The sequence below is a fragment of the Schistocerca serialis genome, chromosome 10, assembly GCF_023864345.2.
Source record: "Schistocerca serialis cubense isolate TAMUIC-IGC-003099 chromosome 10, iqSchSeri2.2, whole genome shotgun sequence".
NCBI lineage: Eukaryota > Metazoa > Arthropoda > Insecta > Orthoptera > Acrididae > Schistocerca > Schistocerca serialis.
The window spans coordinates 210089037-210377394 of NC_064647.1; the positions used below are offsets into that span (position 1 = coordinate 210089037).

The 288358-nt window shown below is 44.2% G+C and overlaps 1 protein-coding gene and 1 non-coding gene across 2 annotated transcripts; one reads left to right on the forward strand and one right to left on the reverse strand.

Annotated features, from left to right (window-relative positions):
• Window positions 1-4203: 4203 nt before the first annotated feature.
• Window positions 4204-202048, reverse strand: LOC126424701 (protein qua-1). The gene is made up of 8 exons (XM_050087426.1): window positions 202037-202048; window positions 199032-199122; window positions 197197-197328; window positions 146658-146830; window positions 144104-144284; window positions 17495-17975; window positions 11980-12196; window positions 4204-4716 (listed from the first exon to the last, which is right to left on the reverse strand). Exons 1-8 carry the CDS (start codon window positions 202046-202048, stop codon window positions 4204-4206), a joined length of 1800 nt encoding a protein of 599 aa, XP_049943383.1.
• Trnap-ugg (transfer RNA proline (anticodon UGG)) lies at window positions 85278-85361 on the forward strand. The gene has a single exon. It is a non-coding gene; the product is annotated as a tRNA-Pro (tRNA).
• Window positions 202049-288358: the final 86310 nt, after the last annotated feature.

Sequence of the window (288358 nt, forward strand, 5' to 3'; positions counted from 1 at the left end):
GGGAGCATTGTCCATGCAAGAAAATTATGTGCCTCTCCATGTACTATCATTTGCCGAGAGTCCAGTTTCAATAGATTGAACAAAAGGTGTGAGACATCTTGTGTGTATATATTGAGAACAACAGTGGCCCTACCTTTCATGCAACATAATGTGGCCCTGTGCAGAAACGCATCCTCGCCTTGAATGCTGGGTGAGTGGATTTCTTAGTTCTGAAGTGGTGGCCATCTCAGTCAGTTGCATGCCAACCTGCGTACTTTGAATGTTGTTAACTTCTCTTTTCTGTCTCTGTTGTACACAGCATAGCATTGCAGTCTTTGTGCACCATAGATGGAGGAAAAGTGTTCCATAGTCAGACACGAGAGATTATCTCAAACGCCAAATATTTATGTCGAAAGATGTAAATGAGGTAGCTAAAATCCCATTAAATAGTGTGTTAGGGAAAGTGGCAGCAGGCACTGTCACTTCCTGTCACACAAGACTGAGATTGAAGCATGGAGAGGGGGGAGGGAGGAATGTAGTTATACATATGAAGATGGTATCTGTTCTCTCGGACACGTGTCCGTGCAGCTCTCTAGAATGAAATGATAATTAAATCAAGACCCTAAGCTGCCGACAGGCGTTGATATACATCAACGGGGACAGCTGAAAATGTGTGCTCCGAATGGGACTCGAACCGCATGATTCATAAGGCTTCTCTATTCTAAAAAATGTGCAGAAGGAGAGGATGAAAATTTAACATTTACATAATTTTGATGAACAGGTTGTCAGAATACTAATACATAACTTCTGCATGAAATGTAAACAGCACCAACATTTAAGTTCCTGGTTCCATTACTTAGAGGAAATACCTCATTTTAAGGAGGCTTTTCGTCATGATTTTCGCCACAAATGTTATGCTTGACGTACCCCAGTTTTTACTTTTGTTCCTATCATACCTACATATTTAAATACTCATGTCGCCACAAATGTTGTGCTTGAGGTACTCCAGTTTTTACTTATGTTCCTATCATACCTACATATTTAAATACTCATGAAATTCATATTGTATAGCATTTGTCAGATGGAGAGGGTCATAAGATAAAAGTTACATGCCAGCCGAATGTTTGGATATAGAAAGCAAAGATTTTGAATAATGTAGGGAATTACTGTACAAAATCGTTTGTGTCACTGAAATATACATTCATAATTATGTCTAGACTGAACAACTGTTTGGATGGATCAGTGGAAGCAATAAAAGCGCCTCTTTCAAAAGGACAATGTCTCACTGTAGTACAAGCAGACAAAAAACCACGTGTGCATGTATGGTTATGAAGCAAAAAAGATATTTTTGTGCCTTGAAGTTAAGTAAATGGTTCCCCTACTGGAGAAAAATCCGACTTTGCTCTTAACGTACACTTAATCTTCGTATCAGAAAGTAAAATGGAAGATTACCTTGAAAAATGTACTGTATTTTTCAAGGTAATTATGTGACCCTTACAATTCACTTCCAATGTCTGCAGTATTGAAGTTCAACTGAATTATTGTCTTTCTTGTATCAAGGTCTGGAGCAGAAATGAATATTCAACTTGCAGAATAACTCCATTGTTACACTTGACAATCCTACTTTCAACTTTTGTTTTTGCTGAATTATTGTTCATTCTGACAAAACCCACCAGGGGTAGCCGAGCGATCTGAGGCGCATTGTCACGTTTTCGCGCGGCTCCCCCCCCCCCCCTCCCCCCCCCCCCCCCCCGCCCCATCCGTCGGAGGTTAGAGTCCTCCCTTGGGCATGGGAGTGTGTGTTGACCTTAGCGTAAGTAGTTAGATTAAGTAGTGTGTAAGTTTATGAACCGATGTTTTCAGCGGTTTGGTCCCATAAGACCTTACCACAAATTTCCAAAATAGTGACAAAAAACGATCACTATAGTGATATACTACAACCCCCTACTTAGCGCTCATACAGGGATCATGAGGATAAGGTTAGAATAATTACTGCATGCACAGAGGGATTCGAACAATCATTCTTCCCATGCCCCACGCATGAATGGAACAGGAAGAAACTCTAATAACTGGTAAAATGGGACGTACCCTACACTCCGCGATGCACCTCACAGTGTTCTTCAGAGTACAGATGGAGATAAACTGTTAATACAATCGTTGGCAGGCACACTAATTGTTTCTTAGAGGTTCTGTGAGATGTGTGATTGTGTGAAACCTTCAGCTAGTAAACTGCACATCCCCCACCACACAGTGGCTGTCCACAACGAAGCTCCCCCCCCTCTCCCTTCCTTTGTCCCCTCCCCCACAGCACAGTCTGCATGGACCCAGCTGTTTTGGGCGCACACTACCTGCTGGTATGCCAGGCATTACCTATGCTTCTGATGATGCCTTCATATGTAGATGTTTACAGGGAGATGACACTGTTAGAAACTTGTTACGAAATGAAAACAGGCATGCATATGGTCCATGCTTGATACAAAAATTGCAGCACACTGCAAATATTTTTAAAAAAATGTAATGTCGTATGTAACTAAATGACAAGAATTGACAAAATGAGCTATCTAGTCACAAGATCCACATTGTACTTTTCATCTACAAGTTCGGAAGCAGGTGCTGGTAGGTGGTTATTGTAGAGCTAGTCGTGTGTACTACCTGGAGAGCTCAGCTGATAAAAGCGTGTCTACAGGAGGCAATAGACTTGCCTCAGAATGCTGGCTTAATACGTTCGAAAGTTTCATAACAGCCCTCTGGTGCAGAATGAACTATATAGATGATGGACCAACCATCAGTCACATTCCTAGTGGGTTGTCGTCGAGCCCAGTCCCACTGCTAAAGCCTCTGTTGGTGAACTGATAGTAGCTGTGAGCCTGAAAGCACTTCAGTAGACCTCATGGTACCAAAGCAGTTGTGTAGTGTGTGTCCTTCACCAGCGCTCTTCTAGTGCAGTCCTCATTTGTGAAGGACTCACTCAAGAGGACAGTGAAACAGATCGCAATGTGGAAGGAATGCCATTGGTTATGCTTGATGGAATGATAATAAGGCATGGTAATAACAGAGTATAGGAAGGGATAGGGTGTGATAAGAAGATAGAATAACAAAGCATGATAATGGCATGTTGATAGATGGCTCTGTCAGTTAGGTAAAGGGTTCAGTGGTGTCGTCCAGTTGCTATAATGGCCATTTGAGCATTTCTCCTGATACATTTCGGTGAGAGGCAGATGTGTGCTAATAGATGGATAGACTCCATTGTTTGGGACAGCCTGCTTGATGTGACAGGTAGAGACAGTGATGAAACTTCCTGGCAGATTAAATCTGTGTGCCGGACTGAGACTCGAACTCGGGACATTTGTCTTTCGCGGGCAAGTGCTCTGCCAACTGAGCTACCCAAGCACGACTCACGCCCCGTCCTCACAGCTCTAATTGCACCAGTACCTCGTCTCCTACCTTCCAAAGGTAGAAGCTCTCCTGCGAAACCTTGCAGAACTAGCACTCCTGGAAGAAAGGATGTTGCGGGGACATGGCTTAGCCACAGCCTAGGGTAGGAAGGTAGGAGACGAGGTACTGGCGGAATTAGAGCTGTGACGACGGGGAGTGAGTCGTGCTTGGGTAGCTCAGTTGGTAGAGCACTTGCCCGCGAAAGGCAAAGGTCCTGAGTTCGAGTCTCGGTTCGGCACACAATTTTAGTCTGCCAGGAAGTTTCATATTAGCGCACACTCCGCTGCAGAGTGAAAATTTCATTCGAGACCTTGTGATCTTGTCCTAGTTGATGTAGTTGGCCACTGAGAAACCGTACTGGTACATTGAAGAGAGAAGATGATTCCAGCACATTTCAGTAGGCTTGAATTTATGATGATACATTGAGGTAAGCCTCAAATTCTCAGACTAGCCTCTCTGAAATGACAAGCAGAGAAAGACCCTTGTTACATGATACCAATTGGCGAAGTCAGGGTTGGAGGGTCCCTACTGATACATTGACACATGATGGTAGGCTGCGGCTAATATCCAGTACTTGAGGTAAACTTGCTGATGTGATAGGTACATAAAGGCCTCTGTGATATGGCCAGTTGATTAAGTACTTGTTGGTGTGTTCCTGCTTACACACCAGGATGCAGTAGCACTTGTAAATGAAGGGCAGACTCCAATATTTGAGGCATGTTCCAAGATGAAATAGAGAAAGGGTCATGAGGTGTGGTCCCAGTTGGTGTAGTGACCGTTGAATGGTCCCTACTGGTATACTGAAGCGAGAAGCGGTTTCCGACGCATCTCAATGGGCTTGAAGGCATGCTGATAGACGGAGGCCAGCCTCCAGTGTTCGGGATAGCCTCCTTGCTGACCAGGCCACAGTGAGAAGGGTGGGGTCAGCGTGTCAATGCTGTAGCAGCGCTTGGCAAAGGGTGCACGCGGCCGAGGTACTTTGTATACAGACATCTTCTTGTCTCCACCGCTCCCGGCGCTGCTGCCGCCACCACCAGAGGAGGACTCCGGCGACCCCGCCTTGAAGGCCATCTTGTACGGCTCTGGGGGTGGCAGTGCTCCTCCACCCCCGGCGCCTCCACTGCCGCTGCTGCAGGCCGTACAGCCGACTCGCAGGTTGGGCGAACTTCTGTGCCGAGTGGGCTTCTTACCGGTGGGGTTGTTCCTGCTGTGATTGTTGACATTATTGTTGCGGTCTGGAGGAGATGCGCGGTCCTTGGGACTGCTGGATACCCCACGTCGTGTGACCATCCTGATGGAGCTCTGCGCAAACCAGAAAAGCAATGCAGACGCTAGAAGTTGTCGCAACAAAGAAAATAAGCACCATTAAAACAGAACATACATTATAGAGATTTTCACTCTGCAGCGGAGTGTGCGCTGATATGAGAGCTCCTGCAAAGTTTGGAAAGTAGGAGACGAGGTAGTGGCAGAAGTGAAGCTGTGAGGACGGGGCGTGAGTCGTGCTTGGGTAGCTCAGTTGGTAGAGCAGTTGCCCGCGAAAGGCAAAGGTCCCGAGTTCGAGTGTCGGTCCGGCACACAGTTTTAATCTGCCAGGAAGTTTCAGATCAGCGCACACTCCGCTGCAAAGTGAAAATCTCATTCTGGAAATATCCCCCAGGCTATGGCTAAGCAATGTCTCCGCAATATCCTTTCTTTCAGGAGTGCTAGTTCTGCAAGGTTCGCAGGAGAGCTTCTGCAAAGTTTGGAAGGTAGGAGAAGAGGTACTGGCAGAAGTGACGCTGTAAGGACGGGGCGTGAGTCGTGCTTGGGTAGCTCAGCTGGTAGAGCACTTGCCCGTGAAAGGCAAAGGTCCCGAGTTCGAGTCTTGGTCCGGCACACATTTTTAATCTGCCAGGAAATTTCAGAATACACATTGTTGACTGAAAAACACTACTGAAATCCTGCAGGTAGCACAGGTAAAATACAGGGATCAAAAGGTTGATCTCAACAATTATAAGAGTGGAAGGGCGTGAAAGCGGAGCAGTAGCAGTGATCGGAATGAGACAGGTGTGGATACTACATCATGTAATTCAGTCTAAACATTAAACTAACGGGAAAGGGCACCGTGGAGACAATAGGAAAGGGAATTAAAGTTCAAGGAGTAAAAAGGAAAACTTTGACGTATGACAGTGACATTGTAATTCTGTTAGAGACGGCAAAGTTCAGGGTGAGTTGAAACAAATTGATAGTGTCTTGACCTGAAATTATAAGATCAAAATCAACTAACATAAAACAAGGGTAACGAAATGCAGCCGAATTACATTATGCAGTGCCGAGGGAGTTGAATTAGTATATGTTTACGTGATACAGTAATCTCTAGAATTATGTACAAGCCCTAATGACGTAGTGTTACCACATACGCAGAGCCTGTTATGACGCGAACTGTGACGTTCATTGGCGCCTCTTCTGCTAGCGCCATCTCGCGACGCGACCTGTAGTGTAAGAACAGAGCCGGACTTGTGATAGTACTTAGAGTGCGCTTGTATGTGATGGAGACACATTTATGTCATCTCTCTTGGACGCCTATGTGCTGCTAACGACAATTTTGTAAGGCCTGCGTGTTATAGGTAACTATTAATATCATCATTGTTTGCTTTGATGTTGTAACCTGTATGTGTACTAAGGTATGTAACTAAATTTATATGTATACATGTTATATAAGTGGAATCCAAGCCCACTTTTATAGTGTTTTCTGTCATCCCTAGAACCGATGATGGCTGCTTTAGTTTCGTCGAAACCGGTAATCATGGAATAAAAAGAATTCCTGCGATCTTGGCTACGAGTTTATTGTGTTACAAGCATCTAGATCGCTCCCACATGAGCACAATGTGCTCCCTACAAGATAAATCCATTGTTTGAGCAACCACTGATACAATGTGACCCTTGGAGCAAAGTCAGTCACAAGCACTGCATGGACCCGTTGTGGGTGGTATGGGTGAAGTTGTTGTTCGTGGAGTACTCACCACACATGTGCAGCGCCCATTTCACGTGCAATACAGAGAGTACTTGTAGTGGAGTCCTCTGGAACACGTTCCAGCACCTCATCAAAATCGGGTGCGCGAGTGGTATTCATGTTGCCAGGCCCCTCGTCTCTTCTTTCATATGAACCAGGTTGAGAGAAATAAATACTCGTCGTGACGGATGCGCCTGTTAGGAAATCGTTCCCTGTACAGTCTTTGAGCAGTGACAGCACTGCAACGTACTTCCCCATACACAAGGAGCTCATCAGTGAGTTCAGCGAAACTGTATCGGCACTGATCCACGGTATTGTGCTGTATGTCTCTGAACAGCACTGAGTAATGAATGTTGTGTCGCTGATTCATAGCACGTTTGAGAGGTGGCATGAGCCCCCTCTCATATTTCTATCTTACTCTGAGTGATTCGATTTTCCTCTCTAATTGCATGCGGTGAAAAGTTGCTATTCCTTCACACGCGGACTTCCCACACAGCGTGTCTCATCACCTGGGTGGTCCTGTGACAGGCGGGTACTGCTGATCTTGAAAGGGTTAAGCCGACGGGTGTGAGGGAGTCGAGTGGATGCTTTCCAGACGCCGACATTGTCATAAGAGCGGGGGCGGCACGCCCACAGGGGCCTGACGGAGCGGCTGGGCTAGAGATTCCGTTACTTCGCAGAAACTTAGTGAAAACACTTTCTGGCGGGGTAACAGCGAGGCTTGGGAATGACTTGTGTTCCCAGGCAGTCTTGGTGGGCAAATTCTCGCGTTTTCTGCAAAATCATATCTGTGACTGGCTTGCTCAGGGGATAGCTCCATGACGTAGCAAAATTGGCGCATAAATTGGCGCCAAGTATCTCCATTGGTAGAATAGTAGTGCGTCGGCAATAGAGTGGAATTTTCCGCCGGTTTTCGAGTTGCTGATTGGCGGGTTTAACCACGGCCACTGTCGTGGTGGCGGGAATGTTTCTGTGTTCGGCTTGTACAGGTGCTCTTGTATGAGTCAGCTCTCGCCTTTTGGTCAGAGTAGGTTACAAGACTGAGCTCTCGCTGCTCTGGACAGCCTGCCTTCCGTTGGCTGTCTGATATACTTTCATTTGATTGTAACTGTTTGACGAAGTTGCTGAAGTTTCGACTTCAACGTAACTTTCCGAGTACAGTTTGCAATTGAGCATTCTGCGTACAAGCGGCCTATGTTGTCCGTCTTGAGCAGTTTTGGCTAAAGCTGACTGTATCGGAGTTACTGTGTGACTTAGCTTGTTAAAATCAATCACTGTACCGTCAATGATTGTTGGGCGAGCCTTCTTCGTCTCCCTCAGAGGCGCAATTGTATTGATAGGAAGTCTTTAGTCTGGAACAACCAGACCAGGATAATTTGTTTTGGGCTACACTTGCGACATTATCATCACCACGATGGGATGTCGAAGCAACCAGCCATCGCCTCCGGTACGCCAGATCGTGTCCTTGCAGTTAAGAAGACAGCTTGGTAATGTATGTCCGCAGCACCGGCAGATTGGGGAATTTTTCTCTGTGATAATCAGAGCTCAGCAGAGCGCGCCTGTTCCCGTCTTTTCTTACGTGGTTCTGTCTTGGATGTTCATTGTCTGAATTCTCACTGCTGTAGCAGCAATTAATGTCGGGTGGGCTGGGTATTTCTCTTAAGATTTGAGTTGCAAGGAATTGGCTCCACACACCACTTGGTCATAAACGTCACAAGCTAGTTTATGGACAACTTCACCTCCGCAGCATTTATTTGAGTATCGAATTTGACGTATTGTAAGTGTTTCATGTGTTTTGTTAATTATTTCGAATTTAGACGTAATAAATCAAATTGTTATTTTGGATAGAACTTTCTTTCTGTGGATCGGTAAAGCAACCCTTTCATTTCTCACTAAGTTAATGAAAAATTCCTTTATCATATAAATTTATATCAAATTAAATTATTGCAGGTGCCAAACTCTTTTCTACTCCACTTGCAGGGTCGATTACAAGCAGTTCGCGTTTCTTCTTAATCCATGTGCAACAGCAAGAGTCGGAGTTAAAAATGGGAGGGGGGGGGGGCTTAGAGCATGATTTCCATATGAAGATTCTAGAAGAATTTAGTGTTAAATACACTGCTAGCCCTGGCATCTCGCACGTTCTGTCATGGAAAATGTAAATATGATACAACAGAGCCACCTTATGGACAAGTAAAGTAAACATAATCCGAATCATGACTTCCTAGTATTCAGGCTCGTCGTCCTTGTTTTCTTGCAGGAAATAAAAAATATACACGTAAATAAACAGCACAGTACGGGTAAACTTGTATGCATGTTGTATGAAATCAGAGTCTCGCGGCGATAACATTGAATAAAATGTTCTCGGCTGGCGAAGTACTTGGCCAAGCTCCTCACTCCACATGTGGGAACTACGAACATCATATAAAAAACTCAGCAGAATTTATCAGCAGAATCTACCGTCTACGCCTTAGTGAGGATGATATTATGGTCAGTTTTGATGTTGTGGCGCTGTTTATGGAAGTGCCTATCAAAGACGCTTTGGACCTAATTTACCAGTACATAGTAAGTAACGTGGTCGACCTATTTAGGCACACTCTTACGTCCTCCTTTTTCGTGTACATCGGCCAGTATTACGATCAGACAGATGGCGTAGCAATGGGTAGCCAGTTGGCTCCAGCTGTTTGCAAACCTCTTCATGGAGAATTTTGAGGATATTGCCGTAGATACTGCACCATTGAAGCCGAAGTGTTTCTTTCGATGCGTTGACGACACGTTCGTCATTTGGCCACACGGACGCGAGAAACTAGACGAGTTTTTGGAACACCTCAATGGCATCAACAGTAATATCAGTTCACCATGGAGGTGGAAAAAGATAATGCATTGCACTTCCTCGACGTCCTTGTCCACCGTAAACGAAATGGGTGCCTTGGCCACAGCGTCTACAGGAAACCCACCCACACAGACCTGTACCTGCACGCCACCAGCTATCATCATCCAACACAGAAGCGCACAGTATTACAAACACTGGTGCATCATCCAAGAGTAATATCAGACGACGATAACCTGCCCCACGAACCGAGCCACCTACGCAAGGTTTTCAGGAATAAAGGCTACAGCGCCCATCAAGTGAAAGAAGTGATCTCTGGGAAATATCAGAATAAGACCACCGACGAAGAGCAGGGAAAGAATCTTGCTTTGCTGCCATTCTGTGGCTCTGTGTCGGGCAAGATAAACCGCTGTTGAAAAGACACAAGATCAAATCAATCTTCAGGCCTCCAACGAAAATCCGTCAATTACTGAGACCAGCTAAAGACGCAGTAGGTCTCGGAACACCTGCAGTCTACGTAATACCTTGTGAGTGTGGCCGGAAGTACATCGGACAAACAGTTCGCACTGTGTAGCAACGAAGGTAAGAACATGAGAGGTATTATCGCCTACGCTATCCAGAGAAATCTGCGTTAGCTGAGCGTGCGTTAGAAAACGGTCGCCACATAAAATTTGACGATACCTCTGTCGTGACTCGTACTAACGGTTTCTGGGACAGTTTAATAAAGGAAGCTGTTGAAATAAAAATTACCGCAAACACCCTGAATAGAGAAGGTGGGTTGCAGCTCAGCGCTGCATGGGATCCAGCGATCGCGCCGTTGAAGAGGGCACATCGAACGCCGACTCAAAACATGCCCATATTTGGCAATGTCACGGGCACCAGTGACGTCACAGCCGGCAGCTAGCGTATATAAGGACGCACCAACAGCCCACTGGCAGTCATACCACGTGACAGTGGCCAAGGAGTGCTTGGCCGAAAGCTCGTGTAATTTTAAGCAATTGACGCGTTTGGAAACCCGAGAACATTTTAGTCATTGTATGCATGTTAGTTGCAAATAAGCTTGAAAACAGTAATGCTAGACAAAGCGGTATACTAGTATACTTCCATATTCTAATGCCACTTCCCCGGACGAGAAATAAAAAATCAAAAATTAGCTCCCAATACCCCAAAGATTTCTCCCCAAGCCCCCAATTCCCAGAAAAGTAAATAAGCGAACGAAGTTCCATTTATCACTATTATTAGGACATTAACAAGTAATTAAATCAGGTTCAAAAAATGGCTCTGAGCACTATGGGACTCAGCTGCTGAGGTCATTAGTCCCCTAGAACTTAGAACTAGTTAAACCTAACTAACCTAAGGACATCACAAACATCCATGCCCGAGGCAGGATTCGAACCTGCGACCGTAGCGGTCTTGCGGTTCCAGACTGCAGCGCCTTTAACCGCACGGCCACTTCGGCCGGCCAATTAAATCAGGTATCTAAGACTTGACAGTTTAGCAATCTACGAAAGAAAGATTAAATTTCAGTAACTTTAAAATCAAAATCATAATAAATCGGCAAATTAGCATAAATTAACATTCGCAAAGGAGAACCAACGATCACAAAGAATACTCCGTGTGAGTACTCATTGGGAATCGTGAGTAATGACAAAGTATAATTCAATGCATTGTCACCACGTTACGAGAGTTAGCCGAAGCAGGTCATACATTTGAATGCTGGTACATGTAGGCGCGCTTAGATTGTTTTTGAGATTGAATAATTGCGATCTATTATGACACAGTAATACGATCTTCTGACTTCAAATATCACGGCACTAGAATTCGAACGGAAGACTTCTACCTTTTAGAATAAAGTGAACTTTTAACTAGATAATTGAACTAAACATTACTTAGACAGTGATTTAGACAACGAACACTGACAGACAATTTTCATTCAGAATAGCCAGTGGTTTATGGAACTTCAGTGATAGGTCCGAAGCATGTAATTTAAATCCCCCCAACGCCTGGGAAAGTTTTCTTCTCAAGGCTCGGTTAGGAAATGATTGATATTGTGCCAAGTCGTGCATTTGTGATTTAAAAATTCTATCAAATTATTGACATGAAACTCCCGAGTAATAATTACGTGCAGCGATAATATTTGACTGTAGCGCTCGGCGCTTGTGTAGAATCTTTGACTCAAACAACAAGCCCACTGTTACGATTTCTAAGATACTTGAAATTACGACCAGCTTGTAGGGAATTTGTTGTGGATGTGACTGTATTGGTTTTATCATTAATATTTCATCATTAATCAGTTAAACATCGATCACGAACGATTAATTACGATTCTTGGTGAAGTAAATATCTCATGCACGTCCACATTTCGGTTCAGCACTGTTATCTTGTGTAACGTCGTCTTCGTAACTTGATAACGATCTCAACACTCTACCGACTGTCGGCGAGTTTTAGCCAGGGCCAAGTACAAATCAAAGAAAATCATCAAGAAGAAGAGTCGTTATAATATCTACTTAAGTTGGATTCTCTGAGCCCAGGTTCCCTGCCTCAATTTTTTAATGGAGCATTCTATAAGTCCTGTTACATTATTGCGCGCTCGTAAGATAACACCCAGTAGATAACTTGACAATAGAACACGACGACGACGTAACTTAGGAATTCCAAAGTTTGTACCCTAGTCGGCAGTGTCAAAATCCTTTACTTCTCTCGGCAAAACCCAGCTGTCACCGCAGCAGAGCCGGGAGCCACTCACCAGGCTGTTAGACTGGTCCTCGGAACCCAGCCTCGCACTGCCGGCGGGCGCCGCCGACTTGCTCCTGGCGTGCGAGCCCACAGTCCCGCCCCCGCTCTCTGCAGGGTTGGGGGCGGCGGCGGACTTGGCCCTGTGGAGCGCCACGCCGTTCCTCGCAGGCTGCTGGCTCCCCCTGCCGTTCGCCTCCCCTGGCCGCTTGCTCTCTCCTGTCGACCTGCTGCCAAAGCATCCCAACACATGAGCAGTTTATACAATGAAGGCTTTCACGACCGGATGGTACTATTGCTGATAATTCTTCCGGGTTATATGGCCGTGGTCCATGGAATTCTTCTATTCCTAACGTTTCGTCCAATACTACGTTGGACATCCTCAGAGGTATGGCTGGTCCAGTTGAGTCCTACCGGCAGGACTCAACAAGACCAGCCATACCTCTGAGGATGTCCAACGTAGTACTGGACGAAACGTTAGGAATAGAAGAATTCCATGGACCTGGGCCATAGAACACGGAAGAATTATCAACAACATGCGCAGTTTGCCAAAAAACATTAAATACGAAAAGGTGAAGTTGTCGTCAGTAGGAAGGTTGGTTGGTCACCACAGTGCTTTAGAAGGATTATAATAGCAAAGAAAACAATCCTACTTTTTTAGTCTGTTCTCAATATCGGTTGATGTACACTCATGCTCATAAATTAAGGATAATTGCAGAATGTGATGCCACACAACGTGGCACTACACAAAACTGGCGCTAATAGCATAGGCACATGGGGAACACACACGACACAGATCTGTAAGTCCACGGTATTGGTGGTAAGTTGAGAAAACCGCCCCGAAACACATGTGCTACAAAACGCCACTGTTTCCTGCGCATTTACCCCCACATCAATATGGGATATGATCACCATGCACACGTACACAGGCCGCACACGGGTTGGCATACACGGGATCAGGTGGTCGAGCAGCTGCTGGGGTATAGCCTACCATTCTTGCACCAGTGCCTGTTGGAGCTGCTGAAGTGTCCTAGGGATTTGAAGACGTGCAGCAATACGTCGACTGAGAGCATCCCAGATGTGCTCGATGGAGTTTAGGACTGGAGAATAGGCAGGCCACTCATTTGCCTGATATCTTCTGTTTCAAGGTAGTCCTCCACGGTGGCAACAAGGTGGGGCTGTACGTTATCATCGATCAGGAGGAAGGTGGGACCCACTGCATCCCTGAAAGGCGGACATACTGGTGCAAAATGACGTCCCAATACACCTGACCTGTTACAGTTCTTCTGTCAAAGACATGCAGGGGTGTACGTGCACCAATCATAATGCCACCCCACACCATCAAACCACGACCTCCATACAGGTCCCTTTCAAGGACAGTAATTGGCTGGTATTTGGTTCCTGGTTCACGCCAGATGAAAACGCGGCGAGAATCACTGTTCAGACTATACCTGGACTCGAAAAAAATTGTTCAAATGGCTCTGAGCACTGTGGGACTTAACAGCTGAGGTCATCAGTCCCCTAGAAGTTAGAACTAATTAGACCTAACTAACCTAAGGACATCAAACACATCCATGCCCGAGGCAGGATCCGAACGTGCGACCGTAGCGGTCGCGCGGTTCCAGACTGTAGCGCCTAGAACCGCTCGGCCACTTCGACCGGCACCTGGACTCGTCTGCGTACCCGTGGGACCACTGTTCCAATGACCATGTACCGTGTTCTTGACACCAGGCTTTACGGGCTCTCCTGTGACCAGGGTCAGTGGAATGCACTTTGCAGGTCTCCGGGCAAATAAACCATGTCTGTTCAGTCGTCTGTAGACTATGTGTCTGGAGACAACTGGTCCAGTGGCTGCGGTAAGGTCCGAGCAAGGCTACCTGCAGTACTCCGTCACCGTCTGCGGGCACTGATGTTGAGATATCGGTCTTCTTGTAGTGTTGTACACTGTGGACGTCCCGTACTGTAGCGCCCGGACACCTGTCTGCTGGAATCGTTGCCATAATCTTGAGATCACACTTTCTGGCACACAGAGGGCCCGTGCTACGACCTGGTGTGTTTGACCAGCCTCCAGTAGCCCTAGTATTCAACCCCTTATAACGTCATCAATAAGTGTACTCTGAGCCATTTTCAACACACAGTCAGCATTAGCAGGTCTGAAAACGTCTGCACTCTTACACGCTGCACCGTACTCTGACATGCACCAACATACCTCTGCGTATGTGGACTGCTGCCAGCGCCACCGTGCGACGACCGCAGGTCAAATGCACAGCCTGCTCGTACCGAAGTGATTTAAACCCGCAAACCGCCAACCAGAGCGTTGTTTCACAATGTATCAGCATTATCCTTAATTTATGAGCATGAGTGTCATGCGTACTGTTCAGTCGACTTTGCCGCTTCGCTGACGTAAGTTGCAACTGTCTGCCGCTAGAGGGCTCCGAGTTGTAGCGTGCAACATGGCGGTGTGTAACGCAACTACTGAATGGTCAGTGTGTGAGAAGCAGCATGCTGGTATCGAGTTTATAACCGCAGGAAATGTGCTTCCAATTGAAGCCAATGGAAGAATAAATCTGTGTACAGTGATGATTGTATTGGCACCAGTAATGTGCTACGTTGGGTTGTTCGTGCTCGTATTAAAGGAAGCGGCGGTATCACCTTCAAAGTGTGTGACTGAGGCCGTAATGGAAAACCTCCAAAAAAGTTCAAGACCACGGCATCAGCAGGTAAAGTCAAGCTGACAGAGTTCTGAGATGGTCAGTGCGAGATGCTTAAAGGCACCACCATAAACTGTGCGAGACCCTCAGGAAGCTGGAAGCAAGAATTCGAAGAGTGTGTCCGCACGCGGTGCACACTCTCCTACAGCATGTCATTGCTGGACGATACACGAGTGCCACCACGTCCACAGCAATCCGACGCCTTGGGATCACTGTTGTCTGTTACAGTACATACGATCCTGACTTGGCTCCATCCAATTTTAATCTTTTCCGAACACTTACAGAACACCTTCGAAGAGTTTACGTTGATAATGACGGAGCGCTGCAAGGAGTTGTGAGGCTGCAGCTCCGTCATTCTTCACCGACAGTATCAACAAACTGGTCTCTCGTCGGAAGAAATGTGCCCGTCGCCAGGGTGACTACATTGGGAAATAAATACACTACTGGCCATTTCAATTGCTACACCAAGAAGAAATGCAGATGATAAACGGGTATTCATTGGACAAATGTATTATACTAGAACTGACAGGTGATTACATTTTCACGCAATTTGGGTGAATTGATCATGAGAAATCAGTACCCGGACAACCACCTCTGGCCGTAATAACGGCCTTGATACGCTTGGGCATTGAGTCAAACAGAGCTTGGATGGCGTGTACAGGTACAGCTGCCCATGCAGCTTCAACACGATACCACAGTTCATCAAGAGTAGTGACTGGCGTATTGTGACGAGCCAGTTGCTCGGCCACCATTCAATTGGCGAGAGATCTGGAGAATGTGCTGGCCAGGGCAGCAGTCGAACATTTTCTGTATCCAGAAAGGTCGGTACAGGACCTGCAACATGCGGTAGTGCATTATCCTACGGAAATGTAGGGTTTCGCAGGGATCGAATGAAGGGTAGAGCCACGGGTTGTAACACATCTGAAATGTAACGCCCACTGTTCAAATTGCCGTCAATGCGAACAACAGGTGACCGAGACGTGTAACCCATAGCACCCCATACCATCACACCTGGTGATACGCCAGTATGGCGATGACGAATACACGCTTCCAATGTGCGTTCACCGCGATGTCGCCAAACACGGATGCGACCATCATGAGGCTGTAAACAGAACCTCGATTCATCCAAAAAATGACGTTTTGCCATTCGTGCATCCAGGTTCGTCGTTGAGTACACCATCGGAGGCGCTCCTGTCTGTGATGCAGCGCCAAGGGTAATCGCAGCCGTGGTCCCCGAGCTGATAGTCCATGCTGCTGCAAACGTCGTCGAACTGTTCGTGCAGATGGTTGTTGTCTTGCAAACGTCCCCATATGTTGACTCTGGGATCGAGAAGGGGCTGCACGATTCGTTATAGCCATGCGGATAAGATGCCTGTCATCTCGACTGCTAGTGATACGAGGCCGTTGGGATGCAGCACGGCGTTCCGTATTACCCTCCTGAACCCACCGATTCCATATTCTGCTAACAGTCATTGGATCTCGACCAACGCGAGCAGCAATGTCGCAATGCAATAAACCGCAATCGCGATAGGTCACAATCCGACCTTTATCAAAGTCGGAAACGTGATGGTACGCATTTCTCCTCCTTACACGAGGCATCACAACAACGTTTCACCAGGCAACGCCGCTCAACTGATTTTGTGTATGAGAAATCGGCTGGAAACTTTTCTCATGTCAGCACGTTGTAGGTGTCGCCACCGGCGCCAACCTTGTTTGAATGATATGAAAAGCTAATCATTTGCATATATCAGCATCTCCTTCCTGACCGTTAAATTTCGCGTCTGTAGCACATCTTCGTGGTGTAGCAATTTTAATGACCAGTAGTGTATGTAGACAGGGAGAGTAAACATGTAGAATGTTAATAACGGTTGTTTCACTTGAAAACCTTAGTTTTTTGACATAAATTCCGTGACATTACTTTTCAGCACTCCCTCTTATATGGTGGTACCTTGCTAAAATCAAGAATGCTTAATCTGATTAATACAGGCTCGAAAAGTGGGTATACAACTACTACATAGATGAGGGTAACTGACATCCCTCTTTTCAGAAAAGGAAAACGGAGTAATTGTGATAATTATTAAGGGATAAGTTTTGTAGACACAGTCTATAAATCATGATCGAGGGCTGGGTGAAACACGATGTAGAAAGCTCTGAGATATTTAGTGATTCGTGGAACGTAAATCGAAAAGACAGATAAGACTTTATAGGAGAGGGTTGGGGGGGGGGGGGGGGGGGTACGTTCACTGCAGTTGACAAAAATGTCTTTACTCTGGCCGAATTTTTTGAGTGCATGGTCGCGTCTGTGTCTAGGAGAAATCAAATTGATAGTTGGATGTTTTTACCGACCACCCGATACCGCTAAGACGGTTTCAGAGTCATTGACAGGAAGTCTACCGTCAGTACTGCGGGAAGACCCAGATAATACAATATCACTTGGAGTCTAGACGTCTATGGATTCATTGCAAGGGAGACGGACAAACAGTGTTGTGGGGTTCTTTTGAATATGTTTTCTGGAAGCTGTCTATAGCAGCAAGTTCGACAGGCTACACGAAATGAAATTATTTTAGACCTTGTAGCTACAGACAGGCCAGACCTAATCGGAGGCAGGATACGAACCTGCGACCGTAGCAGGAGTGCGGTTCCGGACTGAAGAGCCCAGAACCGCTGAGAAACAGCGGATAGCTTCCATATTTATGTCCACCAGCAGGTGTCCTGATACTTCTGACAAGACAGTGTAGTGCTACAGGGATATTCAACTAAAATTGAAATGAGGCCCTCTGTAAGTTCTGTAAACTACGGATCATTGCTAGGACTCACCCTTCTCCATTGTGCCTGCTGTCAGCGGTCCCCACACGTTTGCCACTGACGATGCTGCCCTCTATGGTGTTACAGTTGCTGCCGGAACATGGTCTCACACCGTCTTGGGACGCACCATCACAGTTACCGTTGCTGCACCCTCGCTGGTTGTTGTTGTCAGTGTGGTTTCCATTGTGTTTGTTGTCTTCGCTGGTGGCAACACTGCCGCTGTCCAGCCTCGCTTCAGTCCCGTTGTTGGCAGCACTGCCACCACCGCCATTGCTGCCTCTGCCACTGCCTCCACCGTTGCCATTGAGGCTCTGCCTGTGGCCGTTCCCGTTGGCGCTGTTGCCATTATGCTTGCTGGCCGAATCGTTGCTTCTTTTCCTCCTATTCATTTTGTTGTTACCGCCATTTGCATTGCCATTCTTTGCACTGCCCCGGTTGTTTGCAGATGCCTTCCTCCCATTCTCGGCCTTCACTCCGTCGTCTTTTTCCTTGTCTGAAAGGAAAAAAAAAACTTAATTCATTATTCATATCCATCAATAATACTACCATAGCATATACAACACAGCTGACTGATATTTTTGGTGTGTGTATCACTTAGCACATTAGAGTTTAGTCTGAAAAGTTCTTGGTTTCACCCGTAGATCACAGCAGTAGATCCATGATATTTTTTCTCAGAGGTACACAATACTTTCAACAGGCTCTATGTGAAATTACAAGTCACGGCTGCAGGCAGCAGTCGAAATAAGGCGTGGTGCACGAATTCCCAGAACTGCGGAAAATAGTTTAGATAGTTTTTTTTGTAACAGATTTTATGCTGAATAGTGTTTTTGTAACAGATTTTATGCTGAACAAAATTCATCCCAGGTTTGTAAATGTGTACAACACTTCTTCAACTTCTAACTTGAAGAAATTAGCTGCAGCATTTAAATGAGAGCGTAAAAGTGTCCAAGATGGTACATATAAAGGACAGGTTTGTGGAAAACATAAAACTGCATTTCCAGTTGTGCGCCACGAAAATTCCTTGCTGTCTCCATGCCTGAAGCATCGAAATCAACTCTTATTACAGATGTGATTACATTGGAGTAGATCAGGTGAGATGATAGGTTGAGAAAGAGAATAGCAAAACTGTATGTACATAACAGTCGACTATAGACTCAATTAGATAGGTACACTTCGATAAAAGACCCAATTATACATTGATAATTCACTTTGGATGACTGAAGAAGGTAAAAAAAATACTGAAATACGTAGGCGTGTTGAAAATTAATGCCTCCTGATTTTTTTAATGCTGTTGTCAATATCGGCTGAGGTATGAAAACGAAGTTTTCGCGACGGCACTTGTAAAACATTCTCGGTATTCTTGCCGCGTCAGTTCGGGATAAAATCTCGAGCTTTCGACGATTACCTCCATCGTCGTCGTCAGAAGCTGACTGTATTCACTGCCTTTTTTTCTCCTTTATTGATTTTCAAATTTTCAATTCCCCCCGAAGGGGGCGGGCTAGCAGCAGCTTAGTACGCTGCTCTACAGCCTACAGACTTTTTTTTAAAAACGGAAGAAGAAAAGAAACAGGAGTCTTCACTGCTGCTGTGGTGCCTTATTTATAGCCCGTGGACGGCTTATGATTGGTCGGCGATTACGTACTGCTGTCGCAGACGGTGTCAATGTCTGCGCTGGTGTCGCCACAGCTTCTGTTGGAACGTAAACCTTGGAAGAAACGTCTCTGCTGCTTCTCTGCACCTGAGATGGTATCCGCTATCGCGATTAAAGTTATTTTTGCTCATTCTTATTTCAACAGCCTCCTTAATAACAGAATCCCAGTACGTGGAGGCATGGGACAGAATTTTTGTTTCATCGAACAAAATTTTATGTTTGTTCGTGAGGCTGTGCTCCGCAATTGCCGATTTCTCCAGTTCTCTGTTTTTAATGTGGCGTTGGTGTTCCGCACAGCGGTCGGAAACGGTACGAATCGTCTGCCCTATATAATTGCTTCCACACTCACAGGGTATATTATAAACTCCAGGGACCCTGAGGCCGAGATTGTCCTTAACAGCGGGCATCATCCCCTTAATTTTCTTAGGACGACGAAAAATCGGTCTTATAACTCGTCTACAGAGGACTATTTTGCTGGAAATCGCGCCACAAAAAGGAAACACCGCAATCGGTGTTTCATCCTGTGAGTGTGCAGCATATATATATATATATATATATATATATATATATATATATATATATATATATATATATATATATATATATATATATTGAGAACTCTGCCTTTATATCGGGTGCACCATAGCCATTGTTTCGGAACACGTACTTGAGATGGTTTATCTCGGACCTTAAGTGGTCCTCGTCAGAAACAGTTTTTACTCTATACACCAACGTATAACGGCTCTCTTCTGAGCAGGATAATGGAAACTCTGTGCATTCAGGTATAAATCGATATGCGTCGGCTTACGGTATACAGAGTGGCCAAGACGCCAGTCCGCCTGTCGTTGTACTAAAAGTCTAAGAAGGGCGGTCTCCCTTCCTTCTCCATCTCGACAGTGAACTGGATGTTCGAATGTATGCTGTTCATGTGTTCCATGAATTGTTCCAGACTTCTGCGCCGTGTGGCCGTGGGATTATAAGAGTCCGAAACCGGTCGTGTGAAAATAAGGTAATTTACAACTGAAGCGGTATTTTCAACCTCTGCTCAAATGCTGGGTTTCTAAATTTCTCTGTAGTGCCTCGCGAGAAGAGCGTCGTATTTGTTCCTGGGATTCGCTACTGAGTTCACGGAGTATCTCTGTAATACGTGCGTGCCGATCGAACACACCGGTAACAAATCTAACAGCAATTGCTCCCACGTCTTCCTTTAATACGACCTGATGGGAATCCTACACACTCGAACAATACTGAACAATGGATCGCACCAGTGTTCCGTACGCGGTGATACTCATAGATGAACTACAATTTTCTAAAATTCTCCCAACTAACCGAAATCGGCCTCTCGTCTTCTTTACTACCGTTCATACGTGTCCGTTCCATTTCATATCGCTTTGCAACGTTACGCCCAGATATTTAAAAAACTTGACGGTGTGAAGTAGCACACTGCTACTGCTATATTCGAACATTACGAAGTTGTTTTTTTATTTATCTGCATTTTCCTACATTTAGAGCAAGCTGCCACTGGTCACACCAACTGGGGCGCTGGTATCAAAATTAATGTCTCAGAATGTGTAATGTGAAAACTTGAAATATGTCAATAGAGAATCAACCAGGCCAAAACATAAATAAATCAAAGTAAAAAAACTGACGAAAAATATTTATAAGATAAGAAATATGTAAATAACAATTATGGTGTGTAAGAAAAATGTTTTGTAAAATTTATTTAAGTTCTTTGCATATCAATGGTGACAGTCGACTACCCGCACCAAGCTCTTTGTTGGCGGGAGAGCCCGCGCATTGATACATAGGGAGCGCGGCGAGATGTGCGCAGCATTGTCGATAGAACACTCTTGAGTCAACCTCTGTGCAGTGAAGTTGGGTGTAGAGACAGAGCGGTGTGCTTGTTCGCCACCGGCAATATATTACTTGAAGAATACTATAATTATATAATTGGTAATTATTTATGAATTATTAAAAATTGACGCCATGAAGACATCAAAGATATTTAAGCGCTAACTGCATATTGTAAGTTCGTTGTTACATTTTTAATCTGTTTTATGTAAACGATCCCCAAACTAAAGTTTTATAGATTGAATCATTATAAAGAGTTAAAAATTTATATTCAGTCATTTTCAGAAGAGTTCAGTTTATCTCAGTCAATATAACCAGAAGATTTTACTTTTGTTGAGTTTTCCCAATTTTTTTAATTTAATAATGACACTTAATTTTGCAATAGTAACTTCAACCAAAAAAGCAAATTAATAAGTGCAGTTTTAGCTCACATATTTTCAGTCCTAGTAAATGAAGGCCAGCCCAAATAATTATCAACAACAGATCAGAGTGAGAATATTCAGACATGCAGTCAGATGACGTTATCCAGAGGCGACCCAGTAAAATAAAAGGTAGGGAAATATATATATGTATGTTTTCAGGTTCACTGCACGGACAACCAGTACTATGGGCCACGGCGTAAGCTTATGTGTTCACGTCGAAATGAGCTTCTTTTGATCAGTCACATTAATATTGCTAGCAATAAAGGCACAAGGCGTACAACATCGTGTCCACTAAAGACTATCAGATCACACACGTTGTCAAAAGCAAGTCCAGACAGGAAAGCTGCAAGGCACAAAAACTTCAAAGAAATGGCTCTGAGCACTGTGGGACTTAACATCTGAGGTCATCAGTCCCCTAGAACTTAGAACTACTTAAACCTAACTAACCTAAGGATATCACACACATCCATGCCAGAGGCAGGATTCGAACCTGCGACCGTAGCAGTCGCGCGGTTCCGGACTGAAGCGCCTAAACCGCTCGGCAACCGCGGCCGGCCACTAAAAGTTCAGTTCTATTTCTTTCTTTAATTAACTGGAAAGTAAATTAAATTATTTTATTCTAGACTGGAAGGTTATCGTCCAAACGCTAAGTTCCATCATTATTTCCTTTTATTTATTCGTCGGGAATTTTTTTTACATAAAAGAAACTTTATTGACATTCTTTATCTTTAGTCTTCGTGTCTACTCATTTATTTCTCAACATAGTCACCCTTGCGATGAAGGCATTTCTCCTCACGAGAGACCACTTTTCCGCGTGGGATTAGCCGAGGGGTCTAAGGCGCTGCAGTCATAGACTGTGCGGCTGATCCCGGCGGCGGTTCGAGTCCTCCCTCGGGCATGGGTGTGTGTGTTTGTCCTTCGGGTAATTTAGCTTAAGTAGTGTGTAAGCTTAGGGACTGATGACCTTAGCAGTAAAGTCCCATAAGATTTCACACACATTTGAACATTTTTTGAGAGACCACTTTGTTGATACCGTCACTGTGCAACGTTTGACCTCGTTGACGGAGCCACGGCCGCACCCCTGCTTGCAGCATTTCATCGCTATCAAAGTGAAGTACTCGGAGGCGTTCTTTTACTTCTGGAACAGATGAAAATCGAATGGTGCCAAGTCGGGACTGTATGGAGGTTGATCGTTGACAGTGAACCCGAGGCGTCGCACAATGATCAAAAGGTTCAAATGGCTCTAAGCACTATGGGACTTAACATCTGAGGTCATCAGTCCCCTAGAACTTAGAACTACTTAAACCTAACTAACCTAAGGACATCACACACATCCATGCCCGAGGCAGGATTAGAACCTGCGACAGTAGCGGTCGCGCGGTTCCAGACTGTAGCGCCTAGAACCGCTCGACCACCCTGGCCGGCCATTTTTAGTAGATCGTCATTTTTCTACCTAGCGCCAGTGACACAGGGTAGAAATTGGTCCCTCAATATTCTAATTCTCTCGTAAATTGTTATCTGCACAACAATGGCATTGTGGTTTTCTGTGAACCTCGTATGGAGCTACTAAGAATTGTGATCATAATTTTATTTAGGAAACTGCGAAATAACTTCTTTTACAATATTAAAATTTTTCCTAATTCTGTAGTTTTCTTCGCGAAATTGTGGAGGATTATATAAATTTTCTATTGAGAACTGTAGACCTGTAGTATATCTATCTACATCTACGAGATTACTCTCCTATTCACAATAAAGTGCCTGGAAGAGGGTTCAGTGAACCACTTTCAAACTGTCTCTCTACCGTTCCACACTCGAACGGCACGCGGGAAAAACGAGCACTTAATTTTTTCTGTGTGAGCCCTGATTTCTCTTATTTTATCGTGATGATCATTTCTCCCTATGTAGGTGGGTGCCAACAGAATGTTTTCGCAATCGGAGGAGAAAATTAATTGGTGATTGAAATTTTATGAGAAGATCCCGTCGCAACGAGAAACGCCTTTGTTTTAATGGTTGCCACTCCAATTCACGTATCATGTCTGTGACACTATCTCCCCTACCTCACGATAATACAAAACGATCTGCCCTTCTTTGTACTTTTTCAGTGTCATCCGTCAGTCGCACCTGATGCGGATCCCACACCGCACTGCAATACTTCAGAATAGGGCGAATAAACGTGGTGTTAGCAATCTCTTTAGTAGATCTGTTGCACCTTCTAAGTGTTCTGCCAATGAATCGCAGTCTTTGGTTTGCTCTACCCTCAATATTATCTATGTGATCGTTCCAATTTAGGTTCTTTGCTATTGTAATCCCTAAGTATTTAGTTGAATTTACAGCCTTCAGATTTGTGTGACATCGCGTAATCGAAATTTAGCTGATTTCTTTTAGTACTCATGTGAATACCTTCACACTCTTCCTTATTCAATTTCCACTTTTCGCACCATACAGATATCTTATCTAAATAATTTTGCAAGTCATTTTGATCATCTGATGACTTTACAAGACGGTAAATGACAGCATCATCGGCAAATAATCTAAGACGGCTATTCAGATTGTCTCCTATGTCGTTAATGTAGATCAGGAACAATAGAGAGCCTGTAACACTGCCTTGTGGAATCTGTTAAAAATGTGCATTTTTAATAGAGTCATTGATAGATATGCTATACTGGACCACCCGACAGTGACCCTTCAGAAAGCGAAAGTAACACAAGCAACTAATGTGTCTACCAACTGCGACATAAATCGCGTGTACAACAGTGATCCAATACTGTAAAATGCTTTTTTATTCCAGTCTCTGATCACAAATGAATTCTTTAGACGATGACCGGTTTCAGTCTGTAATGTAGTCGCTCTAATCTTGTAACTGATTATCTCCTACAGAGTGTATACGACCCGGGACAACCGGGAGATCCGGGAAAAACCCGGGAATTTTTTCATCGGGGAGAAAACCGGGAAAAATCCGGGAACTTTTTAGATTTCCGAGAATTTTTCATTGTTTGTTTACAGCTAAATTTTTGTGATTTTGACTGGTAACCAATACTCTAAAAAAGGGTGTTACTGTATCCCCGTATTGCGGGATAATACTGCAGCAACAAAATATGAAGGAGAGAAAAAAGAAGAAAATAAAACTTAAGCTGCAAAGGAAATGCGCCGTGTAGAACAACAAAACACAGTGCTCATACAAGCGTCTGCCAGCAGCAAAGTGTGTCAAAGGCTTTAGGAACACTATGCAACGCTTTATAACAACAAATTTCCTCCGATGACCGTGATGTGACAGCTGTTTAAATTAGATTCGTTTGAGCAATGGCGGGCGAGCTCTTGGGCATGCGCAGTTGAGTCTCGTATGAGTAGTACCTTCTTTCGCTTCTGGTTACAGAAGTATGGCTGGGCGCCACTTCTTAATATTACCACGGTTCGGAAATATAGTAAATCTGGCGCTGATGCCCAGAGCAGTCTGAGTTGTGGTGGGGAGATGGGTCATCTCCACGTGACCTGTGTTTACGTTCAGTGATTTTGTTGTTTCCCCTTAGTTTATTGCTTTCACGTTAAATGATAACAAACGGATTTTTGCGGCCGGGAGTTATCAAATGAATTAAAATACAGGGTGATTCAAAAAGAATACCACAACTTTAGGAATTTAAAACTCTGCAACGACAAAAGGTAGAGCTAAGCACTATCTGTCGGCGAATTAAGGGAGCTATAAAGTTTCATTTAGTTGTACATTTGTTCGCTTGAGGCGCTGTTGACTAGGCGTCAGCGTCAGTTGATGCTAAGATGGCGACCACTCAACAGAAAGCTTTTTGTGTTATTGAGTACGGCAGAAGTGAATCGACGACAGTTGTTCAGCGTGCATTTCGAACGAAGTATGGTGTTAAACCTCCTGATAGGTGGTGTATTAAACGTTGGTATAAACAGTTTACAGAGAATGGGTGTTTGTGCAAAGGGAAAAGTTCTGGACGGCCGATCTTATGGCTGATCTTACCCCCTGCGATTTTTTCTTATGGGGGTATGTTAAGGATATGGTGTTTCGGCCACCTCTCCCAGCCACCATTGATGATTTGAAACGAGAAATAACAGCAGCTATCCAAACTGTTACGCCTGATATGCTACAGAGAGTGTGGCACGAGTTGGAGTACCAGGTTGATATTGCTCGTGTGTCTGGAGGGGGCCATATTGAACATCTCTGAACTTGTTTTTGAGTGAAAAAAAAAACTTTTTAAATACTCTTTGTAATGATGTATAACAGAAGGTTATATTATGTTTCTTTCATTAAATACACATTTTTAAAGTTGTGGTATTCTTTTTGAATAACCCTGTACTTTCGCATAATTATGGAAGTCTAAAATATGTTATTAGTTTTAGATTTTATTTCCACCTTCCTGACAGTCGAGCATTAATCGCCTTGCAGCACAATGAAGTTATTTTTGTCGGTTTGCTAAAGAGATTTGGCTTCCATTAATCTTTTCTGTTTTATTTGAAACGTAGTGTTTAATTTCACACTATTGGCTAGTTTCAACTGTTCGCTGCATTTCAAGTGCACGTATGGCATTATGCCATAATAAAGAACCAAACATGATATAATACAGTACTGGTACTCCAAGAAAATTTACATACGAATCTGGTCATATGAATGTGCGTTTTAAGCCGAATTATGCATTTTAACATGGTTCACGAAATTCCGATGCTCTTGAAGTATCCTCTGATGTCTTGTTTCTTTTATGACATAATGTAAGATCTTTTAATGTTTTACCCGTACGTCATCGTAGCTGCTAAGCGCGCTGACGCCCATTATCTGGCGCTCTCTTCCAACTGGAAACGAACCTATTTCTAACAGGTCGCAGGAAAATATTGCGAATGGTGGTTTGAGAAGCGTTACATTCAAACCAAATTTCCTTTTACGCAGGATGAACTATGTGCGAGAATGTACGATGACTTACTTAAATCACAAAACGTTTGACTCTCGTTTAAAAATCAGCTCGTTGAGGAAGACCATTTAGAAGAATTTCGAGCCCAGAAGATCAAAAATTTACGTCGTTATTAAAAAATTTGCTGGCACATTTATGTGATGTATCTTAAAGCGTAACACGCGCAAAAAAGATCAACATTATATGTGGAAGCTTAGCTTCTCTTACAGCTTATTAATCTTAGAGACCAATATTATATGTGAATGCTATGTATATTAATTTAAACCATTAACTTTTCTTATTTGTGTGTTCGCGCTTCTTAAGAGTGATCTTGCTGTTGCTGGCGAGATCACGTGACAATGATCTATGACTCGATTTCAATGCTTCGGAAAGTGACATGCGGTGTTTGGTGGAATTCAAATTTATACCTTCGTAATACGGAAATATGCAGCGTACATGTTGCTGCACATCAAAGGTCTTTCAAAACGTCGGTAAATAAAAACATAAACATTCAAAGAACTGATGAGTTTTACAGTGCCGAGAAAGAGTATACTGTCATTTAACACGGAAAAAGTTTATATTCACCCGGGAGAAAGTGCATTTTTAACCGGGAAATCCGGGAAAAATCCGGAATTTTTTTTTCCTTGTCCACGTATACACCCTGCTCCTACCTACTCATGGAATGTATAGTCAAACTATATAATTTTATTTATTGAATGCTTATATGTTGTTTAAAAGTTTTCTGTGGGAAACATGTCACGATGTATGTAAAGCCCTCTATTGGTTAAGTTCTTACGATCGATGTGCGCCGACATAAGATCCTAGCGGCCGACCCAACAGAGGGCGCTGTTCATTGATCTCTCTCTTTTTCAGCTCTCATATAGACATTTTATCTTTCATAAGCAATTTACAGGTTGCCACAGGCAATGTATTACGCTATATTTTTGTTGACCGTAAATTCACCATAAAAAAGTGTTGTACCTATACTCTTTGTTGAGACTTGGCAAGACAGCCAAGCCACTAGGAGGAGAAGCCGAAAGGCACGCGTTTAAGCTCACGCAGGCTGGCGTGAGGTCTGGAACAGTTAAAGGAATTGAGTCTAGTAAAAAAAGTACGTAGCTTCTGGAATACTTAACTTTAATCCATAATTGATGAACATCGGTCTGACGGTACATGCATCACAAGATAAATAGCAAATGATAATGGCGCCTTGCTAGGTCTTAGCAAATGACGTAGCTGAAGGCTATGCTAACTATCGTCTCGGCAAATGAGAACGTAATTTTGTCAGTGAACCATCGCTAGCAAAGTCGGCTGTACAACTGGGGCGAGTGCTGGGAAGTCTCTCTAGACCTGCCGTGTGGTGGCGCTCGGTCTGCAGTCACTGATAGTGGCGACACGCGGGTCCGACGTATACTACCGGACCGCGGCCGATTTAAAGGCTACCACCTAGCAAGTGTGGTGTCTGGCGGTGACACCACACTCTTCATATATTTTCTTTTAATAATTTTCCGTGGGTAACTACATTCATCTTTTAATGTATCACAGTTGGTTTCTATGATAGTCATCAATTTTAATAAGTCTGCTACATACATTTTATCTAATGTGCTTTTATCAGATTATGTTTTTGCGTAAATGGTGACTACATATAAGCAAGCCCACAGTAGTGATATCTAGGGAGGGTGTGGGCAAACAAGTTTCTGGATGCTATTGTACCTCAGTAGCTAGTTGGCAATAATCACTATGTGGACGATGTGGCCTATTCTACACCATATTTTAAATCTGTGTGACGATGTTATGCTGATTATATTTATATGTTTTGTCGATGCCATTATGGCCGTATCACTTTAAGACATGGTGTAAAAAAGATACGTTATACCATATTTTATCTGTACATTTCCCTGGTGTATGGCAGTATATTGTGATACATATTGCTGTTTTTTGTTAAAAGACACACTGCTCACTAGATGTATATATTTATATATTTTAGATCTGAAGATGGTCATTACAGACTGAAACCGGTCATCGTCTAAAGAATTCATTTGTGATCAGAGACTGGAATAAAAAAGCATTTAATGTGACTACAGTTTCGGCTGAAAACTGTAAAATACCGAATAAAATATTCCAGAAGGGCAATTTCAAATTATAATTCGCTATCAGCGACCTCAAAATACTTTATATCGTATGAATCCGATAAATTTATAATTTCTGATCCGGCATTTTGAATTTTGTAATTCCGACGTCAGATTCCTAATCAGCGTCCCAGATTTTTAGGATTTTTCTATTACTTTGTGCGTCCAGATTTTGAAGCGAGTTGGCACGCTGTACGTCAGATGCAGCAGATGTCGCAACGCTTGTGTTGTCTGGCATTGTCCTGCTGAAGATGAAGGTGTCCATGCGTGGACGAACCTTCGTATTTGTGCTTTGCTTTCTGAGCTGTTTCTCGCGCACCGACATGGTTACATTGCGCGCCGCCATGTTACACGCTGCAATTCGTAGCCCTCTAGCGGCAGAGAGTTGCAACTTCCGTCAGCGAAGCGGGAAAGTCGAGTAATATACATGACATTTAATACCTCGACTGATACTGGAAACAGAATAAAAATTCGGAGGCATTAGTTTTCAGCACGCCATCGTAGAAATTTAAGAAAGTCATTTTGCATCCTGCTACAGTCATTTTGTAAGTAGGCTGTTTAGGTTTTTATGTTGGTAACGCCACGAAGCGCCCTGTATGAAAATCACTGACTGTGCTGTGTGCAATCTGTGGCTGGTTGGCATTGTTGGAATATTCGCTATTGTAGTGTTGGGCAGTTGGATGAGAACAGCGCGTAGCGTTTCGCAGTTGGAGGTGAGCCGCCAGAAGTGGCGGATGTGGAAAGAGAGATGCCAGAGTTTTGAGAGGTTACTATAAGCGGACGATCTGGACGTGTGTCCGCCAGAAAAAGGAAATTCGTAAAGATAGATGTCATGAATTAGCATTATATATACAGGGTGAGTCACCTAACATTACCGCTGGATATATTTCGTAAACCACATCAAATACTGACGAATCGATTCCACAGACCGAACGTGAGGAGAGGGGCTGTGTCATTGGTTAATACAAACCATAAAAAAATGCACGGAAGTATGTTTTTAACACAAACCTACGTTTTTTAAATGGAACCCCGTTAGTTTTGTTAGCACATCTGAACATATAAACAAATACGTAATCAGTGCCGTTTGTTGCATTGTAAAATGTTAATTACATCCGGAGATATTGTAACCTAAAGTTGACGCTTGAGTACCACTCCTCCGCCGTTCGATCGTGTGTGTCGGAGAGCACCGAATTACGTAGGGATCCAAAGGGAACAGTGATGGACCTTAGGTACAGAAGAGACTGGAACAGCACATTAAATCCACATGCTAACACCTTTTTATTGGTCTTTTCCACTGATGCACATGTACATTACCATGAGGGGTGAGGTACACGTACACACGTGGTTTCCGTTTTCAATTACGGAGAGGAATAGAGTGTGTCCCGACAAGTCAGGCCAATAGATGTTCAATGTGGTGGCCATCATTTGCTGCACACAATTGCAGTCTCTGGCGTCATGAATGTCGTACACGCCGCAGTACATCTGGTGTAATGTCGCCGCAGGCTGCCACAATACGTTGTTTCATATCCTCTGGGGTTGTAGGCACGTCACGGTACACATTCTCCTTTAACGTACCCCACAGAAAGAAGTCCAGAGGTGTAAGATCAGGAGAACGGGCTGGCCAATTTATGCGTTCTCCACGTCCTATGAAACGCCCGTCGAACATCCTGTCAAGAGTCAGCATAGTGTTAATTGCGGAATGTGCAGGTGCACCATCATGCTGATACCACATACGTCGACGCGTTTCCAGTGGGACATTTTCGAGCAACGCTGGCAAATCATTCTGTAGAAACGCGATGTATGTTGCAGCTGTTTGGGCCCCTGCAATGAAGTGAGGACCAATGAGGTGGTCGCCAATGATTCCGCACCATACATTTACAGTCCACGGTCGCTGTCGCTCTACCTGTCTGAGCCAGCGAGGATTGTCCACGGACCAGTAATGCATGTTCCGTAGATTCACTGCCCCGTGGTTTGTGAAACTCGCTTCATCGGTAAACAGGTAGAACTGCAACGCATTCTCTGTTAATGCCTATTGACAGAATTGCACTCGATGATTAAAGTCATCACCATGTAATTGCTGATGTAGCGACACATGAAACGTGTGAAAGCGGTGACGATGCAGTATGCGCATGACTCTACTTTGACTCAGTCCACCGGCTCTCGCAATGTCCCGTGTACTCATGTGTGGGTTCATGGCAACAGCAGCTAACACACCAACTGCACCCGCTTCTCCTGTGACGGGCCTGTTACGGACCCGTTTGCGTGCTACGACCATACCTCTTGCATACAGTTGGCGGTAGATGTTTTGCAATGTGCGGCACGCTGGATGCTCTGTCCGGGTACCGTTCTGCATACACCCTACAGGCTTCAGCTGCATTTCGTCGACACTCGCCATAGATGAGTATCATTTCCGCCTTTTCAGAGTTCGAATACACCATGGCCACAGTTCCTACAACACTGCACTATCACAGACGTCTGGTTCAAATGGTTCAAATGGCTCTGAGCACTATGGGACTCCACATCTTAGGTCATAAGTCCCTAGAACTTAGAACTACTTAAACCTAACTAACTTAAGGACATCACACACACCCATGCCCGAGGCAGGATTCGAACCTGCGACCGTAGCAGTCCCGCGGTTCCGGACTGCAGCGCCAGAACCGCTAGACCACCGCGGCCGGCACAGACGTCTGGTAACACGGTGTACTACAGTTGGTCTGCGCGCGGAGACGAATGCAGAATAACAATAGCAGCAAGCGCTACATGCGGACACTGCGACAGCTAGACCAAACCACAACAGTGCACTACAGCCACACTTGTAAACACGGTCGTCATCGTAAACATGTCCCTGCAGATGCTGCTCGCCGAGCCAGGCCCGTGTTTGTTACAACACGCAACTGAACGTCGGAGGTTTCAAGCGTCAATTTTAGGTTACAATATCTCCGGATGTAATTAACATTTTACAATGCAACAAACGGCACTGATTACGTATTTGTTTATATGTTGAAACACGTATGTTATGTAGCAGCGATGGCGAGGCATGACAGAATCTCTGACCAGAGAGTTGTTTATCGTTGCTAGTCTGCGCTTGACCGTGCGAGAGTTCAGTTCAGTCGTGAGACAGTTGTTGTACGTAGCGAGTCGCGAGAGGATGTAGTTCGTTCGTGCTAGTAGCGCGCGAGAGACAGTCGGAGTTGTGTGTGAGGAGTCGGCGGGCGTCGACATGGGTCTCTGGTCAAGGTTCGGAACGAGGTATATTTTTTAAATAAGGTAACGAAGCAGCATTGCGCACATCTGATAATGTAATGTATATTAACTGTAATTAATTTGTTCAGGAATTGCCCCAATAATAATTTTGTTCTCAAAACAATCTTTTTAAGAAAATAATCATTACAATTGAAACAATATTTCCTTTGCTTTTCCTCCCAGAATCAATTTATCTGGTTGATCTTAACGTTAATTTTGTAGGGACTTAACATTTTTGCACATTTTATTATCATTGAGTTTTATTACTGTGGGAAGCTAACATTTGGCTCCAATTGCATTTTCATTCAATTCATATCATTTAAAAATAATTACAGGAAGGTTACATTTAGCACGATGTCCATTAACATTTAATTAATTATTTTCTTTCATTTTTGTGGGAAGGTTACACATGGCTCTATTCCCATTAACATTTAATTATTGTCATTTCTAAATTCTGCGGGGAAGTTAAATTATTGTCATTTCAAAATTCTCTGGGAAGGTTACACTTAGCTCTATGTCCATTTACATTTGAATAATACTTATTCATATTTTTTGTGGGGAGGTTACACTTGGCGACATCCGGTCCAGGATCGCATTTCGTTGAGAATCTTCTGAGAAGTAGTCAGATATTTGCTCTTATTTACTTAATATAATTAGCATTTGGCGCAACGCTTTTACTAATTTTATGACTTTCTTTCCTCAGATCATCGGCAATTCGTTGCTCTGTTGTATTTGTGTTTGTTGCTTTTTGCATTGTGCTTATTTCATTTGTGATTAATTGTGACTATTGTAAAAATGCCGCGAAAGACTGTGAATAGTGTATCGTGAAGTATGATGAATGAAATTACTGATTTAAACAACTTCACCGATAGTACTTGTGACACGCTGTGTAATGATGACAATCTTGCGTTCACTGACAATCAGTGCATTCCAACCACCAATAATGATGTAGATCTTAATGATGAACAAGCGAACTTAATTGTGTCCTCTGTTAATTTGACGACAATTGATGATGCGGGGAGCTCTATTGTAATGAGCGCTGCCCAGCTTAACACACACGGTTTGGAAAATTCAAGTAACGTACAGAGAAGTTTTTCTAATGGAAATGGACAGGGTACTGAAAGTACGACGGATCCATTTAATTCCGAAATAATGACCGACAGTGTACATTCGACTGGCAAACCTTTCTGTAAATCCCAGAATAACCAAATGGTTACAGAAAGCGAGACAATTCTAGATCCACCATTAAATAGCACAGAGAATAGAAATGCTAATTTTGTGTCGGATCCAATTATGGCATTGTTGCTACAAATGAGTAAACAACTTAATGAAAATAGGGAAGATTTCAAACAACTTAATGAAAAACAAGACAAACAGAGTGAAAAATTAGACAACAATTCCAGACAGTTAAATGAAAAATTAGACAACAATTCCAGACAGCTTAGTGAACAAATTAGAGCCGTTGCCGCACAATGTCATGATACTAAGGAACAGTTACGCGAGGAAATTGAGGCGTGTTCAAGAAAAAGTAGCGAAGAAATTAGATCTGTTGTGCAAGAATTAAGGGAAATGCAAACAGCTACAACAGAAACACTTAGAGCGGAAATTAGCGTAGTCGCTAAACAATGCTCTGGAAAGGCTACACAATTACGCGACGAGTTTAAACTAATGACAGCAGAACTTTCGCGCACAATGGATGCAAAGATAGACGCGAAATTCGACCAACAGAACACTCAGATTGACGAACGTTTTAATCACCACATACAAAACAGTGATACGCGTTTCCGCAAATTCATACAGGATCAAAATAAAGTAAAACGTCAAGTAATGGAAACAATCACAGCACAGAGACAGGAAGACAAACGTAAAATGTTTGCGAAGGCAAAAACATACGTAGACAACAATATTGCTACAGTGTCCGACAAAATTAATACTATCGAACAGTCGAACACAGAATTACGAGATGAAATTTCTGATCTTAAGTCAAAAACAGATACACACACAGTAGATATTCAAACAGTGACCGACAGACTCGAACAATTAGAACTAACACAGGATTCCAATGTCATAAAAGCTGACTTTAAAAAACTGAACGAAACTACACGTAAATTGCAAACACAGATTAATGCCTCTGACAATAAAACCGATGATCAGGTAAAAATACTGACTGAAAAATGTGATGAATTGGCCAGTCGTATTGATGTTATTGAAAGTAATAATGAGAGCAAATCAGACGATACTGCACCGGTTTCATTTAATCAAACACCTGAATTTCAAAATCTACAACAGACTATTAATGAAATCGATTCATCTAATAACACCTTACGTAGAAAATTGTCATGTTTACAGCAAGAGGTAACAGAGATAAAAAATGTTTCTGGGTTCAACACATCACAGCAGACGCCACTTTGCGAACATTTGCCAGACTCACGCAGCGCATATAATTTGGGTAATGTACAGAGAGTACGCGACTTAGATTCCGAACAGACACATACAAATAGTTTCTCTTACAATCATGAACCTGTTCCATCATACAGAGACGATAATTTTCATTACAAGCATTTTCTGTCAGTGAGAAAATTTAAAGTGTTTAAAAATGACAGAACACAGATTCATCCGCTAGATTGGATACAACAATTTAGCTTTGATTTTCCACCGACTTGGCCTGTAACGCACAAACTTGAATTTATTTGCAGTTTTTTGGAAGGCGAACTGGCAACTCGTATGAGACCGATCGCGAGACAATGCTACTCGGTAGAGGAATTTCAGAATGCTTTTCTGTCAGTGTACTGGTCAAAGACGACACAGCGCGGAATCAAAGATCAATTAATTAGTTTACCAAATTATGAGAACTCCAATTTTTCCACTGTCACGCAATTTTTTGAACACATGGTGCAACAAACCCAGTACCTAAGTGAATCGTACAGTGAATCTGCACTTATACAATTAAGCATTTCTAAATTACCATGGTCATTAAGAGTGTCACTTCTAACAGGTCAGCAGAAGGAAAGCATTTCAGCATTCAGAGATCTGTTGCAGCTTTTAGAAGTGCTGCAATCTGATTATTCCTTTGTAAACAAAAATTTTTCATATAATAATCAAGGTCAACAAACGTAGAGCAATTACGATCAGGCACATAATTTCAATAGTAAAAGTAACAGACGCTTTAGGAATAACAACTGCCAAAACTTTAATAACAGACAAAATTCTAATTATCAATATCGTCAAAATTTTCAGAAACAGGAACCATATTTTAGTAACAATAGAGGTTTTTCAAACAACAGCAACAAAACCAGCCGCTTAGCATACCTAGGCAACAATGCAGTCTACAAGGTCAACCAGGCTTTAATGTTTCGCCGCGTGCACGTATAGTCCAGGGTACAACAAATGGTAACGCACGGCAGCAAAGAAACAACTACGTACAGAAAACGCAGTACTTCAATTCCTATCGCAATGCACCGTATAGGAATGACTATCGCGACAGACGTAAAAACAATGAGCATAATTACCAACATACGTTTAATAACAGTCGGTCATACCAACAGCAAAATCATCCGCAAGAACATATTCTCATGAATGAACCCGACAGTAGGTATCATCCAGAGCGTAATACGTCAGGAAGAAGTAATAGAACAGTTCAAATAGTAGAAATGCCACAACATCCTCCAGAAAATAATAACACGTCAGATAGAATCTGACTAGATACTGTAAAGGTCGCATCTTCCAGTACGACAAGCACTACTTTAGACAAGCAGAATGTTCTTCACGAAAATGTAATTACTTTTGACGACATAAGAGATACTCTTTTGCAGGAAAGACCAGTTGTTCAAAAAACCATTTCACATCCTGTCATCGAAATTAAAATAGGTTCATCGAAATTTTCAGCAGTAATCGATTCCGGATCACCTATGTCAGTTATAAATGAAGAAACTTTCAACGACTGTAACAAAGAGAATACCTATCCTACATTACCATTAGGCAAAACGAAAGTGAAAGGAGCAGTATCGAGTAAAGGAGTAGACGTTAAATTACAGACACATTTATCGTTTTGTATTGCAGGTCATACTTTTGACTCAAATTTTTGGATTGTTCCTTTATTGACAACAGACGTTATTTTAGGTACTAATTTTCTCGTACAACACGACGCAGTGGTTGATTTTCAAAATTGCTATTTACTGTTGAAGGATGAAAATGTGCAATTGGCTTTAGAATTTCAGCATTCTTTATCTGCGGAAGAACAAACAATTAATCGTACAGAGGTCATTTCGGTATCACGTAACATAGACTGTAATTCGACATTGCTCACAGATACGTACGTACATAACTATAACACTCCAGACGAAGCTGACTACGACGTAATGCAGATGATTACTGACAAAGTTAAACAAAGCAGTGCAAATACAGACGACGAACGCGCGCAACTACACAAAATTCTTTTACAGTAAGCTCCAGTTTTCGACAACATTCCTGGTACTATGTCCGGTTTTATGTATGAATTTCAAGTCAAACAGCACGATACATTTAAAGCAAAGCATTATCCCATTCCTTATATCCACAGAGAACAAGTTAAAAAAGAATTGCAGGATATGCTTGACCAAGGAATTATTGAACCGGCAGTTAGTCCGTACATAAACCCGCTACATATTGTTAAGAAAAAAGATGGCTCACTTCGCCTCGTACTTGATTCACGTCACATTAATGACATTATTATTAACGAAACCGATCGATCACAGACACTAGAAGAACTTATACAAAAATTTCATGGTACTGCTATTTATTCTACATTAGATTTGATATCGGGATTTTGGCAAATTCAGCTTCATCCGAATTGCAGAAAGTATACAGCTTTTCTCTGTTTTGGCAACTGTTATCAGTTTTGTAAATTACCGTTCGGATTAACTATTTCTTCAGCAGCTTTTATTCGCGGTTTGAACACAATACTTCCGACAGAACTTAAAGACAGAATCACGACGTACGTAGACGACATTCTTATCGCAGAAGCTAACTGGTCTGAACACAATGTGATTTTAGAACGACTGTTGCAGACTTTTCATGCACAAGGACTCACAGTTAACCTCAGCAAATCGCACTTTGGCAAAACTTCTATAAAATTTCTTGGACACGTAATTTCAGCAGAAGGCATTGCGCCTGATCCGGAAAAACTTCAAGCTTTACGTGACATTACTACTCCTACAACGAAGAAGCAATTACGCAGCTTTTTGGGGTTAATTAACTTTTTTCGTAAATTTATTCATCACTCTGCTTTAGACACACCTAGATTATGCCAACTGACAGGTAAAAACACTATTTGGTCCTGGGATAAGCAAGCACATTCTGAATTTATGAACCTGAAACATGCTTTGTTGAATGCACCACTTTTATCGCACCCAGATCTTACCAGAAATTTTTCGATTGCCACCGACAGTTCCAACACCGCTTTAGGCGTACATATTTTTCAGGAAATTGAAGAAGATGGCTCAACAGTAATTAAAAACATCGCATTTGCAAGCCGCATTTTGTCACCTGCTGAACGAAATTATTCTGTTACAGAACTGGAAACGTTATGTGTTGTTTGGGCTTTTACGAGATTTCGGCACTTCCTTTATGGCAGACACACCATCGTCTACACAGACCATAGAGCTATACAATTCTTACTTTCGGCTAAATTCACTCATGACAGATTAAGCAGAGGCACACAAAATGTTATAGCAGACGCACTATCTCGTTCTCTCAGCAACAATCAGCAAGACGTCGCAACCAACTTCTGCAAAGCAAATTTCAGCGTTATGTACATTCAGCAAGTTGCATTTGAAAATTTTATTTCGTCGTCATTACAGGACATAGCAAAAGAGCAAAGTAAAGACAATGTGTGGAAAGAAATTAAACACCTTTGGCAAAATAAGAATAATGTTACGATTAGAAACCATTACACTGTACGCAATGACATTCTATTTCGCCGCTCTCACCCTGACAGCAACAATTGGTTATTATGCATTCCTGACGAACTGGTTAACGAATTAATCTGGTACACTCATTTAAGTTGCGCACATTACGGAGCCAGAAAATGTTTTCTTATACTGAGACAGAACTGTTATTTTACCAACATGGAAAAACGTATACGACGAGTTTTAGCGTCATGTAAAATTTGCCAGAAAGCTAAGTCAGACACAACTTCACATATTCCTCCATTATATCCCATTGTACCTGTTAAATTAAGACATATGGGCGCTGTAGACATTTTTGGTCCGATTCCCAGAACTAATAGAGGTTTTTGCTAGATCTTTGTCGCTGTTGAACTCACTTCAAAATTTGTTACTTTCACTCCGTTACGCAAAGCTACTGCTAAAACTGTTTCGAAAGCATTTGTAAAACATTTTCTATTTCATGTAGGGCATGTGATGAAAGTAATTTCTGACAATGGATCACAATTTCGTTCTGCTATATGGACACGCATGTTACGAGCTAGAAACATTTCTCCGATCTATATATCCAAGTACCATGCTTCTTCGAACCCCTGTGAACGATTAATGAAAGAAATCGGTAAACTGACTGGGACACACACATATTCTCATTCCAAGATGTAATTAATTCCATTCCAAATGAATCCACTATGCTGTCTCCGTCTGTTATACTGAAAAACGTTGAACCACCAAACAAAATTAAAGAATTAGTAAACTTTCCTACATCTCGTCGACTACGACCCCATGAAATCATTAACATTGCGCTGAACAACATCAAACGTGCCGCAGAGCGCCGGAGAAGACAGCAAAAACAGGTTTGTATACGCCGTGACTTTCACATTGGACAGAAGATATTAGTACGTACACACAATTTATCTAATAAAGTAAAAGGTAGGTGCAGTAAACTTTGAACTTCTATACGCAGGACCATATCGTATTCGCAGTATTCCTCACCCTAATGTTGTACACGTCGAAACTTTGAGAACCAGAAAATCGAAAGGAAACCACCACTGGTCAAACATCAAACCTTTTATTGAATGAAGATACTTTATGATTTAACATGCTATAATGTCATTTGCTAATTTTATGACCATTTATGCAATTATATTTATGTGATTACTTACTGATGACTATCGTAATTTTTCTTGGCAAGTGCCCAGCAAGGTAAGGTTAGCAGGTCGCTCTTCTTGTCGTTACATATCAGACTGTGCACATTTTTCCGGATAAAATTACGTATGCTATGAATAATTATGCAATTTTATCTAGTGACATATTAATTTTATTAAATTCTCTCTCCATTAAAGTCTTTAATTCTCGCCTCTATTAACTACACAACATACAAGCTGAACTCAAAGAAAGTCACATTTCTTGTCATCCTTTTTTATGTATGTACGATAGTTTTCATATTTTGTTTGTATGCACTGTGAAATAGTTAAGATATAACACACACCAGTTGACTTAGACACTTTGCCCTATGATATCTCAACATCGTGACTGTTTTACATTTTTTTTGCTGCTGCATTGTGATATTCTGTGTATATTTTTGCATCTTAACACTGTCAATGTCTTTGACATATTACGTTTTCTGTCATGTTATGCTGTATGCTCAATTATGTTACCATTAACCAGTCATTATTTAATGAGTATATGATGTAAATGCAAGACATTAATCTTTGTTCATCAATTTCAGAAAGAAATGATGCGTGAAAGACATAAATTAAACAAAAATGGGAATTTCACCTTCGGAATGGCCGAAAGAAGATGCAAACCTTGTGAGGAAGAGTAAATGGATCAGAATTAACAAGAATATACAATACACATCGTAGAATAGCAGTCTTAACCAATTTTTTCTTTCAGAATACGAAGCGGTTGATGCAGGCTGTCAGACAGAACTACACATCTTAGTTTTAGTGATGAAATATGCTAGACATAAGGAATAGTTATGTAATGAGTAATGAAGTGATTTTTTTGCAGATGATAATGAATGCTGATGAATGATGATAAAGAATATACTAATATGGATAATGAAGTTTTTTCTTTACAGGTGATGATAATAATGGAGTTACGATAATATAAGTAATGAAGTGATGGATAATGAAGTTTTTTCTTTACAGATGAGAATATTGTTTAAGTTATGTATTTATGCTATGTAGTTATTTAAGTATTTGTTGCAGTTTGCTTTGACAGCAGGTGTTATATTGCATAGTAGGATGACGGGAGGTTTTGGAAAGGACAGCTATGGAACACATTTTTATACACATTTCACTACCTGTTAATTCGAAGTTCACTACTTTTCAGCATAAAATGCGCTTCTTCTTTCAGCTTAATAATCCATTTTTTTTGTATATTTTCGCAGGAGAAATGATTTATGAAATTAATGTGCTATAAGCAGTTGTTCATTAAATCTATGTCATTTATGAATGTGATTACATATACTCTACTTGTTTCATAACCTTGCTACAGCTGACTCATGACGAAAGACGTTACACATCTTCATTTGCAGCAATAACTCAAAAGCAAACAAAGTAATTACCGGTCCCAAATAATGCTACTAGTTTAAAAGAGTTCTGAATAATACTGATCAGCTCTGAATAATATGTCACTTCAATGATGACTTCTGATGTTTTGTAACTGGCCAATGAGTGCCAATAATTAGTATAACTAAATGAATTATGTTAATACTATGCCATTCATTAGCTTCTGTTTTCAATGATGACTTTTGATGTTTTGTAACTGGCCAATGAGTGCCAATAATTAGTATAACTAAATGAATTATGTTAATACTATGTCATTCATTAGCTCCTGTTTTCAATGATGACTTTTGATGTTTTGTAACTGGCCAATGATTGCCAATAATTAGTATAACTAAATGAATTATGTTAATACTATGCCATTCATTAACTCCCCGAATTTCAATGTTCTCTGTAAAACGAGTGACTTCTGATGATTTGTAATTAGGCAACGAATTTCAATGTTCTCTGTAAAACTAATGACTTCTGATGATTTGTAACTAGGCAACGAATTTCAATGTTCTCTGTAAAACGAATGACTACTGATGATTTGTAATTAGGCAATGAATGCCAATATTCTATGTACAACAATTAATGAACATTATTCTGTAATAGTTCATACATGGTACAGAAATGTTCAATAACTGGGCGATGAGTTCCACCAATTACTTAAATCAGCTGTTAGACTAATGTTATTTTCAATGAAGACTAGTATGTGACGTAATGTCCTTCACCTTCTGACCTAACTACCCTGAATTACTGCAATATCCATTTGTCCCGTACATCCTCATGATCATGGAGCACTATATTTGGTTTTTGCACTAATTCTACGTTGGTGTGCCTTGTAAGAGCGTGGTGTTGACACGACATGCTGTCCACCACCGTGAGCGATGGAGACGTTATTATGGTCCCACTGTTTGGTGTACCTAATGTACTACATGGAATATTGCTACGACATTTCAGTGTCGTGGCTACGCTGGTAAATACTTATGGGGAAAGAACTTCAGATTGTCTCACTTGGTGTTGTGCTTCTGTGGAAAGGTATGGACTTTCAGTGCAGCTGTGTGCAACCTAAAGTGCTACAACCATGATGCAATCCTTCCCTTTCCTATCCTAATTCTTGTAACATAGTAAAAAAAAAAACATTTTTTGCTAACATAATTTGTATTCATGACCTATACATTTTTTTTGTTGATTTGATGATATGTTCTAAACTACAGTACATGTGCACTTATGTCATGTGTTAATATGTTTTCTACTGAACTTCAGTGTCTGTGCACTTTTCTCATTTTTCAATATGATCTGTACTCATTCTGTATACATTTTGTGATTTCCTGGTATGTTCAATACTTCAGTGCATATGCACTTATGGCATTTGTTACTCATTGTATATACATTTCCTCATTTGTTGATATGTTCTGAACTGCAGTGCATGTGCACTCATGTCACTTGTCAACATGATTTTTTGCCATTCTGTTTATTTGTTCTGAAAATGCTAAAGAGTTTTTCAGTGCGTGTGCACTTTTGTTATCTATCAAATAATTTTTATACACATTTTTCTGATTTGCTAATATGTTTTGTACTCAAATTTTGTCATTGTCTAATATGTTTTGTGCTTGATGCATGTGCACCATATTTCCTTCATGTTCTATATCTGTATATATGCTGTAATTGTAAAGTTAATTAGTTGAAAAAAAATTTGTTGCTCATGCCAAGTCCAAATGACTCACCATCGCTGCCAAATTTTTGCCCCCCCCCCCCCCAGTGGAGGGTTATGAAACACGTATGTTATGTAGCAGCGATAACCTCCCCACAAAAAATATGAATAAGTATTATTCAAATGTAAATGGACATAGAGCTAAGTGTAACCTCCCCAGAGAATTTTGAAATGACAATAATTTAACTTCCCCACAGAATTTAGAAATGACAATAATTAAATGTTAATGGGAATAGAGCCATGTGTAACCTTCCCACAAAAATGAAAGAAAATAATTAATTAAATGTTAATGGACATCGTGCTAAATGTAACCTTCCTGTAATTATTTTTAAATGATATGAATTGAATGAAAATGCAATTGGAGCCAAATGTTAGCTTCCCACAGTAATAAAACTCAATGATAATAAAATGTGCAAAAATGTTAAGTCCCTACAAAATTAACGTTAAGATCAACCTGATAAATTGATTCTGGGAGGAAAAGCAAAGGAAATATTGTTTCAATTGTAATGATTATTTTCTTAAAAAGATTGTTTTGAGAACAAAATTATTATTGGGGCAATTCCTGAAAAAATTAATTACAGTTAATATACATTACATTATCAGATGTGCGCAGTGCTGCTTCGTTACCTTATTTAAAAAATATACCTCGTTCCGAACCTTGACCAGAGACCCATGTCGACGCCCGCCGACTCCTCACACACAACTCCGACTGTCTCTCGCGCACCACTAGCACGAACGAACTACATCCTCTCGCGACTCGCTACGTACAACAACTGTCTCACGACTGAACTGAACTCTCGCGCGGTCAAGTGCAGACTAGCAACGATAAACAACTCTCTGGTCAGAGATTCTGTCATGCCTCGCCATCGCTGCTACATAACATACGTGTTTCAATGTCCAGATGTGCTAACAAAACTAACGTGGTTCCATTTTAAGAAACGTAGGTTTGTGTTAAAAAACATACATCCGTGCATTTTTGTATGGTTCGTATTAAACAATTACACTAGCCCCTCTCCTCACATTCGGTCCGTGGAATCGGTTCGTCAGTATTTGATGTGGTTTACGAAATATATCCAGCGGCAACGTTAGGTGGCTCACCCTTATATATATATATATATATATATATATATATATATATATATATATATATATATATAATGATGACTTTTGAACATTGTTAAGGTAAATACATTGTTTGTTCTCTATCAAAATCTTTCATTTGCTGACTATGCTTATCAGTAGTTAATGCCTTCCGTAGTTAGAATCTTTTATTCAGCTGGCAGTATAAAAATATTGTGTGTCAGTTTAGTGTTGATCAGATTAAGAGAAATGTCTGAGTACGTTCAGGTTTGCTCAGCTGTTTGAAAACCATATAACGTAAGAGGTTTACCAGCACAGTAATTTATAATTTTCTAAGGGGATGTTTCAATTTAATGACGACACCTTTCAATACACCAGAACATCATCAGAAAACAGCCGCAGATTGATGTTCAGCCTGTCCGTGAGATCATTTATGTGCTTAGGGAATAAGAGCGATACTGACATACGTCCTAAAGGATTGGTTTGGTTTGGTTGTTTGGGGAAGGAGACCAGACAGTGTGGTCATCGGTCTCATCGGATTAGGGAAGGATGGGGAAGGAAGTCGGCCGTGCCCTTTCAGAGGAACCATCCCGGCATTCGGCTGGAGTGATTTAGGGAAATCACGGAAAACCTAAATCAGGATGGCTGGACGCAGGATTGAACCGTCGTCCTCCCGAATGCGAGTCCAGTGTCTAACCTCTGCGCCACCTCGCTCGGTCTCCTAAAGGACTCCTGACGATACCCTTCTGTCTGATGACTACTTGCCGTCATGAACAACGTTCTGTGTTCTATTTATTAAGAATTCCTAGAGCTACTAACGTACTTTCTTTCTTTCGCTTACGCCATAGTACCGCAGCGATCGCAGGGCCGGTGTGGTTACAATGGATTTGGGAATTGGCTGGATGCCCTTCTTGCCGCCACCCTGTACCCCCAGGACGGAATCAGTGTACCTCAACTGTATGCGTCTAGTGGAAATCGTGAAATAGTGCGGACGTGTTTCAAATGCCTGCGATGTATGTAACTGAGGCGGCACGTGGGGACCAGGCCGGTATTCACCTAGCGGGATGTCGAAAACCGCCTAAAAACAACATCCAGGCTGGCCGGCACACGGGTCCTTGTCGTTAATCCGCCGGGCGGATTCGATCCGGGGCCGGCGCGCCTACCCGAGTCCAGGAAGCATCGCGTTGGCGCGCTCGGCTACCCAAGCGGGTTCCTAGAGCTACTAACGTACCTGTGACCTTAATGCGTATGCTTGCACCTAGAAGGTGTTTCAAAAATGACCGGTATATTTGAAACGGCAATAAAAATTAAACGAGCAGCGATAGAAATACACCGTTTGTTGCAATATTCTTGGGACAACAGTACATTTTCAGGTAGACAAACTTTCGAAATTACAGTAATTACAATTTTCAACAACAGATGGCGCTGCGGTCTGGGAAACTCTATAGTACGATATTTTCCACATATCCATCATGCGTAGCAATAATATGGCGTAGTCTCTGAATGAAATTACCTGAAACCTTTGACAACGTGTCTGGCGGAATGGCTTCACATGCAGATGAGATGTACTGCTTCAGCTGTTCAATTGTTTCTGGATTCTGGCGGTACACCTGGTCTTTCAAGTGTCCCCACAGAAAGAAGTCACAGGGGTTCATGTCTGGCGAATAGGGAGGCCAATCCACGCCGCTTCCTGTATGTTTCGGATAGCCCAAAGCAATCACACGATCATCGAAATATTCATTCAGGAAATTAAAGACGTCGGCCGTGCGATGTGGCCGGGCACCATCTTGCATAAACCACGAGGTGTTCGCAGTGTCGTCTAAGGTAGTTTGTACCGCCACAAATTCACGAAGAATGTCCAGATAGCGTGATGCAGTAATCGTTTCGGATCTGAAAAATGGGCCAATGATTCCTTTGGAAGAAATGGCGGCCCAGACCAGTAATTTTTGAGGATGCAGGGACGATGGGACTGCAACATGGGGCTTTTCGGTTCCCCATATGCGCCAGTTCTGTTTATTGACGAAGCCGTCCAGGTAAAAATAAGCTTCGTCAGTAAACCAAATGCTGCCCACATGCATATCGCCGTCATCAATCCTGTGCACTATATCGTTAGCGAATGTCTCTCGTGCAGCAATGGTAGCGGCGCTGAGGGGTTGCCGCGTTTGAATTTTGGATTGATAGAGGTGTAAACTCTGGCGCATGAGACGATACGTGGACGTTGGCGTCATTTGGACCGCAGCTGCAACACGGCGAACGGAAACCCGAGGCCGCTGTCGGATCACCTGCTGCACTAGCTGCGCGTTGCCCTCTGTGGTTGCCGTACGCGGTCACCCTACCTTTCCAGCACGTTCATCCGTCACTTTCCCAGTCCGTTGAAATTTTTCAAACAGATCCTTTATTGTATCGCTTTTCGGTCCTTTGGTTACATTAAACCTCCGCTGAAAACTTCGTCTTGTTGCAACAACACTGTGTTCTAGGCGGTGGAATTCCAACACCAGAAAAATCCTCTGTTCTAAGGAATAAACCATGTTGTCTACAGCACACTTGCACGTTGTGAACAGCACACGCTTACAGCAGAAAGACGACGTACAGAATGGCGCACCCACAGACTGCGTTGTCTTCTATATCTTTCACATCACTTGCAGCGCCATCTGTTGTTGAAAATTGTAACTACTGTAATTTCGAAAGTTTGTCCGCCTGAAAATGTACTGTTGTCCCAAGCATATTGCAACAAACGGTGTATTTCTATCGCTGCTCGTTTAGTTTTTATTGCCGTTTCAAATATACCGGTCATTTTTGAAACACCCTGTACTTTAACAATACATAAATCACCCTGTAAACCACAGTCTTAACGTTTATCAAATCTCCCAAATACGTACCAACGGCGATTTATCGTTTTCCATTGTGTTATCAGCAGTATTTTTATAGCACGCTACCTCTGTGTATCCTTTGTTACATTTCATCTTGTTTATTCTTTTCGGTATACCGTGACGTAAATTTAGTTTTATGTTGGAATCTGTCCTTTGCTAAGCTCAGGTAACTTCCTACAGATTAAACTAATGTATACTCTGAATCGTGAAAAAAAATTGTAGTGCAACAATTCCAGCGTTGAGATGGCTGTCTCAGCGCAACCCGAAAGCCAGTAAATGAATAAAATGTTAATCAACGTTATACCTCCTCAGAAATGTGTCGTGCAATGATATAACTTTGCAGGTACATTCAGTGGTATATGCGGATACTGTTTGCGAAATTTGCTACCCACAGAGTTAGTAGTAAAGCACTCCGTCTTCAGGCCACGAGTGGCCTACCGGGACCATCCGACCGCCGTGTCATCCTCAGTGGAGGATGCGGATAGGAGGGGGGTGAGGTCATCACACCGCTCTCCTGGTCGTTATGATGGTATTCTTGACCGAAGCCGCTACTATTTGGTCGAGTAGCTCCCCAATTGGCATCACGAGGCTGAGTGCACCCCGAAAAATGGCAACAGCGCATGGCGGCCTGGATGGTCACCCATCCAAGTGTCGACCACGCCCGACAGCGCTCAACTTCGGTGATCTCACGGGAACCGGTGTATCCAATGCGGCAAGGCCGTTGCTACGAGTTAGTAGTAAAGCAGTAATAAATTAAATCGTACTGCCCGATGTTGAAGTTTCCATTTATTATCTTGTGGATTGTGTCAACGAGAAAAAAATTCGATAAGGTTTGAAATTACGTGTGAAGTTCGTTGGAAGTCGCTAAGCGCTCTCATCCCAAAAAATCTGAGTGAATACAGTATGTGTCGTGTCCTGTGACAGGATAGAGAGAAGTCAGGGAGTTGAAAGTCGGTCTGCAAATTCCGAGCGGTGAGGAGCAACTGTGGAAAGACAAATTCCCAGTGAGAGCAGGCTGAAGACTTGGATCGGCGCCAGACACTGTCACAGAGCATCTACGAGAGATGCGGATTTTCGGGCTCGGCAGGTTGCTTGCAGCAGGAGAGTCACGGAATTCAGGGGTCTGATTGGCAGTATTTATTTGCGATCAGAGTAACTGATACACTGAAGGGTAATTTTAAACATTAGAAAAAAAGCAAAGGAACAGTGTCTATAGCCATGGGGGAGGGGGGAGGGGTGTTAACAGAAGTGGCGAACACAACAGCACCACACGTGCATTCTCTCCACGTGATTATGCCAATTACTACGCACATTTATGCGATCGGGAACGCTCAGTAGCAGCCAGGCTACATGTACATCTGACAATTACGCGTCAGCAAGGAACATTAACGATGATATCATAGGAGGCAATATTGTGCAACCTTAATAGGGAGACAAGATACAAGCTTCCGTCACAATGTCCGCAAACGTGACGTCAGATCCGCCTGGCAACAGTGATCTAAACGCCATTGTCTGAAAGTTCTAGATTAGATTAGATTAGTACTTGTTCCATAGATCATGAATACGAACTTCGTAATGATGTGGAACGTGTCAGGTTAATAAAAGGTGTCTATACAAGATATTACATTAGACAAAATACACTCCTGGAAATTGAAATAACAACACCGTGAATTCATTGTCCCAGGAAGGGGAAACTTTATTGACACATTCCTGGGGTCAGATACATCACATGATCACACTGACAGAACCACAGGCACATAGACACAGGCAACAGAGCATGCACAATGTCGGCACTAGTACAGTGTATATCCACCTTTCGCAGCAATGCAGGCTGCTATTCTCCCACGGAGACGACCGTAAAGATGCTGGATGTAGTCCTGTGGAACGGCTTGCCATGCCATTTCCACCTGGCGCCTCAGTTGGACCAGCGTTCGTGCTGGACGTGCAGACCGCGTGAGACGACGCTTCATCCAGTCCCAAACACGCTCAATGGGGGACAGATCCGGAGATCTTGCTGGCCAGGGTAGTTGACTTACACCTTCTAGAGCACGTTGGGTGGCACGGGATACATGCGGACGTGCATTGTCCTGTTGGGACAGCAAGTTCCCTTGCCGGTCTAGGAATGGTAGAACGATGGGTTCGATGACGGTTTGGATGTACCGTGCACTATTCAGTGTCCCCTCGACGATCACCAGTGGTGTACGGCCAGTGTAGGAGATCGCTCCCCACACCATGATGCCGGGTGTTGGCCCTGTGTGCCTCGGTCGTATGCAGTCCTGATTGTGGCGCTCACCTGCACGGCGCCAAACACCCATACGACCATCATTGGCACCAAGGCAGAAGCGACTCTCATCGCTGAAGACGACACGTCTCCATTCGTCCCTCCATTCACGCCTGTCGCGACACCACTGGAGGCGGGCTGCACGATGTTGGGGCGTGAGCGGAAGACGGCCTAACGGTGTGCGAGACCGTAGCCCAGCTTCATGGAGACGGTTGCGAATGGTCCTCGCCGATACCCCAGGAGCAACAGTGTCCCTAATTTGCTGGGAAGTGGCGGTGCGGTCCCCTACGGCACTGCGTAGGATCCTACGGTCTTGGCGTGCATCCGTGCGTCGCTGCGGTCCGGTCCCAGGTCGACGGGCACGTGCACCTTCCGCCGACCACTGGCGACAACATCGATGTACTGTGGAGACCTCACGCCCCACGTGTTGAGCAATTCGGCGGTACGTCCACCCGGCCTCCCGCATGCCCACTATACGCCCTCGCTCAAAGTCCGTCAACTGCACATACAGTTCACGTCCACGCTGTCACGGCATGCTACCAGTGTTAAAGACTGCGATGGAGCTCCGTATGCCACGGCAAACTGGCTGACACTGACGGCGGCGGTGCACAAATGCTGCGCAGCTAGCGCCATTCGACGGCCAACACCGCGGTTCCTGGTGTGTCCGCTGTGCCGTGCGTGTGATCATTGCTTGTACAGCCCTCTCGCAGTGTCCGGAGCAAGTATGGTGGGTCTGACACACCGGTGTCAATGTGTTCTTTTTTCCATTTCCAGGAGTGTATTACATGACACTCAATATTTCTAATTTTTTTTTTTTTTTGTGGAGGTTGGGAAATTACCCGCTTACTATATCCAAAAATTCATCTAATGAGTAGAAGGAGTTGCCATTAAGAAATTCTTTTAATTTCCTTTTAAATGCTATATGGTTATCTGTCAGACTTTTGATACTATTAGGTAAGTGACCAGAGAGTTTTGTGGCAGCATAATTTACCCCCTTCTGAGCCAAAGTTAGATTTAACCTCGAGTAGTGAAGATCATCCTTCCTCCTAGTGTTGTAGCCATGTACACTGCTATTACTTTTGAATTCGTTCGGATTGTTAATAACAAATTTCATAAGTGAATATATATATTGTGAGGCTACAGTGAAGATTTCTAGTTCCTTAAATAAGTGTCTGCAGGATGATCTTGGATGAGCTCCAGCAATTATTCTGATTACACGCTTTTGTGCAATGAACACTCTTTTACTCAGTGATGAGTTACACCAGAATATGATGCCATACGAAAGCAGAGAATGAAAATAGGCGTGGTAAGCTAATTTACTCAGATGTATATCGCCAAAATGTGCAATGACCCTAATAGCATAAGTAGCTGAACTCAAACGTTTCAGCAGATCCTCAGTGTGTTTTTTCCATATATATATATATATATATATATATATATATATATATATGCTTAGGAGACGAGTGAAGTGTCCCTATTGGCTGAGGGAGGTAGGTGGTGTCTCTCTTGTGCGTCGGGAACACAGGTCGAGTTAGCAGCGAGGCGCCACTCAAAATGCACGGTCAGTAACCGGGACGGCTCCAAAAGAACGGTCGCCAGTAAATATTCCAGCTGTTAAACAAAATATAAAGTTAAAGTGAAGGTATTAGTTATCAGTGAACGCCACGTGTCGTGGGCAGTATCAATCATGAGTATGGAAAGTGATAAATGTGTTGAAAAAGGTTGAATATAACGGCGTAGCCAAGAGCCGCTATACTGGAAATTCTGTGACGTGTGTTTCAAAGTATTCTTCACTAAAACGAGTATATTACAAACGTTGTTAACATTTAACAACTGGCATCCCGACACACCCCACCTCAGCAGGATCACAAACCTACACTGAACCTGGCGCTGGTCGCAGTCCGGAACCGCGGGATTGCTACGGTCGCATGTTCGAATCCTGCCCCGGGCATGGATGTGTGTGATGTCCTTAGGTTAGCTAGGTTTAAGTAGTTCTCAGTTCTAGGGGGACTGATGACCACAGAAGTTAAGTCCCATAGTGTTCAGAGCCATTTGTACCTGGCACCTGAGCGCTACTACTGTGTGACGAAGGACTACCCAAGCAGCAAGACACCAGGTTAGTGATACAGAAACCAGAGAAGTAAGGCAGAGTCGCTTCCTTCTCGCTACAAGGCCACAGAGGGCATTGTACACTCCGAATGAGGGAAACAGAAATGTAGGGGCTTACCACGAGCGACACGGGTCGCCGCCCCAGCGGTCTGACTGAGAGCTCTCCTCTGCATACAGAAACATTGGTTCTTGAAGAACTGTGGCGGCGCACCATTTCTGCCTTCCTGTTGCCGACCCAACAATGCAATGGCACTTAAAAAGCTTAGGCCAATCTGGCGAATCGCTCTGCACCTCCAGGGCGCCTCTGGCCAGCCACATTTACGAGGGCAGTTCAATAAGTAATGCAACACATTTTTTTTCTGAAACAGGGGTTGTTTTATTCAGCATTGAAATACACCAGGTTATTCCCCAATCTTTTAACTACACAACAATATTTTTCAACGTAATCTCCATTCAATGCTACGGCCTTACGCCACCTTGAAATGAGGGCCTGTATGTCTGCACGGTACTATTCCACTGGTCGATGTCGGAGCCAACGTCGTACTGCATCAATAACTTCTTCATCATCCGCGTAGTGCGTCCCACGGATTGCGTCCTTCATTGCGCCAAACATATGGAAATCCGACGGTGCGAGATCGATGCTGTAGGGTGCATGAGGAAGAACAGTCCACTGAAGTTTTGTGAGCTCCTCTCGGGTGCGAAGACTTGTGCGAGGTCTTGCGTTGTCATGAAGAAGGAGAAGTTCGTTCTGATTTTTGTGCCAACGAACACGCTGAAGTCGTTTCTTCACTTTCTGAAGAGTAGCACAATACACTTCAGAGTTGATCGTTTGACCATGGGGAAGGACATCGAACAGAATAACCCCTTCAGCGTCCCAGAAGACTGTAACCATGACTTTACCGGCTGAGGGTATGGCTTTAAACTTTTTCTTGGTAGGGGAGTGGGTGTGGCGCCACTCCATTGATTGCCGTTTTGCTTCAGGTTCGAAGTGATGAACCCATGTTTCATCGCCTGTAACAATCTTTGACAAGAAATTGTCACCCTCAGCCACATGACGAGCAAGCAATTCCGCACAGATGGTTCTCCTTTGCTCTTTATGGTGTTCGGTTAGACAACGAGGGACCCAGCGGGAACAAACCTTTGAATATCCCAACTGGTGAACAATTGTGACAGCACTACCAACAGAGATGTCAAGTTGAGCACTGAGTTGTTTGATGGTGATCCGTCGATCATCTCGAACGAGTGTGTTCGCACGCTCCGCCATTGCAGGAGTCACAGCTGTGCACGGCCGGCCCGCACGCGGGAGATCAGACAGTCTTGCTTGACCTTGCGGCGATGATGACACACGCTATGCCCAACGACTCACCGTGCTTTTGTCCGCTGCCAGATCACCGTAGACATTCTGCAAGCGCCTATGAATATCTGAGATGCCCTGGTTTTCCGCCAAAAGAAACTCGATCACTGCCCGTTGTTTGCAACGCACATCCGTTACAGACGCCATTTTAACAGCTCCGTACAGCGCTGCCACCTGTCGGAAGTCAATGAAACTATACGAGACGAAGCGGGAATGTTTGAAAATATTCCACAAGAAATTTCCGGTTTTTTCAACCATAATTGGCCGAGAAAAAAAATGTGTTGCATTACTTATTGAACTGACCTCGTAGATTCCTCCTCAACAGTGTTTTACGCCACTTGTCGCCCCCCCCCCCCTCCCCCTTTCTGTGGGTGGGGACTGCTGCAGTAGCGCTCTAACCTGCCTAAACCCACTGACGTTGCAGTACTCGGGAGCAAGTATCAAGCCTGCTCCCTGTGTTAAGACGTGCCTTTTCGTGGCCATCTTCTACAGTGGCGCCTTACAACAGAGTTTAGGCGGTGGAGGGAGTTTACGGTTTATTCTCTGCAGTGAAACTTCTCCCCTGGGACAGATGCCCAGAGCGTCTGCAATTTACACGGCTCCAATATTACTATTTATCTCCGGTAACCTAAACGCTACCACTTTTGCCTGCTCTTTGCCTTGTGTCTCTGATTTCCTACCTTGGATTGCCTTTCACGGCTCCCAGCGGCCTTGAGCGTATCAACGTATAAGTCGTTATTGACTCAATATATAACATCTGGGCAATTTGTTAGTTACGCTGCCTCTCGTGGACCCTGGTATATACAACATTGCCTGCGAATGTGGTGTGCAGTACATCGGTCAAACGCAGCGCTGCATCTCTAAAAGGTGCGAGGAACACATCAGGCATGTTCGACTTGGACAGATAGAGAAATCTGCTATAGCTGAACATAGCATCACAGAAAACCACACCTTTGATTTCGAAAACACCAGGATGCTGTGCCGAGCCGGGAGCTATTGGGATAGCGTCATTAAAGAATCAATAGAAATACAGGTCCACGAGAATCTTGTGAACAGGGACGAAGGCTATCAACTGAGCGCGGCCTGGAATCCAGCATTAGCCGCAATACGCCAGGAACGCAACAAGAACCGTCCAGCTCACGAGACGCGATCAGAATGCTCTGACGGAGACACGAACGGCGCACCCGCTTCCCCCTCCAACCCGCCCGCCGGCTCCTCTGGACCCAGCCTCCCGCGGCCAGGTGGTGGGGGGCACACCGCAGGTATAAAGGAACCGGCATCCGCAAAGTGTCGGCACTTCGCCAGAAGATGATGAGTATGTCACTCGTCGAAACGTCGCAGTTTGAAGACACCGCCACCCGGCTGGAAGCCAGAGAACTCTTCGCCAGCATTTTAAATTTTTAAATTTGGTCAATAACCATGCAGAACATTGAATATGAAGCTTCCGTTGATGCTGGAAACCATTTTATAGGCAACCTGCCAATGTACGAGGGTGAGTCAAATGAAAACCTTAAATTTGTAACAACAAATCGAAATTTCGCGCCGTTATCCTGTAAGTTGGTAAGCGTGCTACAAACAGCGCGCAGAATGGCCTGTAATTGGCAGCATTGTGCAGATGCACACATACCGTCGCAATATCAGTATAAAGATGGCCGCCCCACTTGCGACTTGCACCAGGGAAGAACAGCGTTTTGTTATTCGGTTTTTGCGTAGTAAAGGTGTGAAACCTATCGGAATTCATAGATGAATGAAGGTTCAGTACGGTGAAGCATGTTTGTCACAGCAGCAAGTCTACGAATGGAGTAGGAAGTTCGCAAATGGTGTGACTTCAGTGGAAGATGCTCCTCGTCCAGGTCAGGCACAACGAGTTGTGACTCCACAGAACATTGCAGCAGTTGAAGCCATAGTGAAGGAAAACACTGAATGACATTGCAGCATGTTTACAGATTAGTCATTGGTCAGCACACCACATTGTGCGCGATGTGCTCCAGTTTCACAAAGTGTCTGCAAGATGGGTACCACGGCAGCCGACTTCTGAAATGAGAGAACGACGTGTTGACGCTTGTGAAGAACTTCTTCGGCGCTTTGAACGAGGTGATGGCTTCCTTGCAAGAATCGTTACTGGGGACTAAACTTGGGTTCACTACGAGCAAGGAATGGTGCCATTCGTCATCACTAAAACCAAAGAAGTTTCGAACAGAATCATCAGCAGGGAAGGTTATGCTGACTCTGTTTTGGGACGAAAAAGGCGTCATTTTGGGGCATTACATGCCTAGAGGGACCACTGTCACCAGTGCATCTCCTAAAAAAAAATCATCTGTGGCCTGCAAACAAATCAAAGCGACGTGGATTGCTGTCAGCAGGTGTCCTTTTGCAACATGACAATGCAAGGCCCCACACTGCCCGTACAACAGTTGCAACAATCACAGACCTGCATTTTGAGTGTCTTCCTCATCCACCATACTCACCAGACCTTACCCCAAGTGATTTCCATATATTTGGGGCACTCAAAGACGCAATGGGAAGGGAAGAAGTTCCGTTCTGATGAAGAGGTACGCCTTGCGGTGCATGAGTGGTTGCGCTGACTCCCAAAAGAATTTTTTTCTAAAGGAATTTATGCACTTTGTAAGCGCTGGAGGACTTGCATTGAGCGTGGGGGAGATTATGTTGAAAAGTGATGCAGCTTTGTACCACTTCTGCACAATAAATAATATTTTAAAAAATATTTAAGGTTTTCATTTGACTCACCCTCGTAAATGTATGGACGTGTACCCGTTAAAGACGTCTAATAATATAAATGGTTAACACAGTCAAAAGCCTTGCAGGTATTTCGACGCAGGCCTTAAACATATCTACACGCACATCCTCGTGCGACTTCATTTTAAAAGCTCTTGAGACATTTGGGCGTTGCCCTTTCAGTTCGTTGTTTGTTCTTCGCGAGTCTTCAGTCTTTACAACTATTTTATCAATGATTTCTACCTAAGCATCACCCCTTTCATCACAATGATTTTCTCCAATTCACGCGGTCGTAACCTAGCGTTTCGCCTGTTCACAACACTTTCATCTTAAACAAATAAAGTTCGAGATAGATTTCAGAAGCTATTTCTCCTATCGCGTGCAGAGAACGAATCACAGCACGAACTTCGCACTTGTCGGGATCCGGAATCGATACGGCCATTCTGAGCTCACTTTTCGAACGAAACAGTATCGCACGTGGCGCATGCTGAATTGTGCCGCGTCACGCAGACGATAAAAGAAACCGCAGTGCAGACGACTGTAGAAGAAGAAATAGCGCCTCACCAGAATTTTACTTTGCTTTAAAAGCCCTACCCGATACCGTTGAAGAGAGATTAAAAGCTAAGTTTAACCAAAATTTAGGAGTAGATCAATTTGGATTTAGTAAAGGGAAACAGATAACGGAAACTATAATGTCACTACGAATGATTTTACAGAGAAGAATTGGCGTGAATACGGAAACGTAAGCCGCACTCATTGGCCTGAAGAAGGCTTTTGTTACAGTGGACTGGATCACAGGTTTGTGGAACTGAATAAAATTTGGGTAGACTGGAGAAATAAAATATACTCTATCAGTTTATACAAAAATTGTGGCACTAAGAACGAAACTGTAATAAGAAGAGATACCTCGATAAGGTTTTCTCCGTATTTGTTTACAGAAAGTGGACCAAAAACAATGAAAGGTGACACAAGAGCGATCAAAATTAATTGTAAACAATTATACTGATTTCGATCTGCTGATGTATACTGGTCTTACCAGTTTACCAAAAGGACATGGAGTACACGTTAAGAATTATATCTAATGCCCTGGACAATTACAAACTGAAAAGAACCACAGACAATACTAAAAAATTGGTAATACATAAATCAGAGGACAAACACAGGGAAACATTAAGATAGGAAATATCAACAATATTAACGCAAGTATGGACTATGGCCCTACCAGTTGTACTAACGCGAGACCTGGACCATAGCAGTGGCTGAACGCTATAGAATAGACTCCATTGAATTGTTGGCTGGAATTCCATGAACTTCAAACAGGGCGAATAGGTCGATGTTACAGCAAATATGATCATATTGTTCCTTGGGAAGCCTGTTACTGAAACAAAAACTTACCTAATCTGCGCACATCACAAGGAGACATGATTCGGCGGAAAACCCTTTAATGCCGGGGAAGAACGAAGTACAGGAAAAAAAAAAATGGTTCAAATGGCTCTGAGCACTATGGGTCTTAACATCTGTGGTCATCAGTCCCCTAGAACTTAGAACTACTTAAACCTAACTAACCTAAGGACATCACACACATCCATGCCCGAGGCAGGATTCGAACCTGCGACCGTAGCAGCAGCGCGGTTCCGGACTGAAGCGCCTAGAGCCGCTCGGCCACACCGGCGGGGATACAAGAAAAAGAGAGCGACAACGGATGAGATGGGTTGATCACATAACGGAAGTAATGGGTGTAATGGCTTCCCATCTGGCAAGGTGGTAGTCGGTAATGCAGAGAAGAAGACACAGGGGTCACGGAGAATCGGAACGACTAGTGAGAGAGAGAGAGAGAGAGGAAGTAAATGAATTGTTCTACACGGGCATTACAATACACAGATGACGACAGAAGTACATTCTAAGACAAAAAAAAAGGCGTACAACGAATGAATTATCCGAACGGGACGGAAACCGGTAGATGTGACGTACATGTACAGACAAACAAATGATTAAAATTTCAGAAAAAATTGGATTATTTATACAAGAGAATAAGCTTTACAAATTGAGCAAATCAATAACGCTTTGCTCCAACTCTGGCCCTTACACAAGCAGTTATTAGGTTTGGCATTGATTGGCAGAGTTGTTGGCTTTCCTCCTGAGGGAGATGGTGCCAAAATCTATCCAACTGGCGCGTCACATCGTCAAAATCCTGAGGTGGTCGGAATGCCCGTTCTGTAACGCTCAAAACGTTGGGGAAAGATCCGGCAGCCATGCAGACCAAAGTATGGGGTGCAAGCTCGAAGACAAGCAATATAAACGCTCGCCATCTGCGGACGGACATTATGAAATGTAGGCCCATGATGGCTTGCCACGAAGCACAACAAAACTGGGCGTATAATGTCGTCGACGTACCGCTGTGCTGTAAAGGTGGTGTGGATGACAACCTAAGGAGCCCTGCTATGAAAAAAAAAAGTGACACTACAGACCGACAGTTCCACCTGTCAGGCCGTATGGCGAGCGAAATCAGATCGGGTTGGGGGTTGGGTTGTTTGGGGAAGGAGACCAGACAGCGAGGTCAACAGTCTCATCGGATTAGGGAGGGAAGTCGGCAGTGCCCTTTCAAAGGAACCATCACGGAATTTGCCTGGAGCGATTTAGGGAATCACGGAAAACCTAAATCAGGATGGCCGGACGTGGAATTGAACCGTCGTCCTCCCGAATGCGAATCCAGTGTGGTAACCACTGCGCCACTTTGCTCGGTAGTCAGGTTGGTACCCCACAGCTGTCGGTCCAGGGCGCCTCCGGACACGACTTTGCTGGTCACTGGAGTTCAGTTCGATGCGGGAATCATCAATGAAGACAGTTCAACTCTTGTCAATGTCTGCCCCCGGTAGCTGAGTGGTGCCGGCATGGTAGCTCTGGCGTGTTCGGTCAGAGGGCTACGTGCTCTCTGTAATAAAAAAAAAACTGAATCAAAGAATCAACGATCAACTTGAACAGATGTCTTGTGACGTCCGCCCAGACCAAGTGCAACGAACCAAATCGAACAAAATGAAAAAAAGTGGTCAGTGCAACAGAATGTCAATCCTAAGGTCCCGGGTTCGATTCCCGGCTGGGTCGGAGATTTTCTCCGCTCAGGGACTGGGTGTTGTCTTGTCCTAACCAACATCATTGCATCCCCATCGACGCGCAAGTCACTTGAGTGGCGTCGAATCGAAAGACTTGCACCTGCCGATCGGTCTACCCGACGGGAGGCCCTAGTCATACGAAATTTTTTAACTCTTGTCAATGGATTCTATATTTCAGAGTTTTTGGTTTTTTTCAAACAAAAACATTGGCCATTTCAGTCAGCGGCGGCGCTGTTACCAGTCTTGGTAGCAACGTTGAAAGGTTTTTAACATATTGGTCACATTTTCTGAGTGTTCTACAGACTCTCAAAATAACGTTATTCCGGGCAAGAAAGAAGTCACAAGGACGCAGATCAGGTGAATAAATTGGCTGTGGAACTACAGGAACGCCTTTTGAAATGAAAAAATCCGTGATGGGAGTAGTCATGTGACATGGGATGTTGTCATGGTGCAGTATCGACTTGTCTGCAATGTCGGTTCACTCTATTCACCCTTTCTGTGAGCCTTTCTAGGGCGTGTTTGTAAAACACTTGGTTGACGGATGCTTCTAGTGGAACAAATTCTTTTTGATCTTCGATTTGCTTATTCGAGCTTTTTTTGGTCGAAGAAATGTATCAGAGTGCCACTCCTCCCTCTGTCGCATTGTCTCAGAATCATACTCAAGAACACAGGATTCATCCCGTGTTATCACAAGACTCAACTATTCGTGGCCATTAGCAATCATCTCAAGAAGATCGAAGCACACGTTTCTTCTATTGGCCTTCTGCTCAGCTGTGAAGTTTTCCGGCACCATTTTGGCACAAACCTTTCGCATGTGCAAACCTTCGTCAAACTTAGATGCATGGTGAAAGTGTTCAACGGGTGACCCATCATTCTTATGGTAAAACTTCGATCTGATCTCACAAGAGCACGCATACATTAGGCATTTCTGTCAGTTTCAGAAGATGCTCTCCCTCAGTGAGGTTCATCTTCAACGTGTTCTCAGCCTTCCAAAAATGATCTGTGCCAGTGAAAAACCTATGCTCTTGATAAGGAATGTTCCCCACAGGCCTACTTCAACTTTTCAGAGGTCACACTCACAGATTCTGCAAGTTCAACTCAAAATCCGTTTGACCTATGGCAGCGCCATCTAGCGGGCCAACCATAGCGTCATCTGGTTTCCCCCTTCAAGCTAGACGAGTTTCGTTCTTTGCAGTTTTTTTCGTTTGATGCTTATTTCGTGAGATTTTTGGCCCGGTCCTATCAATGGACCACCCTGTATAATGATAATAATAATCAGCGTATGGCATTGGTGGCCGGGAGACCCCTCGCGGGGCGGTTCGGCCGCCGCTCCACAAGTTCTTTAACGCCACTTCGGTGACTTGCGAGGGATGAAATGAAGACGGAAGACACACAACACCCAGTCATCTCGAGGCAGAGAAAATCCCTGACCCCGCCGGGAATCGAACCCGGGACCCTGTGGGCGGGAAGCGAGGACGCTACCGCAAGACCACGAGCCGCGGACCCTGTATTATGATAAGACAGAGATTTCGGTACTGGATTTTAAATTGTAAAACATTTTCTGGGAAGATGTGGACTCTGACTACAATTTATGGGTTATGAAATGTAGACTAAAACTGAAGAAATTTCAAACACTTTGGAAATGAAGGAGATGGGACCTGGATAAGTTGAAAGAACCAGAGGTTTTTGAGAGGTTCAGAGGGAGCATTAGACAATGATTGACTAGAACTGTGGAAAGGAATATAGTAGAAGACTAAAGGATAGTTTTGAGGGACGAAGTAGTGAGGGCAGAAGTGGATCAAGTAGGTGAAAATACAAGGCCTAGTAGAAATCCTTGGATAACGCAAGAGATACTGAATTTAATTTATCAAAGAAGAAAATATAAAACTACAGCAAATGAAGTAGGCGAAGGGGAACACAAACGGTTAAAATATGAGATTATTAGGAAGTGCAAAATGGCTAAGCAGGAATGGAAAAAGGACGGAACTAAGGATTTAGAAGCATATCTCTCTAGGGGAAAGATACATACTGCCTAAAGGAAAATTGTAGCGGCCTTTAGAGAAAAGAGAAACAGCTGTATAAGTATCAAGAGCTTAAATGAAAAATCAGCCCTAAGCAAAGATAGGAAACACCTTAGGTGGAAGGAATATGTAGACGGCCTGTACAAGGGAGACGAAGTTGAAAGGAATATTACAGAACTGGAAGAGTACATAAATAAAGATCAGATGGGAGAAATGATACTGCTAGCAGAATTTGATAGAGCAGTAAAAGACCTAAGTCGAAACAAGGCCCCGAGAGTACACGACATTCCGTCAGAACTACTGACAGCCTTAGAGAACCAGCCATGACAAAACTCATCCATCTGGTATGTAAGATGTATGAGACAGGAGAAAATTTAATAATTCCTGTCCTAAAGAACGCAGTTGTTGACAGGTCTGACTATTACGGAACTATAAGTTTAATAAGTCATGATTGCAAAATAATAACACGAACTATTTACAAAAGAATGGATACACTGTTATAAGCCAACCTCGGGGAAGATCAGTTAGGATTCCCGAGAACTGTAGCAACACACGAGGCATTACTGACCATACGACGTCTTTTAGAAGATAGGTTAAGGAAATGCAAACCTACGTTATAACATTTATAAACTTAGGGAAAGCTTTCGACAATGTTGACTGGAATAGTCTCTGAAATTCTGAAGGCAGCAGAGGGTAAAGTACAGGGAGCAAAAGGCTACTTACAGCTTGTGCAGAAAGCAGACGGCACTTATAAGAGTCGAACGACTGATTGAATCAGTACCACCTGATGACGGCGGAACGGTTGTTCGCTGAAATATCGTGGACCTTCGACCATTGCATCTGCAGTACATCCGAAAACCTTGGAAGCATCACGTAATCCGGGAAAGCCTAAGGTCGCTAAAACTCAGAGGTTTTCCGATGATATTGTAATTCTCTCAGAGACAGCAAAGGACGTGGAAGAGCATACGAACGGACAGATGATATAAGATGAACATCAACAAAAGCAAAACGAGTATAATGGAATTTGGTCGAATTAAATCAGGTGATGCTGAGGAAATTACACCAGGAAACGAGACACTTAAAGTAGTATATGAGTTTTGCTATTTGGGCAGCAAAATAACTGATGATGGTCGAAGTAGAGAGGATATGTAATGTAAATTGGCAATGACAAGGAAAGCATTTCTGTAGAAGAGAAATTAATTAACATCGAATACAGATTTAAGTGTTAGGAAGTCTTTTATGAGGGTATTTGTCTGGAGTGTATACATGTATGGAAATGAAACATGGTCAATAGATAATTTAGACAAAAGAAGAATAGAATCTTTCGAAATGTGGTGCTACAGAAGAATGCTGAAGATTAGGTGGGTCGATCATGTAACTAATGATGAAGTACTGAATATAAGAAATTTGTGGCACACCTTGACCAATGAAGGGATCGATTGATAGCGTATATTCTGAGATATCAAGGGGTCATCAATTTGATATTGGAGGGAAGTGTTGAATGTAAAAATCTTAGAGGGAGACCAAGAGATGAATACAGTAAGGATGCAGGTTGCAGTTATTCGGAGATGAAGGAGCTTGCACAGGATAAAGTAGCATGGAGAGCTGCATAGAAGCAGTCTTCGGACTGAAGACCACCACTATAACAACAACAAATTAAAAAAAAAAACTTCTATGTAGGCTACGTACTTAGCTGTTGCAGTTATTTCTCAGTGTCTTAAATACTGGCCAGCCTTTGATCTTCGTGCACGAGAACCTTCAGTTCGTATTCATAGGTGATGCCTTTGTCAACCCTCAACTAAAGCTATCACCTTGTAGACTAACCTAAACTTCGGGCTACTCTACATATAAATGCTACCGCAACTAAAATTGCTGGTCGGTCAGTTCAGAAAAACAAAGACCGTGTCTATACTCTGCTGAGTAATGAAGTTACGAAAAAGTGTTGGTTTTTCTATCATGAAACCCTTGTAACTGTTCTTATCGTGAAAAGAGATAGCAAATTCTTTGAGGAGTCAAAAGTTATTTGAGGGGGCAGAGATTTTGGCTTCTCATCCTGTACATACATTAAAGCCATATTCCTAAGGGTGGTTCCCCATGTTCATGTCTGATGAAGGCAGTTTTTGTTGGTGCGTCTTTGAAAGTCGGCTGTATCATTCCGTAGCCTTCCATAGTCTCGTTTGTCTCTCCGCCGAGGGCTGTTCGCTGGTCTGCTACACAGGGTTTGGACGAAAATATGGAAACACTTCCACAAACGCATGGTTGAAGATACACTACTGGCCATTAAAATAGCTACACAAAGAAGAAATGCAGATAATAAACGGGTATTCATTGGACAATATATTATACTGGAACTGACATGTGATTACATTTTCACGCAATTTGGGTGCATAGATCCTGAGAAATCAGTACCCAGAACAACCACCTCTGGCCGTAATAACGGCCTTGATATGCCTGGGCACTGAGTCAAACAGAGCTTGGATGACGTGTACAGGTACAGCTGCCCATACAGATTAAACACGATACCACAGTTCATCAAGAGTAGTGACTGGAGTATTCTGACGGGCCAGTTGCTCGGCCACCATTAACCAGACGTTTTCAGTTGGTGAGAGATCTGGAGAATGTGCAGGCCAGGGCAGCAGTCGAAAATTTTCTGTATCCAGAAAGGCTCGTACAGGACTTGTAACATGCGGTCGTGCTTTATCCTGCTGAAACGTAGCGTTTCGCAGGGATCGAATTAAGGGTAGAGCCACGGTTCGTAACACATCTAAAATGTAACGTCCACTGTTCAAAGTGCCGTCAATGCGAACAACAGGTGACCGAGACGTGTAACCCATGGCATCCCATACCATCACGGTGGGTGATATGCCAGTATGGCGATGACGAATACACGCTTCCATTGTGCGTTCGCCGCGATGTCGCCAAACACGGATGCGTCCATCATGATGCTGTAACAGAACCTGGATTCATCCGAAAAAATGACGTTTTGCCATTCGTGCACCCAGGCTCGTCGTTGAGTACACCATCGCTGTCTGTGATAGAGCGTCAAGGGTAACCGCAGCCACGGTCTCCGAGCTGATAGTCCATGCTGCTGCAAACGTCGTCGAACTCTTCGTGCAGATGGTCGTTGTCTTGCAAACAACCCCATCTTTTGACTGAGGGATCGAGACGTGGCTGCACGATCCGTTACAGCCATGCGGATAAGATGCCTGTCATTATGACTGCTAGTGATACGAGGCTGTTGGGATCTAGCACGGCGTTCCGTATTACCCTCCTGAACCCACCGATTCCATATTCTGGTAACAGTCATCGGATCTCGACCACCGCGAGCAGCAATGTCGCGATACGATAAACCGCAATCGCGGTAGGCTACAATCCGACCTTTATCCAAGTCAGAAACATCATGGTACGCATTTCTCCTCCTCCTCCTCACACGAGGCATCACAACAATGTTTCACCAGGCAACGCCGGTCGACTGCTGTTTATGTATGAGAAATCGGTTGGAAACTTTCCTCATGCCAGCACGTTGTAGGTGTCGCCACCGGCGCCCACCTTGTGTGAATGCTCTGAAAAGTTAATCATTTACATATCAGAGCATCTTCTTCCTGTCGGTTAAATTTCGCGTCTGTAGCACGTCATCTTCGTGGTGTAGCAATTTTAATGGCCAGTAGTGTAAATGCAGATAGTAGACAAACTTGCAGGTGTCGCTGTTGCGTGTGGACATGTCTCCTGTACCATGTTTTCAATACGTTGCAATCATCTCTAGTGGTCAGAACAGTGTCCTGTGTAGTTTTATGTCCATTACGTCGAAGCAAAGTGAATTCGAACGTAGGCCAATTGTTCGTACTTGTATGGTGGGCGCTTCCGTAACCACCATAGCCGAAGTGTTCGGTGTTTCAGCAGAGGCCTAATCAAAGACTTACGCCGCATACAGGGAAAGGGTACAAACCATCCACTAAGTCATGGAACTCGACAAGCAGGCCTCAAGGGCGAGTTGGAATTCCAAACCCTCACGTCAGTAACAGAAAAACGTGGTGGTGAAACCTTAAGACCTGGACTATGAAGCAATGGAAAAACTCATTTGGTCGGATTAGTCTTGTTTCACGCTGTTTGCAACTTTTGGCCGAGTTTACGTCTCGGGAACAAACGTGGTAGCAGTTCGACGACGATTTGGGAGGGTCACTTCGAGGTATTCGATCGGCGCCATTGTTAATCTGCAAGGTCGCATTATTGCCAATGTATTATGTAACCATATTGGCTGCTCGCTTCCATCCAATGATAGAACGCTTGTTCCCCAATGGGACGTTTCGTTCCAAGACGACAGGACTCCATTTCGCATAGGTCGCGTCGTCCAGGACTGGTTTTGTGAGCAAGACGATGGATTGTTGCAGTTGTCCTGGCTGCCACAGTCACCAGATCTCAATATTATTAGGCCTTTGTTGTCTACTTTGGAGAGAAGCAATCGTGATAGGTATCCATATCCATCTGAGCCTACGCTTATCGATATAAGCCCTGCTGTATTATCTTTGCTGGACTGCTGTTACTTCCCGGTCGTCCTCTGTCGACCATTCTGTTGGAACCAGAGTACAGGATGACGGCATCACCATCAAAGCGAATGGAAACTTGATAAACAACAAGCCGGAAGTCGAAAACATTTTGAATAATCATTTTTTAAATGTTGTAGAGAAAATAGGATCTAAATGTTCATTAGAAGAAGCAAGGCAGTTAATGGAAGAGGCCTTACCCACAACATTTGATACAATTGAAATTCCACCCACCTCTCCATCTGAAATTAGGAAGATAATAAACTCTCTCAAGAATAAAAGCTGTACATTGAATTGATGGCATTTCCATCAGGTTAATATAAGCTTGTTCCCAAGAAATAAGTGGGATTCTTAGCCACATATGTAATAGCTCTCTGAAGCAGGGTATTTTCCCACATAGACTGAAGTATGCCATTGTTATACCACTGCATAAAAAAGGGGATACGTCTGATGTCAACAACTACCGCCGAATCTCTCTTCTGACTGCCTTATCCAAAATTCTTGAAAAAGTAATGTATTGTAGATTAGCATCACACCTTTGTAAAAATAAAGTTTTTACAAAATGTCGCTTTGCTTTCCAGAAGGGTTTCTCAAGGGAAAATGCTATAGATACTTTCACTAATGAAATATTAAATGCTCTGAGTAACCGGAAGTCACCTGTTGGGATTTCTGGTGATCTATCAAAGGCTTTTTATTGTGTAAATCATGGAATACTTCTAGATAAGCTCAAGTACTGTGGTATGAATGGGACAGTGCTCAAATGGTTTAAATCATACCTAACTGGATGAGTGCAGAAAGTTGAAATAAACAGTTCACATAATATGCAAAACACTGGTGATTTCTCAAACTGGGGAACAATCAAGAATGGGGTGCCGCAAGGTTCGGTCTTGGGTTCTCTGCTGTCCTTAGTATATATTAATGACTTGCCATTCTATATTCACGAAGATGCAAAGCTGGTACTTTTTGCCGATGACACAAGTATAGCTATCACACCCGACAGACAGGAATTAACTGGTGAAACTGTAAACGATGTTTTTCAGAAAATCATTAAGTAGTTCTCTGCAAATGGGCTCTCACTAAACTTCGACAAAACACAGTATATACAGTTCCACACAGTAAATGGAATGACCCCGTTAATAAATATAGACTTCGATCAGAAATCGGTAGCTAAGGCAGAATATTCAAAATTTCTAGGTGTATGCATTGATCAGGTGTTGAGCTGGAAAAAACACACTGAGGATCTGCTGAGACGTTTGAGTTCAGCTACTTAGGCTATTAGGGTCATTGCAAATTTTGGCGATATACATCTCAATAAATTAGCTTACCACGCCTATTTTCATTCTCTGCTTTCGTATGGCATCATATTCTGGGTAACTCGTCATTGGGTAAAAGACTGTTCATTGCACAAAAGCGTGTAATCAGAATGATTGCTGGAGTTCATCCAAGATCATCCTGCAGACACTTATTTAAAGAGCCTGGGATCTTCACTGTAGCCTCACAATATATATATTCACTTATGAAATTTGTTGTTAACAATCCGAACGAATTCAAAAGTAATAGCAGTGTACATGGCTACAACACTAGGAGAAAGGATGATCTTCACTACTCGAGGTTAAATCTAACTTTGGCTCAGAAGGGGGTAAATTATGCTGCCACAAAACTCTCTGGTCACTTACCTAATAGTATCAAAAGTCTGACAGATAACCATATAGCATTTAAAAGGAAATTAAAAGAATTTCTTAATGGCAACTCCTTCTACTCATTAGATGAATTTTTGGATATAGTAAGCGGGTAATTTCCCAACCTCCACAAAAAAAACTTAGAAATATTGAGTGTCATGTAATATTTTGTCTAATGTAATATCTTGTATAGACACCTTTTATTAACCTGACACGTTCCACATCATTACGAAGTTCGTATTCATGATCTATGGAACAAGTACTAATCTAATCTAATCTAATCCAATCTAAACTTGCCAGCTGTTAGTTCGGACCTGGCAGTGTTTGAGTTGGCACGCAGCACAAGTTCAGAAGTTGAAACAGTACCAGCGATGGCGAGGCATGACAGAATCTCTGACCAGAGAGTTATTTATCGTTGCTAGTCTGCGCTTGACCGCGCGAGAGTTCAGTTGCGAGGCGGCAGAGCGAGTAGTCAGTTGTGTGTTGGACTCAGTTGCGAGTTGGACTCAGTCGGAAGTGGTGAGTGTGGAGTCGGCGGGCGACGACATGGGTCTCTGGTCAAGGTTCGGGACGAGGTATATTGTTAAATAAGGTAATGAAGCAGCATTGCGCACATCTGATAATGTAATGTATATTAATTGTAATTAATTTGTTCAAGAATTGCCCCAATAATAATTTTGTTTTCAAAGCAATTGTTTTTAAGAAAAGAATCATTCCAATTGAAACAATATTTCCTATGCCTTTCCTCCCAGCATCAATTTATCAGATTAATTATTGCACAGGGCCTAAGGTCAGCGATGCTGCCCTATTATTGTGGGTTTAATGATTAATTTTCATTTCTCAATTTTTGTGTCGAGTTTACATTTTGGGTCATTATTATTGTATAATTTTTGTGGGGACCAAACATTTGGCTCGTTTTCATTATCATAGACTTTTCTTTAATTTCTGCTGGGAGGCTACGTTTAGCACGATTCCCATTAACATTTAAATATTGAAAATTCAGCGGGGAGGTTACAAAGTTCAGTCGGGGCGCGGCAGCAGTCAGGTCTGGACCGCGGCAGCAGTGAGGTCCGGACCGCCATGGCTCGTCCGACGGTTGCCGACACACATGATTGGAGTGGGGACGGCTTTGTTTGGTCGTCGGTCGGTCGGTTGTCTTGCAGGACGACGTGTTTTCGGCCGGTGATTACTACTGGGTTGTCTGTGTGTGCTGACTCGTGATTCGTCCCTGTTCTTGTACAGTCACTGCCGTTAGCATTGTCTAGATCTTCGTGCAAGTGTTCGTGAAACTGTGTGTAGTTTGTGTGTTTTGACTGACAAGTTATTTTAAATGTTGTCGGCGTACTGGCTCTGAGCAGTCGGTCGGTTGGCATGGAGCAGCGAGGAATTCTTGGCGGGGCGTAGTTTGGCTGGGGCCGCTGGCGATCTCTATACAGTATCGGAGAGTGTGGCGCTGTTCCCATTGCTAAGAGATCCGTGGCTCGTCGACCCTGGACACGAAAGCTGAGTTTTGATTTAACCCACCAGCAAGTCAAGACTGTTCACATTGTGTCGTTTGGAGTCCGTTGTCGGCTGTTGGAATATTCCCTCGAGCAACAATGTGGTTTTCAAGTTCGAAGATTCTAGCCACCCTCCCGTGGAGTTTCACTGTATTTGGTTATTTGAATTGAAGTGCACCAGCGGAACCTTCTGCCCTGGGCGTTGACGTAAATTTCACGCAAGGTAGTTTCCTCATCATGTTATTGCTGTCCAGCACGGTGGGTAGTTTGACAGCTCCGTGTATGATTGGTTGTGGGCGCCAATATCTTCTACATTGTTACGTTGAACTTCCTGTTGTGCCCTGATCGGGTGAAGTGGAAGCTATATTGTCGGTGGGTCCGCTTACTGTCGGTCGGTTGGGTTCTCATCGGATCGTGAATGGTTGGCCCGACTGCCTGTCTCACCTAAGCGAGCGTTAGAGTTTGAATTACAGGCCGACCTCGAACATTTGGGCGCCCTTGGATATACTGCATTATTTTTTTAAATTTGTTCTTGTTGTTGGTACTTGTATTGCTTCTAGCCGGTTTTGTGTTTTAAATTAGAGTTGTTTTACTCTTAAGGCCTTCAGCCTAGTTTAAAGCACTGTTTCACGTAAGCGCTTTGGCCGGTTTGAGTTTCAGTTGTTTGTTCTTAAGGCCTCCAGCCTAAATTAAAGGACTCTTTCACATAGGGCTTTGGTATTAAAAAAAAATTAATGTTTTGGAGTTCTAAGTCTTCGGCCTTCAGCCGATTTGAATTTAACTTGTTTATTTCAGCCTAAAAAAATGGTTCAAATGGCTCTGAGCACTATGGGATTTAACATCTGTGGTCATCAGTCCCCTAGAACTTAGAACTACTTAAACCTAACTAACCTAAGGACATCACACACATCCATGCCCGAGGCAGGATTCGAACCTGCGACCGTAGCAGTCGCGCGGTTCCGGACTGAGCGCCTAGAACCGCTCGGCCACCGCCGCCTATTTCAGCCTAACTAGATAACTGTTTTAAGATAAGGCTTGCCGTTTAAATTTCTGATTATGCTTGCGTTTTAAGTTAATGGCGTTTAGCCGGTTTTATATATATTAAAGTGGCTTTCAGCCGCTAATTAAATCCCAAAGATTAAGGCTGTGTTGAAAAAAAAATTTTTTTTTGAGCTCTTGTAATGTTTGATCAAATAATAAAGTGGTATGTTCGAACGTAACTGACAGCCCTTATTTTGGCCCCTTTCCACAATTTATACTATGTGTACTGTCCTGCGGGATAAGCAGGGCATTTCACCATCATCGTTATCAGAAGTTACCAGTATTTTGCAGACAGAATCGTATAAGGTTCTCTTGAGGACCATACAGGACAGTATTTATCCCTTCGAGATAACTGGAAACTGTTTTAAATGCCAACGGGTTTCCTACATCGTATGAGGCATGGCAATGTGCTGTGTTTGTGGTGGTTCCTTATTTTTTTCCACCCCCTTCACACTGAGGAGCCAAAACACTATGACCGGCTGCTTAATATCAGCCCTATGTCATCGCTACGATGATTCTCCACTCGTCCCTGCTCAGGTTATGTACTTTCACTATCGCATCAGGTGCCCTCAATGACGTCAGGCGGAATTCGATTTCGCGGTGGGCATCTTGATCGCAATGTTCTGACTCATCAGTGTTAATGTTGACATTATGTAGTTAGAGTGACTAACTCCTTGAAGAAGATGTGTAAATGGAGATTTAAACAAAATAAGTGGAAGCAGAAAGCAGAATCACGAGAAACCGTATGGCAGCTTCATTACGTAACGTCGTCCGCCCCCAGTAGCTGAGTGGTCAGCGAGACAGACTGTCAATCCTAAGGACCCGTGTTCGATTCCCGGCTGGGTCGGAGATTTTCTTCACTCAGGGACTGGGTGTTGTGTTGTCCTAATTATCATCATTTCATCCCCATCAACACGCTAGTCGCCGAAGTGGCGTCAAATCTAAAGACTTGCACCCGGTGAACGGTCTACCAGACGGGAGGCCCTCGTCACACGATGTATTACGTTACGTCTATAAGGATAAGCGAGTGCGTGCGAATGACGTCAAACGTAGCGACGGGCAGAGCAGATACGCTGGTCTGGGACCGCCTTGCCGTGACCCCCTACCGTTTCTTTCGCGGTATGGATTACGCAGACCTGGCACACGTGAATCTCATACGCTTTCTCTTCTTGTGCACTTGACACGCAGCCGTGCGTTTCTCGTCGCTTCGAAACATTCAAGATTAGATTAGATTAGATTAGTACATGTCCCATAGATCAGTGGGCGAACAAGTGCACTGCAACCTACTTCCTTTGTTTTCGGACTGCATTTCCTTAGGATTCTTCCAATGAATCTCAGTCTGGCATCTGCTTTACCGACGGTTAATTTTATACGGTCATTCCATTTTAAATCACTCCTAATGCCTACTCCCAGATAATTTATGAAATTAACTGCTTCCAGTTGCTGACCTGCTGTATTGTAGCTAAATGATAAAGGACCTTTCTTTCTATGTATTCGCAGCACATTACACTTGTCTACATTGAGATTCAATTGCCATTCCCTGCACCATGCGTCAATTCGTTGCAGATCCTCCTGCATTTCAGTACAATTTTCCATTGTTACAACCTCTCGATGTACTACAGCATCATCCGCAAAAAGCCTCAGTGAACTTCCGATGTTATCCACAAGGTCATTTATGTATATTTTGAATAGCAACGGTCCTACGACACTCCCCTGCGGCACACCTGAAATCACTCTTACTTCGGAAGACTTCTCTCCATTGAGAATGACATGCTGCGTTCTGTTATCTAGGAACTCTTCAATCCAATCACACAATTGGTCTGATAGTCCATATGCTCCTACTTTGTTCATTAAACGACTGTGGGGAACTGTATCAAACGCCTTGCGGAGGTCAAGAAACACGGCATCTACCTGGGAAACCGTGTCTATGGCCCTCTGAGTCTCGTGGATGAATAGCGCGAGCTGGGTTTCACACGACCGTCTTTTTCGAAACCTATGCTGTTTCCTACAGAGTAGATTTCTAGTCTCCAGAAAAGTCATTATACTCGAACATAATACGTATTCCAAAATTCTACAACTGATCGACGTTAGAGATATAGGTCTATAGTTCTGCACATCTGTTCGACGCCCCTTCTTGAAAACGGGGATGACCTGTGCCCTTTTCCAATCCTTTGCACCGCTACACTCTTCTAGAGACCTACGGTACACCGCTGCAAGAAGGGGAGCAATTTCCTTCGCATACTCTGTTTAAAATCGAACTGGTATGCCATCAGGTCCAGCGGCCGTTCCTCTTTTGAGTGATTTTAATTGTTTTCCTACCCCTCTGTCATCTATTTCGATATCTACCATTTTGTCATCTGTGCGACAATCTAGAGAAGGAACTACAGTGCAGTCTTCCTCTGTGAAACAGCTTTGGAAAAAGACATTTAGTATTTCGGCCTTCAGTCTGTCATCCTCTGTTTCAGTACCATTTTGGTCACATAGTGTCTGGACATTTTGTTTTGATCCACTTACCGCTTTGACATAAGACCAAAATTTCTTAGGATTTCCTACCAAGTCAGTACATAGAACTTTACTTTCGAATTCATTGAACGCCTCTCGCATAGCCCTCCTCACACTACATTTCGCTTCGCGTAATTTTTGTTTGTCCGCAAGGCTTTGACTATGTTTATGTTTGCTGTGAAGTTCCCTTTGCTTCCGCAGCAGTTTTCTAACTCGGTTGTTGTACCACGGTGGCTCTTTTCCATCTCTTACGATCTTGCTTGGCGCATACTTATGTAATGATATTGTACGATGGTTTTGAGCTTTATCCACTGATCCTCAACACTATCTGTACTTGAGATAAAAGTTTTGTGTTGAGCCGTCAAGCACTATGAAAACTGCTTTTTGTCACTTTTGCTAAACAGACAAATCTTCTTACCTTTTTCAACATTTCTATTTACGGCTGAAGTCATCGATGCAGTAATCGCTTTATATCGCTGATTCCCTGTTCCGCCTTAACGGTTTCAAATAATTCGGATCTGTTTGTCACCACGAGGTCTAATATGATATCGCCACTAGTCGGTTCTCTGTTTAACCGCTCAATGTAGTTTTCAGATAATGCACTTAAAAAAGTTTCTCTGGATTCCTTGTCCCTGCCACCAGTTATAAACGTTTGAGTCTCCCAGTCTATATCTGGTAAATTAAAATCTCCACCCAGAACGATAACATGGTCGGGAAATCTACTCGAAATATTTTCCAAATTTTCCTTCAGTTGCTCTGCCACAACAGCTACTGATCCAGGGAGCGTATAGAGACATCCAATTACCATGTTTGAGCCTGCTACAACCGTGAAATTATTTCACCTTTCGGATCTCCGTCAATTTCCTTCGGTACTATTGCATTTTTTATCGCTATAAACACTGATGAGTCAGCTTATCTAAGACTTGACAACTTCTTCTCCACAGGGTCAGCAACGTAAGTTCAATACACACTGACTAGCCACATCGTTGTGACCGCCGAGCTACTATCGATATAAACCAGTCCAGGCTATAGCAGTGTCACCTGACGAGGAATGACAGCTAGTCAGACACAAGCACGGTGCGTGTAGTACCTGTGAGTGTACTTTTCGTGGGTAGAATGGGGAAGGCGCGCGATCTATCCGAATTTGACCGAGGGCAGATTGTGATGGCCCGGAGGCTCGGCACGAGCATTTCGGAAACTGCACGACTTGTCGCGTTTTCGAGGAGTGCTGTAGTGATTTTCTTCAACAGGTGGCAAAACCAAGGGGAAACCGCGTCCAGAAGTTGCGGGATTGGGCGGCCATCCCACTTTTACAGATGTCGGAAGTCGTCGGCTGGGCTGACTGGTAAAACAAGACTGCCGGTGAACTGTGGCGGAACTAACATTAGACTTTAATGCTGGGCAGAATACGAGTGTGTCTGAACACACAGGGCATCGAGCACTCCTGAGGGTGGGTCTCCACAGCTGACGATCCATGTATGTGCCAATGCCGACATCACGGCATTGTCAACTACAACTGAACTGGACACGTGACCATCGACACTGGACATTGACGCAGAGGCAGAGCTTTAAATGGTCTAATGAATCCCGATACCTTCCACATCATGTCGGTGGGAGGGCGCGAATCAGTGATCTTCCAGAGGAATAGCGACTTGACACCTAAAATGTGGGACAGGGACAAGCTGCCGGCGACTCCGTTATACCTTGGGGAACACTCGCTTTTGGCATCTATGGGTCCAGAGTGGAGCTCGTGGAAGGCTGCATGACTTAATAAACATTTGGAAAGCAACAAAATGCCTTTTTTATATTGTATTTTCTTTCCATTGTCTATAATTACTAGATGTTCCCAAACTTTCGGAGGGTAGTGTACACCCCTTCATGACGCTCATGTTTCACGACGTCAGTGGTATTTTTCAACCAGATAATGAGCCAGGAGTAGGATGGAGTGGTTCGAGGAGACAGTGGAAATCCCAATTGATGTCCTCGCCCCTTAACTCCTAAAATCTCAACCCAATCGAACACATCTGGAATGTGATTCCACAAGGCATCAGAGCTTCCCAGAATTTATGGTGTGCAGATGTGGTGTCAACTCCCTCCATCAACCTAGCAAGGCCTCACTACTTCCATGCCATGAAGCGTTGTCTGTATTAGCGTGCGTATGGTTTACATACCGGCTATTAGGCAGGTGGTCATATAGTTCTGTCTGATCAGTATACGACATTTTCTTTCAACTGCAAATGTTTTATTTAACTCATGGTGATAACACTGATATACAACGAGCTCGTTTCGGCTGAACGCCTATTTTCAAGTAGACGTAAGTACACTACACGGTGGTCCATTGATAGTGACCGGGCCAAATATCTCACGGGTAACGTATCACGAAGCAAATATCGTCCGCACTGGCGGAATGTTACGTGATACCACGTACTTATACGTTTGTGACTATTACAGAGCCATCTATCACAAAGCGAAAAAAGTGATCCAAGTAAAACATCCATATTTCTTTACGTACTACACGAATATGTAATTAAAAATGGGGGTTCCTATTTTAAAAAACGCAGTTGATATCCGTTTGACCAATGGCAGCGCCATCTAGCGAGCCAACCATAGCGCCATCTGGTTTCCCCCTTCAAGCAGTTTTTTCGTTTGATGCTTATTTCGCGGGATAATTGGCCCGGTCACTATCCATTGACCACCCTGTATATCTGTAATGGGGTGTCGTTAAGAACACGTGAAAATGACAATTCCGTCGAAACGGATTAGCTGTGAATGAATATAAACACCACGAGTTAAATAAAACAATTTGTAGTTAATCTTGGATTAGCTGAAAGAAGACCGTTTGACCATTTTGATGACTATCTGTGTAAACGTTTTAAATACAGGCTGATCAGAAATGCTCCGAAAAGCTTGTAAATTTGTTGCAGGGTTGCCTACACTGAGAAATAAAAGCTAAGAAAAAATTCGATACGTTGCGCCGTTTCCAATGTAATTGAGATTGTCGTTAGACAGTCAGGACGTTACGCGAAATTCAAGCAGTTGCACTTGACGAAATAAAAAGAACGAGTTTGGCGACACAGGCTGCTTCAATCTGTGCACGCAACGATCTGATTGGGTAAATTCAGTGCTAATTAAATCGGAAACAGCGCAACGTATCGATTTTTTTTTAACAATCACTTCTCAGCAGAACCTACCCACCAACACAGATACAGACTGTCCGGCGTAACGGCAAACGCGGGCACGAAGACGAAGAACCCAAGATTAGAGACGGCTGCGAGACGACGTCAGCCAATAGCACGCTGACTAGGACCCCACCACGACAGGAGCGGCCTCTACACGAAGAGAATATAAACGCCGCTCCTGCCAGCCTCGGCCGCACAGAACCAGATTGGCACAGTACTATACTCGTGCTCATAAATTAAGGATAACTGCAGAATGTGGTGCCTCACAACGAAGCACTACACAAAACTGGCGCTAATAGCATAGGCACATAGGGAACACACACGACACAGATCTGCAAGTCGACGGTATTGGTGATAAGTTGAGAAAACCGTCCCGAAACACATGTGCTACAAAACGCCACTGTTTCCTGCGCATGTACTCCGACATCAATATGGTATATCATCACCATGCAAATGTACACAGGTCGCACAACGGGTTGTCATATTTTGGATCAGATGGTCGAGCAGCTGCTGGGGTATAGCCTCCCATTCTTGCACCAGTGCCTGTCGGATCTCCTGAAGTGTCCTAGGGGTTTGAAGATGTGCAGCGATACGTTTACCTAGAGCATCCCAGACGTGCTCGGTGGGGTTTAGGTCTGGAGAACAGGAAGGCCACTCCATTCGCCTGATATCTTCTGTTTCAAGTTACTCCTCCACGATGGCAGTTCGGTGAGGCCGTGCGTTATCATCCATCAGGAGGAATGTGCGACCCACTGTACCCCTGAAAAGGCGGACATACTGGTGCAAAATGACGTCCAGATACACCTGACCTGTTACAGTTCCTCTGTCAAAGACATGCAGGGGTGTACGTGCACCAATCATAATCCCACCCCATACCATCAAACCACGACCTCCATACAGGTCCCTTTCAAAGACATTAAGGGGTTGGTATCTGGTCCCTGGTTCACTCCAGATGAAAACCCGGCGAGAATCACTGTTCAGACTATACCTGGACTCGCCTTTGAACATAGCCTGGGACCACTGTTCCAACGACCATGTACTCTGTTCTTGATACCAGGCGTTACGGGCTCTGCTGTGACCAGGGGTCAGTGGAATGCACCTTGCAGGTCTCCGGGCGAATAAACCATTTCTGTTCAGTCGTCTGTAGAATGTGCGTCTGGAGACAACTGTTCCAGTGGCTGCGGTAAGGTCCCGAGCAAGGCTACCTGCAGTACTCCGTGGCCGTCTGCGGGCACTGATAGTGAGATATCGGTCTTCTTGTGGTGTTGTACACTGTGGACGTCCCGTTCTGTAGCGCCTGGACACGTTTCCTGTCTGCTCGAATCGTTGCCATAATCTTGAGATCACACTTTGTGGCACATGGAGGGCCCGTGCTACGACCTGCAGTGTTTGACCAGCCTCCAGTCGCCCTAGTATTCTATCTCTCATAACGTCATCAATGTGTGTTCTTTGAGCCACTTTCAACATACAGTCACCATTAGCACGCCTGATAACGTCTGTACACTTACTCGCTGCACCGTACTCTGACATGCACCGACACACCTCATCAAATGTGGACTGCCGCCAGCGCCGTCGTGCTACGACTGCAGGTCAAATGCACCGCATGGTCATACCCCGAGGTGATTTGAACCCGCAAACCGCCCACCAGAGCGATGTTTCACGATGTATCAGCATTATCCTTAATTTATGTGCATGAGTGTAGATCGGCACAGTAGTGGACCAGCACTACGAAAGCAGTGATGTGTGATCCGTATCAACTACTTACATGGGCACTGTATATAGCAAAGGACTTTGGCTGTGTGTATGTCGCCCATCGCTTGCGACACGTTCTTATAAATACAAAGTTAAGCATTGCCAGTCTGCTTTATTGAAATAAAACTATTAATGTGCTTTGCTGGAATTGTTATATAGCATTCCGAGAACGCAGCATCCGTTAGGCGCTCTATACGAGAGGAGTGGGCAGGACCCCACACAAGCTTTTCAGACTCTTTTCGATCACCCAATGTATGTGCTGCATGTGTATTATTTCTGTTCTCGCTCGATCTTGGCGGAACTGTTCCAAGATGCAGTCCTTTTAGAAGAGTTGTAAAATGAAGTGTTGGAAAGGCAGTTTTCAACAGTAGTAATGTTTCACTCCTCGAAAGATATACACTGAAAAGCCAAGGAAACTGGTAACCTGACTAATATCATGTAGGGGCCCCCGTGAGCACGCAGAAGTGCCGCAACACGACCTGGCAAGGACTCTACTAATGTCTGAAGTAGTGCTGCAGGAAACTCACACTGTTAATCCCGCAGGGCTGTCCATGAATCCATAATGAGTACGAGGGTGTTGAGACCTATTTTGAACAGCATGTCGCAAGGTATCCCAGATACGCTCAATAATGTTCATGTCTGGGAGTTTGGTTGCCAGCGGAAGCGTTTAAACTCAGAAGTGTCTTCCTGGACCCACTCTGTAGCAATTCTGGACGTTTGGGGTGTTGCATTGTCCTGCTGGAACTGCCCAAATCGGTCGGAATGTACAATGGACATGAATGGATGCAGGTGATCGGACAGGATGCCTAGGTACGTATCGCCTGTCAGAACCGTATCTGGATGTATCTGGTGTCCCATATCACCCCAAATGCACAAGCCCCACACTATTATAGAGCCTCCACAAGCTTGAACAGTGGCCTGCTGACATGCAGAGTCCATGGATTCATGAGGTTGCCTCCATACCCGTACACGTCCATCCGCTCGATACAATTTAAAACGAGACGTGTACGATCGAAGAAACTGGGATTTTCCGCAACGACCATTTCACGAATGTCCCGTGAATATAAGGAATCCGATAAAATCCGGTGAAACATCATATCTCCGACATCGATGCAGCCGGAGAAAGATCCTGCAAGAACGGGACCAAAGACGAGTGAAGAGAATCGTTCAATGTGACAGAAGAGCAACATTTCCGCAAATTGCTGCAGATTTCAATGCTGGACCATCAACAAGTGCCAGCGTGCGAACCATTCAACGAAACATCATCGATATGGGCTTTCAGAGCCGAAGGCCCACTCGTGTACTCTTGATGAAACACGACACAAAGCTTTACGCCTCGCCTGGGCCCGTCAACACTGACATGTTGCCTGGTCGGACGAGTCTCGTTTCAAATTGTGTCGATCGGATAGAAGTGTACGGATATGGAGACAAACTCATGAATCCATCGATCCTGCATGTCAGCAGGGGACTGTTCAAGCTGGTGGAGGCTCTGTAATAGTGTGGAGTGTGTGCTGTTGGATGATACGGTACTCCCGATAAGTGCAGATACGACTCTGACAGGTGACCTGTACGTATGCATGCTGTCTGATCACTTCCATTCACGTCCATTGTGCGTTCCGACAGAATTGGGCAATTCCAGAGGGACAATGCGACACACCACACGTTCAGAAGTGCTACAGAGTGACTCCAGGAACACTCTTCTAAGTTTAAACACTTCCGTTGACCACCAAACTCCCCAAACATGAACATTATTGAGCTTATCTGGAATGCCTTGCAATGTGCTGTCCAGAAGAGACCTCCACCCCATCATACTCTTACGGATTTATGGAGAGCTCTACAGGATTCATGGTGTCAGTTCCGTCCAGCACTACTTCAGACATAGTCCATATCACGTCGTGTTGCGGCTCTTCTGCGTACTCTGGGAACCCCTACACGGTATTAGGCAGGTGTACCAGTTTATTTGGCTCTTCAGCGAAGGGTGTAGCAATAATGTACGTCGCAAACTGCAGGACACATTCCCCACACCCAGACGAAGAAATTGTTGTATGAACATGGGTCTGGAAACGTTTTGATTTCATGTTACCACTCATTTTCTACAATTAATTAAACACACACGAACAGAACGCAGCAGCGTACCACATGCATCTCATTCCCAGAGGAGATGTCCAATATGCCCTCCGCGGGCCTTGATAGATGGATCAACCAGCCAGACAATCGTGTGTTCTACATTCAGTGTTGCAGCTACATGTACACTCCTGGAAATGGAAAAAAGAACACATTGACACCGGTGTGTCAGACCCACCATACTTGCTCCGGACACTGCGAGAGGGCTGTACAAGCAATGATCGCACGCACGGCACAGCGGACACACCAGGAACCGCGGTGTTGGCCGTCGAATGGCGCTAGCTGCGCAGCATTTGTGCACCGCCGCCGTCAGTGTCAGCCAGTTTGCCGTGGCATACGGAGCTCCATCGCAGTCTTTAACACTGGTAGCATGCCGCGACAGCGTGGACGTGAACCGTATGTGCAGTTGACGGACTTTGAGCGAGGGCGTATAGTGGGCATGCGGGAGGCCGGGTGGACGTACCGCCGAATTGCTCAACACGTGGGGCGTAAGGTCTCCACAGTACATCGATGTTGTCGCCAGTGGTCGGCGGAAGGTGCACGTGCCCGTCGACCTGGGACCGGACCGCAGCCACGCACGGATGCACGCCAAGACCGTAGGATCCTATGCAGTGCCGTAGGGGACCGCACCGCCACTTCCCAGCAAATTAGGGACACTGTTGCTCCTGGGGTATCGGCGAGGACCATTCGCAACCGTCTCCATGAAGCTGGGCTACGGTCCCGCACACCGTTAGGCCGTCTTCCGCTAAAGCCCCAACATCGTGCAGCCCGCCTCCAGTGGTGTCGCGACAGGCGTGAATGGAGGGACGAATGGAGACGTGTCGTCTTCAGCGATGAGAGTCGCTTCTGCCTTGGTGCCAATGATGGTCGTATGCGTGTTTGGCGCCGTGCAGGTGAGCGCCACAATCAGGACTGCATACGACCGAGGCACACAGGGCCAACACCCGGCATCATGGTGTGGGGAGCGATCTCCTACACTGGCCGTACACCACTGGTGATCGTCGAGGGGACACTGAATAGTGCACGGTACACCCAAACCGTCATCGAACCCATCGTTCTACCATTCCTAGACCGGCAAGGGAACTTGCTGTTCCAACAGGACAATGCACGTCCGCATGTATCCCGTGCCACCCAACGTGCTCTAGAAGGTGTAAGTCAACTACCCTGGCCAGCAAGATCTCCGGATCTGTCCCCCATTGAGCATGTTTGGGACTGGATGAAGCGTCGTCTCACGCGGTCTGCATGTCCAGCACGAACGCTGGTCCAACTGAGGCGCCAGGTAGAAATGGCATGGCAAGCCGTTCCACAGGACTACATCCAGCATCTCTACGATCGTCTCCATGGGAGAATAGCAGCCTGCATTGCTGCGAAAGGTGGATATACACTGTACTAGTGCCGACATTGTGCATGCTCTGTTGCCTGTGTCTATGTGCCTGTGGTTCTGTCAGTGTGATCATGTGATGTATCTGACCCCAGGAATGTGTCAATAAAGTTTCCCCTTCCTGGGACCATGAATTCACGGTGTTCTTATTTCAATTTCCAGGAGTGTACTAACACAAGAGTCGTCGTCAACTGCATGAAGAATTGTCGCCTCCCGTTGCGATAACCTCGTCCTTCTAGCCCCCCCCCCCCCCGCCCCCCTCCCGGTCGCGATTATCAGGTTTAAATGCCACCTGTTCCCAAAATCGTCGATCAGCGGCTCCAGACGTATTCCTGTCAAGGTGCCTTCTTCCCAGAAATCTCTTCCGGTACAAACGCAGAACGCGAGCGCCACAACCATCAGCTAATCCATGCATCTGCAATCTGTGCATTTGTATGCACTGCCATTGCACGAAACAAGTGAGTGATAACGTGTACGTAGTAACCTGTGTGCTTGCAACGGTCGTACTGATCTCTGGAACAGTTGATGTTACCTGTAAACAATTATTGACGTACGTTGCATGGCAACAGGGACAAGGGAAACAAATTACTGGCGGTGCTCAACATAACCAGACGTCACCAAGACTGCATGTTCCCCATGATTCTAACGTTCTGTTCTTGTGTGTTTCCCATGATTAATGAGTTGGAGAAAATTAGTTGTAACATGGAAAGAAAGCGTTTCCAGATCCATGTACGTATATTTCTTCTTCTACGTGTGAGGAATGTGTCGTGCAATTTGTACCGTCCATTTTTGTTACACCCTGTATAGTAATATAATAATAATAAAATAATAATAGTGTAATATATGTATCTAGTAATATGTAGTAAAATAGCATAGTAAAATTCTTTATGTTGTAGAATACCAGATAAGAGGGTACAATGAAAGTACTAGGCTGAGTCAAATGAAAATCTTAAATTTTTTTAAATATTATTTATTGTGCGGAAGTGTTACAAAGCTGTATCACTTTTCAACATAATCTCCTCCACCCTCAATGCAAGTCCTCCAGCGCTTACAATGTGCATAAATTCCTTTAGAAAAAAATTCTTTTGGTAGTCCGCACAACCACTCACGCACCGCGTGGCGTCTCTCATCAGAACGGAACTTCTTTCCTTCCCATTGCGTCTTTGAGTGCCCCAAATATATGGAAATCACTTGGGGTAAGGTCTGGTGAGTATGGTGGATGAGGAAGACATTCAAAATGAAGGTCTGTGATTGTTGCAACTGTTGTACAGGCAGTGTGGGGCCTTGCATTGTCATGTTGCAAAAGGACACCTGCTGACAGCAATCCAGGCCGCAGATGATTTTTTAGGAGATGCACTGGTGACAGTGGTCCCTCTAGGCATGTAATGCCCCAAAATGACGCCTTTTTCGTCCCAAAAGAGCATAACCTTCCCTGCTGATGGTTCTGTTCGAAACTTCTTTGGTTTTAGTGATGACGAATGGCACCATTCCTTGCTCGTTCTCTTCCTGTCCGGTTGGTGGTAGTGAACCCAAGTTTAGTCCCCAGTAACGATTCTTGCAAGGAACCCATCACCTCGTTCAAAGCGCCGAAGAAGTTCTTCACAAGCGTCAACACGTCGTTCTCTCATTTCAGAAGTCGGCTGCCGCGGTACCCATCTTGCAGACACTTTGTGAAACTGGAGCACATCATGCACAATCATGCACAATGTGGTGTGCTGACCAATGACTAATCTGTAAACATGCTGCAATGTCAATCAGTGTTTTCCTTCACTATGGCTTCAACTGCTGCAATGTTCTGTTGAGTCACAACTCGTTATGCCTTGATCTGGACGAGGAGCATCTTTCATTGAAGTCACACCATTTGCGAAATTCCTACTCCATTCGTAGACTTGCTGCTGTGACAAACATGCGTCACCGTACTGAACCTTCATTCGCCGATGGATTTCAATAGGTTTCACACCTTCACTACGCAAAAACCGGATAACAGAACGCTGTTCTTCCCTGGTGCAAGCCGGCCGGAGTGGCCGTGCGGTTCTAGGCGCTACAGTCTGCAACCGAGCCACCGCTACGGTCGCACGTTCGAATCCTGCCTCGGGCATGGATGTATGTGATGTCCTTAGGTTAGTTAGGTTTAATTAGTTCTAAGTTCTAGGCGACTGATGACCTAAGAAGTTAAGTCGCATAGTGCTCAGAGTCATTTGAACCATTTTGAACCCTGGTGCAAGTCGCATGTAGGGCGGCCATCTTTATACTGATACTGTGATGGTATTTGTGCATCTGCACTAAGCTGTCAATTACAGGCCATTCTGTATGCTGTTTGTAGCACGTTTACCAACTTACAGGATAACGGCGCGAAATTTTGGTATGTTATTACAAATTTAAGGTTTTTATTTGACTCTCCCTCGTAATTATGTGTAAATAAAGCGATCTTAATAGTTCTCGATGAGAAATGGAAGCTTAGAGGTTAGCAGCAGCAGTAACTGGTGTACCAAAACAAACTTCGGGAGCCGTTAAAATAGTGGCAATGCCCTCAGTATTGGAGTTAGGACAGAGTATCGACCATTAGGGCTACATTTGACAGGGTGGTCGACCTCACGACAGCACGCGATGGGCGGTTATACATCGATCTTGAACACTCTAGCACAGTAAGAGGTCATTCACACTTTCAGCAAGGCGTGCAGTGGGACAAACTGCTGCGACTGTGTTAAATACAGCGTCGCATGAAGTACTGTCCACTCACGTGATAAAAGATGGAAAAATGAGGCTCTTCGTTTGCCCGAAACAGTTTCTACAGTTTGTACACTCCTGGAAATTGAAATAAGAACACCGTGAATTCATTGTCCCAGGAAGGAGAAACTTTATTGACACATTCCTGGGGTCAGATACATCACATGATCACACTGACAGAACCACAGGCACATAGACACAGGCAACAGAGCATGCACAATGTCGGCACTAGTACAGTGTATATCCGCCTTTCGCAGCAATGCAGGCTGCTATTCTCCCATGGAGACGATCGTAGAGATGCTGGATGTAGTCCTGTGGAACGGGTTGCCATGCCATTTCCACCTGGCGCCTCAGTTGGACCAGCGTTCGTGCTGGACGTGCAGACCACGTGAGACGACGCTTCATCCAGTCCCAAACATGCTCAATGGGGGACAGATCCGGAGATCTTGCTGGCCAGGGTAGTTGACTTACACCTTCTAGAGCACGTTGGGTGGCACGGGATACATGCGGACGTGCATTGTCCTGTTGGAACAGCAAGTTCCCTTGCCGGTCTAGGAATGGTACAATGATGGGTTCGATGACGGCTTGGATGTACCGTGCACTATTCAGTGTCCCCTCGACGATCACCAGTGGTGTACGGCCAGTGTAGGAGATCGCTCCCCACACCATGATGCCGGGTGTTGGCCCTATGTGCCTCAGTCGTATGCAGTCCTGATTGTGGCGCTCACCTGCACGGCGCCAAACACGCATACGACCATCATTGGCACCAAGGCAGAAGCGACTCTCATCGCTGAAGACGACACGTCTCCATTCGTCCCTCCATTCACGCCTGTCGCGACACCACTGGAGGCGGGCTGCACGATGTTGGGGCGTGAGCGGAAGACGGCCTAACGGTGTGTGGGACCGTAGCCCAGCTTCATGGAGACGGTTGCGAATGGTCCTCGTCGATTCCCCAGGAGCAACAGTGTCCCTAATTTGCTGGGAAGAGGCGGTGCGGTCCCCTACGGCACTGCGTAGGATCCTACGGTCTTGGCGTGCATCCGTGCGTCGCTGCGGTCCGGTCCCAGGTCGACGGGCACGTGCACGTTCCGCCGACCACTGGCGACAACATCGATGTACTGTGGAGACCTCACGCCCCACGTGTTGAGCAATTCGGCGGTACGTCCACCTGGCCTCCCGCATGCCCACTATACGCCCTCGCTCAAAGTCCGTCAACTGCACATACGGTTCACGTCCACGCTGTCGCGGCATGCTACCAGTGTTAAAGACTGCGATGGAGCTCCGTATGCCACGGCAAACTGGCTGACACTGACGGCGGCGGTGCACAAATGCTGCGCAGCTAGCGCCATTCGACGGCCAACACCGCGGTTCCTGGTGTGACCGCTGTGCCGTGCGTGTGATCATTGCTTGTACAGCCCTCTCGCAGTGTCCGGAGCAAGTATGGTGGGTCTGACACACCGGTGTCAATGTGTTCTTTTTTCCATTTCCAGGAGTGTATTTTCTACCATCTCTGTTCAAAATTTCATAAAGAGCGAATCGGCTTATACAGTAGACAATATAGCGTGTTCCAGCAGGAAGGGTCATATTCAGAGAGACGACAGGAATGACGATTCGAAGCAGAAAAGATCTAGTCAACACGGGATCTAAACTGAGTGCATTAAGAGCTATGAGCACGTATTCAATAGAAAAGAAGAGTTCTACATCTACATGTACATGGTTACTCTACAATGCACACTTAAGTGCCTGGCGGAGGGTTCATCGCACCATTTTTATACTACCTCTCTACCATTCCACTCTCGAATGGCGCGTGGGAAAAAGGATCACCTAAATCATTCCGTTCGAGCTCTGATTTCTATTATTTTATTATGATGATCATTTCTCCCTACGTAGGTGGGTGTCAACAAAATATTTTCGCATTCGGAAGAGAAAGTTGGTGATTGAAATTTCGTAGTAACGGAGATGAACAAGTGCCCATAGTTCCTAAGGTATGAATTTTAGAGCTCCTGTTTACTAGACTTTTTTTTTCTCTTTCTTCTAATAATCGTTCCTGACATATCCTTGAATTTCGACCATTCCTCCTGGGACACTACGTATACTGCCGCGAAATGAATAATTCACTACTGTGGAAAACGACTTGCCCTCGCCGGCCGTGGTGACCGAGCGGTTCTAGGCGCTACAGTCTGGAGCCGCGCGACCGCTACGGTCGCAGATTCCAGTCCTGCCTCGGGCATGGATGTGTGTGAGGTCCTTAGGTTAGTTAGGTTTAAGTAGTTCTAAGTTCTAGGGGACTGATGACCACAGCAGTTAAGTCCCATAGTGCTCAGAGCCATTTTTTTTGCTTACCCTCGTAAACGAATAAAGGCTAACAATTTTCTAAAAGAACGGGGGAAAGAAATAATGTAATGGAGTGAATATATCGCAAAGATACAGTCAAACCAGCAGGAGAAAATTTACATGTAGATCTAAATCTATGTTCTTGTTCCGAAATTATGGTTAAGTACATGGGCATCCACAGAAATTTTGCCAATGGGAGGCTAGGTTCTAAAATTGTCGCTTTTTGTATAATTAATTTAGAGACTTGGAAGATGTCATCCCAGAAGGACTAATTTCAACATCTGAAAAGATCAAGTTATATACTCAACATAATTTTGTACGTGTATTATTTTGATACCGAAAAGGTAAGCATATTTCATTCTTACAGGGCGAGCGAAATACAACTGACCGGACAATGCTTAGAATAAGACTGCCGGTCGATTGACTGATGATTATGAACATTGTGTTCATTGAACTAGTACTAAAATGTAAACTTTCACGGCCGGAAATATCATGTCCATTATAATTATCTGGGCTGTTATGCCGTGATCGGTTGATGAATTCTGTGGTGATTCCCAACGTTTCGTCTCCGACTGCGGGAGACATCTTCAAGGGGGTCCGTAGCTTGATGGAAGGTCCAACACACACACTGGCTCGCTACTGACGAAACGTTGGGAATCACCACAGAATTCATCAACCGACCACGGCATAACAGCCCGGATAATTATAATGGACATTGAACTAGTGCCCGCAGCTCGTGGTCTTGCGGTAGCGTTCTCGCTTCCCGCGCACGGGGTCCCGGGGTCGATTCCCGGCGGGGTCAGGGATTTTCTCTACCTCGTGATGACTGGGTGTTGTGTGTTATTCATCATCATTTCATCATCATTGACGCGCAAAGTCGCCTAAGTGGCGTCACCTAAGAAGGACTTGCAATATGGCGGCCGAACTTCCCCGCATCGGACCTCCCGACCAACAATGCCATACGATCATTATCATTGTCATTATTGAATTAGTATCGGCATACTAAACTAATCTTTCGCCTTTGGTTTCGTTTTTACAAGTTAGCTCTGGCACTGCCAATATTTCTTGACTATCAGAATAAACCTTCGCCGGCCCGGGTGGCCGAGCGGTTCTAGGCGCTACAGTTTGGAACCGCGCGACCGCTACGGTCGCAGGTTCAAATCCTGCCTCGGGCATGGGTGTGTGTGATGTCCTTAGGTTAGTTAGGTTTAAGTAGTTCTAAGTTCTAGGGGACTGATGACCTCAGAATTTAAGTCCCGTAGTGCTGAGAGCCATTTGAACCATTTGAATAAACCTTCAATTATAGTGAAATGAAGGGTTTTGTGAGAGGCAGCTTTGCAGAGGGTATTCCCACCTAACTTTCTTAAGAGAAGATTGCTCTCTTAAGCAGGTTAGGTTCACTATAATTGAAAGTTTATTGTGATAGTCAATAAATATTGGCAGTGACAGGCCAAACTTGTGAAGACGAAACCAAAGGCGAAAGATTGGTTTAGTATGTCGATACCGATTCAATAAACACAATGTTCATTAACATCAATAAATCGAGTGTGAGTCTTCTTCTTGCTCTAATCATCTCTAGACGGTTTTCAGTTATATGTATTTTACTGATATGATTGGACTTTCTCAGTCGAAGCAGGAGGCCGAAACACCTCGATTCGGACACAACTAAATACTTGATGCCGCTTTCGGCACATAATGATGATAAAGTGTGTGATGTCATACAAGTCCAAAAGACAAAGACAGCAGAACATTGACAACATGTTTTCCTTTAGTCTGTATTAAGTTCTAGAGTTAGGTTGTCGTAACAGACTTCTATGTAGCGTATTCTGTGCAGTGCCATGCCTTGATTTAATGATCTTCCACATCTGGCAGAACAGAGAAGCATGCTCTTCCTTGCCTCCCGAAAATATACTTTTGTCAAATTTTTTCTCTGCAGATATATCAAATTTTGTAACTTTGTAAATGTGTTTCCAACAAATTAAGCATTATTGATTAAAATTACTTTAATGAACTATACTGACAACAAATGTTGCACACAACAAATTAAATGTGTCATTTTATTAAATAAATAACAATTTGTATAAACTTTCCAAAATCTGATCCGAAAAAGGAAATGTCTCCTATTGAGTGTAGCAGTTGCTGTACATTGGTGTAAATATCAGCAGTGTCATAATCACTTCCCACAGTTTGCAGCTCCTGGCTGCATCTGTTCAGAACATAAGCATCTCCATCTCTTTATGTGGTCACATCCCACTTCTGTCTCTTCTCAGTCCCAGTCTTCTTCTCTCTCCAGCACACATTCCTTCACTCCAGCTGTTACATGACACACCATCTAATTAACATTCGTTTATTTAACTTTGGATACCCCAGAAAGTCATAAAATGAATAGTGCACTTCAGTATGAAGTTACTATAATGATTGTGAATCCCTTCAGTTCCGCTGCCAGCAAGTTAAGTGAAATGCTGTGGGGACATTCCCATGCAGGGGACATTATGGGGTCATAAATGTGTTTCTGTCTGAAAGTCCTGCACGAAGGGGAAGTGGCTGCGGCTGTAGGCTGGTGAGGTGAGGAAACATCCAGAGGCCCAAACAATGGGCTGTGTCCTTGCAAAGCTAGGAGAGTGTTAAACTTCAGAAGCACAAGAACCCTTAGCAAAGCTTCTTAGACCGGTATGGTTCTCTGGGGTGGAAAGAACACGGCACACTTTGAAAGTGAAGAACAACGCCGTGGTAAAAAGGAGACAGCCATATGTTCTCAATCAAATTTGTAAAATGAACTCTGACTGTCAAACTTGTTGATGTTGTCAACCAGGAGAGATGCGACCTATTGTAATTTTATGTTAGGGACAAAAACCCATGCAGTCCAGAACATGCATGAAATTTTCTTTATTTGTATGTGTTGCTAGTGTCAGCTCACAATCTAGCCATCTTGAGATCATAAAATATCCTTGATCAGTGTTGGTGGTTGGCACCACAACGGCTTCACATACCGTTAAAATCTTTCTTAAATTGACGTCATCCGTATACGACATAGCTAATAACAGTTTGTCGTCATTGTGTAATTGAACGATAGTCATAAAACAAAGACATAATGACGTTAAAACTTAGTAACTGACACAGTCAGTATTTACATCATCTTGTAACAGAGATCGTCTGTCAGTTACTAAGTTTTAAGTCTGCAGCATAACAGCTTTGTTTTATGACCAATATTCAGTTACACTGCTGATGAACAATCAAAAGCTGTTTTTAACAATGTCATGTATGGATGTTGGCCTTTTTAAGAAAGATTTTAATGACGTGTGAAGCTGTAACGGCAGCAACACTAATTAATAATGTTTTATGATTCGAAGATGGCTAGATTGTTAGGCAAAACAAGTAATCGATCCAAATAAGGAAAGTTTCATGAGTGATCTTGACTTTGTAGTTTTTCAGTTTCTAACATAAATAAATAAAAATGAACTCAGATTGGTACACGAAAATTAATTTGGTAAACAGCGGGAAGGTTTGCACGTGTGTACGTGCCACTCCGCTCAGTGGCCACGACGAAAAATCGAGATCCCACTTTTAGAGACAATTTAAATCACTGATCAATCATGTCCAAATGCGAGAGGAAAAGGATTTTGTTAGCGTATTTCTGAATCTTTCGTTGGTCGGCACTCGCAACCTTTACCATAATTGGCTAGAAAGATTCCGGTGGTGGGAGAGTCAGCACAATTGCTATAATAGCGAGTAGGAAACGCTTCTACTCAGGAAACCCAGCAGGGAACCCACTGACTTTGGGAGCCTAGCAGAATGTTCCTTCTCTTGGGGCCTTGTAGCCATCTTGACCTCCATCTAGCAGAGTTTGGACTCTGTTGGAAACGTATGCAGTAACGACAGTTGGAGCCACGAGCCATTTCAGTCACCTGCTGTGGCGCTGTACCAATATGGAGAGAATGTGCAACAGTGATGAGACGATCACGAACCCTGCTTATTTCGAGTTTGGCCTAACTGAACTCTAACTGGCAGCTCACTTGACTTACTTTGCGGTTAGGCGAGGAAACTGGGGCTTGCATGTAACTTTCTGTGTGTGTTAATTCTGGTCTAGTCGTCAGTTCCATTGCCTGCTTGCACTCATAGTCATTGGCATTTATTCGGGCACTTCTAATCACTTTATTCGCAATCCATTTTCATCTACTAATGTAACGCGCCCTTTTGTGAGTCTCTTTGAATTATTACGCATTCTACGCTGACTGTTAACTCAATCCGCGTTTATTAAGGAACCTTTGCATTTCTGTAACAAATTTAACTTGAGTGTGACCATTCCACTCGGTAGTTAGGTGAAACTCTTCTTCAATATATCTACAGGGTGAAAAGTATTTAAACCGACAAACTCTGGGAGGTTGTAGGGGACATCAAAACAAATATTTTTCCCTAGTGTCATTTTTTCCTATGAGGAGTATTTAAACCGGTAGAGGATGATTTCCTGGCGGCAAATTAATTAAACCAACAAACACTTTTCCATTTTTTATGATCAAGAGACAACACAACCCAATTTCAATTACAGTAGATTTTCAAAAATGCCTCCCTTGACACGTAAACAAAGGTTACACCGTCGCATCATGTTCTGTCTGTCACGGGCAAAAACCCCAGGAGCATCCTGAATTGTTCCTGCTGCTGCTGCTGCTGCTACTATCCGAGCACCCAGATCCACTTCTGATGCAACAGGAGTTGCGTAAACAAGGTTGTGCATCTCTCCCCACACAAAAAAAGTCCAGAGGGGACATATCTGGGGATCGAGCAGGCCATGGTACTGGACCACCTCTGCCAGTCCACGTTTCTGGGAACCGTCGGTCCAGGAATCGACGCACACGACGACTGAAATGTGCCAGCGCCCCGTCATGTTGGAGCCACATGCGTTGTCTTGTAGGGAGCGGGACGTCTTCCAGCAATTCTGGCAATGCTCTGGCGAGAAAATTGTAATAGTGCCTGCCATTTAATGGCCTAGGTTGCAGATATGGGTCCCCAACAACACCAGTCCACACATTAACAAAGAACCGCACTTGATGAGCGCAAGTAACTGTGGCATGTGGGTTATCCTCACTCCAAACATGCGAATTGTGCATGTTGAAGACTCCATCACCCCCAAACATTGGTTCATCGGTAAACAACACAGAGGATGGAAATGTAGGATGCATTTCACACTGTTCCAGATACCACTGTGAAAACTGGGTGGATAATCAACTGGTTCCAGGTTGTGGACACGCTGTAAGTGAAACGGACGTAACAATTGCTCTCGAAGGACAGTTCCTACATTCGTGTGATTCGTCACTACGTTACGTGCAATTGCACGAGTGCTGATTGAAGGATTCCGCTCCACATGCTGCAAGACAGCGCCCTCAAATTGCAGCGTTCTTACCGTGCGACGGCGTCCTTGTCCAGGTAATCTGCTAAATGACCCGGTCTCACGCGAGCCGGCCGAAGTGGCCGTGCGGTTAAAGGCGCTGCAGTCTGGAACCGCAAGACCGCTACGGTCGCAGGTTCGAATCCTGCCTCGGGCATGGATGTTTGTGATGTCCTTAGGTTAGTTAGGTTTAACTAGTTCTAAGTTCTAGGGGACTAATGACCTCAGCAGTTGAGTCCCATAGTGCTCAGAGCCATTTGAACCATTTTTTTGAACCGGTCTCACGCAGACGTTGGTACACAGCAGCAAAGGTCGTATGATGCGGGATACGGTGATTAGGATATTGTTGATAAACACGCTGTACAGTTCGTCCGTTGTGGTGCGCTACGTAGTACGCACCAACCATATCAGTGCACTCACTCCAGGTGTATCGATCCATAGTAAGCAGAGACAATGCACTACTACACTGGTGGACAGCAGTTGCCTACAACTGAAGAGCGTAATACGGCCTCTAACAAATGAAGACCGTAATACGGTCTCTAACAACTGAAGAACGTGATACGGCCTCCACCAGTTTAAATAATCTTCATAGGAAAAAATGACATTAGGGAAGAATATTTGTTTTGTATATATGGTTCTCGGGCGAGACGTCGGATGTCATAGTGAAAACTCCACAATATTTCGTCAGCGCAACTGGCCGACATCTTCAGGTGCGACGAACACACTGCTAAGGCAGGACCAGGGCTCCCCATTTATGCCAGTTTTAGGCAGGAAGTGCGCATGCGTGGAGGCGCCAAATTCGATGGCCAATAGCGACGATAGCAACTGATAGCTGGAAGGGCAGTAACGCCACCTACAGGATGGAGAACCAAATACTTCGGCGCACGCGCGGAGGCTGCCGGCGCTGCTCTGCGCTGCCATCGGCAGCCCCAGCGACCTCTGTCGGAAGCCGCAAGCAATACTGCGCGTCCACGTAGGCGCCTTGATTATCCTCCCGTTGTCAACAGATTATTAATGTTGCTGGCGAATCGTCGTCCGTCTTATGACCAATAGTATTCCTCTCTGCTCGAAGCGACTTCAATATGGCCAGTGCTGGATCCCATGCCGAACTAAGCTGAAAGCCCGTGTCTCTGTTTACAAGATTCGCCGAGCTGCGTATTTCCACTGCTTCCTTAATAACACTGTCCCAGTACGAACTCGTCGATGCGAGAATTTTTGTATGTAGGTAATTCATAGAATGGCCTGTACTGAGACAATGCTCGGCCACTGCAGACTTTTCTGGTTGCACCAGACGAGTGTAGCGTCGGTGTTCAGTGCATCTCTCTTCTACAGTGCGACAAGTTTGTCGGATGTACGACATGCCGCAGCTACAAGGAATCTCGTAAACACCGGGTCTTCTTAGGCCAAGGCTGTCCTTAGATGAGCCCAAGAGAGCTCTGAGTTTTGCCGGCGGACGAAAAACACATTTAACTTTATGCCTCTTCAGTAGTATCCCTATTTTTGAAGAGACACCGCCGATGTATGGCAAGATGACCATTCCCCTATGTTCTTCGCCTTCTTCCACTTCCTCACGTTGGGTAACCCGCTTTGGTCCCCTGTCACCCATTGTGGCTAATCTTTTCATGGAAGACTTCGAGGAGAGAGCGCTCCAGACGTCGGATTTGAAACCTACGTGTTTTTGGCGAGATGTGGACGACACCTTTGTTATCTGGCCTCACGGCATTGCATCGCTGAATGTTTTTCTTGAGCATCTTAACTCGCTTCATCCCAACATCAAGTTCACGATGGAGATGGAGAAAAACGGCGAACTTCCATTCCTGGACGTGTTGGTACGGAGAAAAGAAGATGACACGTTAGGTCACTCAGTGTACCGTAAATCAACACACACGGACTTATACTTATAGGCTACCAGCTGTCACCATCCTTCGCAACGAAGTGGCGTACTGAGGACGTTGGTCCACAGAGCACGAGCCATATCAGACTCAGACAGCTTATCCAATGAGCTACTCCATCTGCGTACCATTTTCCAACAAAATGGATACTCCGAACGGGAGATTCGCCGTGCCTTACAACCAAAGCGGGTTACCCAACGTGAGGAAGTGGAAGAAGGCGAAGAACAAAGGGGAATGGTCATCTTGCCATACATCGGCGGTGTCTCTTCAAAAATAGGGATACTATTGAAGAGGCATAAAGTTAAATGTGTTTTTCGTCCGCCGGCAAAACTCAGAGCTCTCTTGGGCTCATCTAAGGACAGCCTTGGCCTAAGAAGACCCGGTGTTTACGAGATTCCTTGTAGCTGCGGCATGTCGTACATCGGACAAACTTGTCGCACTGTAGAAGAGAGATGCACTGAACACCGACGCTACACTCGTCTGGTGCAACCAGAAAAGTCTGCAGTGGCCGAGCATTGTCTCAGTACACGCCATTCTATGAATTACCTACATACAAAAATTCTCGCATCGACGAGTTCGTACTGGGACAGTGTTATTAAGGAAGCAGTGGAAATACGCAGCTCGGCGAATCTTGTAAAAAGAGACACGGGCTTTCAGCTTAGTTCAGCATGGGATCCAGCACTGGCCATATTGAAGTCGCTTCGAACAGAGAGGAATACTATTGGTCATAAGACGGACGACGATTCGCCAGCAACATTAATATTCTGTTGACAACGGGAGGGTAATTAAGGCGCCTACGTGGACGCGCAGTATTGCTTGCGGCTTCCGACAGAGGTCGCTGGGGCTGCCGATGGCAGCGCAGAGCAGCGGCGGCAGCCTCCGCGCGTGCGCCGAAGTATTTGGTTCTCCATCCTGTAGGTGGCGTTACTGTCCTTCCAGCTATCAGTTGATATCGTCGCTATTGGCCATCGAATTTGGCGCCTTCACGCATGCGCACTTCCTGCCTAAAACTGGCCTAAATGGGGAGCCCTGGTCCTGCCTTAGCAGTGTGTTCCCTCGCACCTGAAGACGTCGGCCAGTTGCGCTGACGAAATATTGTGGAGTTTTCACTATGACATCCGACGTCTCGCCCGAGAACCATATATACAACATATCCGTCGGGAAAGCCTCAAGCAACATATTTGTTTTGATGTCCCCTACAACCTCGCAGAGTTTGTCGGTTTAAATACTTTTCACACTGTATATGAGCTATGGACAATCCTTATTATTGAGCCGAACTGCGGCTCGCATTGGTGCTATTTGTAGGTTTCTGTCCTCTGTTGGGGCAAGACCATATCGTTTCTTTGACATGGTTGCAGTTGTTTGTCTTCTTCTTATTTTGACTGCCGCAACCTTGTTTCGCAAGTGTTGCCTGTCCGCTTGTTGCAGCAGCGGCGGTTATCGGTATGTAGTAACTGTGGCCCTATCTTTGGGGAAACGTTGTGGTTCTTGCGGGGGTCGTGTCAGTGTGCAGTTCGGTTGGAGACTCAGGAGGAGCCAGGTCCGCGCAGTGCGAGAAGACGCCGGGACTGCTGGCGGCGTGCATGGATTGCCGGATCGAAGGCCTGGGTCACGAGGGTGCACGACCTCGTCGTAAACCATATCCTGCAAGCTTTAAGATGAGTGTATTTGGATTCAAGTGGAGAAACCCCCACCATTGTCATATTTCGCGATTCTCCAGTGACTTGGGTTTGTGTTGCTGCTCGTAGTGTCGCCGAGGGGAAGAGCAGCGAGTGGAGTGCTTGGGGAAGGCGGATCTGATTCGCTTTCTTCGACTTCTAATTACTACACTCCTGGAAATTGAAATAAGAACACCGTGAATTCATTGTCCCAGGAAGGGGAAACTTTATTGACACATTCCTGGGGTCAGATACATCACATGATCACACTGACAGAACCACAGGCACATAGACACAGGCAACAGAGCATGCACAATGTCGCCACTAGTACAGTGTATATCCACCTTTCGCAGCAATGCAGGCTGCTATTCTCCCATGGAGACGATCGTAGAGATGCTGGATGTAGTCCTGTAGAACGGCTTGCCATGCCATTTCCACCTGGCGCCTCAGTTGGACCAGCGTTCGTGCTGGACGTGCAGACTGCGTGAGACGACGCTTCATCCAGTCCCAAACATGCTCAATGGGGGACAGATCGGGAGATGTTGCTGGCCAGGGTAGTTGACTTACACCTTCTAGAGCACGTTGGGTGGCACGGGATACATGCGGACGTGCATTGTCCTGTTGGAACAGCAAGTTCCCTTGCCGGCCTAGGAATGGTAGAACGATGGGTTCGATGACGGTTTGGATGTACCGTGCACTATTCAGTGTCCCCTCGACGATCACCAGTGGTGTACGGCCAGTGTAGGAGATCGCTCCCCACACCATGATGCCGGGTGTTGGCCCTGTGTGCCTCGGTCGTATGCCGTCCTGATTGTGGCGCTCACCTGCACGGCGCCAAACACGCATACGACCATCATTGGCACCAAGGCAGAAGCGACTCTCATCGCTGAAGACGACACGTCTCCATTCGTCCCTCCATTCACGCCTGTCGCGACACCACTGGAGGCGGGCTGCACGATGTTGGGGCGTGAGCGGAAGACGGCCTAACGGTGTGCGGGACCGTAGCCCAGCTTCATGGAGACGGTTGCGAATGGTCCTCGCCGATACCCCAGGAGCAACAGTGTCCCTAATTTGCTGGGAAGTGGCGGTGCGGTCCCCTACGGCACTGCGTAGGATCCTACGGTCTTGGCGTGCATCCGTGCGTCGCTGCGGTCCGGTCCCAGGTCGACGGGCACGTGCACCTTCCGCCGACCACTGGCGACAACATCGATGTTCTGTGGAGACCTCACGCCCCACGTGTTGAGCAATTCGGTGGTACGTCCACCCGGCCTCCGCTTGCCCACTATACGCCCTCGCTCAAAGTCCGTCAACTGCACATACGGTTCACGTCCACGCTGTCGCGGTATGCTACCAGTGTTAAAGACTGCGATGGAGCTCCGTATGCCACGGCAAACTGGCTGACACTGACGGCGGCGGTGCACAAATGCTGCGCAGCTAGCGCCATTCGACGGCCAACACCGCGGTTCCTGGTGTGTCCGCTGTGCCGTGCGTGTGATCATTGCTTGTACAGCCCTCTCGCAGTGTCCGGAGCAAGTATGGTGGGTCTGACACACGGGTGTCAATGTGTTCTTTTTTCCATTTCCAGGAGTGTATTTACTGCGTTCAGTTTGTTGCTGTTTGTTAAGTTCAACCAGCGGTATTTTTCCTGCCTCGTGGCTACTAACGCCCCAGTTACCTGCCCCGGGCGTTAGTGTATGTAACGGCAGTGTACGTTTCCTCGCCTTGCTGCTGCTGTCCAGTGAGGCGTGTAGTTTTGATAGCTTTCTTGATTGTAGGCCGGTTGGTGATTTTTTTTTCTGTTCTGGTGGTAGTGATTCCTCTCTCGTTCCGGGCGCTCTAAGCACAGTATTCTGCAGGCAGAGTCCAGACTGCCGGTCCGGCTTTGGCGTACTTTAACATCTTTGCATTTGGTTTATTTGGCATCAGGTAGCTTCAGCAAGATTATTATTTGTTACTCGTTAGACAGCCACTAGTCTGAGTTACCATCTTGTGAAGTTAATGCAACTCTTGACTGCCTATCTCATCGCTTGCGAAAGTGATGTTCGCTGGACCTACTCAGAGTTCGATTCCTGGTGCACCGTCTGTGACTGGCCCTTGTGTTGTATTATTGTATTTGCTGTTTTATTGTATGTTTCTAAATTGTTTTATATAATTGCCATTCTTGGCATTGCAGCACGTTTAAATGGTTGTGCTACGAAGTTTACCATCATTTTGTCTCACCCGTTTGGTGATCAGTTGCCTGGCTCTTTTAATAAACCTTGCAATTGCGTTGCTGTTTTACAGTATGTTTGTTAATTTTTTTTATATAATTGCCGTTATTGGCGTTAAAGGCCTTCAGCAGTGACTATGGTTACTTGCCTTGAAATTGTAATTGGGATCACATGGGCTTGATTTAAAACATTATTTGCTGTGTCTGTATTTTATGTTCGCTTGGTAAATTGTAACGTACTGATAGCACTATTAATTACACAGCTGTTTATTCCTTCATTGATAACGTGTGGTATCTTTATTTATTGCTGAGTCTGGAATTACCGTTGTAAAATAAATGTGTGTAATTGCCAAAGGGAACTAATAGTAACTGGTTAAGGCCCCGTCCACAACCTGCCTTCCTTGACTACCAGGTCTCAATTATCGATTGAGATTGCATAAGTTTCTGTTACGTGAATTTTCATTAATTAATTTCTTATGATTTCATGGGAGGATATATCTGTTTACCTATTAGGTCACCGGTTACAGGTCTTATTAGCATCATAGGGCTTATGCTGAGCACGCAACCATAGTCTCACACAACGATCCGCCTATCTCTCGGTGTTCCTCTACGTCTCTTTCCTCCTATTCTCATTTCATGAGCCTGTAGTGGTTTCCTGGCTAGTCGTATTCTTTTAACGTGTCCATACCATCTTAAGCTGGTCTTTTCTCTGGTCTCTTGCACGGGTGAGCTGTTTCCCAACTTCTCTCACATCCTCATTCTTTGCTCCATCCATTCTAGTAAGTCGTATCCTGCTTCTCTGGAATTTCTTCTCGCAGGCCTGTATCCTGCTCGCAGGCCGCTGTGGCCGAGCGGTTCTAGGAGCTTCAGTCTGGAACCGCGCGACCGCTACGGTCACAGGTTCGAATCCTGCCTCGGGCGTGGATGTGTGTGATGTCCTTAGGTTAGTTAGGTTTAAGTAGTTCTAAGTTCTAGGGGGCTGATTACCACAGCAGTTAAGTCCCGTAGTGCTCAGAGCCATTTTTGAACTTCCACCTCTGTCATTATCTCATCAACAACGCCGATTAAAAGTAGAGGTTATAGTACACTTCTTTCTTTCAACCCATTTTTCCGATTCTACCAGTCTGTCTTTCTTCCTACTTTTGCGCAGCTCACACTTTCTTTCTAGTAGTATCTGTAATAAATAATAATTTTCCCCTCATAAATTATTAACAGTCCATAAATTATTAATTAGAAATTAAGTTAACAGTCAAGAAACCTTCCCATTCCAGCAATCGTCACAGCGCTTCGAATATCTGTCTTCTTGTAGCTGTGGTACAGTATATTAAGCAGGGTTTGAACGACAAACCAGAGCTGGCGCCAAGGGAAATTGAGCGAATCGATTACTTCCGTTTGTAAAAAATATTTATTCGCCCCTAAATTAATGCTCAGCTAATGGCTCCGCTTGTAGGTGCATCGTTCAAATTTTACTCGCAAATGCGTACAAAAAACATGTTTTTCTGTCAGGTTTCTGAATCGCGCTGCTTTATAGTTTAAACTTCTACGAATCGGCTCTAGCTTTGTATGACGGTAGATAATTGCGTAAACTCAAAATGAATTTTTTTAGCCATTAATTTCTATCCATTGTGGAGATATGATGGTTTACAGTGAAGCTAAATGTGGAACATAAAATTACTTGTAAAGTGAATAGAATGCACGGAAACTGTTTCAAGTGATTCGAGTAAATGAAAGAGGGATTATTACGATGAAATTGCCTTCAAAACTCTAACTTCATTCGAATTTTACATTAAAAACTATTTTGTGATTTTATTACGTCCGCCAGTTATGTGTTCCAGCCTTATGCGAAATCGTTCATATTTTGTAAGAAGGTAGACAAATTAGAGTACATGTAATTCATGTTCGTCCTGTTGTTTTGTGTAAGCTTTATCCTTGGCCACAATATGTGCTACATAGTTCTAAAGACAATAGAAAAACCTAAACCGGATCAGTCGTCGCATGACTCAACCAAAATCTTACGCGGTCGCCAAAATACGGCGGTCTCAAGTCTAAATTGTAGTAGAGCAAAAGTTGGGAGCCAGAACGAAAAGTGCTCCTATCATAGCACAAAAAAGGCGAATGTGTCATGGTCAACGTTATGGATGTAAAACAAGGGAACTAGCTTTTCGACTTATGTGGCAGCATCACATCTTGACATATTCGTGCTTTTTCATGAGTTAACCCCACTTCACCAGCGCTCTCTTGGATGAAATGCATTGGCTGAACTGCATCTTGCAATTTATAGGCTGAACCCCCTGATCCTGTGCTCAAAATCCGCAAAAATTCGCCAGCCATAATAAGCAATATATAATTTCATATGGGTGAAGAGCATAATGTGATATTATTATTATTTATTTTATGGCCTTCATTGGACCACTGTAGTCAAAAATACAAAGTTCTAAACAAGTTGTTACACATGGATACAATTTGGTTCGACAATAACTTAATATATTTAGGTAATATAATTATTAGAGGCTATTCTTATATGAAAGGTGTTTTGCTCTTCTGTCTGCCCAATATTTCTTCATTCTTTCAGATATTTTCTTTCTTTCTTCATCTGAGAACTCTTCCTGTACTCCTTTTATTGATTTTCATTTGTAGTCTGGTTTGCGGGTCTTGCAGTATTCTGGTTTTCTCTGTCTTGTTTTTTAGGACATCTGCTGTAATTTGAAGTTCTTTTATATCTTCCTTAATTTCTGTGATCCATTTAATGTCGCTCTTGCTATTCCACAATTTTTGTATTATTTTTTTACTAATTCTGTTTTCTGGAGTTCTCATCAGATATCCAAAGAATGAGATGCGTTTCTTCCTGATTGTGCTCATGACTGGTTCTATTTTCTTATATACTGTTTCATTTGATGCCATTCTCCAATGTCCATTTATTTTATACTGTTTATTTATACATCTCCTAATTATTCTTCTTTCTATTTTTAGTATTCTGTCAATTTCTGCTGTATTAGTTGTTTTGAAGATAGTTACAGCTGCATATGTTATTTCTGGTTGTGTAACTGTTTTATAGTGTTTTAATTTTGCATCTATAGATAGGTTTTTTTGTTGTATGTAGTTTTGGTAATGTAATTTGCATAGTTCAGTTTCTTTATTCTATTTTGCCATGATGGCTTCTCATTTAGATTGTATGTTATTATTTCGCCTAAATATTTAAATTTATCAACAATTTTGACTTCCTGTTCTCCTATTGTAATTTTGTTTGCAAGTGGTGGATCAGTTAGCATAATATCCGTTTTTTCAAATTATATTCTAAGGCCTACTTTCTCTGCTATTTCTTGTAGTGATTTCACTTGTTGCCTGGCTTCTTGAACGGTGTTGGCTAGGAGAGCAAGATCATCAGCGAATCCCAAGCAGTTTAAGCTAATATCATCTTTTGCACTTCCAATTCTTATCCTCTTTGGATCGTCCTTGTACCATTCTCTCGTTATGTATTCCAGTGCATAGTTGAAAAGTAATGGTGATAGGCAGTCACCTTGTCTTAAGCCTGTTTTTATGAGGAATGGTTCCGAAATTTCTCCTCTAAACTTCACGTTTGATTTGGTGTTGGTAAGAGTGAGTTGTATTATTTTAATTAGTTTTGGATGGAGTCCTAGATTTCTTAAAATTTTTAATACTGAAGGTCTGTGGAGACAGTCATATGCCTTCTTAAAATCTACAAATGTTATTGCCAGAGGTTTGTTCCGTTTCTTGTAGTATGCCATAATCAATTTTAAACTAATTATCTGCTCTGCACAGCTTCTCCATGGTCTGAAACCTCCCTGATATTCCCCTAACTCCTGTTCTAATTGCTCCTTGATTCTTTCATATAGGATCTTGGACAGAATTTTATATGTGCAATCTAGGAGAGAGATGCCTCTGTAGTTGTCTGGGTTGCCCTTATCTCCCTTTTTGTGTATTGGTTGGATGATAGCTGTGGTCCAACATACGGGGAATCGTTCTGTTACCCAAATTTTTGTTAGAGCCATGTGTAAGGAGGTCTTGACTGTGTCACTTGCATATTTCCACATTTCAACAAAAACCTGATCTTTCTCTACAAGCCTTATAATTTTTTTGTTCTTTAAGAATTTCTTCTACTTCTTGGAAAGTTGGAGGGTCTAGTTTGTTAGGTTTGGTTTTTATTGGGGTATTTACGTTGATTTGTAAGGGTTCTTTGGGTTCCTCGCAATTCAGAAGTTTGTAAAATGCTTTTGCCATGATTTCTGCATTTTCCTTGTTACTGTGTGTCATTCTTCCATCTTCATCGTTCAGTATTAGTGTAGGGGCCTCATATTGTTGTAGTTGTTTCCCAAAGATTTTTTAGTAGTTCCTGGAGTTGGTTTTATGATAATTACCTTCTATAGACTTTATAATGTCTTTATGAAATCCTCTCCTGATTCTTCTAATATTTTGAGTGAATTTTTTTCTTTCATTTTTTAGGTTGATGGCATTTTCTTCAGTTTTATGTGTTTGAAACTTTAACCATGCTTGGTATCTATCTTCATGGAATTTGTCACATTCTGATGTCCACCATGCATGTTTCCTTCGTGGATTCAAGGGAGCTAGATTCTCTGCTTCTTTTTTAAGATTGGGCACTAGTTGTTCTAGATCATCTGTTAATTTGATGGTTTGTGTTATTTGTTGGTACTTATTATTTTTAATTAGCTGATGTGGGTCAAACCTCCTTTTTATTTTATGTTTTTGCGGTCCTCTTCTTTAACGGTGTGAATTTGATTTTAATTTTAACCATATAATGGTCTGAGCCTGTGTCTACTCCTCTCAGTATTTTAACATTGTGGATCTCCTTATGAAAATTTTTGTCCATACAGACATGGTCTAGCTGCCACTCGCCCTTCCTCCAGTCTGGATGTTTCCATGTTTTAAGTTTACTTGGCTTCCTCTTAAAGTATGTTGATTTAGATATAAGGTTGTGTTCTCTGCAGAGTTCTACAAGTCTTTGACCGTTTTTGTTTGTAAATTTATGTGGACTCCATTTTCCAATTATATCTTTATATTTCCTTTCTTTTCCCAACTGAGCATTGAAATCTCCCAATAAGATTTTTACATTCTTTTTATTTACTCTGTTCACAGTTTGTTCTAGAAGGTCCCAAAATTTATCTACCTCTTCCTTTGTTTTTGTTAGACAATTTTTTTCATTTGTTGGGGCATGAGCATTTATTATTGTATAGGTTTTATTCATTGTTTTAAAGCTTAGAGTCGCAATTCTTGGTGATACTGCTTGGAAATCCGTTACTGAATCTATTATTTTTATGTTTACTAAAAACCCTGTTCCAAACTGGGGCATTGTTTCATTGCCCTCGGTCCTGGTTTCCCATTATTAATTCTGTATCCATGTGATTCGAATGGGTCCTCTGTGGTGTTTCTCATTTCTTGGATCCCTGTTATTAAAATTTTTTGTTTATTTAGTTCATCTGTGAGCTCCTTGAGTTTTCCGGTCTGAAGTAGTGAGTTTATGTTGTGTGTTGCTATATAATTTATTTGCTCATGTTTAATCTTCTTTTTGTGTTTTAGTGTGCATTTAGATGGTTGCAAACGCTCCGATTCGTTACTGTCTTCTAGTTGACTACCCACCGAATCCGATGTAGCCTTTTCCTGCCTTTTTGAGCAGGACGGTGGAATTTTTTTCCTAAAAGACCATTCCATTTTTGACTGTCGAAGGTTGTCAACCTTAGTTGGAGCAAGCTCCGATTCACAACTCCGGTTGTTAACCGCAGAGGGTGTGTTTGGTCCGCGAGAGCTATTTTATTTCACTCAAGTCCGCCAGTAAACCGGTGAGGACTTCCCTATCCGCCACCTGGGACGCGCCACGTAGGAGTATCACCTCTCCCCCTACAATGACAGCATAGTAGGTTCGTGGGCATAATGTGATAACTAAAGTTTTTCTGAAGCAAAAATTTCTGGCGGTGAATTTGCTCCTCGGGGAGTGATATCAAGTATCATGTTACTTTTATTTTACATATTACACTATATTACACGAACTGGGTGCTAATACTAACAAGCAGAAAATTTCGAGTATTCAGATCTTTTAAATTAAATGTCTTTGAAGGTTCCAGGTAAGTCGAGAAGCTAGTTTCCTCCTTTTACATCCCTTACTCTGCCCAGAAGGTATTCGCATTTTTTTGTGGTGTGATAGAAGCATTGTTCATACTGGTAGAGTTTTTATTATAATTTTTCTTTTGATTTATTTGCTTTGAGCGGAGAAAATTCATTGATTACGTTATGCCACTTTAGTTGTTGTGTATTACTGATCGAAAAGATAGCTAAATTTGACAGTCTGGGTTCACCTATGCTAGATTTCAAGTAGCTAATCACCTTTAATCTGTTAAAACTACAAAAGCATTTTTGAAAAAGAGGGATATATTATAGTAGAACAAAAGTTGGTAACCAGAACGAAAAATGCTCCTATCATAGCACAAAAAAGGCGAATATGTCATGGTCAGCGTTGTGGATGTCAAACAAGGGAACTAGCTTTTCGACATATGTGGCAGCATTAGTGTGTGTGTGTGTGTGTGTGTGTGTGTGTGTGTGTCTGTGTGTGTATGAGGAAGTCGTTTCTGAAGGTGGTTCAAATGGCTCTGAGCACTACGGGACTTAACTTCTGAGTTCATCAGTCCCCTAAAACTTAGAACTACTTAAACCTAACTAAACTAAGGACATCACACACATCCATGTTCGTGGCAGGATTCGAACCTGCGACCGTAGCGGTCGTGCGGTTCCACACTGTAGCGCCTAGAACCGCTCGGCCACCCTGGCCGGCGTTTCTGAAGGTATTTGTCTGGAGTGTAGCCTTGTAGAGAAGTGAAACATGGATGATAAACAGTTCAGACAAGAGAAGAATGGAAGCAGTTGAAATGTGTTGTTGAAGATTAGGTAGGTACATTGCATAACTAATGAGCAAGTAATGGATAACAATAGGGAAAAAATAAAATTGTGGCATAGCTTGACTAAAAGAAGGTACCTGTTGGTAGGACACATTCTGAAACATCAAGGGACAATGAGTTTTAATATCAGAGTTAATTGTGAGGGGTAGAAACCGTAGAGGGAGAACAAGTGATGAATACTGGAAGGAGGAGTAAATGGATGTAGCTTGTGACAGTAATGCAGAAATGAAGAAGCTTGCACAGAATAGAGAAGTGCTCATAAAATGGTGCAATCAGTGGCTTTGTCATAAATATCGTCAAAGGTATTTTGATTTTTGGATGAGCATCTCTTAATCCATTCTTTCAAAAATTATAGCTTATTTGTTTCAGCCCCATCTTGCTGACCTTTTGAGAACCTACCATACTGTATCAAATCAGCAGTAAGAACCCCATTGTGGAACACGAGCGAGCTATGTAGGCGGCAGTCAAGGGAACGCCCCGCAAGCGCCATGACAGACACTTGCATTGCCTCTCTAGCCAGCAGGTGGCACCAAGATCGCCACCAGATGTCGCTTACTTCCGCAGGGTCGCGCATGCGCATTTAGTTCTGAAACTATCCTGACGCCAATATCGTATTTAGTCTGGCCTGGCACTCAACAGTGAAATGCCAGTTCATTCCTAGTGAGATCTCTGTGTTGGGAGTCGACTGCAGTAGCGGTTCATCAATCAGAGTGTCACTAGGAACCATCACAACTGGAGAATCTTTGATGCACGTTGATCTTCGGGAAACCACTGCTATGAGGAACAACCAATTGCATTGTTGGACCCCACTGAGATGTTGTCTCTTCTACTGCATGCACTTGTATGGATATTGACACTGGTGCATCACGGTGTTGTGCTCTTAAACTTTTAGTTCCTACTGTAACTCCGGTATTTCAGGCTTTCAGCATACGCCAATTAAATGCAAACTGTCTCTCTGTGCAGAGACCAAGACTAAACAGTGAACTCCTAATTGGGCTGCTAGTTTTTTAACAGTAATAATGAAACATTTTAAAAATTAATGATGGATCCAGATCTTGAACTTTACTTATTTCAATTTCGCCTTTTTGCCAGTTAATCATTTATTACCTTTCTTGTTGGAGGTTGAAGTAGCAACCGAACTTTCATTTGTGTGCGAACTCCAGGTAATGGACTTCAGTTTTGGCTGATTTCGTACTACTGCTTCTGAGTTGAAAAGTGTACTACTTATGTATTTCTGAACAACCCAATAAACTTCTTGTGCGTTGTTTACCTGGGCTTCAATCTCTGTATGCTGCCACCGGTGCGAGACTATTCTGACTCCAAACCTCAGTTACATGCTAAAGGATCACAGTGGCACACAAGGCTGAACATTTTCAGTGGTCAAAACAACGCAGAAACTAGACATCAGCTGACTGGAGGTCACTTGTATGATCAGATTAGTAGCTTTGTCGCCTCTTTTCAAACGATGCAAAGAATTGAATCCACCAACACCTAATATATGCAATCAGGCTTTTACTCACAGTGTGTGGCGTACATAATTCAGGCTGGGTGCGGTTCTGCGATATCCTGGCTGTGGTTTTCGCGCCATTACTTGGACCCACTCAGTCACATCTCAGTCAACATGTTAGAGACAATTTATTTGAACATTTTCGGCGACCAAGTGATGGCATTTATTCCACATCTTCATGATGAGTATGCTGTGCACACTCCCATCTTCCAAGGCAACAACAGCCATGTGGACAGGACTGGGGTCACACCGTCCTGGTGTCACGAACAGCTGTACATCCTATTGCAGGTCGACAAGCTCGCTAAATCACCCGATCTTAGTCCCACAGAAAACGTCTATCTAGGCAAAGGCGTCCCCCCCCCACCAAATGGTTCAAATGGCTCTGAGCTCTATGTGACTTAACTTCTGAGGTTATCAGTCGCCTAGAACTTAGAACTAATTAAACCTAACTAACCTAAGGCCATCACACACATCTATGCCCGAGGCAGGATTCGAACCTGCGACCGTAGCGGTCGCTCGGCTCCAGACTGTTGCGCCTAGAACCGCACGACCACTCCGGCCGGCCACACCAAATGCCCCTGATAACTGGCAACACTGACACAATATGTGCTGCACTGACAGTTGTTGAAAAAAAATGGGGAACAACTAATGTTAACAACAACAAATGTAATACATGACTGTGAACGGCGCTATTTCTGTAAATAAGTGGAATTATTAACTATGGCTGGTTGCTGTTTTCTTCTTTCCACGTATGAGCTTGTAAAAACTTTCTCATTCGCACCTTAACCAGTCACTTTGCCGGTGTAAGACTTAGACTGTTCTTAATAAAGTGTCTACTTTCTAATTTGTATCACTTTTTGTGGTGATGCGGTGAGCAGACAACCGTCTCAGTGTTTTAGATGCCAGTGATTTATGTCCAGACACACATACACCCCTGGAAATTGAAATAAGAACACAGTGAATTCATTGTCCCAGGAAGGGGAAACTTTATTGACACATTCCTGGGGTCAGATACATCACATGATCACACTGACAGAACTACAGGCACATAGACACAGGCAACAGAGCATGCACAATGTCGGCACTAGTACAGTGTATATCCACCTTTCGCAGCAATGCAGGCTGCTATTCTCCCATGGAGACGATCGTAGAGATGCTGGATGTAGTCCTGTGGAACGGTTTGCCATTCCATTTCCACCTGGCGCCTCAGTTGGACCAGCGTTCGTGCTGGACGTGCAGACCGCGTGAGACGACGCTTCATCCAGTCCCAAACATGCTCAATGGGGGACAGATCGGGAGATGTTGCTGGCCAGGGTAGTTGACTTACACCTTCTAGAGCACGTTGGGTGGCACGGGATACATGCGGACGTGCATTGTCCTGTTGGAACAGCAAGTTCCCTTGCCGGTCTAGGAATGGTAGAACGATGGGTTCGATGACGGTTTGGATGTACCGTGCACTATTCAGTGTCCCCTCGACGATCACCAGTGGTGTACGGCCAGTGTAGGAGATCGCTCCCCACACCATGATGCCGGGTGTTGGACCTGTGTGCCTCGGCCGTATGCAGTCCTGATTGTGGCGCTCACCTGCACGGCGCCAAACACGCATACGACCATCATTGGCACCAAGGCAGAAGCGACTCTCATCGCTGAAGACGACACGTCTCCATTCGTCCCTCCATTCACGCCTGTCGCGACACCAGTGGAGGCGGGCTGCACGATGTTGGGGCGTGAGCGGAAGACGGCCTAACGGTGTGCGGGACCGTAGCCCAGCTTCATGGAGACGGTTGCGAATGGTCCTCGCCGATACCCCAGGAGCAACAGTGTCCCTAATATGCTGGGAAGTGGCGGTGCGGTCCCCTACGGCAATGCGTAGGATCCTACGGTCTTGGCGTGCATCCGTGCGTCGCTGCGGTCCGGTCCCACGTCGACGGGCACGTGCACCTTCCGCCGACCACTGGCGACAACATCGATGTACTGTGGAGACCTCACGCCCCACGTGTTGAGCAATTCGGCGGTACGTCCACCCGGCCTGCCGCATGCCCACTATACGCCCTCGCTCAAAGTCTGTCAACTGCACATACGGTTCACGTCCACGCTGTCGCGGCATGCTACCAGTGTTAAAGACTGCGATGGAGCTCCGTATGCCACGGCAAACTGGCTGACACTGACGGCGGCGGTGCACAAATGCTGCGCAGCTAGCGCCATTCGACGGCCAACACCGCGGTTCCTGGTGTGTCCGCTGTGCCATGCGTGTGATCATTGCTTGTACAGCCCTCTCGCAGTGTCCAGAGCAAGTATGGTGGGTCTGACACACCGGTGTCAATGTGTTATTTTTTCCATTTCCAGGAGTGTACATTGTCTTCTCATTCTCCTGACAGACGTCAGATTCTGCAATTACAAGGTGAGGTTCCCAGTGATAGGATTGGCTTTTTTAAACTGTCTACATGCTATGTAGGTTAAGATCTCGTGTGTCACACACTGCAGCCATTCGCCCTGGTGGGCCCTTGTTTGTGAACAATTAACTGAAAAAAAATCGTGAATTTTGTTTGACATGCAATAAGCTAAAAAATTTACGTTACATAGTTTGATTGTGAGGTGTAATAACTTCCCATGCAGAAGGTTGTCAGTTCGAATCTTATCAGATGCTGTAGGTTTTTTTTATTTTCAAATCCTTATCGAAATGATTTTAATCATTATTTTTATTCAATTAACTGATTTAAATCTACTTTTTAATTCGATTCTTTTGTTACATAAATGTAATTACAATATCGACTTCTTCATTTGCTCTAATTTTTCTTCCTATCATTCTTTCTTCACTTGAAATCTTTGTTCACGTGCTTTTAATTAACTTTTTATATTAATTTCGATTTAATTTCTTTTGTTTTATAGCCCTTTTTATTCGTCCACATTACTGTGTTCATTATACCTATTTTTCAGTTTGCTTGAATTTAGTTCTAGTTACAAACGGGTCTTTCATTTACATATTCATCTGCATTATTTTGTCCACAGTGCAGTAGGTATTTAGGTTATGTTTTAAATGTTTATATGAACGATTACCGTGAAAAAAAGTCGCAAATCTGGTAACAAAAATACGTTTTCACAGCACTGCACAAACATAAATAACTTATTTCGTCTTTTGGTTTTTAACTGATACTTATAATAGATAAGTAAATTAAATTCATATTCACAAAAATTCCGATTGGAAAAGAATAACGTAAAGAAAAAAAATGAAACAATTGAAAAAGTTCATGCAGTGATTAAGATGATGTGTGAAAGGAATAGATATAAGAAAATTACATTAAAACCAATTAGTTAAATAAAAATAATGATCGACGATTTTTAAAAAAATTGAGTACTTCACAAGATTCGAATTCACAACCTCCTGCATGTGAAGTTGTTGTCCTATCCATTACCCCAAGGAATGGAACTTTTTTAATACTATTACCTATCACACAAAATTCCGAATTTTTTTTCGCCGCTTGCTCCCAAACGAGTGCCCACCAGGGTGAACGGCTGTAGTGTGTGACAACTGGGATCTTAACCTACACCGACGTACAGACAGTTTAAAAAGTCGATAGCACCGCTCCTTGCTAGACCGTTTTCCTTTTCTGAAACCATTTTATGGAAGTGCTTTTTTTTTTACTTTTGGTAAACTCTGCTCCTTTACGTTTCTGGCGTGCCACCCTCAATGCAGTGCGACTGGCTCCTTCTCGGACGCCTCCAGGTGCCCGCCGCCTTGGGCGGCTGGTCAAAGGGCGAAGCGACCGCGTGGCGCATCTCGCGTGACTAGCAGTCGCAGCCGGCGCGACTGTGACCGGAAGAGACGCCGCCGACAATCGATAAGTCGATAGCCCGGCACGCGACCTCTGCGCTGGCGGCGCGCAACTCGGGATGCGCCCCCCCCCCCCCCCCCCACCCCGCTCCCGCTTCCAGCGTCGTGTTGTCCACACAGCCTGACGCACGATGGAGCGGGCTCTAGCATGAGTGCTGATAGGCGGCGGCTGGGCATAAAATCGAGGGCCAGCAGAGCCGAGCAAAACTTTCTCCTCCACATTTACCATCTCTGATCAAATGTATCCGAACATTCCTACATAAGCGAATTTCACTAGTACATATCATATGAGAGGAGGGGGGGAAGGGGGGTGGACACGCCAGTGCAAGAGGAGTCAGCGAGTGGTGTGTTGCCAGTGGACAAGCAGCAACAGCAGAATGAGCGAGCCTGGAGAGGTGAGTCACTGCAAACGTCGACTGGTCACTGGATGGCAACCGAGAAACAAATTCGTAACGGACATTGCAACCCTTCTAATGCTCCCCAAGTCGACTGCTGGTGATGTGAATGTACGAGAGTCACTCCATAAGAAATGCACACTATTTTCTTTAAAACCCATCTTTTATTCTACATGTTTGATAGTTTTACAGTGTGTAGATACTTCCTTTAGGAACAATATTTTCATTTCGCCACATAATTTCCATCCCTCTCAACTGTCTTACGCGCCATCTTGGAACCAGTGCTGTATACCCACACGGTAAAATTCTGGACCAACCTGTTGGAGCCACTGTTTGGCAGCGTGCACAAGGGAGTCATCATCTTCAAACCTTGTTCCACGAAGAGAGTCTCTCAGTTTCCCAAAGAGATGATAGTCAAATGGAGCCAGGTCACGACTGTAAGGCGGGTGTTTCAGTGTTGTCCATCCGAGTTTTGTGATCGCTTCCATGGTTGATTGACTGGCATGTGGCCGTGCATTGTCGTGCAACAGCAAAATATCATGCTTTTGCCGATGTGGTCGAACACAACTCAGTCGAGCTTGAAGTTTCTTCAGTGTCGTCACTTATGCATCAGAATTTATGGTGGTTCCACTTGGCATGATGTCCACAAGCAAGGGTCCTTCGGAATCGAAAAACACTGTAGCCATAACTTTTCCAGCAGAATGTGTGGTTTTGAATTTTTTTTTCTTTGGTAAATTTGCATGATGCCACTCCATTGATTGCCTCTTCGTCTCTGGTGAAAAATGATGGAGCCATGTTTCATCACCTGTCACAATTCTACCAAGAAATTCATCTGCACCGTTCTCGTACTGTTCCAAAAGTTCGCTGCATACCGTTTTTCTTGTTTCTTTGTGAGCCGTTGTCAACATCCTGGGAATCCACCTGGCACAAACCTTTTTCAACGCCAACACTTTCAGTATTCTGCAAACACATCCTTCCCCTATCCCAACCTAGTGTGACAATTCGTTCACTGTGATGCGTCTGTCAGCAGTCACCAATTCGTTAACCCTCTGCACATTGTCTGGAGTGTGTGCAGTACGAGGCCTGCCGCTGCGAGGACAATCCTCAATATTGCCGTGCCCGCTTTCACAACGTAACCTGCTTGCCCACCGACTAACTGTACTGCGATCGACAGCAGCATCTCCATACACCTTTTTCAACCTCTTGTGGATGTTTCCCACTATCTCGTTTTCACAGCACAGGAATTCTATGACAGCACGTTGCTTCTGACGAAGGTCAAGTGTAGCAGCCATCTTGAAGACATGCTGTGACGGCGCCACTCACGGGAACAGGTTGAACTAAGTTTGAAAACAAGCGGGAAGGATGTATCTACACACTGTAAAACTTTCACACATGCAGAATAAAAACTGTATTTTTACAAAAATAGTGTGCATTTCTTTTGGAGTGACCCACGTAAAACGGAAACTCAAAGGAACAACCAGAGCTGAACCAATACCAGGCAGATCTCACATACCCACAGACAAAGACTGTCAAGCATGGCAGAGGGTGATTGTAAAACGTCGTATAAAGTCAGCTGATCGAGTCACTCGTTGCGAATTCCTTCTATGAGTCCAGCATGAGTAGCACAGTGAATATGCGTAAAGAGTTAAAAATTATGGGATACAATCGTCCAGACACATATACTGTAACGCGAGAGAAACTGGTACAGGCATGAGTATTCAAATACAGGGATATGTAAGCAGGCAGAACACAGCGCTGCGGTCGGTAACGCCTGTGTAAGACAACAAGTGTCTGGCGCAGTCGATAGGTCGGTTACTGCTACTACAATGGCAGGTTATCAACATTTGAGTGAGTTTGAACGTGTTGTTGCAGTCGGCGCACGAGCGATGGGACACGGCATCTCCGACGAGGCGATGAAGTGGGGATTCTCCTGTACGACCATTTCACGAGTGTACTGTGAATATCAGGAACCCGGTAAAACACCATATCTCCGACATCGCTGCGGCCACAAAAAGATCCTGCAAGAACGTGACCAACAATGACTGAAGAGAATCGTTCAACGTTGGTTGGGTTGTTTTGGAGAAATAGACCAGACAGCGAAGTCATTGGTCTGATTGGATTAGGGAAAGACGGGGAAGGAAGTCGGTCGTGCCCTTTCAAAGGAACCATCCCGCCATTTGCCTGGAGCGATTTAGGGAAATGACGGAAAATCTAAACCAGGATGGCCGGACGCGGGACTGAACCGTCGTTCAACGTGACAGAACTGCAGCCCTTCTGCAGATTGCCGCAGATTTGAATGCTGGGCCATCAACAGATGTCAGTGTGCGAACCATTCAACGATACGTCATCGATACAGGTTTTCAGAGCCGAAGGCACACTCGTGTACCCCTGATGACTGCACGACACAGAGCTTTATGCCTCGCTTGGGCCCGTCAACATCGTCATTGGACTGTTGATGACTGGAAACATGTCGCCTGGTTGGACTAGTCTCGTTTCAAATTGTATCGAGTGGATGGACGCGTACGGGTATGGAGATAACTTCATGAATCCATGGACCCAGCGTGTCAGCAGGGGATTGGTCAAGCTGGTAGAGGTTCTGTAATGGTGTGGGGCCTTTGCAGTTCGAGTGTTATGAGACCCCTGTCACGACGTGTAGATACGACTCTGATAGGTGAAGTGTATGTAAGCATCCTGTCTTATCACTTGCATCGGTTCATGTCCATTGTGCACTCCGACGGACTTTGGCAATTCCAGCAGGACAAGGCTACATCCCACACTTCCAGAATTGCTACAGAGTGGATGCAGGTACACTCTTCTGAGTTTAAACACTTGCACTAGCCACCAAACTCCTCAGACATGAACATTATTGAGCATATCTGGGATGCCTTGAAACGTGTTGTTCAGAAGGGGTCTCCACCCCCTCGTACTCTCACGGATTTATGGACAGCCGTGCGGGATTCATGGTGTCAGTTCCCTCCAGCACTACTTGAGACATTAGTCGAGTCCATGCCACGTCGTGTTGCGGCACTTTTGCTAGCTCGTCGGGGCCGTACACGATATTAGACAGATGTACCAGTTTCTTTGGCTCTTCAGTGTGTTTCTGCAGTCAGTGCTAAACAGTTCTTAACACTGCTTGAGGTGGTGTAAACAGCGATGCCACTGGACAGTGGATGACTGGAAATGAGTGATTTGTTGTGCGAACTACGCTGTACCCTGTGGCAAACCGATGGGGTGGATAAGAGTTTGGCGAATATCTCGAGAACATTGCCTAATGTCATGTGTACTGAGGGCATGTTTTACAGCTAGAGGTGTTTCTCGTGTTTAGAGTGTGATCCCCGTGTCGCGGTTAAGGAAACGGCAAATGTGCAAGAATATGGAACACATTTTGTACCACTGTGTACTGTGTACAGTAAAGGCTCAGTTCGAAGACGATTGTTCGTATCAGCATGACAATGCACCCTGTCGTAATGTAAACGGTATGCAGCGAACTTTTGGAACAGCACGAGAACGGTGCAGATGAATTTCTTGGAAGAATTGTGACAGGTGATGAAACATGGCTCCATCATTTTTCACCAGAGACGAAGAGGCAATCAATGGAGTGGCATCATGCAAATTTACCAAAGAAAAAAAAATTCAAAACCACACCTTCTGCTGGAAAAGTTATGGCTACAGTGTTTTTCGATTCCGAAGGACCCTTGCTTGTGGACATCATGCCAAGTAGAACCACCATAAATTCTGATGCATACGTGACGACACTGAAGAAACTTCAAGCTCGACTGAGTCGTGTTCGACCACATCTGCAAAAGCAGGATATTTTGCTGTTGCACGACAATGCACGGCCACATGCAAGTCAATCAACCATGGAAGCGATCACAAAACTCGGATGGACAACACTGAAACACCCGCCTTACAGTCGTGACCTGGCTCCATTTGACTATCATCTCTTTGGGAAACTGAGAGACTCTCTCGTGAGGCAACGGTCTGTGGACAATAACATTCCCGAAATACAATGGCCTGCCTAAAGTCCAGACCTACACAAACGGAACAGCTCTGAGATGAGCTATAACATCGACTTTGCTTAATATTCCACCATCCAATATCGCCACCGTCTCTGATTTCGCCTCCTGAGGAAGAATGGACTGCCATTCCTCGACAGACACTCAGTCATCCCACTGAGAGAGTCCCCAATACAGTTCAAGCCACTATAAACGCGGTGGGTGGAAACACCCCAGTTTTCCAGAGACGTTTAATCAGATAGTGTACATTTACATTTACAGCCTGCAAGACGCCCTGTGTTGTGTACCACTGTCTCTTCCCCTCCCAGTTGCGAACGGTGTATGGAGAGACCCAAGAGACACAAGCAACTACTTGGGGCGCTTACGAGCAACATTTGTACAGCGTGTGCATAAACAGTAGCGAAAATTACCGCTGGGAAAAGTTTATGATAATAGAGCCAAAAATGCCTCAGTAAACACAGGTCCATAAATGAGCCACTGGCGAGATAATTGCGAATGTGTGGTTACCAAATGCCACTGACTTCAGTATCAGATATTGTCCTAGTCCAGAGGTTTTCAAAATGTGCACTGCGGTCTCCTCTGGACGTCTCGACCATACAATAGCAGCATCGCTGTGGATTTATGAAAATAACGAGGTGGAAAATTTGGTTCACTTGCATTTTAAATAAACGATCAACATGCGCACAAGCAGCAGTATCTACTGGGCCGACAAGTAAATGTTGTTACTATAACATATAGATGAATCATTTGTTTTTATTCAGTAACAATCAGTTTGTAGGTTAGTTTTGTCGAACGCAGATCGTTTTTAATTGTTATTTGTATTTTGTGATTTGTGATTCTCTATCGGCATGCTCATATTTTTACATATAAGCACAAAAAATATTTCAAATGTATAATGGCGTTCTCAAGACACGAATAGGTGAAAATGCAGGAACTATCGCGACAGTTATTTGAATTCTGGTTTTACGTGTACTACTGTTGTAAATGAAGAAGGTCCATATTGTGTCATTTGTTTCAGAGTATAGCTCCTTAATAAAATAAAACATTTCCAGAGAAATCACAACAATTTGGTAAACAAACCTTGAGGATACTTTCCTTACAAGTTAAAGGAAATGACAGTACAAAAAAAGGAAAAGGTTTCACTAAACAAGTTACGATGCATACAATGCCTCTTCTTTCATATTATAAAGTTGCCCACCAAAACCTCACATGATCGCGAAAGACCTTACTTTACCAGCTGCTCTAGAGGTGGTATCTGTTGTGATAAGTGTCAGCTGCTAAGGGTCTGGCAATACACTATAATTCTGTCAGACACTATAATTCATCTAAGCCAGGATATCTGCCCTGGGCGCCAGTTTCAGTGGTCGCCAAATTTATATTCTTCAAGAAAAATTAAACTTGGTTTCACAAAGCGCATAGCGCACGTTGACTGTTCATATGATTTTGAAACGCATCCCTGTTGGTTTTCAAGCATTTTTCAATACATTCTAAGTTGATTTCTGAACGAATCATAAGTTGCCTTTTGAATCGGCATGTAGTGTATGCGACGTCTCTGCCAGGGAAACCCCGCCGCATCTAGAAATAAGACTTTCCAGCAGACAAAAGGGGATGGGGCTACACCATCTGAGACGAATAAACCCGAACGGGTGAGTGCCAATCGCTCTTTGTTTATGTCATTGATTGGGTGTGCCAGTGATAAGTGATGTCATAATTATTAGCGAAATCCATAGATTCAGGCGACCAGAGTGGAAATAAACCACCAACAGGAATAACAGGTAAGAAAGATTACATATTAGCTTCTCAATGTATCCAAGAACATGACATTTTGACAGAAAATTTTTGCCAGTACGGTACTCTACTGACGGTCAGTTGTACAGTCACCGGTTAGCAGCCGCTTAAGTTCTATTCTCTAAATAGCGCGGAAAACGCGTTGTATGAACATGTAATAGCGGCTAACCAGAGAATAAACGCGGGATAACTAAACCGGTGATTCTCGTAGGGTTAGTGAAATTAATCCGAGAGTAAGTTATGACAATGGCAAGAATAGTTACACATAAATTATATGGAAGAATAAGACGATTCCAAATTTATACAAAAAATGCGTACTACTACTTCTCGATCTAATGCTTGAGAAACTAGAGCATATGAATGAAATGTGAAACTATTCATTAAAATAAAACTTTTTGCTTGTAGTAGGCATAACATATATTTCATACTGGTACTCTGTGAATTATATTCTGCCGTGTTATTTATGTAAATGAGGTAGATAAAAATGTCCATTTGTGCTAAAACAGTCTCGCTTATTTGGCGTGTGTTAGAATTGTTGCAGTACTAGAAAGGCCTATTTCGTTTTATCTAGAGACAGTAACAAAACAGACGTAATGAAATCGAGAAACCACACCAATCTTGGGTTTTATTCGAACTAACAGTGTTCTTTTTCAGTATTAGACAACGACATTTTGTTTTTCATGTATCAAATCGTTCGCCAAACTTTGAATGGGTAATAGATTCTGTTGTGACGTAACAAGACAGCTACGCCACACTGAAGTAGCCGAAAGGCACGCGTACTCTCACTTAGGCTAGATAGAGGTCTGAAACAGGATACGTAATAAGTGGTAACAAGAAAAGTACGTAGCTGTTTTAATATTTAACTTTTAATCGTCCTTGTTGTATACATCGTTCTTGATGAGACATTTCATACGATAACTATCAACTATGTAAGGCTAATGGCGCCTTGCTAGGTCGTAGACATTGACTTAGCTGAAGGCTATTCTAACTGTCTCTCGGCAAATGAGAGAAAGGCTTCGTCAGTGTAGTCGCTAGCAAAGTCGTCGTACAACTGGGGCGAGTGCTATTCCGTATCTCGAGACCCGCCCCGTGGTGGCGCTCGGTCTGCGATCACACAGCGGCGACACGCGGGTCCGACATGTACTAAATGGACCGCGGCCGATTTAAGCTACCACCTAGCAAGTGTGGTGTCTGGCGGTGACACCACAGATTCTTTCACTGAAAGAAAAGCACGTCATGTAAAGCTGTAGCAAGATTAGAAAGAAAGAAATGCTGGGATCTATGAACTGAAGAAGTGTGTGCTGTCTTGCTTGTCTCTTGTCTTTGATGGTTTTGTTTCCTATAGTTAGTTTTATGTCATACAAAAGAGAAAGTAATTAAATAATGGGCAATATAGAGTGCAAATTTTCTGAAGAGTTCTTATTCTGCCGGTTACAAATAATCCCACTCAGTATTAATTGTGAGTTTTCTTTAATGGGGATAGGACGTCAAACTGGCCAACTGGGAGCAGGAGAGGCACCACAGGACACTTTAATTTCTACTGTCATGAATGTAGGCTTGATGCCTTCCACTGCACAATTTACACATTTGAATTCGACAGAACGAAATACAGTGACGTGCACTAGAGGACTGTTGTGTGAAGAGGCATGGAATTGCACATGGCACACTGAAGGTCAAATAACATAAATTTCATCGAACATAAATGTTTTATATATCAAACTTTTCAGAAAGATGTGTGATACAAAATGAACATGTTTTTGAAAAATCGATTTATTTTAAATTTTTGACATCCTATCTGGGAAGGGGGGGGGGCGCCATTATCAAGTTTTTGCCCCATTTCTGAAATATTGTAGATCCACGGCTCCTGATGATGTTAATAAACAGTTGGTTGGAAAACTCACAGTTAATGGTAGTTTCGCTATTCAGCTGGACACAGCTACAAGCAGTCGCAATGATGTATGTCTAATTTACTACGTACGTTTTATACTGGACGATAAACAGGGTAACAAATTTCGTGAAGCTCTTCATTTCTGCTGCAAAATAATTGTGGAACAAAAGAAACAGATTCTTTGTAACATGGCAGGTTGAATGAATGTTAATTTCGCACCTTATACGTTGTAACACGTAGGTGAATATGTCACCTGACCTACTTCGGTGGTAGTGAGCAGATCTGCCAATCAAAACGTACAGTATGTAATACAAAGGGATGACACTCGATTCGACGATATTAACACACCGAACGCAAATCCTGCATGTCAATGGGCAAAACGTGAAAAAGGCTGCTGCAAGAAACGTTTTGGGGCAGGCGCGAGTTGCATCACAGCCCACATACAACGAAAGGCTTCAGAGAGTGGTTGGTGACCCACAGCGAGAGAGAGAACGAACGCACCGGGCAATACATCGAGGTGAGCAGGTAGTGGCCCAGCGCTGCTTGCGACGGAGAAATTCCTTAGAAAACTGCACTGGGGAATTTCCAGATGGATACAAACAGGCGAGAGATACAGTCCATCGCGTGAAACGCCTGTTGGTGCTCTCATGATGTATGCGTGTAACTTTTAGGTGTCAGGAGCAGGCACAAAATGTCCGATTGGCTGAAATAAACTCGGAAGAAGTGGCGAAATTTTGACCCAGCTTAAAGGTAGGTCCTTTGTAATTGGCAGCGGTAGCTTCCACAAGCTGAAAGGAATGCTCCCATTGGTCTGAAAAAGCTGTGACATGAGGCATGAAAGGCACAGGCGGGGGACAGTTTACTACAAAAGGCACCATACTGAAAACTTGGGGGCGGGGGGTCTTCTCTGAACCAGCGTCGAGTGTAGAACAGGGTGCATCAGAGATTAGCTGAAGATTCGTTGAGCTCCGATGGCGGGGAAACGAAACATCGACATGGTTAATTGTAGTTAAAATCTTCTGGGTTATTAGGCCGCGTCATGTTCCTTCTAAAATGTTGGACGTTACGACCCCTCTGCTGGGTTCTTCCTCAGGATCTTTTGGTGTCCACTACTGGTAGAACACTAGCAGTAGTGGACACCAAAAGATCCTGAGGAAGATCCCAGCAGAGGGGTCGAAACGTCCAACATTTTAGAAGCAACATGTTGCGGCCTAATAACCCAGAAGATTTTAACTTCAGTGACAACGGTCACGAAAGCCTGCAGACTTACATAGTTAATTGTTCTTGTAAGAACTGAGAGGGCATTGAAGCATACACGCTGCTCCATCTGTGCACGTGTATATCGCCATATTTTCCAGACTAGGGATGAATGCATGTTTTCTCGCCTAATGAGAAACATACGACAGTTTCAGCTGATAAAATCAGTAAAGATTTTGATTAGCTTTTTATAGGATTTTCAGAGGGCAAGAGCAGCCATGCAGCTGACAGCACATCGCATTAGAAGGTAAATGCCGCTAGCAGAGGCGTAAAATTGTTGGATCACCAACTTGCATCCACTGTGAACTCGATCAACTTTGAGTAATCTTTTGCTCATGTTGTCACAAAAACTAACCATTTTCCGTAGACTTGATTGTCATCCTACATAGTATCGAACTTAGAACCGGAATCGGATGGTTTGTCGTAATATTGATCAACTCAGACAGTGCTTCACTGTCTAGAAGTAAGAAAAATCTTATAGAGAACTTTCTATTTAATTCTGATATTGTTGTGTTCAGTGTTGTTTCCGCTAATCAGGACGTAATACATTATCTTGACAACTGTCCTGAAATTGTCATGTCACAATCTATGTAAACCTGTGTGCCTCTTTGACAACAACAGAGAAATTAAACAAATTTTACAGATAAACACCGATGTGCTCTGTCATAGAAGAAGGGCCGACTCTTAACCCCAGTAATTTATTCTAATGACGCTAACGCACTCACAGGTTGTTTTTGCTGATGTCTGTCGAATGTGAAAAGGAGTGTCAGACCTTAAATAGGCTCCTCATGCCATTTGGGTACACTGTTTTGTTCACCGAGAAATTTGAAATTTGTAGTAAGGTCTTAAGGGACCAAACTGCTGAGGTCATCGGTCCCTAAGCTTACACACCACTTAATCTAACTTAAACTAACTTACGCTAAGGACGACACGCACACCCATGCTCGAGGGAGGACTCGAACCTCCGAAGGCGCGAACCGTGACAACGCTCCCAGACCGTGCGGCTACCACGCGCGGCGTTCACCGAGGAGCATGGTCATCGAGAAGCATGAATGCTGTCGTTCATGTAGTCCATTAATCAGTGGTCGAAGTAGTAAATTTCATTACAAGTCGGCAACTTAAATCGAGAAGCTTTCAACAAATACGTGTTGATTCGTGGCTGAGCGTTTTTCTCTCATTTTTACAGTAAATCTCGCTGGCTTGCAAGTGCAAATGTCTTGAAAATGGTGTACGAACTTGGGAATGGACTCTACTGTTGCCTTGCTAAAAAAAATTGAATGCCGAGAAATTCATAACAGTGATTTCATTTTTTTAATACTGGCGTATCTCTGCGACAGCTTCGAAAAACTCAGTTCATTGAACGTATCCCTCCAAAAAAACTCAGTTCATAGAATGTATCCCTTCAAGCAAACAGTTAGACAAAATTTCAGACTTGAGAAAGAATTCTGTTTTGGAAGAAAGAGTTGGATGATAAAGGTATGCGTTACGTTTTCTCTGATCTTCACACGGTCTTAGGAGGTAATGATTTACAGTTGAGTGAAGAACTGAGGTTCGTGTTTGTGGATCATTTGAATAAACTTAGTGATTACTTTCTGATGCATTTTCTAGAAGAGATTGATCAACACAACTTGGTCAAAAATACTTTCAGTACAGAACTTCTATCAACATTTACCACTGAAGAACGAGAGCAATTTATTACCATTTCTTCTGAGTCTGTATAGAAATGTAGGTTAGTTTCCTCATTACTGCTGGACTTTTGGAGCTTGGTGAAGCCGGAGTATCAACTAAAAGGTAATGATAACCCTAGGAGTTTTGAAAACTTTTCAAAAATCCTACTAACGTGAGGCAGCACATGTTTTAAGAAACCTTAACCTGATTAGCATACGTATAACTTTCTCGTTCTTCAGATCGGGTAATAATTATAAAGTCAATGTGAATATTAGATCTTTATTTCAGATATGCACCTGTCATACATTTAATTAGATGAAGTACCAGTTTTGTCAGATAACACAGGTGTACGAGGTGTGACAATAAAGTAATGAGACTAATGTGAAAAATATGTTGCTTACCGTTTTAGTCAAGTTCAGTGTTGTCTCCATCGAAGTAGTTCCCTTCTGATTGCACACGCTTTTTCCAGCACTTTTTCCATTGATGGTAGCATTTCTGGAACTCATCTTCTGTAATATCCTCCAAGACCCTCGTCACAGCTTTTTGGACATCTTGTGTTGTTTGAAAATGGTGTCCCTTGACCGCCGTTTTGACTCTTGGAAATAGAAAAAAGTCGCACAGAGCGATATCTGGTGAATAAGGTGGCTGTAGTAGTACTGAAATTTGTTTTGAGGTTAACAATTGCTGTACTGACACAGCAGTATGGGACGGCGCATTATTGTGATGCAGAATCGAATAATCAACAGTGTTGGCACAGACATGAAGAACTCTTCTACAAAGTCTTTCTAAAATTTCTTTGTAGTAATATTGGTTATCTGGTTGCCTGGGAGGCACCCACTCCCTTGGAATCAAAGAAGCACACAAGCATGCATTTCACTTTTGACTTTGACATGTGAGCTTTTTTTGGTCTGGGATTCCTTTGGGCACCATTGCGAACTTTGGCGTTTTGTCTTTGCATCGTACTGAAAAAATCAACTTTCATCACCAGTGATAATACGGCTTGACAATTCTGGATTGATTTCCGTTTGCTCTAACAGATGGGCTGCCACATTCTTCTGTGTTTCTCGCTGTTGTGATGTGAGATTTTTGGGGACCATTTTTGCACAAATCTTTCTCATACCAAGATCTTCAGTTATTATTAGATCAACCGTTTCTCGATTGATGATCAGTTCTTCTGCAGTCATTTTCATGAATAATTTTCGATCAGATTGTACGAGTTCATGCACCCTGGCCAAGTTGACATCCATCTGTGAGGTTGATGGTCGTCCACTGCGGTCTTCATCTTCAACATTCGTTCTGCCTTCACTAAACATTATGCCAACGAAAAACTTGAGCTCTTGACATAACCTCCTCTCCAAAAGCCTTCTCAAGCTTCCCGTAAGTTGTCGTCGCGTTTTCACCCAATTTAGCGCAAAAGAAATGGCATAGTGTTGCGCAATATTATGCAATTCCATTTCCATGACGAGAGACACAAACACGTGTTAATTTATTACAGCACAACTCACGACTGAGCAGTTGCGTCGATTTGCTGCTTGGACTAGAAGCAGCTTATAGACCAAGGTCAAAGGTATTTTGCCTACGCAAGCCTGCAGGGTTGCCACATCTTGCAAAGAAAATTAGTCTCATTACTTTATTGTCACACCTCATATAATCCTGCTATCCAGTACAAAAGTGTAATATGGAAGTAATTAAAATAAATATTCTCTTGCCCAAACTAATCAGGTTTATGCACATCACAGATGTTTTTGGACGAACTACTCTTTGCGTCAGTAAGTTGCCTCGAGATCTTAGAGAGAACAGCTGCTCGCTATTCTTCTTATATGCTGTGTAATATTGCAAGGCCATGACAATGAAGTGTAATATCATGTATGAAGGCACAAATTCCTGTTAATATATTGCTAATTGCGAAAGAACTAATTGGTTTAGGATGATTCAATTTCGTGTCAGTAAAGGGAAAGTTAATCAGTCGGCAACACAAACATATTTCAGGTATTAAACAAATGTTCTGTTGCGATATTTAAGTATCAGTGTCTGAAGAACCACAACTGAGAATAAAATACATAATATTTTCTTATTGTGTCCTATTCATATTTGAAGAAAGTGCAATATTTGTTTGGAACTTAACGACCACTAAATGTTATGGCTTAGAATACAAGTAACAGTGTTCTCTGTACAGACACCATACAAAGAATGCTCATCCTTCTCATGGATTTCGTTGCTATATTAAGGTGTAATAAGATTAAAAGTTGAATAAAGTGTGTTACATCAACAATTAAAAAAATTGCTCTTACTCATTATTTCCGAAACCTAAGTTTATTTTCTCTAGATATCATGTGGGAAAGGAGCCACGTGTGTTTACGTTCTGGTCACTGGAGCCGTGGACGCAAACGTTTGAAAACCACTCTCCTTGTCAGTACAGATGTAACTGAAACGTGAACTTTTCTATTAGTCTCCATTCAACTTAGTATGCTGTTTTCATCTGAAATGCTTATCATGGACTTTAACTTCCATAAAAGGCTACATTTTGAACAAATTCCTTCAGAAAACAATTCCTAACATTTAAAGTGGTAGCAGATGTCAACAGATCCCTGTTCTTCAGAAATGTTTTTGTTATTGTTGTTGCCAGTCTGCTCTATATATCCTGTGTACTTCGACGAACATCAGTTGTTTTGGCTCTAAAATAGCAAAACTGATTACTTAATTTTAGTGTATGATTTTATAATATAATTCCTTCACCATTGGCTTTATTTTACTTTTGTCGAGGTTCATCTTACAACCATTATTCGAGACACTATCCATTCCATTGAGCTGACCTTCCAAGTTTTTTGCCCTCTCCGACAGAATTATACTCTACTCAGGAAACTGTAATCTTTTTATTTTATTTCACCGAGTTTTAATACTCTTTCCGTATTTCTCCTTGGTTTCCCTCACAGTTTGATCAGTGTACACGCTGAAGAACGTGGGGGATGGGATACAATCCTGTCTGTCCCCTCTGAACCACTGCCGTCCTTTCATGTCGTTCGATTCTTATAAGCGTATCCCAGTTTCTGCACAAGTTGTGAATAATTTTCGCTCCATATAGTGTAAAGGGACACCTGACGAAGAGAGCCAGAAATGCTACTCCGACGCATCAGAATCGTGCTGATACTGATCTCTATCCCCGTGACCTGGAATAGCACCGTTTCTTGACCTACAATACGGTGGAGTTTCCAAAGCCACTTCATAAGCGTCCCTGACTGAAGTGCTAAATCGATGACCAGTTTCTATAGGCCCCACTAGCAATGACACATGACCTTGGCAAGTACAGCCAGCCACAAATGTCCGTTTTGTATATCTTTTTCAGGCCGCGACGAAAATCATTTACCCCAGGCCCTGGAGAGCTCCATTCCCTTCACCACGGGAAGTCTTTTCACGCCAAGCGCCTGTCCCAGTACTGTATCGACCCGTCTTGCGTTCAGCCGCTATTTTTTTATTCACCCTTGCTTTCACGGCTACCTGCTCGAGTATCTGTATTTCTGCTCAGTACGTTTGTCCCTCTGAACCTGAGACCATGTTTATATTTGAGGAGTCTCAGGGCAACAATGGGACTGTCAACTGGAGTATTTCAGACAAATACAGCTGACAACGTCCTAGCGGAAGCAGGCGTCCAACCACTGCACCTCAGATGCCAAACAACTCTTATTAACAATTGAAGGAATATCAGCCCTCGGTCACTATTTTTAACAAATTAACCTGGTTTCAACACTGCTAGGAGTGTCTCCCTCAGAATTTAAATCAAAGAATGATCTATATTCTTTGATTTAAATTCTGAGAAAGACACTCTTAGCAGTGTCGAAACAAGGTTAATTTGTTAAAAATAGTGACCGAGGGCTGATTTTCTTTCAGTTGTCAGTTGTAATTATTCACGGACTCTGAACGTGCACCCATGTACAAGATTTTGCAACTCCTATTAAGTTATACAACTATCCGACACAGACCCAAGCTATCCCATGCAGGTGCTGTTATTGATGGTTGTGGTGCTGATATCTACATCTACATCTACATTTATACTCCGCAAACCACCCAACGGTGTGTGGCGGAGGGCACTTTACGTGCCACTGTCATTACCTCCCTTTCCTGTTCCAGTCGCGTATGGTTCGCGGGAAGAACGACTGTCTGAAAGCCTCCGTGCGCGCTCTAATCTCTCTAATTTTACATTCGTGATCTCCTCGGGAGTTATAAGTAGGGGGAAGCAAAATATTCGATACCTCATCCAGAAACGCACCCTCTCGAAACCTGGGGAGCAATCTACACCGCGATGCAGAGCGCCTCTCTTGCAGAGTCTGCCACTTAAGTTTATTAAACATCTCCGTAACGCTGTCACGGTTACCAAATAACCCTGTGACGAAACGCGCCGCTCTTCTTTGGATCTTCTCTATCTCCTCCGTCAAACCGATCTGGTACGAATCCCACACTGATGAGCAATACTCAAGTATAGGTCGAACGAGTGTTTTGTAAGCCACCTCCTTTGTTGATGGACTACATTTTCTAAGCACTCTCCCAATGAATCTCAACCTGGTACCCGCCTTACCAACAATTAATTTTATATGATCATTCCACTTCAAATCGTTCCGCACGCATACTCCCAGATATTTTACAGAAGTAACTGCTACCAGTGTTTGTTCCGCTACCATATAATCATACAATAAAGGATCCTTCTTTCTATGTATTCGCAATACATTACATTTGTCTATGTTAAGGGACAGTTGCCAGTCCCTGCAGCAAGTGCCTATCCGCTGCAGAAGTTCCTGCATTCCGCTACAATTTTCTAATGCTGCAACTTCTCTGTATACTACAGCATCATCCGCGAAAAGCCGCATGGAACTTCCGACACTATCTACTAGGTCATTTATATATATTGTGAAAAGCAATGGTCCCATAACACTCCCCTGTGGCACGCCAGAGGTTACTTTAACGTCTGTAGACGTCTCTCCATTGATAACAACATGCTGTGTTCTGTTTGCTAAAAACTCTTCAATCCAGCCACACAGCTGGTCTGATATTCCGTAGGCTCTTACTTTGTTTATCAGGCGACAGTGCGGAACTGTATGGAACGCCTTCCGGAAGTCAAGAAAAATAGCATCTACCTGGGAGCCTGTATCTAATATTTTCTGGGTCTCATGAACAAATAAAGCGAGTTGGGTCTCACACGATCGCTGTTTCCGGAATCCATGTTGATTCCTACATAGTAGATTCTGGGTTTCCAAAAACGACATGATACTCGAGCAAAAAAAATGTTCTAAAATTCTACAACAGATCGACGTCATAGATATAGGTCTATAGTTTTGCGCATCTGCTCGACGACCCTTCTTGAAGACTGGGACTACCTGTGCTGTTTTCCAATCATTTAGAACCCTCCGTTCCTCTAGAGACTTGCAGGACACGGCTGTTAGAAGGGGGGCAAGTTCTTTCGCGTACTCTGTGTAGAATCGAATTGGTATCCCGTCAGGTCCAGTGGACTTTCCTCTATTGAGTGATTCCAGTTGCTTTCCTATTCCTTGGACACTTATTTCGATGTCAGCCATTTTTTTCGTTTGTGCGAGGATTTAGAGAAGGAACTGCAGTGCGGTCTTCCTCTGTGAAACAGCTTTGGAAAAAGGTGTTTAGTATTTCAGCTTTGCGCGTGTCATCCTCTGTTTCAATGCCATCATCATCTCGTAGTGTCTGGATATGCTGTTTCGAGCCACTTACTGATTTAACGTAAGACCAGAACTTCCTAGGATTTTCTGTCAAGTCGGTACATAGAATTTTACTTTCGAATTCACTGAACGCTTCACGCATAGCCCTCCTTACGCTAACTTTGACATCGTTTAGCTTCTGTTTGTCTGAGAGGTTTTGGCTGCGTTTAAACTTGGAGTGAAGCTCTCTTTGCTTTCGCAGTAGTTTCCTAACTTTGTTGTTGTACCACGGTGGGTTTTTCCCGTCCCTCACAGTTTTACTCGGCACGTACCTGTCTAAAACGCATTTTACGATTGCCTTGAACTTTTTCCATAAACACTCAACATTGTCAGTGTCGGAACAGAAATTTTCGTTTTGATCTGTTAGGTAGTCTGAAATCTGCCTTCTATTACTCTTGCTAAACAGATAAACCTTCCTTCCTTTTTTTATATTCCTATTAACTTCCATATTCAGGGATGCTGCAACGGCCTTATGATCACTGATTCCCTGTTCTGCACGTAAAGAGTCGAAAAGTTCGGGTCTGTTTGTTATCAGTAGGTCCAAGATGTTATCTCCACGAGTCGGTTCTCTGTTTAATTGCTCGAGGTAATTTTCGGATAGTGCACTCAGTATAACGTCACTCGATGCTCTGTCCCTCCCACCCGTCCTAAACATCTGAGTGTCCCAGTCTATATCTGGTAAATTGAAATCTCCACCTAAGACTATAACATGCTGAGAAAATTTATGTGAAATGTATTCCAAATTTTCTCTCAGTTGTTCTGCCACTAATGCTGCTGAGTCGGGAGGTCGGTAAAAGGAGCCAATTATTAACCTAGCTCGGTTGTTGAGTGTAACCTGTTAATGCTGATTAGGTGGAGCTGCTGATAATTTTAGTGTTGTTAGTAATGTGCTTCATCGAATTGGTTTCGTTGAAAGACAAGTCCCTATGGACGGGAAGCAGACAATCTAAAAGTGCGGAAAAGCAGCTCTGTTTGACGACCACCAATACTGCTGACAATGTGCGTGCCAGGAAGGTTAATGCGCACCTCTTTAGTGGTGTGGTTGAGAGCACTGAGGTTGAAGCTTGGATACTGAAGGACAGTAGCTTATTTGGATGATCTGGGGAATCAAAACGTGCATGAATTGTGAAATGGGATCAGCCAAGTGTTCAGCATGTAAGAGTTATTCAAGTCAAAGAGAAACGAATACATAATGCATCATTTGGCCACTAGGTGGAAGCATAGAGCAGCTAGTGACATGAGATAGCTACAGAACATACGATTTTCCAGACGCAATTGCACTGCGTTCAATAGTCATAAATAACAACAGAGGCGTGTCATAGATTACTTCCAAGCAAGTACATATGATCATGTTTAAAATTTTGTGAAAAGGCGTGAAGGGAAGTGAAATTTATTGGTGAGTATAAGCCATGTGTGAAGAAGTGTGATTCAAACGTAATACTCGTGTTGATAATACTCGTGTTGAAACACTGTGTCTATTTTTATAGCAGCCAGTAGAGTATAGCAGCCAGTAGAGTATGGAGGAATAGTTTTCCACATGGACGTGAAGGGAAAATGCCAGCTACAACACGCGCACGATGACGCGGCAACAGCGCAGAAATGCATTATCCTTCTGAGCACTGCGAGAATCCAACCCATAGCTCCGGAGGGGAAGCCATATCAGTGACTCAGCTGCCGAGCACTTAGTGGGAAGAAGCAAACGAGAAAGCAAAAATCTCACTTACGACTGAGCTTCAGAGGGTTGCAGGAACAGCTAGCTATTCCACAGTAAGAAGTTGGGGGAAACATATCAAGCAAAAGGAGATGTAATATTTAGGTAATATCAGCGAATAAAACATAATTCCCAGGTGACACATGTTCTTTATTTTACATTGTCAGTATCGAAGCAAGCAATTTTGTCCACTACATTACGTTTTCTCCCTTTCATGTTTTATGAGGTTTCTTTCTAACAGTGTGTGGTCTGAGTTGTTTGGTTTTCATTGCGCCTTTGTTTATGTGACTATTTCTTTATCAGTACTCTAGCGAGAAAATATATACTTTGAATCACTATATTTGGCGACTAACTCATCTCACTGACACAGCTTCAGGTGTACCCCAGGGAACTGCGTTGGGACTCTTGCTGATCATGCTGTATATTAATGACCTCGCAACCTCAGACTTTTTGTAGATGTGAAGTTATCTGTAATAAAGTACCGTCTGAAAGAAGGTGAATAAATATTCTATCAGATTTCGATTAAATTTTAAAGTGGTGCAAATATTGACAGATTGCTTTAAATGTTCAGAAATGTTAAATTGTGCACTTCACAAAACGAAAAGATATAGTATCCTATGACTACAGTATCAGTGATTTGCAGATGCGAGTCAGCCAACTTATACAAATACGTTGGTGTAATGCTTTGCAGGGATATGAAATGGAGTTATCACATAGACTCAGTCATCGGTAAAGTAGGGGTTTATTGGTGTTCCACCAATAAACCAGTCCGCCTACAAATGATTCGTGTGACCCATTCTAGAATATTGTTCAATTACGTGGGACCTGCACCAAATATGACTAACAGCAGTATGGAGGAGATCAGCATGAATGATCACAGGGTTCTTTAACCCATGCTGAAGAAACTGCACTGGCAGATTCTTCAAGATGGAATATAAAATATCCTGCGAAAGCCTGTTTACAAAGCTTCAAGAATCGGTTTTAAATGATGACTCTTGGAATGCATTACAGCCCCTTATGTATCATTAAGATAGGGATTGTGAGGGCAAAATCAGATTAATTACAGCATGCACAGAGGCATTTAAACAATCATTCTTCCTGCACTCTATATGAAGGTCTTATTTCAATAGTGGTACAAGTTCATTACGTCCACTTTTCTGATTATAGTGCTTGTGACATTAATGATCCAAACAAACAGAAAGAAAGGTTCATCTCTAGCAAGAAACCATATGCTTGAATATTTTAGGTACCTCAACTGCAGATATTTCAGCGCTCATTTAACTTTAGGACTCTATCTTAAAATGAACAAAAATGGACTTGTACCATTATTCAAATAGGCCCTTCATATGTGAATGGAACAAGAGGAAACCCTGATAACTGGTGCAATGGGATGTACCCTCTGCCATGCATATCACAGCAGTTTGTATAGTATAGAAGTAGATGCGCATTTAGATATAGACCTGATAATATGATCATTTGCAGAGTAGCTAACTGTAGCTTACAAGTTACGCAAGATACGCATTTCTACATAGATTTCAGCTGTTAAACTGCACCTCCCCTACTGCACAGTGGCCGTTCACAGTGACGCCCACCACCACCCCCACTTCCATGCTGTCTGCACAGCTGCCGTGTCAAGCTACTAGGTGTGCACTCTGAATGTACTTGTAGTGTCAACTGCTGTGAACAATAGCCTGGGATTTAAGCACACAGTGCTGCATAAATAATTGGATATTATGATGTGAGTAGTGAATGGCTTCCCTAAAACTTCCCCAATGAGCAAAAATCCTAGAGGGTGAGTATGTGATACGACACCTGAAAAACGCGAGAGAGTTAATGGCAACAAAATGTCAACCAGCAACAAAGTGAATGAGTCAGGAATGGAGATATCTGTTGTCACTGAGACCAAAGAAGGCCGTAATCCTTTTTGGGTAGACAGATTTACTGAGTCTGTTTCTTCGATATTCAACGATTCTTTATTTTGTTTATTTAGCGGTTATTGATGTTGAAGTGGATACTCTTCATGACAGATATCAACGCTCATCATTACTGGAACAGTTTATACGACTTTCTAATGGCCGTTAAGAGCAAGCAGCCAGGCAAATTACATTCTCACAAGGTGTGGTTTCAGTTAACGGTACTTCCAATGTATGTCAAGAGACACTGCATTCTTTCCTGTTGGAGATTTGGGTCACCCACCTTACAGTATGGTTCTTGAAGATAGGTTTCCGATGGTAAGAACCACAATGCGGCTGAGATGGATGATATATGCACAGAGCAGATCCAGTATTTTTGTCCAGGAGAAAAAGTGTGGATCCTGTGGGTCTTCGACCATTGAATCGAATGTTATAGGGTCCCCAAAGAAAGGCAAGGACAGTGGCGCCGCTGAAGCCTGGGAAGGGACCAGCCTCGCCGAAGAACTGTCGACCCATATCACTACAAAACAGACAACAAGATCATTGAGGCTCTCTTACAAAATAGACAACAAGATCATTGAGTCTCTCTTACAAAATAGACAATTTTACGTCGTTCTCGATCGAAAAAGAGCCGATGGAGAAACCAAAGAAATGGATTGGCCCAGGGAAGTGTTCTAGCCTTCAGGCGATGTAGCGCTGCAGTTACCACACTGGACTGGTATTTGGGAGGACGACGGTTCAAAACCCGCGTCTAGCCATCCTGATTTGGGTTTTCCGTGATTTCCCTAAATCGCTCCAGTCAAATGCCAGGATGGTTCCTTTGAAAGAGCATGGCCGATTTCCTTACCCATTGTTGCCACAATCCGAGCTTGTGCTCTGTCTCTAATGACCTGGACGTCGACGGGACGTTAAACCCACTCTTCCTTCGTCCTTCTTCTCCCCTCCTCACTTTTTTAACCTGTACACTAACGACCAGCCAACACCTAATCATACTAAGAGTTTCCTATATGTAGATGACTTGGCAGTCACAGGTCAGGGGAGGACTTTCTAAGAGGCAGAGCACAAGCTGAAGAAAGCCCTCAGACCCATGCCAGAATACTGTCAAAATAACTCCCTTACACCGAATCCTTTGAAGACTCAAGTAAACGCTTTCCACCTATGATCTCAGCAAGCAAAGCGAAAGCTCAATCTCCCCTGGAATCACACTACTTTGGAACATACAGATAAACCAATCTAAGGTGTGACATTGGATATACCCCTGACATATAGACACCACTGCGAAAACATGTCAGAAGGTGACCTCCAGAAATAATATTTGCAGAAACTCGTAAGCAGCAAATGGGGGAGCAAAGCCTATATCCTGAGAACCACAACCCAAGCACTATGCTTCTCTACATCCGAATATGCCTGTCCAGTATGGACCAACTCAACCCACATAAGCCTTAATGAAACGTATCGAATCTCAACAGGTTGTATGAAACGCACGCCCCCTAGCAAAGCCTTACAGAGCTGCTGGTCTTGCGAGTCAACTCCTGAAGAACACCTCACGAATTCACAGGGAGCCTCAGACAACATCGATGATCGACGTCCATTCTTCGGCACTGAGTGCGAGCCTGAATGCTTGAGATCTCATAAATGTTTCTTAAACATGGCCGTCTAGGAACCACCACCTGACTGTCCACCAGCACCTGTAGCGCCTGGCGGCTCCTCAACACATTGGAAAACTTGACGACCATGAACCACATCAGAACAGGGGTGGCCCCAGTGAAAACAAACATGATCAGATGGGGTCATGATAACGTCCATGACAAATGCGATGGTGGTGCTGTGCAAGATATGGAACACCTCCTGGCCTGTCCAAACTGTGCCAACAGATCCAAACTCGACGGTCTGTGGATGGACAAAAAAGAAGCCCTGCATGTGACCTGATACTAGGCTGAAAGATTGCAATTGGTTTCCTGGCACTAAAACGCAAGTAATACGGCTCTGTCATCAATTTAGTGTTCGACGGAAGTGTGATGGATATGAATAGTAGAGGGAGACCAGGAGCTGACTACAGTAAGCAAGTTAAAATAGATGCACAGGGTGGGACAGAAGTCACGAACGGAAATGGTTAATGTTGTATTGAAATAAGAAGCGATATGAAAGGCAAACTGGAACATGAAACGACTCCCTGGCTGTAGCAGAAATTGTATTTAACAGACAAAGGACATGCATGAATGGAATAATACATAAAGGAACGTCGTTCCAAACTGGTTACATATTTCAAACTCTCTCTTAAACCGACCATCATTCTCGGCGCAGAGTTAGATGTTGTTGAGGGTTGTCTTTCACCCAGATATAAGCATTTCGATACCAGGCGACAAGATTCACAGCACATTCATCTATCATCATAACCTTTTGGCGAGCCGCCGATGTTGTGAAAGCTGTAACTGTTCGTACAAATCACGCAGCGTATTCATATCATGATCACTTACTTTCTGATGCTGCCAGGTCGAAATGAACGCTAATCTTCTTTCTCCAACCAGTTCATCTCCGCTACCGCTTCCTTGCTGGTGAACGAAGCAATGATGCGTTTAAGCATTCAGTGACTTCACTGTCGTCATATTTCTTGAACCTTCTACTGCATGGTGCGTGTCACAGACCCAGTTGCAAAGGCTTTTCTTTCCATTTCCCGAAGATTAGCCCATGTATTAAGAATCTGCTTGTATGTATACAAGTGTGTCCCCCTCTGTCTGGCAGGGAAAGGAAAAAGTATAGTGTAGTTTTACATTCAAGAAAGTGATTTAAAAGCTGGAGCTTTTTATGGCTGCATACAAGTTGCCATTCGTCTTCAAAAATGTTAAGAATACTCCATACCCCCAGGTCCAGGCCCACCTCCAAAAATTATCGTATGGGTACCTTTAGCTTGGTAACAAAACAGAACACGATCACATGCCGTAGCATTCGCCCTAACCCTAAAGAAAGCAACACAATTACAAAGGTACAATGGGCTGGGAACATAATTTTCAACCTAGAATACATTTCCAGAGCCACATAACCACGGAACTATATGTTAAGTTACTTGAATACTTTCCAATCTTGGCTTCTGGTCCCTCCTGTAGGTTGCAGTAGTTACTTGGAGATGAAGAGGCTTGCACAGAATAGAGAAGCGAGAAGATCTGAATCAAACCAGTGTTCCGATTCAAGACCACCACAACAACAGCAACCACAACAATAAAAGCAGGAACAACAAGAACACCACCATTCAGTTTTCACGGGTTTGGCCTCTAAAGAATGCCATGAAAGATCAGTGCATGACCTGCGATAAAGCCATGCGTGATTCAATGGAAGGGTGGCTCCATCACTAGTCTTCCTCCTCCTTCAGGGAAGCGAAAAAAACTTATACCACTTTGGAACAGTTTCGTATAGAATGTAGCTAATTACCTGCAGGCGTTATCGGATCCCCATTACTGTGCTTTATGGTTGGTGTAGTGATCATTTCTTATTAAAGTATTAGTAACGTCTCAGACAGTACTACAACTGTCATTTGTTCTACAGTTGTCATTGTTGTCATTCTGGATGGTGAAGATGATGCAGCAGTTGCGTTGGTTCTGTTGACTATCTAGGCGTTTTTCATGGTGGCTATGTTCCTCCGACTAGACCTTATGTAAGATTGTTGGTACTGCTGTTATTAGTAGCTGGCACACTAATACCATGCTTCAGTACAGGCCGTTCCTGCCGCCGATGGTCATGCTGATGTACTAAGAGTCAATGGATCTCGTACGATGGGAGGGAAAGTACTGTGTGGTTCCGAATTTTTGGGTTTTAATTGCATGTGAAAAGTATGCCGGCTGATGATCAGGTATGTCTGGGAGAAATGATGAAGCAGATGGTTCGTTGATAAACGGTAACCCACATGATGGACATTGGATAGCATTGGGTTTGGACAGTGAAAACTGTTCAAGGAACTTTTAAAAGTTCACATGTCGATATTGTCACTAAGTCGTGAGACCAGAGCCTCGCACCAGGCAGATCATTCGCTGGGTGCATCTCACTGAAGAAGTTGAGGATGGTGCAGCTGTTTCCAGGTGCTGTGTGTAGGTCTCATGGGTACTGCTAGCATGTGCCTGTCAACTGTGGTGAAGGGCTTGGTATGTTAACTTGGAGAAGGTTGGGTAGCATTGAGTTTGGACAGTTGAATGGCATCAAGAATCGATTGAAAGTGTTGTTGTGCCATATTACCATTGTAGATACAGAATGTGACGCACTCATTGTTGCCTTTTATGGAGATTGCCTATATGTTGTTGGTGGTGGTGATGATGACTCTGGTGTGTTTATGCAGGGTGATAATAGTGCTGCAACTTGTATGCATGCATTTGGAGGTGCCAATACTGCTGCTCACAGGAAGGGCACTTGTAAACGTAGGAGAGCAAGAGTAACTTCTTGCGAAGAGAATAGATGTTGGTGAGCTGATGCATTACTGTTAGCGGCTAGTTTAGATTAGTAGCATGCCATGGTTGCACTAAAGGATGTTGGCAGGAGGCTTGAGTGAGTATGTGGAGTGATGACGACTTACGATGAGAAGCAGGTGACGTCTGGTGGTGACAGCGAGAGCTGGTGATTGTGACAGCGTTTGCAGAACCCGTGGACCAGCTGTTGGTGGAGATGTTCAGCGGTGATGGTGAGGCATGCGACTGCGCCAAAAGGCCTGCGACGATGTTCTTCCAAGGCATCAGTTCTGGTGGGTCGGGAAGCTGAGGTCACAGGTCCAAAAAGCCGCAGGAATGCAAGCCACGGACAGCTTCAGTTCTGGTGTACATGTGCCTCCTGTAGATGAACTACGGCAGTGATGTTGAAACGCACAACCATTCTTGTGTCGTACATCGTGAAGAGAAATCCATAATACTGTTCATTTACTCTCAGTCCAGTAACAGTTACCAGTCATTAATTTTCACCAAAGCAGACAGTCATTAACTTTACATGGGAGTCGTAAATCCAACAGTGCTTGTGACTGGTCATGTTAACACTCCAGCACTCATTCTGAGAATCTGATTCTAGCTGCCGGATGTCCTCTTTTACATCGGTATTTGCTCCCATTCAAACGCTTAAAAATTTTTGAAATGTGCTTGGAATGTAAGGCTTCTAACCGGTTTAAAAAAAATATTGGGTAGTATCGATTTTGCGTTCCGAAGGACGTTAAGAAATATTAGATTGTACCAGTAGTTATGCACACCTATATTGAACTGAAGAGCCATCGTGCTGCCTAAATTGGAAGCTACGTCAGTTGATTTCCAGGGGCCTGGGAGACTGGTTTTTCCCCTGTACATTTTTTCAGTCTGTACATTGGGCAAGCAATAAAGCAGTAAGGGAAACTAACGAGAAATTTGGACAGGGAATTAAAATTCAAGGATAACAAACAACAGTTAACATTTTATTGCGCAATCCATTCAGCTGTTTTATTGATGATATTGAATTCGCATGATGAATATCGAACTTACACAATTTAATCCTCGGACATGCAAGTTGCAATCTAACTACGACGCTCAGGGACATAAAGATATTCAAAACGTAACTAGGTCGAAAATATGTAGTGCTACTGTAAGCATAAAATATGGTAGTTCTTCCTGAATGAGATTTTCACTCTGCAGCGGAGTGTGCGCTGATATGAAACTTCCTGGCAGATTAAAACTGTGTGCCGGTCTGAGACTCGAACTCGGGACCTTTCATATCAGCGCACACTCCGCTGCAGAGTGAAAATCTTATTCTGGAAACATCCCCCAGGCTGTGGCTAATCCATGTCTCCGCAATATCCTTTCTTCCAGGAGTGCTAGTTCTGAAAGTTTCACACCAGAGTTTGTGTGAATTTTGGAAAGTGGGAGACGAGGTACCGGCGGAAGTAAAGCCGTGAGGACGGGGCGTGAGTCGTGCTTGGGTTGCTCAGATGGTAGAGCACTTGCCCGCGAAAGGCGAAGATCCCGAGTTCGAGTCTCGGTCCGGCGCACAGTTTTACTCTGCCAGGAAGTTTCATATCAGCGCACACTCCGCTGCAGATTGCAAATCTCATACTGGAAACATCCCCCAGGCTGTGGCTAAGCCATGTCTCCGCAATATCCTCTCTTCCATTAGCGCTAGTTCTGCGAGTTTCGCAGGAGGGCTTCTGTGAAGTTTGGAAGGTAGGAAACGAGGTACTGGCGGAAGTAAAGCTGTGAGGACGGGGCGTGAGTCGTGCTTGGGTTGCTCAGATGGTAGAGCACTTGCCCGCGAAAGGCGAAGATCCCGAGTTCGAGTCTCGGTCCGGCGCACAGTTTTAATTTGCCAGGAAGTTTCATTGTAGTTCTTGTGTGCACCCAATATGGCTGTTAAACGAAAGTAAGTTTCATGAATGCCCAATGAAAATTACTATTCGATCATTTTAATTAAATATCATCAGTAAAACAGTTGAATGAGCCGCACGGTCTAGGGCGTCTTGTCACGGTCCGTGCAGCTGCCCCCGTCGGAGGTTCGGGCATGGGTGTGTGTGTCGTCCACAGCGAAAATTAGTTTAAGTTAGATTAAGTATTAGGGACCGATTACCCAAGCAGTTTGGTCCCATAAGACCTTACCACAAAACAGTTGAATGGATTGTTGAATAACAGGGTCTCAATGAAATACTGTCGAACGTCTACAAGGCACTATCCATGGAGATTAATCACACCAAAAGAAATAATACGTAGAAGGTTTCCAGATGACACTCATCAATACGTACAAATACCTAGTTGTAACAATTTGTGGGTATAAGAAATGGAATGACTACATAAGCTTAGTGACTGGTAAAGCAGGTGGTAGATTCCGGTCCAGTGATAGAGTACTAGGGAGATATAATCAAACTAAAGAAGAGATTGCTTACAATCTGTGCGACCCATCGTAGAAAACTGCTCGAGTGTATGGAACTCGTACCAAATAGGATTAACACAAGATACTGAACGTATACAGAGGTCAGCACGAACACAGGTTTCTTTGAAGAAAAGATTAGAGTAATTACAGACGCACTGGGGAGTTTAACCACCAGTCGCTCTGGCAGACCTCCATATGTGAATGAAAGTGGAAGATGCATTAATAAGTAGGACAATACGAAGTACTCTCTGCCAAGCAATTCAATGGTTTGTAGAGTGTGGGTGTCGATGACACTTTAATTGTGTCAGATACGGTAAAGGACTTCGGACACCAATTGAATGGACTGAATATTCTGTTGACAAGACGTTAAAAGATGATCTTCAACAAAAGCGAAACAAGGGTACTGGGGTAAATGCCGTAGTCCAGGGGTCTCCAAACTACGACCCGCGGGCCTAAACCGGCCCGCGTTAGCTGGCCGGACATCCCCGGTATCCGGCCCGCCAAATATTTGAGGTGGTACCTGTACTGCCAACAATTGAGTTTCGAGGCCTATCGCGACCAATACACCACGACATTGGCTCTGCTACTCGCTACAAGACTACATAATTAAACTTATTGTTGCGCCGCTTGAAATAACAATACGTTGACATACTCTACCTCTGTTACGTCTTGCAGTAATAGTTAAGGTGATCAGCCGTCCGGATTAATCCGGATATGTCCTTCTTTTTAGCTCTTTGTCCGGGGTCCGGGCGGATATTTACAGTGTCCGGCTTTTTCGCAAAGTTGAGCGTAATACAGTTAAATTTACAATTCGTCCCGTTCTATTGTTCTTTTCTTAAATACTTTAACTATTGACACAGCCTTCGTGATAAACACGCACGAAGGCGGTGTTAGTAGGTGGCACCAGGATCATCGATGTTATCGTTGATCGACCTATAAGGGAACGCAAATATCGATTATTTAGAATTTTCGTTTCGTATCTTCGCTTTGTATTGGCTTGGCTTCCTGTAGTGCACGTGTGATTTGTGAGTGTAATTTTTAACCGAGTGAGTTACGTAAAATATTTGGCTGTGCCTAAATGAAAGTGTACATTTTCTGATGTCCTTTCCTGCGTATATCCGGCTTTCAAGAAAGGGAGAAATGAATTTGAAGTGTAATGTAAGATATGTGGATCTGGAACGTACGTCTCAGTGGCCAATAAAGGTAAGAAATAACTCGACAGATTAACTGTCATGGTTTTATTTCAGTGTTTCATAGTCATTCTATTTATTTGTATTCGGAAGGTTAAAGTGCAGTTTACTTGTCGTCAGCTGCTGTTTGAATTGTAGATGTTGGCAGCGGTGCGTCGAATGAAGGGAGGTGAATGGTCTTACGTTTTTCGCTTTGTAAATAATTCCGTGTTGTTGACATAACAAAACAATTGACGCCACATCGTCACCACAATCAATGTTTTTAATGTTTTTTTATATTGCTCAGTTAACCACCACCTGACCATCAATAACAATTAACTACTAGTTTTACCGGTAATTCCCAGCAGTCACGTGACTTGTCCAAAACTGACGGGTGGTATCCACATCTGCAGCTGACCCGTTTGATGTGTCCTCTTTTTTTCTTATTGTCCTCCTTTTTGGAGCTGTTCGTCCTCCTTTTTAAGCAAATGATAGCATCTGGTCAGCCTAGTAATAGTGTTAATAACAATGATTTTGAGATTTCGTTAACTCTGCAGGACGCTTTCGTGAAGAATTTGCAGTGACATACTTTTTTGTCGGTGAAATTCGTCAGAATAAAATACGCCAGAATTTCAGTCAGGTAAGTCCACCAATCAAAATTATGTAATTAAATAAAAATCGCAATTCGTTTCAGTGCTAGCTATTCCCACAACCTTAGATTTTTGCGATTTCATCATTTCTTTAGCCTTACATTACGGTAATTATGGAGTGCTAGGGTGCCTTAATCCCACTAGTTAGATCTTGGCCCTTATGACTTCGTTGAGGAGTCAATGTGGCCCGCGGACTAACAGTTTGGAGATCCCTGCCGAATGAATTTCACATTAAAACCCAACGTTTCGTCAACATCTGCGGATGACGTTTTCGAGGGGATCGAAGCGTCTTTGACTGTCCACACCCCGGCTCGCTACTGAATGCAGCAAAATTCCGTTCACTTGTGCTCCCGCACCGTAGCGTGACGTCACATGGATTGAATAGCCGAGTGCAGCTGGCCATAGTCGGTCGCCCTCGTCCGATGTTGCTATCACCCCATGGTGGATGGCTGGTACAGATATTCTTCAGCACAGGGATCCAGGTGTCATTCAATTTCACGACCTCCTCCTTGCTGCTGAAACTCTTTATGGCCACTCTGTGCATCCTTTCATGGTATCCGCTTGTGGCTGCCAGTACTCAAGTCCTATCAAAATGAATGTGGTGGTCTCCTGACTGCAAAACACGCTCCGTCAGTCTCCCCCCTTCTGCTGTTGCCCTTATTCTCTTTTAGTCGTTTTCCAGTGTTTAAGGGGTAGAATGTACGTTGCTGGCAAACAGCCGAAAGAATAGTCCATGGAAGATGAGTAGCCTTTTCTATGGAACATTTTTACCAGTCGGCGCTTGGAAGGTCCATAGCCCATCCAATCCGAGTAGAGTAAAAAGCTAAAATGTGGAAAAGGGTTTTCAAATGGTTCAAATGGCTCTGAGCCCATTACAGGACTTAACATCCGAGGTCATCAGTCCCTAAAACTTAGAACTACTTAAACCTAACTAACCCAAGGACATCACACACATCCATGCCCGAGGCAGGATTCGCACATGCGACCGTAGCGGTCGCGCGGTTCCAGACTGAAGCGCCTAGAACCGCTGGGCCACTCCAGCCTACGAAACGGGTTTTGCTTTTAGTGAACACTCGGAACGAAATCACTTCCTCTCAGGACTTTTTCTGAGGGCGGAGCATTGTAGATTTCTCCTTAGACAGCCACCATCGCGTCCCCTCTGAGTGTTCTTTCCGCCCAGGGTCCACTTGCTCAGCATGGGTACTGAAGAACTTTGATTTCGGGCTGATCTGCACTTAGGCGTTAGGAAGGGTCGTTAGTATGCTACCACTGACCGATTGTACAGCCGCTTTAACCTCTCCCTACCATTTACTACAGTGAAATCGAGCCACAACCACAAGATGACGTGTAGGTTGATTACAGCCACTTAATAGAATTTCATAACATCAAACTTCACTTTGGAGACTTGCATCCAGATTCAGTGGTCAGCTTGCTTTCAACTCCGACCACAGGTTCATCGAATACCCTTCTGAAGTACTATCTGTCTTTTCTACTAACGTCACGACAATCATGGTAAAACATCATGATTGCGATTGTTTCGTGGAGGTATGTTACGCCTATACAACTAATTGAAGACAGGATGAGATTCTCACTCTGCAGCGGAGTGTGCGCTGATGTGAAACTTCCTGGCAGATTAAAACTGTGTGCCGGACCGAGAGTCGAACTCGGGACCTTTGCCTTTCGCGGGCAAATGCTCTACCAACTGAGCTACCCAAGCACGACTCACGCCCCGTCCTCACAGCCTTACTTCTGCCAGAACCTCGTCTCCTACCTCCCAAACTTAACAGAAGCTTTCCTGCGAACCTTGCAGAACTAGCACTCATGAAAGAAAGGATATTGCGGAGACATGGTTTAGCCACAGCCTGGGGATGTTTCCAGAAGACAGTTTGTTTATTGCTATACGCGTTTCGCTTCTTTTATCTGTGAAGCATTTTCAGTGGCCTATAATACATGTTTCTTTTTATACATTTAATGAACGTGTTACATGGTAGTTACAATATGTTGCTATGTTACATTTTGTCATGTTTTTCTCGTGTTCTCTATTGTTTCATTTACACGATTATTAGAATCTTACCCTAGACCATTCTCTCAGATGTACCAAAATTTTACTAGAATAATATCATCACTGCTTGACAGATGCTTTCCTTAACAGAATAAAACAATTAATTATAATTGTTTTATTTAATTGTCATTTAATTCGTAATTCATTATTTTGGATTGTGAACAATTAACGTATGTCACATACAGGACCCAATTTCCCCACCTCCATCTTGAATCACACGACTGTAAACTAGCAGGATTCAAGAATGCTAAGCCGGCCGCGGTGGTCTAGCGGTTCTAGGCGCTCAGTCCGGAACCGCGCGACTGCTACGGTCGCAGGTTCGAATCCTGCCTCGGGCATGGATGTGTGTGATGTCCTTAGGTTAGTTAGGTTTAATTAGTTCTAAGTTCTAGGGGACTGATGACCACAGATGTTTAGTTCTATAGTGCTCAGAGCCATTTGAACCAAGAATGCTAAGATGATAGACTTTAGAGACAGAAACAATAAAAGATATTTGTTGCTATAAAGCTACACGAGAGAGCCGGCCGGTGTGGCCGTGAGGTTAAAGGTGCTTCAGTCTGGAACCGCATGACCGCTACGGTCGCAGGTTCGAATCCTGCCTCGGGCATGGATGTGTGTGATGTCCTTAGGTTAGTTAGGTTTAATTAGTTCTAAGTTCTAGGCGACTGATGACCTCAGAAGTTAAGTCGCATAGTGCTCAGAGCCATTACACGAGAAACCGCGTGATTGACACCCTGACATTTGTGAAATTTTGAAGGAATGCTGCAGTCTAAATAGGGTCATTTGCCTGTAGAAAGACCATGAAGCCACCCTTGACATGCACAGAGACGAGAAGAATTCGAAAAACACAAACTGCAACTCCTCCTTATGGTGATATCTAAAACTCATCAAGGGACATAAAAATATTTTCAAGCAATAAACTGGTACTGCTCTCCACTTTCGACGTTGTTAGCCCATCAAGCACGGTAACATATTACATGAGATGTTGTCTCGTAATGAAAGATCGCACTTAATGCTAAAAATTGTCCGTCATCTTCCCTTTGGTGCCGTCCTCTTAAAATATCTCAAACAAAAACCATTCTGAGCTGAACGTCATTTTGAAATTTATGATCATAGATTCCAGACCAAGTCTTCCGAAATATTTTCAAGACTGGGTAAACTGGACCTGTGTATCTTTTTTCTCAAAATTACTTGCGTGAGTCATTTCATTTCCGTAATACGAGCAAGGTAGAGTCAGTTTACATGCCTGCAAATTGTAAAAGAGAGAGAGAGAGAGAGAGAGAGACAGACAGTCAACAATGATAACAGTTTGCTTTCTGTTATTTCATGCTGGTAACACCCGAGCGTATAATTTTCTCATTGTATTTCTCACGACTGCTATCTTTCTTCGAAAGTGGAAGACAAATGGAGTACATTGGGTCATATGAAGGAATGGCACGGCTCCCTGACATGTTTCCACCTGCCTTGGGTTCACTGATGTAACTCATCACCCATTCATTGCGGCCTGTAGCACAAGAACGCATCCCGTTAAGGAGAATGAAGTAAAGAACATGTCCACATTAGGGAATGAGTGAATATATTTGTTATGCAGAACTGTTATTTAGCGAAGTTGTTGACTTTCTTTTTCTTCTTAAGGTTACGGTTTCAAGGTCCAGAAGCATCCTTTCCCCTTATCCTGCTGTCTCCAAATTCCACACAGCTCATTATTAAATGGAATGGAACGAAACTTGGGGACAGGACCACCAAACATTCAGGATTTTTAAAAAGTACCTTATAAGCCTGTTTATTAAACCTGTGCAAATCGACGTCGCTGTCAACGGGATAAAATCGACGGATGTATATGTAATTTGCAGAGTAACCCAAGGAATTTTGATAGGACTGTTACTGTTTACAGTGTATGTTATTGATGTGTTACAGAACATCGGTATCTCTTTACGACTCTTCGCAGATGATGCAATTGTCTGTAAAAACGCAGGAACGCCAGACGGCAACATCGATTTGCAGACGGTTGATGAATGGTGCAGACTCTGGCAGTTGACCCTGGACGTAAATAAATATAACATGTTGTGCACACATAGGAAAAGAAATCCTCTACTGTACAGTTACAGTATTGATGACAAACCGCTGGAAACAGTATCTACCGTAAAATATCTGGGAGTAACTATCCAGAGCGACCTTATGTGGCATGACAACATAAAACAAATACTAGAAAAAACAAATGCCACGCTCAGATTCATAGGAAGAATGTTACGGAAATGTATCTCATCCACGAAGGAAGTGGCTTATAAGGCGCTTGTTCGACCGATCCTTGAGTATTATCCAACGAATAGCAGGCCGCTGTGACCGAGCGGTTCTAGGCGCTTCAGTCTGGAACCGAGCTGCTGCTACTGTCGCAGGTTCGAATCCTGCCTCGGGTACGGATGTGTGTGATGTCCTTAGGTTATTTAGGTTTAAGTAGTTCTAAGTCTAGGGGACTGATGACCTCAGATGTTAAGCCCCATAGTGCTTAGAGCCATTTTTATTCAACAGTGACGTGTTTCCTCACAGGATCGTTTAGTTGCTGCGAGAGCGTATCAGATATCTCAACAAACTCCAGTGGCATACGTTAAAGGAGAGGCGTTGTGAACCACGGAGAGGTGTACCATTAAAAGTTCGAGTGAGCATCTCCGGGAAGAATAGAAAAATATATTACTTCCTCCCACATACCTCTCGCGTAAAGACCACGATGAGTAAATTCGAGAAATTAGAGTCAATACAGAGGCTTATCGACAATCATTCTACCCATGCGCCGTTCGCGAGTGGAACAGGAGAGGTGGCAGAAGTATTCTCCGCCACATGCCGTTAGGTGATTTGCGCAGTATGTGGTAGATGTAGATAAAAAGTTGTATAGCAACCAAAGTGAAACAGCAGGTCGAACCCCCTCCCCCTCTTGCCATAAACACTTATCTCTTCTGTGGAGGTAGAAGACATTCTGGAACATTGTCTCAAGGGTAATCAGCATATCCAGTAGCTATTGAGTAGTGTATTGCACATCAGCTGGCCACATTCATTCCTCACTAAAGCTGTGCAAATTTTCCGAGAGAAAAGTGCAGCAAATGATTGACATCGCTCTGTACAGAGCTGTGCACCAAGTGAAAGTGGGACTTCCTTACAGCCTCTAGAGAACTGTGCCATAGAGGCCTAGAGGTGATACACATCTCTTCCGCAACCGCTTCTGTCGTGTAGAGATGACCCATATTACACAACATCATTTCAGGGGTAAATTAGCATAGGCGCTGCCTATTCAATGGCTCGATTGGTCATATTTATTGCTCACTAAAGCTAAGCATATCTTTTGAATACATTATGGTAGTGGCAGTGATCAATGTGTTACAAATACGAGGTGCATTCAAGTTCTAAGGCCTCCGATTTTTTTTCTAATTAACTACTCACCCGAAATCGATGAGACGCGTTACTTCTCGACGTAATCGCCCTGCAGACGTACACATTTTTCACAACGCTGACGCCATGATTCCATGGCAGCGGCGAAGGCTTCTTTAGGAGTCTGTTTTGACCACTGGAAAATCGCTGAGGCAATAGCAGCACGGCTGGTGAATGTGCGGCCACGGAGAGTGTCTTTCATTGTTGGAAAAAGCCAAAAGTCTCTAGTAGCCAGGTCAGGAGAGTAGGGAGCATGAGGAATCACTTCAAAGTTGTTATCACGAAGAAACTGTTGCGTAACGTTAGCTCGATGTGCGGGTGCGTTGTCTTGGTGAAACAGCATACGCGCAGCCCTTCCCGGACGTTTTTGTTGCAGTGCAGGAAGGAATTTGTTCTTCAAAACATTTTCGTAGGATGCACCTGTTACCATAGTGCCCTTTGGAACGCAATGGGTAAGGATTACGCCCTCGCTGTCCTAGAACATCGACACCATGGTGGCGGTGAATCTGTGTGCTTCCATTGAGCTGACTGGCGCTTTGTTTCTGGATTGAAAAATGGCATCCACATCTCATCCAGTGTCACAACCGACGAAAAGAAAGTCCCATTCGTGCTGTCGTTGCACGTCAACATTGCTCGGCAACATACCACACGGGCAGCCGTGTGGTCGTCCGTCAGCATTCGTGGCACCCACCTGGATGACACTTTTCGCATTTTCAGGTCGTCATGCAGGATTGTGTGCACAGAACCCACAGAAATGCCGACTCTGGAGGCGATCTGGTCAACGGTCATTCGGCGATCCCCCAAAACAATTCTCTCCACTTTCTCGATCATGTCGTCAGACCGGCTTGTGCGAGCCTGAGGTTGTTTCGGTTTGTTGTCACACGATGTTCTGCCTTCATTAAACTGTCGCACCCACGAACGCACTTTCGACACATCCCTAACTCCATCACCACATGTCTCCTTCAACTGTCGATGAATTTCAATTGGTTTCACACCACGCAAATTCAGAAAACGAATGATTGCACGCTGTTCAAGTAAGGAAAACGTCGGCGTTTTAAGTATTTAAAACAATTCTCATTCTCGCCGCTGGTGGTAAAATTCCATCTGCCGTACGGTGCTGCCATCTCTGGGATGTATTGACAATGAATGCGGCCTCATTTTAAAACAATGCGCATGTTTCTATTTCTTTTCAGTCCAGCGAAAAAAAATCGGAGGCCTTGGAACTTGAATGCACCTTGTATTTAATATTAAAAATATTTACTATTAAAAACAGTCTTGATCACGATTTATTGATCAAGGTGACCGGTTTCAAGCACTGCTGTGGTCACCATTGAGTAGGAAACTCTTTCTGTGATTCTCCAAGATGACCACAGCAGTGGTCGAAACCGGTCAACTTGATAAATAAATCGTGATCAAGACTGTTTTTAATAGTAAATTTAAGCATATCTTCTGTGAGAAAATTCCAACTAATGATTGACGTATACCTGTACAAAGTTGTACGCCAGCTGTAGGGAGACTTGCAAACTACTGGACGCGATGTTAAGAAAACTGTGCCCTAGACACCTACTGGAGATCTACTTGTATGCCTTAACCACAGCTGTGTTGTAGTGACGAACCCTTACTGCACAATATTGTATCAGGGGCAAATCAGCTTAGGTGCAGCCTATTGAATGGGTCAACTGGTCACATTTATTCCTCACTAGTGGTGGACAAATGTTCTGAGAGACTACTGAGTTAATGCTTGATGTACCCTTGAACAGAGCTCTACTCCAACTGAAGGCGAACGTGCTGACTAGTGGAAGCAGTGTGATGTGTAGGTAGGTGTGCCCTAGAGGTCAAAAGGTCTGCCCCTCTCCCACAGCCACTGGCGGCTGCCGTGCAGGTGCTCTGCCAGTGGGCACCCCGGCTCCCGACAGCCCAGGACTCGGGCGTCGCGCCACGTGCCGTCCACGTGGAGGGGCCTTCCAGAGGCCGGGCGCTCCTGCGCACCGCTCCTGCCGTTACCTGCCGTCTTCTCGGTGTCCTCCCAGGCAGGCCTCACGGGCGGCACCAGCGCGAACACGGCGGGCGCGGCGCTGCCGTTGGAGCCGTCGATGTGCGTGGGGGGCCTGGGTTCGAGAGCCGGCGAGTCCGGCCGCAGGTCCCAGCACAGTGCCAGCTGGATCGCCGACAGCGGCTGCGGCGCCTGGTGGACACACATGGGCACTGTGGCTCAAACTAATGTCTTGATATCTCTTCACATTTAGCATTTTTCTGATTATAATAATGGGACCCCACACACACACACACACACACACACACACACACACACACACACACTCTAACACCACTTCTCCTATACTTCACTGCTGGTACACAACGTTAGCAGGTCTGGCTCTGATGAAATAAGGTGGCCAATTTCGCATTACATACGGGTGTCCAAATACTTAGGATGAGATTTGCCCACAGCATTGCCCACATAGCGTATAGCACACATGTTACACACATCTCCTCCTACCCCTTTCTGTTCACATCCTCTTCCCACCTCTTTCTGTCCGTCTCCTCCTCATCCCCCTTCTCTCTGTCCATCTCCTCCTCCCTGTCTCTCCACCCATCTCCCCTCCCCTTTCTCTGTTAATCTTCTTCCCTCTCACTATCCATCCCCTCTCTGTTCACCCTCACATGCACCTCTGTAACACACTCCGACTACATGCACAAAATATTGGTCATAGAAGGCAGCCTAGATGTCAGGAGTTACCAAACCTTTTTCGCCCCCAGACTACCCCTATGAGAAGTAGGTGGACTTATCTCCAAAGCATTTCTTTCCAAACAATAAGTAGTGTGTGTGGTGTGCGTACTGTAAGACCTTCAGCACACAAACCATCAGATTATTTGACTTGTCGCACTAACGAAGTAGGCGAGTGTCAGCAATATGTCACGTGGTCTTATCGTGGCGTGTTTATCTTCTGCCGTTAGGTCAGACGATAGAAATGCCACTTGCACGCTTAGAGTAGCAGATTGACGGTGACCAACTTTAAACAGAACTTGATTAATTTTCACACACATTTATTAAAATAATAACAAGCCTAAAAATTACTTAACTTTGTTCTGGATGCTATTTACAATTCACAATCTGAAGTTCCTTTGGTATTGGTACGTTAATCTTATTCTCACATATATCTCTGATACTTGACAAATGTGTCTATACATTTATCTTCATGGCTATGTACAGGAATATGGTAATCTTATTAGGCGCAGACTGAAATTTGACTATAGACTGGTACAGACCGGTGCAGACAAATGCAGACTGACTAATCAGAGGTCTGTACTCTCGTTATAATACCTCGTGCGTTCAGGTATCGCTGCGCAAGTGTGATCTGCGAGGAGAAAAGGTTCTACATTAGCAGCAATCTCATTGGCTGCGTTACATATTAATAGGCGGATCGGCGGAAGCAGAATTTGGTCCGTCTCTATGGCAGCGCCATCTCGTAGAGCGGAGAGGGACGAGCGAGTGCTGCGCCTGCGCTGCTGTGCTTAGCGGGGCGCGCTCTAGTGGGAAAGTTGTGTACACGCTGCGGAACTACGTACACAACAGTGTGTTTACCAAATTCTTGTTGAGGAGGAGATGTTGAACATACATACACACATAAATACATTTATATTACCGAATTTGGCAGTGCTTCACATGTGCTAAATGTGTATAGGAATTGGATATACATCCCGGTCTCCTCATTCCCCTCTCTCTGCCCATCCTATCCTGCCTTCCACGTGTCCTTCCCCCAATCTCTGTCGATCACTCCCCCCCCCCCCCTCTCTAACTGTCACCTCTTCCCCCTCTGTCTGACCATCACCTTCATCCCCCCTCTCTCTCCATCTACTCCTTCCCCTTTCTCTGTCCATTACATCCTTCCCTCTCTCAATATCCAATTCCTCCACCCCTCCTCCACCTCCTCTCTGGTCTTTAGCACTGTTTATTGTTATTGAAAATTCAGATTATGTAATAGTATTGTAATCATCAGCCAATAAGTCTTAAATGCAACTTTTCTATCAAAACCGACTTTGAGAAAGAAAATGAAGCAACACATTGTTACATACACAATTTTTTTTTCAACTTATGTGTAATGAAAAAGACTATACTCAAGAGAAACAATTTCTTTATGGTTTAAATACTCTGGTATCCTATTTGAATTAGACTGTGGGAAAGAAAACAAAACGGGACAGTTTCACAGGAGAGCACAGCACAGCATTTTCTTTCTCACAGTCGCTTTTAACAGAAAACCTATAAATTGTTGTTTAAAATACCTGTAGCCTAAGTCTGTCTGAGTGTTTCTTAGAGTATGATGGAAAATGTGAAGTAAACTGGTCAAGAAATTTTCTAGACTTTTGCCAACAACGTATCCAAATTAATATATTAAATCATAAAGATTACATCTGTCAAAAGTTTATTAGAGTAATGTGAAGCGAATTGGTCAAGCATTTCTCTAGGTTGTAAATGAAAGGAATCGGTGAAGAACTTTCATATATGATGGAGTGCGTAGCATGATTGTGCGAAGAGGTATACTAAGTTTAGATACGTTACATGTTGGAGGGTTGGCGGGGTTCCTGGCGCCGGCGCTGGGGGCGGTGGGTGGGGCCGGTAGACGCGCAGCTTGCTGCACTGCGTGGGCCCGGGGGCGGACGGCCCCCAGCCGCGCCACCCCACGGCCGCCGCTCTAGGCTCCACCTCCGAGAGCGCACCCTCGCCTCCGCGGCCTGCAACACAAACACACCACGCGACGACTTGGGTCAACACACACTGTCGTTGCTGTTATTGTTGTGATCTTCAGTCCGAAGGCTGGTGTAATGCTAGTCTACGTTTCCTTCTACCAGGTGATCAAAATATCAGTATGAATTTGAAAACTTAATAAATCGCGGAATAATGTAGATAGAGAGGTACAAATTGACACTCATGCTTGGAATGACATGGGGTTTTATTAGAACCAAAAAAATACTAAAGTTCAAAAAATGTCCGACAGATGGCGCTTCATCTGATCAGAATAGCAATAATTAGCATAACAAAGTAAGACAAAGCAAAGATGATGTTCTTTACAGGAAATGCTCAATATGTCCACCGTCATTCCTCAACAATAGCTGTAGTCGAGGAATAATGTTGTGAACAGCACTGTAAAGCATGTCCGGGGTTATGGTGAGGCATTGGCGTCGGATGTTGTCTTTCAGCATCCCTAGAGATGTCGGTCGATCACGATACACTTGCGACTTCAGGTAACCCCAAAGCCAATAATCGCACGGACTGATGTCTGGGGACCTGGGAGGCCAAGCATGACGAAAGTGGCGGCTGAGCACACGATCATCACCAAACGACGCGCGTAAGACATCTTTCACACGTCTAGCAATATGGGGTGGAGCGCCATCTTGCATAAACATCGTACGTTCCAGCAGGTGTTTATCATCCAGGCTGGGGATGATGGGATTCTGTAACATATCGGCGTACCTCTCGCCCGTCACGGTAGCAGTTACAAAACCAGAGTCGCGCATTTCCTCGACGAAAAAAGGCCCGATAACGGTAGATGTAAAACCAGCCCATACCGTAACTTTCTCGTCGTGCAATGGAGTTTCCACGACAGTTCTAGGATTTTCGGTAGCCCAAATTCTGCAGTTGTGGGCGTTGACAGACCCTTGGAGCGTGAAATGAGCTTCGTCGGTCCACAACACTTTACTCAACCAATCGTCATCTTCCGCCATCTTTTGAAACGCCCACACCGCAAATGTCCTCCGCTTCACTAAATCGCCAGGTAACAGCTCATCATGCCGATGGATTTTGGACGGATAGCATCGGAGGGTACGCCTAAGTGCCAACCAAACAGTAGTGTATGGAATGCCGGTGCGACGTGCGACTGCACGAGCGCTGACTTCCCCGTGCATAGACGAACCCGCTACAGTCTCAATTTCTTCCTGAACTGTCTCACCAGCATTACGCCTTGTGCTCGGTCGGCCACTACAGGGTCTAAACAACCCGTGGCTTCGAACTTCGAAATCATTCTCGCCACAGCTGCATTTGTCAACTGACCTCTACCCGTTCGAATCCCCTTCCTATGGCGATAGGTTCGTAACGCTGAACTAGCACATTCCCCATTCTGATAATACAGCTTCACCAAAAGCGCCTTCTCAGGTAACGTCAACATGCTGCGACTGCTGGCGCATCTGATTCTCTCTCTCATTACAGCTCCTTTTATACACGATTGTTAAGCGCAGTCACTGACGTTTTGCTGTCCAGCGCCATCTGTCGGACAATTTGTGAACCTTTTTTTGTCCTAATAAAACCCCATGTCATTCCAAGCATGTGTGTCAGTTTTTACCTCTCTATCTACATTATTCCGTGGTTTATTAATTTTTCATATTTATACTGACTTCTTGATCATCCGGTATATTCTATGCTCCTCAAGTCACATTGCAATGTGTGTGTTGGAAAGTACCCCAGTACCACTATCGTTTTCCCCCAACTCTACTCCATTCCCTTCGATGAACCTGTGACTTCAAAATGTTCACAGGGATAGCGAAAACGCTGTTGATAAAACAGTAAGAGGATATTATTGCTAACCATTTATTTCATTCTCTCGGTTTCTGCATCAATAGCCACTGCGGCTATGATGGAATTTCTTCCCTAGCAATAGCTAAGAATTTTACTATCTCTCACTCCATTCTGCTCGTGCAAATTGTAACACAGAAGTATGAGCAATTTATTAAATTAACATTGTGATAGTACACTTACAGTGGAAATTTTGCAGGAATTTGAAAATCATTTACAACACTGCAACTCGTAGTTCGAAATATATTTACTATTTAGTACCAAAAACAGCAGATTATTTTCCTGTAAGGCTGGTATGTTATGTCTTGTTGAGAGAAATACATTGCCACGTTAGCATCACGTATGTCTGACATGGAACAGCAACATAAACGCTCACAGGTATTTCGGATATCAAGTATATAAAAAAGTACTTCACTATAGAATGGTAAGTCTGTATCCTTACACCCGTTAATATCAGTTTCTGCTTAAAGCGATTTAAACGGTTAAAAAGATGGACATAGAATACCTCATTTTTTCTTGGTTAAATGTGTAAATACGGTGGGGTCTAGAAAAATGTAGACACTCTTTGATAGTTTATATCTTTGGAACAAAATGACATATCGTTTCAATTTTGCGCGGTAGTGTAGTCCATTGTTTTGCCAACATATCTTGGCGCGCGTTCTAAGGCAGATGACAGTGCAGAAATGAATGTAGTAAGACTGTCGTTTGAGCAACGCAAGGCCATTTTGAAGTGGCACTGGAAGTAAAAAACATGATGAAAGTACAACGGCAATGGCGTAATGTATACGGAACTCGGTTACCAACACGTACAAAAATTTATCGTATTCGGGATAAATTTGAAGCCGACGGTATTGTTCGTGCATAAGGAAAGGTCTGGCCAACCAAAAACATCAAGTCCAGCATACAATGCCGCTGTGTTGCAAAATACAGGGTGTCCCACTCAAACCTCCCTGATTTCAAGGACCCAGGAGAGAAAAACCACAGTAGATACGACAATGAATAATGCACCACATTGTACAGCATCTCAAAGAATGTATATTCCTGCGCATAAGTGCCAAGTATCGTCGCGAGAGTGCAGCATGATCGCATGAAGTGAAAACGGCGACTCCACAGCAGCGTGTGCAAGCAGTAGTATGGTTTGCAGAAACAAAATCGCCCGATTACTCTGCAAGGAAATTATCGTCATGTGTATGAACATGATCCACCTGATGTGAAGATAATTAAGGAATGGTATGGCAACACGAAGTGTTCTGAAAAATTCTGGTGGTGCACGCTATGGAGTTTCAGAAGAGACGGCGGAGGACATTAGACAAACGTTTCTCAGGAGCCCACGTAAGTCAATTCGTCAATCATCTAGGCAACTTGATGTACTTCGATCAACATTGCATCATGTGATTCACCAGCGTTTTCATATGTGTGCTTACAAAGTGTAAATTCTGCAACATCTGACGCCGAACGACAAACCACGCTGACAACAATTTGTTGCAGATATGCTGCAGCGTGTTGATATGGATGCCAGCTTCTTGGGGTTGAAGCTTTTTTTTCCGTGTTTGCTTTAACAATACGCATGTTTTTGGATAGGGCCAATGTCAGCTATCTTATTTTTACACCTTCAACTGTTCCACTGCCCACCATGTTTGTTTTTACAGCTGGCAAACGGTGAAACAGTGACAGTGTGCAATTCAATACATAGTGTTTGACAGTGATGAAGATGAGGAAAAAGAAAACGTAAGTGAAACATTATGTAAATACACACAGACACACACACACACACACACACACACACACACAGAATTAATTAATTTCAGGCATAGAAATAACAATTTACAAATCGTAATTTTGGCTTAAACAATTTATCTACTTTAAGGTGTAAGTGGTTGCAGATGACAAACTGTGAAACAAAACAGTCACTGTAGAAACACAACACATCAGAAATACCACACCATGTGGTAAAAAGGTATGAATTCATAATTTATGTGTGCTTTCAAATATCTGTAATTACGATTTAAAAACTAATAGTTACATGTATACAAACAATAAAGAACATCCTTTATCTTTAACAGATGAAAAATAAAAAAAGCCCACTGAAGATGCTGCAAATGCAGTGAAAAATGTTTGGGTTGAAAAACAAAATTGTGCTTTGCTAAAGGCGGACCCTATCCAAAAACATATGTCTTGGAAAGATGTTTATTCTCAGGTGAGGCCACCTTTCATCTATCAGGAAGGGTTAATAGGCATAATGTTTGGGTTTGGGGTTCGCAAAATCCGCAGGTTGTCATTGACATATTCGTGATAGCCCTAAACTAAACGTCTGGTGAGGGCTAATGCATGACAGGATTGTTGGACCATTCTTCTTTGTGGAACAAACAGTGAATATGTCAGTGTATCTGAACATGTTGGAGCAGTTCGTATACCCTCAGATACAGGACTTGCAACCCAACTTCATTTTTTAATAAGATGGAGCTCCGCTGCATTTGTCAGTGTCTGTTCGCACGTTCCTGGATAGGAAATTTCCCAGTCATTGGAGCGGACACGGAGGACCCATTGTCTGGCCACCAGGTTCACCCGACATTACGCTGCTTGATTTTTCATGTGGGGATTCGTGAAGGACTTCTTGTATGCTACCAAAGTGGACGATATTCCTATGCTGCGACATTGTATCACTAATGCGATTGCAACAATAATAGAGGAAATGTTGCAAAGAACTTGTCAAGAAATTGAATATAGACTCGATATTCTTCGTGCTACAAATTGTTCACATGTAGAGGTGTATTAATGATAAATAAATCAATTCTTTCAGGTGCTCTACAATGTCTTGCGTTTTTCGTTGTCGTGTGTACTGTGATTTTTTTTCGTGAGTCTTTGAAATCAAGGTGGTCTGAATGGGACATCCTGTATTAATTACTACGTCACCTCAAAAATCTGCGATGCAGGGTGCATGTGAAAGTGGGATAAGGAGATCATGCATGTGACGAATTCCGAAGGCTGCAAAGTGGAAGGTGTTCATTCCAAAATCGCTGCCAGCTATGAGCGAGGACGACCCAGATCGAAGGATAGAGAACTGCGAGTGGTTTGAAGGCATGCTTTGTGAGAATGAACACTTTGCAGGCATGGTTATCTGGTGTCTGACGAGGCGCAATTCAAACTGAATGGTGTGGTGTGTCATTGTACAGATTGATTGAACCAGTCTTCTTTGAAAGTACGGTAGTTGATGAGGTTTATCGTCATATGCTGTAAACATAGGTTTTCCCTGCCATCCGAGAGGTGTTGAAAATGAAGGGTTTTATCTACAACAAGATGTCGCTCCACCTCACTGCCACAGAGATGTCAGAGCTTGCTTGGATGAAAATGTAGCTGGACGGTGGTTAGGTCGAAGATGAGCTGCTAAGTGCCAACCACGGTTTCCAGACCTTACACCTCTTGACTTCCATATGTGAGGGACCTTGAAAATGAAGTTTTTCAACAGAATCCAGCTACACTGAACGTGCTACGGAAACCATCGAGGCTTACTGTGCGACTATCACACTGACAGCCATAGTTGGGTCAACAGTTCAGCGACATCGACGTTGTCCGGCTGCTAATGGGTGTCACTCTGAACACGCAAAATAACCTTCGCCCCATGCAAGAACTGTTACGGTATGTCATTGTGTTCCATTAATATTGACTACCAAAGTGTGTGTGCATTTTTCTGGACCCCTCTGGATTTGTATCAATTACGTACTGTTACGTGAATGTGCTATTGTTATAGGAGTCCGATGAAGGAGAATGATCCCCTTGGCAGACTTTATGTCAATTTTGCAGTAAATGCACAGAGAGTGAGGACACACTCCAAAGAAAATGCAAAAGAATCTGGGGAACTGGCAGGCGAAAGAAGATTTTAATGAACAGTTAATTCCTTTTAGGTTCTTAGAATTCATTATTCTTTCGTACTGTAGGCATGTTTGGGTGTTATTGCAGTATTTTAGTACAGCCCGTGATCATTACACATAGTATAGATGTCGTCAATTAGATGTAGTTTACACTAAATATGTGCGACGATATACCTTCATTAAGTTGTTCATAATGTATGTACAATCTGCATCTGTGTTTGGTCGCTATTTTCTTGTCGTTTTATATTATGAATAATTATGTATTTTTCAAAAGAGTTGACAGTTGGTTCCATTTTGACAGTTTATTAACTCGATCCAGATTTACTTAAGTTAAGCTGTAGTAAAGTAAAATATATACTGGATTTGTATATGGTTGTAATTTTCTTGCTGCCTTGTATTGTGAAGAGTTACATATTTTCGTAAGATTTGACAATTGATTCAGTGTCGAGAGCTTTATAGCTTGATACAAAGATGCTGTATGTTTACATTTGTTTACCATATCGTAGATGCTACTGTTTGAGGTGTTGTTTCTGTAATCTTTGGTGTATGTTTTAATTTGATTAATTGCTTCAAAATGTTAACAAAGCTTTATAAATAGCGTTTATGTGTTAGGTCTCTTTGTTCGTTAAGAATAACTTTCGGGTTGTTTTCTTATGTGTGGGTAAATTTCCATTTCTTCTAAAATATTCACACTGATGCATGGGGTACTGTCGGAATCTCTTGTGTGTTGTTTCAGACGTAGAAGTTGTCCCGTCTGTCCTATGTAATATTTTTCGCAGTTTTCACAACTAATTTTATATATTCCAGGATATGAGTATTCTGGAACTGAGGCAATTGCTGGGTAGTTATTTGTGCTTAAGTTATTGGATATTTTGAAAGTTAGTTTTATAACTTTTCTTCACTAGCAAACACTATTCAGAAAATTTTATTTAGAATTTTGAAGCGATACAACAAAGATTAAACAAACAACAACTGAAAGCACAATATCTATGATACAGATAAACAAGTGTAAACATACGGCATGTCCGGATCAACTATAAAGCAGTCAGTATAGTACCAATTGCCAAATATATACGAAAAATACGTAATTATTCATAATATAAGACAGCAAGAAAATAGTGACCAAACACAGATGCAGTATGTTGTACCTTATGAACAACTAAACGTAAGTATTTCGCTGTACATATTCTATGTAAACTAACAACTAGCTGACGACATTTATGTTATATATATATAATTATTGTTGATTTGTCTGAGCGCAGTAAGTGTCTAAAAGTGAGTTCCAATGAATAATGAAATGAAATGATCGTTGGCACTGGATATTTACAGGCACCTAATGCAAGTCTATTTGTTGCAACCTCGGCGACTTGCGTGCTGCTGCTGCTGCTGCTGCTGCTGATGATGATGATGATGTGATGCTGAGGTCAACAGAAGCACCCATGACGTGGCTGCGAGCAGCAACGCTAACCAGTACTTTTTTTATTTTACTCTTCCTTTAGAGATAAAACCTCGTGAATCGAAGGAAAGACAGACAGCGCCTGCTAGTGGGCAATGAAGGAAATCAAGGGGGAAAATTGAAAATTTCAGCTGGGTCGACACTAGAACCCGAATTTACCGCTTTTCATGAGCGGTTGCCTTTCATGGATCGAAACCCGAGGCCTCGCCACGATGGTCCGCCGCCTTCCCGTACCTGAACCGCCCCCTCAGAATTCTTCTTCTTTCGTTTCACCCTCTTTGGGGTACGCTGGATCAATCATTTCTTTGTGTGTTGTTCTTTTCTTAGGGCCCAGTATTTCTTCATTCTTTCTGATCTTCTTCTCCTCTCTTCTTCCGAGATGAAGGATTTGGACTTTTGTGTGGATTTGTCTTGGAACCTTATGTTTTCATCTTTAGTAATTAATTTAGCAGTTCGATCAATAAGTGAATTTTCTGAAATATTTAATTCCACTAGGTCTTTCTCAGTTTCTTTAAACCAGTTGGGCTTCGTTTTTCGGTTACGGAAGAAGTCAAAGATTTGTTTAGTTAATCTGTTGGAATTCATTCTGAGAAGATGACCATAAAAATTTATTCTCCTTTTTCGCATAGAATCTGAAAGTTTTTCAATTTTCTTGTAGAGAGTTTCATTTTTGATGTATATAATCTTATTGTCTTGAAATTTTGGCCCAATGATTTTTCTTAAAATTTTTCTTTCCTTTATCTCAAGTTTCTCCATTTGGCCTTTGAAATTCATGTTAAGTGTTTCTGCTGCATACAGTGCTTCTGGCTTAATCACTGTCTTGTAATGTGTAATTTTGGACCCCCATGAAAGGGATTTTTTGTTGTATGTATTTTTTGTTAGTTGGAAGGCCAATTCAAGTTTATTTTTTCTGGATTCCATTGCTTTGCTTTCCCCAGCATTCCAAGTAATCCATTCTCCGAGATATTTGGATTCTTTTACTATTTCAATCTTCTGTTCTTGAACTTTGAGGTATTTACATGAGTGCTTGATGTTTGTCAATATCTTAGTTTTTTCAGAGGAGATGTGAAGACCAATTTTAGCTGCTTGTTTCTTTAGTTCAAGGATTTGCTCCCGTGCTTCTTCCATTGTTTCAGCAAACAGGACCATATCATCTGCAAAAGCAGTGCAATTTACTTTAAGATTCTTCTTTTTGCAACCCAGTCTTATACCACTCTTAATATTTGTGTTCCATTCTCTGACTACTTTCTCAAGAGCACAATTGAACAGCAACGGTGAGAGCCCATCGCCTTGTCGCACTCCCGTTTTTATTTCAAAGGGTTCCGATAGTTCGCCCATAAATTTAACTTTCGAAAATGTATTTGTAAGGGTCGCTTTTATAATATTAGTTGTTTTCTTATCCAAACCCATTTCTTCCAGGACTGATAACAGAGATTCTCTATCAATCGAATCATATGCTTTTTTGAAATCAATGAAGGAGATTACGTATGTCTTTGCCCTTGATTTTTGGTAAGCCATGATGTTTTTGAGGTTTAGTATTTGTTCCGAACATGATCTACCCTTTCTAAAACCTCCCTGGTATTCCCCGATTTGCGGATCCAATTGCGGCTCTGCCCTGTTCAAAAGGACTTTAGAAAGAATCTTGTACGTTATATCCAGCAGTGATATTCCTCTGTAATTGTTGGGGTCTGTCTTCAAACCTTTCTTGTGGATAGGGTGGATGAGAGCTGTTCTCCATTCTGCGGGGATCTCTTCTTCTTTCCAGATTTGATCGAAAACACACTTTAGGGATGTAACTGCATTTTTGTCAGCCTTTTTCCTGAGAGCTGTTCTCCATTCTGCGGGGATCTCTTCTTCTTTCCAGATTTGATCGAAAACACACTTTAGGGATGTAACTGCATTTTTGTCAGCCTTTTTCCATAGTTCGGCCACTATTTGATTTTCTCCGGACGCCTTGTTGTTTTTAAGTTCTGAGATGACCTTCTGTAGTTCTTCAGTCGTCGGTGGTTCTGAATCCGGCTTTTCACGGTTGTTTGGAATGGATTCAAATTTTTCAAGGATGGGTTCACAATTCAAGAGTTTCTCAAAGTAGCCTGCTAGTATTTTGCAGTTTTCCGTGTTGTTGTGAGCGATGGTCCCATTTACATCTCGAAATTGGAGGGTGGGTGCTTTGTATCTTGATAACCTTTATTTGAAAGTTCTGTAAAAGCTCCTTGTGTTGTTTTTAGCAAATTCTTCATCGATTTGGAGGAGAGTTTTGTTTTCATGTGTCCCCTCAGAATTATTATTATTATTATTATTGTGGAACAGGAAGGGAGGTTAAACAAGACATCTTTATTCGTACAATTGTGTCCTTCTAGCGGTTAAGAGAGTATCTGAACAGCAAAACCAAAATTAAAGCATATATACAACGTAAAGGCGGCCCATCCAGCGGAACCAATATCAGGCGCTACACCCTCGGATATAAGCTACAAGACGTCTGTGGATCTTTCTAACCCGCCATTGGGGCCTGATACGGCTTCAAAAATAAAGGGTCCACATGGTTCTGTCACTTTTTCCGGTCCGTAAAAAAGTTTAATTTCTCGTACCCAGTACACTCCCCCTGTGGGGTCCAAAAACACACCAGCCAGATAATTAGCTAAGTATTTGTGGGGAGCAAAGTATTTGCGGGTGGCGTCAGAGGTGAGTGAATCGTTGGAATAGGAAGATCCAAGCTTGTCATCATCCCGGTAAAGATACGGTATGGTCAAACCCACAATCCATGACACTGCAAGCATTTTAGTACGTGGATAAAACGTCATATTCGGGATGAGAATGGATGTCGGAGTCACTGCAGTTGGGATCGTGTGCTGAATGAGGGCCAACTTGTCAACCTCCACACTTGCACAGCAGACCCACGTTCCCAATGAAGTTCATCCGTATCATGTAGATGGCACTGGAGACATAACTCTATTAATTTATTTCGTTTCATGTTCTGTTGATTATATTGCACGCTATATAACTCAAAATGCCATTTTTCCTTCTGGTATTGTAATTATGTATATCATTGTTCCTTTTCATCTGCAGTGGATTATTTACAACAAAGTTCATGGGGGTAATAAATATACAGGGAAGCAGTGGTAATAATGCCCAAGTCCTTAAACAGCTGTCTACAAGATGATTGTGGGTGAGCATCAAATGGTTCAAATGGCTCTGAACACTACGGGACTTAACTTCTGAGGTCATCAGTCCCCTAAAACTTAGAACTACTTAAACCTAACTAACCTAAGGACATCAAACACATCCATGCCCGAGGCAGGATTCGAACCTGCGACCGTAACGATCGCGCGGTTCCAGACTGTAGCGCCTAGAACCGCTCGGCCACCCCGGCCAGCGTGTGAGCATCATTCATTATTCTTACAGCACGTCTTTCAGCAATGAAGACTTGCTTTCTTAAAGATGAGTTACCCCAGAACGTTATTCTGTATGACATTATTGAATGAAAAATGCAAAACAGATTTCTCTCTCTCTCTCTCTCTCTCTCTCTCTAAGATTCGTAATGATTTTAAACGCAAATGTGGCTGAACTAAGTTGTTTTAGGACTTCCAAAATATGCTTTTCCCATTTAAATTCTTATCGGTATGGACACCTAGTAATTTTGAAGTTTCCAGCCAATTTATTATTTTCTGGCCACGTATTACTCTTGTAATTGTTATAATACCCCTAGATGCTCAGAACTGAATGTGTTGTGGCTTTTTAGAATTGAGGATGAGACTATTCACAGAAAACCAGTCAGTGATATTTTTGAGAACTTTGATTACCATCTCTTGCATTTCTACATGTGTGCTTGAACGAATTATCTGCAAAATGAACTAATTCTGATTGTTGTATATTAGACGGAAGATCGTTTTACATAGGTGAGGAACAATAGTGGACCTAAGATTGAGCCTTGGGGAACCTTATACGTCATTTCTCTCCAGTCAGAATAACGTCCCGAGACTACATTGATTGAATTACTAAGTACAACTTTGCACATTCTTTTTGTTAGACATGACGTCATTCATTGGTTCGTTATACCATTAATCCCATCAAACTTCAATTTTAAATGCAAACACTTTAGATTAGGCTTTACCGTGATTGTTACTGATTCTGAATTGAACTCTGCAGCGGAGTGTGCGCTGATATGAAACTGCCTGGCAGATTAAAACTGTGTGCCGGACCGAGACTCGAACTCGGGACCTTGGCCTTTCGCAGGCAAGTGCACTACCATCTGAGCTACCCAAGCTCGACTCACAACCCGCCCTCACAGCTTCAATTCTGCCAGTACCTCGCCTCCTACCTTCCAGAAGTAGGAGACGAGGTACTGGCAGAATTGAAGCTGTGAGGGCGGGTTGTGAGTCATGCTTGTGTAGCTCAGATGGTAGTGCACTTGCCTGCGAAAAGCAAAGGTCCCGAGTTCGAGTCTCGGTCCGGCACACAGTTTTAATCTGCCAGGAAGTTTCAACAAGTTTACTGTTACCAGTCATTGTTTACATATCTCCACGACGCGTTTCGAAGGTTTAAATGTCCATCATCCAGTGGATTTATATGTTTTAGTATGACACAACACATCACATACATCATACACATGTAAATCCACCCGATTATGGACGTTTAAACATTCGAAACGCGTCGCGGATATAAATAAACAGTGACTGGTAACAGTAAATACTTTGTTTCATTCGAAAATGCAATTAATCTAGGAGAATAATGTGATTCTCACAGTTAAATGCCCTAGACATGTCGCAGGAATTACCGACTGGTGCTGTTTTGTTATCTTACGCTTGTAATATCTGCTGAGTGAACATGTAAATGGCATTCTCAGTATAGCCTCTTCTGAAATCCAAATTGTGATTTATTCAACAGGAAGCTAGCTGCTACGAAGAGTCCTAGCTATAGCGCAAAAGATCGTTCGCCAAACCATTAACTATCTGTATTTAGTCATTTTTGATAGAAAAAAAACACTTTTAATGTTCATCGCCCGACAGATGGCGTGCGTAGTGTGCAGAAAAGTACGTAGCTTCAGTATCGATATAACGCGCCGTTTGATAACACTATTTCGATCACTGCGGTTAACATCTTTGCACAACGCATGGCTCAGTTTGCTTGTTGCGAGTGAGCGATGAAGATGTGGATGGAAGTGTAGCGTGTACGTCTCAGAGGAATAAGCTGCACAGTTCGAGGGAAGGCGCTGAGCTTGAAGGGGTGAGTCGTCGACACAAAGTAACACAGAGGCAGCTCGTCTCGTAGTTAACGCTGTGACACGACTGATTTTATTCGTTTTCACAGATCTTGAATAAGTTTCTTTGGGTTTTGCCTGACGATGGACGTGTGATATCTTGAAATGCATCGCCGCATAGTGTGATTAGCATTACTGAACAATGCAGTAGAATCTGACGAGTAACTTAATGGGAAACACGGAAGCGTCCGATCCCACCCGTCTGCTTTGACCCATGACGTCACAAATATGGCGGAAAAAAAAAAACAAACACACACACACTTTCCACAAGAAGCCTAATGACACTAACGGGACAAGCGCGGGAAATGGGGTGTTTTGGGTGGGGGCAAACTAAATATAAACAAATTTAGACGCCTTGCGTAGCTACAACGTGTAAGTGAAGACAGCCACGCATGAATACCCACCCACCTCCCCAGGGGTCGTAACCCCTGCAACCCATAGAAGATAAAGATGCTTCAGTAGCTGATTAGTGTTTTGTCTTTTTAAAAAAAAATCTCACGGGATAGAACGAACAGATCAGAAAGATAAATATAATAAACTAAAACAGAAATTCGAGGAAACAGATAATTAAAATAAGTAATAAGTGTTTTTAAATTTTAAAAAAAATCTCACGAGATAGAACGAACAGATCAGAAAAGTAAATAAAATAAGATAAAACAGAACTGGAGACAGCCACACTCAAACCAAACTCCGCGCCGTCATGACGTCACACACAACACCCTTACGTCACGGGTCGAAGCCGACGCGTGGGATCGGACGCTTCTGTCGACCCACTTAATGTTCACCATTAACGTTTTTGACAGGGATCAAGCATAAAATACTTAGGCCCTGCGTTATTTCTCTAAGGAAATTCAAGCTTTAGGCGCTGCCCCCCCCCCCCCCCCTCCCCCACGTCCCCTATCCGCACCCCGTCCCGTCATTGGTCTTTGACAGCAAAGCTACTGACTGTCGGAGAATCATGGTGTGAAACAAAAGTAGCTGATGAAGTAGTGCGCACTGCGACCATAGATTAGATTGTCGCCAACGGTGAAACTTTGTGTCGTTATATTGTCATATACGGCGTTTGAGTTGACTGTGCTCCTTCAAAACGTCTGCCATTGGTGCTGAAACGTGGTTGAATGTTTGCAGTCGCACGATTTAGCGGTGTCTACTGAATAACACGACACCTCAGTACGTTCTTTGAAGTGTGACGTATGTTACGTAGACGCTGTCCGCGACCACCTTAATCGTAAGTTTAAGTTGCAGATGTGGTTTTTATGTTTTGTTTACATCGTGTTGTTTAGTGCTTAGATCGACTTGTTTATTAAATCAGCGTAGGTTTAGAGGTGGTGGCCATCTGGGACGGGACGATCATGTTGTACGCTAGAACATTTAAGAACATTCGAAGCGAAATTAACTTATTTCTAAATTACTCACCTTTCCTAATAAATTATCACTGATGGTATGCATAGTTCGGACAATAGTTGAGTAGTGTTGTATTGAGTATCACGATACTGACTTTCTGCTTTGACTATTTACGTCACAGTGTGTGATATTTTTTAAATAGATTTGGGCCTTCCATAGACTTATATAACATCTGGTATAACTTCCGGTTTGCCAGTAATTTTTCATTCGCTCATAGTGATAGTGTTTCCGAACTTCTGACTACATTGTACTACTTTCCTTTTTGAGATGGAAATCTAAAATTTTCTTTCGAAATGTATCCCTGTTCAGAATGTAAAGTTCTTCAGTTTTCATCTCTTTCAGATCCCCTTCTGATTTCTTGGCGCCACTTGCACAAGGGAGACTACTGAAATGTTCTATAATTCTCCCTATGCTGCTTTCATTTATCCGAACCAGATGGCCGTAAAACATTCCACGTTTTCTCGTCGTTTTAATTAGGTCTTTAATTTTTTTACGCAGTCTTTCATTACAATTCTTGCATTCACCTTTGTACCTGACTGGCCCTAGTGTTTCCTACTTCTCCTGTCGTAGTTGAAAAATCTAAAATTTTCTTTCGAAATGTATCCCTGTTCAGAATGTAAAGTTCTTCAGTTTTCATCTCTTTCAGATCCCCTTCTGATTTCTTGGCGCCACTTGCACAAGGGAGACTACTGAAATGTTCTATAATTCTCCCTATGCTGTTTTCATTTATCCGAACCAGATGGCCGTAAAACATTCCACGTTTTCTCGTCGTTTTAATTAGGTCTTTAATTTTTTTACGCAGTCTTTCATTACAATTCTTGCATTCACGTTTGTACCTGACTGGCCCTAGTGTTTCCTACTTCTCCTGTCGTAGTTGAATCCAAGCATTCGGTTGTGTACAAACATTCTGGTTTTTCTACCGGACACTGTCCTGTTATTTATTAATTTATTATTCTGCAACATTGTGCTGTTATTTATTCCTTTTTTATGGAAGTTATAGTGATAAACTAATCTTAAGTGCGTCCTGAGGTCTTGGGATTGAGGTTCATTATTACCAATAACGGTGCTAATCTTAGTACACAGTTTACATACAGCGAAGCAAAATTTGCATACATTCTGCAGGACGTAGGAGCGTCGCACCTAAATACAAGCAGTGTACTAAAATGATTTAACTCTATTAATGCCTCTTCCTTTGCATGACAGTCTCACAGCAAGGTTTTTAGCAGATGTTTGTGCGCAGCGAGAGCAGGGGTCCATATAAATTACTCTACGGATTCTTAGCCGAATTTTCATAGCCAAACGAAAGGTGGAAATTGGCAACTGGAGTGTCAAACTGACCAGCATGGTGTATAGTTCTGCAGAAAAATATTTGATTGCTTCTAAGTAATCAGGCTAATTAAGAAAAACTTGGTGATTTGGGGGAAAATTGAAATATTTAACGAGCGGACGCTGCTCTCTATGTAAATGAAACGCCAAAAAGTTCATCTTTTCAACGTCTAGCAATTGTTCGAATAAGAACTTGCATTGGTGTGACATTCAACTTCAAAATTGGCTTCTATCGAATCAAATACTAAGTTCAGGACACTTTGAGAACAGTAGACGCATGGAAAGCAAATGATGTGTCAAAATGATTAAATTATTTTGAATAAAACGGTCAAATGTTTTGTAAAACGTGTCTAAAAGTAAGAAATAAAATAAATTTGAGCAGCATTTGACGCGCCGTCGAATGATGCTCGAAATCATGTACAGCAAGTGAGATGAAGATTAAGAATTTAAGGTTCAGCGTTTAACTTACAATCTCAGAAGTTTGTCTGTCGGATTGTGTTTACCATGTAATTTGTTGTTGTATGACCGCGACATACTTCTATCGTCTACGCCCGACGATACAAAAAAAGTCCTAACAATTTTTCTATATCAAAAATTTGAGAATAGAAAATTCTTCAAGCATAAGGAAGGAGATTGCACATTCTCAATGGTCACTTAATTTGTTCATGCTTTCGAGCATCATTCAAGGAAGTGTCAGATGTTCCTGTAGTCCATTTTATTTCTCCCTTTTAGTCAAATCATTTCACTACACATTAGGCTGCTTTTTAAAATTTTATTCTTATTCACGCCACAGTAGGAATGGTAGCATACATGGTGATGTCAGTAATTTTAAGTTTCCTGATAAATATCGCAGCAAATAAGGCTTATTTTATGAGTTTCTTTTGTTGGAGGTTCTTAAATATTTCCTTCTATAAATTAGTATTCAGTCACGAGTGTGAAACATCGGTAATGTTTTTGAGCCCTGAGATAAGATTCGAGCCAAGTCCACAATGATGATATGTTGCGTCATCGCGTACTTCACCAGACCTTTTTGCATAAACGTTGGATTGAAAGACAGTTCGACGTACTGTGTTATGTATTATAGTTCAATTCTGCATCGCATGATAAAGAGGTGGGGTCAGAATTTCGGGACACATTATGTACAAGACGCTTCATTATAGTAAACAGGCTATATTTACCTTGACAGAGCATATGCTAGAATTAATAAACCAGTATTGAATACCTTTGAGACTATTTTGTGACTTCACTAAAACTTTTGACTGTATGAAACACACTATTCTAATGCAGAAGTTAAAATATTACGGAATGGTAGGCACGACAGTTTCACGATCATCTTAATGGCAGAAAGCGATATCTACCACATTCATATCAATCGCATAACGAAGGCAGTCAAAATCTGAAGCAATCAGGCATTGAGTTCCACAAGGTTGGATTTTGGGTCATCTGTTGTTTCTGATATACATAAATGATCTTCCATTTGCACTTTCATAAGGTGCAAAATTTGACGTGGTTGCGAATAATGCAAGTTTGGGATAAAAATAATACCAGTCACTTTACTGAAAAGGCAGCCAACGAGATATTTGGAAGCATCAACACATGGTTCAAAACAAAAGCATTATCAAGGTGTTTTGGCAGGACTCAGTACATACAGTTCAGTACTTACCGTAGAAATGCACTAGCTACGAAAGCAGGAAACCAATGACTTGCGGAATGCATGCCACGCAGACTCGACGCCGTATTGCGTTCCGAAGGGCAAACAACACGTCATTAAGCATGTAGTCCCAATGTTTCAGCTCGTCAGTCTGTTTAAAGAAAGCTGCCACCTATAACGCCACAGAGGAATTCTCTCCAAGTCGCCCCGTACCCTCCTACAATCACACCAATGAAGATACTCTCCCGTATGCTACAGCATCGTCAACAGACACTCCCATGAGGGGACCGCGCCTACTCGTCGGGAGAAGCACGAACCATTTATGTCCGCTAAGTTTGTAGGCAACGGTTGGCGCAATAGAAGGACCACAGAATGGTAATCCGAGGGTTTCAGGGTAGGGTCCCTAGGTCGAAACTTTTCATTTTTTACGTTACAAATACACTGAAATAAGGCGCCGTATATTGAGCCGATACATCCTGATTTCGCGTCGGCCCTCCTTTTGCCTGCCGTATTGCGGCAGGTCAACGTGGCATGGACTCAACAAGTCGTTAGAAGTTGCAGAAATACTGAGCCACGCTCCTACTATAGCTGCCAATAACTGCAAAATCGTTGATGATGTATTTTATGCATGAACTGACCTCTCGACTACGTCCTGTAAACGTTCGGTGGGATTCACGTCGGGCCATTTGTGGGGTCAGACCATTCGCTCGAATTGTCCAGAATGATCTTCAAATCAATCACGAACAGTTATGGTCCAGTGACTTGGCACATTCTCATCCATATAAATTCTATCGTTGTTAGGGAACATGAAGTTCATAAATACTCTACTGCCCATTAAAATTGCTACACCAAGAAGAAATGCAGATGATAAACGTGTATTCATTGGTCAAATATATTATAGCAGAACTGACATGTGATTACATTTTCACGTAATTTGGATGCATAGATCATGAGAAATCAGTACCCAGAACAACCACCTCTGGCCAAAATAACGGCCTTCATACATTGAGTGAAACAGAGCTTGGATGGCATGTACAGGTACAGCCATGCAGCTTCAACATGATACCACAGTTCATCAACAGTAGTGACTGGCGTATTACGACGAGCCAGTTGCACGGCCTCCATTGACGAGACGTTTTCAATTGGTGAGAGATATGGAGAATGTGCTGGCCAGCGCAGCAGTCGAACATTTCTGTATCCAGAAAGGCCCGTACAGGACCTGCAACATGCGGTCGTGCGTTATCCTGCTGAAATGTAGGGTTTCGCAGGGATCGAATGAAGGGTAGAGCCACGGGTCGTAACGCATCTGAAATGTGACGTCCACTGTTCAAAGTGCCGTCAACGCGAACAGAGGTGACCGAGACGTGTAACCAATGGCACACCATACCATCACGCTGGGTGATGCGCCAGTATGGCGATGACGAATACACGCTTCCAATGTGCGTTCGCCGCGAGTCGGCAAACACGGATGCGACCATCATGATGCTGTAAACAGAACCTAGATTCATCCGAAAAACGACGTTTTGCCATTCGTGCACCCAGGTTCGTCGTTGAGTACATCATCGCAGGCGCTCCGGTCTGTGGTGCAGCGCAAGGGTATCCGCAGCCATGACCTCCGAGCTGATAGTCGATGCTGCTGCAAACGTCGTCGAACTGTTCGTGCAGATGGTTGTTGTCTTGCGAACGTCCCCATATGTTGAGTCAGGGATCGAGAAGGGGCTGCACGATTCGTTACAGCCATGCGGATAAGATGCCTGTCATCTCGACTGCTAGTGATACGAGGCCGTTGGGATCCAGCACGGCGTTCCGTATTACCCTCCTGAACCCACCGATTCCGTATTCTGCTAACAGTCACTGGATCTCGACCAACGCGAGCAGCAATGTAGCGATACGATAAACCGCAATCGCGATAGGCTACAATCCGACCTTTACCAAAGTCGGTAACGTGATGGTAAGCGTTTCTCCTCCTTACACGGGGCATCACAATAACGTTTCACCAGGCAACGCCGGTCAACTACTGTTTGTGTATGAGAAATCGGTTGGAAACCTTCCTCATGTCAGCACGTTGTAGGTGTCGCCACCGGCGCCAGCCTTGTGTGAATGAATGCTCTGAAAAGCTAATCATTTGCATATCACGGCATCTTCTCCCTGTCGGTTTAATTTCGCGTCTGTAGCACGTCATCTTCGTGTTGTAGCAAATTTAACGGCCAGTAGTGTAGCTGCAGATGGTCTCCAAGTAGCCGAACAGAACCATTTCCAGTGTATGATGGGTTCAGTTGGACCAGAGGACCCAGTCCATTCCATGCAAACAAAGCCCACACCATTATCAAGTCATCACCAGCTTGCACAGTGCCTTGTTGACAACTTCGGTCCAAGGCTTTGTGGGATCTGCGCCTCACTTGAACCCTACCACTAGCTCTTACCAACTGAAATCAGGACTGACCTGAACGGGCCACCAATGTCCAATAATCTAGGGTCTAACTTATATGATGTTAAGCTCAGGACAGGCACTTCAGGAGGTGTGGTGCTGTTTGCAAAGGCATTTGCGTCGGTCGTCTGCTGCCAAGGCTCATTAACGGCAGATTTTGCCGCACTGTCTGATACACCCCACGTTGATTTCTGCGATCATTTCACCCGTCTGTTTGCACTGACGACTGTACGCAAACGCCGCTGCTCTCGGTCGTTAAGTGAAGGCTCTCGGCCTCAACGTCATCCGCGGTGAGAGGTAACGATTTAAATTTAGTCTCGGCACACTCTTCATACTGGGGATCTCACAATAATTTGAGCTGTGTTGCAGCTCGCGTTGGTAGGTTGGCATTGTGTAATAGGGATAGTGACGTCTCGTATTCTTCTTGTGTTTACCGGCGCCACTACGGTCTGTGAGTGATAGCAGCAGTGGTTATCGATATCTAGTACCGTGGTACTATCTTCCGAAAGGCGTAAAGTGTTTTCCGCGTTTGATTGTGTTGGCAGTTCCGTTGGGACGGAGCAGCAGTGGAGGTCTGGCAGCGCGAGGTCATGCGGGGACCGCTGGCGACACGCAGGTACTGCTGGATCGAGGGGCTGTACAGGGTGTTTCAAAAATGACCGGTATATTTGAAACGGCAATACAAACTAAAAGAGCAGCGATAGAAATACACCGTTTGTTGCAATATGCTTGGGACAACAGTACATTTTCAGGCGGACAAACTTTCGAAATTACAGTAGTTACAATTTTCAACAACAGATGGCGCTGCAAGTGATGTGAAAGATATAGAAGACAACGCAGTCTGTGGGTGCGCCTTTCTGTACGTCGTCTTTCTGCTGTAAGCGTGTGCTGTTCACAACGTGCAAGTGTGCTGTAGACAACATGGTTTATTCCTTAGAACAGAGGATTTTTCTGGTGTTGGAATTCCACCGCCTACAACAGTGTTGTTGCAACAAGACGAAGTTTTCAACGGAGGTTTAATGTAACTAAAGGACCGAAAAGCGATACAATAAAGGATCTGTTTGAAAAATTTCAACGGACTGGGAACGTGACAGATGAACGTGCTGGAAAGGTAGGGCGACCGCGTACGGCGACCACAGAGGGCAACGCGCAGCTAGTGCAGCAGGTGATCCAACAGCGGCCGCGGGTTTCCGTTCGCCGTGTTGCAGCTGCGGTCCAAATGACGCCAACGTCCACGTATCGTCTCATGCGCCAGAGTTTACACCTCTATCCGTACAAAATTCAAACGCGACAACCCCTCAGCGCCGCTACCATTGCTGCACGAGAGACATTCGCTAACGATATAGTGCACAGGATTGATGACGGCGATATGCATGTGGGCAGCATTTGGTTTACTGACGAAGCTTATTTTTACCTGGACGGCTTCGTCAATAAACAGAACTGGCGCATATGGGGAACCGAAAAGCCCCATGTTGCAGTCCCATCGTCCCTGCATCCTCAAAAAGTACTGGTCTGGGCCGCCATTTCTTCCAAAGGAATCATTGGCCCGTTTTTCAGATCCTAAACGATTACTGCATCACGCTATCTGGACATTCTTCGTGAATTTGTGGCGGTACAAACTGCCTTAGACGACACTGCGAACACCTCGTGGTTTATGCAAGATGGTGCCCGGCCACTTCGCACGGCCGACGTCTTTAATTTCCTGAATGAATATTTCGATGATCGTGTGATTGCTTTGGGCTATCCGAAACATACAGTAGGCGGCGTGGATTGGCCTCCCTATTCGCCAGACATGAACCCCTGTGACTTCTTTCTGTGGGGACACTTGAAAGACCAGGTGTACCGCCAGTATCCAGAAACAATTGAACAGCTGAAGCAGTACATCTCATCTGCATGTGAAGCCATTCCGCCAGACACGTTGTCAAAGGTTTCGCGTAATTTCATTCAGAGACTACGCCATATTATTGCTACGCATGGTGGATATGTGGAAAATATCGTACTATAGAGTTTCCCAGACCGCAGCGCCATCTGTTGTTGAAAATTGTAACTACTGTAATTTCGAAAGTTTGTCTGCCTGAAAATGTACTGTTGTCCCAAGCATATTGCAACAAACGGTGTATTTCTATCGCTGCTCGTTTAGTTTTTATTGCCGTTTCAAATATACCGGTCATTTTCGAAACACCCTGTAGTTGGGAGGGCGACACCCTCGTTCTCCATCGAACCCAGGACGTTTGAGTTGAGTGAACATTAACCCAGTAGTGAAACCTCCACTATTTTGAGATCTCGCCATTTGTTCGTCGCACGTTGCTGCTCGCAGGGTCGCTGAGATAAAGAGCAATGAGTGGACTGTTTTGAGTAGGCGAAATTAATTAGCCGTTCTCCACCTTAGTTATTAATCATTGAATTCCTGGTGTTTATGGATGAAATTCAACCAGTGGTATTTTTTTGCCTAGTGGCCGCAAACGCCCCAGTTACCTGCCATGGAGGTTAGCGTATTTTCGCGGCAGTGTACCTTTCCTCGCCTTGCCGCTGCTGTGCGGTAAGGCGTGTAGTTCGACAGCCTCCTTGACTGTGGTTTGGATATTTGTTTCTTTTGGACTACTTTGGTCGTAGTGGGTCCTTCTTCTGGATGTTCAAACACCAGATTCAGAAGACGCAGTGCTGTCTGCCGATTCCGCCTTGCCTCAGTTATTCCATCATTGTTGGTTGTCAGCTGTTAGGTAGATCTCGTAAGAGTGTTGGCGACATTTAAACTGTCACTAGTTTGAGTTGCCATCCGGTTAAGTGAATACAACTCTGGAGTGCCTGTCTCATCGTTTACGAAATTGGGCGACTTTCCCAGGTCGATGCTTGGAGCATTGTCTGGGGCCCACTTCTCTCTTGATTTGATCAGATTGAGATGATTGTAAGTAAGGACTTCAGCCAATTTATTTTAAGAATTTTTAATTAGATATTGTCTCTTAATAGGATTGTCCTTTTTTATAATATTTTAGTAAGAATTTACTATCTAGGCCTTCAGCCATCAAATTGTTTTAAGTAATTATTATTGGGCCTTCAGACAACAAGTAATTTGAATTCTGGTCAATAAGGCCTTGAGCTCTGAATGCAATTTGTCTAAAGAAATTTTAATTAGATATTGTCTTAACAGAGAAATTTAATAGTTGTTCCTTATTTGACACCTTATATGCAACTGGTTCCAAATAAAAGCAACCAACGGTAACTGAGTAAGGCCCCATCCACCACAAAATTTGCCTTTTCCCTAAGTAACCACATCTCGGAATTCGGTAACGATTTCCGAAGTGGAATGTCCTATGCGTCTAGCTCCAACTACCAGTCCGCTTCAGTATGTGTTAATTCACGCCGTGCGGCCATATCAAGTCGGAAACCTTTCCACATGAATCACCCGAGTACAAATGACATCTCCGCCAGTGCCCTGTTCTTTTTATAACTTGTGTACGCGATATTACCGCCATCTGTATATGTGCATATCTACGTCTCATGACTTTTGTCAACTCAGTGTGTATTCCGTCCTCAGTAGCATCTCATAGAATCTAGTTCTCCTTTAACTTCTGTTTGCCACCTCCCAACACGGGTAGTCTTTGCAGACAATGATTTGCTGACACATACAAGATGAAACTGGCTGCTTAGAAGTGAATGTGACAGACTATGAGGTACCTCGTCATAAGTGAAGCGGTCACTGCAAGCAGGGGATGAGTCAAGGACTGTAACGTTTGAAGCAATGAAAGTGAACGTGTTTGCTTTTCCAGTAATTAATTAATGGTCATAGGGTTTTCCTCAGAATAAGTTTAGTACTCAGGAAGCTTAACTATATACACTCCTGGAAATTGAAATAAGAACACCGTGAATTCATTGTCCCAGGAAGGGGAAACTTTATTGACACATTCCTGGGGTCAGATACATCACATGATCACACTGACAGAACCACAGGCACATAGACACAGGCAACAGAGCATGCACAATGTCGGCACTAGTACAGTGTATATCCACCTTTCGCAGCAATGCAGGCTGCTATTCTCCCATGGAGACGATCGTAGAGATGCTGGATGTAGTCCTGTGGAACGGCTTGCCGTGCCATTTCCACCTGGCGCCTCAGTTGGACCAGCGTTCGTGCTGGACGTGCAGACCGCGTGAGACGACGCTTCATCCAGTCCCAAACATGCTCAAAGGGGGACAGATCCGGAGATCTTGCTGGCCAGGGTAGTTGACGTACACCTTCTAGAGCACGTTGGGTGGCACGGGATACATGCGGACGTGCATTGTCCTGTTGGAACAGCAAGTTCCCTTGCCGGTCTAGGAATGGTAGAACGATGGGTTCGATGACGGTTTTGATGTACCGTGCACTATTCAGTGTCCCCTCGACGATCACCAGTGGTGTACGGCCAGTGTAGGAGATCGCTCCCCACACCATGATGCCGGGTGTTGGCCCTGTGTGCCTCGGTCGTATGCAGTCCCGATTGTGGCGCTCACCTGCACGGCGCCAAACGCGCATACGACCATCATTGGCACCAAGGCAGAAGCGACTCTCATCGCTGAAGACGACACGTCTCCATTCGTCCCTCCATTCACGCCTGTAGCGACACCACTGGAGGCGGGCTGCACGATGTTGGGGCGTGAGCGGAAGACGGCCTAACGGTGTGCGGGACCGTAGCCCAGCTTCTTGCAGACCGTTGCGAATGGTCCTCGCCGATACCCCAGGAGCAACAGTGTCCCTAATTTGCTGGGAAGTGGCGGTGCGGTCCCCTACGGCACTGCGTAGGATCCTACGGTCTTGGCGTGCATCCGTGCGTCGCTGCGGTCCGGTCCCAGGTCGACGGGCACGTGCACCTTCCGCCGACCACTGGCGACAACATCGATGTACTGTGGAGACCTCACGCCCCACGTGTTGAGCAATTCGGCGGTACGTCCACCCGGCCTCCCGCATGCCCACTATACGCCCTCGCTCAAAGTCCGTCAACTGCACATACGGTTCACGTCCACGCTGTCGCGGCATGCTACCAGTGTTAAAGACTGCGATGGAGCTCCGTATGCCACGGCAAACTGGCCGACACTGACGGCGGCGGTGCACAAATGCTGCGCAGCTAGCGCCATTCGACGGCCAACACCGCGGTTCCTGGTGTGTCCGCTGTGCCGTGCGTGTGATCATTGCTTGTACAGCCCTCTCGCAGTGTCCGGAGCAAGTATGATGGGTCTGACACACCGGTGTCAATGTGTTCTTTTTTCCATTTCCAGGAGTGTATGTTCCCAGAATATTCTTTAATCTACTCTTGACTTAACCTGTTTCTGCAGTGAAGTGTCTGATATGCAACACGAATGTTTTGAGAGACACGTCTCTTCAGCAGGTAATCCTATTATTGAAAAAGAATAAATTACAACAAAAGAAAGAAAACATGTAGCACGCCTTGAATTACGCACAGTTTTCCAGTTTATAACCCTTTTTTCACCTGAAAAAGAATATCTTAGGCAGAGCATACGAAATATTACCTATGTTGTTGTTTTTCAGCAAAAAAATTATACAATAAATGAAGTAATTATGTTAACCAATTAACAGTAAAGTCTAGCTTAACCAAAAGTACTGTGAGATGAAATAGCTTAACATCAAAGAAACACGACATATTATTAGTTTCGAGTAACCTTTACTGTAGGTTAATAAAGAGCTATTTCAGTTTACAGTAAATATTTGAGAGTGGACCTCGAAAGCTAAAAGGTAACTGGATAAATGCCGTGTCATCTTCTCAAACTTAACCAGCACATTCCTTGTCACAAGATGGCGAGTTCAGAATATTTCCACAGAAGGAACTGTATTCTATTGAAATTCACTGTTTCACTTCCTTAATGTCCTGCACTATTTTTCGCATTACGTATTGTACGGTTTTTGTGTAGGCAGTGTTCCGCATAAAATGCCACGGTTTCGCAAAGAAAGAGTAACTTCACTGACGACGTAAAAACTAGCGCACGTAACTCCAGGTTGATCGTCTAAGTAAATACCCTAATCATTTTGTTTCAATTGTGAGTTCTAGGTGAAACATTATATATAAAGTAAACAAAACCCTTTCTTAGCCTTGTTTAAAAACCTTCGTTTAGTTAATACAACAAATCTGGAGAAAAATTACTTTCTCTTTAATTTTTATCCCAAGTGTGGCTATTAAGCAGCAAATTCCGTTGTAAAGTTATGGCCACTAGTCTAAAGTTCAGAACATCATTAGAAGTGACAGCATTTTCAGAAAATTTATTCTTCACAGCAGCCAGGTTGATTAAAGCATTATACAGTGTTTCCCACTCAGACCTCCCTGATTTCAAGGACCCAGGAGAGCAAAACTCCAGTAGATACGACAGTGAAAAATGCACCACATTGTACAGCATCTCAAAGAATTTATATTACCGCGTCAGAAGTGCCAAGTATCGTCGTCAGAGTGCAGCATGATCGCATGAAGTGAAAATGTCGAATCCACAGCAGCGCGCCCAAGCAGTGGTGTTGTTTGCAGAAGCAAAATCGCCGGTTACTGTGCAAAGAAATTATCGTCGTGTGTATGAATTTGATACACATGATGTGAAAACAATTAACGAATGGTATAGGAAGTTTCTGGCAACACGGAAGTGTTCTGAAACATTCTGGCAGTGCACGTTACGGAGTTTCAGAAGAGATAGCAGAGGACGTTTCTCAGTAGACCATGTAAGTCAATTTGTAAAGCATCTAGGCAAATTGATGAACCTCGATCAACATTCCATTGTGTGGTTCACCAGCTTCTTCGTATGTGTGCTTACAAAGTTCAAATTATGCAACATCTGATGCCGAACCACAAACCACACCGACAATTATTTGCTGTGGATATGCTGCAGTGTATTGATATGGAAGCCAGCTTCTTGGAGAGATGTTTATTCTCAGATGAGGCTACCTTTCATCTATCAGGAAAGGTTAATAGGCATAATGTTTGGATTTGGGGTTCCTAAAATCAACACGTTGTCAAAAAACATGGTCGTGATAGCCCTAAACTATACGTCTCGTGCGGGCTACTGCATGACAGCATTGTTGGACCGTTCTTCTTTGCGGAACAAACAGTGAATGGATCAGTGTATCTGGATATGGTGGAGCAGTCTGTGTACCTTCAAATACAAGAGTTGCAACACATCATCATTTTTGAACAAGATGGAGCTCTGCCACATTGGTCAACGGCTGTTCGCAAGTTCCCGGATAGGAAATCTCCCATTCGTTGGATTGGACGCGGACGACTCATTGCCTGGCCTCCATGTTCAACCGACATTACGCCGCTTGATTTCTTCATGTGGGGATTCGTGAAGGATCGCGTGTATGCGACCAAAGTGGACGATATTCCTACATTACATCGTATCACTAATGCGATTGCAACAACAACAAAGGAAACGTTACAAAGAACTTGTCAAGAAATTGAATATGGAATCGATATTCTTCGTGCTACAAGTGGTTCACATGTAGAGGTTATAGTGATGATAAATAAATTCTTTGAGATTATCTACAATGTGGTGCATTTCTAATTGTCATATCTACTGGGTTTTTTTTTTCCTGGGTCTTTGAATTCCGGGAGATTTGAGTGGGACACCCTGTATTGTTCTACACCGAAGTCACGGTCAGTTAGAGGAAGTGAATGGTCTCGTTGTGGTAAACAGCGAACGTATTTAGTAAACACAGTCGTCGTCGCATTTAGTTTTCTTTTTAAGATGACCTGTTTTACCCTCAGAGATCATCTGATCTACATTCCTTGATGACGGTAGGAATCGTTGGCCTGGACTACATGTGCAGCGCAGACGGACCTCCTCCACACCGGCAATTCCTACTGTCATCAAGGAATGTAGATCTGATGGTGATCTCTGTAGAAGGTAGAAACTGGTCACGTTAAAATAAAAATTAACAACTAAATGCGACCACGACTGTGTTTACCAAATAAGTTACAGAATTAATAGGTCATTGTTTTCCTGGAACACTTTCCAAAAAATTTTAAATAGTGAACGATCTAGCGAAATATTTCCACGTGAGTCAGTGCAAAGTCGAATAACAGTTTGATTTTGATTTTCATCGCCATAGTTCTCTTATTTTAAAAAAAGCATGCGGTTCTTTTGCTGATGATATATTACTCTGTCTGTAACAAAGTAGAAAGTAACATAACTTATTTGGAGAGCGACAGCTAGTACCTTCGTCTTATGAATATAAACGTGCATTATTGCGTTTAAGATGTTGAATACTAAATATGTTCACCCACAGTTGCCTATAATAACAAATTTCTTGCACTATGTGTTTGGCAAAGAAATATTCTGCACAAAATCGAAGCTCGTTCCGAGCACTCCGTCTCGATCTTCACATTTTTCCTGCACTTCCTGCGTTTTAGAATAAAATTTCTTATTTAAACATCTGCGAACCATAATGTCTCCAACCGCTGCTCTCCTGGCAGATTCGCACGAATTTGAACTTATATTTTAATCCCTTGCTCCACACTGTATAAATCGTGTTGTGGTCGGCCAAAGAACAATGAAAAATTTTACCGAAAGTTGTTCGGTAAAAATAAAACTGTACTTCACACCACTTTTGGGTATTTTGTACGAAACATATGCTATGTCACTTTCGCACTGAGACGAGCATGTACAGTTTCCCGCAGTAATGTGTATCTTTAGCTGGGAAAGGCTGAATATGTTCCTGGATCAGATGTACTTTTTCTCCTGGTACCTTCCCCCCACCCCCTCTCCAGTTCTGTCTTTCTGGGATTCTCCCTAATAGAGAAAGTTACACAATCGCGCAGCTTGTTACTTACGGAGACCAGCAAAACCTATTAGAAACTTCTGCCTTTCCTTAAGACTGTACACTCCCTGGACCGATTGATTTTACTTAGTGGAGATAAATTAATCTATGTAAGTATGTTGTTCTCTTTTGTTCGAAAACGGGTTCATTAATATAATTGCCTTCATGCAATCCTTTCTTATATATTTGTTTTTTGCATGCGATAAGATTAAAACATGGAAGTTAATATCGCCTGAAAACTATTTATTGTAATAAAAAGGCGGCTGTAAGCACTCATGAACTGTGTTCAAGATCAGGGTGCAAGCCTTTCTTAAGTTAGTTTGCTAGTTAACTGTATAGTTCTCCAGGTTCGTGTTAAGATACACTCTTTTCAGCCCAGTTGACATGCCAAACAGCTTAGTGTTCTTCGTTATGCTTCACTTTCATTGCGCTTTACCATTAATCAAACACGCTTTTTTCCAGTGAATTGCCTGCCATATCTGTCTTATCCACAATTTTCCCACATTTCACCTCACTGGCCGTCGCCTGCGCTTCTTTCAGTTACTGCAGCACAGGAAGGAGGCAAGAAGCTGACTCAGCCCATTCCTGAAATGACTGGGTTTCCCGCAGTAGTCTGCTCTGCATCTGAAACCAACAGAGTCGTTCCGTTCCCGAAAAGAAACGTGCATATACAAAGAAAGCTGTGGCGCTCTCAACTAATTTTCGCAGTATTTATTTAATTATCCACTTTCTGATGGTCCGAGCATACGGAATAGTTTCCCTGACACGTGAGTGGCTCGAGACTTCTTAAGTAAGAGAACCCAGTACGCTGTCCTCGATGGCTAACGTTCATCAGAGACAAGGATATCGTGAGGAGTGACGCCAGGAAATTTGGTACGTCCACCCTTACTCTCTATTCGCATAAATGATCTCACGAACAGGGTGTGCAGCAGTCTGCGACTGTGAGCTGATGACGGAGTATTATATGGAAAACTATCGTCGTTGGGTGACTGTTTAAGATACAAGATGACTTACACAGAATTTCACTTAGTGCGCCGAATAGCAATTTCCTCTAAATGTACAGGGTGTTTCAAAAATGACCGGTATATTTGAAACGGCAATAAAAACTAAACGAGCAGCGATAGAAATACACCGTTTGTTGCAATATGCTTGGGACAACAGTACATTTTCAGGCGGACAAACTTTCGAAATTACAGTAGTTACTATTTTCAACAACAGATGGCGCTGCAAGTGATGTGAAAGATATAGAAGACAACGCAGTCTGTGGGTGCGCCATTCTGTACGTCGTCTTTCTGCTGTAAGCGTGTGCTGTTCACAACGTGCAAGTGTGCTGTAGACAACATGGTTTATTCCTTAGAACAGAGGATTTTTCTGGTGTTGGAATTCCACCGCCTAGAACACAGTGTTGTTGCAACAAGACGAAGTTTTCAACGGAGGTTTAATGTAACCAAAGGACCGAAAAGCGATACAATAAAGGATCTGTTTGAAAAATTTCAACGGACTGGGAACGTGACGGATGAACGTGCTGGAAAGGTAGGGCGACCGCGTACGGCAACCACAGAGGGCAACGCGCAGCTAGTGCAGCAGGTGATCCAACAGCGGCCTCGGGTTTCCGTTCGCCGTGTTTCAGCTGCGGTCCAAATGGCGCCAACGTCCACGTATCGTCTCATGCGCCAGAGTTTACACCTCTATCCATACAAAATTCAAACGCGGCACCGAGCGAGGTGGCGCAGTGGTTAGCACACTGGACTCGCATTCGGGAGGACGACGGTTCAATCCCGTCTCCGGCGATCCTGATTTAGGTTTTCCGTGATTTTCCTAAATCGTTTCAGGCAAATGCCGGGATGGTTCCTTTGAAAGGGCACGGCCGATTTCCTTCCCAATCCTTCCCTAACCCGAGCTTGCGCTCCGTCTCTGATGACCTCGTTGTCGACGGGACGTTAAACACTAACCACCATCACCACCAAACGCGGCAACCCCTCAGCGCCGCTACCATTGCTGCACGAGAGACATTCGCTAACGATATAGTGCACAGGATTGATGACGGCGATATGCATGTGGGCAGCATTTGGTTTACTGAGGAAGCTTATTTTTACCTGGACGGCTTCGTCAATAAACAGAACTGGAGCATATCGGGAACCGAAAAGCCCCATGTTGCAGTCCCATCGTCCCTGCATCGTCAAAAAGTACCGGTCTGGGCCGCCATTTCTTCCAAAGGAATCATTGGCCCATTTTTCAGATCCGAAACGATTACTGCATCACGCTATCTGGACATTCTTCGTGAATTTGTGGCGGTACAAACTGCCTTAGACGACACTGCGAACACCTCGTGGTTTATGCAAGATGGTGCCCGGCCACATCGCACGGCCGACGTCTTTAATTTCCTGAATGAATATTTCGATGATCGTGTGATTGCTTTGGGCTATCCGAAACATACAGGAGGCGGTGTGGATTGGCCTCCCTATTCGCCAGACATGAACCCCTGTGACTTCTTTCTGTGGGGACACGTGAAAGACCAGGTGTACCGCCAGAATCCAGAAACAATTGAACAGCTGAAGCAGTACATCTCATCTGCATGTGAAGCCATTCCGCCAGACACGTTGTCAAAGGTTTTGGGTAATTTCATTCAGAGACTACGCCATATTATTGCTACGCATGGTGGATATGTGGAAAATATCGTACTATAGAGTTTCCCAGACCGCAGCGCCATCTGTTGTTGAAAATTGTAACTACTGTAATTTCGAAAGTTTGTCTGCCTGAAAATGCACTGTTGTCCCAAGCATATTGCAACAAACGGTGTATTTCTATCGCTGCTCGTTTAGTTTTTATTGCCGTTTCAAATATACCGGTCATTTTTGAAACACCCTGTAGAAAAGCAAATAAGTTGGCTAAAACAGTCTGACAATGTTGGAATACAACGTCAGTCGTGTGCTACTTGTCCATCGAATATCGAGGGTTAACTTTGCGAAGCGATATGAAATGGAACGAGCATGTAATGGTCGACTTCGTTTCATTGGGAGTTTTAGGAAAGTGTAGTTCATCTACAAAGACTGCGCATAGAACACTTGTGGGACCCATTGACAACTGCTCCAGTGTTTGGGATACCCACCAAGTCGTTTTAAGGGAAAGAATCGAAGCAATTCAGGGATGTGCTGCTAGATTTATGGCCAGCACATTCGATCAACACATGAGTGTAACGGTGATGCTCTGTGAACACGAATGGGAATCCCTAGAGGGCAGACGTTTTTTTCGCAAAACGCTGTTCAGAAAATTTATAGTACCGGTATTTGAAGCTGACTGCAGAACGATTCTTCTGACACCAACGTGCATTTCGCGCAAGGGCGACGAAGACAGTCGAAATTAGGGCTCGTATAGGTGAATATAGACAGATGTCTTTTCCTCGCTCCACATGCCAGAGGAACAAGCAACGAAACGACTAATAACGTACGTGATATCCTTCGCCATACACCGTATAATGTCTTGTGGACTATGTACGTAGATGTAGATTCAGTTGGACGCTATATGCATTTTCTGTAACTAGAAGTGTTGCAAAGATTCATAACTTTTAGCGGGTGCTCACTGCCACTACTGAAGGTACACTGAGTGGCACATACGTGGTGCCAAATAGCGGGTTGGTGTCAGGTATCTTGCAAACAGATACACTGTCGTCAAAAGTATCCCGACATCTGCAAAAACATACGTTTCTCATATTAGGTGCATTGTGCTGCCACCTACTGACAGGTACTCCATATTAGCGACCTCAATAGTCATTATACATCGTGAGAGAGCTTAATGGGGTGGTCTGCGGAACTCACGGACTTCGAACGTAGTCAGGTGATTGGGTGTCACTTCTGTCATACGTCTGTGCGCGGGATTTCCACGCACCTAAGCATCCGTAGGTCTACTGTTTCCGGTGTGATAATGAAGTGGAAACGTGAAGGGATACGTACAGCACAAAAACGTACAGGCTGACCTCGTCTATTGACTGTCAGAGATCGCTGACAGTTGAACAGGGTCGTAATGTGTAATAGGCAGACATCTATCCAGACCCTCACACTGGAATTCCAAACTGCATCAGGATTTACTGTAAGTACTATGACAGGCGGGAGGTGACAAAAGTTGGATGTCATGGTCGAGCGGCTGCTCATAAGCCACACATCACGCCGGTAAATGCACAACGACGCTTCGCTTGGTGTAAGTAGCATAAACATTTGACGATTGAAAAGTGTAAAAACGTTGTGTGGAGTGACGAATCACGGAACACAGTGTGGCGATCCGATGGCAGGGTGTAGGTATGGTGACTGCCCGATGAACGTCATCTGCCAGCGTGTGTAGTGCCAACAGTAAAATTCGGAGGCGGTGATGTTATGGTGTGGTCCTGTTTTTCATGGAGGGGGCTTCCACCCCTTGGTTTGCGTGGCACTATCAGCACAGGCCTACATTGATGTTTTATGCACCTTCCTGCTTCCCACTGTTGAAGAGCAATTCGGGGATGGCGATTTCATCTTTCAATACAATCGAGCACCTGTTCATAATGCACCCATTGTAGCGGAGTGGTTACACGACAATAACATCCCTGTGATGCACTGGCCTGCACAGAGTACTGACCTGCATCCTATAGAACACCTTTTGGATATTTTGGAACGCCGACTCCGTGCCACGCCTCACCGACCGACATCGATACCTCTCCTCAGTGCAGAACTCCGTGAAAAATGGGCTGCCATTCCCCAAGAAACATTCCAGCACCTGGTGGAACGCATGCCTGCGAGAGTGGAGGCTGCCATCAAGGCTAAGGGTAGACCAACACCATATTGAATTCCAGCAGTACCGATGGAGGGCGCCACGAACTTTTAAGTCATTTTCAGCCAGGTGTCCGGATACATTTGATGACATTGTGTATGTAGCGTGACTCAGCTGCCCCTACCGACGTCGATTTATGCAACCCACAACGTTAGATTTGGCAACCAAAAAATGCTTCAGGATTTGATTTTCTGTCTGTCGCTATGCACAAACTATTGATCCTACAGAAAAAAATTAAGAGAAACTTTTTGTAGGAAATTGAATTTTGCACTAGTGTGCATTCTTGCTAGAAGCCGTAGTTTTCGAGTTATCCAGGAAACACGTACAAAAGCGATCTTCAATCAAGCCTCCACCCCCACACTCATCCCTCACTGGTCAGGATTTCTAGTATGTTGCTAGTGCCACTCTCTCCTACCACTGTACAAAAATTTTCGACTACACGAACTATTTGCGCTGCTTGACCTTTGCTGGTCCCTGTTGATTTGGGTATAGTGCCACCAGTGTAGTCGGCTATTTTGTTAACGTTATTAATTTAAACGTTCCCGTGAGGGTAATGAAAGAAAAAAAAACTTTTGTAAGGGTTATGATAACGTTAATTACGTCGATAGTTCGATCCAGTCTTAACCCTTACAAGCGCAGTAGTTTGCCAGTCAGAAGTCCTGAAGAACACAACGATGTAATTGCTTATTTTATTGTGTTGCAAGTCATAAAACTGTAAGGTAAATTTTACACAAATGTCAATTTTACGATTTGTAGGTGCTCGACTGAGCTGGTGTCGTGATAAGACTAGTCAATGAAGACTAAAAACGGTCGAATGTGGACAATAATTCACGCAGTCGAATTTTTGTGCAATGATGGGAGGGAGTGCCGTGCACAAGGTACTAGAAATCCTGACCAGTGACGGTTGGGGATGCTCAAAAAATGGTTCAAATGCCTCTAAGCACTATGGGACTTGAAACATCTGAGGTCATCAGTCCCCTAGACTTAGAACGACTTAAACCTAAATAACTTAAGGACATCATACACATCCATGCCCGAGGCAGGGTTCTAAGCTTCGACCATAGCAGCAGCGCGGTTCCGGAGTGAAGCGCCTAGAACCGTTCGGTCACAGCGGCCGGCTGGTTGGGGATGTGTTTCAAGGTCAGTTCCATACGTATTTCTTGCATAAAAACTATGGTCTCTTGCAAAAACATGCCCCAGTACAAAATTTAACTGCATTACATTTTCCACAAAACGCTCGTGTACATTTTTTTTCTGTAGGGCTAATAGCGAGAGAGATATGTAAATCTTGCACTGGTTTATGAAGACAACATATGTTGTTGTTGTGGTCTTCAGTCCTGAGACTGGTTTGATGCAGCTCTCCATGCTACTCTATCCTGTGCAAGCTTCTTCATCTCCCAGTACCTACTGCAACCTACATCCTTCTGAATCTGCTTAGTGTATTGATCTCTTGGTCTCCCCCTACGATTTTTACCCTCCACGCTGCCCTCCAATGCTAAATTTGTGATCCCTTGATGCCTCAAAACATGTCCTACCAACCGATCCCTTCTTCTAGTCAAGTTGTGCCACAAACTTCTCTTCTCCCCAATCCTATTCAACACCTCCTCATTAGTTACGTGATCTACCCACCTTATCTTCAGCATTCTTCCGTAGCACCACATTTCGAAAGCTTCTATTCTCTTCTTGTCCAAACTGGTTATCGTCCATGTTTTACTTCCATACATGGCTACACTCCATACAAATACTTTCAGAAACGACTTCCTGACACTTAAATCTATACTCGATGTTAACAAATTTCTCTTCTTCAGAAATGATTTCCTTGCCATTGCCAGTCTACATTTTATATCCTCTCTACTTCGACCATCATCAGTTATTTTACTCCCTAAATAGCAAAACTCCTTTACTACTTTAAGTGTCTCATTTCCTAATCTAATCCCAGTCAGCATCACCCGATTTAATTTGACTACATTCCATTATCCTCGTTTTGCTTTTGTTGATGTTCATCTTATATCCTCCTTTCAAGACACTGTCCATTCCGTTCAACTGCTCTTCCAAGTCCTTTGCTGTCTCTGACAGAATTACAATGTCATCGGCGAACCTCAAAGATTTTACTTCTTCTCCATGAATTTTAATACCTACTCCGAATTTTTCTTTTGTTTCCTTTACTGCTTGCTCAATATACAGATTGAATAACATCGGGGAGAGGCTACAACCCTGTGTCACTCCTTTCCCAACCACTGCTTCCCTTTCACGCCCCTCGACTCTTATAACTGGCATCTGGTTTCTGTACAAATTATAAATAGCCTTTCGCTCCCTGTATTTTACCCCTGCCACCTTCAGAATTTGAAAGAGAGTATTCCAGTTAACGTTGTCAAAAGCTTTCTCTAAGTCTACAAATGCTAGAAACGTAGGTTTGCCTTTTCTTAATCTTTCTTCTAAGATAAGTCGTGAGGTTAGTATTGCCTCACGTGTTCCAACATTTCTACGGAATCCAAACTGATCTTCCCCGAGGTCCGCTTCTACCAGTTTTTCCATTCGTCTGTAAAGAATTCGCGTTAGTATTTTGCAGCTGTGACTTATTAAACTGATAGTTCGGTAATTTTCACATCTGTCAACACCTGCTTTCTTTGGGATCGGAATTATTATATTCTTCTTGAAGTCTGTGGGTATTTCGCCTGTCTCATACATCTTGCTCACCAGATGGTAGAGTTTTGTCATGACTGGCTCTCCCAAGGCCATCAGTAGTTCTAATGGAATGTTGTCTACTCCCGGGGCCTTGTTTCGACTCAGGTCTTTCAGTGCTCTGTCAAACTCTTCACGCAGTATCGTGACAACATAGCAGGTTCCATAAAACATCGGTAAGCTGAATGACTCTGTGTAGGTAAGGGATCACCCAGTGAAGAAGCGTCCAACAGTCAAACTTAAATCAGAAATCTTATAGTATACAATGTTAATAACACTGTAGGAACAACAGCAGGAAGAGATGCCGTTATAACAATTACTACACCAGGTGCAGCGTACAGGTCGGTCATAAGTGGGGCAACCACCGCCCCCAACAACACCGTAATCGTGACATTATTACAATGGAGTAAAGGTAAAGATTGTCCCAAAAACTGTCGCTCTTAAAGTTTCCCGAGATCATTCGAGAAATGAGAAGTCACCTTAGAGGTTTTTGTACCGCGCCAAGTGCGTCAGGCCTGAGACAGGATGTAGCAGAGGACTCCGTGTTGGCTAGGAGTGATGTTTTCAAGCCAATCATGATTACTCATATCAGACGTGTATCACTGCAACGTTCACGATGTTTATTTACAATAAACGCACCATGATGGTGAAACGTCTTTGTGGAGTCGTTTCATAAGACGCTTGTCTCACTGGATTCTGTGCATCCTATTCTGTCCACCACCTGATTGCGGTTTAATTTGTTAACTCTCCCAGAAAGATTGAGCAGTCAGACTAAGGCTTATTAAATGATATTATGTTTGATTTTTTTGTGTTCCATAGGAAATCATGACTGTATTTATTACGTTTGTCTCTTCACCCTACCCTATGTGTTCGTGAATGTGACTGTGTTTTTAGGTGCGGTTTCGGGTTTCTTTTGTGGGGGACGCTGAGTTGCTAGGAGCAGGTAGTGATTGCTTCTCGTTTGGAGGGTAGCGCAGGATGAGCAACTTAGGATCCCAGAACCTGGACAGAGGTCTGAGGTTCGTTTGTCAGGTTGGTGGCGAAAGCCTGCTCCTCTGGTAGCTTCCGTTGCACCGGTAGTTAGGCGAAGCTCGGTGGAGAAAGGACACTCTGCAGCTAGCGCTTGGTGAGTACAGTTCGTAGGTCCTAGAGAAGGTTTCTGCTGATAGGAAGTAGGTCGAATTAGAACTTCCTTATGTTAAACCCATGGAGTATTTAAGTACTTCAGCTTAATGGAGGCGTGTGTAGTTATGTATATTCGGAATGTGGCATAATTCTTTTGTTAAAAAAAAATCGGTGATGATGGTGGTTGAAATTAAAAGTGCAGAAGTTGCTTTGTTCCTTTCGGACATCATGGTGGGTAATTTCTAGCAGTGAATATGTTTAGGAAAAGCTAGTTAGCATAACTTCGGATGAACATGAGAATAATAGTGTTTTCAAGCGAATGTGATATTTATTATTCTTATTTTCTATGTTTTCGTGGAAGATGCTATTGTCTCTTTGTGCTCGTCTTGTACCTCGTGTGTAGTAACCGATGATCCTTCTGGTCTACTACTGCACTGCAGTAGGTTTTCGTATTACCAGTTCGTTTCGTGTGTATAATTTCAGTAAAATATCAGTTTTATATGCGCATAGAGGAAATGTTTGTAACGGTTTATCTCTGAACTGACCACATGTAAGTTGAAACGGTTATTATGGTACTGCACCATTAAAATTTCTTACATTTGTGCTTGGTTTAATGTCTAATCGGCCGTTCGTAAGCGGCAGGCGCGGATTCCATGTCGCGTATCTACTATACAAACCTTGCGAATCGGATATACCTCTTTGCAAGCTAGTGCATGAGAATAATGGTGATAGGTATATCTCTGAACTATTTCTGTCGTGGGTATTTAGATGGAATGATTGAATTATTGTGTTCCACTTCCCTTTTGTGTGTTTTTTCCTTTTTTAATTGCGCTATTCTACCATTTTTTCGCAAATTATTTAGTTAAATGTTTTATTCAGGCACCAGTCATGTATATTCATAGTATGTGAATCAAATTGCCATGACATATATGTGCTACGTAAAAGATAAATTCAGCTCCTTTATCTTTCTCATTGATGCCACTTTCCAAATTAATGTTCTATTCCCTGACTTTTCTAAAGTTAATCTGCTTGCTTGTGATGAACAAAAATGGGAGGAAAAATCAGTGATCGGAGTACTGTCTCAAAGTTGAGGAATTCACTTGTAATTAAACAAGTTCTTTGATGTACGACATACAATGCTGTTCCTCTTGTTAGTTTCTTTTAAAAAAATTGCATTCTTATAGTTGAATTCTTAATTAAATTAAACTGATAATTTCCAGTTCGGTCTTTTCTTAATTGTTAAGAACTGCTTGGGCTGGTGGCGACCCTGTAATTTTTAAATTTATAATCGTCTTTGTGAGATGGCTTAACCAGAAATTGCGCACAGGGGTTACATACCCATTATTCTTGGTACGTAACGTAAGTCGTGTCTTGGCTAGGATCCGGTTACAGTTCTACAAACATACTTTACAGTCGTATCCCTGTTTCTCGTTTATATTTGGTATCTACCCGCATTGCCATCAGAGTTTGCAGCTCAATAGTGGCACTGTCTGCGAGACACCAGAACTCCAACACAAGCGATGTAGAAGATTGTCTAAATGCCCATTCGGAAGATTAACTCGTTTCCAAGCTAATGTCAGGTTGCCTCCCAAAGTAACATCGTTTCCCACAGTACATCTGTAAGTTACCAAGATCACTGGTCATGGGCGAGGTATCTGGTTCCATACAGCAACTTTATGGACCAGGCGTGAGGTGTGTGTAGCACATGTACAAGGTGCGTTCCATAAGTAATGCAACCAAATTCATAAAAAATCATTTATTGAATATATTCGTACAAATAATCAAAAGTTCTCAAAATAGAACACTCTTGCGTCGATACACTTCTGGAGGCAGTGTTTCCATGCCTGGAAGGCATCCTGGAATGCCTTTTCCGGAATGTCCTTTAGAGTTGATGTAACATGCGCCTGGATGCTTTCAATCGTGTCCCATTGTTTTCCTTTGATGACTCCGTTTAACCGATGAAACAAAAAAAGTCAACGGGAGCCAGGTCAGGACTGTAGGGAGACTGGGGAACCAATGGGGTCTTGGTCCTGGCCAGGAAGTCGTTGACAATGAAGGCGCTGTGACTCGGCGCGTTGTCGTGGTGAACTTTCCACGCGACCGCGATGTCGCTTCGGCAGCGCGAGACCCTCCTTTTCAGTCTTTCGAGCACTTCCAACTAGAAAGCTGAGTTCACCGTAGTCCCGATAGGTGTTCGTGGTGGACAATGCCTCTGACGTCAAAGAAGACAATGAGCATGGTTTTGATCCTGGACTTGCTCATGCGTGCCTTCTTGGGACGGGGCGACGATGCGGTGTGCGACTCTGAACACTGCCTTTTTGTCTCAAGGTGGTACTCAGAAATCCACGACTCATCACCAGTGATAACTGAGTTTAAAAAAGAAGGATCATTTTCACACATTTCCAATATTTCTCGGCACCGAAGCACTTGCATGTGCTTCGTCGATCAACACTTTTGGGAAGAGTTTGGGACACACCTTTCTCATGTTGACATCTTCGGTTACAATGTGGACGGTTGTTTTTGACGTTTAGAGTTTGTGCTATCAATTGAAGACTCAGCTGTCTGTCAGAGCTCAAACAATAGCGCACACGCGGCACATTTTCGTCGACTCATGCACTTGATGGTCGTCCACTGCGAGGTTCGTCGGTGATCTCCTCTCGGCCCTCCATGAACGACTTGCACCATCGGAAAACTTGTGATTTGGACGAGCAATCAGTCCCAAAGGCATGCTGAAGTAATGGAAACGTTCCGCTGGCGGACTTCCCAGGTTTAACGCAAAGTTTGATAGCTTACCGTTGCTCTACAGAATGATCCACTGTGCCCTGTTACATAAACTCAAAACGCGGTTGACGGAAACGCACGTCCTGACTCTCCGGCAGCTCGCAGCCGAATGAGACAAAGAGCGTTTTGAAGCTAACACCGCCCTCCACTTAGCCCAAGCGGTTACAACACGCTGTGATGTACCGTTGCGTCAGAAAAAAATTGGTCGTATTACTTATGGAACGCACTCTGTACAGTGTGTAAACTTTCAGGTGGCAGACCTCTCCCTAGTCCTGATTCGGTAGAAGTCGGTAAACGTCGGGAGGCTTCGGTAGGTTCGCAGTTTCGACTGCTGCCAACATTACGTAGATGACTGTGTTGTACAAGGTAGCCATTGTCGTCTGCTTCATTATTGTTTTGCGCTGTACTGTTCTGCGTGTTTTTATTGTGCAGTTGTGCTAAACGTTATCAAAATGAGTGAAGAGGCAGTTGCTGGTCCATCTCGGGAGTCGCCAACAACCCCTACCGGTAGGCCTATGGTTAGAAGGAAACCAGTATTGGCTCTGAGCACTATGGGACTCAACTGCTGAGGTCATTAGTCCCCTAGAACTTAGAACTAGTTAAACCTAACTAACCTATGGACATCACAAACATCCATGCCCGAGGCAGGATTCGAACCTGCGACCGTAGCGGTCTTGCGGTTCCAGACTGCAGCGCCTTTAACCGCACGGCCACTTCGGCCGGCAAAACCAGTATTACGTAGCGCTTCTCAAATAGTGGATGCATAACTCTGAGTATTTTCCCGCGGTGACCTCTCATTGTTTATGACGCCATATCTCCTCAAGAATGTCCGCAGTTCGTGGTCTTGCGGTAGCGTTCTCGCTTCCCGCGCACGGGATCCCAGGTTCGATTCCCGGCGGGGTCAGGGATTTTCTCTGCCTCTAGATGACTGGGTGTTGAGTGTTCATCATTATTTCATCATCATCACTGACTCGCAAGTCGCCGAAGTGGCGTCAACTAAAAAGGACTTGCAATACGGCGGCAGAATTTCCCCGCATGGGGGCTCCCGGCCAACAGTGCCATACGATCATTTCATTTTTTTCCTCAAGAATGTGTCATACTTCTTTTTCTTTGGCTAGGAACCTTCGTGGGCGTATGGAGAACAAATCACCAAAATTTCATCGCAATCGGATGAATGGTTTGGGAACGCTCAGAGGGCAGACATACATACATTAATTTTCATATATAGAGATTGACAGTTACGTTATACTATATGACCTGTTTAAGTATATTTAAATTTTATAATTGATAGTTTAACACTGCGGGTAATGAAATAAAATGAAAAAAGAAATTGCGAGTAGTGGGAATCAAACCCGGGTTCGCTGCATGACAAGCCTTCACTTTGTCAATTACGCTACGCATGCTACAGTAACCTAACTGTTGAAACATCCATTACTCTTTTCGTGCGTTCAGAGAACAACTCATCGAAGTTTCATTGCAATCGGATGAATGGTTTGTGAGCGCATAGTAGACAAACATACATACATTCATTTTTTTATACGAGGGCCGTTCAGAAAGTAACCTCCGGTTGATTTAAAAAAATACACCAAGTTAAATAAAAATATTTTAATATATACATCTTACAACTACATCTTTCCACTATTTTTCTACATAGTCTCCATAGCGATTGAGGCACTTATCGTATCTCTTCACAAGCTTTGAAATTCCTTCTGCATAAAAATCACCCGCTTGTGCCTGGAGCCAGCCCGTGACCGCATCTTTGAGCTCTTCGTCATCATCAAACCGCTGTGACCCGAGCCATTTCTTCAAATGCATGAAGAGGTGATAGTCACTTGGCGCCAGGTCTGGGCTGTAAGGTGGATGGTTGATAACGTCCCACTTGAAGGATTCAAGAAGGGCCGTTGTTCTGCGAGCAGAGTGAGGACGGGCGTTATCGTGCAAAAAAACGATACCGGAAGTCAGCATAACACGGCGTTTGTTCTGTATAGCCCGTCGTAACTTTTTTTTGTTTCACAGTACACGTCTTGATTAATGGTCGTACCACGTTCCATAAATTCAACCAACAACACCCCTTTGACATCCCAAAACACCGTTGCCATCAGTTTTCTGGCAGAAAAATCTTGCGAGGCTTTTCTTGGTTTGGTAGGCGAATTTGAATGTGCCCACATCTTTGATTGTTCTTTTGTCTCGGGGTTCACGTACTTAATCCGGGTTTCGTCACCGGTAACGATTCTGTTTAACAATGGTTCTCCTTCGTCCTCATAACGTGACAGAAAGTCTAATGCAGAATCCATTCTTTGAGTTTTGTGGTGGTTGGTAAGAATTTTGGGCACCCATCGTGCACAGAACTTACGGTAACCCAATCTTGCTGTCACTATCTCGTACAAGAGAGTCTTAGAAATCTGTGGAAAACCAGTAGACAACTCTGACATTGAGAAACGTCGATTTTCACGAACTTTTGCATCAACTGTCTGAACGAGTTCGTCAGTCACCAATGATGGTCTACCACTCTTCTCTTCATCATGAACGTTTTCTCGTCCACTTTTAAATAAACGTACCCATTCACAGACAACTCCTTCACTCATAACTCTTGGTCCGTACACGGCACAAAGCTCACGATGAATAGCTGCTGCAGAATATCCTTTGGCTGTAAAAAACCTTATGACAGCACGCACTTCACATTTGGCGGGGTTTTCTATTGCAGCACACATTTCAAACTGCCACAAAAACTAAACTAGCGCAGGTACGACGTTCACTCGACCACGGCTTGATGCCGACTGACCTGTTGAGTGCGTGAACGCACAGATGGCGTCGCTACTCCCCCAACAACCCGCACTGTGACCAATCGGAGGTTACTTTCTGAACCGCCCTCGTATATAGATTTTAATGTACATGACGATTTGAGTTTCGTTTACGAACAACATTTAAAGCGAGTTCTACTTACAAGCCTTTCGTCTGCTTCTGTGTAAGCATTACGAGCAATTTGTAGTGCCAGCACTGCAACTGGTAGGCGTGCCTTGTCCCCCCCCCCCCCCTCCCCAAGGGCTCCTCTCACCCCGCCAGCCAATGCTTGCTCCCTCCTCTCCCCACACTCCCCTCACAACTCTGCCATCTTACAGTTAACACACTGTACATAGGCATAGAAAAGGCATATGACTCCGTTGACAGGGAAAGACTCTGGGAAGAACTGAAGAAGATAGATATAGAACATGGATACATTAATGTTATAAAGACAATGTACAGAGGCCACAATTGTAGAATTAGAACACCATTGTGGAACTCTGAATACTTCGAAAGAAAACAAGGACTTAAGCAAGGAAGTATTCTATCTCCTGCGCTTTTTAATGTTCTGATGGAGGGAATGAATAGGGCAGTTAAAGAAATAGTAAAAGAAAAAGACAAAAAGATGATTTTTGCAGATGATAGGGTAATATGGGGTGATAAAGAGGTAGATGTACAGTTACAGCTTGATGTGTGGAACGAAATAATGAAAAGGTATGGATTAAAAATAAATAAAGATAAGAGTGAGGTAATGGTATTTGGAAGAGAGAAAGGAATCAACGTAAATATTACCTTGAATGGAGAACCCCTCAAAGTGGTAGAAAGTTTCACTTATTTAGGGAGTGAAATATCTAGGAATGGAAGAATAACTAACGAAATTAATAGGTTACAGAAGGGAGGCAATTTCTACCAAACAATAAAACATCTGATTTGGAATAATGAAGTTTCAGAAAGAGCAAAACTACTTATGTATAAGAATTATTACATCCCTATTGCCACCTATGGTAGAGAAACATGGACAATGACAGAAAGGCCCCCCAGGGGGTCCACAACTCTTTTGTGGATACGTGCGTAGCGAGCACGGGACCCCGAGCTAATGTGGCCCTCCTTCCTTTCCGGGCTGCATACCCCCCCTTTCCGCATCCTTCCCCGTCCCCCATCTTCGCCCCCCCCCTCACCTCTGGCTCTTTTCTTCCCTTTCTCCCCCTCTGGGAGTATGGTTTGTGCCTACGTCCGGAGACGGACGCTCGAAACTGTTACAAATTCCTTGCTTTCTATACTTGCCAGTCTTCGTCCTTCCTCTGTCCTTCTCTTTTCCTTCCCTCTTCTCTTTGCCCTTTTCTCCGCTTCGGCGTTTGAGACCTCTCTTCTTTCCTTTCCCTTTCTCTTTTTTCCTCCCTGTGCGTGTCTGAAGGCCGACCCACGCACTTCCATGTGTAGCCGGTGACGGGGTAACGCGTAATTCCCCGCCCCGGGTAGACAGGTAGGACACGTACGTACCCCCTGGTAACAGCCAGGCCCAGGGAGGTGTGATTACCCGAGCTGATACCTTCCGAAAGTGCCGATTGGTCCCTCCGTCCGTTTGTCGGGAGGTGTGACCTGAGGTGTGAACAATCACCTAAGGCGGGAGTGCCCTCAGAGAGGACCCCCACAAGGGAGGAGCGCGCCATCGGAGACGCCGGTAATCATGGGGGATTCTTCCACAATGGTTTCCTCACCTTCCACTATGTCTGCTCACAAGCGTAAGTTCACTGAGTCTCAGCCACAGACAGTTCTTCCATCGTTGCCACAGTTCCTTGTTGTTTCTCGGTCTGACGAAGGTCACGACTTCTCCACGGTCAACCCTTTCATTATGCAGAAAGGTGTCGACGCAATTTCAGGTCCTGTAAAGTCTTGTTCTAGATTACGGAATGGCACCCTGTTGTTAGAAACAGTCAGTGCCCTCCAGGCACAAAAATTGCTGCGTACCTCACTACTACACACCTTCCCTGTCCGGGTTGAACCACACCGTACTTTAAATTCCTCATGTGGAGTCGTTTATACATGCTCCCTCGATGGATTGTCTGACGAAGAAATTCAGCACTACCTGTTGGACCAGGGCGTAACGGCTGTTCATAGGGTTATGAAAAGGGTTGACACGAACATCATTCCAACCCGCACTGTCTTCTTGACATTTGACAAAGTTCAACTCCCATCGAAAATCAAAGCAGGCTATGAGATAATTTCCGTTCACCCTTACGTCCCAAACCCTACGCATTGCTATCGGTGTCAGTGGTGCAATCACACCAGCCAGTCCTGTTCCAATCCGGCCAAATGTGTTACGTGTGGCAAGGATGCCCATGAGGGTACTTGTCCACCTCCATCCCCTGGCTGCATCAACTGCATGGGTGACCACGCTGCTTCCTCTCGAGATTGCCCCGTTTCTTAAGGACGAAAAGCTCATCCAGGAAATTAGGGTGAAGGAAAAGGTGTCGATCTTTGCTGCTCGAAAATTATTCGCCAGTCGACAGCCCACCGTGCCTCAGACAGGAAAATACAGCACTGTCCTTGCTTCTCCTCGGCCAACAAAGGAGGCGGCCACGCAGACTTGCGACCTCACCTTTAGTGCCACGGTCGTCAGATCGGCCAGCGCAAAGATCGCCCGTTCAACCTCACCACTTTCGCCTGCCCACTCTCTGGCTCACCCTTCGTCGGGTTCTCCTAAATCTCGAGCCCAAAAGTCAGACACCAAGACTTCGAAAAAAGAGCATACTCGTGAAGAGTTTTTACGTACCGCAACTTCCCAACCATCGGTTCCTCCTTCATCTAAACATCATACTTCCAAGAAGGCTACAAAGAAACCCAGTTCCTCTCGTTCTCCACGAAGGCGTGTCCCATCTACAGCACCACCTGGCGGAAATCGCCCTCGGCCGTCTTCTGTGTCGCCGAGGCGCACTGCTGGCGGCCGATCGCTGGTGGCAGGAGCTGCTCCTGACCAACCTATGGATCAGGATCTTCTGCCTTCGGCTGAATGCCATTCCATGCTGTTGGTCGCAACCTCTGAGCAGTCGTTGAGTTGACAGCGACCTTGATCACATTCATCCATTTTCTGTTCACCCTATGTCCATTATCCACTGGAATATCTGCGGTATTCGAGCCAATCGGGATGAATTGTCGATCCTCTTACGATCCTACTCGCCAGTCATCTTCTGTCTTCAGGAAACAAAGCTGCGTCCCCATGACCACTTTGTTCTCCCTCATTTTCAGTCCGTCCGATATGATCTCCCCTCTGTTGAAGGCACTCCAGCACATGGAGGACTCATGATTCTTCTCCATGAAACTCTCCATTATCACCCAATCCATTTAAACACTTCTTTCCAAGCTGTCGCCGACCGTCTTTCCCTTTCCGGATACACATTCTCTCTTTGTACTGTATACATTCCATCGTCCACACTAATGGCACGAGCTGATGTCCTTCATCTTCTTGGTCAGCTTCCACCCCCCTATTTGCTGGTTGGGGACTTCAATGCCCACCACCCGCTTTGGGGATCTCCACATCCTTGTCCACGTGGCTCACTATTGCTAGACGTCTTCCACCAAGCGGATCTAGTTTGCCTCAACACTGGGGTCCCTACATTTTTGTCTGCCTCCACGACAAATTCATCCCATTTGGACCTTGCGGTCGGTACTGTTACGCTAGCTCGGCGCTTCGAATGGTTCGCCCTTGATGATACACACTCGAGTGATCACTTTCCATGTGTCCTTAGACTGCAGCCTCAACTGCCCTATATGCGCCCGCGACGCTGGAAGTTTGCCCAAGCCGATTGGACAATTTTTTTGTCTCTAGCGACATTCGATGACCGTCACTTTCCTAGCATCGACGATGAGATCACACATATTACCAACGTTATTCTTGCAGCTGCGGAACGTTCAATACCACGTACCTCCGAATTGCCCCGGCGCCCGCAAGTTCCTTGGTGGAACGAGGCATGCCGTGACGCAATACATGAGCGGCGACGTGCTCTTCGCGTTTTCCGCCACCATCCTACTTTGGCCAACTGTATACGCTATAAGCAGTTCCGTGCGCGATGCCGTCGCGTCATCCGCGATAGCAAGAAGGCAAGCTCGAAATTCCTTATTAGCTCATTTAACACCTTCACTCCCTCCTCGGAAGTTTGGAGTCGGATTCGACGGTTATCAGGCGCGCCTAGTTTCTCCCCGGTCTCTGGGCTCACTGTCGCGCGTGACACGTTAGTGGACCCCGTCGCAATTTCTAACTCCTTGGGTAAACACTTTGCAGAGATTTCGAGCTCTTCAAATTACCCGCCAGCGTTTCTCCCGAAGACACGTACAGCGGAAGTGCGACCTCTTGCTTTCTCCTCTCAAAATCGCGAAAGCTACAATATTGTTTTCTCCATGCGGGAACTACAACATGCATTCTCTTCTTCTCGCTCCTCCGCCCCAGGACCGGATGGTATCCACGTCCAAATGTTGCTGCATTTATCAACCCATAGTCTGCCTTACCTCCTTCGCCTTTATAATCGAATTTGGAGCAACAGTACTTTTCCCAGACGATGGCGGGAAGCTGTCGTCGTTCCTGTTCCGAAACCTGGAAAGGACAAACATCTCCCCTCTAGCTATCGCCCCATTTCTCTCACGAGTAGTGCATGTAAAGTTTTGGAGCGTATGGTGAATTGCCGTTTAGCTTGGTGGCTGGAGTCCCAAAGTCTTTTAATACCTGCCCAATGCGGATTCCGAAAGCATCGTTCTGCAGTTGACCATCTTGTTGCTCTCTCCACTTATATCATGAACAATTTTCTCCGGAAACGCCAAACAGTAGCAATATTTTTTGATCTGGCGAGAGCATACGATACCTGTTGGAGGACAGGCATCCTCCGCGCACTGTTCTCTTCGGGCTTTCGAGGTCGGCTGCCCCTTTTTCTTCGCGAATTTATGGCAGAGCGCACATTTAGAGTGCGGGTGAACACTACTCTCTCCCGTACTTTCTCCCAAGAAAACGGGGTACCCCAGGGCTCCGTGCTGAGTGTTGTACTGCTTGCCATTGCCATCAATCCAACTATGGATTGTCTCCTTCCCGATGTCTCGGGCTCCCTCTTTGTGGACGATTTTGCGATCTACTACAGCTCTCAACGGACCAGCCTTCTTGAACGACGTCTTCAAGGATGTCTCGATCGCTTCCACTCTTGGAGCATCGAAACCGGCTTCCGTTTTTCTCCCAGTAAGACCGTTTGTGTCAATTTTTGGCGACGTAAGGAGTTTCTTCCACCCTCCTTACATCTAGGACCTGTCAACCTTCTGTTTTCGGACGTCGCTAAATTCTTGGGTCTTATGTTTGACAGAAAACTGCGCTGGTCCTCCCACGATTCCTATCTTTCGGCTCGCTGTCTGCGATCCCTCAACACCCTCCGTGTCCTGAATGGTACCTCCTGGGGAGCGGACCGAGTGGTCCTTCTCCGCCTCTATCGCGCCTTAGTGCGCTCGAAATTGGACTATGGATGCACAGTTTACTCCTCTGCTCGGCCGTCTATTCTTCGTCGTCTCGACTCTATCCATCACCGTGGATTACGTTTAGTGTCTGGAGCTTTTTACACCAGCCCTGTGGAAAGCCTTTATGCTGAGACTGCTGAACCTCCGCTGTCCAATCGGCGAGCAGTCCTTCTGAGTCGTTATGCTAGCCATCTGTCTTCCACGCCTGCTAATCCAGCCCATGACATTTTTTTCGACGCCTTCTTTGATGTAGGGTACGCAGGCCGCCCTTCCTCCCTACTACCACCGGGAGTCCGCTTCCGTCAACTGCTCCATTCTCTTTCCTTTCGCTTTCCTAAAACCTTCTTGACAACTTGGGGTACAGCACCGCCTTGGCTCCGTCCCCGGATCTGCCTGCTACGTGACCTTTGTCAATTTCCCAAGGATGGTACCCCTTCACTTGTTTATCGTCGGGCATTTGCTGCTCTATGTGCACAAATGAAGGAAGCCACATTTATTTACACTGATGGCTCGAAAACATCGTTAGGTGTAGGGAGTGCCTATAATGTTGGCGACACCCCAAATCAATTTCGGCTTCCCGACCAGTGTTCGGTTTATACTGCGGAGCTTTACGCTGTTCTCCAGGCTGTCCACTACATCCGCCGCCATCAGCGGATACAATATGGTATCTGCTCAGATTCTCTCAGCTCTCTCCTCAGTCTCCAATCTCTTTACCCTGTCCACCCTCTGGTCCACCGGATTCAGGACTGTCTGCCCTTGCTCCACCTGGGGGGCGTCTCGGTGGCGTTCCTCTGGCTCCTAGTACACGTTGGAATCTGTGGAAATGAGGCGGCCGATATAGCGGCCAAGGCTGCAGTCTCTCTTTTTCGGCCAGCTATTCAATCGATTCCCTTCACCGATCTACGGAGCGTTTTATGTCGTCGAGTTGTTCTTTTATGGCACGCCCATTGGGCGACACTTCCCCATAATAAATTACGGGACGTGAAAGCTCTTCCTTGTGCTTGGACCTCTTCCTCCCGAACGCGCCGTCGGGAGGAGGTAATTTTAACTAGACTCCGGATAGGGCACTGTCTTTTTAGCCATCGACATCTTTTAAGCGGCGATCCTCCCCCACTCTGCCCCCACTGCTCTCAGCTGTGGACGGTAAGACACCTTTTAATTGAGTGCCCCTATTTTACTCCGTTACGCGCCCGTCTACAGCTGTCGCCTGATATATCATTTTAGCAGATGACACGCGCTCGGCCGATCGCGTTCTCGAGTTTATTCGTGCCAGTGAAATGACGTCGTCATTTGAAGCTTTTTTTGGGGACAACCAACCCCTTTTTGAAGTGGAATTTTAAGCCTTCCTTCTGCTTTTAGTTTCAACAATTTTTTGAGTTTCGTTTCCATTTCTGCTGGTTTCCATTTTCGGTTTTTACTATTTCCTAAGTCACGGACCGGGCGCTAATGACCATAGGAGTTTTGCGCCTTAAAACAAAAAAAAAAGACGACGATGGACTGAAAGCGGCCGTGAACTCTTGGCTGTCGGAGCAGGCGGCCGAATTCTTTGAAGAGGGAATTAAAAACTTAGTTGTACGGTATGACAAGTGCTTAAATAAACAAGGCAACTATGTAGAAAAATAGGTAAAAGTGTGTAGAATCAGAAAATAAAAGTTTTTTTACAAGAGTATTTGTATCTTTATTTAAAAATAAAAACGACCCTTACTTAAAAAACAAACCTCGTAGATTGCGTTAGAGTTGGATTCAACAGTCTCACAAAAACACTGTGGACCGTACTGAGTACATCTACATTTATGCTCCGCAAGCCACCCAACGGTGTGTGGCGGAGGGCACTTTATGTGCCACTCTCATTACCTCCCTTTCCTGTTACAGTCGCGTATGGTTCGCGGGAAGAACGACTGTCTGAAAGCCTCCGTGCGGGCTCTAATCTCTCTAATTTTACATTCGTGATCTCCTCGGGAGGTATAAGTAGGGGGAAGCAATATATTCGATATCTCATCCAGAAACGCACCCTCTCGAAACCTGGCGAGCAAGCTACACCGCGATGCAGAGCGCCTCTCTTGCAGAGTCTGCCACTTGAGTTTGTTAAACATCTTCGTAACGCTATCACGGTTACCAAATAACCCTGTGACGAAACGCGCCGCTCTTCTTTGGATCTTCTCTATCACCTCCGTCAATCCGATCTGGTACGGATCCCACACTGATGAGCAATACTCAAGTATAGGTCGAACGAGTGTTTTGTAAGCCACCTCCTTTGTTGATGGACTACATTTTCTAAGGACTCTCCCAATGAATCTCAACCTGGTACCCGCCTTACCAACAATTAATTTGATATGATCATTCCACTTCAAATCGTTCCGCACGCATACTCCCAGATATTTTACAGAAGTAACTGCTACCAGTGTTTGTTCCGCTGTCATACAATCATACAATAAGGGATCCTTCTTTCTATGTATTCGCAATACATTACATTTGTCTATGTTAAGGGTCAGTTGCCACTCCCTGCACCAAGTGCCTATCCGCTGCAGATCTTGCTGCATTTCGCTGCAATTTTCTAATGCTGCAACTTCTCTGTATACTACAGCATCATCCGCGAAAAGCCGCTTGGAACTTCCGACACTAGCATGTTTGCATAGAGGGAAATCATGTCAGGTATCGGCCTTGTTCCAGTTTTGTGCGTGTGCAGTGGGAGTGACGTACCAGAGCGGTAGAGGGCGTCCTCGACGGTGTCTGGCAGCGGCTGATGGCGCAGGTTGTCCTGGGCCTGCCGCTTGGCCAGCACGAAGTTGGAGTAGGCGTCCGCCAGGGGCGGCGGAGGCGGCGTGGGCGGCGGCCGCGGGGGCGGCGGCGGCAGTGGGGCGGTGGGCGGCCGGCGCGGCTTGTCCAGCGGCACCAGGCACGACGTCGACAGGCCCGGCTGCTGCGGGGGCGAGGGCGGGGTGGCGCCGGGCTGCGGGGGCGTTGAGGTGGCGCCCGGGGCGGACGCTGGCGGCAGTGAGGCGATGGCCAGTGGGGGCGGCGTGGGCCGTGGGGGCGGTGACTCTGCGGCGGTGGGCAGTGCCGGCGAGGAGCGGGGCCGCGAGCGGATCTGCACACAATGTTGGCGTCGGTGACGCGGGTGGTAATGAGACTTAGACGAGGATAGCGGTGTTGGTGATGAGCATAGTGATGTGGGTGTGAGGGTTGTGATTCTGATGACGAATTAAATAAAACGTTGCGAACGCTGGGTGTTTGATTTAACGAAGGCTTTTGGCTGTGTTGACCACAGGATATTACTGCAGAAGTTGGAACATTATGGAGTAAGGGGAGTAGCTTACAGTTGGTTCGCCTCTTACATTAAGAACAGAAAGCAGAGGGTAATACTCCGCAATATTGAGAGAGGTAGTGATGTTCAGTCCCAATGGGGCACTGTTAAGTGGGGTGTTCCCCAAGGGTCCGTGCTGGGGCCACTGCTATTTCTTATTTATATAAATGATATGCCTTCTGGTATTACAGGTGATTCAAAAATATTTCTGTTTGCTGATGACACTAGCTTGGTAGTGAAGGATCTTGTGTGTCATATTGAAACAGTATCAAATAATGTAGTTCATGAAATAAGTTTGTGGCTTGTGGGAAATAATTTGATGCTAAATCACAGCAAGACTCAGTTTCTACAGTTTATAACTCACAATTCAACAAGAACTGATGTTTTGATCAGACAGAATGTGCGTATTATAAGCGAGATGGAACAGTTCAAGTTCCCAGGCGTTCGGATAGACAGTAAGCTGTTGTGGAAAGCCCATGTTCAGGATCTTGTTCAGAAACTAAATGCTGCTTTATTTACCATTAGAACAGTATCTGAAATAAGCGACAGTTCAACACGAAAAGTAGTCTACTCCGCATATTTTCATACGCTTATGTCATATGGTATTTTTTGGGGTAATTCTTCTGATTCAAAAAGGGTATTTTTGGCTCCTAAACGGGCTGTTCGAGCTATATGTGGTGTAAGTTCGAGAACCTCTTGTCGACCCCTATTCAATAGTCTGGGAATTCTGACATTGCCGTCACAGTATATATTTTCTTTAATGTCGTTTGTTGTTAGCAATATTAGCCTATTCCCAAGAGTTAGCAGCTTTCACTCAGTTAATACTAGGCAGAAATCCAATCTGCATGTGGAATGCACTTCCTTGACTATTGTGCAGGAAGGAGTGCACTATTCTGCTGCATCCATTTTCAATAAGCTATCACAAGAACTCCAATATCTTAGCAGTAGCCCAAACGCTTTTAAGTTGAAACTGAAGAGTTTCCTCATGGCTCACTCCTTCTATTCTGTTGAGGAGCTCCTGGAAGAGCTGAAAAATTAAACAAATTCCAGTGTTACATTGTTGATTTTCTTTATTTAAACTTACGAATTGTCGCCTGAGTACGTTTCTTGTATTCCATTTTATCTGTTTCTACCATCGTGTTATAATTTCATGTATTGACTCGTTGCATGACCATGGAGACTTCTCCTTCATTTTGTACCATGGAACGATATATAAATAAATAAATAAATGAGGGTGGTGGCGTTGGAGATGAGAGTGGTGGCGTTGGTGATGAGAGTGGTGGCGTTGGTGATGAGGACAATATTGGCAATGGTGACGATGGCTATGTTGGTAGCGGTGCAGATGCCCCTCTGGTTGACAAGCCATCTGCTGGGCTAGGCTAGGAGAAAAGTAGGTGTTCATTTCTTGGCCCTTTTCGTTTATGTTGTGAGTGTGTGGGTTTTATTCTGTCAAGTTGAGCAATGGATTGATCCACCAAGTACCCTTTGGCTCCTGCAAGAAACAATTTCCACCTCACACTACTACAGAAGTCAGACAGACGCTCATAATGTACCAACAAGAACTGCTTGGAAAACATTCAGCAACAAATATCTTCTGGAGGCGTCCGCCATAATGAAAAAACACAAAATATTCTATATTCTTTCATAACTAGTGGAATACTTCGTTGCGGGAGTGTTGCTAGGTACTGTAAGAAAAACATTAAACGAACGAAAAATATTATTTATTGCAAAAAAATTCTTAGAAATCAAATGAAACTTTTTCTTACATAAAAAATTATAAATTTTCAGTTTCTTTTCAGAACAGTAGATTGCCTCTTATGGATAGGAATGCTATTATTTTACAAAGTATGGAAAGGCTCTTTTCTCCATTTTTTAAAGAATGTTATTTACTCGGCAGAATGCCTGAGAGCTGCACCTACACAACTTGAATAACTTTTCTAGGTACGGTCAAGGCTGTCGTGTGAGAAACGTAATGGAGTGTACTGTTATGGAGGACACATGGGGCTTGCATACGCTATGGCGCACAATACCATGAGCTGCAACGACGGCTGCCTGCGTCGCTTGCTGCTGACAAATGACACAACTATTTCTTTCTATCTGGATTGACCTTCGCCAATCAAACCCTCCCTATGCCTTGATGAAGTCAAGGACTCTTATCTGCCCCTAGTCTATTGACATGGTACACCAGTCACATAACCAGTCCACCACGATGCCACTAAATACTCGTTCGCAGGCGTTTAACTAGTGCTGTGTCCATGTTGACACTGCACAGTAAGTGTGGCGGCCAACACAGTGAACGATGCTTAATGACGAGCAATTCAATATAGAGTGCCATTCCGATTCGCTAACGACAGAGGTGCTCTCCCAGTGAAGTACTGAGGAGAGACTTAGTTTCTCGCTCTTTGCGAACACGTACGAACGCACTCGCTCTCGTTACGTGTTCCCACGCCAAAAGTGACAACAGAATGGCCCCTTTTTCTGGAAAAGTTGCAAGGGTATATCTTTCACTGTCTTCCCTCTCTGCTCTGGCTCTTTACGTCAGAAATATTCCGCCAATCAGTGATGCTCTTTTAAACGAGAGAATGAGGTTTCGTTTGAGTCGACCAATGCGGAAATCTGTAGCATCTCCGTTAGGCATATACTGTCCTCCTGTGAGAACTACGTAACTACGCAGTAGGTCTGTGAAAAAATACGTCTTCTGTGCGCTCCCACACAATGTAGCGGAATTTACTTTTAAGTCGAACACGGGGGTCGTTATCCCTTCGCTCCGGCAAAAGCTGTCTTCTCTCTGGGCGGTCGCTTCGTCCGAAGTAGGTATGTTGTTGACCCAGCCCTCTGAAGGAACGGTCTTCCCAGTGGGCTGGTTTCCTCTTGAGAACGAAAATTCCTGTGGCTGTCATGTTGTGTACACCAGCCTCGACTTTTTTCAATCTTGGTGTGCACTTGCGATTTACTTATTAGATTTGCATTCATACAAAATTGACTTTACCTTATCGAGTTTGGGTTCGAATGAAGAGTCTTGATGTGAAGAGTACGATTGTGAGGACGGAATATGTAAGAAATGAAGTCAGGAGACCACGCCACCTTACATTGTATCAGAACATTACCAGTTGCCAACGTTATTACTCGCACACAGTCACAAGCTTGTTCTAGGTTATTCACTCAGTCTGTGATTCAGCTTTTGTTTGTACACTATTGGCGAATTTTTAGCTTCAAGTTCAACTTCCTTTGGTTTGTCCCTTACTGTTTGCGTACAGCTACCTGCTGTCGATTTGCGCATTTTTGGACACATGCCGTTTTCCAGATGACCTGTGAAGTGACTTTCTCCCTTCCTGCTTCCTGTGAATTACACTACAGAAGTGACGACACGATTGTTTCTCACGATCAGAATAGCTCGTAATGACAGATCCACAGTTTGTGGATCTCTGGCAGCGTCAAATAACGGTACAGGAAATACAGCAGGAACTGATGCAGTTACTACTACTACAGCAGAACCAGGTGCAGGAGCTGATCAAGTAGAATATGGAGCTGATCCAAATCGTGGGCACACAGCTTGCGAATCAGGCACTGTCACCTACAACCATGCCTTTCGCTGTGTTTGATGAAACAGCTGAGAAGTGGAAAAATTATGTGCATAGATTTATGCTGTCTCATATGATAAGAAACATATCATAACCCATAGTCCATAGCACTCTGTTACTTAGCAGCAGCACTAGTAGCATTTATGAAAGTGTTTAAAAATGGCGACCGTGCATGGATCCTGAAGCATTATAATTTAATGAACTGTGCAGACTGCTGAGTGAGCATTGTTGCCATCAAAAACATGTCGTATAGCGTGTCAGTAGTTTAACACAATGTGATCAGTCTTACATGTCCTGGACAGTGGGTTTGCAAGGCCTCACCCGTGAATCCAGGTTTAATGCACGAATAGCGACGTCTCATACACTGGTTCTTGGGTAAGAGGCGTTATTGTCAGATTAGTATCAAACAAGGGAGTTCAGCCTCGAGCTTCGCAAACGTCAGACCCCGAGTTAAGCACTTTAGCAAATATTGCCAAAACGTTTGAGATGTAGGCAGCAGCTCGAAATGCGTTTTCAGATATTGGGCAAATAGCCCAGCTCTCTGTTGCGTGCTAGCGAGTTACTTCCCCAGATGACTCCCTGGGTTTCAATGCTGCGCAAGGAAACGCTTATTGCTCTCAAGTAGATGTAAAAGCATTTAATAAACCGACACAACCGAGCCGAGCATTTCGACATAAATCACTTTCCTTAGATGGTAAGAAAGGTTGCCCTCTGCATCGAATTCACCCACGCCGATGCTCATATCTTGTCTAGACAGATAAAGGCGCCAAGTCGCCACATGTTACGCGTGTCACAAGCTGTGATTGTAAGCAACAGTGTGCCACGGCAGGAAGACAGCACTGTGAAACCATGCGCCGGTGTTCGCCAATACACTGTGACTGGCAGAAGCTGACCAATCGTTGATACTGGCTTTAACTCAACTCTCGGCAGAACCAGGGCAAGCGCCTGGTAAAGTCAGCTTGAATATCGGCGATACTACGACACAGTTTCAGGTGGATACGGCAGCCCTAGTTTCTCGAATTAACCGGGACCCCGTTAGCATTGGGCTCACCCTGTGTGCGGCCGCTACAGTGGCAGGTTATTTCATACAGCTAGCAAAAGATCCTGCTGGGAGGGAAAATTACTGTGTGGGCAACAGACAAGAACGTGTAGCGACGAATCACTTTCTTGGTCGTAAGTTCACCGTGGCTGTAAATAATCTATCACCAAAAAAGAAAAAAAAAATTAATTACCACGAAGGAGTTACCCAAACGAGGCGAAAATCGATAGGTGTGATGAACATGTACAGAAAATGGTTCAAATGGCTCTGAGCACTATGGGACTTAACTGCTGAGGTCATCAGTCCCCTAGAACATATACTGACAGACAAATTATAACAATTTCAGAAAAACTGGGTGATTTATTAGCTTCACATATTGTTGTTGTTGTTGTTGTGGTCTTCAGTCCTGAGACTGGTTTGATGCAGCTCTCCATGCTACTCTATCCTGTGCAAGCTTCTTCATCTCCCAGTACCTACTGCAACCTACATCCTTCTGAATCTGCTTAGTGTATTCATCTCTTGGTCTCCCCCTATGATTTTTACCCTCCACGCTGCCCTCAAATACTAAATTGGTGATCCCTTGATGCCTCAGAACATGTCCTACCAACCGATCCCTTCTTCTGGTCAAGTTGTGCCACAAACTTCTCTTCTCTCCAATCCTATTCAATACTTCCTCATTAGTTATGTGATCTACCCATCTAATCTTCAGCATTCTTCTGTAGCACCACATTTCAAAAGCTTCTATTCTCTTCTTGTCCAAACTATTTACCGTCCATGTTTCACTTCCATACATGGCTACACTCCATACAAATACTTTCAGAAATGACTTCCTGACACTTAAATCTATACTCGATGTTAACAAATTTCTCTTCTTCAGAAACGCTTTCCTTGCCATTGCCAGTCTACATTTTATATCCTCTCTACTTCGTCCATCATCAGTTATTTTGCTCCCCAAATAGCAAAACTCCTTTACTACTTTAAGTGTCTCATTTCCTAATCTAATACCCTCAGCATCACCCGACTTAACTCGACTACATTCCATTATCCTCGTTTTGCTTTTGTTGATGTTCATTTTATATCCTCCCTTCAAGACACCATCCATTCCGTTCAACTGCTCTTCCAAGTCCTTTGCTGTCTCTGACAGAATTACAATGTCATCGGCGAACCTCAAAGTTTTTATTTCTTCTCCATGGATTTTAATACCTACTCCAAATTTTTCTTTTGTTTCCTTTACTGCTTGCTCAATATAGAGATTGAATAACATCGGGGAGAGGCTACAACCCTGTCTTACTCCCTTCCCAACCACAGCTTCCCTTTCATGTCCCTCAACTCTTATAACTGCCATCTGGTTTTTGTACAAGTTGTAAATAGCCTTTCGCTCCCTGTATTTTACCCCTGCCACCTTTAGAATTTGAAAGAGAGTATTCCAGTCAACATTGTCAAAAGCTTTCTCTAAGTCTACAAATGCTAGAAACGTAGGTTTGCCTTTCCTTAATCTTTCTTCTAAGATAAGTCGTAAGGTCAGTATTGCCTCACGTGTTCCAGTATTTCTACGGAATCCAAACTGATCTTCCCCGAGGTCAGCTTCTACTAGTTTTTCTATTCGTCTGTAAAGAATTCGTGTTAGTACTTTGCAGCTGTGGCTTATTAAACTGATTGTTCGGTAATTTTCACATCTGTCAACACCTGCTTTCTTTGGGATTGGAATTATTATATTCTTCTTGAAGTCTGAGGGTATTTCGCCTGTTTCATACATCTTGCTCACCAGATGGTAGAGTTTTGTCAGGACTGGCTCTCCCAAGGCCGTCAGTAGTTCCAATGGAATGTTGTCTACTCCGGGGGCCTTGTTTCGACTCAGGTCCTTCAGTGCTCTGTCAAACTCTTCACGCAGTATCGTATCTCCCATTTCATCTTCATCTACATCCTCTTCCCTTTCCATAATATTGTCCTCAAGTACATCGCCCTTGTATAGACCCTCTATATACTCCTTCCACCTTTCTGCTTTCCCTTCTTTGCTTAGAACTGGGTTTCCATCTGAGCTCTTGATATTCATACAAGTCGTTCTCTTATCTCCAAAGGTCTCTTTAATTTTCCTATAGGCGGTATCTATCTTACCCCTAGTGAGATAGGCCTCTACATCCTTACATTTGTCCTCTAGCCATCCCTGCTTAGCCATTTTGCACTTCCTGTCGATCTCATTTTTGAGACGTTTGTATTCCTTTTTGCCTGCTTCATTTACTGCATTTTTATATTTTCTCCTTTCATCAATTAAATTCAATATTTCTTCTGTTACCCAAGGATTTCTACTAACCCTCTTCTTTTTACCTACTTGATCGTCTGCTGCCTTCACTACTTCATCCCTCAGAGCTACCCATTCTTCTTCTACTGTATTTCTTTCCCCCATTCCTTTCAATTGTTCCCTTATGCTCTCCCTGAAACTCTGTACAACCTCTGCTTCTTTCAGTTTATCCAGGTCCCATCTCCTTAAATTCCCACCTTTTTGCAATTTCTTCAGTTTTAATCTACAGGTCATAACCAATAGATTGTGGTCAGAGTCCACATCTGCCCCTGGAAATGTCTTACAATTTAAAACCTGGTTCCTAAATCTCTGTCTTACCATTATATAATCTATCTGATACCTTTTAGTATCTCCAGGGTTCTTCCATGTATACAACCTTCTATCATGATTCTTAAACCAAGTGTTGGCTATGATTAAGTTGTGCTCTGTGCAAAATTCTATCAGGCGGCTTCCTCTTTCATTTCTTAGCCCCAATCCATATTCACCTACTACGTTTCCTTCTCTCCCTTTTCCTACACTCGAATTCCAGTCACCCATGACTATTAAATTTTCGTCTCCCTTCACTATCTGAATAATTTCTTTTATTTCATCATACATTTCTTCAATTTCTTCGTCATCTGCAGAGCTAGTTGGCATGTAAACTTGTACTACTGTAGTAGGTGTGGGCTTCGTATCTATCTTGGCCACAATTATGCGTTCACTATGCTGTTTGTAGTAGCTTACCCGAATTCCTATTTTCCTATTCATTATTAAACCTACTCCTGCATTACCCCTATTTGATTTTGTGTTTATAACCCTGTAGTCACCTGACCAAAAGTCTTGTTCCTCCTGCCACCGAACTTCACTAATTCCCACAATATCTAACTTTAACCTATCCATTTCCCTTTTTAAATTTTCTAACCTACCTACCCGATTAAGGGATCTGACATTCCACGCTCCGATCCGTAGAACGCCAGTTTTCTTTCTCCTGATAACGACATCCTCTTGAGTAGTCCCCGCCCGGAGATCCGAATGGGGGACTATTTTACCTCCGGAATATTTTACCCAAGAGGACGCCATCATCATTTAATCATACAGTAAAGCTGCATGCCCTCGGGAAAAATTACGGCCGTAGTTTCCCCTTGCTTTCAGCCGTTCGCAGTACCAGCACAGCAAGGCCGTTTTGGTTATTGTTACAAGGCCAGATCAGTCAATCATCCAGACTGTTGCCCTTGCAACTACTGAAAAGGCTGCTGCCCCTCTTCAGGAACCACACGTTTGTCTGGCCTCTCAACAGATACCCCTCCGTTGTGGTTGTACCTACGGTACGGCTATCTGTATCGCTGAGGCACGCAAGCCTCCCCACCAACGGCAAGGTCCATGGTTCATGGGGGGGGCTTCACATATTGAGCAAATTAATAATGCGTTGGTCCCCCTCTAGCCCTTATACAAGCAGTTACTCGGCTTGGCATTCGTTGATAGTTCTGGGATGTACTCTTGCCGGATATCGTGCCAGATTCTATCCAGTTGGCACGTTAGCTCCTCAAAATCTGAAATTGGTTAGACGGCTTTGCCCATAATGCTCCAAACGTTCTCAAATGGGGAGAGCTTGCATAAGCACCAGAGGTGGACTAGCGCTTTGTTGTCTTGCTCAATTTGTGATGCTTTTTCCCTTGAATAATTTTTCTGAAATGATAATCATTTGTTTGCCTGTACATTGTAACACCTCCGTTCTTATCCCGACCTGATCTGATCTGAACGAATAGCAGCTCAATATTTATTATTAACATGACCGTAAACCTAATGGGGCTGGTAATCGGAATTGACTGCTACGGATGTTGTTACTTTCCAGTTCATGTTCAATACTACACTCCTGGAAATGGAAAAAAGAACACATTGACACCGGTGTGTCAGACCCACCATACTTGCTCCGGACACTGCGAGAGGGCTGTACAAGCAATGATCACACGCACGGCACAGCGGACACACCAGGAACCGCGGTGTTGGCCGTCGAATGGCGCTAGCTGCGCAGCATTTGTGCACCGCCGCCGTCAGTGTCAGCCAGTTTGCCGTGGCATACGGAGCTCCATCGCAGTCTTTAACACTGGTAGGATGCCGCGACAGCGTGGACGTGAACCGTATGTGCAGTTGACGGACTTTGAGCGAGGGCGTATAGTGGGCATGCGGGAGGCCGGGTGGACGTACCGCCGAATTGCTCAACACGTGGGGCGTGAGGTCTCCACAGTACATCGATGTTGTCGCCAGTGGTCGGCGGAAGGTGCACGTGCCCGTCGACCTGGGACCGGACCGCAGCGACGCACGGATGCACGCAAAGACCGTAGGATCCTACGCAGTGCCGTAGAGGACCGCACCGCCACTTCCCAGCAAATTAGGGACACTGTTGCTCCTGGGGTATCGGCGAGGACCATTCGCAACCGTCTCCATGAAGCTGGGCTACGGTCCCGCACACCGTTAGGCCGTCTTCCGCTCACGCCCCGACATCGTGCAGCCCGCCTCCAGTGGTGTCGCGACAGGCGTGAATGGAGGGACGAATGGAGACGTGTCGTCTTCAGCGATGAGAGTCGCTTCTGTCTTGGTGCCAATGATGGTCGTATGCGTGTTTGGCGCCGTGCAGGTGAGCGCCACAATCAGGACTGCATACGACCGAGGCACACAGGGCCAACACCCGGCATCATGGTGTGGGGAGCGATCTCCTACACTGGCCGTACACCACTGGTGATCGTCGAGGGGACACTGAATAGTGCACGGTACATCCAAACCGTCATCGAACCCATCGTTCTACCATTCCTAGACCGGCAAGGGAACTTGCTGTTCCAACAGGACAATGCACGTCCGCATGTATCCCGTGCCACCCAACGTGCTCTAGAAGGTGTACGTCAACTACCCTGGCCAGCAAGATCTCCGGATCTGTCCCCCATTGAGCATGTTTGGGACTGGATGAAGCGTCGTCTCACGCAGTCTGCACGTCCAGCACGAACGCTGGTCCAACTGAGGCGCCAGGTGGAAATGGCATGGCAAGCCGTTCCACAGGACTACATCCAGCATCTCTACGATCGTCTCCATGGGAGAATAGCAGCCTGCATTGCTGCGAAAGGTGGATATACACTGTACTAGTGCCGACATTGTGCATGCTCTGTTGCCTGTGTCTATGTGCCTGTGGTTCTGTCAGTGTGATCATGTGATGTATCTGACCCCAGGAATGTGTCAATAAAGTTTCCCCTTCCTGGCACAATGAATTCACGGTGTTCTTATTTCAATTTCCAGGAGTGTATAATACTGAATGTATGGTAATAAGGAACACCAACACAGTTTTACTAATTACGAACTTATATTCTTCTCAAAACACAAAAAGGAGACAGCCACTGCCTTCGCCATACATATCTAGTTACGGATAATCTCAGCACAGGCTTTCTTCATTTGCCATTATCGTCACACGCTAATCCATCACTGCGTCCAACACTGCAATCCAAGGTTAGGCCGGCGCGGTAGACGCGAAACTAAATGTCGGCACCAGTAACGTCACTGATCACTTTCGTAATGATACTTCATCACTTTCCCGGTATTAATCTATTACATAGGGGGTCTAACCACGGCGATGGCGACACCCTTCTCGGTTAAAAACCCTGTATTGCAATAATGGCCTACACACACACACACACACACACACACACACACACACACACACACACCATTCCCGCCAACCACTGTGGCGCATCTCGACACTCGCTCTCGCAATACGTCACAATCGATTGTTCGCCCTATCGACCTGTGCCTACTGACCCCTTACAACATGTACGTCACATCTATCGATTTTCGTCTCATTCGGATAATTTCTTCGTGGTACGTCGCTTTTTTGTCTTTAATGATTCTATAAAATCTTTTTAAGATATGTTGCCGCATTTGGTTTGCAAATATTTCATCGAGTAAACTTGGCGTCCACCTTGGTACCGTTCCAGGATTTAGAAACCCTACCAGAAAATCCGAAGCAGTTATTCCGACCAACGTTGTGTATGGCCAAACATTCTGAAGCGCATATTTCACTCAAGCAGCCCACTGCGTCAAAATTTTGTCGTGCACAGCCAGTTCTGTTCGGAATGCGTTGACGCAGTGAAGGCCGAGCTACAGGAATTGTGGGTAATTGCACCAATCTATTAGTCAGTAGGCGACGCCTATGGTTGTTATAAGGAAAACAAACGGCTTCATCAGAATTCTCGGTGATTTTATGGACACGATTAAAAGTGACATTGACATTTACCCTATCTGTCGGCCCGAGGACCTTTCAGTAAAGCTGGAGGGGATACAGTATCTTTCAAAGCTCGATATGAAGCCGGGACACTTGGATACCTCTAGGCACAGATACACAGAAAATGTGGCACTAAGTATGCCTTTACGAAGGTATCGGTACAAGAAAGTGCCATTCGGGGTCGCGTCTGCACCAGGAATTTTCCACATATACGTAGAGGAACTAACTCAAGGTATTCCGAAGTGCGGAAAATATTCGAATGACATTTGGGTGACGGGTGCTACTAGGAAAGAGCACATGCATAACTTACAAACATGATTTCAACTTGATCTGGAGAATGGCCAGACACTGTATACGCACAGACATTGTAACCAACGATGATATTTTCAGTTCTCTCTCGAACTCTTCTCGTACTTTTATATCTCATATCCCATCTTCATCTATTTCCTATCCTCTTTATATAATATTACCAAATTCATTTCTTTGGTATATCTTTTTTATTTACGCATTCCACCCTTCAGCTTTCCTTTCTTTACTCAGTACTGGCTTGCCACCCAAACTGTGTGTATTCCTTCAACTCCTTCTCTATTTTCTAAAGGGTTTTCTAATTTGCCTCTAGGTAACATATGTCTTTCCGATAGCCATTCATGCTTCTATAGGTATGCATTTCTCCCCTAGCACTTTCTGCTTTGCCATTTTGCACTTTGTATCCATCTCACTTTTAAATTCCTTAATTCCTTTTTGATGCTTTATTTGTTGTATTTTTATATTTTCTCCTTCCGTTCGTTGCATTCAATTCTCCCCGTGTCATTAAAGGGTTTCTGCTAGGTCCTGTTTTCTTTCTTTTTTACCTGTTTTATCCTGTGGTGCCTTGATTGTTTCATCTCCCAAAGGTACCTATTCCTCATTCTATTCTTTTCCCCTGTTCCCTACAATCTTTGCCTGATGCTCCTTCTGAAACTGTCAATAACCTCTCTTTCTTTCATCTCACCCATGTCCCACATACAAAATTATCTTTCAGAATTCTTAAACCAAGTGTTTAATTATTACAAACTACGCTCTGCGCGGTTCCATCTCTTCGTTTTCGTACACTTGAATTCCAGTCCCCCTCAGAATTAAATTTTCGGCACCGCTATTTTGATAATTTCTTTCATCTCCTCGTACAACAACTTTCTCATTTGCAGGCTTAGTAGGCATAGAAATGTCCCAATGCTGTGAGGGTTTTTGGTGTGGTGTCTGTTTTGGCTACGATAATGGGTCCAGTGTGCTGTTAATAGTCGGTTATCTGCAGTCCTGCGATCTTTTTTCACTGTTAGCCATAGTCTTCCATTAAATCCTATCTTTCATTTTTTATTTGTAACCGTACAGGCGCCTGACTGGATGTCCTGTTCCTTCCACCACACTCCACTAATTGTCTCTCCATCTAATTTAACCCATCTATTTCCCTTTTTAAATTCTCTAACTTCCCTACCTAATAAAGGAGCGAACGCATAGAATGTCACTTCTGTTTCTGCTGATCATGACAGCCTCCAGAGTAGTCTTTGCCCAGAAATCCGAATGAGAGACCAATTAATTTACGGAATATTTTGCTTAGAAGGTGCTTCCATCATTAAGCTATGCAGCAGTGCTGCATGTCATCTGGAATGATAACGACTGTTTCCATTAGTTTCAGCCATTCGCAGTACCAGCGTAGCAAGGCAATGTTGGCCTACGTTATACCAGTTCAATCAGTCAGCCAGACTGCTGCCCCTGCATCTACTGAGAAAACGGCTCTACTCGTGTGTCAGTTTAGCCTCTCCACAGATACCCGTCCATTGTGGTTGTACTTGCAGCAGCGATAGGTGAATGGTTGATGCACACAAGCCACCCCACCTGGGCAACGTCTCTGGGGCAAAGGGATGGGGCAGGGGTGTAGATAGAGGGGGGTGCGGTATTTCAGGAAAGTATAATTCACGTACTAAAGGGATCGCTTCCAGAAACCCACGTTCGATCAGTTACCGTGAAATATTCGATTTTATGACACGTTAACCAAATGGTGTCGTCCGCACCCGGTATCTGAGTTGTCAGCTCGACAGAATGTCAGTCCTAAGGGCCTGGGTCGATTCCCGGCTGGGTCGGAGATTTTCTCCGCTCAGGAACTGGGTGTTGTGTTGTCCTAATCATCATCATTTCATCCCCATCGACACGCAAGTCGCCGAAGTGGCGTCAAATCGAAAGACTTCCACCCGGTGAACGGTCTACCCGACGGGAGGCCCTAATCACACGACATTTACATTTTACCAAATGGTGTTAACGGAAGAGGTTGAAAAGTTTCAAATGAGATCCGCAAGGATAGTCTCTGATACGCAGAGCCACTGCCAGATCGTAACACAGATATTCAACAAATTGCTGCGGGAGCCCACGTTCCAAAAGATATTGAAAAATAAAATACAGGGTGACACAAAAGTTCGTTAACCTTTGAAAATGCATTGATTCGCGGAATAATGTAGGTAGAGAGGTAAAAATTGAAACACATGTCTGAAATGACGTACGGGTTTTATTGAAACCAGGAACAGGTGCAAAAACTGGCCAGCAAATGTCGCTGGACAGTAAAAAGTCAGCGACACCGCTTGAGAATCGTGTATAAAATGAACAGCAGAGAGAGAGAGGGAGAGAGAGAGAGACGCGCAGCAATCGCGGCTTCTTTACATTACAAAAAAAGACACTGTCCTTGAAACTTTACTATTAGAAATGAGAACCCGTACTCAACCTTTACCATCCTATCGCCTACAGGTAAAAGTTCTGTGACGAGTGTCGCTGTGAAGAAAATGTCATGGAAACCTCTCTGCTTGACGAGAAAGTCAAGATGTGATACGGATTTACCAAATCAATCGTGATCGGACACTTTTTCTCCGACGAAATGCGGGGGTGCTTTTTTTTTTTAAATGTTAGCGTGACTGATGCGAGATACGCCGTTGTGTTACAGCCATAGCCTGGCTGATGAACGTCTGTTCGAAGGTACTACTATTACGCAGGATGGCTCTTTCCCCCCCCGGTCCCTATGCTGCTAAACGTGTGGAGGAACTCTTGCGCACATCGTTTGGGGAGGATCGCGTGCTGAACCGCCACTTCAGTCATGCTTGGACCCCTAGGTCTCTAGATGTCAATCCTCTCCATCTCTCCCACACTCTGTTAATCCTAATTTCATACCAGCCTCGTTCATCCAGCTCTTGTCATGTAAGTGAACACCACCACCTGACAGTATTTCAGAGGGTTTCGGCATTGTTTTTCGCTTGAAAATGGTTATTGGATTAAGTTTAGTACCGTCAGCACAACATGAAAAGGCAACAATGTAGTGCACTGTTCAAAGTCCACTTGTTTCTATAGTTACAGTTTCAGCATCTTTCATGGCAACAGTTCTGTTACTTGCCACATCAAATGTCAGAGGAGTTTCGTGTATGTTCGGTATTTGGCTTAGTCCAGACTGGTTTTCTTTCGATGTTGAATAATAAAGCGATGGAAAGCTAATATTTTCTGTGTAAGACGTGTATATTTCTATTGTCTATTGTCAAATCACAATTTATGAAAGATGTTTATATTTTATTAATAGGATTAAGTAGCAGTAATTAATATTTGTCATTTTGGAAATAATTGTGGCAGCAGGGAATGTCTGCACCGAAGTATTGTTGGCAGGAGAGACCGCACATTGATATAATTTTAAAAAGGGCGGGAGAGACCGCGTATGGATACATTTTAAGAAAAGAGCGGGAACGACCGCGCATTGATACATTTTGTAATGGTAGCAGGGATTGTCTGCACCAGAGAGGATTGTTGCCAGGAGAGACCGCACTTTAGCGTTCTTAGGAAGTCAGTATTAAGCGAGATGTGAAGCGAGTCGGTAGCAGGTCTGAAGCGAGAGGTTGAGAGGAGCGGTGTGCCTGCCAGCCATCAGCTATGATTTACAAGAGATTATAAACGGATGTACAGAGACATCAGCTAACTATTATCATAAGAGGAACTAATATTGTTGACTTTTTTTATTTTTTATTTTTTTAGAAACTCAAGACTACTGAAGGTATGTTTGTGCAATGCTAGTTGTAAGATTATTGTAAAAAGTAAGTCCCATTTGAACGTTTGTAAAATCATTTCATTCAGAATATAATTAATTTTTGCCAGCAATATTGTATTACTGGTTATAATCCATCCCAAAAACTATCAACGTAAAACTTTGCGAAATTTTATTGTTGTCAAGAAAAAGTTTAACTATGGATTACGTAACTTCAGTCAAGTTAATTAAAGAATAACGTCAGCTTTGGTAATAAATACATCCACTTATTATGACAGCCCACCAGCAGTTAATGGTTCAAATGGCTCTGAGCACTATGGGACTTAACTTCTGAGGTCATCAGTCGCCTAGAACTTAGCACTACTTAAACCTAACTAACCTAAGGACATCACACACATCCATGCCCGAGGCAGGATTCGAACCTGCGACAGCAGTTAATACAGTACAGTAAAACAGAGTAAGTATATTCATGTCGCAGTTCGATGTAGCAGTCAGATGGCGATCCAATAACAGTAAAAAAGGTAAGGAACAGTTTTGGGTTATTGCAGGTAACGACTGAGGGCCATGACGACAACACATTCTATGTTTCGTCGAAATAATCAGAAAATGAATTATAATAAGCAGCAATTAAATTTGTATGCGAAGGTTGAGAAAGAGAACAAATTTCAAAGGGAATATTTCATTTGTTATTATTAAAAAAGTGATAGAAATGCTAGGGGAAGGTTTCATAGATTATTGTAGAAGGGAAGGTTGCGTAACAAAAGAGATACAGAGGAGACGGGAAGGTTTCATCTGTTCATGTTCCTGTGACTTTTTCTGAGATATTTTGGATTTGGGTCACATGCTAAGTCCATGTCGCTTGACAAATCTGTAACACCAACCAACTCAACTATTAAAGTATGATAAGTTTCACTGTAGTGCTAGCTTACGACCTTGTATTTGAGTCATTTTTGTATTAGTTCCGACCTAATTTTGACGGTGTCCTAGAATCCATTACAGTATGTCATCTTCTAGTGTTGGTCATTTTTCATTCAGTCCTCTATTTGCACATTTAGTCTTCCTCCTTTTTCTCAGTTCTTCTTTACTATCCCGCCAATCACGAATGATTTTTTCTGTTGGAGGACCAGAATGCCACTCAACACCATTGAGGACTGTGTTCAGCGCATGTGAATACTGGCATACTGAGGGGTCGTAGTGTTAGCGATTCCTTTGTCACGATCATCGCCTATCAGATGGTGCTCAGCAGGCCTGGTCTGTGCACCCTATGTTTTGAATCTGCAGGCAGTAACTGTGGTGAGTTTAGAGGTGAACAGTGTTTGCAACATTCATTCTAGGGTACAACCATGCACCACCGACGAGTACGTAGTTACTTTGTACCGCTTCAGCTACTTGAATGAGGTCGCATTGCGGACCTGCAGGAATCTGAATGGGCGTATCGAAGATTGCTGTACGTGTTGGGCCCAATATATCGGTGGTATGTCACTACTTTCGACAATGTTTGGAACATTATCACACCTACAGGGCTATTACAAATGATTGAAGCGATTTCATAAATTCACTGTAGCTCCATTCATTGACATATGGTCACGACACACTACACATACGTAGAAAAACTCATAAAGTTTTGTTCGGCTGAAGCCGCACTTCAGGTTTCTGCCGCCAGAGCGCTCGAGAGCGCAGTGAGACAAAATGGCGACAGGAGCCGAGAAAGCGTACGTCGTGCTTGAAATGCACTCACATCAGTCAGTCATAACAGTGCAACGACACTTCAGGACGAAGGTCAACAAAGATCCACCAACTGCTAACTCCATTCGGCGATGGTATGCGCAGTTTAAAGCTTCTGGATGCCTCTGTAAGGGGAAACCAACGGGTCGGCCTGCAGTGACGAAGAAACGGTTGAACACGTGCGGGCAAGTTTCACGCGTAGCCCGCGGAAATTGGCTCATGCCACAACTGGAGACCGACAGCGCCGACTTCATCTTTCAACAGGATGGTGCTCCACCGCACTTCCATCATGATGTTCGGCATTTCTTAAACAGGAGATTGGAAAACCGATGGATCGGTCGTGGTGGAGATCATGATCAGCAATTCATGTCATGGCCTCCACGCTCTCCCAACTTAACCCCATGCGATTTCTTTCTGTGGGGTTATGTGAAAGATTGTGTTTAAACCTCCTCTGCCCAGAAATGTGCCAGAACTGCTAGCTCGCATCAACGATGCTTTCGAACTCATTGATGGGGACATGCTGTGCCGAGTGTGGGAGGAACTTGATTATCGGTTTGAAGGAGCACATATCGAACATTAGTGAATGCCTAAAAAAAACTTTTTGAGTTTTTGTATGTGTGTGCAAAGCATTGTGAAAATATCTCAAATAATAAAGTTATTGTAGAGCTGTGAAATCGCTTCAATCATTTGTAATGACCCTGTATATACCAAATTCCGCATAGTGCAGTCATACATAAAGATCGACGCACAGTGCGAGCAGCAGAGTTCAACCCATCGTCATCCAGGGACTATTGGGAACCGTCCACAAGCAGCAGCATTAATCTCACGTGTGCGTCTGGCCAGGCTACTGCCAACACCACGACATCGCCAAGTGTGGGTGCTCTGGTGTCGTGAAAGAGTTGGCTAGAGACTTGGATGGCGCTCTGCAGTCTTCAGTGATGAGAGTAGGTTCTCTCTGTATGGTAGTGATGGGCACACACTTCCACAGCGTGGACCTGGTGAACTGCCAATTCTTGGCTGCAAGCGCTCATGACACGCAGGTCCCATCCCAGGCATCATGGTCTGGGGAAGGGAGGGGGCATCAGTTACATTGTAAGGTGGCAGAATAAATCGTCAGATCCACACCTTACATGAGACCTTTACAAATCGCAATGAGAAGGTGAAGATGACAACTAACGTAAATCGACACTTATGAGAACATTTGCCTATCAATATGTAATGCAAAAAGGGATGACACTCAATCGACAGTAATTAACACACCATTCCTATACAATGAGGACCTTGATAAGGAGATCCTGGAAATTAAACCAGAGATACAAACATATGAAACTTTTATAGACCTTGTCAAGAAAATCTCTCGTCGGCGCATACCTAGAGGGTGCCGCACCCAGTATATCGCTGGACTCAATGGTAGCAGCAAGGAAGCTCTGAAAAAGTATGAAGAACTGTACAATAAGGACCCCTTCTCAGAGGAAACGATCCAGGCAGGTGAGGCACTGATGTCTGGTATCTCCGAAGCGAGAAAGGAAAAGTGGTGCAACCTCCTACAAGAGACGGACATGAAGCACAGCAGTAGGAAGGCATGGAAACTGGTCAAAAGTCTCAACAACGACCCAACAGAACCACAACCAAATTACAGTGAAGTTACACCTGATCAGATAGCTCACCAACTACTCATGAACGGAAAAACTAAAAGGAAGATCAGGAATGGCAAAATTAAAAGAAAATTGAACGAGGAGATTAGCTTCCTAGCTCAGCCGTTCTCCATTCAGGAGCTACAAGATGCCATCAAAGATTTGAAAAACAATAAGGCCGCTGGCCTCGACGATCTGAGATCTGAGCAAATAAAACATTTTGGACCGGGAGTACAAGCATGGATCCTAGAGCTAATGAATAACTGTATTACAACAATGCAAATTCCTAAACTGTGGAGGAAAGCCCGGGTTATTGCGTTACTAAAACCAGGGAAAGACCCAGCTGAAGCTAAAAATTTCCGGCCTGTCTCACTGCTTTGTCATTTATTTAAAGTGCTGGAGCGAATGATCCTCAAACGCATAGCTGATTATGTGGACAAAGTCCTCATTAACGAACAAGCTGGATTCCGACCAGGAAAATCATGCTGTGGCCAAATCCTGAATATCACACAGTACATCGAAGACGGCTATCAGAGAGGAGAAGTAACTGGGGTCGCATTCCTGGATCTCAGTGCTGCATATGACACAGTTAAACATAAGTTGCTTACCCAGAAAGTGTATAATGTTACTAAGGACTACACCCTTTCTATGTTCGTGCAATGTATGCTACAGAACAGACGCTACTATGTAACCTTACAATCTAAAAACAGCCGATGGAGGACACAGAAAAATGGACTTGCACAGGGCAGTGTTTTGGATCCAATATTATTTAACATCTATACCAATGATCTTCCCATCAGCCACCAGACACGAATGTTCATATATGCTGATGATGCAGCAGTGGCCACACAGGATAAAACCTTTGAACAAGTGGAGGAGAATCTCACAGGAGCCTTAACAGAACTTGCTACCTATTACGACGGCAATAATCTTAAACCAAACCCCAGTAAATCACAAGTATCCGCCTTCCATCTTAGGAGCAAACAAGCCAAACGGAAACTCCGAGTCATGTGGCAAGGGGAAGAGCTGAAACATACAAACAGCCCAAAATACCTGGGAGTAACACTAGACAGAGCACTTACTTTTAAGCAGCACTGTCACAACACTAAAAAAAAGGTCAGTGCCAGGAACAACATACTGCGGAAGCTAACAGGTTCATCGTGGGGAGCTCAACCACATGTTTTGCGCACCACAGGTCTGGTGCTGAGTATCTCAGCTGCGGAATATGCGGCGCCAGTTTGGAGGAACTCTGCCCACGCTAAGCAAGTTGACGTCGCCGTAAACGAAACTGTACGTATTGCCACAGGATGCCTCAAACCAACTCCCACAGACATCATTTACCCCATCATAGGCATAGCACCACCCACTATCCGCAGACAAGTAGCCGCCGAGATCGAAAGATCAAAACAAAAGGATGATCCTCGACACCCGATGTATATGCACCGAAAACAACGTGTCCGGCTGAAATCCCGCAGGAGTTTCATGGAAACTACTGAAGAGCTCGCCACCAAGCCCGTCGCAAGGCGGCTATCTCTCTGGGAAGAAATGGTGCCACACTCCACAATGGAACTACTTGAGGAGGGATCTGCAGGATTTCAACTACCTTTTACAACTTGGAGGTCATTAAACCGGCTGCGCACTGGAGTAACTGGGTGCAAATCAAACCTATTTAAATGGGGTTACAGTGATAGCGATAGGTGTGAATGCGGAGCAATACAGGACTTGGACCACCTACTGATCTGCCCAGACATGTCTATGACATGCACTAAAGATGATATTTTGAAAGTCAATGACAAAGCAGTCTACGTTGCTAATTACTGGGAAGGGAAGATATAATTGGTGCATCCGGACACGGAAGAAGAAGAATACAATGCATGTCTTTGAGCGGAAGGTAGAACAGAGAATGCGAGTCAAGTCGCTTTTAGTTTTGAAAAGCTAGCTCCACAACGGTGTAGCGAAGCCACATTGCGGGAGTTATGCCGGCAACCACTTAAAGGGGTGGCAGAAAGGAGGACAGCGACCCCGGGCCAGGTGATTCAAGCTGGAGGGCCGCCTGTAGTGAGAGCATCGGTACAAGAGCAGAGAAGCAGCTTTAGAAAACTGCAGTTCAAAATTCTAACTGGGTACAAACAAAAGCAAGTGACGCATTTCCGCCCAGCGAGTGAGACACACGGAAAGGTCAATGAACTTCAGGTGTCTAGAATGGGCACAAAATGTCTGATTGGCGGAAACTCACTAGGAAGGAGAAAACTACTGAAGTTGCGACGCAGTTTGATAGAAGGGACGTTGCGATTGGTAGAGGGTGTTTCTACAAAATAAGAGAAGCGCTCGTATTGATCGAAAAAATCCGTGACATGAAAAAGAAACCCAAGTAGAGGGAGGCAGTTCTGCCATGAGAGGACAAGAGAGAAATTTTAGTAGTAGGACTTTTCTCTGGACTGGCGTCAAGTGCAGAACGGAGCGCTTAAAGGCCGGTTCCCACTAGAGCGCGGCAGCGCGTCGTGCGGCAGCGGCAGCGGCAAGCGTTTTCCGCTTTGACGCGGCGGCTCGCGGAATTGGCGTTCCCATCTGGAAGCGGCAGACGCTAGCGGTAGCCAATGACGGACAGCCACTGAGGTACGGGGCAGGACCCACTGAAACGCGCGGTGCGTTTGATTAGCTATATCTTACACCTACATGAAGGAAAGACGAAGTTGGGTGAAGACATACCAATTTTTCATTTTCTGTACAATGTACTCTTTCACATATTTCATTATTCATGTTTTCTCATTTCACCATAAACAGATTTCATGACTACCGTTCACGATTGTTCACTATCTCCTAGCACATTGAAACAATGTACGACAAAAGAGATTATTCAGATAGTTAAGCGAGACAAAAATTTAAAATGTGATACGGTAGCAGGTACACGAAAACAGTAAGAACACAAAGGCTAGGTGGAAGGGATGAAAGTGGAAGCCACCTGATAGAATTTCCCACAGAGCATAATGTAATCATCGCCAGCACCTTGCTTAAGAATCACGAAAGAATAATATATATTTGGAACAGTTTTCGAAACCAGATTTTAAATTGTAAGGCATTTCCTGGTGCAGACGCAAACCTGACTGAAGACTGTCAATAGCAAGAAAAGCGTTCTGAAAAAGAAAATTTGTTCACACCGAATATAAATGCTAATGGTTGGATACTATTTTACAAAGGTATTTGTGTGGAGTGCAGCCTCGTATGTAAGTGAAACGTGGACGATGAACACTTCTATCAAGAAGACAATGGACGCTTTCAAAACGTGGTGATTCATAAGAATGCTGAACTTTAGATACGAGGATCGTGTGACTAAAGAAGAGGTACGGAATTAAATAGAGGAGGAAGAGGAAATTACGGTACAACTTTGACGACAATAGCGGTTAGTTGACAGGGCGTATTGTGGGACGTCAAAGAGTGAGGACAAAGGGGTTGGGTGATAGTATTCTGATAATAATCATCTGTTGAAATACTATTCTACTATTTTATCTATTAATGTAAGCAGTGAATTTACTCTTCCATGCACTCCTTAAAACATTTAAACCAAAACTGAAATCAGCTGAACACCAAATCTTTCAACCACTGTCTGACAACTACTGGATTCACTTTCAACTTTCTATAACTATCACTGGCTAGCCACACACACATACAGATATAAGGAGAACAAAAATAAATGAACATTAGTTTTCAGCATATAATTCTGCAGGTTGGCAACATGTACATAAACAAACCAGACAGGAAGGGACATGAGGTGAACACACTGTAGTTACGACTTTAAATCAGAGTTTTCGGTAAAACGTCTACTGCTAGTGACAGAAGAAAAAAGAGCGGACATGAAAATGTGCTTATGTTCCATAATCTAAGTTTTAGTTCAACCTCCAGCATGTGAGCAGGTGAGGGGAAACGTATATGTCCGCCAAAAACTCAATTCACTGTAAGTAATCAGTCATTCACGTAAAAAAAGATGTGAACTGTTTTATAATCTCCAAGTATCACAGATCAAAACAAAACTAAGTCATTCTAGATTCCACCGAAGATGCCTTAAAGTAAAAGGCGAAACGCGTCTTGAATCAGTAAAGTACACTGGATAAAGAAAAAAGAAAGGAAATAATCAGTAGCTCTACATATTTAGTAAATTACATCTTATGACATACCAGCAAATTAGTTTCGGTTTAACTTCTCATTCGACATGCTATTAATGCCATTTAAAAAAATTCATCTATCCCTTCTGAAAAACTGTAGTTACTTTCATATCTTGGTAGATAAACAGATTTTTGATATTTATCATGCGACGAAATACATGAGTTTTTACAAGTTATCGTTTGCAAAAAAACACGTTTCGATTTCTTGAACCGTTTACGAAATTTGCGGTTGATACAACCACATGGTTTACGACGAGCAGGACGAAGTACCGGTCGCGTCGCCGAGCAACCCGCGCGCGGTCACGGCATAGCCCGTCCGCCGACATATCAGACAATATCTCGAGAACGGTGATAGCTATCGATCTGCTCTCAGCTTTAAAAACAATTTCGATATGTTGACTAAATTTCATACGCAATAATGTATTACCTAAAATGAACTGTACGCAAAGTCCACGCAATGCGTTTTTACCTCTGCACACTCATTAAAATTTCGTGTAAAGGTTTACGTAAATGCGATACAGCAAGTAACCACGACGAATAACGAAAAGAAATTCGGTCCTTTATCGAGAGAAGATATCAGGCTGTAACATGCCCAAGAATCAAATTTTTCTACCGAATAGTTTCCTTGGAATCGGATGATAAGTATTTCATAGCTGCCGCCGCGTCCGCGCCAGCGGTTCGGCGAAAGTTCGTGTGGCCCGGGAGTCCGTACCTGACGTCACGCTCAGCGCGTTCTGTGATTGGCGGCGCGCACCTGGAGCGCGGCACGCGGCAGCGGAAGCGGTTCGACATGGTCAAACCGCGACGCAGAGCCCGCCGCGCCTTGCCGCTGACGCCATTTCCATGGCAACCACGCCGCTGACGCGCCGTTTTGACGCGCGGCAGCCCTAGTGGGAACCGGCCTTAATGCTCTGTACGACAAAGACGAGAAAATGGTGTGGGCACTGCGTTCACAGCGGCCGCACTCCACTCTAGCTGAAATCAGGTGTACCAACGTTTAGCTCCAACTGCGGAGAAACGAACCAGCCAAATTAGTTAACTGTTCTTGCGAGAACTGAGAGGACACTTAATATGCACGCCTTTCCAACCATGCATGTGTATATCGCCACATAATAAGACTAGGGATGAGTACATGTTTTCTCGCATAACGAGAAACATAGGGAAAGTTTCTGCTGGAAAGTTCAGCAAAGGCCAGATTAGTTTTGTAGGAATTTCAGTGGGAGAGAGCGGCCTTGCAGACAACAGCACATCACAGCATAAGGTAAATACTGCGTGCAGAGGCGTAAACTTTGTTGGTTCACCAGCTTGCGTCCACGGTAAACTCAAGCGGCCTTGGGTAATCTTGCGCTCAAATTTGTCACTTGACTAACCATCCACCGTAGACTTGATTGTCATCTTAAATAGTACCAAACTTTGAACCGGAATCGGACGATTTTCGTAGTACTGATCAACATAACAACATATGTGTAGGAGCAGTTTTTGTAAAGAAACGTCCAATTAAACTTTCACATTATTGTGCTTAGGATTAATGTAAAGAAACTTCCAATTAAACTTTCATAATATTGTGCTTAAGATTAATGTTCTTTCAGAGAGTTAATATTTGACATTGTTGTGCATAAACTTATTTCACTTTTTGATGTTGGCAAGATGCGTTATCCATTGCGCTGTTTTTATGTTGCTGAGTTGAAAACTGTGTAAAAAGCTGTAATGTGGTGAGAAATATTGCGACATTAAACTTGTCATTTCACCTCACACAGTTGTTCTCAATTCAAGAACAAGCAAGCAAAAACAAAACCCCCACCCTTACAAACTCACATTTGGTGTTCCTATAGGTTACAGTAACCACTGCCCGCTACATTCCACAGGCTGTTATCCATTTGCTACCACCACTTCTTCGACAGGTAGCTGATGTACTTTCTCAGCAGGACAATGCACGTCCACATACGGATGCTGCGACGTAACGTGCGCTTCGTGGTGTACAACTACTTCCTTGGCCAGCAAGGTCACAAATTATCTCGCCAACTGAACACGTATGAAACATGATGAAGCGGGAACTTACTCGTTCTCCAGTGCCTGCAAAAATCATTGCCGAATTGCAATAAAAGACCTAAGATGCTTGGGACAATATATCGATCGCAGGATGCCATTCGGTACTTGATCGACCGTTTGCATGCGAGAATACAGGCCTGTGTTACCGCCAAAGTGGGGTACACTGTGTTTTGTTACGACTGTCTGGGCACCCTGTACTGTGACATGTGCTTCATTTTATCTGAATTTATCGCACACTCCTAAAATGCTGAACCACTTGTCACCTCACTTGTCGAAAAAATTACCTCGTCCTTGAAGACTTTTTTTCCGGAATTGTACTTCAGTTGATGGGGAAGGCGAAAATACATTGATTGTAACAAATAGTTTCACTTAAAAGACGTTTAAATTACTTATAATAAAATGGTTCAAATGGCTCTGAGCACTATGCGACTTAACTTCTGAGGTCATCAGTCGCCTAGAACTTAGAACTAATTAAACCTAACTAACGTAAGGACAACACACACATCCATGCCCGAGGCAGGATTCGAACCTTCGACCGTAGCGGTGACGCGGTTCCAGACTGAAGCGCCTAGAACCGCACGGCCACACCGTCCGGCTTACTTTAATACATCGACAGCTCTCGTAATACTTCGCCTAGACAAAATCAAATTAAAGTCCCTTAATCTTCTAACCAAACGGAGTTATTTCATATAAATCACGACAACATTGTCTGCTTCTTATTTTGCTATCTTTATAATGATTTTTTTTCTATATGTTTTCAGGCACTCCACCGGTTCATCATCATCATCATCATTTAAGACTGATTATGCCATTCAGCGTTCAGTCTGGAGCATAGCCCCCCTTATACAGTTCCTCCATGATCCCCTATTCAGTGCTAACATTGGTGCCTCTTCTGATGTTAAACCTATTATTTCAAAATCATTCTTAACCGAATCCAGGTACCTTCTCCTCGGTCTGCCCCGACTCCTCCTACCCTCTACTGCTGAATCCATGAGTCTCTTGGGTAACCTTGCTACTCCCATGCGTGTAACATGACCGTACCATCTAAGCCTGTTCGCCCTGACTGCTACATCTATACAGTTCATTCCACCGGTTGACTCAATATATCTTAAACATGATTTGCATGCAGACAGAACCGGCAACTTGTGATGGACTACGAATTTACTTTAGATGCACTAAATTATACAAATAAATGACCGTCATCAAAATTAAAAATTATATGAACCTTAATTTGATTTACAAGACACGTCGTAATTCTAACTTAATGGCTTGCTTGATACCATGGGAGTGGCATCACAGTGGACCAGAATCAAACAAGTCGCCTGGGCTGAAGTAGTGCCAGTTCTGTAGGCAGTTTTGGAGGGAGAGTGTAATTTGACCAGTGATTCTGACTCATCAGTTTTATTAGATACTACATTGATTTGAAAAAAATCGCAAAGCTGACGAGTAGTAGTGCGACATAAACGAAAGTTGGTAGGCGTGTTGCTGCATCTGTAAGATGTTTATTGAAATTTCACGCCAGTACAATAAGAAGGATGCAAATCAGATTTCCTTTAAATATACGCTTTATCGGTCGTCAGCGATAGTTAGCTTGAGATTGGACGTGGTGAGTTGACGGTTCAAATGGCTCTGAGCACTATGGGACTTAACATCTGAGGTCATCAGTCCCCTAGATTTACAACTACTTAAACGTAACTAACCTAAGAACACCACATACATCCATGCCCGAGGCAGGATTCGAACCTGCGACCGTAGCGGTCGCGCGGTTCCAGACTGTAGCACCTAGAACCGCTCGGCCACTCCGGCCGGCGTGGTGAGTTGATGTTAGTCAAGAATGTGCTTAAATGGACAAAGAGGTTACTATCAACACCTCACTGAGTTTGAATGAGGTAATGTAATGGGCCCACGAGAAGTTGGATGTTCGTTCTGTGATACTGCAGAAGGACTTGGCAGGAATGTAGCCACTGTACATCATTGCTGACAGCGGCGTTCACGAGAATGTACCATAGCACGAAGACCAGGCTCCAGGCATCACCGGGTGGGAAGACCATCGTGTACGGCGTGTGGCTCTGGCGCATGGTATCACGTCTTCAGCAGTAGTGTGATCAGCAGTTGGTGGCACAGTGATACAACAAACAGTTGTTGTTGTTGTTGTGGTCTTCAGTCCTGAGACTGGTTTGATGCAGCTCTCCATGCTACTCTATCCTGTGCAAGCTTCTTCATCTCCCAGTACCTACTGCAACCCACATCCTTCTGAATCTGCTTAGTGTATTCATCTCTTGGTCTCCCTCTACGATTTTTACCCTCCACGCTGCCCTCCAATGCTAAATTTGTGATCCCTTGATGCCTCAAAACATGTCCTACCAACCGATCCCTTCTTCTAGTCAAGTTGTGCCACAAACTCTTTCTCCCCAATTCTATTCAATACCTCCTCATTAGTTATGTGATCTACCCATCTAATCTTCAGCATTCTTCTGTAGCACCACATTTCAAAAGCTTCTATTCTCTTCTTGTCAAAACTAGTTATCGTCCATGTTTCACTTCCATACATGGCTACACTCCATACAAATACTTTCAGAAACGACTTCCTGACACTTAAATCTATACTCGATGTTAACAAATTTCTCTTCTTGAGAAACTCTTTCCTTGCCATTGCCAGTCTACATTTTATATCCTCTCTACTTCGACCATCATCGGTTATTTTACTCCCTAAATAGCAAAACTCCTTTACTACTTTAAGTGTCTCATTTCCTAATCTAATTCACTCAGCATCACCCGACTTAATATGACTACATTCCATTATCCTCGTTTTGCTTTTGTTGATGTTCATCTTATATCCTCCTTTCAAGACAGTGTCCATTCCGTTCAACTGCTCTTCCAAGTCCTTTGCTGTCTCTGACAGAATTACAATGTCATCAGCGAACCTCAAAGTTTTTACTTCTTCTCCATGAATTTTAATACCTACTCCGAATTTTTCTTTTGTTTCCTTCACTGCTTGCCCAATATACAGATTGAATAAAATCGGGGAGAGGCTACAACCCTGTCTCACTCCTTTCGCAACCACTGCTTCCCTTTCATGCCCCTCGATTCTTATAACTGTCATCTGCTTTCTGTACAATTTGTAAATAGCCTTTCGCTCCCTGTATTTTACCCCTGCCACCTTCAGAATTTGAAAGAGAGTATTCCAGACAACATTGTCAAAAGCTTTCTCTAAGTCTACAAATGCTAGAAATGTAGGTTTGCCTTTTCTTAATCTTTCTTCTAAGATAAGTCGTAAGGTCAGTATTGCCCCACGTGTTCCAACAATTCTACGGAATCCAAACTGATCTTCCCCAAGGTAGGCTTCTACCAGTTTTTCCATTCGTCTGTAAAGAATTCGCGTTAGTATTTTGCAGCTGTGACTTATTAAACTGATAGTTCGGTAATTTTCACATCTGTCAACACCTGCTTTCTTTGGGATTGGAATTATTATATTCCTCTTGAAGTCTGAGGGTATTTCGCCTGTCTCATACATCGTGCTCACCAGATGGTAGAGTTTTGTCATGACTGGCTCTCCCGAGGCCATCAGTAGTTCTAATGGAATGTTGTCTACTCCCGGGGTCTTGTTTCGACTCGGGTCTTTCAGTGCTCTGTCAAACTCTTCACGCAGTATCTTATCTCCCATTTCGTCTTCATCTACATCCTCTTCCATTTCCATAATATTGTCCTCAAGTACATCGCCCTTGTATAAACCCTCTATATACTCCTTCCACCTTTCTGCCTTCCCTTCTTTGCTTAGAACTGGGTTGCCATCTGAGCTCTTGATATTCATACAAGTGGTTCTCTTCTCTCCAAAGGTCTCTTTAATTTTCCTGTAGGCAGTCACAAACAGTTACAAATCGCCTATTGGCTTCTGTCTCGGGTTCGCTGATCGTTGATTGAGAAGCTGAAGGAACTGAACCTTGCACCGAACGACATCCTGGTTAGCTTTGATGTTGTTTCTTTGTTTTTTGAAAGTGACACCCAGTGACGCTCTGGAGCACATCGGTTGCATTTTCCCGCAAGACATCACAGAGCTCTTCCATGCGTATCTCAGCTCAAGCTACTTCACGTGGAATGGCGATTTCTACGAATAGATGGAAGGCGTCGCCATGGGTAGTCCTTTTACTCCAGTGGAGGCCAACTTCTTCATGGAACAATTCGAAGCACAGGCACTGGACCTGTCGACTTGCAGACATAAGGTGTGGTACAGATGCGTCGATGATACTTCCGTTGTGTGGAGCTATGGTGAAGAACAGCTCGCTGACTTCCTAAGACACTTGAACAGCCTCCATACAAACATAAAATTTACCATGGAACTAGAAAAGGAGAAAAAACTGCCATTTCTAGATGGGCTGGTCACAAGGGATGGCGAAAACGTGGGACACAGCGTGTATAGAAAATAGACACACACGGACCGATACCTGCACAAACTGTCAAACCAGCACCCGAGCAAGAAAAGAGGCATGATAAATACGCTCGTAACGCGAGCAGGACGAATATGTGAGCCACAGCACCTCACACTGGCAATGCAACACCTGGAAAGTGTTCTGAGGAGCAATGGGCACTCCACAAATTGTATTAGAAGTGTAACAGAGCCAAACATTCGGCGAAGTAAGGAACCAGAAAAAAGAAATGTCTGGTACGGCCTTTCTGCCATACAGTCCCAGAGTAAGGGACAGAATCGGCCGTATGTTGCGCAAGCATGGCGTAAAGACGATTTTCAAACCGACAAGAAAGATCAAAGAGTGTCTTAGATCAGCAAAGGAGAAAAGGGCTCCACTTGCAATGTCGGGAATACATCGTAAACCATGTACATGCGGAAAAGTTTGTCGGAATAACTGGACGATCAGTCAACACCAGCATCAAAGAACATAAGCGACATTGCAGGCTGGTGCAGGTGGAGAAATCGGCCGTGGCAGAGCACGGAGTGAGTGAGACCGATCACGTAATAAAATTCGCCGACACGGAAGTTCTGGCTGTAGAGAAGCACTATTACACGCGCTTGTTCAGAGAAGCTGAAGAAATACAAACACACTGGAACAGCTTCAACAAGAAAGAGGAAAGCCTCAAGGTAAACGGGTCCTGGCTTCCCGTACTGCAACAAACGACCGTCCCGGGTAGCAAGAGGAGAACCGCACCGGGAAAGACAGAGGAGATCCCTCGGACGTTGGGCGCGCCAGGTACATATAGTCTGCGGCCGCGAGCTCGGCTCCAGTTCACCACCGGCAATGGAGGGTGCAGCTTAGACAATGCCAGCCACTCGCGCTGGCGAAACGTCAGTAAAATCATTAGATGAACGTGGGCCAAGAACCTGAGACAGAAACTAATAGGCAGTTTGTCAACAAGTGGCCACGAAAGCCTTAACAACTTTGAGTTACCAATCGGTTACTCAAAGTGTTGTGTCTAGACAAGACAGCCTAGACACAATGAGAGGAAGCCGACAGGCACGCGCTAAGCCAAAGCAGGGTGCGTGAGGTCTGAAACAGGATACGTAATGAATGCTATAAAGAAAAGTACGTAGCTTCTGGAATACTTAACTTTAATCCATCCTTTTGGTACATCTGGAGATTGTGGCGATACAAGTGAGACACTTTAGATACATGTAATGGTCCTAATGGCGCCTTGCTAGGTCGTAGCCATTGACTCAGCTGAAGGCTATTCTAACTATCTGCTCTGCAAATGAGCGAGGCTTCGTCAGTGTAGTCGCTAGTAAAGTCGTCCGTACAACTGGGGCGAGTGCTAGTCCGTATCTCGAGACCTGCCTTGTGGTGGCGCTCGGTCTGCGATCACACAGTGGCGACACGCGGGTCCGACATGTACTAATGGACCGCGGCCGATTTAAAGCTACCACCTAGCAAGTGTGGTGTCTGGCGGTGACACCACACAAAGGACAGCTCCGAGCCAGACGCCCTGTAGCGTGCATTCCACTGACCCCGAACCACCACTTCGATGGTGTCAAGCGAAAGCTCAATGGAGAGAATAATGGAGATCTGCTATATTTTCTGATGAAAGCTGATTCTGCCTCAGTACCAGTAATGACCATGTGTTGGTTAGGAGGCGGCCAAGGGAGAGCCTCCAACCAACCTACCTGCGTGCTAAACCTACACCTGGAGTTATAGTCTGGAGAGCGATTTCTTTGACAGCACAGGACCACTCTCTTGGCTATCCCACGCACCCTGAATCCGAAACCGTACGTCAGTCTGGTAATGGAAAGGCAGTGTGGCTAGGGCCTCCCGTCGAGTAGACCGTTCGCCTGGTCCAAGTCTTTAGAGCTGACGCCACTTCGGCGACTTGCGTGTCGATGGGGATGAAATGACGATAAGGACAACACAACACCCACTCCCTGAGCGGAGAAAATCTCCGACCAAGTCGGGAATCGAACCCGGGCGGTTAGGTATGACATTACATCGCGTTGACCACTCAGCTACCAGGGGCGGACCGTCAATCTGGTGATTTGACCTGTTATCGTGTCATTCACGAACATCTTACCAGGGGTTGTTTTCCAACAGGATAACGCTTTCCCACATACCGCTGTTGTAGCCCAAAATCCTCTACAGAGCGTCGACATATTGCCTTGGGATACTGGTCACCAAATCTGTCTCCAATCGAACACGTATGGGACATCATCGGAGGACAACTCATGCGTCATCCATAACCAGCACTAACCGTCCTTGTATTGACCGGCCAAGTGCAACAGGCATAAACTCCATCCCACAAACTGACATCCGGCACCTGTACAACACAGTGCATGCATGTTTCCATTCAACAATCTAGCTGCAAAACCGATTATTACTGTAACAGCACTTCACATTTATAATGGCTTACCTCGCTCTTACATTAACCTGTGGTCTTGTAATGTTAATGACTTACATATGTTACCTAGACAAATATATTCCTGAAATTTCATTACTCTGCATAATTATATTTTGGTGCTTCGATTTCTTTCCTGTCAGTGAACAACTGCAGCACTGATTAAGTCAGATGCAAGATGTCTTCCTTTCGGAACTGAATATTAATAAACGTTTTCGTTTGTAATTTATAAATCCAAGGTAGCGTCATTGATAAAATCAACCTGCAGTCCCGGGTAACAAACGACAAGTAAATATGCTCGGAGTAGTGAAGCAATTGAATCACTTAATAAAAGCAAGTCTTCTGGTCCAGACTGTATACCAATTAGGTTCCATTCGGACTATGCTCATGCATTAGCTCCATACTTGACAATCATATACAACCGTTCGCTCGACGAAAGATCCGTACCCAAAGACTGGAAAGTTGCAAAGGTCACACCAATATTCAAGAAAGAAGTTGCAAAGGTCACACCAATATTCAAGAAAGGTAGTAGGAGTAACCCACTAAATTACAGGTCTACATCGTTAACGTCGATGTGCAGCAGGATTTTAGAACATATATTGTGTTCGAACATTATGAATTACGTAGAAAGAAACGGTCTATTTATACATAGTCAACGTGGGTTTAGAAAACATCGTTCCTGTGAAACACAACTACCTCTTTATTCACATGAAGTGTTGAGTGCTATTGACAAGGGATTTCAGATCTATTCCGTATTTCTGGATTTCCGAAAGGCTTTTGACACTGTACCACACAAGCGGCTCGTATTGAAATTGCGTGCTTATGGAATATCGTCTCAGTTATGTGACTGGATTTGTGATTTCCTCTCAGAGAGGTCACAGTTCGTAGTAATTGACGGAAAGCCATCGAGTAAAAAGAAGTGATTTCTGGCGTTCCCCAAGGTAGCGTTATAGGCCCTTTGCTGTTCCTTATGTATATAAACGATTTGGGAAACAATAGGAGCAGCTGTTGTTTGCAGATGACGCTGTCATTTATCGACTAATAAAGTCATCAGAAGATCAAAACAAATTGAAAAACGTTTTAGAACAAATATCGCAATGGTGCGAAAAGTGGCAGTTGACCTTAAATAACGAAAAGTGTGAGGTCATCCACATGAGTGCTAAAAGAAACTCGTTAAACTTCATTTACACGATAAATCAGTCTAATCTAAAACCCGTAAATTCAACTAAATACCTTGGTATTATAGTTACGAACAACTTAAATTGGAAGGAACACACAGAAAATGTTGTGAGGAAGTCTAACCAAAGACTGTGTTTTATTGCGAGGACACTTAGAAAATGTAACAGACCCACTAAGGAGACTGCCTACACTACGCTTGTCCGTCCTCTTTTAGAAAACTGCTGCGCGGTGTGGGATCCTTACCACGTAGGACTGATGGAGTACATCGAGAAAGTTCAAAGGAAGGCAACACGTTTTGTATTATCGTGAAATATGGAAGAGAATGTCACAGAAATGATGCAGGATTTGGGCTCAACAACATTAAAAGAAAGGCGTTTTTCGTTGCGACGGACTCTTCTCACGAAATTCAAATCACCAACTTTCTTCTCTGAATGCGGAAATATTTTGTTGACAGCGACATAGGGAGGAACGATCACCACGATAAAATAAGGGAAATCACAGCTCGCACGGAAAGATACAGGTGTTCATTCTTTCCGCGCGCTATACGAGATTGGGATAATAGAGAATTGCGAAGGTGGTTCGATGAACCCTCTGCCACGCACTTAAATGTGATTTGCAGAGTATCCTTGTAGATGTAGAACAGTGAGACGACGCCTGGCAGACAACCATCTCCGAGGTTATGCAGCAACAAGGAAACCACTGTTGCGCCCTGTTAACAAGAATAAAAGGCTTCAGTGGGCTAAGACACACTAATATTGGACAGTGGCGGATTGGGAAAGAGTCTCATTCACTGATGAATCCAAGTTAGAAATATTTGGAAGCAAACGCCATCATTTTTACGCCGTTTACCGCATGACCGCTTGAATCCGCACAGTGTAATTCCAACCGTATAGCATGGAGGGGCTTCTGTGATGGTATGAGGATCCTTTGGAGGGAATAAAGTCGGAGATTTGGTGAAAATAGATGGAAAACTGAAACACAAGAATTATCATGCCATTCTCCAGCGGGATGCTAAGACATCTGCTTCGCGTCTGATTGGGAAAGGGTTTGCCTTGCAGCAAGAAAACGACCCGGAACAAATGTCTCGCTTGTGTCAGAACTATGTGAAGTCTCTAGAGGTTCGTAAAATATGGAATTGCCGCCCCCATGCCTTGATTGTAACCCATTCAAGGTGCTATGGGATGAATTGGACAGGAGGATCCGAAAATGGGAAATCATGAGTGGGTCACAATTGTGGGAGGTCCTGCAGCAAGAATGGAGATTAATTCCAACTGAAACCTTGGCAAAACTGACGCAGCGCATGCCGAGTGTACAAGGCAGTAATGAAAGCAAAGGGAGGCTACTTTGGGAAATCTAAAATGTAATTGTTGTATCTCCGTGTGTATTATTTGAGCTTAATAAACATTTGGAAAAGAACAAAATGCATTTTTATACTGTATTTCCTTTCCATTGTCTGTAATTACTAGGTGTTTCCAATGTTATGGAGGGTAGTGTACAACCCTTCATGACGCTCATGTTTCTCGACGTCAATGATATTTTTCAACCAGATAATGAGCCAGGAGTATGATGGAGTGGTTCGAGGAACACAGTGGCAATTCCAATTGATGTCCTTGCACCTTAACTCCTAAAACCTTAACACAATCGATCTGGAATGTGATTGAGCAAGGCATCAGAGCTCCTCAGAATTTATGGTTATTAGGTGACTTGTGTGTGTGTGTGTGTGTGTGTGTGTGTGTGTGTGTGTGTGTGTACGCAGATGTGGTGTCAACTCACTCCAGCAAATGTGATTTGCAGAGTATCAATGTAGATGTAGGTGTAGATAAGTATGCTCACGTGAGCTGTGGATTCGAAAATTTGCTGGTGAAGCTCCATATTTGTAAAGTAATAAACGAATCGTTGGTGTATCTCAAGAGGGACTGAAATATCTGCTGCTCCTAGTCACAGAACTTATAAAACTCGAAGGGTTTGGTGGGGTCCAGTGGAGACGTTAATTGCTTGGTGGCGTGCGCTTAATGACAGAAGACGACGCGGGGGCGGGTGGCGTGCACGTGGCGCCCACGTGCCCGATCGATGGGAGTCGCTCTCTCTCCACATCTTCCGGACAACACTTTCCATTCCGACACGGGTATCTGGGAACGCCGTACCCCGGGCAGCAGATCTGTGAGGACACTGGCAGCTGAAATGTTCGCCAGGTGGCGAAACCGACACCTGCACTACACGTAATGTTATTTCAGCCTTTTCAGGTGGTGCTGTTAACGTTCGTTGTGCTATACTGACCCAATCCACGTACTTGCCGATAGTGTTCTTATCTTATTCTGCGTGCGCAAGGTTTAGCATTTTTCCAAAGTGCACTATTTGCCATTAAAATTGCTACACCAAGAAGATGACGTGCTACAGACGCGAAATTTAACAGACAGGAAGAAGATGCTGTTATATACAAATGATTACCTTTTCAGAGAATTCACATAAGGTTGGCGCCGGTGGCGACACCTACAATGTGCTAACATGAGGAAAGTTTCCAACCGATTTCTCATACACAAACAGCAGTTGACCGGCATTGCCTGGTGAAACGTTGTTGTGCTGCCTCGTGTAAGGAGGAGAAATGACTACCATCACGTTTCTGACTTTGATAAAGGTCGGATTGTAGCCTATCGCGATTGCGGTTTATTGTATCGCGACATTGCTGCTCGCGTTCGTCGAGATCCAATGACTGTTAGCAGAATATGGAATCGGTGGGTTCAGGAGATTAATATGGAACGCCGGGCTGGATCCCAACGGCCTCGTATCACTGTAACGGATCGTGCAGCCACGTCGCGATCCCTGAGTCAACAGATGGGGACGTTTGCAAGATAACAACCATCTGCACGAACAGTTAGACGACGTTTGCAACGGCATGAACTATCAGCTCGGAGACCGTGGCTGCGGTTACCCTTGACGCTGCATCACAGATAGGAGTGCCTGTGATGGTGTACTCAACGACGAACCTGGATGCACGAATGAGAAAACGTCATTTTTTCGGATGAATCCAAGTTCTGTTTACTGCATCATGATGATCGCATCGGTGTTTGGCGACATGGCGGTGAATGCACGTTGGAAGCGTATATTCGTTTTCACCACACTGGCGTATCACCCGGCGTGATGGTATGGGGTCCCATTGGTTACACGTCTCGGTCATCTCTTGTTCGCATTGACGGCACTTTGAACAGTGGACGTTACATTTCAGATGTGTTACGACCCGTGGCTCTACCATTCAATCGATCCCTGCTTAACCCTACATTTCAGTAGGATAATGCACGACCGCATGTTGCAAGCCCTGTACGGGCCTTTCTGGATACAGAAAATGTTCGACTGCTGCCCTGGCCAGCACATTCTCCAGATCTCTCACCAATTGAAAACGTCTGGTCAATGGTGGCCGAGCAACTGGCTCGTCACAATACGCCAGTCACTACTCTTGATGAAATGTGGTATCGTGTTGAAGCTGCATGGGCAGCTGTACCTGTACACGACATCCAAGCTCTGTTTGACTCAATGCGCAGGCGAATCAAGGCCGTTATTACGCCCAGAGGTTGTCGTTCTGGGTACTGATTTCTCAGGATCTATGCACCCAAACTGCGTGAAAATGTAATCACGTGTCAGTTCTGGTATAATATATTTGTTCAATGAATACCAGTTTATCATCTGCATTTCTTCTTGGTGTAGCACTTTTAATGGCCAGTAGTGTAAATATGTCGTCTGAAGCCGCTACATGTGTTTGTGACAAGAACCATCTTATTTTCCACATCAATCATTTGAAGTACATGTTCTGAAAGGATGGCTGTGGTGCTGGAGATATCGAGGCTGCCTCACCCATTTGCCGAGATACAAAGAATTAGAGACTCTGTTTTATATCAATGGGGCAAGTTGAAAATTGGAATTGCACCGGGTGTCCTGCTTATAAGGCAGGTGCGCTGTTCGCCACGCCATCCGGTCAAAGGGGTCACCACAACCGCAAAGACTACTTCAGCGAGCCCCCTATCAAACATAAATTCTTAACTTATACCATACTCTACTAATGTAGTGTCCCTGCTCATTAGCCTCGTTACTAGTGGTATCTCGCCGATTCCCACAAGAGTTAGAGTTTGGTCAGCATCTACACTAAAGAGCTTAATGGCCGTCATCACCTTAATCATGTACACTATGTGATCAAAAGTATCCGGACACCTGGCTGAAAATGACTTAAAAGTTCGTGGAGCCCTCCATCGGTAATGCTGGAAGTCAGTATGGTATTGGCCCACCTTTAGCCTTGATGATAGCTTGAAAGGTCCCTGTTTGATTCCTTTCATGTTGATTTCTTAAATCTGTTGTCATTTACGGCATAAATTCCTCTTCTAAATTTACTGTGGTGTTTCTGACTATCTGGGAGGAGACTGAGTAGTGGAACGTGTTACTTTTACACATAAACAAGAACGATCTGTCACACTACTACACTTTAAGACACAGTTTATATGTTATTCATGTCACACAGTCTCATACGGAACCTACATCCGCTTTCTTTTATATACTGTATATGATAAGATACTGTCATCCCCCTTCCCTTCTGTGTGAAAGGACGAATGAGCAAATGTATTTCTAGTTGCATGCTTGATGGTAGCCTGTCTCCTAGAGAACAGTAGAACCATCGTCGGAACAGGTAGCTGCGCTTTCTAAAAGCAAAGAGGTTTCTATCCTTAGTATGGTCCTGTCCGTCCCTTGTCATGTTGGTATAGGAAGCTGCCTCTCTGGTCACTTCCGTTTTGTATACAGAAGCACCCATGGTAGGAGCCCAGGGCAGTCTGTCCGTGGCGAGCGTCTGAAGTGGTAAGATCTCCGGCTAAGTGCGTGTCTGCTAAGTCCGTAGGACAATGGATTTCTTAAGTTCAGCCTCACTGAAAATTTAATCACCTTTATTTCAGGTTTAGCTCTAAAATATCTAATGTTAGCTTAAATTGCAACGCAGTGTAATTCGAGTCACAGTTCAGAATATCTTCCGGTAATTGCTTTGCCACTACTTTATGAGTAAAGTGGGACCACGTGTTGATCAGTAACTCTAACTAAGATCATCAATTTTAAATGCGAATGTGCGTGAGATTATAACGTCTCGTCTTGTCAATATTTTTCAATATAGCAACTTTTCTTTATGTTCAACCCACGTGGGGTGTACTTTGTGAGACCAGTACTACATGCTTATACAATTGTTTGACCCATCAGGTTAATAGTAAGACGATAGTAACCAGTTCGAGGTTTTTCTTTTGTAAATTGCTTTTCGATCTAATTTATTTTAATTATCAAAATTATTGTGGAGTTACACTCTTTGTGTAAACTAAGTTGACCACGTGAAGCATGTGGTGTAAGCATCAAAGTAGCCCTCAGTTATTCTTTTCGGGAAGATTTCACAGAGAGTTAGTATGAATTTAGTATACCTGTGTGTGGTAATTTCGTGACGGACAGGATTGCACTACGAACGTAACTTCTTTGGGTGAAAATTGAATCGGTTGGTTGTGGTTAATTTCCTCTTGCATATGTTTCAACGTTCTTCGTGTGTTATTTTATGAATGCAGTGTTGTATGCAGTCTCCCAATCTTGGCTGCCTATTTGCTGTGTTCTATAAGATTACAAGCTCACATTTTCACAGTCCTAAATAATGCACCAGTTTAGTTATGAATCAAGTTTAATATGCTGAAATTTCAATGATCAATGTTAAAATAAATTTCCAAATATAATATATATATATATATATATATATATATATATATATATATATATATAAAATCACCGGTTATCGTAAGATGAATACTAAAAGATTACAATTAATGTTAGTCTGGTTGGGAATTTGGTAAGCTAGACTGGATACCTGGTGAAACAGTTGCTCAGTAGTGCAAGGTTAACTTCCTCAGACAGCTCACAGCTTTTAACCCGCTGTTATTGTCTATCAGCACCGCTTACGCCACAAATTAAAGCAACAACATTACAAGCTTCCACTCTCGCATGCGTACAAGCGTAGCGTAGGCAGTCTCTAAACTAGACCTGTCATTCTGCCAATAAATGGCTGTCTACGGTTTGCCTTCCACACAACAATGTCAATGTGATCGTTCCAGTTTAAACTGTCTGTAATTGTAATCCCTAACTGTTTAGTTGAATTTAATGCCGTTAGATTGGATTTATCGTGTAACCAAAATTTAGCGGATTCATTTCAGTTCATACCCTTCATTACTTAGTCGACCACCACTTTTCGCACCATACAGATACCTTCTCTAAATCGTTTTACAATTTGTTTTGATTATCTCTTGACTTTATATGACGGTAACTGACAGCATCATCTGAAAACAATCTAAGAGGGCTCCTAAGGTAGCGTTCTAAATGGGTTATGTAAATCAGGAACAGCTACGATTTATAAGACATCTTGGAAAACTCCAGATACTCCTTCAAAAACAGAAGAATGATGAGAATTTAATTAGATGTCTCTTGTGAGGAACGGAGTCAAAAACCTTATGAAAATCTAAAAACACAGAATCAGTTTGACATCCCCTGTCGACAGCACTGATTACGTCGTGAGAAGAGCAACTAGCACTGCTTCACAAGAATGATATTTTCTGGATACGTGTTGGCTATTTGTCAGTAATTTTTTTTCCGAGGTGATTAACAATTTTCGGGCGCAAATATGTTCCAAAATCCTACTCGAAATCGCCGTTAGCGATATGAATCTGTAATTCAGCTGATTACTCGTATTTCCTTTTTTGGGTATTGGTGTGACTTGCGCAACTTTCCAGTCCTTAGATGCTGATCTTTCGACGAGCAAGCGGTTGTATATCATTCCTAAGAACGGAGCTATAGTATCAGCATACTGTGAAAGGAACCTGAGTGGTATACAATCTGGACCGGAGGCCTTGCCTTTATTAATTGATTGTTGCTTCGCTGCACCGAAGATATCTATTCCTAAGGTACTCAAGTTGGTAGTTCTTGATTCGAATTGTGGAGTATTTACTTCGTCGTCTTTGGTAGAGGAACATCAGGAAACTGCGGTTAGCAACTTTGCTTTAATGGCATTGTCATCCATAACACCACTATTGTTATCGCGCAGTGAAGGTCTGATTGCGTCTTTCCGTTGATGTAATTTACATACGACCAGAATCTCTACATCTACATGGATACTCTACAAATCACACTTAAGTGCCTCGCAGAGGGCTCATCGAATCACTTTCACAATAATTCTCCGTTATTCCATGCTCGAAAAGCGCGCGGGAAAACTTAATACCTATATAACACCTATATCTTCCCGTGCGAGCTCAGATTTCCTTTATTGTATTATAATGATCGGTTCTCCCTATGTAGTTTGGCATCAACAAAATATTTCCGCATTCGGAGGAGAAAGTTGGTTTTGAAATTTCTTGAGGATATCCCACCGCAACGAGTAACGCCTTAGTGATGTTGACCCCCAACCCTATATCATGACCATGACAGCCTCTCCCCTATTTCTCGATAGTACAAAACGTGCTGCTCTTCTCTGAACTTCCTCGATGTACTCCGTTGACGCTACCCGGTAAGGATCCCAGACAGCGCAGCAGTACTACAAAAGACGACGGCCGATCGTAGCTTAGACAGTCTTTTTCAGTAGATCTGTTACATGTTCTAAGTGTTCTGCCAGTAAAACGCAGTCCTTGGTTCGTCTTTACCACAACATTTTCTGTGTGTTTGCAATTTAGGTTGTCCTTATATGTAATTCCAAGGCATTTGGTTCAGTTTACGGCGTTTAGATTTGACTGATTCATCGTGTAACAGAAATTTAACGGGCTCCTCATAGCACTCACACAAATTACCTCACATTATTTAGGGTCATTTGCAAATTTTCGCACCATGCAGATCCCTTATCTAAATCGTTTTGTTATTGGTTTTGGTCTTCTGATTGCTTTACTAGAAGATAAACGACTGTACCATCTCCAAACAATCTAAGACGGCTGCTCAGATTGTCTCCTAAATCGTTTATATTGATAAAGAACAACAGAGGGCCTATAACACTACCTTGGGGAACGCCAGAAATCACTTCTGTTTTGCTCGATGACTTCCCATCAGTTACTACGAACTGTGACATCTTTGACATGGAATTACGAATCCAATAGCATAACTGAGGCGATGTTCCATAGCCACGCAATTTGATTACAAGACGCTTGTGAGGCACGGTGACAAAAGCCTTCTCGAAATCTAGAAATACGGAGTCAGCGTGAAACCCTTCGTCAGTAGCACTGAACACTTTGTGTGAGTAAAGAGCTAATTGCGCTTAACAAGAACGATGTTTTCTAAATCCATGTTGGCTGTGTGTCAATAGATCGTTCTCTCCTAGGTATTTCATTATGTTCGAACACAACACATGTTTCAAAACCCTGCTGCATATCGACTTTAACGATATGGGCATGTAATTTAGTGAATTACTCCTATTGGCTTTCTCAAATACTGGCGTGACCTGAGCAACTTTCCAATTTTTGGGTACGGATTTCCGACGAGCGAGCGGTTGTATATGTTTAAGTATGGAGCTACTGCATCGGCATACTCTGAAAAGAACGTACTTGGTATACAATCTGGACCAGAAGACTTGCTTCTACACTCCTGGAAATTGAAATAAGAACACCGTGAATTCATCGTCCCAGGAAGGGGAAACTTTATTGACGCATTCCTGGGGTCAGATACATCACATGATCACACTGACAGAACCACAGGCACATGGACACAGGCAACAGAGCATGCACAATGTCGGCACTAGTACAGTGTATATCCACCTTTCGCAGCAATGCGGGCTGCTATTCTCCCATGGAGACGATCGTAGAGATGCTGGATATAGTCCTGTGGAACGGCTTGCCATGCCATTTCCACCTGGCGCCTCAGTTGGACCAGCGTTCGTGCTGGACGTGCAGACCGCGTGAGACGACGCTTCATCCAGTCCCAAATATGCTCAATGGGCGACAGATCCGGAGATCTTGCTGGCCAGGGTAGTTGACTTACACCCTCTAGAGCACGTTGGGTGGCACGGGATACATGCAGACGTGCATTGTCCTGTTGGAACAGCAAGTTCCCTTGCCGGTCTAGGAAGGGTAGAACGATGGGTTCGATGACGGTTTGGATGTACCGTGCACTATTCAGTGTCCCCTCGACGATCACCAGTGGTGTACGGCCAGTGTAGGAGATCGCTCCCCACACCATGATGCCGGGTGTTGGCCCTGTGTGCCTCGGTCGTATGCAGTCCTGATTGTGGCGCTCACCTGCACGGCGCCAAACAGGCATACGACCATCATTGGCACCAAGGCAGAAGCGACTCTCATCGCTGAAGACGACACGTCTCCATTCGTCCCTCCATTCACGCCTGTCGCGACACCACTGGAGGCGGGCTGCACGATGTTGGGGCGTGAGCGGAAGACGGCCTAACGGTGTGCGGGACCGTAGCCCAGCTTCATGGAGACGGTTGCGAATGGTCCTCGCCGATACCCCAGGAGCAACAGTGTCCCTAATTTGCTGGGAAGTGGCGGTGCGGTCCCCTACGGCACTGCGTAGGATCCTACGGTCTTGGCGTGCATCCGTGCGTCGCTGCGGTCCGGTCCCAGGTCGACGGGCACGTGCACCTTCCGCCGACCACTGGCGACAACATCGATGTACTGTGGAGACCTCACGCCCCACGTGTTGAGCAATTCGGCTGTACGTCCACCCGGCCTCCCGCATGCCCACTATACGCCCTCGCTCAAAGTCCGTCAACTGCACATACGGTTCACGTCCACGCTGTCGCGGCATGCTACCAGTGTTAAAGACTGCGATGGAGCTCCGTATGCCACGGCAAACTGGCTGACACTGACGGCGGCGGTGCACAAATGCTGCGCAGCTAGCGCCATTCGACGGCCAACACCGCGGTTCCTGGTGTGTCCGCTGTGCCGTGCGTGTGATCATTGCTTGTACAGCCCTCTTGCAGTGTCCGGAGCAAGTATGGTGGGTCTGACACACCGGTGTCAATGTGTTCTTTTTTCCATTTCCAGGAGTGTATTAAGTGATTTAAGTTCCTTCACTACTTCGAGGATATGTACGTCGAAGTTACTCATGTTGGCAGCTGTTCTTGATTCGAATTCTTGAACATTTACTTCGTCGTTTTTGGACATGTCATATCTCTTGAACTGCGTGTCGTACCATGATATAATTCTGTAGGTGCAGTTGTGCGGCGTATGTGGATACCGTCTCAAAAATTTATTGCGATTAGAGTTAGTAGCACAGAAGTAATAAATTAAAACGCCTTGCGTGATGCGGCAATTGTTCACGCATCTCACTGTTTATGACGTCATTGCTCCTGAACTATCATAGGTAGGTGATTCTTATCTTGTTGCCCTTCAATAAGAGAGATGTGTACCGAGTTTGGTTGAAATCGGGTTAGTGGCTTAGGACATGGAACACATACACAGTTCCGTATATTTTTATAATTGTATGGATATTATTGAAATGCGAACGCGATCGAGACGGTCTGTCCACCCTCTAAGTGGATATCTTCGTTGACTTTGGGAACTTAAATTTGAAGACGAACCACCTTGCTGGACAGAACAAAGCCATGTATACTAGGCAGTAGCGTGCACTGAAGCACGAAAACAGAGTGGCGTGTTTAGCTTCCGGCTCCACCCCCGCAAGTTCACAAACTCGGGGCGACACACACACACACACACACACACACACACACACACACACACACACACAAAACTACCTTCCCGCCTATCTAGGGACGAGAATAATCTCGCGGAGCCCACCGCAGGGACAGAAAACAAAAGTTCCGAAAAGTTGAGCCGTAATTGCGAGACGGTTTGTCAATTCGGCCAGCGGGGAGAAACGGGCGTGAGAGCCAGTGGATGAACGAGGAAGCAAAACAGGGACAAGAGGAAGAGTAGAAGGAGATACAGATTAGTAAATTACTGGTCGTAAATATCGCGGTGACCGCATTAACGTGGCCTCACAATTCACTTCCGGCCTGTTCCGCTTGATGCAGATTCGGTTCGTACCTTAAGCGTCGGCACAACCGTCGCACAGGTGATGTGTCATAATGACTCCGGTATCTCTGTGTGTGATGAATAGGGGCGCGTATTGCGAAGTTATCTCAGCTGCCATCATTCCGTCGTAACAGGGCGCCAAGCGCACACGATTGTTATTACTGTTCCGTTCACCTTCGGAATAGGTTCCCAGAAACGTGAGTGGTACGAAGACTTCTTAAACAACATAACCCATTACGTTGTCCTCCATGGTGAGTGCGCATCAGAGACAAGGGAATCATCAATAGTGCCCCAGGGAGGTGTGATACGACCGCAATTGACTTCTATATGTATATAATCTGAGCTGCTGCGTGATTACAAGAAGACCTCTGATAACACCGAGCCGCCAATAATCGACTACGTATTCCCTGCGGAACGAAAAAGACTAAAATCAAAACATAACGTCTTCGCTGATCCATTAGGGATCGTGGGACGACGGCTGGCATGAACTTCTTGATGCAAAAATTTACCAACAGCCGCATGTATTGTAAAAATTTATTTTATTTTATGAGCTTCTATGTGCTACCAGTTTCGGCATTACATTGATGCCATCTTCAGGCCCCACTCGTCATAGTCGTAAAATCGCTATACACGGAAGGAGCCATACGAGGTGCATTCAAGTTCTAAGGCCTCCGATTTTTTTTTCTCCGAACTGGAAAGAGATAGAAACATGCGCATTATTTTAAAATGAGGCCGCGTTCATTGTCAATACGTCCCAGAGATGGCAGCACCGTACAGCACATGGAATTTACCACCAGCGGCGAGAATGAGAACTGTTTTAAATACTTAAAATGGCGACATTTTCCTTACTTGAACAGCGTTCAATCATTCGTTTTCTGAATTTGCGTGGTGTGAAACCAATTGAAATTCATCGACAGTTGAAGGAGACATGTGGTGATGGAGTTATGGATGTGTCGAAAGTGCGTTCGTGGGTGCGACAGTTTAATGAAGGCAGAACATCGTGCGACACCAAACCGAAACAACTTCGGGCTCGCACAAGCCGGTCTGACGACATGATCGAGAAAGTGGAGAGAATTGTTTTGGGGGATCGCCGAATGACTGTTGAACAGATTGCCTCTAGAGTTGGCATTTCTGTGGGTTCTGTGCACACAATCCTGCATGACGACCTGGAAATGCGAAAAGTGTCATCCAGGTGGGTGCCACGAATGCTGACGGACGACCACATGGCTGCTGATGTGGCATGTTGCCAAGCAATGTTGACGCGCAACGACAGCATGAATGGGACTTTCTTTTCGTCGGTTGTGACAATGGATGAGACGTGGATGCCATTTTTCAATCCAGAAACAAAGCGCCAGTCAGCTCAATGGAAGCACACACATTCACCGCCACCAAAAACATTTCGGGTAACCGCCAGTGCTGAAAAAATGGTGTCCATGTTCTGGGACAGCGAGGGCGTAATCCTTACCCATTGCATTCCAAAGGGCACTACGGTAACAGGTGCATCCTACGAAAATGTTTTGAAGAACAAATTCCTTCCTGCACTGCAACAAAAACGTCCGGGAAGGGCTGCGCATGTGGTGTTTCACCAAGACAACGCACCCGCACATCGAGCTAACGTTACGCAACAGTTTCTTCGTGATAACAACTTTGAAGTGATTCCTCATGCTCCCCACTCACCTGACGTGGCTCCTAGTGACTTTTGGCTTTTTCCAACCATGAAAGACACTCTCCGTGGCCGCACATTCACCAGCCCTGCTACTATTGCCTCAGCGATTTTCCAGTGGTCAAAACAGACTCCTAAAGAAGCCTTCGCCGCTGCCATGGAATCATGGCGTCAGCGTTGTGAAAAATGTGTACGTCTGCAGGGCGATTACGTAGAGAAGTAACGCCAGTTTCATCAATTTCGGGTGAGTAGTTAATTAGAAAAAAAATCGGAGGCCTTAGAACTTGAATGCACCTCGTATAACTGGATCCGTGAATCAATCGTCTTGCAACAGCTCTTGGTGGCCAGGCGACACAGTCTACTGCAGGACGTTTGATTCACGGATCCAGTTATATGGCTCCTTCCGTGTATAGCGATTTTACGACTATGGCGAGTGGGGCCTGAAGATGGCATCAATGTAATACCGAAACTGGTAGCACATAGAAGTTCATAAAAAAATAAATTTCTACAATACATACGGCTGTTGGTAAATTTGTGCATCAAGAAGCAAAACATAACGCTCTCGTCACAGCCAGGACTGTCAAGGAAAGTGAATGCAATACCATCGATGAATGGAAACGCTGCTCCCAACAGAACTGCTCCTCACAGTGGCTGAAGCTACCTTGCATCGAGAAGAAACCCGTTGGATTCGACCAGCCTCGGGTATTTTGGACTACCTTTAACCGCACATGAACGGGCAATCTTCATCACCATCACGTTACTGTGGCGCGGAGGGAGAGACAATTGCTGGTGTTGTATCGAGATATCCCGCACGTGCCTACAATGATCTTTTCGAAGACTTCCTGACAGCGACGAGTGATGTTATAAAATACACGACAGATCTTGATATCCATGTATAGCTTTAGTCAGTTACGTTATTTTATGCTGGAGGGCTGTGCTTAAATTTTGATTGTATAGTAGTTTTGTAATCTTTCTATATGTATTGCCATACAATAAACCCATCCCAACCTTATATATATATATATATATATATATATATATATATATATATATATATATATATATATATATATATATATATATATATTACACACTCCTGGAAATTGAAATAAGAACACCGTGAATTCATTGTCCCAGGAAGGGGAAACTTTATTGACACATTCCTGGGTCACATACATCACATGATCACACTGAAAGAACCACAGGCACATAGACACAGGCAACAGAGCATGCACAATGTCGGCACTAGTACAGTGTATATCCACCTTTCGCAGCAATGCAGGCTGCTATTCTCCCATGGAGGCGATCGTAGAGATGCTGGATGTAGTCCTGTGGAACGGCTTGCCATGCCATTTCCACCTGGCGCCTCAGTTGGACCAGCGTTCGTGCTGGACGTGCAGACCGCGTGAGACGACGCTTCATCCAGTCCCAAACATGCTCAATGGGGGACAGATCCGGAGATCTTGCTGGCCAGGGTAGTTGACTTACACCTTCTAAAGCACGTTGGGTGGCACGGGATACATGCGGACGTGCATTGTCCTGTTGGAACAGCAAGTTCCCTTGCCGGTCTAGGAAGGGTAGAACGATGGGTTCGATGACGGTTTGGATGTACCGTGCACTATTCAGTGTCCCCTCGACGATCACCAGTGGTGTACGGCCAGTGTAGGAGATCGCTCCCCACACCATGATGCCGGGTGTTGGCCCTGTGTGCCTCGGTCGTATGCAGTCCTGATTGTGGCGCTCACCTGCACGGCGCCAAACAGGCATACGACCATCATTGGCACCAAGGCAGAAGCGACTCTCATCGCTGAAGACGACACGTCTCCATTCGTCCCTCCATTCACGCCTGTCGCGACACCACTGGAGGCTGGCTGCACGATGTTGGGGCGTGAGCGGAAGACGGCCTAACGGTGTGCGGGACCGTAGCCCAGCTTCATGGAGACGGTTGCGAATAGTCCTCGCCGATACCCCAGGAGCAACAGTGTCCCTAATTTGCTGGGAAGTGGCGGTGCGGTCCCCTACGGCACTGCGTAGGATCCTACGGTCTTGGCGTGCACCCGTGCTTCGCTGCGGTCCGGTCCCAGGTCGACGGGCACGTGCACCTTCCGCCGACCACTGGCGACAACATCGATGTACTGTGGAGACCTCACGCCCCACGTGTTGAGCAACTCGGCGGTACGTCCACCCGGCCTCCCGCATGCCCACTATACGCCCTCGCTCAAAGTCCGTCAACTGCACATACGGTTCACGTCCACGCTGTCGCGGCATGCTACCAGTGTTAAAGACTGCGATGGAGCTCCGTATGCCACGGCAAACTGGCTGACACTGACGGCGGCGGTGCACCAATGCTGCGCAGCTAGCGCCATTCGACGGCCAACACCGCAGTTCCTGGTGTGTCCGCTGTGCCGTGCGTGTGATCATTGCTTGTACAGCCCTCTCGCAGTGTCCGGAGCAAGTATGGTGGGTCTGACACACCGGTGTCAATGTGTTCTTTTTTCCATTTCCAATATATATATAGATAGGGTGAGTCACCTAACGTTACCGCTGGATATATTTCGTAAACCACATCAAATACTGACGAACCGATTCCACAGACCGAACGTGAGGAGAGGGGCTAGTGTAATTGTTTAATACAAACCATACATAAATGCACGGAAGTATGTTTTTAACACAAACCTACGTTTTTTTAAATGGAACCCCGTTAGATTTGTTAGCACATCTGAACATATAAACAAATACGTAATCAGTGCCGTTTGTTGCATTGTAAAATGTTAATTACATCCGGAGATATTGTAACCTAAAGTTCACGCTTGAGTACCACTCCTCCGCTGTTCGATCGTGTGTATCGGAGAGCACCGAATTACATAGGGATCCAAAGGTAACGGTGATGGACCTTAGGTACAGAAGAGACTGGAACAGCACATTACGTCCACATGCTAACACCTTTTTATTGGTCTTTTTCACTGACGCACATGTACATTACCATGAGGGGTGAGGGACACGTACACACGTGGTTTCCGTTTTCAATTACGGAGTGGAATAGAGTGTGTCCCGACATGTCAGGCCAATAGATGTTCAATGTGGTGGCTATCATTAGCTGCACAGAATTGCAATCTCTGGCGTAATGAATGTCGTACACGCCGCAGTACATCTGGTGTAATGTCGCCGCAGGCTGCCACAATACGTTGTTTCATATCCTCTGGCGTTGTAGGCACATCACGGTACACATTCCCCTTTAACGTGCCCCACAGAAAGAAGTTCAGAGGTGTAAGATTAGGAGAACGGGCTGGCCAATTTATGCGTCCTCCACGTCGTATGAAACGCCCGTCGAACATCCTGTCAAGGGTCAGCCTAGTGTTAATTGCGGAATGTGCAGGTGCACCATCATGCTGATACCACATACGTCGACGCGTTTCCAGTGGGACATTTTCGAGCAACGTTGGCAGATCATTCTGTAGAAACGCGATGTATGTTGCAGTGCTCTCCGATACACACGATCGAACATCGGAGGAGTGGTACTCAAGCGTCAACTTTAGGTTACAATATCTCCAGATGTAATTAACATTTTACAATGCAACAAACGGCACTGATTACTTGTTTATATGTTCAGACGTGCTAACAAAACTAACGGGGTTCCATTTAAAAAAAACGTAGGTTTGTGTTAAACACACTTCCGTGCTTTTTTTTATGGTTTGTATTAAACAATTACACGAGCCCCTCCCCTCACGTTCGGTCTGCGGAATCTGTTCGTCAGTATTTGATGTGGTTTACGAAATATATCCAGCGGTAACGATAGGTGACGCACACACACACACACACATACACCCACACACACACACACACACACACACACACACATATATATATATATATATATATATATATATATATATATATATTACAGTATCAATGGTTTCTTCATGCAGGGTGGTACTGCGCCTCATACGTCATCCTTTAGCGCCCTCTCCTGCCTTAGTCAATGGTAATGTTGTGTCCGGTTCACTTCTCTTGCTGACTCACATTGTAGTAGATGGGATGAAGCGTTGTTCACAATGGTTCTGTACTCGAATCGAGAGCTTGCCGACGTGGTGTTTACTTACGGAAAGGCAAATGGCAACGAGCGGCGGGCAGTGAGGTTGTATCAGGAGACCTACCCCCGCCGACAACAACCACAGCATTCAATGTTTGCAACGGTGTTTCACCGTTGGTCTGTGACAGGGTTGCTTCAGGAATCAGGAAATCATGAAGGACGTACCCGAAATGTTCCGACAACAGACTTGGAGGAAAATGGGATTAACACTGTGGAAGCCGATCGCCGTGTCAGTACCAGGCAATTGGCCCGCCAGTACTGGGTGAGCCAGACGACTGTGCGGAACATTCTCCAAGACAATTGTTACCTATCACTTACAGCCTGTGCAGGTCTTACTAGAGACAGAATTTGCATTTCGTGAGCACTTTTGTCGCTGGTTTCTTCACCAGGGAACCACGATTCCGGGTTTTGTCATCCATCCTGTTCATAGATGAGGCCACCTCTACGTGGTATCTTCAACTTCCATGACTGTCATCTGTGAGACAGTATGTAGAACCCGCATGGTGTGGCGACAGCGAATCCTCAGCATGTTCTCCAGATACGAACCCTATCGAACATGCCTGGGACAGATGGGAAAGAGCTGTCTGTGGACGACGTGATCCACGAACCACTCTGAGAGATATACGCCGAATCGCTGTTGAAGAGTGGGACAATATGAAGACCTTGATGAACTTGGGGACAGTATGCCATGACGAATACAGGCATGCATCAGTGCAAGAGGACGTGCTACCGGGTATTAGAGGTACCGGTGTGTACAGCAATGTGCACCACCACCTCTGAATGTCTCACTGTATGATGCCACAACATACGATGTGTGGTTTTCATGAGCAATAAAAAGGGCGGAAATGATGTCAATGTTGATCTTTATTCCAATTTCTATACAGGTTCCGGAACTCTCGGAACCAAGATGGTGCAAAACTTTTGATGTGTGTAGTTATGCCAGGCTAAGGGCTATTGCACTTAGCACTAACATTTTTAAGCACTGTCAGAAGATTTAATCCTATGATGTGCAGATATAACCGAGTTTTTAATTCAGTGAATAATGGTTTAATTTTACATAGTGAATTGAAAAGATTAGTATTCTCATTCTGTTTTCAGTTTTTTAGTGGAGTGTGCAGCTTTTGTTCTTTCTTGTTGGTGTGACCAAGAGACAAATGTTTATCTTTGACGTGTCATTTCACACTGTTGCAAGTAAAACGTCACACTTGAAAAAACGGCCGTTTTTAGTTACTGTTACTTAAAAATACATGGGAAGTGCAGCAACGTGCACGGAAACGTAACATATTTATCTCGCAATTTGTCAAGTTCAGGGCAGTTGTCAGTTTGGTTGTAGGCTACTGGCAGGTGTGCATTGGTCGTTCAACAAGAGCGGCAAACTCTGAGTCGGGAAACTTTTCATGTCTAAGGTAAGATTGATGTAATTTTAGTATCATTGTAATAATCAATGTCTGTGTTTATACGGTGTCTGTATGTTGCATTACAGCGTCCTTCAGACATGCATGGATGTCTGAAAGAACGCACACTGTTTTCACGGTTACTGCTGTTGTGCAATGAAATTTCGGGAATACCTTTGTTTTGTTAACTTACGTAAGTGATTAATATTGCAAGATGACAGGTTAATGCAAGCGCGAGATACGCCCATGCAAATGTGAAATGTTGGTACATTAATAATCAGTGTAATCGCCAGAATGTTGAATGCAAGCATTGTGTTCTGCAGGTGCCGGACGTCAGTTTGTGGGACGCATTTCAATCCCAGATGAGCTTGCTAGGAGCATACAGGGAGAGTTAATACTGGTTGCGGTCGTCGAGTGAGGCCCCATATGTGCTAGATTGAAGACAGATCTGCAGATTGAGCAAGCCAAGGAGCTGTGTCGACGCTCTGTGGAGCATATTGGGTTAAAACAACGGTGTGTGGACGAGCGTTATCCTGTTGGAAAACACCCCTTCAAATGCTGTTCATGATTGGCAACATGACAGGTCGAATCACCAGACTGACGTACAGATTTGCAGTCAGGGTGCGTGGGATACCCACGGGAGTGATTCTGTTATACGAAAACGGACCCCAGACCGTAACTCTGGGTACAGGCCCAGTGCGTCTACCACACAAACAGGTTGGCTGCAGGCCATCAACTGGCCTCTTGTTGACCAACAAACGGCCATCACTGACACCAAGACAGAACCAGCTTCAGTCAGAAAACACACAAACCTACGCTCTGCTCTCCAATGAGCTCTGGCTTGGCACTACGCAAGCAGCAAATGGTGGTTGTTTCGGGTCTGTGGAAGTAACAGTTCATTGTGTCACTGTGGTGCCACATGCTGCAAAACTTGCTGCTGCAGATGCATTACGATTTTTTTTTTTTTTTTTTTTTTTACATCAGTCTACTGACTGGTTTAATGCGGCCCGCCACGAATTCCTTTCCCGTGCTAACCTCTTCATCTCAGAGTAGTACATGCAACCTACGTCCTCAATTATTTGCTTGACGTATTCCAATCTCTGTCTTCCTCTACAGTTTTTGCCCTCTACAGCTCCCTCTAGTGCCATGGAAGTCATTCCCTCATGTCTTAGCAGATGTCCTATCATCCTGTCCCTTCTCCTTATCAGTGTTTTCCACATATTCCTTTCCTCTCCGATTTTGCGTAGAACATCCTCATTCCTTACCTTATCAGTCCACATAATTTTCAACATTCGTCTGTATCACCACATCTTAAATGCTTCGATTCTCTTCTGTTCCGGATTTCCCACAGTCCATGTTTCACTACCATACAATGCTGTACTCCAGACGTACATCCTCAGAAATTTCTTCCTCAAATTAATGCCGGTATTTGATATTAGTAGACTTCTCTTGGCCAGAAATGCCTTTTTTGCCATAGCGAGTCTGCTTTTGATGTCCTCCGTGCTCCATCCGTCATTGGTTATTTTACTGCCTAGGTAGCAGAATTCCTTAACTTCATTGACTTCGTGACCATCAATCCTGATGTTAAGTTTCTCGCTGTTCTCATTTCTACTACTTCTCATTACCTTCGTCTTTCTCCGATTTACTCTCAAACCGTACTGTGTACTCATTACATTGTTCATTCCGTTCAGCAGATCATTTAATTCTTCTTCACTTTCACTCAGGATAGCAATGTCATCAGCGAATCGTATCATTGATATCCTTTCACTTTGTATTTTAATTGCACTCCTGAACCTTTCTTTTATTTCCATCATTGCTTCCTCGATGTACAGATTGAAGAGTAGGGGCGGAAGGCTACAGCCTTGTCTTACACCCTTATTAACACGAGCACTTCGTTCTTGATCGTCCACTCGTATTATTCCCTCTTGGTTGTTGTACATATTGTATATGACTCGTCTCTCCCTATAGCTTACCCCTACTTTTTTCAGAATCTCGAACAGCTTGTACCATTTTATATTGTCGAACGCTTTTTCCAGGTCGACAAATCCTATGAAAGTGTCTTGATTTTTCTTTAGCCTTGCTTCCATTATTAGCCGTAGCGTCAGAATTGCCTCTCTCGTCCCTTTACTTTTCCTAAAGCGAAACTGATCGTCACCTAGCGCATTCTCAATTTTCTTTTCCATTCTTCTGTATATTATTCTTGTAAGCAACTGTTAAGCTGATTGTGCGATAATTCTCGCACTTGTCAGCTCTTGCCGTCTTCGGAATTGTGTGGATGATGCTTTTCCGAAAGTCAGATGGTATATTGCCAGACTCATATATTCTACACACCAAGGTGAATAGTCGCTTTGTTGCCACTTCCCCCAATGATTTTAGAAATTCTGATGGAATGTTATCTATCCCTTCTGCCTTATTTGATCTTAAGTCCTCCAAAGCTCTTTTAAATTCCGATTCTAATACTGGATCCTCTATCTCTTCTAAATCGACTCCTCTTTCTTCTTCTATCACATCAGACAAATTTTCACCCTCATAGAGGCTTTCAATGTATTCTTTCCACCTATCTGCTCTCTCCTCTGCATTTAACAGTGGAATTCCCGTTGCACTCTTAATCTTACCACCGTTGCTTTTAATGTCACCAAAGGTTGTTTTGACTTTCCTGTATGCTGAGTCTGACCTTCCGACAATCATATATTTTTCGATGTCTTCACATTTTTCCTGCAGCCATTTCGTCTTAGCTTCCCTGCACTTCCTATTTATTTCATTCCTCAGCGACTTGTATTTCTGTATTCCTGATATTCCCGGAACATGTTTGTACTTCCTCCTTTCATCAATCAACTGAAGTATTTCTTCTGTTACCCATGGTTTCTTCGTAGCTACCTTATTTGTACCTATGTTTTCCTTCCCAACTTCTGTGGTGGCCCTTTTTGAGATGTCCATTCCTCTTCAACTGTACTGCCTACTGCGCTATTCCTTATTGCTGTATCTATAGCGTTAGAGAACTTCAAACGTGTTCTCGTCATTCCTTAGTACTTCCGTATCCCACTTCTTTGCGTATTGATTCTTCCTGACTAATGTCTTGAACTTCAGCCTACTCTTCATCACCACTATATTGTGATCTGAGTCTATATCTGCTCCTGGGTACACCTTACAATCCAGTATCTGATTTCGGAATCTCTGTCTGATCATGATGTAATCTAATTGAAATCTTCCCGTATCTCCCGGCCTTTTCCAAATATACCTCCTCCTCTTGTGATTCTTGAACAGGGTATTCGCTATTACTAGCTGAAACTTGTTACAGAACTCAATTAGTCTTTCTCCTCTTTCGTTCCTTGTCCCAAGCCCATATTCTCCTGTAACCTTCTCTTCTACTCCTTCCCCTACAACTGCATTCCAGTCGCCCATGACTATTAGATTTTCGTCCCCATTTACATACTGCATTACCCTTTCAATATCCTCATACACTTTCTCTACTGTTCATCTTCAGCTTGCGACGTCGGCATGTATACCTGAACTATCGTTGTCGGTGTTGGTCTGCTGTCGATTCTGATTAGAACAACCCGGTCAATGAACTGTTCACAGTAACACACCCTCTGCCCTACCTTCCTATTCATAACGAATCCTACACCTGTTATACCATTTTCTGCTGCTGTTGATATTACCCGATACTCATCTGACCAGAAATCCTTGTCTTCCTTCCACTTCACTTCACTGACCCCTACTATATCTAGATTGAGCCTTTGCATTTCCCTTTTCAGATTTTCTAGTTTCCCTACCACGCCCCGACTCGTAGAACGTTATCCTTTCGTTGATTATTACGACCGTACAATCTCGTGATCACAGCTGCCAACAGTAATGTACAGTGGCTACATTGCCGTTAAGTCTTTCTGCAGTATCGCGGAAGGAACAGCCCGCTCCTCGTACCCCTTACACGGCGTCGCTCAAACTCAGTGAGGTGTTCATGACTAACATCAAATCACCACGTCCAATCTCGAGGATAATTAACGCTCACGACCGCTGTAGCGTGTATTTATGGTAAAGCTCATTTGCTTCTTCATAGTGGCACTACTAGCGCCACTCTTATGCGTCTGGCGCGAAATCTGAACAGACATTATCTTTCAGATGTAGAAACACGCCTACCAAGTTTTGTTTAGGTCGCACAACTCTTCCTTGGTGTTGCGATGTTTTTTTTTTTTTTTGCCGCTAGTTTAATTACGTGATAACACCTCACATTCGACGAGAACATGCTAGTGTTATATACAGGGTGTTATGTTAACCTGGGAGCTAGAAACGACAGAAAGGCTCCGTCCCCGCCGCAGCCGCAGTGGTCCACAACCCCACGACGACTACCGCAGTCCACTTCACCCCTTCGCCGTTATACACCGAACCCAGGGTTATTGTGCGGTTCGGCCCCCAGTGGGACCCCCCAGGGAACGTCTCACACCAGACGAGTGTAAACCCTATGTTTGCGATGTAGAGTAATGGTGGTGTACACGTACGTGGAGAAGTTGTTTGCGCAGCAATCGCCGACATTGTGTAGCTGAGGCGAAATAAGGGGAACCAGCCCGCATTCGCCGAGGCAGATGGAAAACCGCCTAAAAACCATCCACAGGCTGGCCGGTTCACCAGTCCTTGACAAAAGTCCGCCGGGCGGATGCGTGCCGGGGACCAGGCGCTCCTTCCCGCCCGGAAAGCCGTGCGTTAGACCGCACTCCAACCGGGAGGGCTATACAGACAGTGAGTCAGGAGCAAAGGTACATGCTTTTAGGGGTGATAGTATTAGTGATTCTGACAGAAAACTTCATATGGACGTATGCCCTATTCTGAATGGTTTCTGAGACAGAACACATTTAATATCACTTTCGTACTTTTTTCTTGAATAACTCGAAAACCGCACCCTCCAGCGAAAACGTGTCGCAGTACAAAATTAAATTATATTACATTTACTACAAAAAAGGTTCTATTCATTTTTTTTCTCTAGAACTAATGGTTTTTGCGAAGAGAGCGCGAGAATGTTGAAAAACTCGCTCGACGCGCATGCGCTGCAGCTTACGTAGTTCTTGTAGCCCAGTTTGAGGTAGTTTCTCGACTTGATAGCCACCAGTATCCCGTATCAAACTGTTTGTCTCAACTTGCTACCTCAGTATGCTACCTCAAATTGACCTACAAAAACTACGTAAGCTACAGCGAATGCGCGTCGAGCGAGTCTTTCAACATTCTCGCGCTCTCTTCGCACAAACCGTTACTTTCAGAGACAAAAATAAATAACACCTTTTTTGTAAGAAATATAATATAGTTTAAGTTTTTACTGCGACAGGTTTTCGCTGGAGGGTGCGGCTTTCGATTTATTCAAGAAAAACGTACAAAAGTGATATTAAATGTGTTCTATCTCGGAAACCATTCGGTATAGGGCATACGCCTATATGATGTCTTTTGTTCAGAATCACTAATACTGTCACCCCTGAAAGCATGTACCTTTCCTCCTGAACTGCTCGAAAGTAACGTGCTCCTAAAACAGCGTGAACATCTCGGATTTATTTTATGAGCATAACATGCCACAGGAGCAACGACGTACACGACATAATCTGCCACAAAAATATTCCTAAATTACTTGAAAATGGCCTAAGGACGATATTATACAACCGTACATGAAATAAAGAGAATGGTAGCTGAAGGCTTCAAGAAATTTTTCAAAAAATTTCAATATAAGTTTCATAGAAATCCTTAAGTCGATTTTTCTCAAGAACATAATTTTTGAGTTGTGTCACTGTTCTTGCTGGTGTGGTATTCAGGATCGCTGGGTTGTTAGCTGCGCCTGTATCGGCCGTTGACCCCCAGGGGGCCAACTTCTGCAACAGCAAAGCCTCGCTCACGCCTGACATTGTGTTGCCACAGACCTGGCGCTGAGACAGCCATCAGTACGCGTGGGGCAGTGACGTGCTGAATGCAGTCAGGTGCGAATTCTGCGTCCCTTGTCGTGATTCCTATACTGCTAACTTAAATACATTACCAAGGCAGTCTTATTTTAGGCCCCTTATTGCCGTGGTTAGCACGATAAATTTGATTGGTGAACTTTAAGCGCTCGAGATCTCAGGACAATAATTACTTAAAGCCTCATTTCATTTTTAAGACGGGACGCACCCACAACATTCTCTCTAATACATTCTTTATGACCCTCATTAGCCGATTTTATCACTGAATCGTCTTCACTCCTGACACGATTAATCCATCTGGTACTCGGCGTTCTCCTGTAACACCGTATGTCTAACGTATCTCGTCCTTCCATTTCAGTCTTTCGTACTGTCCGTCTCTCGCAGCCATACAGACTTTTGCTGCAAACTTGGCGTTTCACGACATCTTTTCCTGGTCTCGAAGTTCGTATCTTTGTGTGTTTTCACTAACTTTATTCTCTATTAGTGCATGGCATTACCTTTTGTTCATTTTTCATTTCGTTGCACGTCTTTCCAGTTTGCCCCCGATAAAAGTAACAGTGATAGTTGCTAGGCAATTGTACGTGATACCATCTTGAATAAACTTAATGCCAGTTTAAGGTGTGTCTACTTTTGTTTCCTTTCCTTGTCTATAGCTGTGATTATAACCATTTAGTTTCGGTTGTTATATCCTGTTTCACATCCCTCATGGACTACTCCTCAACCCTTGTCGAATAAAAGGTGTTGCTTTTATTTAAAAGAAGAAGAAAACACCGATTATCAACTAAATGGAAGATCATGGGGTCCCAAATTCAAAGATAACAAACAAGTTTTCTTTAGAAACGGAGCCCTCTATGCAACGTCGGTGAGGCTCTCTGAAACCGTGAGGAAAAGGAGGATTGATTTCTATGGACGCATACTCCGAATGCATCCCGACAGATTAATTAAACAAATCTTCACTTCTTTTACAAAAAAGACTAAACCCAATTGGTTTAAGGAAGTGGAAAAGGATTTGAGAGAACTCGAGATTACTAAGACGTGTTAAAGAATGGTACAGCGAATACCGTGACCAAAGACAAAACTAAGACATCCCAAGTTAAGATCAGCACCAGGAAACCGATTCAGATATCAGAAGATGAAAGAAAGATCAGGTAGAATGAAGAACTATTGGGAGAAAGAGAGAGCACAAGCAGCTAAGAAGTGAGTGATCGGACATACCCCAAAGATCGGTGATTCGAATTGAAAAAGAAATGGAAACCGAGGATTACCAGATATTCAAAATGGTTTAGGCAGTTTAAACACTGGCATACTGACGTTATAGATGAATTTCAAAAATAATGAACACGTGTCATCGCTGAAAACTTATTGCAGAAAGTTAACGCAAATATTCAAGAAAGGCGCTGTTCAACTTCGACCTCATCTAATGAGTTTTTACAAGTCTGGACAGCTGTTCGTTAGTGGAGCTTAAACAAGCGGAAGTATTGCACCGTACATCAGGTGGAAGACCTCTATGGGAATAGAAACCAGAGGTTGGTGAACATAAGCACTTTAATACTGGTAGAAATAATAAGGAAAAACAGATTAAGGTACACAATCCGATCAAGAGTAATTGACACCCTTGTCGAATGAGGAATTGAGCACTAGATGACAGTAGAGGAAGAATGACCAGTATAAAATGAGGCAGGGGATATTGAGTTGCCATGGAGACGCAGTAACACCACGAAGGGTCTCTCAGCAGAGCTAGCGACTTCGAACGTGCGCTTGTCATTGTATGTGAGCTGACTAACAGATCTTTCAGGGGTATTTCAAGCCTTCCAAAGCTGCCCAAGTCGACTGTTGGTGATGCGACTGTGAAGTGGAAACAGGAAGGAACAGCCAGACCCAAACCAAGACCCGTCAGGTCTGTTGTACTGACGGACAACACGCACCGTCCACCAATGTCGGGGTGTTGGTAAAAAACCGCCTGAAAGCAGTAGAAGGAAGTATTTGTGACTTCCAAAGTGCTACCAACATTACAGCTAGTACAATGACTGTACGTAGGGAACTAAAAAGAATGGCCTAGAGTGGTCAAGCAGCTTCTCATAAGCCACACATTTCTCTAGTCCAGTGTTTTCCAACCCCACCCGGCAGACGAGGGTAGGCGCGCCGGCCCCGAATCGAATCCGCCCGGCGGATTAACGACGAGGGCCGGTATGCCGACCATCCTGGATGTGTTTTTCAGGCGGTTTTCCACATCCCGCTAGGTGAATACAGGGCTGGTCCCCACGTTCCACCTCAGTTACACGACTCGCAGACATTTGAAAACGTTCGCACTGTTTGTGGGGCGGCGGGTGGGATTAATTGTTGTTATTTAATATAGTTTAAATGTAATGTGGAAATTACGCATTTCCCGGCCGATTGACCATATGTGCGGCGGCGGGTGGAATTTATTGTTATATAAATGTTCCTATTATTTATGCTGTATTTTGCCGTTCTCAACACGGGCTCTCGAACTACAATGTTGGCAACCAGAAAGTGATTAGCAAAACGTGAAGCCTGTAATTAGAATTCCTAGTGCCCACTTCATCTGAGAAACACACTTATAGCTGCACCTTATAGCTCTGAGAAATTAGGAGATTGTCTGGGATTCATAATCAAAAAACGATTTTCTAAAAATTCTCTGTATTCTGAAAGTCACAGATGAAAAAAAAAGAATCCACACAATCTGACTAACAGAGCAGTTTAGAGTCTAATGCGCTGATGCAACTATAACTGTCCAAATTAAATGTTTAAGTGAATGCTCGCCATAATTTGATGATAATGCTCATCAAACGCCACGCTAAATAATGGTAGAATGTCTGTCCCGCGGCGGCACGTGAAAATACGACATACGCAAACTGAAGCTAGATAATTAAAATCATCCCAGAATTAACACTTCACTCGAAAATGATGTCATGGTTACGCATATCCGGAGTAACTTAATACGGCATCCGAGGCTGTTTACACCAATGATACCGACGCAACGCGACTCCCGACACAGATGGTGTGCTATTCAGCGTCTGGAGAGAACTGGGGCCTTGCTTCCTCGCGCAGCGTTCTTATATATATATAGCCGCGGTGCGGATGGCTAAGGGAACGCCTGATCAAATCGGCTCTCCCGACTAGCCGCTGGGCTAGTAATGCACCACATTAAGTTACTGAATAAATCATTGCTTCCTTTGCTGATAGCCAATGAAGCTCTCAATTTCTGTGCAATCAGCACACAGGTACGTAATCATAATAAAAATCTGATGTGGCTAAGTAAAATATTTTGGGCGAGAGAATTAATTTAATTACACTGCACGCAGTAGACGAGCTCTGAACTTGCCCTTTGGAGATACACTATCGTTATAGTTTTATAGTTATTGAAATGAAATTTCTCACATCTTTATGGTTATAGCGGATCTCCATTGTACTTAAATATAAACATCCTAGCCTTATTTATTAGCCTACTCAATCTATCTTGCTTCCTTAATTTTTAAGACAAAAACCAGAAAATCATGAATTTCCACTAAAATTTTAATTTGTGAAATCCAAAGTACTGTTTCTATTAAATTATTATGAAAGAGGAATCTAAATATAAATTTTTAATTCTCTAGCTCTTTTCTGTTGCGCCAATGATTTTTACAGAAAAACGTCCAAATTTCGAAAATGGTTAAAGTTATTAAACTGACATTCAACACATGTTGATTTAGAATTACTCCTGACATGCTAGAAACGTTTTAGGTTATTTGCTTGATTTTAAAAGTATTGCGCAACATTTATGACGTCAGAGCTAGTTACAGCGGACTGGCTGGCACACAATGGAAAGGCTGATGTGAATTTACTACGGCGTGAGTAGGCTGCTTGCCTACACTGTGGCGTGGCTTACACTCGACACAGGCAGCTGTGGTGCTCTACTTACGCCCCAGGGGGTTCGGGGTGGCGGCAGGGAGGGCATCCGGCCAGCCTCTGCAACTCACACTGCCAAACACGTAATAACACGGCCGACCCCGCGTTGGAGTGGGACAAAGGCCGAAAGAAAGAAAAAAAGAAAGAAAGAAAGAAAGAGTTTTCCAACCCTTCTTAGACCATCACCACTGAGTTCAATCAGATATTATTAGCTAGTAAACACCCCCCCCCCCTCCCCCAGACACTGTCTTCAACATAAGCGCTAACTAAATTTTAGAATAAAAAGTAATTTTCTCTGAATATTTTTATTTTTAAAGTGATGAAAGATAAATTATATTTTGTTTTTGTATGTGTTTTATTCAACCTCGATCTAATGAGACATTCGGTACTGCTTATTTCTAACCATCTTTTTTTATCGAATTATGAAGCAGTTCTCACTGCGACGTACGACTCCTCCTCAGGAAATACGTTGAAAGACTACATTTCTTGCAAAACATACTTCCTCTGCACCACGCCTCTCCCTAATGACATTTGCTTCATCCTACAATGCACCTCTTCCAAAATCAACCAAGCTAAAATGTCTGCGCTATTCGTACTGTTTGTAACTCACTTGACTGCTTGGCTTCTATGCTATGAAATGGCAAAAATTGGAAGATACCCAATCCTTTGTGTCTGATTACCGCCACTAATAATACGAGAGATATTCGGAAAGTAAGTTCCGATCGGTCAAGAAATGGAAACCACTGCGAAAATCTAATAAAGCTTTGCGCATATGTGTTCGACAGTGTCTCTAGTATCCCTGTTGCATCACTTCGCTCATTTCAGTTCTGGGCGCATGGTGAGCCCATAAAGATGCATAGAAAATATTATCTCCCGCCAAGTACGAGGTCCTGGTGAGAGGTTTCGCCTGATGTTATGCAGCCCACATTACAGAACTGTCATACGGTTCCTACTTCGTGACAGTTCTCTCGGTCGCAATGTGCAGGGGCAATGAAAATGCCCCTGCAGCGTTTTCGATGGTAAGTCTTTCCTCACCCGCAGTACGGCACGTAATTTGCTCCCTCTTTGTTTCATCTCTGCTCACATTAACTACTGGCTATGAATACAACATTTTCGCACAGACAACGAGCTATAGATGAACGCAAGGAATTGGCGGGACACACAGGCAGCTGCCTTCTCTGACGATGGTATTGGAAAGTTGGTATAACGGTGCGACAGATGTCCTATCTGGAGTGGCGAATATGTAGAGAAGTAGCTGGAAGGTGGAGCCAACTGTCGCAAGTAAAACGTTTCTGATTTTCAGTGTAGTTTCCATTTCGCGACTGATCGGAACTTATTTTCTGGACAAGCCTTGTCATAATAAAAATGTGTAGGCCCTACAACAGCGTAATAGCCACTTCAAAGGTGGTGTTGTGCTGTCCATTAGTTGGTTTACTGCTGCGAAGTGGTTAATGAACCAATTTCTGACCTGTTGCAAGAAACGCCTACTACTCGCACAAAGCATTTTCATGGTATATACAGGGTGGTCCATTGATCGTGACCGGGACAAATATCTCCCGAAATAAGCGTCAAACGAAGGAACTACAAAGAACGAAACTTGTCTAGCTTGAAGGGGGAAACAAGATGGAGCTATGTTTGGCCCGATAGATGGCGCTGCCATAGCTCAAACGGATATCAATTGCGGTTTTTTTTAAATAGGAACCCCGATTTTTATTACATATTCGTGTAGTACGTAAAGAAATATGAATGTCTTAGTTGGACCACTTTTTTCGCTTTGTGATAGATGGCGCTGTAATAGTCACAAACATATGGCTCGCAATTTTAGACGAACAGTTGGTAACAGGTAGGCTTTTTAGATTAAAATACAGAACGTAGGTACTTTTGAACATTTTTATTTCGGTTGTTAAAATGTGATACATCTACCTTTGTAAACATATCGTTCCTGAAAACGCATGCTGCTACAGCGTGATTACCTGTAAATACCACATTAATGCAATAAATGCTCAATATGATGTCCGTCAACCACCATGCATTTGGCAGTACGTGTAACGACATTCCTCTCAACAGCGAGTAGTTCGCCTTCCGTAATGTTCGCACATGCATTGACAGTGTGCTGACGCATGTTGTCAGGCGTTGTCGGTGGATCACAATAGCAAATATCCTTCAACTTTTCCCACAGAAAGAAATCCGAGAACGTCAGATCCGGTGAACGTGCGGGCCATGGTATGGTGCTTCGACGACCAATCCACCTGTCGTGAAATATGCTATTCAATACCGTTTCAACCGCAGGCGAGCTATGTGCCGGACATCGATCATGTTGGAAGTACATCGCCATTCTGTCATTTAGTGAAACATCTTGTAATACCATCGGTAGAATATTACGTAGGAAATCAGCATACATTGAATTCTTTAGATTGCCATCGATAAATTGGGGGCCAATTACCCTTTCTCCCATAATGCCGCACCATACATTAACCCGCCAAGGTCGCTGATGTTCCACTTGTCGCAGCCATCGTGGATTTTCCGTTGCCCAATAGTGCATATTATACCGGTTTACGTTACCGCTGTTGGTAAATAACGCTTCGTCGCTAAATAGAACGCGTGCAAAAAATCTGTCATCGTCCCGTAATTTACCTTGTGCCCAGTGGCAGAACTGCACACGACGTTCAAAGTCGTCGCCATACAATTCCTGGTGCATAGAAATATGGTACACTCACCGACGTTTTTGAGATTCCCGATTCCCGCTCAATTTGCCTGCTACTGATGTGCTGATTAGCCGCGACAGCAGCTAAAACACCTACTGGGGCACCATCATTTGTTGCAGGTCGTGGTTGACGTTTCATGCGTAGCTGAACACTTCCTGTTTCCTTAAATAACGTAACTATCCGGCGAACGGTGCGGACACTTGGATGATGTCGTCCAGGATACCGAGCAGCATACATAGCACACGCCCGTTGGGCATTTTGATCACAATAGCCATACATCAACACCATATCGACCTTTTCCGCAATTGGTAAACGGTCCATTTTAACACGGGTAATGTATCACGAAGCAAATGCCGTCCGCACTGGAGGAATATTGCGTGATACCACGTACTTGTACGTTTGTGACTATTAAAGCGCCATCTATCACAAAGCGAAAAAAGTAGTCCAACTAAAACATTCATATCTCTTTACGTACTACACGAATATGTAATAAAAATGGGGGTTCCTATTTCAAAAAAACGCAGTTGATATCCGTTTGACCTATGGCAGCGGCATCTAGCGGACGAACCATAGTGCCATCTGGTTTTCCCCTTCAAGCTAGACAAGTTTCGTTCTTCGTAGTTTTTTCGTTTGACGCTTATTTCGTGAGATATTTGGCCCGGTCACTATCAATGGCCCACTAATATATATTGTCATAGGCGCATGGAACAATGTGGAAAGTACGTGTGTTGTGGTGGACTATATGAGGAAAATGTTCATACATTCGTTGGACACGCCGTAGCGTCCACCGCGCCGTTTCACGCGCTGATGCTAATTATGAAATAAAAAATATAATTATAACCAGCTTACGAAACCTGTAGTACTCTCGCGAAATAGTAAAAAATGGTAATGATCCTTTAAAAATAATGTATCTTCGTGATCGAAACACAAGTGAACCTTTGGTTTTTACCCCTCAGAAACATATGGCCCTTCAGGGGTAATGAGCCCCCCAGGTTAGGAGCCACTGCTCTAGTCAATGCTAAGCGCCGCTTGAGGTGATGTAAAGAGAGACGCCAGCGGAGAGAGGATGACAGGAAAGACGCGATTTGTAGTGAAGGGCTAAGCTATAGTTTGCGACTATTCGGCGGAAGTGTTAGGGTTTGGCGAATGCCTGAAGAGCGTCTCATGTAGAGTGCCAACAGTGAAGTAGAGGGGAGCTGGGGTTACACTACGGGTATGTTCTTCAAGGTTAGGGTCTCGTCCCCTGCTGCACTTCAGAAAATGCTACATGCAGTATGATATGACCGCATTTCACAGCACAGTGCGCTATGTACGATGATTGTATCAGCATGACTATGCACTATGCACTATGTCACAAAGCAGCGTCTGTGACACCATGTTTTGTAGACAATAACATCCCTGAAATGGGCTAGCCTGCCCAGAAACCCGATCTGAAAACAACGGAACACCTCTGGAATGAGTTAGAATATAGACTTCACTCAGACTCCTTCACAACCTTCTCTGGTTTAGGTACTTGAAGAAGAGACTGCCATTTCCCCACAAACGTTCACACACTTGACTGAAAGTGTCACCAGCAAACTCCAAGCTCGAAGGGCGGACACAAACCATACTAATGTCCACTAATAGGTGTCAGAAAAGTTTTGATCTGATAGTCTATTCCCACAGTATAAAAACGATCACCAGTTAAGAGGGGACGTTGATGAAATTGACAAAAATGTCAATTTTCGATTTACTGTTTAGTTGTTAGTACAACTCTTGGACAATAAGTTCCCAAAGTTTGTGTTGAAATCGCATCCGAAGTACCTGAAAATTAATTAAAAATGTGACGCAGCCTCCCTGCAACGCCCACGTTTTGAAGCAGCACTTCAATACCAGCTCAGTGAACAACGATTCTGTGTATTACTTTCAACCAAAGGTGTGCGGGGCACATCTAGAAGGCCGTGTACATACTCTTCGGTTTTATAGATCATATTTGGCCGATCCTGTACTTCTCAGAAAGTGTGTTCATGACAAAACCCAGAATCCAAATGGGTCTCCAAATTCGCTCATATGGAAACGATGCCCTAAAGACACATTTACATCTGCTACAGTTGCCAAAATAGCAACTTATGATGCAGTTATTGTATTTAATGATGGGAACGTCAGGAGGATGAAGGTATTAGAAAGAATGGGCTTCAACATAGGAAATTTTACTCAAGACATTCTCAGAAAAATAATTTACAGCACGTCTTTGCAGCTGAAAAGTCAATTGCAGAGCTGGTAAAGGAAAGAAGACAGGCAACAAGAAACCAGAAGAGAAGCCTTGAAGAGAAAGACGACCCAGAGTACAAATGTGGTACCTTCTGAAAAAGTGACATAAGGAAAAAAGTTAGGTTGAACTTTAAATTGCGTTTCCTGAAAAGTTTGTTTTTTAAAGTTTATGTACCTTTTCTTCAGATTCTATGAATGCTAGAATTATGAAATTTTGTACACAATTTCTGTAAGCCTAATAAACGTTGTCTCAAGAGCAAATTTTGAAATTCTGATTGCAAGCTGAGATATGGGGCAAAGTGCTTGGAATTTTGCACGAATTTAAAATTGTACTTCTGGAATTATAATTAACAAGTTACGAAAATTCTCCTATTTGACCCATTCCAAAAACCTCATGAGAGAAGTTTACAACATATAAAGAGATAAAACAGAATTTTTTTTAGAAATCTCTTAAGAACTTTTTGAGAAAAAGGAACATTTTATTTTTTGAAAATAAAACTTCAAATTTCATTTAAAAAAAGTTGAATATATACGTATAATCAAAGGATTTTGTGTGTGAATGTGTTACTTTCATGTAAAGCGTGGTACGAAATGTCATTGCCATATCTCCAAAACTGTGGGTTTGGTGCATTTTTTAAATAGTTTGTGTTTTTCATCAACGTCCCTCCCCCCCCCCCCCTTAAGAAAAGCGCAAACCATATTTGAGGCAGGTATATGCACGGCAAAACGTCTAAAGAAGTTTTTTAGCTGGATTCCAGGACACCAGAAGAGATTGTCGATTTGTAGGAGGGAAAAATTGAGTTACGAAATATGCTTGTGCGAAATGTGAGGGTGAGGACTAGAAAGCTTTTGTCTAAAAGACGCCATGGCCAGGGGAGAATGCACAATCAATTTTTTTTCTCTCCGTCTGTTAGTGGTCGTGAAGATGTCCTCACTGCTTGAAACGTCTGCGGCCTGTGGAGGGCAACGACACGCCTACAGCGTGCGTGACTGATTGGCCGAACGGCTGTGCCGAGTCGAGCCTGGGGAATTCCCCGGCTGACGTAATGGATGTTTATGGGTGGGCCGCAGCCGCAGCGGTAACAAATGAACCTATTACAAAAGCCGAATGAGGGATTCCGCCCCAGCATATCCGGGTCAAGGTCGCGCTGCTTCTAAGCTGGGCGGTACGTCTTTCTCCATCCCGAAATGAACTGAAGCAGGCGGAGGGACGCATATACGGTCAGTCAGACACTAGCCTTGCCAGGAAAATTGCACATCTGGACTAGGGGTCAGTTGTGTACCTACGTGCAATGTACGCAATAAACAAAATCTCGCTATGTAAGCACTCCAAAGGCCACTTGTGGAGGGTACATCGTATCAACATTATCAATTTTTGTTCTATTCCATTCGAATATTGAGCTGAGAAAATACGAGTGTTTTCATGCCTCTCTGCACAGACTTTCTCTCGCCCTCTTCACTTGACCCATACGCAAGACATACAGAGCGTGGACAAAAATATACACTACTGTCCATTAAAATTGCTACACCACGAAGATGACGTGCTACAGAAGCGAAATTTAACCGACAGGAAGAAGGTGCTGTGATATGCAAATGATTAGCTTTTCAGAGCATTCACACAAGGTTAGCGCCGGTAGCTGACATGAGGAAAGTTTCCAACCGATTTCTCATACACAAACAGCAGTTGACCGGCGTTGCCTGGTGAAACGTTGTGATGCCTTGTGTAAGGAGGAGAAATGCGTACCATCACGTTTCCGACTTTGATAAAGGTCGGATTGTAGCCTCTCGCGATTGCGGTTTATCCTATCGCGACATTGCTGCTCGCGTTGGTCGAGATCCAGTGACTGTTGGCAGAATATGGAATCGGTGGCTTCAGGAGGGTAATACGGAACGCCGTGCTGGATCCCAACGGTCTCGTATCACTAGAATTCGAGATGACAGGCATCTTACCCGCATGGCTGTAACGGATCGTGCAGCCACGTCTCGATCTCTTAGTCAACAGATAGGGACGTTTGCAAGACAACAACCATCTCCACCAACAGTTCGACGACGTTTGCAGCAGCATCGACTATCAGCTCGGAGACCATGGCTGTGATTACCCTTGACGCTGCATCACAGGCAGGAGCGCTTGCGATGGTGTACTCTACGACGAACCTGGGTGCACGAATTTCAAAACGTCATTATTTCGGCTGAATCCAGGTGCTGTTTACATCATCATGATGGTCGCATCCGTGTTTGGCGACATCGCGGTGAACGCACATTGGAAGCGTGTATTCGTCATCGACATACTGGCGTATCACCCGACACGTGATGGTATGGGGTGCCAAGGGTTACACGTCTGGGTCACGTCTTGTTCGCATTGACGGCACTTTGAACAGTGGACGTTACATTTCAGATGTGTTACGACCCGTGCTCTACCCTTCATTCGATCCCTGCGAAACCCTACATTTCAGCAGGATAATGCACGACCTCGTGTTGCAGGTCCTGTACGGGCCTTTCTGGATACATAAAATGTTGGACTGCTCCCATGGCCAGCACATTCTCCAGATCTCTCACCAATTGAAAATGTCTGGTCAGTGGTGGCCGAGCAACTGGCTCGTCACAATACGCCAGTCACTACTCTTGATGAACTGTGGTATCGTGTTGAAGCTGCATGGGCAGCTGTACCTGTACACGCCATCCAAGCTCTGTTTGACTCAATGCCCAGGAGTGTCAAGGCCGTTATTACGGCCAGAGGTTGTTGTTCTGGGTACTGATTTCTCAGGATCTATGCACCCAAATTGCGTGAAAATGTAATCACATGTCAGTTCTAGTATAATATATTTGTCCAATGAATACCCGTTTATCGTCTGCGCTTCTTCTTGGTGTAGTAATTTTAATGGCCAGTAGTGTAGAAACACCAAAAACGCAACGCATTACAATTCCTAATATCGAATAGCTTCCAGTTGTCTTACAGTGGGTAAATATCAGTCCCGTACAGTTTTCGAGGGTGTATTACGCCATTCTTTCTGCTAAATAGTGACAAGGTATGGCAACGATGATGATGGAAATGGATAGGCGATCACGAAGTATTGATATCTGGTGACTTTGGTGGCCAGGGAAGATGCGAAAATTCATCCCCATGCTCACACCGTGCACAATGCGAGCTGTCTGAACTGAGGTCTCTCGTCTTGAAACGCACCATCACCACTGGGGGATAAACAGCCTACCATGGTTTCGACCTGATCAGCCAAAACCGTCACATATTCCTTGGCAGTAATCTGCTTTGCGGAGTACCCACGGGACCTATGGAATACCACGGTATGGCTGTTCAAATCATCACCGAACTCCTGTCACATTCCACTCTTGTGACGCAAACTCGGCCAGAAGTTTGGGACAGCGTGAAGCAAGACCCATCCAAACGACTGACTTATTTCCATTGCTCCATAGCCCAGGTCTAATGGCTTCACCTCTACGTTTTCTTTGCATCACTGATGGACGGTCTCGGAATTTCAGCTCGCCCTGCAGTTTCGTGCTTGTAGAGCTCCCCTCGTGTTTTGGTGCTGACGGGGGTCACAAGTGTGAAACTCAGTTCTGCAGTGACTTTCGCAATTGTCATCCACTTATTTTTCGCCACAATCCTCTTCAGTGATAAACAGTCACAACTATTCGACACACACTTTCGTCCGCATTGTGACTTAGCGGATGATGTTTTTCCGCTTTCTCTGTATGCGGCATAAACCTTCGGTACGGTGCTTATTGAAACACCAAAAACTTCCACTGCCTTGGTTACGGAAGCACACACCATACGAGAACCAACAGTCAACAATTTCCCCTTTGTTCAATTCATTTAGCTCCGAAATGATGCGCTAACATCTGTACAGATGATGTTCACGACTCGACTGACAATTGCAACGTATTGATTACATTGCATAGGACCGAGCGATGTGGCGCAGTGGCTAGCACACTGGACTCGCATTCGGGAGGACCACGGTTCAATCCCGCGTCCGGCCATCCTGATTTAGGTTTTCCGTGATTTCCCTAAATCACTCCAGGCAAATGCTGGGATGGTTCCTTTGACAGGGCACGGCCGACTTCCTTCTCCGTCCTTCCCTAACCCGATGAGACAGATGACCTCGCTGTTTGGTCTCTTCCCCCAAACCAACCAACCAACCAACCAACATTGCATAGGTGCCGTAGCCCTTCAAATAGCACAGTACCACCTACAGTTTTGCCTAGAATCGGCATTTATTTTCAAGCATGCATCTCTCTCGGTGTTCCCATATTTTTGTCGGACACCTCTCTACAACAGTGATGACATAATGGTCGAACAGTATACTTCGAATTCAGATTCTCTAAATTTACCCAACATGGATTCGCGAGAACTACATCGTCTTTCTTCCACAGACACCCATTTCTTTTCGCTTTCGTGTGGGCCTCTGACCTCGTAATGCCTACGCGATATGGACTACAAACAGTAGAACAGAACGCTAGAATTGGTCGCACTAGCGCCTTGTATGCGGTTCTTGTACAAATGTCTTTCATTGTTTTGCAGAATCATTGCAACAAAACCAATTCTTCTGTTATGCTTCCCGTATAGTGATGTTACGTGATCGTTCCATTTCATATCGCTAAATACTTACTACACATTGCGGGGTCTTCAGTAAGTCCACCATTCATCTCGCAATTAGGTACTGTAAGGTTCCTTATCCTTCTTACAGCCATTATCATATCTACACACATCAAAAAAAGTTTTGCATCATCTCGGTTCCGAGAGTTGCGGAACCTGTACAGGAAATAGGATTAGAGATCAGTATACACATAATTTGCGTCGTTCTTATTGCTCATAAAAACCACACATTGCATGTTGTGGCGTCATACATCTAGACTTCAGAGATGGCAGTCCAGATTGCTGTACACACCGGCACCTCTAATACCCAATAGTACCTCCTCTTACACTGATGCATGCCTGTATTCGTCGTGGCATACTATCCACAAGTTCATCAACGCACTGTTGGTCCAGATTGTCCCACTCCTCAACGGCGATTCGGCGTAGATCCCTTAGAGTGGTTGGTGGGTCACGTCGTCCTTAAACAGCCCTTTTCAATGTACCCCAGGCATGTTCGATAGGGTTCATGTCTGGAGAACACGTTGGCCACTCTAGCCGAGCGATGTCGTTATTCTGAAGGAAGTCATTCACAACATGTGCACGATGGGGTAGCGAATTGTCGTCCATGAACACGAATGCCTCGCCAATATGATGCAGATATGTTTGCGCTATAGGTTGTAGAATGGCATTCACGTATCGTATAGCCGTTACGGCGCCTTCCATGGCCACCAGCGGCGCACGTCGGCCCCACATAATGCCACCCCAAAACGGCAGGGAACCTCCACCTTGCTGCACTCGCTGGGCAGTGTGTTTAAGACGTTCAGCGTGATCGGATTGCCTCCAAACACGTCACCGACGGTTGTCTGGTTGAAGGCATATGCGACAGTCATCGGTGAAGAGAACGTGATGCCAGTCCTAAGCTGTCCATTGGGCATGATGTTGGGCCCATTTGTACCGTGCTGCATGGTGTCGTGGTTGCAAAGATGGACCTCGCCCTGGACGTAGGAAGTGAAGTTGCGCATCATGCAGCCTATTGCGCACAGTTTGAGTCGTGACACGACGTTCTATGGCTGCACGAAAAGCATTATTCAACGTGGTGGCGTTACTGTCAGGGTTTCTCCTAGCCATAATCCACAGGTAGCGGTCATCCACTGCAGCAGTATCCTTTGGGCTGCTTGAACGAGTTATGTCATTGACAATTCCTATCTCTCTGTATCCCCTTCATGTCCGAACAACATCGCTTTGGTTCACTCCGAGATGCCTGGACACTTCCCTCGTTGAGAGCCCTTCCTGGCACAAAGTAACAATGCGGACGCGATCGAACCGCGGTATTGACCGTCTAGACATGGTTGAACTACAGACAACACGATCCGTGTATCTCCTTCCTGATGGAATAGCTGGACTGATCGGCTGTCGGACCACCCTCCGTCTGACAGGCCTTGCTCATGCATGGTTGTTTACATCTTTGGGCGGGTTTAGTGACATTTCTGAACAGTCAAAGGGGCTGTGCCTGTGATACAATATCCAGTCAAATGGTTCAAATGGCTCTGAGCACTATGGGACTCAACTGCTGAGGTCATTAGTCCCCTAGAACTTAGAACTAGTTAAACCTAACTAACCTAAGGACATCACAAACATCCATGCCCGAGGCAGGATTCGAACCTGCGACCGTAGCGGTCTTGCGGTTCCAGACTGCAGCGCCTTTAACCGCACGGCCACTTCGGCCGGCAATATCCAGTCAACGTCTGTGTTCAGTAGTTCTGGGAACTGGGGTGATGCAAAACTTTTTTCAATGTGTGTATTTTGGAGTCATCAACCTTTGACTGCCTCGATGCAGCCTACCGCGATTTCTTCTGCTGTGCTAACCTTTCCATCTCAGAGCAGGTAGCTAGCTAGTTGTGCAAAATGATCCATGGAATGTGTAACTACGACTGATCGTAATGATGTGGAAGGAGTCGTTTTACATTCATATTGCAAATTAATTTGTAAATAAGGTTGCATTCCGAACATTTATATTTATTTATTTATTTTTACAAAAAGGAAGAAGATATACAGATTTGAGTTAGCGCTGTCTACCCATCACTTTTTACACATTAAAGTAGTAGAAATTTCGCCCACGGAATAGGAGTTGTCAATGAGGAACTTAATCAATTTGTTATCGAATCTTACTGTCGACAGACATTTTATATCACTGAGTAAGTAACAATTCTTGTTGCAGCATTCTGCACCCCTTTTTGTTCTAAAGACAACCTTAATGTGGAGTAATTAATGGCAGTTTCTCTTCTGGTATTATAATTATCTACTGCATTGTTCCTTTTGAATTGCTGTGTATTATTTCTAGCAAACTACATGGCGGTGTATATATAATGTGAAGCAGTAGTCAAAATGCTCAACACCTTAAACAGATGTCTACAAGATGATCACCGCATATAATTTTTAGAGCATGTTTTTGCGCAATGAAAGCTTGTTTTCTTAAGGATGAGTTACCCCAGAACATTATTCCATATGACTTTACTGAATGAAAATATGCAAACTACGTCAATTACTTACTGTCTCATCCCATGATTTGCAAGGATTCCAAATGCAATTGTCGCTGAACTACGTTGTTTTAGGACTTCCAAAGTACCGGGTGATCAAAAAGTCAGTATAAATTTGAAAACTTAATAAACCACGGAATAATGTAGATAGAGAAGTAAAAATTGACACACATGCTTGGAATGACATGGGGTTTTATTAGAACAAAAAAGTTCACAAAATGTCCGACAGATGGCGCTGGACAGCAAAACGTCAGTGAATGCGCATGACAATCGTGTGTAAAAGGAACTGCAATGAGAGAGAGAATCAGATGCGCCAGCAGTCGCAGCATGTTGACGTTACCTGAAAAGGCGCTTTTAGTGAAGCTGTATTATCAGAATGGGGAATGTGCTAGTTCAGCGTTACGATCCTATCGCCATAGGAAGGGGATTCGAACGAATAAAGGTCCGTTGACAAATGCAGCTGTGGCGAGAATGATTTCGAAGTTCGCAGCCACGGGTTGTTTAGACCCCGTAGTGGCCGACCGAGCACAAGGCGTAATGCTGCTGAGACAGTTCAGGAAAAAATGGAGACTGTAGCGGGTTCGTCTATGCACGGGGAAGTCAGCGCTCGTGCAGTCGCACGGGCATTCCATACACTACTGTCTGGTTGGCACTGAGGCGTACCCTGCGATGCTATCCGTACAAAATCTATCGGCATCATGAACTGTTACCTGGCGATTTAGTGAAGCGGAGGGCATTTGCGGTGTGGGCGTTTCAAAAGATGGCGGAAGATGACGATTGGTTGAGTAACGTGTTGTGGACCGACGAAGCTCATTTCACGCTCCGAGGGTCTGTCAGCGCCCACAACTGCAGAATTTTGGCTGCCGAAAATCCTAGAACTGTCGTGGAAACTCCATTGCACGACGAGAAAGTCACGGTATGAGTTGGATTTACCACACCTACCGTTATCGGTTCTTTTTTCTTCGAGGAAATGCGCGATTCTGGTTTTGTAACTGCTACCGTGATGGGTGAGAGGTACGCCAATATGTTACAGAATCGCATCATATCCAGCCTGGCTGATAAACACCTGCTGGAACGTACGATGTTTATGCAGGATGGCGCCCCACCGCATATTGCTAGACGCGTGAAAGATCTCGTGCGGGCGTCGTTTGGTGATGATCGTGTGCTCAGCCACCACTTTAGTCATGCTTGGTCTCTCAGGTCTCCAGACCTCAGTCCGTGCGATTATTGGCTTTGGGGTTACCTGAAGTCGCAAGTGTATCGTGATCGACCGACATCTCTAGGGATGCTGAAAGACAACATCCGACGCCAATGCCTCACCATAACTCCGGACATGCTTTACAGTTCTGTTCACAACATTATTCCTTGACTACATCTATTGTTAAGGAATGATGGTGGTCATATAGAATATTTCCTGTAAAGAACATCATCTTTACTTTGTCTTACTTTGTTATGCTAATTATTGCTATTTTGATCAGATGAAGCGCCACCTGTCGGACATTTTTTGAACTTTAGTATTTTTTTGGTTCTAGTAAAACCCCATGTCATTACAGGCATGTGTGTCAATTTGCACCTCTCTTACTACATTATTCCGTGATTTATTCAGTTTTCAAATTTATACTGACTTTATCACCCTGTATCTTTTCTCCAGTTTAAATTCTTATTATTCCATTTATCAGTCCGGCATCGCACGGTGGTTTATTGCAAAGTCTAGCACAAAAGAAACCTACCGCAATGCGTCACAAGTAAACGAGTGTAAGCTTTGGAACTGCGTCGTTACCAGTAAATGACCCAGTTTTTCTTTGCTAAATACTGTCTGTAAACAAAACAAAAGGGACAAATGGAAGATACACAAAATAAGAATAGTTCTTACTTAGTCACAGCGAGGACGAATAGTTCGCAGCTTCTAGGTTTACAACAGATCGCATTTACAAAAGGTATTCGAACACCCTTTGCTCGAATGCAAGTACTGCATCAATCAATCATCCCTTCACGCTAAAATCGCAACTGCTGCACGTGCGGGGAGGTGCGTCATCTGGTAACGTCACATGTTCAACATTTCTCACCCAATTTTTGTTTATTTCCAGACACTGAGGCCCCATGTCTGTTACATTAAATTATTTGTCTCGGCATCATCTATGTCGTGGGGCTTTTAAACGCTGGTAAGTCACCCTGCATACATAAAACAGCAGTGGTGAAAGATTATATCGTTGTCTTACACCCTTTTTAATCCGTGCACTTAGTTGTTGATCTTCAATTCGTATGTTTCCCTCTCGCTTCTTTTACGTATTCTACGTGTTACCGGTCTTCACATACAGCTTACTTTTTACGTTTACCAGCAATTAAACGAAACGACCATTCACTTAACAAAGAGGAAACTCTGACCAAGCCATTTTACAATTCTTTACCATCGTTGAACAGCGATAACCTACCTGTGCACAGCAGCATCATCAGTAAATAGCCTTATAGTGTAGCAGGATTATTTGTGGTCACTGAGAACGTCAGAGGTCGTATTATGTTTTTTTATTAGGGAAATCAGTTGCTATTTTCGTTACCTGTAAAACATTCACAGTCCAGAATTATCCGTTACGAAGATATTCATCGAAACGATCTCATACTAAATGCGCCGCCGCTTTTGTTGTATATCGTGACGGGTCGTATTTCCGCCCTGTAAGAGGAACCTTTTTTTAGCCTCGGTAGCTGTGCGGTCAGCACGACGCATTGCTAACTGAAGAGGCCCGGGTTCGATTCCCGGCCGGGTCCGAGATTTCTCCACTCGCGGACTGAGTGTTGTGTAGTCGTTATAATTGACATTCCACTACATATATAGCTGTACGGGCACGTTCCGAAAATCAGTAAATTTTAAAAAAATGGTATCCATGAAGACCAGGGCAGGGCCGACCAAGCGTGACGTCAGAAAGAGAGGACCGTTATTTGGATGTAAGGGCACTACAGTACCGCCTTAGTCCTGCACGGCAACTAGCATCTGACCTAGGAGCATTCACTGGACATGTTGTATTCACGTAAAGGTCTACAGAAGGCTCGGCAGAGAGGCCTTTGTCGGAGACCTGCTGTATGTGCACCTCTGACGCGTCTTCACAGAAATGAACGTCCAGAGTGGAGTCGTGAACATACCATCTGGACGGTTGAACATTGAGCCAATACTCCTCACACAGATGAGTCCCGATACGGTTTGGAGAGTGATTCTCGACGGATTCGCATCTGGATGGAACGTGGAATACGACTTCCGGACCCAAACATTGTGGAAAGAGACCGATACTGGGGAGGGTCGCTAATGGTGTAGGCGGGGATTATGTTCGCCACTCGAACCCCTCCTCAGGAAATTGTGCAGGTGAATTAGCAAGGTTTAACTGCTGTCAGGTATTGTGCTGTGGGCCCAGACTTCGTATTGAAAGACGATAATGCTCGGCCTCATAGAGAACACGTAGGTGATGTTTTCTTGGAAACGGAGGATACTGGACACATGGCGTGGTCTGCTCGCTATCCCGATTTGAATCGCATAGGGAACGTCTGGGGTGCACTAGGGTGATGAGTTGCATCACATCAGCATCCACCAATCACTCTCCAAGACTTGCGAGCAGCTCTGCAGGAATAATTGGCGTTATTTGCTCAACATGACATCATTCACAGCATGCTCTGTCGTTGTCAGGCATGTACTGCTGCCAGAGGTGGTCACACCCCATACTGAGCACGGTAACAGTTGTCGGAAAGTGTGTGCAAATCCGTTAATGTGTAAAAGATGAAGAGTATTTTTGTGTACCATTATGCATATTGCAGTTGTTTACGTTCTGTATTCTTTAAACTACACTCCTGGAAATTGAAATAAGAACACCGTGAATTCATTGTCCCATGAAGGGGAAACTTTATTGACACATTCCTGGGGTCAGATACATCACATGATCACACTGACAGAACCACAGGCACATAGACACAGGCAACAGAGCATGCACAATGTCGGCACTAGTACAGTGTATATCCACCTTTCGCAGCAATGCAGGCTGCTATTCTCCCATGGAGACGATCGTAGAGATGCTGGATGTAGTCCTGTGGAACGGCTTGCCATGCCATTTCCACCTGGCGCCTCAGTTGGACCAGCGTTCGTGCTGGACGTGCAGACCGCGTGAGACGACGCTTCATCCAGTCCCAAACATGCTCAATGGGGGACAGATCCGGAGATCTTGTTGGCCAGGGTAGTTGACTTACACCTTCTAGAGCACGTTGGGTGGCACGGGATACATGCGGACGTGCATTGTCCTGTTGGAACAAGTTCCCTTGCCGGTCTAGGAATGGTAGAACGATGGGTTCGATGACGGTTTGGATGTACCGTGCACTATTCAGTGTCCCCTCGATGATCACCAGTGGTGTACGGCCAGTGTAGGAGATCGCTCCCCACACCATGATGCCGGGTGTTGGCCCTGTGTGCCTTGGTCGTATGCAGTCCTGATTGTGGCGCTCACCTGCACGGCGCCAAACACGCATACGACCATCATTGGCACCAAGGCAGAAGCGACTCTCATCGCTGAAGACGACACGTCTCCATTCGTCCCTCCATTCACGCCTGTCGCGACACCACTGGAGGCGGGCTGCACGATGTTGGGGCGTGAGCGGAAAACGGCCTAACGGTGTGCGGGACCGTAGCGCAGCTTCATGGAGATGGTTGCGAATGGTCCTCGCCGATACCCCAGGAGCAACAGTGTCCCTAATTTGCTGGGAAGTGGCGGTGCGGTCCCCTACGGCACTGCGTAGGATCCTACGGTCTTGGCGTGCATCCGTGCGTCGCTGCGGTCCGGTCCCAGGTCGACGGGCACGTGCACCTTCCGCCGATCACTGGCAACAACATCGATGTACTGTGAAGACCTCACGCCCCACGTGTTGACCAATTCGGCGGTACGTCCACCCGGCCTCCCGCATGCCCACTATACGCCCTCGATCAAAGTCCGTCAACTGCACATACGGTTCACGTCCACGCTGTCACGGCATGCTACCAGTGTTAAAGACTGCGATGGAGCTCCGTATGCCACGGCAAACTGGCTGACACTGACGGCGGCGGTGCACAAATGCTGCGCAGCTAGCGCCATTCGACGGCCAACACCGCGGTTCCTGGTGTGTCCGCTGTGCCGTGCGTGTGATCATTTCTTGTACAGCGCTCTCGCAGTGTCCGGAGCAAGTATGGTGGGTCTGACACACCGGTGTCAATGTGTTCTTTTTTCCATTTCCAGGAGTGTATTTCCACTTTACTATAGCCTGTTCATGCTATTTCATGGAAAAATAAACGCAACCTTGCACAATTTACGGTTTTTGCTTTCATTTTGGAAAGCAGGCGCTCCTTCCCACACCGGAAAGCTGTGCGTTACACCGCTCGGCTAACCGTGCGGTAGTGGGAAGCAGTACCTGGGTGATGGGGAGATTATCGATGCAGCAAGACGTTGGTTCCAACGTTGACCAGTAGAGTGTTACCATGCGGGCACATAGGTCCTCCCAGTAAGGAGGCGTAAGGCCGTCGCATTGAACGGAGATTACGTTGAAAAATCGGGTTTTGTAGGCAGTGGACTGGGGAGTAATGAGGTGTACTGAAGTCCGGAATAAAACCAACCTGTTTTCACAAAAAAATGTGTTAAATTACTTATTGGAAGCGTCTCGTAGATTAAAAAAAATTGACCTTCTCTTCCCAGGAATACTGCGAATGGTTTATCTTTACTTGATGCCGACAAATTTGTTGTGCCTTCTGCCATTTTTAATCTTTTAAAGCAAATGGCGCATTGTACTTCATTGCTACCACACTTCGTAAAACACCTACAAACTAGGGATGATGCCATTCTACGACACAACCGGCGACCACGAGAAACTACCGTATAGAGCAGGTGCACCGTCTGGGAGGTCACGCCACGCAGCAAAATAGCACGTGTCACAGGTGCTCTGTACCGATTCTCAAGTCATATCTTTGTTTGTTTCCAACAGTCGACTTTCTTACTAAAACAGCACTGTAAACTTTTCCCATTTCCCATAATAACCCAGTATTTCAAAGCAATGTAAATTTTACAAACAAACATTATTCGCTTTTTAAATAATGCTTTTGAGCCATGGCTGACGCATGCTATGCACTGGGTTAAACCTTCGTTGCGGTTCTATGTTTAGTCTCCCGCGGTTTTCGCGATTATGCTGTTATCCTCTCCTTCCGTACGTGGCAGCAGCGGTGTGTACCGATATTCGCACCTTGGACTACCTTTCACCTGGCGCTTATAGTTTCCGGCTGGATGGTGTGCGACCAGTCGGTCTGTTGGCGTGGAGCGACGTCTCTACGGGACGTGGTTTGGCCAGGACTGCTGGCGGCCTCTATGCGGTGTCGGAGTGTGTGAGGCTGTTTCCATTACTAAGAGGTCCGTGGCTCATTGACCCTAGACACGAAACTTGAGTTTTGATTTAATCTACCAGCAAGTCAAGACTGTTCAGATTGTGTCGTTTGGAGTTCGTTGTCGGCTGTTGGGATATGCCCGCAAGCAACGCCGTGGTTTTGAAGTTGGAAAATTCTAGCCACCCTCCGGTGGAGTTTCACTGTATTTGATTATTTGAATTGAAGTGCACCAGCGGAATCTTCTGCCTTGTGCCCGTTGACGTTCCGGTTACCTGCCCTGACCGTTGACGTAAATTTCAGGCAGTGTAGTTTCCTCATCGTGTTGTCGCTGTCGAGCACTGTGTGTAGTTTGACAGCTCCATGTACGATCGGTTGTGGACGCCAATATCTTCTACGTTGTTCCGTTAAACTCCCTGTTGTGCCCTGGTCGTGTGAAGAGGAAGTTATCTTGTAGGTGGGTCTGCTGACTGTCAGTCGGTTGGGTTGTCGTCGGATCGTGAATGGTTGGTCCGACTGCCTGTCTCACCTAAGCGAGTGTTAATGTTTCAATTCCAGGCCGACCCTCGAACATCTGAGCGCCCTTGGGGCCTACTTTAAAGAACTGTTTCACGTAAGACCTTTGGCATTTTAAAGGTTTTAATGTTGTTGAGTTTAAGTGTTGTGCCTTCAGCCCATTCTAATTTAACTTGTTTTCTCTTGAAGTGTCTGATTCTTTGGGCCTGCAGGCTAACTAAGGAACCTGTTTAAGATAAGGCTTTGCCCTTTAAATTTCTGTTTTAGTTGAGTTTTGCGTAATTAAGAACTGCTTTTACTTTAATGTTGTTTAGCCTTAAGTGTTGGGCTTTCAGCCGATTTTGAATTCAAATTGTTTGCTCTGAAAATCTCAGATTCTTTGGGCCTTCAGCCTAAATAAAGAACTCTTGTAAGATCAGGCTTGCCTTTTAAATTTCTGATTATGCTTGCGTTTTTAGTTATTGGCCTTCAGCCGTTTTTAAATTAAAGTGCTTTCAGCCAGTAATTAAGTCCCAAAGATTAAAGCTGTGTGTTTAAAAAAAATTTTCGGGCTCTTGTAAAGTTTGGTCAAATAATAAAGTTGTATGTTCGAGTGTAACTGACAGCTCCTTATTTTGGCCCCTTTCCACAATTTACATTACCTAACCTGTCCTGCGGGTTAAGCGGGGCATCTCAGCTCTATTGAAAGAAAACAATTTAGCAGTGGTGTTATGGAAAATTGATAAACCAGTTATTTTACGTAGTTATTAGTAAAATACGAAAAAAGACCTATTTTAACGGAGACTGAAAAGATCTCGAAAAGTATCCGTTATTCAGAACTAAAACGCAGGTATCGGTTTTAACGGGCATTTTTTTCCGACCCCCGTCTGGAGGAGCCAACCACGATGCAGCACGTTCAAAAAGCCTCGCAGAAAACTGCCACGACTGATCGGCGCCACGCTGCGGCTTCCAAGATTAAATCCAGCCGCCTTTCTCAAGCTTCTGCTTAGAAGTCAGACCATGAATTTCTAACTAAATTCGCCCAGTCGCATGCATCGTACTTACACCAGCATTCAAACACGCTCAACTATGGTTTCCAGGATGAACTTTCTTCGTGCCACGTCAAACTATGAAAAAATGCTAGTTTACAAAATCTGCTCTACACACTTTTTCAGACCACGAAATTATTAAACCTCAAAATCATATAAAAGGTGGATTGATTGGCGCCTTTCGTTGCTCGTCAGTCAGTCCACCTTCCAACATCTGTGACGATGGTCTTGGCTAGTAGTTATCGATGTGTGACAGCGTCGAACACCTTCACGAAATCTAGGAAGACAGACTCTAACTTCCACCTGCAAAACTGGAGAGGCTCCGGGCACGTTGGTAATTTCTGTCTTAAACAATGTAAAATTATTTCAAGTGAAAAGTGACTTTTATCGCCGGCCGCTGTGGCTGAGCGGTTCTAGGCGCTTCACTCCGGAACCGCACTGCAGCTAGCGTCGCAGGTTCGAATTCTGCCTCGGGCATGGATGTGTGTGATGTCCTTAGGTTAGTTAGATTTAAGAAGTTCTAAGTTCTAGGTGACTGATGACCTCAGATGTTAAGTCCCACAGTGCTTAGAGCCATTTGATCCATTTTTTGCCTTTTATCTGAAAGTAATGGAAATAAAAATTTGTAAAAAATATGGCTTGTGGGTTACACATTTCTAAGCACTTTGACACACAATTTCCTAAAAATATTGATAAGTTTTAAATAACAATTATTTTTGTAAAAAGGTGGACATCAAAATAAGAAACTGTCTACGTTTCTTTATTTACGTTAAGACTCTAACTTCGTTGAGATTTACAAACTAGGAAAAGCCCTGTGTTAAAATATGCACAATTCTCATATTGGTATATCCAGTAATTTTAAACAAATTCTGGTAACTATAAGAGGAAGTAAACTTTACTGTTAAAAATATAACTTAGGAAACAGCAGTTAAAATTGCCAGTGGATTCCAGCTCCGTAAGATAGTCTGTATCCTCTTCCATTTCATCTTGCAACGTCCTTTCTCCTTCCCTTCTGCCTTGTCTTCCCCTTGTTTCAAGGTCTCCAATAGCTCCCTCTGATGCCCTGTCTCTTTGCTTATACAAATTTTACGTTTGTTTCATTATGAAGTGACTTAAAATTTGTAGCGGGGTTTTCAGGACCTCACACCAAGCAAAATTTCCTTCACTGAACGTCGCCATTACATCAAAGACACAAAAATGCTGAGTACTATATGACACAAACACTGTCTTGGGATTTCCGGTCCAGATTACGCTGTTGATCGACTCGTTGGGATTGTGCGTGCGCCCGTGAAGATATTTCTTCAGATAGTCTTACATCTGACAAATGCCTGAAAGTTTCTTTCAAGACTCCGCAAAGTTATAGCTGGTTTGTGAATAAATTCCTTGCCATTTTTCTGTGCTGTGTTGTATTCGGACCATGAATCACTTTCTGGATGGTACACGGCATGAATGGGATTATCGTCCGTTGAAGAGGGGCGAAGCAAAAATGCCCGTACAGCTTTTCTGATACCTTCTGCGCGACTAAAATTTTGTCTACTGGCCATGCCATAATAATTTTGAATTTTATCTGTGATAGACTTTGTGAGTCTATTCTTACTGTCTAATCCTGTGCCATCTTCCAATTTATTGCCCTTGTATGCAGTTGTCAGCCGTCATAACCTCATAGCCATTTCTTTTGTACGTGACCTATGCGCTTCAATTTAGCTGCAGTAAAATTTTTTCTATATGACTTCTCTTCCTCAGCTGCTATGAAAGCTTTTGAGTCCCCCATCATCTAAATAACTGATGAATCTAGTTTTCTTCCATTGTTCAGATTCTTGGAAAACGGTCACATCCACAACATGTTTTGTTTGAATCAATGGATAAATCAGAAATAAGGCAATAATATCTATGTATTCTATATAATTGGAAAGGGGAAATCATGGTAACTAAGAACCCTTGGGGGAAAATATGGAAATTTAAAGCGTTCAACCCTGAAACTGTGCTGGTTCTGTGAAACGAGTTCGTCTATCTCTATGATCATCTTAATGTTTAAAACTACAATATGCTTTAAGGTCCATACGTCGAACATAGTCATCAACAAACGAAAGTCTTACAGTTGCGTTCATACTAGAAATATTGTTTAAGGGGAGAGAATAATTATGCCGTAAGCAGTTCGAATTATTCGCGTGGTAACACGTTTACGTCTATACTTGGTGAATAACTGTGAACTGCATACCAGAGGTACTTTTAACCGTAGCAAAACAGATCTGGCGGTTTTTAATTAACAGCAGCTCAAGAGGAGAACACAAGTGCCATCACTCGATTCCCCAGAAAATTCGCTCAGTGAGCCAGAGGTCAAGATACTTGGCCGTTACTCTGAAAACGACAATCAAAGTTTCCACCGTCATTTACACGCCTTTCAGCTAGCGGTCAGTTCATACGAAGAACTGGCGCAATGGTTAGAGGCGCGGCTTCACACTTTTGCGTCCCGTGTTCGAAACCCGATCATTGTTTTTATTTTTGTTTTCATGTATCTACCCATGTCCGTAGAAGATTACTACACGAACGTTTTTAAATGTATGATCAAACAACGCTGTTCTTGTTCGTCTACTAACTTTCTGTGTGGTGAATTAATTAAAAACAATAAATGAGTGAGAAAATTATTTGAAATTGTTTTCGGTGAAATTCTTGGAGCGTATCTTGATGCGTGATCAATTGCAAGTGCGAGTTTTCAGGGAAATGATCCGTTGAGCATTGTTGCATTGTTTGCCGCGAAATTTTTGCCAGCGTGTAAAATCTTCGGCAATGTTAAAGACGTTCGTTTCCAGAAAGAGATTCGTTCGAAGAACTGTTGCTGTGGCAAGCCTGCGTTCTAAGTTTCCAACGCTTTAAATCTTCCTGATGAATAAACGTATGAAGAAAATGTAAATAAGAATTTATGTGAGTATGAAATATAAGAATATGAGAATTTAAAAAGGTTTTAACCCCTGAAAATACCATATACACACATATTATGTAATACACTCCTGGAAATGGAAAAAAGAACACATTGACACCGGTGTGTCAGACCCACCATACTTGCTCCGGACACTGCGAGAGGGCTGTACAAGCAATGATCACACGCACGGCACAGCGGACACACCAGGAACCGCGGTGTTGGCCGTCGAATGGCGCTAGCTGCGCAGCATTTGTGCACCGCCGCCGTCAGTGTCAGCCAGTTTGCCGTGGCATACGGAGCTCCATCGCAGTCTTTAACACTGGTAGCATGCCGCGACAGCGTGGACGTGAACTGTATGTGCAGTTGACGGACTTTGAGCGAGGGCGTATAGTGGGCATGCGGGAGGCCGGGTGGACGTACCGCCGAATTGTTCAACACGTGGGGCGTAAAGTCTCCACAGTACATCGATGTTGTCGCCAGTGGTCGGCGGAAGGTGCACGTGCCCGTCGACCTGGGACCTGACCGCAGCGACGCACGGATGCACGCCAAGACCGTAGGATCCTACGCAGTGCCGTAGGGGACCGCACCGCCACTTCCCAGCAAATTAGGGACACTCTTGCTCCTGGGGTATCGGCGAGGACCATTCACAACCATCTCCATGAAGCTGGGCTACGGTCCCGCACACCGTTAGGCCGTCTTCCGCTCACGCCCCAACATCGTGCAGCCCGCCTCCAGTGGTGTCGCGACAGGCGTGAATGGAGGGACGAATGGAGACGTGTCGTCTTCAGCGATGAGAGTCGCTTCTGCCTTGGTGCCAGTGATGGTCGTATGCGTGTTTGGCGCCGTGCAGGTGAGCGCCACAATCAGGACTGCATACGACCGAGGCACACAGGGCCAACACCCGGCATCATGGTGTGGGGAGCGATCTCCTACACTGGCCGTACACCACTAGTGATCGTCGAGGGGACACTGAATAGTGCACGGTACATCCAAACCGTCATCGAAACCCATCGTTCTACCATTCCTAGACCGGCAAGGGAACTTGCTGTTCCAACAGGACAATGCACGTCCGCATGTATCCCATGCCACCCAACGGTCTCTAGAAGGTGTACGTCAACTACCCTGGCCAGCAAGATCTCCGGATCTGTCCCCCATTGAGCATGTTTGGGACTGGATGAAGCGTCGTCTCACGCGGTTTGCACGTCCAGCACGAACGCTGGTCCAACTGAGGCGCCAGGTGGAAATGGCATGGCAAGCCGTTCCACAGGACTACATCCAGCATCTCTACGATCGTCTCCATGGGAGAATAGCAGCCTGCATTGCTGCGAAAGGTGGATATACACTGTACTAGTGCCGACATTGTGCATGCTCTGTTGCCTGTGTCTATGTGCCTGTGTTCTGTCAGTGTGATCATGTGATGTATCTGACCCCAGGAATGTGTCAATAAAGTTTCCCCTTCCTGGGACAATGAATTCACGGTGTTCTTATTTCAATTTCCAGGAGTGTAGAAGTACAGGGTGATTCAAAAAGAATACCACGACTTTAGGAATTTAAAACTCTGCGGCGACAAAAGGCAGAGCTAAGCACTATCTGTCGGCGAATTAAGGGAGCTATAAAGTTTCATTTAGTTGTACATTTGTTCGCTTGAGGCGCTGTTGACTAGGCGTCAGCGTCAGTTGATGCTAAGATGGCGACCGCTCAACAGAAAGCTTTTTGTGTTATTGAGTACGGCAGAAGTGAATCGACGACAGTTGTTCAGCGTGCATTTCGAACGAAGTATGGGAAACAACTCAGTATGAACGTGACTCGCCTAAGGTGAACGTTTTCTGTGCCATTTCAGCCAATAAAGTTTTTGGTCCCTTTTTCTTCGAAGGTGCTACTGTAACTGGACTACAGTATCTGGAGATGTTAGAGAATTGGCTGTTCCCTCAGCTCGAACAAGTAGCACAATAATTCATATTTCAGCAGGATGGAGCGCCACCACATTGGCACTTATCTGTCCGTAACTACCTGAACGTCAACTACCCGAGGCGATGGATCGGCCGCCAGGCAGCCCGTGACAGAGCACTTCATCACTGGCCTCCAAGAAGCCCTGATCTTACCCCCTGCGATTTTTTCTTATGGGGGTATGTTAAGGATATGGTGTTTCGGCCACCTCTCCCAGCCACCATTGATGATTTGAAACGAGAAATAACAGCAGCTATCCAAACTGTTACGCCTGATATGCTACAGAGAGTGTGGAACGAGTTGGAGTAGCGGGTTGATATTGCTCGAGTGTCTGGAGGGGGCCATATTGAACATCTCTGAACTTGTTTTTGAGTGAAAAAAAAACCTTTTTAAATACTCTTTGTAATGATGTATTACAGAAGGTTACACGAGGTGTGGCTAGAAAGAAACCGGACTAGTACTGGTGAAACAATAAAACGAATGCAATAAGGCTGAAAGTCGCGTGGCCTGTCACGTGACTCTCGCTCCGCCTACTGCTCGAGTTTCATCTGCCTCCTGCACTGTCTGCCCGTGGCGTCTGTTTTAAGTAGTTGACGTTTTGTCTGTGCGTCGGAAAATGTTGAGTGTACAGAAAGAAAAGCGTGTTAACATCAAATTTTGTTTCAAACTAGGAAAATCTGCAAGTGAAACGTTTGTAATGTTACAACAAGTGTACGGCGATGATTGTTTATCGCGAACACAAGTGTTTGAGTGGTTTAAACGATTTAAAGATGGCCGCGAAGACACCAGTGATGACACTCGCACTGGCAGACCATTGTCAGCAATTACTGATGCAAACATTGAAAAAAATCGGTAAACTTGTTCGACAAGGTCGCCGTTTAACAATCAGAGCAGTGTCTGAGTTAACAGGAGTTGACAAGGAAAGTGTTAGGCAGATTCTTCATGAAAGTTTCAACATGAACAAAGTGTGTTCAAAATTGGTTCCAAAGTGTCTCACAATTGAACAGAAGGAACGCCGAAGAATGATTTGTTCTGACATCCTGGAAAACATTGAAAGTGATTCCACCTTCTTACAAAATGTTATTACTTGCGATGAATCGTGGTTTTTTACTTACGATCCCGAAACTAAACGCCAATCGATGCATTGGAAAACTCCTGGTTCTCCACGACAAAAAAAGCACGAATGTCAAAATCGAAATTCAAGGCAATGATGATTGTTTTTTTTTTGACATCAAAGGGATTGTGCACATTGATTGGGTACCAGAGGGACAAACAGTGAATCAGCATTACTACATTAGCGTCCTGGCTACCCTACGTGAGCGAGTACGGAGAAAACGGAACGATTTGTGGAGAAAAAAGTCATGGATCCTTCACCAAGACAATGCCCCAGCTCACAGTGCGTTGTCAGTGAAGACGTTTTTGGCAAAACACAACATTCCCATCTTAGATCATCCACCCTACTCACCTGATTTGGCCCCCTGTGACTTTTTTCTTTTCCCTAAAGTCAAGTCAGCTTTGAAAGGAACTAGATTTGAGACTGTTGAAGCAGTAAAAGAAAAAGCGACGGAAGTAATGTATGGACTTACCGAAAATGATATGCAGCATTGCTATGAACAGTGGAAAATTCGTATGGAGCGGTGTAGAGACCGAGGAGGAGAGTACATTGAAGGAGATAACATGAAATTGTAAATAACTGTAAATAAATGTTATTTCCAGCATCAGTCCGGTCTTTTCTAGCCGCACCTCGTATTATGTTTCTTTCATTTTTAAAGTTGTGGTATTCTTTTTGAATCACCCTGTATAACACTTATTGTGAAACCCTGTTCTAATTTTTCAGTTATATAACGCCTTTGTACCTCTAATTTGATAAGGACTCATGTAGGAATCTTCTACAGACACGGGTACATAAATGACAAAAAAAGTAATAATTGGGTTTTGAAGACGTGTGGCAAAAGTGTTACGCCACGACAGTAATCACTGTGCCGCCACTTCGGTTAAACTTACAAGCTAAGAGGACGACGGAAACTTTGACCGTCGTTTCCTCAGAAATGGTCCAGTATCTACGAATATGCCGAGACGTGTTCGCCTGTTTTGCCTCTCGTCTGAGCCAAGTTTCTGGGAAATCGGGTGATAGCAGTTAACTGTGTTCTTGTAGTCAGAACTCTTTACTGTTGCATGGCGACGCATGTTTGCCTTTACGATGGCATTTCAGTACTGCTGTGTACACAGCTCAGTTGGTACTCGGCAATATCACGAGAGACCATGACCACACAGGCACACCACTTGGGCCCGCAGTTCGTGGTCTAGTGGTTAGCGTCGCTGCTTCTGGATCACGGAGTCCAGGGTTCCATTCCCAGCCGGGTTGGGGATTTTCTCTGCTTGGGACTGGGTGTTCGTGTTGTTCTCATCATTTCATCATCATTATTATTTGTGACAGTGACTAGATTGGACTGCGAACTGAAAATGGACAATGTAAAAATTGGGACTTCGTACGGGCGCTGATGACCACGCAGTTGAGCGTCCCACAAACCAAACATCATCACATCACTCAGCATGCGCTTTTTCACTTCCGCGCGGCAACCTCCAGATAGCTCCCACCAACTGGAACCATCTTTTGCCGGCCGCGGTGGTCTCGCGGTTCTAGGCGCGCAGTCCGGAACCGCGCGACTGCTACGGTCGCAGGTTCGAATCCTGCCTCGGGCATGGATGTGTGTGATGTCCTTAGGTTGGTTAGGTTTAAGTAGTTCTAAGTTCTAGGGGACTGATGACCACAGCTGTTAAGTCCCATAGTGCTCAGAGCCATTTGAACTATCTTCTGCTTCTGCGACACATCCATCACCGCATAATATCCAGCCGCCAAAGAGAGCGCTGTCGACCGCAACTGCTTCACTTCCGTGAAATACGGGTGCAGACGGAGACTCTTCTCCCAAAGAGCACAAAATATGAAGCGACGCTGATGCTCGTTCAGTTCCATCACATCCGTGCCACAGTTGCTGCAGTTACGAAGCGGAGCACAATTCTGGCAATTCTGTTCAGAAGCGACTACTGTTCTGTCGCTTCTACAGACAGTTACTAAGTTCTACAGTGACAAGATCTGACCTAGCAGTCGCTATACAAAGGGCAATAAGAACAGTCTGAAAGTTAATATCGGCCCCAAACGGCTAAGTCATAGACTGGCACGAGACAGCTTAGATTCAGCTGTACTGGGTACAGGACTTAAGGTACCGTGCCTCAAGCTACCAGAAAATTAAGTCCAATTATTATAAACATGTCTGCCCCCTTAGCCGAGTGGTCAGCGAGTCTGGCTGCCATGCAGGATGCATTGGTTCGATTCCTGGCTCAGTTGGAGATTTTTCCCTGCTTGGGGACTCGATGTTGTGTTGTTCCCATCATCATTTCATCGTCGACACCGAAGTCGCCAGTGTGGCTTCAACTGAAGAGACCTGCAACTCGGTGGCTGAACTTCCCGCAGGCGGGGACTCCGCGTCATCAATGTCATACGATCATTCATTTCATTCTTTCCATTGTAAATATTCTGTGTTAATACGAGGGGCGTTTGAAAAGTCCGAGAGATGGCACCACCGGCGCGTATCGAGGTCATGTTTAGTTAGTAGCATCTTTAGAAAGAACGCACACCAAGTTTCAGCCATATTGGTCTATTTCTTTGTGTTTGGCATTCGTGTGAATCAGAAAGTCGAGTGATTGTCAAAAAATGGATGAAAAAGAATTTAGTGTGGTGATTAAACATTACTTTATGAAAGGCAAAACGCCTCAGGAGACCAAATAGAAGCTTGATAAACATTACGGCCACTCTCCACCTTCGATTAGAACAGTTTAAAAGTGGTTTCAAAATTTTCGGAGAGGCCATATGGGCACAAGTGATGCTGAACGTTCTGGACGCCCTGTGGAGGTTACGACTCCAGAAATCATTGATAAAATCCATGATATGGTGGTGGATGACAGAAGAGTTAAGGTAAGTGAGACTGCTAGTTCTGTGGGCATCTCGAATGAACGAGTACATAATATTTTGCATAAACATTTGGACATGAGAAAGCTATCCGCAAGTTGGGTTGCGCGACTGCTCACGCTTGACCAAAAACAGAATCGTGCGAAGTGTTGCAAGGATGGTTTGCAGCTGTTCAGGAAGAATACGTAGGACTTCAAGCGTCATTTCGTCACTGTAGATGAAACATGGGTACATTACTATATTCCTGAGACCAAACAACCATCTAAACAATGGGTTAGCAAGGGAGAATCTGCACCAATAAAAGTGCAGACCAGTCCTTCGGCCGGAAAGGTTATGGTGACTGTCTTTCGGGATTTGCAAGGGATAATCCTCATCGACTATCTGGAAAAAGGTACAGCTATTACAGATGCATATTATTCATCGTTATTGGACCGTATGAAAACCGATCTGCAAGAAAAACGCCGGTGATTGGACCGCAAAAAAGTCCTTTTCCATTACGACATTGCACCAGCACACACCTCAGCAATTGTGGTCGCAAAATTAATGGAAATAGGATTCCGACTCGTTTCACGTCCCCCCCCCCCCCCCCTCTATTCTCCAGACTTGCCTCCCTCGGACTACTATTTGTTCCCCAATTTGAAGACAAACGAGGAGGTGATTGTAGTAACTAATAGCTATTTTGCAGACTTGGACAATTTCTATTATTCTGAAGGGATCAAAAAATTAGAAGAATGTTGGACGAAGTGTATTAGTCTAAAAGGAGTCTATGTCGAAAAATAAAAATGGTTTACCCCAAACACGTAAGTAGTTTTTATTTTTGCACGGAATTTTCAAACGCCCATCGTAAGTGACTTACTACTTGTGCTGCCACATTTCTGTTCTAGTGCCGCCCTGCCACAGCAGTGTTTCTTCAGATACTGATAACATGCGTAAACTGATACCTT

Excerpts from the sequence above, each read along its gene's own strand:
- LOC126424701 (XM_050087426.1), bottom strand. Across the intron at positions 197,329-199,031 it reads ATCTCCAACGCCACCACCCT|CGCCGCCCACGCCGCCTCCG; the intron begins CATTTATTTATT and ends CGCCCCCGCGGC. Across the intron at positions 12,197-17,494 it reads AGCAGGCACAATGGAGAAGG|CAGGTCGACAGGAGAGAGCA; the intron begins GTGAGTCCTAGC and ends ATGCTTTGGCAG.